Source organism: Equus asinus, chromosome 2, assembly GCF_041296235.1.
Source record: "Equus asinus isolate D_3611 breed Donkey chromosome 2, EquAss-T2T_v2, whole genome shotgun sequence".
NCBI lineage: Eukaryota > Metazoa > Chordata > Mammalia > Perissodactyla > Equidae > Equus > Equus asinus.
Genome location: NC_091791.1, coordinates 111,674,597 through 111,962,954, shown reverse-complemented (window position 1 = coordinate 111,962,954; position 288,358 = coordinate 111,674,597). Strand labels below are relative to the sequence as shown.

The following is a 288,358-nucleotide window of genomic DNA, read 5'->3' as shown; positions in this document are numbered from 1 at the left end:
TTTCAGACTTTCTCTTGGCAGAGAATAAATGAGACATGAGAGGTTTGATCTGTCTAGCTTTCCAAATCAGACTGCCTGAGTCTCTCTGGGCCAGGAATGGACAAGATCACTCTTCAAGCCAGACTCTTTTTAAAGGTACACTAACCAACTGGCCTGGGCTGGGTCACCAAATCCCAAGGAGAGACAGCAGCCAAGCCCAGGCTGAGGCCGAGCGTTCCCCTCACACCTCCTCCCCACTTACCGGGCCTGGGCCCACCTCCCCTGCAGGCCGCCTGAGTCTCAGATGTCGCACAGGCCTCTGGCAGGTCCTCCACTCTGCTCTTTGGCTCAGGATGACTTTTCCACAAGGCACTGCCTGTGGGCAGGGGTGGCCCTTCTTGACAGACATGTCCATGAGAGGAAGCTGCCTGTCTGTCCGTGAGCTGCTGCTTCCACCCCTTGGCCATTCTCAGCATTTCCCTTCTCACACCCGTGTCTCCCTCGCATCCTCATGCACTTCACTTGACCAGAGGCTCCCAAGCGATTAGACATCTTCCTTACCTCTGTCACGAGGGCAGGCCTGGTTTCCAAAGCTTGGGTGTCAGCCTAAGGTTGAAGGTCTTTGGAGCCCACTTTGTAGGCATCAAATCAAGTTTGGTCAAGAGGCATCCGCACGGTCTCTCTTCATCACCCTCATTTAGCTCTGCACTCACACGGTGAGCACCCCTTCTCCCTGAGTCCTCCCCCAGGTCAGCAACACCTCCTTCTTGCTAGATCCAGAGAGTGCTTTTCAGGCCCATCCAACCCAATGCTTTCTCTGTGTCTCTTGCACAGTCCTCCTGCCCTCTGAGCCTGGCTAGTCACCCCTTCTCTGTCTCTTCAGAGCCTCCCATTCCTTGTTCCAATCCCAGGTGCTTACTCTCCTCCAGCCCCTCCATCCTCCTTTCTCCCTTGGATAAACTCCTGGGTGGGTTGTTCTTCCTCTTGCTTCTACCGTGACCCTCTTGCTCATGACTCCCAACCCTGTGTCTCCAGCCTAGACTACACCCTGGACTCCAGAACTGCACCTGCAGACCCTTCCCAACACCACTCAGCTGCCCAGTAACCACCTCAACCTGTCCCTCTCAGAGCAGTACCCACCCTTCTGTCCCCAGGGAGGGTCGTCTCCCGTGTTCCCCCTTGCGCTGGAGGCGCCACCAGCATCCTCGGGGCCTGTCAGAATCCTGAGCTTGACTCCTGCTTCCTTTCTCTCCTGGACCCCATATGCCCAAGCCCTGTCAACTACACCCTTTAATAGTGTTCTATCAGTGCCTGTTTTCCATCTCTCCACGTGGCCTTGATGAAAGCCATCCTCTTGCCCCAAGGCACATTATTACCAGAGCCACTCAAGGCAACCTCTCTCCTGCCTACTGTTACACACCCTTCAAGAACTGGCCATCCCAGACTTGGCAATTGTACACTCTCTGTCTCCCCTTGACATTTCCTGGGCAAGCTCTTTCTGTCTGAGCACTGAGCCCTGCTTCTTTGGTTGGCCAACTGCACTTTGACCTTCAGGACCCAACTCTAGCTCCATTTCCTCCACAGCACTTATCAGATGGGAAAGAAATTGTCTGCTCATATGCTTCCCTCTCCCCTAAGGACCACACACTTGACTGAGCTTCATGATGGTGGGAACACAGCTTGGTTCAGGGCTTGGCCTGAAGTTGACACCTATGTGTCAGGACTTATAAGCTGAGGTTTAACGAAGTCACCATCCTGGTAGCTGTCCTCTCTTTAACCTGCACTGCAGCTTCCTGGGGCTGTTTCCCATCCTTTTTACACTGTGATATTTTACATGTGGCCTATTTGATGCCATGCCTGGAATTTTCCAGTCTCTATAATAGATGGTTAGATAATCACATACAGGCATCTTGTTTCCTTACTGTGATTAATTTAGCTAGTGTAGGGCACGTCACTAGCACAGAAATAGGCACAGGTTAGGTACTCAGCCAATGCTAGACCCTTCCTTTTGGTGCATTTTGGGGATGGATAAAGTTGACACTAAACTCCATGGACTGACCACTCGGTAGCTTGAACACTTGTGTTGAAATACAACATCTCTCACAGTTTTTTGCAATTTGAAGTTGTTGAAAATAAATGACCTACCAGTGTTCTCATTTTGGTTATCTATATTTGAGATTCACCTTATATTCAACATCAAATAGCTATGTTAGAAGAATGTGGTCCTGAAGATGCCATTGTTTCTTTGAGACAACTGTCACATTTCAGCAGATTGCACAAGATCTTTACCTGGTTTAAATTTCAGCCAAATCAAGATTTGAATAGGAGCTGAATTTTAAATAAAAGCTTAAATTTCTCAGAACCATGAATGCAAACGGTGTGTGGTAGGCACAATAATGGCCCCCAAAGATGGCTACCTCCTAACCCCTGGAACTCATGAACATGTTAGGTTATAGGTCAAAGGGAAGTTGGGGTTGCAGGTGGAATTAAGGTTGTGTTATGGGTTGACTTGTGCCCCCCCCCCAAAAAAAGATGTCAACGTCCTAACCCTCAGTGTCCCAGAATGTGACCTTATTTGGAAATAGGGTCACTACAGATGTAATTAGTTAAGATGAAGTCACCTAAAGTAGGGTGGGACCTTAATCCAATCTGACTATGTTCTTACGAGAAGATGGCCAGGTAAGGACACAGAGACACAGGGAAAACGCTGTGTGAAGACAGGGGCAGAGATGGGAGTAATACATCTACAAGCCAAGGATTGCCCGCTGTCACCAGAACCTAAGAGAGAGGCGTGGAACAGATTCCTCAGAGCCCTCAGGAGGAACCAACCCTGCCAACACTTGGATTTTTTGCTTCTAGTCTCCAAAGATGTAAGAGAATACATTTCTGTTGTTTTAAACCACCCAGTTGGTGATACTTTTTCTGGCAACACTAGCAAATTAATACAGGTTGCTAATTAGCTGGCCTTAAAATAGAAAAATTATCCTGGATTATCTGAGTGGGTCCAGTGTAATCACAAGGATCCTTAACAGTGGAAGAGGGAGGCAGAAGAGAAGGTCGAGTGAGACGATGTGAGAAAGACCCGACCTGACATCGCTGGCTTTGATCGTGGAGGAGGGAGCCACCAGCCAAGGAATCAGGGCAGCGTCTAGAAGCTGGAAAAGGCAAGGAAACAGTCTTCCCAGAGTCTCCAAAAGGAACCAGCCCTGCCAACACCTTGATTTTAGCCCAGCAAGACCCATGTCAGATTTCCAACCTCCAGAAATGTAAGATAATAAAAGCTGTGTGGTTTTGAGCCGCTAAGTTGATGGTAATTTTCTATAGCAGCAATAAAAAAAGAATGCAGGGTCTCAGGTAATAACTGAGCTGTCTTTAGTATCTGATTAGAATGACTGAACTTGAAGTATGTGCAGAGGAGCTGGATCTGTGCTGGACAGGAAAGGGATGGAGTCCATTCTGACTCCAGAGGAACAGAGAAGAGTGGTCGGACATAGGGAAGAGTTAAGAATTACAATTTTATTGCTTTTAAGAAGAGCTGCTAACTCAAACTTGGCTAATAAATGTCACTGTTAAGGTTTTTAGGGGATACAAGTGAAAAAAAGTCAGTCTTACACAGTAATTGTAACATAAATTGTTTTATGGAACTGCAGTTCCTTTCCCAAATTACTGGACTCAGAGTTAAGGGGATTTTACTCCAGTGTTATCTGCATGATGTTGTCCCACTGCTGCAGATGGGCCTCCAGCAGCCGGAATTGTTCAGGTGAAATGGTTTCTTTCAGCTACCAAATAGTTTCAAGAAAGTCTTTCCCGTTTTTTGTTTTTTGTTTTTTGTTTTTTTTTTGGTGAAGAAGATTGGCCCTGAGCTAACATCCATTGCCAATCTTCCTCTTTTTGCTTGAGGAAGACTGTCGCTGAGCTAACATCTGTGCCAATCTTCCTCTATTTTGTATGTAGGACACCAGCACAGCATGGCTTGATGAGCAATGCATCAGTCCATGCCCAGGACCCAAACCCCAGGCCACTGAAGTGGAGCACATGAACTTAACCACTACGCCACTGGGCCAGCCCTCAAGAAAGTCATTTTTTTCTCCCCATACCTCACTGAGGTATTTGTCAAGATCAGGAGCAAAAAAGTCTAGCTGGAAAATAGCTGTGATCAACTGCAGTGTGTATGTGCACGTGGCGTCACAGCCCTCCTGCAGCTGCTCATCACTCGTTTTAGGCAGGGATGTGTGTGCTCCTGGTGGACATGGGCAGCCACCAGGTGTCGGCACAGGTGAGGACCAGCCTCTTCTTCTGTCTCACCTTTGGCTTCCTGGGATTTGACAGACACTTCACTTCTTTGCCCTTTTTGCACCTATTTATTACCCTTTTCTAACCACCCATTGCCATCACTTTTTTAAAAAATACAATTGTGGTAAAATACACATAATATAAAATTTACCCCCTTAACCACTTTTAAGTGTACAGTTTAGTGGCATTCCATACATTCACGTTGTTGTGCAACCATCATCACCGTACGTCTTCAGAACTCTTTTCATCCCACTCAGGTGAAACTCTGGACCCATTAAAAACTAACACTCCATTCCCTCTAAGCCAGCAACCACCTTTCTACTTTCTGTCTCAATCTTTTTGACTACTCTAAGCGCTTCATGTAAGTGGCATCATACGGTGTTTGTCTTTTTGTGCCTGGCTATTTCACTCAGCATAAAGTCCTCAAGGTTCATCCACATTGTAGCAGGTGACAGAATTTCCTTTCTTTTTAAGGCTCAGTAATATTCCATTGTATGAATAAACCACATTCTGTTCATCCATTCATCCGCCAATGGACGCTTGGGTTGCCTCCACCTTTTGGCTGTTGTGAATGATGCTGCTGTGTACATGGATGTACCAATATCATCCCATCACTGTTTTTAAATCTATCAAGTATTAGAATGGCAAATAGCCCCTGAGTAAAACAATATATAGCAGTCAAGTTTATTCCCAGTTAACCCTGTTTGTGCTTCAAGACTCAGTTCGGACGTCACCTCCACCAGACTCGCTGACCCTGAGATGGAGTAAGGTGCCTCCCTCTGCGCCCCCAGCCTTGTGCTTACATCTGCCTGGGCTGTAAGCCTCATACGCCGATCGTCTGGCCGGTTGTCCGTCTCCCATGGTGGTGTGCCATATTGGCATCTGAATGTCCAGAACCCTGTGCAGAGCTGGGAAGTAGGAGTGGGAGAAGGAGGGAGGGAGGGATGTGAGGCTGGGATGTACCATGAGCTGCCCTGTGTGTGACTTTTAGTCGTGGGGTGCATCCATGCTCCATTCTCACCTCCATCACGTCATTCATGAGAACCAAAAGTCCCACATGGTGGTGTTAGGAGGGTGCTTTGGCCTCAGATGGAGTTTGTTTTGAATCCCAGCAGGTCCCAGGAAGTGGGAGTTTGTCAGTGCATCTGACAATGACCATAGCACTTGGAGGAGGGGAGCAGGGGCCACCCCTCTACACAGCTCCAGGAGGCAGAGAATCCCCCTCTTAGGGAGCAGGGCAGACCATAGCTAGTTTCCACACATGTCTACACATGCTCAAGGCTATGACACTGGACGACAGTGAGGAGGGAAATTATAAGGGGTCAAGGACTCTTCTGGAAACAGGAGGAGGGATGCATGGGCTGTTTTCCATTCTGTCATACTTTTGCAAAGCACCTACAAGGTGCACGAGAGACACCAGAGGCAAAGGGAAAGACAACCTGGAAGGTCATCAGTCCCTCATAGCTCTACACTGATCCCCATGGATCTGACTTTGGCAGTCAGTGATGGGGCAGGAGGCAGTGGAGACGTCCAAGGAAGGACTTCTGAACCTCTCCCATCATTTCCCCTGGCTCCCTGGTACCTGGATGTGACCTTTGCGTGGACCAGAGTCGATGCCCACATTCCCTAGAACACATGCTCTGCTCGTGTGCCCAGGGATGTAGATTCTGGCCCCCAAAGGCCAATGGCATGCACTCCCAGGGCAGGTGACATTCCCATGAGCATGACATAGAGGTCCCACTTCCAAGGCCCGGCCCTGGGAAGCACTGCAAGGACAAAAGATAGGAGCAGGATTCAAACCTACTGTCCCTGTTGGGGTCAGCACAACAGCACTGAACAGTCTTGAACTAGAGCCTGACGTTTGTGTTCACAAAGTCAACTGCGAAAGCTTGGGACAAAGGAGATCTGACTGAGAGTTCCTGAGAGAAAAGGAAAAGCAATAGGAGCTAACAGAGGCTGGTTGCTTTAAAAATAGGAATAGCACAGAGTTGGGCAACACTAATGAAAACGGAGTCTTCATTTAAAGAAAGTGATGGCATTCTCTCCTGCTGCTTTCATCCAGCCTCAGGCCGTTTTGTCCACACGAAGCAATCCAACGTAAGAACGGTGGTGACAGAGTAGAGAATTAGAGTGGATTGAGACTCTGCCACATGCAAATTATTTTGATCAAAAGAAGAGAAAACTTGAAAGGAGAACAAAAGAGCTGTCTTCAGTATTTAACTGAGAAGGCAGTCATGTTACTCCAAAGACCAGAAAGAGGAGAAAGGGGTAGAATTTGGTTCGGTTCTTGTAGTGTTATTTAAACAGCTGCCACGTGCTGAAATGGCAGCAAGACTCGCTCTCTGCCCCCTGGGAGTTCGCCATTTCCTACCAAGGAGAGAAAGAATAATAGCAACGATGGCTGAAAGTTACACGGGCTTGTGTGTGCCAAGCGCTGCTCTAAGCAATTCTCAGGCAGTATGTCACTTGTCCTCACACCACAAGGCAGGCACTGTGGCTTCCATCCCTTCAGCACAAGCAAGGGGTCGATAAGAGTTAGTCCCTGGGGATGCGGAGGACAGAGTGAGGAGGGGACTGGAAATTAGTTCTAGAAGAGGTGGCCTGAGCTTGCCCTAAGGGACGAGGAGAAACTATGTGGGGGCAGAGGAACGGGCTGGGTAGCTGCGTCTTCTCCACATTTAGTTCAGCCATCTCCACCGGCCCCAGCTGCTTCCAGCTGGTTATCTCCCACCTGGACTGGTGCAGTAGCCTCCTCCCTGGTCTCCATGCCGCCACCCTTACCCACTGTAGACGGTAGCCACAGAGCCAGGATGGCCCTCTCAAACCCGGGAGGAGTATGGCCTCCTCTCTCCAAAACCTCCAGAACTGTATCTCCCTCAAACACGAGCCACAGCGGCCAGCCAGGCCCTGCATAACCTCACCTGGCTACCTCTCATGGCCCTTCCTCTCCCCCAGCCACTCTGGACTCCTTGCTGCTGCTTGGCCCTGCCAGCACGCTCCTCCACCAGGGCCTGTGCACCTGCCGTGCCATCTGCCTGGAACTCTTCCCCCAGACAGTCATGGGGTCCTTCCAGGCTCTGCTCAGATCAGCTCATAGTGAGACCATCCCTGCCACCGTGTGTAACGTAGTGCTCACCCTTGCCTCCTCCCTTGTCTGCCCTACACTGCTTTACTTTTCTCGAAAGCACTTATTGCTAAGTGTCATATTCTCTATGCATATATACATATATATGTGTGTGTGTTTAGTATGTTATCTATACTCTTATGTTATTTCTGTTGTTTATTGTTCATTAGTTTACTGTCTGTCCCCATTAGAATGGTGAGATTCGGAGGGCGGGGCTTTGTTTCATTCACTGCCTCGTCACCAGAACCTAGAAGGGCGCCTGGCACGTGGGAGCCCTCAGTGCATGTGCCATGCATGGGGGATGGATGAGCAAGTGAGCTGGACCTGGAGGAGAGGAGTCCCTCAAAGGACTTGGCCAGTGGGAAGATGCCTCAGATGTGTCTAAGCAGTGGGAAGGCCTGATTGGATTTGGTTTCAGGTAGAACTTAGGACTCCTCTGACTAATGTCAGAACCGAGTGGTTATCAGAGCTGGCCATCTGTAGACTGAGCTGCTTTGTCAGTGGGGAGCTCCTGGGAGCTAGGAGTATTGAGGCTTCTCCAGGGACCAAGGCAAGAGAGAGTCCTTTAGTGTCTCTAAAAGGACATTCAGAGCCCCATTTGTGTCCTGAGAAATCATGATTCCCAACCTGCCCAGCCTCTTTCCAACAGCCTGAAGCCAGCAGAGACCCTGATAGATTTGGGATCATTGAACTACTAGTAGATGGGCGAAGTTTTAGTTGAGTACTTTCAAACTGACAGCCTCAACAGCTTAGCCTTCCCATGGCCCACAAGTTGCCTCCTCAAGAGTGACGGTGACCACGCAGGAGGGCCTCTACTGTTTGGAAAGCAGGGAGTACCTGGTCCTGGTGTCTTCAAGCTGGGACTGAGGCGTCCTTTGTGGAGGGCTGTACCTGTCAGCTTTTGCTGCAGCGACAAACAAACCCAGCATCTCAGAGGCATACGACAGTGTCATGTCAGGCATTCAACAGAGCTCAGCTGTCAGAGTGTCTGCTGTACTGGGAGCCGCTGTTCTCACAGCAGGGAGCAGGAAGCAGAAAGAGCCACAGCCAAGCCACATAGTCAGACTCCAAGCTTCTGCTGGGACATGGCCAGTTTCGTGTCCACTCACACTCCTTTGAAGAAAGTGTGTCACGAGACAACAGGTAGGATATATAATGCCACTACAAAGAGGGTGACCAGTTGGGGACGATAACTCATCTGCTGTAGGAGATTGTGTACAGAAAGGTTTCTGTACTGAGTAGGCCATTGAACCACTCAACTCAGATGGCTCCCTCTGCGTCGATACTCTGGAAGTCAACTGCAAAGCTCTCTGAGTCTGTCTCCCTCCCTCCCACCACAGGCTCAAGATTCCATGATCTGTCTGGAAGACCCTTCGGGGAAGCTGGCCTCTCCACCCAATTATTCTCTCACTGTCTTTCCTCCTTCTGAGCAGGTGGGTGGCAGGCCCATGGAGCCCCTGCTCAGCAACCTGTGAGAAGGGCATCCAGCATCGGGAAGTGACCTGCGTGTATCAGCTGCAGAATGGCACACACGTCGCCACTCGCCCCCTCTACTGCCCAGGCCCGCGGCCAGCACCAGTGCAGAGCTGTGAAGGCCAGGACTGTTTGTCCATCTGGGAGGCATCCGAGTGGTCACAGGTGGGTGCCTAGGCTGCTGCCAGTGCTGAAACCACCACCAGGCCTCAGGATCTTGTCCTCAGGGACCCCAAAATGGTACCTTTCCCTCCATGGTGTTTGTCTTACATCTGATGTATCAGTTCTTGCCAGCCCCTGCAGCAGCTCAAAGCTGTGTTCTAGCTAACATATTGTTAAATTCCATCCGAGATAACAACATGGCTAAAAGAGCATGGATAATGTGTTTTTGACAATATACACCACAGTACCGTTTGATCCCATTTCCTATGAAAATTCCCATGTACAGTCATGTGCCACATAATGACATTTCAGTCAACAGCGAGCTGTGTATACGACAGTGGTCCCATGAGATTAGTACCACTTAGCCCAGGTGTGTAGTAGGCTGCACCATCTAGGTTTGTGTAAGTACACTCTGTGATGTTCACACAACGACACAATCGCCCAATGATGCATTTCTCAGAACACGTCCCCGTCGTTGAGCAACACATAACTATAAATATAGATGGATGGATGGATGGATAGGTAGATAGATAGGAGGGAGGGGGGTAGATAGATAGATAGATATACCTTTTCATTTCTTTGGGGCTTGTTGGAACTGCAGTGTGGTGAGATTGGCAGGGTGGTTTCAGAGGCTTCCGTTTAACTCCCCAGCAGTCTTTGTAGATTGCAAGAGGCAAGCGGATGTTGGGAGGGACAACTTTGAGTGTGTGAGTCGGAGTTACAAATCTCGTGCCATAAAACATTTTGGAAAGAAGTCAATCGAGCCTTCAGTTTTAACTTTGAAAACTGATCCAGAAAGATCGTTTTATCTTTGCTAATATCATCCTTCAAGGCTTTGCACTGAGTTTGCATTAATGATTTTGGTTGTTTGGCTCTAAAACAAAAACATAGCTAAATAAAGGGCCAGCTTCTCTCAGGTCCTCCGTCAGGCGTGGTCTAGGGAAGTCGGAAAGGCTAAACCCGAGACACTCTTCAGTGTGGAAAATATTTTTAAAGTTCCTTTTTATTGCCAAACAGTTGGAATTATTTTGAATAAGAAAGTATTCAGCCCATTTTTAATGAACGAAAAGTCTGCCCTTGGCTGCTCTAAATTGCGTTTACTTTTCAGACAGGTCTTGACATGTACCCGTTTAAAGACCTGAGTCTTTAACCTACCCTTTATGATAGTTCAGGAAAAGCAGAGAGTTTACAATTTTGTTTGATTTTTGTTTTTCTTTATACGTCCTTAAGTTTGTAAGTTCAACTTCAAGGGAAGCTTTTTGGGGAGGAGGATACTTGGTGGAGGGGTAGGAGCAGTATATGGTCTCTTCCCTCCCCACCCCCATGAGCCTTAGGGCCATCATCAACTGGCTCTTGATCTAAACAAGATTTATGCTTTAATCAGATTGAAACCATAAATTTTCCATTCAGACCCTTTCTTATGGGAAAAAAAAAGAAATGCCTCCTTACCAAACTAACAAAGGCTGACATTATCAACTATTATCATGGAATTAAAGAACACCATATTGGAAAATGTGAGACAAATGGAGCAAGATTTAAAGAAATATCTCTATCTCTATGTCTATTTCTATGTCCTTGCCTGATCCTAATCCTGAAATAGTATCCACACCGATCAGTCTAATTCTGGCTCAGCCCAGGCTCTAGCAAAATGCTTCTTTCGAAACATTTCGAATCAAACCTTTCCTCCATGAGATACTCTTAAAGCTGGCTTCACCACGTGCTGAAGCCCCTCTAACATTTCTTCTTCTGGAAAGAAGGGGTTTAAATTTCTCATGGGAGAGTTTTTATTGACGGGGTTGCCTTTATTCAGCCAGCAGTGTTGATGGCTCTCCCCAGCTGCTCCCCAGCTTCTTCCCAGCTTTGTTAGAATGAGGAACAAATATCGAGAAGGATGACTCTCTCCTGTCCTTCGCTTCCAGTCAGCACTCCTGGATTAGAAGCTGAGACAGAAACTGAACATTGCCCTCCTAGCTCGCTTCCAAGGCAGCCCCAGCCTGCAGCACTGCCCTTTGCCAAGGCCAAAGGCTTCCGGCCAATGGGCTACTGGTTGAAAGAGACTGAGCTAGGGTTTGGTCAAGAAACAGGCTGGACAGTGAGTGAAAGTCAAGGGAAAGGAGCAAGGAATACAGGATAGAGTAAGACCAAGCAGGAACTCAGGCAGAAGTGGCAACTAGGCTCCTAGTTGCAGAAGAAGCCAGTGGTGTGGGTTCTGGTGCCAGGAGGAGCCCACAAGGCAAATGGTGAGAATGGAGTTGATGAAATGGTCAGAAAGCATTGCCACGCAGAGAAGCAGAGGGATGGCCCCACAAGGCAGTACCCCAGGGCTCCCTGCGGCAGCCCTCCTGGGCCCACCCATCCTACGCAGGAGGCCCTGTGCATCCAGCCTGCCATGGCTGACCCCTTGCATCTGAGGTCCCTATAAACCCCACACACAAGACCAAATATGTGTGCTCTCCCAACCCCCGCAGGTGATACTACAACTGGTCCGGAAGCATGTGTATTTCTTTTAGGACAAAGCAGTCTCAATTAGTCTCACAAGAAAAAAAACAAAAAACCACTGGGACGTTCAGAGGGAGAGCTAAATTGAATTAATAGGAGAAATGAAGCTAGATAACATTTTAGGTTAAATGTTAATAACAAATATAAAGAATACATTTGTGCTTTATGTATGTTCTTTTAGTGGATACAGTGGAACTTTTTAAAAGTTGAATCTGCTGTAGCTCAGGACAATCACTGCTGTGGCCTCCCGTACTTTTGATAAATCTAGCAAATATGAAAACGGAAGTTAGAGCTGTTAGGGCTCCATTTTGTGCTCCTACGGCTCGTGAGCACCCCCTACCATAACTCTGGGACGAGCCGTGGGGAGGATTCTCCCTCGGAATCTCCTGGGCAGCCTGGGTCTCGTTGTGTCTGTACAGCTTGGCAGGATCCAGCCGTCAGCCCACTGTCTCCGCAGAGTTACCTGTTTGCATCCACAGTGGGGACAGGGCTTCCGCTGGCTCCCCAGTTCACAGGCCATGTCACCTCTGCTTTCTGGCCAATTCGTGCACATTGTGTGTTGTGTCCTCCCAGGGTCACAGGTCCCTCTGCCTGGGCTTTCTTCTGCTTTGTGTTTTGAGGTGGGTAAGCACTGAAGGGAGCAGGCCAGGAGCAGGCTCCAGACACCAACCACAGGGCCGCCATGTTTGTGCCCTGTCACCACTCTGTCTCTCGTCTCTCCCTCCAGTGGATCTTGCTGCCTGAGGGCATGGGAATCTTGAACTCTTGAGGCTCACACGTCATTTGTCACTCCTCAGGCCCTACTCAGGCCCCCTCCCCACATTGTCTCTTGCCTCCGTGTCTCCCAGGAAGTGAAATACCACAGGGAACATTGCTGTGTTACCATTCTTAGCATCCACATTAAAACCATCATTGAAGCTCTCCACAAGGGCTGGCCAGCTGCCTGATGTGAAAGTCACCTGTGGCTTTCCTTTCTGTCTCCTCCTTTTCCACCCCAAACTAGTGCCTCTGTCCTGGGATGGCCGAAGGAGAGCAGAGGACCTGGAGGCTGGCTGGGAGGAGCCAGGGCCTCAGACCTCTTGGCTTCAGTTTCCTCACCTGGCTCCACCTGGCCCCTGCTCCACTGGAGGGTCCACCAGCATTTGCCCTGTGAACTTGCCCACTGTGTTGTATTTTGGACCTAGCAACAGGCCACTAAATTTCTCTCTCCTGGTTTGACCTACTGGGTAGCCCGAGTTCTCCCTACTCCTGACTCCTATGACTATCCCCCGATCACTGGCTACTTGGCTGGAGTCCTAGCTGGGACTGTGTGCATAAGATTCTAGAAGACCAGGAGCTTTTTGAGGGTAGAAACACAGCATCCTCATCCTTGGCACATAGTAGGGACTTGATAGGTGTTGGTGGACTTGAACTGAATTGGACTGGATTAAATCTCTGAACGGTGTCTCACAGTGTTCTGCCAACTGTGGTAAAGGGACGCAGAAACGGACAGTGACGTGCACCAACTCACAAGGAAAATGCGATGCATCCACGAGGCCGAAAGCTGAGGAGGTGTGCGAAGACTACTCAGGCTGCTATGAGTGGAAAACTGGGGATTGGTCCAAGGTGAGTCCAGCACGCCTGCATTTCCCTGGCAGCGCAGGGGGCTCGAGAGGCAGGAACTCAGCTCTCTCATGGGCTTCATTTCGACTAGGTGGTCCCCATCTAACCAGGCAAATTCACTTTCTTTCCAAACTCTGCACCTGCTGGTGACCCCGCGCGGAGTGCATTCACTGTGCCTTCGGAAGGGAGATGATTGCACCGCAGAGCCGAAGGCAGGGGTCCCGTGCAGCATGCTGGCTGTACCCCAGCATCCTGCGGTGGGCTTGGCCACCCCACCATCACAAGAGTCTCATAAACGTGTGGAGCCTTGGCCGAGGCAGACAAGGAGGGAGTTGTGGGCCAACAGCACTTCCATTTGTTTCCAGGACCCCTGGGCCGGGATCTGGAGGATGCAGGGGCTGGTAGGACAGGGCCCTTGGAGTGTAAGAAGGAAAGAGCCACCTCCCAGAGCCCAGGGTTCAAGACCCTGTGGACAGCGAGGGTTAAAAGGCATTCGAATGTAAATCGAATGTTAAAAAGTTCTTTGCCCTTTAACCTTTGTTTTATTCATTCACCTGATATCTTTGGTTGATTCCTGTTTACTGGGGCCTGAGGTGAGTACCATTGTCACACATGAAAACCATCCAGTGTCTTCTAGAGAGCCTTTTCCCAAACAGTGTAGAATTTCTAATGACATTTTCTGTCTAATTTTCTAATGAAAATTTCTAACAAGAGTGTGTTTGTGGTTCCTTATGCTATTATAGCAACTGAAAACTCGCCCCCTCACCACCCCTGTTTGCTTCTCTTAATGTCTCTTCAAAGGTTGCAGACTGGTGGCCTGAGGGCCACTAGTTTTTGTGTGGCCCGCACAATATCTTAGACATTTTGGAATTAGTTGCTAATGTTTAGAAACGGGAAGATTTCACCTGAAAATTTGGATTTTGGCTTCTCTACAGAAATCTGTCAACATGGCAACGTGGCAACATGGCCTGCGTCCTCACATGGCCACTGTGACTGAGGCCAAGGGGGCTGGCGCCTCTTCCCAGGCCATGGTTCTCCAGCTCTCCAGGCTCCTCACAGCCACTTGGCACTTTAACCTACCCACCTGACCCAGGCAGGAAATTTGGTTTCTGCCTCTGCTTTATGGAAGGAGGAGTGGTTTGTCCTTTGGGAAGCAAAACTTGTCGGAATCTGGTCCTTACAGAAATGCAACCACCCACCCCCCAACCCCACCCTACCCCAGCAGTCAGAATACAAATTCCTCCAAACCCTCGAAGTACATAAAAGCGAAATTTCTCAGGTTCCAGTTTGCTGGCTGTGCTAAAATGCAGCATCTGGATAACACTGATTTCCAAGATCAAAAACACCTCCTTCCTATTTACTCCCTGATCAAAACATCTGACCAAAGCAATAGTACCCAGGCCAACAATCCAGTTGCTCCAAAAAATAAACACGTGAATGTAACAAAGCTTATTTGGGGGCTGCCAGGATGAATTTTACATTGGAGGAGAGATTTCACTTCAAGGCTCTTGCAGAAGAAATATGCCATTAGAACCTGGAGTCTTGTGATAGAGACATTAAGCGGTGGACTCCCTCTGACTCACCACTTAATGTGTCTCAACCTCTCTGGCCCTCGGTCTCCTTCTCTCTGAAACGGGAATTATTAACATCGACCCTGCTAGTTCTCAGAGGTCTCAGAGCTTCCAAGGTACCAGTCTGTGTGACTAAACACTTAGATAGCTACGCCCGCCTGGGGTCCCTCACCCAGTGTCCACAGTGTTGCAAGGCACAGTGCCCGGGACTAACCTGTTCTGTCTGATCTAATTTCCTCTTCTCAGTTGGGCTGCCCACCCTTTTATAGAACCATGTCGAGAAATATTGTCTTCTATCCCAGCAGGTCCAGACACAGCTTAAGAAAGGCTACCAGTGTGTCCCAAAGCCCAGGGGAATGTAGGCGAGCTCTCAACAGTTTAGGTTCTGATCAATAAGAAAACATTTGTGAATGTTCTGTGTCAGAATTGTCTAAAGACTTGGTGGTTCCTTTGTACCTGAGAGGTCACAGAGTGCCGAGGTCTTGGAGGGGGAAACTACCTAACACAGTGACAGGCAGAATAACATTGTCTGGACTCGAGATGTGCAGGAGTGGGTTGGAATAAAGCTGTCATTATAGTCCAGGAACTGACAGGATCCTAGTAGTCATACCCTAAATGTCGCCTGGACTATTGAAGGGCGATCCCGCAGTCACTGGTGTCCCTGGGCAGGAAGCAGAGGTGAGGAGTGGACAGTTTGGGCCTGGCCTGCGTGCACCTGACAGGGTCCGGGGGGGTTACCTGGTGTCATTTCCTCTTTGCAGTGTAACCCTGCACCTGGTGCCACCAGTCCCCTCCAGCCAGGGACATTATCCCTGTGTTACAAAAGAGGGAGTAGAGACTCAGAGGTTAAGGAGTTGCCCACACCCCTCTGGCAGAGTCCAAGCTCCTGAACCCCAATTCAGAGCTCAGTACACATGTGGACACAGACCAAGAAGGGCTCCGGAGGCCCCTGGTAGTGCCTCTGAGCCACAGGGTGCCCTGCGGATCCTGAGGGTGCCGTGCAGACCGTTGTTGATGGCAGGGCCTGGCTTTCTCCAGTCTAACCACTCTGATTTTGAGGACCAGGAGGACATTTTTGTTTTCTTACCTCCTATGAACTTCCCAGTACTGGGAGCAGCGAAACACCAAAGGCTGGATGTGAACAGTACCTGAGAAGCTCAGTGCTGTGCTGCCCAAGATCCAGCAGCTCATGCATCATGTGGCTTGGCACCTGAGCCTTCCCTCCTTCATTGTTCACGGGCCTTCCTGGGCTGAGGACACTGTCTGATAAACCATACACGCGGCGCACCGGGCGTGCCATCCAGACGAGACAGGGCCTTCTGCTGGTCTTCCTCTTTTCACTAACTAGGCCATGGTGAATACACCTTCCAGCTTTCAGAAAAGTAAGGCATTGGGAGGCCACGGTGCCTGCTTTTTGCCACAGTCAGCTTGATGGGTTATCCCTGGCGGTAAGAACAAGAAAGATCAACAGAATGTGAAGATCTCGGCCTCTGTCCAGGGCTAACATCCATTGGCATCTGATTGGTGTGCACTGAGCTGTTGGGGACAGCACTCAGCATGGGTGGAAGCCAGCTACCCCTCCCTAGCTGGCACCAGCTCTGGCCAGAGCCAGGGCCCAGGCCAGGCTTGTTCTACCAAGCAGAGAGCGACTGGGTGCTGAACTGGAAGTCCATGTGTGTGCATGGTTATACTGGGAGCAAGTGCTGGTGGGGGAGGTGGGCTGCACAGACTCAACTGAGAGACCCCACCCCCACCCCAGCACTCCACCTCACCGCCACTCCCTTCCGCCTCTGCCATCACTGGGGTGGGCTGGTATGCACACTCCGGTACAATTACAGAAATCTGCCCATTGCTTTGCCCTGTGCCTTCTCTGGAGAGGTGGAAAGAATACAGTTTCCTGTGGGGGTCCCTGTCCTCGCTCCCTTGGGTCACCAGAGCAGTGTAAGTGGATTCCATGCAATAGGTCTTCCCCTGACATTTCCGCCTGTTCAGACTGGATTTGCTTTACAATTTGCGTGTTGTCTTTGCGGTCCAGCTTTCAGATGGTGCCCTTCTTGCACACTTGGGGTCAGTGCACTTTTATACCCATCACCATGAATCTCCTATAAGCAGTCTCCAGACCTCCCACTTGCCAGGCTTTGAAGGCAGCAAGCAAGTTGCCCAGAAGGAAACTGGATAGAAGTCTGAACACCGTCAAAGTATCAGTGAATCTGGAAGCTTTGACATCTTCCATCCAAGCAATCCGTCACTTGGCCCCAAGGTGTTGTTGAGAAAGATAAGCCTGTCTCCAGGGAGATGATGGATGGGCCAGTCCAAAGACGTGCCACAGGTGCTGTCCTGCCCTCCCTGAAGCGGGAAGGACCAGTGGCCCCTCAGGAAGGGGCTGGCACCCGTCCCTTCCCGTAGCTGGGTGAGGGTGCCTGAGAATAGTGCGTCAAGTTTTGGTGAGGCAGGGCAGGCCTGGGGGGAATTTGGAATTGCCTCTCCCTCCCCCAGCCCTAGCAAATGGCCAAACCCTAAGAGAGTCCATATGAGGGACAGACTTCACATTTCCATCCCTGCCCAGGGCATTATTACTGCTCTGCTATGTTTGAAACATGACCTGCAGCTGCCTGTCTTCCCAGGATATTAGCTGTTCCCAGGTTTGTGCAAATCCTTGTTTTTGTCCACTAATGCTGAGTCCACGTATTCAGCCTGGGAGAAGGGAGAGGTCATTTAAAATGGGGGAGGAAGAAATTGAACTTCTTTCTGGAATAGCATGACTTTTGATCAGAAGTTGAGATGCTTTAGTTTCAAGCCCAGAGGCATTAATCACCACTGAGTGATGGGGTGTTTCTAATTAGAAACAAATTATTCTGGAGGGATTTTAATAGATGGTGTTCTTAAAGAAAACTGTTGGCTCTCAGTGTTAAGAGCATAGCCTTCTCTTTTACTAAAAAGATCAAAGTGGTCTTTGACTCCCTGGTGCCAGACATCCCGCAGAAGGGAGCTGGTCTGACTTACAAGGCGTCAGTCACCCCCAGGTATGCCCCTCCACACCCAAGCCCCTGTCCTCTTTCCCTCTGTAATGTGGAGACAACAGCACCTCCCAGAGGCCTTAGGAGATCAGATGAAGCAATAAGCATGCAAACACCTGTGAGCCACAGACCTAGGAGGGCGTCAGGGAGAGCCTCTCACTCGAACATTGCTGCAGTGGGGTATCCCCCAGATGGCTGTTAGAGGTCTTCCTGTGTTCTGGGCAGGGGGATGAGGGCTCAGGTTCTGTGGCCTTAGCAATGAACAGACCTTATGTCATGAGACGGGTTAGTTAGTTATAGAAAGCTTTTCAGACCCAGCACCACTTCCCAAGCCTGTACTTTCTTTGATGGGAACTGATCCCCCAACCCTGCAAGGCCGGCCGGCCGGCCTGCCTGCCCAGCTGGGGCCCCCGCTTGCTGTGGGCTTGTGGTGAAGTCAGTGTGATTCAACCAACACTTCCTGAGCTCCTGTGCTGTGCCAGACCTGTGCTGGGCACTAGGGGTACAAAAGTGGGCAATGACCCAGCCTAGATATGGACAGGGCACCAACCATAGTAGGCCACACCAAGTCCCCCTGGGCGGGTGTGAACACAGTGCTGTGGGACCCAGGAAGCCCCTGCCTTGGGAAGCCACAGATGGGGGTGCTGGCGGCAGGTGATGCTACTTCTGTTGGGACAGTCACAATGGCCCCTGGCATTCACCAATGCTTTAGCATTTACAAAGCACTTTCACTCACATTATCTCATTTGATTCTCACAGCCACCTATCCCCATTTTACAGATGAGGAAACTGAGGCTCAGAGTGGTGATGTGGCTGTTTTTCCAAGCTCACACAACTAGAAAATGGCAGGGCTTGGAGTCTAGTCCCTGCCTTCTGGCTCCCAATCCACTTTTCTTTCAAGTGCACCATAACATCAGAGGCTTAGTTTTCTAATTTGAAACAGGAAGAAGTTGAACTATAAGATGCCTTCAGTCCTAACCATCACGGGCCTGTGCTTGTTATAAAATCAAGCGTGTACCCACTCGCTCTCCAGCCTGCCTACTCTCCCCCATCACCTGTCAAAACCTGCTTCCCTAGGGCTTTGTATCAATCATTTACACTTTAGTGTAAATCTGTTGTCTCTGTGGGAGATCTTGAATGTTAAGTTTCCCCTTATTTGTGAAATAAAAAGTGGAGTCCTTAATAAAAGAAACTTGAGCATCAAAGAGCAAACATGGGAGGCACTGGGGACAGCAGGGCTCTTTTCTGAGATGTGTGAAACATAGCATGCAGGCAGCCAGCATTCTGCATGAAGATAGTTATAAGCAAATCCTCCATTTGATGATGTTACTCTTGCTAGTGTGAGCAGCCAGTGAAAGGAGGGTCATCCAAACTCAATCTCTGGGCAGGGGCAGGAGGGAGAGGGGGCAGATACTCTCTTGTGTGGAACACTTCGTGTGGGTGACGAGAGCCTGTGACTGGGTCAGAGGATTACAAAGAGAAGTCCAGGACCCGTACCTGCTCAGTTTAGAGAAATGAGTTTGCTGTAGAGCCATGGAGTCCCCGGAAATTGGCAGGAGAGGCGCCTGTGTGGATGTGAGCTGAACAGCCGAAAGGCCACTGCCTTTGCCCCTCTGCTCCCCTGCTGCCCCTCCATTCACCCCGTGTTCTTCATCAAAACAGCTGCCTTTGCGTGGAGTGAGAGATGAGAGAGTGGGGATGCTGGGGCATCCGGGCCTCCCCTCACCCTACTCCAGGTTCTAACCGCTGGACCTGACCATTGAATCAGAGAAACTGTCATCTCTAAGGAACACTTTTGTTTCATCACATGCCATGTCAGTGACCTCGGAGCAGGGCCCGTGGTCAGAACGACACAGGTCCATGTCCCTGCTCTGCTGTGGCCTCGTCTCATCTTGAACCAGCATCATCCTCTGTCAGATGGGTCTAAGGGTACCTGCCCCATAGGGCTGACTGCAGCAAGAATGACATCCGCATAAAGCACTTAGCCCCAGGCCTGGCACGTGGGAAATGCCCAGTAGGTGCACTTATCAGTTCACCGTCATCGACCATCACAGCCACAGGTCTCTGATCTCTCAGCAAAATCTCATTTCTTAAATGGGTCTGTAAAAGATTTATGTCTTAGAAGAACAGTTCTTTGAACATGGTCCAGGCCCGTGCATGCCCTGCCCTGGAACCCATGCATGGTGACAGCATGGCTCAGGGGCAGGAGACATTTCTGCAGCATTTGCTGGGCACCTAGGCCATGCTGCTCTGGGAGGGTGGGGGGTCTTTGAAACAGTTGCTGATGGGAGAGCTGAGTTACCAAACTGATAACAGCTTCTGCCCGAGGTGAGGCAGTGAGGGCGGCCCCAGCAGGCTCCTCTGTGCTCCGTGCTCCAGGCTCCAGTCTCGCCAGCCAGAATCAAGAGTTCCTGGGATAGCCAGCCCCTGCAGGTCATCAGGGGTCAGCTCGGCCTTCTGCTTCCCTAGCTATGATGTCCCAACCAGAATCTGTAGTTCAGCAGGCTGCGAATTCAGAGAGATAGGGGGAAACCCAAAGCTAAGGCTGAAGGCAGGAGGAAAAAGCAGATTGAAAGGGAGTATGAGTTGAAGGGGGTGTGTGTGTGTGTGTGTGTGTGTGTGTCTGTCTGTCTGTCTGTCTGTCTGTCTGTCTGTCTGTGTGTGTCTGTGTGTGTGTGTGTGTGTGTGTGTCTGTGTCTAAAAAGGCTTTTCCAATTTCAAGGCTGGAGCAAAGACAGTGGGGATTTTCATTATTGTTTAAACCTGCTATTTCAGGTTTCAACAGCTTCCGAGGTTTGCAGTGCTCATGCCAAGTCTGGGGGGAAATCTGTCAAAAATGCTTTTGAAGAGCTTTTGACATTTCACCAGCCAAGTGCCTTTCAGACACAAAGAGAAAATGGAATTGCTCTCAGGGTATTTTCTCCCCCTGCCCTGCTCTCTTATTTGCTATCCGGACCTGCCCCAGGCAGGCTGACCCCTCAGAGAATGGCTCGGTGAGGACGTGGGGCGGTCACCCTGTGTGCAAAGGGTTCATCCTCACATCGTCTCACCCTAACCCCGTCTCCTGCTCCCGGAGCCTGTGGAGGGAGCCCCTGCCTGTGCCCCAGTCTGGAGGAACCAGAGCTCATGCGTGTATTAAACATTCCTACAGCGTTTTCCTCTTCCTGAGATTTTTACAACCTCCTTTAGCTAATTCTCAAAACATCCCTTTGGGATCTGGTGTTATTTATAGCCATGATTTTACAGCTGGGAGAAGCAGGGGAAGGGGGTCCTCGTCGTGGTGGAGCCTGTCATCAGGGTCGGGCCTCTGTGTGGTGACAGAGACCTGGTTCCTCCCTGCTGGGGGATGGTGTGACCATGGAGGAGTGTGGGCCTCAGGGCGGGCAGGCCCGGCAGAGAGGCCAGGGCTGTGTCACTTGGGAAGAGTTACGTGGATGCTCTGAGCCTCACATTCTGCCTTTCTGAAAGGCGTGGCTGTGCCCTGCAGACGCCATGCATGCCTTTGGCTCACCTACTGTGTTCCAAGCACTGCCCTGGCTGTTAGCATCAGGATTAACGAGGACTAATGAGGAGAAACGAGCCCAGCCTCCAGGCCATGGTGGGCATGCGGAAGTTGGGCACTGCTGCTGTTATCGTTATTTTATTATTATTAATCCAAAGAAGTCAAGCCAGCAATGCTTGCCCCATGTCTTGCTGTCCCCTGGGTCTGAGGAACAGAGGTCTGCCCACTTTTGCAGGAAACTGTCTACCTAGAGGGATCTTTCTTTTTCACAGTCACTTCACAGTTTGCGTCACAAGCCTGTGAGTAAACCCAAATCAGATATTTCTCTCTCTCCTTTGTTGCCATGAACGTTTTGCTCTCTGTGCACTGAGACTTTTTATTTCATTATTGCTTTTCCAGGAAACTTCCACCCCAAGTGTCTTAGACTCCCCCTCCGAGTGGGAAGGCCCGTGGGGTGGTGGCTGATCACCAGGCCCTGTTAGTGACGCTCAGCTGCAGGCACTTGCTGGGAGGGGGCATGAGGGGCTGCCCTTACTTCAGCTCGTCTGGCAAGGAGCTTTTCTGGTGGATTTATTGCTGCTCGCTTTGTCTCCATTTCCCGAGGCTCCAGGAGCCACATTAAATCTTAATGTAATGAGCGACTTGAAAAAAATACCCAGCAGTGAAAGAGTGCTTCAAACAAGACCAGATATGTTTTGTATAGATCTGTTTGCTTGGATTTTAAAAGCCTGAGAAATGGCTTCGCAGCGATGCTTGGGGCTAATTCGATGCTATCAGGATTCACTGTGGTCTCCTGGCTGTTTGTTTAAAGCGGAGGCTGAGGGGAGGGATGGAATTGGTTGTCTGTGCCCCTGTTGTCCTTCCTGTGGGAGCTCAGGTTACAGGGGATGCCGTTCAAAAGCACCCTTCAGACCTGTCTGGAATTTCGTTTGTCTTCAGGGCCAAATCAGCCTCTAATTGTGCTCCAGAGGTTGTCTGGCTGAGCTGCCAGATGATTGCCGGGAGCCAGGCCAAGGTGGACGTCCACACCTGCCTGTGGAGGCCTGGCGTCGGGGCATGGCGGCCCGGGGAGAGCTAAGCACATAGGCCAGGTGACTCAGCACCGTCCCAGGCTCCAGGGACTCCCTGGTCAGCTCTCTCTGCTCCTGGCCCTGGCATGCTGTTGTTAATAATAATAGCAGTGCTCATTGAGGGCCCACTCCTTCCCAGACTCCCTGCTAGGCACCTGCTCCAAGCTGTCTCTAATCATGGAAATCATTCTGCAAGGAGGGTTTTATTATCCCCAAGCCACAAATAAAGAAACTGAGGCTCAGATAGGTTAAGTAACTTACCTGAGGTCACATAGCTAGTAAGTGGGGCATGCAGCATGCTAATAGGCCCATCCTGCCCGCACCGCTGGGTCCCTGGTGAAACTCTGGTCAAACAGGGTGCAGTCATGTGTGGATTTTAGGCCAGGAGCATGCTAGGCACCACCTCAACTCAAAATGCAGCAGGCGTGGAAGGTGGCAGCCACACCAAAGGGTCATTGGCAGAATTCTCCACTTTTATCTTTAATTAAGTAGGTAATTCTATTTTATTATAGAAAGAGAAAAATTAGTCCCACACACCAGATGATAGCACGGTAAATGGTTTTAATGGTTGATCTTCCGAACTCTCATACAGTCCACACACACAGGCATTGAACACAAATGGGATGGTTTCTCTACATGCCGCTCGGTCTTCTCACCTAACACACTGAGAGGCAGCCTCTGTGGCGCTGGCTCAGACACAGTTCCCACATGGATAAGCAAACACCCCAGTGTTCTCCAGAGTTCTTCCAAGTGAGCACAAGCCATTCATAGCCCAGAGCTGCGTGAACAGCAGCCCCTAGGACTCCAGCTAAAATTTAACAAAACCTAAACTGAGTCAGATCTCTCTGAGAGCCAGAGTCTGCATGATCTCAAAGTGTCCCCAAGGTGGCTGAGGGTCAGTCCCCAGCCTCTTGCCTGGCCCAGCCCTGTCTCTTGGAGGTGCCGGAGAGTCGTGAGAACAGACACGAGTCTGTGGGAGAAGTTTGGAGTTACCCTCATGGAGGATCTCACGGAGCAGGTCTTGTCCAGAATGGAGAGTTAAAAACCAGTGACCCAAGCTAGGAAAGATAAGGAAGAAATGGTGGAGCTGGGAGATGACCTGGTTTTTTGATTCCTGGCCCCCCCATAGAAGCTCCCTCCAGTACAACCTCTAATTCATATGGGAAGGTGGATCAGTAGGTGGGAGGGGGCAGCTGGGGATCCTGTCCCTCCTCTGCCACTCACTAACTCTGTGACCCTAGGTAAGGTACTGACTGCCCCCAAGCTCAGTGGCCAACATCCGCCTCTTAGGATTGTTGGGGAATGGTCCACGCTGTTGTGGAACCTCATGAGTGAGCCTACAGGACAAGCGAACATGCCTCCTGCACATGGCTTGGGGTGTCATGAATGCTGTCCTTTCCCCCCACCCACCTGGACCCCAGAGCATGTCAAGCAAGACTAAGAACTTTCAGAGGGGAGATTAGTCCTCAAGGTCACCCCGATTGCCTGAGGTTTACAATGGTCATTGATCACTTCCGAGCAGAGACCTTGTCAATTTTGCACTTGGTTTTAATAGACACCCCCCCCCCCCCAGGATTGAGCCCTTTCCCTGACTTCACATACGTAATAACAACACCTGCAAAAGACGTTGGAACGCTTCCTGGCATTCCTGGCCAGGAAGTAACTCAGCCAGGCTCACTGCCCGGCCCGCATGGCCTGGGTACCTTGCGGTCAAGGGATGCCATGAGAGCAAGACGGCCATAGTCACGGTGCCTTCTCTGTTAACCTGTGCAGTTTTGGGGGGACCCAGAAACCCCACAACTGCCTGCCCCACCCTGGAGGCCCCCCATGTCCAAGAAGGACTATGAGCATACCTCACTCTCCCTGCTGGACGTGTCTCCTGTAGCAGGTGGTGCCAGAGCCAAGGGTCCAAGTCAAGATCTGAAGAGAAAAGGCTACTGGTGTTGCCTGTACATCAGCGCCAGGTCCGTCTCTTCCCCGGTGGGCCTCGTTAATGCAAACAGTCATGGAAATAAGGCCCTGAGTGCGCAGTAAGCCCATTTTCCCAAGGAGCAGGGATTTTTTTTTAATTTTATGACCAATTTAGATATAAAAGTCTTTCATGGTGTAGGTGGACGAGTCAGATGCCTACTTAAAATATGTAACTTATTCATGTAGTTATTCATTCATATTTAAAGTTATCCATTATGTTTTTCTTAAAAGATTGGCACCTGAGCTAACAACTGTTGCCAATCTTTTTTTTTTTTTCCTCCCCTTCTTCTTCTCCACAAAGCCCCCCAGTACATAGTTGTAGATTCTAGCTGTAGATCCTTCTAGTTGTGCTATGTGGGACGCGGCCTCAGCGTGGCCTGAGGAGTCATGCCTTGTCCATGCCCAGGATCTGAACCAGTGAAACCTTGGGCTACCGAAGTGGAGCACGTGATCTTAACCACTAGGCCACAGGGCCAGCCCTCCATGATGTTTTAATTTAGAAATGTTGCTATTTTCTCTCTCTAGCATATTTTAAAGTTGAACTTGATGAAACTACTGCTTCTGGAGGGTCAAAAATAGTTGAATATAAGCAATTTTGTGAGGTGCAACCTAATATCTGCAATGTCTGTCTTCATCATCACTCGCTCCGCTCTCTGAGTCACCTGTTCCGTTTGCCAGAGCGCCTGGTCTCCGCCATCTGGGTTCACTGAGATGCCACCTTTTTTGACTCTTTCTGTGCCGCTCATTGGACATCCTCCCGAGCCGTGGCCTACCTTTGCTCCGCGCTGGCCTGACTCTGCATTGGAATGACTGCTCTGCATCCACAGGACTTTGCCCTGCCTGGCCGTCTGGGCTTTTCCTTCATTCACACTGTTGGGGTGGACTCCCAGGCTCCTGGGATAACCACTTACCAGATTACTTTTTAAGTGATCTTTAAACATTTCTCATACCATCCTCGCTCGTTTGTGATTTTGAAGTCCTGCCTCCAGGAGAAGAGAGTTAAATTTCTCTGCCTCTTTGTTTTTAAACCCTGGGTGATCTTGCTACAAAATAATTGAGGGCACCCCTTACCCTGACCTGAACTGTGAGAAGTTTTTTATTCCTTAAAGATAAGGCAACTCAGTCTTTTCCAAGAATAATTTTGCATGAAAGCCTTCACCCCCTTATATTCAAGCACACTGTCACCTGTGAGTAAACTCTGCAGTCAGCGGGTCGCTAGATGTCGTTCTTGCTAATTACACATATTTGCACATAAGTACCCACCCACTTCATCATAAGAAAGCTCTTCACACTCCACACAGGACCCTGGGAAGCCGTTCAGGGTAAGTCAGGTTCTCAGCTCCGGCTGCCCATGCAGTCACCTGGAGAGCTTTAAAAACACTGGTGCCCCGTGCCCCCTGCAGAGACACTGGTTGACTGCTCTGGGACAGAAGGATTTTAAAAAGCTCGCCAGGTAATTCCATGCAGCAGATCCCAACCAGCAGCCAAATCCCTTCAAGATGCCCTCCAGGCAGAAATCACGTTGCTGTGGCACCTGTCCCATGTTCAAGGCCTCCCGTTGGTGGGAACCTCCTCATGTGACCTCATCCCTCCACTTCAGCACCCCTCAGACTTCTGTGTGCTTCCATGCCAACTCCTGAGGCCTGGAGTAGAGCCCAGAAATATGCATTTGTAATGCACAATGAATTCTCAAGGCTGCAAGCAGCTCTTGATGGGTTTTTCCAGAAGATGGGATGTGGAGCAAGGCACAAAGCTGAGGCCCTGGGGCCAGGCTTGCCTACTGGAGAAAGAGCCCATTCTGGTGTGGGAGTGCCAGAGCCCACAGTGGGACCACCTGTGGTTTTCCCACCTCTTTTGTGATAGGCCCACGGGGGAGGAAATGGGGAGGCATATGATCCAGATGGCATCTGGCATCCTCGCCATGTGTGGCGTTCAGAGGAAGACCCCACTCCCATCTCTCCACCTCGAGGTGCTGGTATTAACTCCAGCTGGGCTACTGCACCTGTGGCCTTTGCTTTATTAAAGTTTTGCAGAGTGCTCTCAGAACCCTGTAAATCACGGGTTGTGTGGGTGCTGGGGGACGCTAGATGGAGAGAGTACAAACGTGGACCTAGCTCTCTGGCTGGGAAGAGACCAACTTAACGGAGAGACAATTCCAGGGGCTCCCGGGAGAGTGAGTAAGGGCCAAGATGCTCAGAGTGCAGGATCAGGGTGGAGGAGCTGGATACCTGGCAGGCTCCCTGTGAAACACTTTTAAAAGTGTGCGAAGAGGAACAGGAAGAGAAACAGGAGAACAGAATCGCATGGGAAAATCTTGCCAAGTCCACTCATTGGGTTGGGATGGTCTGTTGAACTACATTGGCCTGGTTTTAGCAAACCGAGGTCTACAAGTGCTAGAGATGCCAGCAACTAGGGATTTGGTGTCTAAATTAAAACTGTTAGCCACAATATTAGTCCATGACTCTCTTATGCAAGAAAGGTTGAACTTCTTCATTTTCTCTAACTTTACTTAATTCTGACCTCCAACCCTCAGGCTCATGGGGAATCCAACGCCAGTCGTTACTGGGCTCCTCTCCACACCCAGGGCTGGGCAAAGGCCCTGGAGCTTCATGCCACACACAGTGCTGGGGAGAGCCCCATGGTCATCAGGTCCAGTCCCTCCTGGGTACCAACGAATTTCACAAAGCCCAGCTCTCTGCTTGGAACGGGGGTGAGAGGGGTGGGAGGTGAAATTCAACCAGCATAAATGAGTATTTCAGCAGTTGTCTTGTGGCTCAGTCAGCTCAAGCTGCTGTAACAAAATACTGCTGACTGGGAGGCTGCAATAACAGACATTTATTTCTCACAGTTCTGCGGAGGCTGAGAAGTCCAAGATCAAGGTGCTGGCCAATTGGTTCTTGGTGAAGGACCACTTCCTGGCTTGTAGACAGCTGCCTTCTCATTGTGTCCTCACATGATGAAAAGGGAGAGCTCTGTTCTCTCTTCCTCTTCTTATAAGGACACTAATCTTGTCATGGAGGCCCCAGGCTCATGACCTCGTTTAAACCTGATCACCTCCCAAAGGACCCACCTCCGAATACCATCCCAGTGGGGGTTAGGGCTTCACCAGGTAAATGTCAAGGGCACACAAACATGCCGTTCATAATATCTTGAAACAGTCTTCCATCAGGCAGCTGGTAGGCAGCCAGCCCTCTTGTCCTACAATTATTTCAAGCACCTGAGAATGACATGCAGGGGCCAGGCCAAGGGCTGACTGTGTTGTGAAGCCATCACCACAGGTCCCCAGCCCGGCTCAGGCCCCCAGCTCAGGCTGTTCCTGTCTCTGGCAGTGCTCATCGACCTGTGGGAAGGGCCTGCAGTCTCGTGTGGTACAGTGCATGCACAAGGTCACTGGGCGCCATGGCAACGAGTGCCCTGCCCTCTCGAAGCCAGCAGCCTACAGACAGTGCCACCAAGAAGTCTGCAATGACAAGATCAACGTGAACACCATCACCTCCCCTCGCCTTGGTGAGTGCCTCTGCTGGCCCCCGGCCTCTGGGGGATGCTGCCTCCCCCGGCCAGCGAGTCCCCACTGGCAGTGGGAGTCCTATACACCAGAAAGCCCCCTCCTCAGGCCTTATTTGAGGTCTGGAGAGACTGACATTTGTCAGTTCTGTAGAAGATCAGAGGTTTCAGAGATGGGATTCCATTCCTTGTCATGAAAAAGACATTTGTTAACTAGAGTCTCAGACATTTGAGCGTCCCACTAGGCCCTCTGCCCGCAAATGGGGAGCAGGGGAGAATGTTCCTCAAACGTTTTAGGACTCCCATGCATGAAGGGGGCAAAGGGAGGTGCTTCCTTCTGGAAATGAAGGATGAAACCTTGGTGCTGTATGCATGGGACGTTCTTAAGCTAACGCTGGAGAAGAAGGCAGAGGTTTTTATAGGCTGGAGTCTTTCCTTCGGCAGGGAGCTTTCGTGTGAGCACTTTAGCCGTGAGCGCTCCAAACCTGGCCCTTTACCAGGCCATGGTCTAGGCCGGCAGTGGCACAAGAAGAAGAACGTTTAACACTCATCGGATAATTCCTTTGATCAGAGTTTCTGCTTTTCCAAATAGAAATCCCTAGGGAATCTTTTCCCACCCAAAGCCCCTTTCCCCAATGCTAGAATGCCACCAGAATGAAGGGGTTTCTAAGTTGCTTCCTTGGGGGTCTTTGAGCTTGCAGAGGTGTACCCCAGGCTTTTGCATGCACGAGCCTGCTTGGTATCCTCCAGAGACCTCCCTCAGGCAGCATCTGCTGTCCCCACAACCAAGACCCTGAAGGAGATTTGGGCCACTTGCTTGTGCCATGACCTTGTGCTTTTGTGGACCCTTTCATGCCCACTGCCCTATGCCGTTCTGTTTTATAAATGCCAGCAGTGATGATGTCCTCCGTCATTAAATAATGGTAAGTGCCACTTAGCTCAGAAGCAGGTTGGGCAGCACCCTTACCCTGAGGAGGCAGGCAGACTACTACACTCTGCCAAGTGGTCAGGTTGGACATGAGTGTGTCTGCTATAGGAGAAAGCAGCCTCCAGAGTGGCCTTGGCAGGGTGTATAATGTCCTCAATCTGTGCAAGGCTCCAGTGTACACATGGGTAAAGGCAGCCCCAGAATGTGTCATATCACAAGCCATTTCCGTGCATGCATCATGATGCCCACATGCCATCCATAACCCCTGGGCTTTCTTTCTCCACTGTCCCCTTAGCTGCTCTGACCTACAAATGCACACGGGACCAGTGGACAGTATATTGCCGGGTCATCCGGGAAAAGAACCTCTGCCAGGACATGCGGTGGTACCAGCGCTGCTGCCAGACGTGCAGGGACTTCTATGCAAACAAGATGCGCCAGCCGCTGCCACCACCGCCAAGCTCATGACACACGGCCCAGCGGTCCCGCAATGCTCTGACACGAGGTCTGAGTCCTGACGACATGGCTAGTTGAAAGCCCACCCACCGGAGAGCACACCAGTCCTGCGGCCGGGACCCCACAGCACACCGCCGCTCACCCACAGGCTGTTCTGAGAATCCAATCGCTAGAACTTGAGAGTGGACTTGGCATTTGCCGTTAGTGCTTTTATACTTAATATATTATTAACAGCCACTGGATGGCTTTCTACAGTATGGAAAAGATAGGCATGAGTCACAAAGTATTTGTAATTTCTAAGGTTCCATGTACCTCAAAGGGAACACCTCTGACAGACAATTGTCAAAAGAGAGACGTCATTGAATGCCTCTGTCGTGGCTTTCTTTTGACCTTTGAATTCCGAGTGCTTGATGTACCACGGGGGGAATATCCAAAAAATGAGACATGTTAAAACAGGCTTTATTCTGAAAGCCAGCAACACCCTGGACGGAAGGACAGATGTCAGGGAGCCTCTGCTATTGGTTTCTCCAGAGAGGGCCGGGTGGCCAGAGCCCTTCTTGAACCACGAGAATCGGTACTTTGCCTCTCCGAGAACGTGTTCTCTAGATCCCAGGCCTGGCCTTGGAAATCTTGTCCCTGAGAGTTTGAATCTGTGTAAGCCAACAAGGACACCAGGGGCACATAGTGCTACACACCACCCACGTGGGGCAGAATATTCTGGAAGGGTTTGGGTTTGGGGAGGCATCTAATTTTCAGATCTCTGCTGTCCACCACATAGGGAAACAGAAGAGCCTTTGTCCAAAGTGCTGTGAAATGGGACACATGCTAATTTGGGCTACGGGATTGCTTCCTGGCATAAAGGTAAGCTCAAGACAGCTTTGTCAGGGGCGTGTGGGGCTCCCATTCTGCCTTCTGGGAGCCTCCTCTACTCTAGCCTATACTGCATAAAGCTTTGCACCTTGGAGATGGCTTCCCATTGACCTTGGCCATCTATCTGAAGTTGATTCTTTTTAGAACCTCTGAGGACTCAAGCTCAGGCCTGGCTGCTTTGCCCTGGCACAGGGTGGATTTCCTCCAGGGGCCACGCAGCCTGCTGTGCCAGGATCAGTGGAGGAGTGCCGCCTAGGCCAGGATCACTGCATGCTCACCAAGCCTTCCCATAGCCCAGACCCTGCATTACTCATTACTGTCATGCTCTCATAATTGACCTGTCTTCTTACTGGGACAGGAATGACACTCTTTCCCTCCTACAGTCCCCTCAACCCTGAAAACAGAGCTGTGCCCTCTCCGGAGCCCGGGGAGATGACAAGAGTGGCCTCTTTGAGAGCACGGAAGATAGTAGGACCCTGCCTCCCGCGGGAGTTGGGAGGAAGGGACCCTAGATGCCAGGAGGTCTGTTTTGCTGACCAACTTGGTGGGCGTTTGATGGGTGCTTATGTTCAAGGACTTTACCATGAGAAACCCACCTTCTCCCTTATTTCAGAGGGAATCTCATTTAGGCTAATCTCCACGGGATCATCTCCGAGTGCTCCTTGTTTATTGGTGCTGTGTTTATGTATCTGTGTTTTTGATGTCACAACTTTAGGATCAGCTTAAATCAGAAAGAAAAAAAATTCTCTGCCATCTCAAGCCTGTCTTATGGGCTGTGTCTTGGTTTTCGATTTTTACTACCCCAGGGGCAGAGAAGTGGTCGGATGGCAGGGAATTTACTCGTTTCCACTTGAATCAGTGAGAAGTGTTGAGAAACTTCCTTAGGTGCTCTGTGGAAAGAGCCAAGAGAATGCCATGACGGAGTGGCCCACCTTGCAGTGTAACCCAGCGGTTGCTCCAGGGCCTGTGCAAAATGCTGTCCTCCCCCGCTCAGGCTTGGCTGCCAGCAGACTCCCCAAAGCCCTGTTTGCACAAAACTCTCAAATTCTTGGGGAGCTAGGGCTCAGTTTTCTCCTCACCCCAAGTGGGCTGTACTTCGCTGAAGATCAGCAGAAAGCTGTCAGCCTCTGGGGCTGAGGAGCAGAGTGGAGACAGCCAGCTGAGGAAGCCAGGGAAGGCTTGCCTGCTGTTCCTCATGGGCCCATGGGCCCACCCTGGCTGGGCAAGCACGGGCATGTGCCCACAGGTGAGCACTTTCCCTGGTACCTCTGAATGTCCCCCTTGGCCACCTTGACTATCAACTGGACGCCCTGGCAAGGGCCTCACACCCTCAGAATGCAAGTAATTGATTCCGTTATTATTCCACACCCGTTGGTTCCCCAAAGTCCGTGTTTTTCTGAGCTCTTTTGGCTCATGCTGGCACTGTTACTCTGAAACTCACCAGCCCGCCTTCTGTTTATGACACAAGCAATGATTGATTTCCGTGAAGCCATCATGGCAGTCTTGCTCCACTTTGTCCAGAAGACATTGAAATCCTGTGATTACAACAGTGACGCTTCTTTGTTGTTAACCATAGCCTGTACTGTCACTCAAGTACTGTACCTTTTCGGTTGCACAAATTACTAACTACAGAGTCTTACGACCTTATGGTGCTATTTTCATTGGTGCAAATGAAACCTTCTCAGTTGACCATGGCTTGATATAATCAGAACACAGGGAAAGATCCTCAATGGCAATAACATCATTGCTTTGTTCTCTTTTCTTCATTTCAGAGTCAAATGTATATATTTTCCATTAGTAAACTTACATTACGTACTGTACCCATGGTATTTTTGTTTTACTTTTTGGTGCTGGTTTTGAAAGACAAAAAAAGAACAGAAGACAAACATTGGACACTACTGTAAATGAAAAATTAATCATTTCATTGGAAGCGAGTTGAATATGTTTAATAAAATGTTTTTCCATAACAATTTTAAGCTGTCTGTGAAGTAAAAGACAAAAACCAGTCCTCGAGGACTGACAGAAGGAGGCTGTGTCCTTTCCTTCTGCCTGGTCACAGAGCTTGCCTGGACTTGGCTGCCGTGAGCTGCAGCCTGCCGACCACAGCTGTGGACGGTGTCAGAGGTCTCTGGTAAATGCAGTTCTGGCGGGTGGCTGTGTCTCCCCAAGTGAGTGCTAACAAATCATTCAGTACTGGGCCTCATCCCTGTGTAGTTGCAAAACCCTGGGTGGGGACATGACGGTCTAACAGCTGTGCTGTGAGTCTGGGTGTCTGAAGCAAGCAGCAGCCACCTTGCTGGCAGAACCACGTATGCTCCGTGGGGGTACAGTGACCCCTGCTGCAGGGGGCCCCTCAGACAGAGCTCAGGCCCCTTTTATGCCAGAATGGGCACCTGCTGCCTACAACCTGGGCTCTCCAACTTTTAGCCCCCACCCCAACCCCGCTGACGGTCCAAACAGCTTCCCTCCTCCTGGAGGTGTGAGCCAGAGTCCTGGCCCTGCCGACCTCCCAGCCTGGGGACATCAAGGGCACCACACTGTCATAACTGGGACCACTGCGGCCATTTGGACCCCATCTGGGCCTGACATGCAGCAGAGATGTCACAATTCCTGCTCCTGGGGAGGGTTCCATCTCCTCCTGGCATCAAAGAGAAAGAGCTCCCCACCCAAGAACTTATAGCACCTAACTCCGTTAGACAGAGTGCCTCCTTTTAATATTGGAGCAGCACCCAGAAATTTCACGAAATACAGCTCATTTGTTTAATAGACAATGAACTGCCCCTAGCGCCCTGGTTGCCGGGAAACCTGTAGCTTGTCTTAGTTCTCAAGGACAATCAGCCACCCACCTCAGGGACCTGTTAGGACCTTCTCCTTTCTCTGAGAGTTCTGATCTCTCTGGTGGGTTAACTTGTAAAAGCCCTGATGTTATGTAATTTCTTTATGAGCTGCTTGGATTCCCGGGTGGCCCTCAGCAATTCCAGTTTGTCAGATGAAATTGATAAGCTCTCAATCAGCAAGTGTCGAGCAGGATTCTAATAGGAACCAAGCACTTTCTGGAACCTCCGAGAACACAAAAGAACCAAAGACCTGCTCAGGAGCCCCCAGGCCCACCAGGCAGACAAGCCTGGAGTCCTGGACAACAGAGAATGAGAGCCACAGAAATTCTGAGAAGGGAAAGGTCAGGACTTCCATTGTGGGATTGTTGATTGATCTTCTAGACACAGGCTAGAAGGGTTGGGGCTGGAACCCTTTATATGGGTGCTCTCCCTCTACAAACGGTCTTGGCAAAAGCCCTCACCTTTCTGCTTCTAGATGCAAACCTAGCCCTATCTGTGTCCTCCTCTGATGACGTGGAAGACCAGCCCTCACACGTTTGGTTAATCCCCCGTCAGTTCTCTGCAGGCTGCCTCCACCTCCTGACTTTCAACTCTCCAGACCACTCCACTGGCTTTTGCCCCCTATACCACAATAACATTGTTCTTGACGGGTAACCAGTGACCTTCAGGGTATCAAATTGCATAGACATTTTGCTGCCCTGTTCTCCAGCTCTCAGCAGCCTGCTCCTTTGGGACATCTTCTTCTCCAGCTTCTGGAGTGAGCTCTCCTTTCTCCTCCTCCTCCTTTCTAGCTCCCCTTTCTCTGCCAGCTCTCTGGGTGATAGAGTGCCCCAGGGCTCAGCCCTCCATCCCCTTTCCTCTCTCTACTTCCTCCCTAGGTCATGTCACCTAGACCCAAGACTTTTAAGACCACGTACATTCTGCTATCTTTCAAATTAACCTCTTGGGCCCTGACCTCTCTCTTGACCTCCATATTCATATATGACCTCTCCATGTGTGTAGTCAATCCCACAGGAAGCTCTGGGACTGGGATGGCTCTTCACAGTTGTCCCAAATCTGAGATTCGATGGGGACAGCTCACCTCTGCTTCATGTGGCATCAGTTGGGGGGGCTCGAAGGACAAGTAGAGGCTGGGATTATCAGAAGGCTCACACCCTTGCGTATTTGGCAGCCTGTGCCAGCCGTAAGAACCTCAGCTAGGACTGTCGGCCAGAACCCCTACAAGAGGCCTCTCCAAGGGGCTGCTTGGCAACCCTGAAGGATGATGGCAGAGTTTCAGTGTCAGACACTCTAAGAAAAAGATGAGGACACTCATGAGAGCTGTGTCACCTCATGTGACAAATCAAAACTTACACGGCATCACTTCTACCATCCTCTGATAGTTGAGGCCGTCACAAAGGCAGTTCAAGGGGAGGGGACAGAGTTCGCCTCTTGCTTAGGGAGTGGCAAGGCTTTAGAAGAGCAGGTGAGATGGGAAATGTTGTGGCCATTTGGGGGAAGATTCATACACCCCCATATGCAAAGTACACGCATGCCCCTCCCACCCCACCCCACCCCCAAAGTGTCATCCTATGTCAGCATCATGTTCAGGCTCAAAGTCCAGGACTGTGTCATCTAAGTCAGGTGCAGGTGCAGACGGGTGTCCTCCCACGTGGTTCTGCGGGGACAGCTACTTGAACAATTTCAATCAGCAGACCAGTGAACTCAAAAGAGAGATTATCTCCTCCAAACCGCCAACCCCTGAGAGAAAACGGTGTGACGGGCATAGCAGACCCCTGGAGACTCTCCCTGTTTAAAAAGGAGGGATGAGGAGGCACACCACAGTCACTGTCCTTAGCAGTTCTGAAGTCCAGCCTGGCACATGTGGCCGATTCCATTAGGCTCAGCCCTACTGCCTGGAATGATCGTCCCTGGGCTGTCTCCAGAACCCAAAGAGGTTTGCTGCTCGTTCTAATTCATTCTTAATGGAGGGGAGAGCAAGATGTAATCAAGTGTCCTTTCCTTTGGAGAGGATGTCCTGACATACCCCAGACCACTGGACTCCTAAAAACTTCACTGATATGACATGTCCTTGAATCTTCCTGGGCTTTATCTCCCACCTGCTAGAGTACAGGTATCATATGAAGACCTCCAATTTCCTTGCCTCTTCTTGCTCATCTGATCTGATTAACTTGATGCCATGGATACCGTGGATCAGAGTGGAGTCTGTGAAGGGTCTGCACAGGCCAGGCCCTTCTGAGTTCTATTATAAGAGAATGGGAGAGTTAACATAGCCCTGGGGAAGTCTGTAAGTAAATGGGTACTATTGACTGTCACACATAAATATGAACTGCTCTGGTCTTCCTTTCTTACAGGGGTGGAAAAGGATACATTCTCCAGCTCGATAGTCATATATCTTGCATCTGAACCTTGTTAATCTGCTCTAGCAAAGATACCACATCTGGCACAGCAGTTTTGGGGGCTAACTCTTGGTTAACATTGCGGTAGTCCACTGTCATGTGACAGGACCCAATCTAAATTTTGTAGCAGGCAGACTGATGAGTTACATGGGAATGTGATGGGGACAACCGGTCCTGCATTCTTTAGATCTTGAAGCAGGACACTAAAAGATGCCATTCTCACAGGGTTACAGTAGTGCTGTTGACTTGTTGTCTTGCCTGGGGAGAGGGAGGCTGTTTCACAGGCTTCCACTTGGCCTTCTCTGCTACAGTAGTTCTTTATCCCATTGGCCAAGGATGAAGTTCACCTATTCCAAGTGTACGTTCAGGGAAGGGAGAAATGATCACTGGGTGACCTCAAGGACCCAGTGGGCCATAGTGAGGTCCCATAGTGGGACGTCAAGGGCTCACTATGAACCGTACCTATGGGGACTGTATTTATTATCTGAACCCCATCCCCTTTCACTCTAAAAGGGAGACCATGATAACACACTGAGTCCCCTTTAGCAATGTCAACTTGGATCCTGTGTGAAGCAGGTAATTGACTAATAATTAAATTAATCATCCTCAGCATTTTTACTGTCTTTCTCCAATGCATCAACAACAGTCAGCAACAGCCACTGAATTTCTTTGCCTCGTAATTTCTGTTTCCCCATATCTCTCAAATGGCTGAGGTATTGCACTACCAGTGAAAGTGTCAACCCTTGTCCTGTACAGATGCCAGGGGCATGGGGCCCTTGTATCTAACTGGCAGGATGATGCAGCTCTAAAATCCTATTTTAGGGTCTGCTTCCTAGAACCACTCCTGGCACCAACTGCCTTAGTGTGAGTTCTGGGTCTCTGATAAGGAGATTTGTGGGCAGAAGGTTCACTGGGAGGTGCCCTCGGGAACACTGTGACGGAGTGAGAGAAGCAGGGTTGGGTACAGGGAGATATGGAACTCGATGCAGTCTTGACATGCTCAGCTGATCCCATACGGAGTTTTGGAGCTGGAATAACCCTTCAAAGTCGTTCCAGATTGAGGCAAGGGGCAGACCTTTATATATCATTGGCTGCGAGCTGCCCCAGGGAAGGAGTGTAATCTTGAGAGTCAGCTGCTTTCTGCCGAGGGTGAGGCCTGGGGGGACAGACTCAGCTGTGATTCAGCCAACGCTGCTGGCAGCTGGGGGGATGAGGGCCTTGGTCTTGAAGGGGGTGGGGGGAGCACACCATGCAGCCACTGCATGCCTCACACTTAGATTTTGCAACATTAAATCCCCAATTTCCTCCCTCTTATACATTCTTTCCTTCTGGAGGCTTCCCCATCTCAGTAAATGACACTACTGTCCACTAATGTTGACATCGAAACCTCAAAGTCATCCTTGTTTCCTCAGTTTCTCTTTCCATCCCCAGTCTAATGCAGCCATAATAACCATTGTTTCTGCCTCCAAATTATGTCTCTAATCTGTCTGCTTCTTTCTACCTCTCTGCCACCACTGTGCGCCAACTCACAGACCTCTCCCTGGGACCCTGCAAAAGCTTCCCCACCATCTCCCTGCCTCCTCTCTGGCTCCTTCCAATACATTCTCCACACCCTAGTCAGAGTAATATTTCAAAAACATAAATCACCCCATTCCCCCACTTAAAACCCTTCAACAGCTTCTCACCCTGGAGTTTTCTCGTCTCACGGCCCCTTGTGACCCTGCCCCTGCTGTCCTCATCTCCCACCCCTGTCCTTCTCACACATACGTCAGCCACACAGTCTCCTTTCTGTCCCATGATCCTCCACTCTCTTCCCCGCTGTTGGGCCTTCGCAGGTTTTGTTCCCACCACCCCCGGTTCTTCCCATGGCTGATTACCTACATCTTTCATGTTGCAGCTGAAATGATGTTCGTCAGACAGACGTTCCCTGAACACCCTATCTAAAGTGGCTCCCCAGGCACGGTGGCCATCTTCCTTCCCTCCTCAGTATGGGCCCATAACCTATCATTACTTTGTTAACGTTTTTACTCGTGTATTATCTGTTTTCCCATCTGGAAAGTCAGTTCCACCAGGGCAGAAAACATGTCCCTCGTGTGTATCGCCAGATCCCTGGTGCCCAGCATATGCATGTACTGAGTGAATACGCCTACCCTTTCCTAGTTACAACTTATATTGTTTAGATTATTTTCAGATAAGTTCAGGCTTGTGCCAGAAGATGTTTATACTGGATAATAAAAGTGCACTCTAAATTCAGTGATTTTTTTGCATATATCTTAAATGATACAAATATTTGGACAACTAGCTGTAAGTCAATGAAAACAAGATGTTTGCAGTTTTTCAAATTCTCCCCCTTGTCAACCCTCCCTTGCCAACAGAGACAGGTGTTTCCAGGTGGTTGCCATGGTGATCTAGAAGCTGTCTCTCTTCTTTTCATTTTATCTTTGGAGCAGGAGGGTGGTGGACTCAGGAGGCAGAGAACAACGTCCACGGTTTGGTGAGGATCTTTGTAAAACTTGATGTGGTGCCACCATCTGGTGTTTCTGGAATAAAAGTTCTAACCACATGCCTCATGGAGTTGTCAGGACAAGTCCGCATGCCTGGCTGCGATCCAGGGCAACATGGGTGCTCGCTGTGGGATTTTCTTGGCCAGGGAGCATTCTCGTTAGTCCCACACACACTATGAACTTGTCATCCCTTTGGCTTTGTAGCCCTCCTCAGAAAACCATCATATTTCAGACCCCAAGCAGTTTCAACATTTCAGGAGATGTTATTCAAAAATGGCCAAGGAATTAGAAGGCGCTCCTCCTGGAATTTCTTAGGAGAACACTGGGATTTCCCTTGGAAAAGACTAGATACTCAAGTCTAGGGGAATCCATCCCACTGTAGGAAAAATGTAAATAACCCAGTGAATCAAAGGATCCCTTGGTAGATAGAGCCCAGGCCAGCCAAAGCAAAACTCCTTTCCAGCAGAGCGATGATAAGGATCCGCACACTCCCAGGGCTGCCTGGGGATCGGCCCAGTGACTGATAGTTCCGTACAGTCCAACACACAGACGTTATGCACACAACGTGGAGGTCAGCTTAAATGAGACTCAGGGAAAATGAGCGTCCCTGCAGTTTCCAACAGGCTCCTTCCTATTTCTTCTGTTTTCTCTCTCTCTCTTTCTCTCTCTCTCTCGCTCTCTCGCTCTCTCTCTCTCTGTCCAAAATTCTCCCTTCATGCTTTCCATCGTGCTGTCTCACTTTCTGTCTTCTTCTTGTGTCAATATTTATTCTCTTCCTCCCTCCCCATATCCAACTCTCCTTCCCTTTTCCCTCCCTTTCCACTTTCTGCATTTTTCCTCTCTCTTCAATTTCAGATGATTATCCATTTCTGACTTTGGCCCTATTGTGGATGTAGAAACTTCCATAGAGGGCCCACTCATAGGTCCCCAGGGAATGGCGAACTCCTCTAGGGGCTGAGTTTCCACTGAGTCTTTAGATTACTAAGACCCTTTAAAAATTCACTCTCAAACCATTCACCCAGGATCCTTGCAAACTAACTGTTCTTTAGAAGTTTTAGAGGTCTCTGGGTGCCCAGTTCTAGCTTAATTCTATGTGTGCCAATCATATGTTCAACAATCCTTTGGCTAAAGATGTATCTCCAGCAATTGGCTTTCTTGCCCCTGAGGTTAGTTTTAATATGCCAGTTGATAGTTATAAAACAGCAATTCTGGAAGTTCTGCCCAAGGATTGCTATGTATTAAGACATCATTAAAATAGTATATTGCAGAGTCAACATACGATTATAATTGTTGACCTATCAAATACTGAAAGATTTTGAAACTTTAGTGGAAGCCAAATGCCGTTTTATTAAGTTGGGATACAATAAGGGGAAGAAAGAATGTTGCAAATGTTGCAACAGGGTTGATTTGATGTGTTAATGGTTTTTACCAATGTTATTTTTTTACCAAATAAGTATATAATAGATCCACGTATCTTACATTATAATATATTTTGTTTTTATTCTATATATACCTAATAGACATACACACACATATACAATGCATGCATGCGAAGTGTGACCACAGGGTTAATTTCCGACCGTCTATGGTGGCTTATGTAATGGTCCTAGAGCAATTTCAGCAGGATCCCTGCATCCCCTAGAGTAATGGCCACATCACTCACTTAGGACAGAGGCTCCTAAGGCAGCTGCAACACCCATCTGAATGTATAAGTTACGGTCTATAAAATTTATTTCTATCATGATTCATATATTAAATAACCATTTTACAATGTAAGTCAATAAACTTTTATTGAGCAGTGTGGCAGATGTAGGGTACCGGGAAATATGAGTGATGCACAGTTCCCTGTCCTCAGAGAATCATAACAATATGTTGTTGTACCCTTCTCTTGGCAAATAGTGGCTCTGCCCAAATGTGGAAAAATATTTAAGTCAGTTCAAAACTAATAGGGCTGTTGGCTCTGCATTCAGGATAAACAAACCTCTGCCCAAGGAGAAATCAGATCCGCTGTCTTTCAGATGGGTCTAACCCAGCAAAGCCAAGTTCTCAAAGTTTGAGTGCCTCCCTCATAAGCACCCTCGAATGAAATCTGTGCCTCTTAACATTGCATTCATCACAAATGTCACTTTGTAATGACATCACCAGTGCTTTCCAAGTGTATTGACGGGTCAAACCACATGGAAAGGTCCTGTGTGGTTTTCTCTGTCCAGACCAAGCCACCTAGCCTGGTGAATGGACATGTCTATCAGCACACGGCCAGTTGCAGACATAAGCTGGACTCTTACACGGCTATATTAGGATATTGAAAGAGATTAAATCAAGGAATAATATACATTTTAAAGGAACAGGAAATCATGAAACAATATCAAGTAAATAGGAAAAAGAGCCAACATGAAAACTCAGAATTGACAAGCAGTCATTAAAATGAAAAACTCAAAACACTGAACAAACTCTAGAGATAAAGGAATCAAACAGAGGACTTAAGAGTTAGAAGGTAGGATTAAAGAATTTTACTCAAAAGGCAGTAAAGAGAAATAAAGGAATTATTTTTTGAAATGAAAGTGCAGTTAAGAAAGAATGATGATGGTTTGAAAGGTATCAACTTTTGTCTAACAGGAGCTCCAGAGATGAGAAGAGAGGAGATGGCAGAGGTGCCGTGTGTGAAGAGATAATGGCTGGGGATGTCCACGAATGGAAGAAAAACATGAGTCCTTATATCACAAGGCACTGCAAATAGTGAACAGAATAAATAAAAATAAATTCACACCTCACACATTGTAGTGAAACTGCAGAAATCAAGGATGAAGAGGAAAAAGAGGGTGCAGGGAGGGCAAAAGGAGTGAAGGGGCACATATGGGTGACAGATGGCAACTAGACTTTTGATGGTGAACATGAGGCAGTCTCCACAGAAGCCGAAATATAATGATGCATACCTGAAATGTACATAATGTTATAAACCAGTATGACCTCAATAAAATCGAAAGATAATAAAGTTAAAAAAATTTTTAAAAAGCAACCAAAAAGAAAAGACAGATAACCCCAAAAGAATAACAATTAACTGATAGCAGATGCCTAAAGAAAATGGGGTAATATCGCCACACCCGTTTCTCTTTAGTTCACTTATTAGAATCCCATAGAACATACATGGGAAGCTCAACTTCATCCTCCTCCGGAGTCTCACACAATTGACAGGCGTCAATCCTCATGTTCACAGCCCCGCCCCAGGCCTACTCATCGCACTGAGTGGCCTCACCATCAGCCCATTCTTCTAAAAGCCAGAAACCTGAGAATGAGCCCATAGACAGCACATCCCCCATCTTGTCACTTTCTGTCTTCTAAACTCACTTCAGCCTGTCCCTCTTCCCTACCCCCAGTGGACACTGTTCTGGTTCAGGCCCATTACAATAGCCTCCTGGCTAGCCTTGCCACCTCTGGTCACCACACCAATACCAAAGTGACCCTTTGAACGCCACCATCTAATAGGGGCTCCCTTATTGCTTTCCTGCTCAAAGCCCACCCCTGGCTCGCTCACAAGACAACATGCTGCCCTTCCAGGTTTGTCCGTCTGTTCCCTTCCTGCACCCTGCCCTTGCCTGCCTGTGGACCTCCAACTCTCTAAGCCAGGAGTCTGCAAACTGGGGCCCAGCAGCCCATTTCTTCCCACTGCCTATTGTTATAAATAAAGTTTTATTGGAACAAGCCACACTCATCTATTTAGGTATCATCTATGGCTGCTTGTGCACTACAAAGACAGAGTTGAGTAGTTGGACAGAGCCCCTCCCAGGGCTAGCCAATTCCTAGACTAGTCTGAGAGCATGCTTTTCACATGTAAACCAACCAATCCAGAGCCCACCATCTCCTTTATGAGCTTCTCATATTCCAGGCCACTCTCCTCCTGCCCTAATCACCCCAGGGCCAGGTACCAAAGCAACTAGGGAGAGCCCTTATGCCCCAGAGCCCACTGAAATATTCAGACTAGCCAATCCTAAGCCTGCCTACCTTGCCTTGCCTGTTCCTTCAAATGGAAACCATGATAAAGGCTCTTGCCTACATTGACCCCTCCGGCTCTGTCTGCCTCCTGACCCACCCTGCTGCTTCGCCATGTGTCCCTGCATGGCATGCATGCCCCATCCTCTTGGGAACTCTGAGTAACTATCCTTTCACTGGCAATTGTCTCTTATCTGTTGACCTTGCTCTACCTCAAATATTCTATTAATACACTATATTTTACAACAGGATGTGGGGAGGGAAGTGGTCCTGACTCTTGGGAGGATTCCGACAGGACCCACAGGTGGACATTCTGAGGCCTGTTTGCCTGGACAGGCAGGTTCCATGGGAGGGGAGCAGATGAGTCAATGGGTTGTGTCTAAGCAGGTGGTCAACAGCCAACTCCCGCCCTGCAATGCTCAGCCCGCCCACCCTCAGCTGACCCATGCTTGCACTTTCTTCTCAAGTTGGGAAATGAGCCTGACTCTTCCTGGCTCATTTTTTGAAAGAGAAAACACTAATAAATCAAACACCAAAATATTTATTCTTATCTCATTATCATGCCAGCTTCCTGGGGTCTTTTGGACCTTTGGTCTACCCAACCCGGACACTAGCCTTCTGTAAGACTACAACGCACATTACCTTATCCGAGCTAAAAACTGCCCTCCAGAGGCCGGATAGAATGCCGGCTGTGGGGTCCAGGCTCTGAGGCAGATTTATGGGTGAAACCACCTCAAAATGAGGTCCTGTTTGGCTTTGAGTAATTAAGAGTAATCCAGGGCCATCCATCACTGTACAGACAGAGTGGGCGTGGCCACGTTTACCACCAGGAAGACTGAAGCGGGGAGGCACTCTCTGTCTTTACCTCGTGCAGAGCGACAAGAACAGAGAGTGATTCGCTCTGCTTAAAGGAGTCCATGAAAGCCTCACAGAGGCGGTACTTGAAGGAGAAGCAAGGATTTGGCAGGCAGAAAAGAGAAAGGGCATTCCAGGCAGAAGGGACAGACTGTGCAAGGGAACAGAGATGGCCGGGAAATTGCTGGAACATGGGGAACAGCATTGTGGGAGTGATGGGACTTGAAACTGGAGATGCAAAGACCAGTATGTTTCCAGTTTTGCACCCCTAGGGGCCAGCACTGGGCTGGTGCAGATGACGGGCTCAATAAAGATTTCTGGATGAATGAACGAGGACAGAGGGGCTATGGTCAGATACACAGGACCTTGAATCCCTGACCAACAGCATTTTGCCTTCTGCTCCGAGTAGGTTAGCTGGGCTCCAGGCAGAAAAGGACACCTAATTAGACTTTGTTGCTTCTGAGAGACCATGCCAGGATAGCCGGGGGTGTTTCTGGGCTAAGCTGGGGAGCTGGTTAATCCATGCTCCTAAAATAAATAGCTTGTACTGTTTGTCCCTGAAGGACAAAATATGCTTCATGGAGCCTGTCTCATTATTCCTTGCAACATACATATGCAAAGCATTAGCCAGCGGATTCCCGCTCCCTGGCTTGTTTAGAGAGTAAAGATTTTCGCCAGTGCCGCCCAGCACATTAAGGGTGAAACTGAAAACAGTAATGACCCTCGGCCCCTGTCTTAACTGTGCTTTTCTCTGTTTTTTTTTCCTCCTACCTTGGCCAAGGGCCAAGGCTAATCTACCAAACCATGGGCTGAGGCCCTTTCTGAAGTCTAGACCTGGGGCAGAGGCTCCTCTCCTCCAGGGCAGCTGAAATACTGGCTCCTTCCCACCCAACCCCCACTCCCTGACTGACTGCAGCCTAATTATAGCACTGTGGTTCTGTCTTCAGTGATTGTCTCCTTTGGGGGCCAGGAGGGACTACAGCCCCTGAGTTGGGGGAGATGGCTTATGTATGCCTGGAGAGGAGGAAGCTGGACTCGAATGGAAATGAACCTGGCCTATAGTGGGAAATGTTCAGCTGGTAACATTTCCCAGCTCTGTGCCATGGAGGCTCCCTTCACTCAACAGACGTCCTTGGCCCCTCCAGAAGTCCCTATCATCTCTCTGTGACTCCCAATCCCTCATTCTGAGGCTAGAAAGAAGGTCTCCCACTTCCATTCAACAATTTTAACAAGTATTTATTGAGCCATTGTTATGTGCCAGACACTGTACTGGCTGACGTCCATGTGGCCATTGCCACATGACAATAGTGTAGTCTCTGTGCTAAACATGTTAGAGGTCAAGAGATGTGTGGTAAATATGACAGGCAGAGCCCTGCCCTCATGGGCAAAGAGTCTGAAATCCTTCCATTTCAGAGGGTCAGTGCAATACAGTCATGGAAAGACCACAAATCTTAAGATACCTGGATTCAAGACATGGGTCTAACCTCTTACAGCTGTTTATTAAATAGCATTAAAATGGAACTTTGGCTTGACACCAAGAGAATAGATGTCATGTGCCTAAGACAATGCCTGACCAAAATTGTCAAACCAAGTGGCAAAACCAGTTACACATCTCTCAAACCCCTCACCCACTTTATGGATCTAAAAGCACTGAGGGCTAAAAGGTTTCTTTGGAGAGAGCTGTTGATGTGCTGTAAGCCTCACTCCAGCCCTGCCACTGGGGAGAGGGGGACGGTGCCTCCCACTCCCCTTAGGCCTAGGAAGAGCGGCTACATGATCACCTCTTAATGATTTAGTCATGAACACAGAAGCTTGAGCCGCATAGTAGACTGGTGCCTGGCTCACACCTGAGAAATCTAAAAGTTGAGAGATGGGCTATGCCTTTGTCAGCTGGGGCTGCCATAACAAAATAGCACAGATTTAGTGGCTTAAACCACAGAAATGTATTTCGCAGAGTTCTGGAGGCTGGAAGTCCCAGATCAAGGTCCAGCAGGATTTGGTTTCTGGTGAGAGTCCTCTTCCTGGCTTGCAGATGGCCACTTTGTCCTCACATGGCCTTTCTTCTGAGTGCACCTGGGGGTGGGGGTGGGGTCGGAGAGAGCACTCACTCTAGTATCTTGTCTCATAAGGACACAATCTGTTGGGCCAGGGCCCCAATCTTATGACTTCATTTAACATTAATTACCTCCTTATTGGCCTATCTCCACATACAGTCATATTGGGGATTCAACATAGGAGCGGGGGGGGGGACACAGTTCAGAGCAGGCTGCCTAGCTGCTTTGATGGCAGAGCAAAAGAGAGAGAGCTGCACCAGGATCAGCCTACACTTCCAGTGTGGGTCAGAATGTGTGGGCTACATATGAGAAAGAGCCAGTGGAGGGGATTGGGTTCTGTCCAGGAAGACTGTAAGGTGAGGGGACCACAACAAGGGTCCAGGCGTGATCTGCCACTTTCCCAGGAGCTGAAGAAGGAATATCAGCCACCAGTGGAGGAAAGCACATCTCCCACATCAGCCCTACAGGTGAGATGGCCCAGCAGGTGATGGGCACTGGGTGTGTGTCTCTAAACGACCTATGAAGGTGCTCTGGGAGGAAAGCCAGCCTTAAATGCCTGAAAGGCCCAAAGAATACTTATACACAATAGCCATATCAGTCCTGGCAAGTAGGAATCTTCCTGCTCCCCTCTCCTTTCTTCCCTCCCCAAGCCCATGGAAGGAGAGGAGTGCCCACGTGGGGAAAGCTCGAAGAAGCTTATCATGGACCCCTTCCCCAAGCAGGTTTCTAGCCCGAGCCAGAGGAGGAGTAGTCACAACTTATATAAGTTCAGAACTTGGATTATTAAATGGAACTAGATATTTTTATGACTGAATTGAGACCATATTTTGCACTTAAATTGACTTGAGAGAGTGACCGGAGAACTGTTTTTATTACCTAGGAGAGACCAGAAAATTCATGGGCCAAAGTTTTCATCTAGGGCCAGGAAAAGAACCAGCCACACAGAGTGGATTTACAGGAACAGCGAAGAGGCAGCAACAAGATGCTTTATGAGCCCCCTCACCCCAGGATTTTTCTGTGCTCAATGCCATAGATACATGAGGTACATGGTCTTCTCATCTTAAAATGGGGATAATATAACCCACCATGAAAGACTGCTCTGAAAATTAAACTATATGTGAATTCTACAAAACACCTGTGACAGAGCCTGGTACACAGTAAGTCCAAAGAGATGGCAGACAGTGCTATTGTTGCTCATGAAAATAATAGTAGCTGGACCAATAGCATTAAAAAGCGCCTTAGTAGTTTACAACTCCAAGCTTGCTTTGTGTCTTCCCCTCCAAAGGTGACTCTCATGTTTAGGTCAGTTTCCAGTCCTATGGGGCTCTGAGGAAGTAAGTCCCCAACTGCAAGGAAATCTAGCCCCTCTCTCCAGCCTAATACAACTTTTGAGTTTTATGTGGAAATCTTAAACCTCTCCTTCTCGTTTGGTCTCCACTTAGAGCTTTGAAAATACAAGATGTGCTGTATATGGTTTCTCCCCAGACACATGCTGAATACTAATCACTGTTTTCCAGAAAGCTCAGCATCTGGGCAGCTATCTAGCCCTTGGGATCACCGATGGAATTGGACTAATACCAAGGACTGTTACCATAATACGTCATCCACTCATGAATATCATTAAATGAGCTTTGTTTCAAGAAACCTTAAACCTTCAACTTTTAGCTCACTTCAATCTTTTCTCAGCACTCCAGAACATGATTAATGGGGACACCATGCTACAAATAAGTTATACATAGCTCAAACTCTAATTCACAATTGATTAGTTCTTTAACAATGGTCCTGAATAATGTGGTGTTAATGGCCAGCCCTGGTGGTCTGCTCCTACCAGAAACCCATTACTGAGTCTACCCTGTGTTTTATAGCATCCCTTCTGGAGCCCAATATCTGCTCAAGGGGACAACTGCTTTATTTAATGGTTGCTAACTATGTGCAATTGGCCAGAGTGGTGCAGACAGTGTAGAGGTTACTGCCTCAGCCTTCTAGAAACAAGATGGAAAGTATATGTTTTGAAAATTAGTTTTCCCTCAAGTGGACTATGTTCTGATAGCCTGAGAAATAGATGCCCTCACATTGTACTTTGGATGAGGGCAGGGAGAGAAGGCAGCCTGTGAACCATGACCTTGGAAGGCAACAGAGGTCAATGGTAACACAGATAGGAAGTGAAACTCTTACAGGCCCACGGGATGAAATGAAAGGATGCCTGAAGCTCTGGGGACAGAAGATAAATTAGACAGTGAGGAGGAATGAAGAGGAAGGCATAAGAGGTGGGTGGCAAAGAAATGTGAATCCCAGTGAAGAAATAAGAACACTGGTAAAGGTAACTGCATGGGTAAATATAAAGGACAGTCGCTATGGAATGAAAGTTTGTATCCCTCCAGAATTCATATGTTTGAAGCCCTAATCCCCAGTGGAATGGTATTTGGAGATGGGGCTTTGGAGGTAATTAGGGTTAGATTACATCATGAGGGTGGGGCCCTCATGATGAGATTAATGCCCTTATAAAGAAAAGAAGAGACAAGAGATCTCTCTCCACTGAGTGAGGATACAGCAAGAAGGTGGCCATCTGCAACCCAGAAAGAGGGCCTCCACTGAAACTCAATCATCCCAGCACCTTGACCTTGGACTTCCCAGCCACTACAACAGTGAGAAATAAATGTTGTTTAAGCCACTTAGCCTGTAGTATTTTGTTACAGTAGGCTAAACCGACTAAGACAACAGTATAACTAGATTTTTTTGGTTTGAATTCTTTGCTTCTCCTATATGATTTGAAAGGCAACCATGTAAAACAATAATTATAAGTCTGTGTTGATGGGTGCACAATGTATAGAGGTATAAAACTTGTGACAATAAGAGCATAAAAGCAGGGAAGAGGGAATAGAGTACATAGGATCAAAGTTTTTGTATACCATTGAAATTAAGTCAGTATTATTCCAAACTAGGTTGTTATAAATTAATATGTTAAAAATGGTAACTCTTGGGGCTGGCCTGGTGGCATAGTGGTTAAGTTTGCACACTCCACTTCAGCGATCTAGGATTCACAGGTTCGGATCCCGGGCACGGACCTACACATCGCTCATCAAGCCATACTGTGGCAGCGTCCTACATACAAAATAGAGGAAGATTGGCACAGATGTTAGCTCAGGGCCAATCTTCCTCAGGCAAAAAGAGGAAGATTGGCAACAGATGTTAGGTCAGGGCCAATCTTCCTCACCAAAAAAGAAAGAAAGAAAGAATGATTTCAAATCATTAACCTAACCTTAAACATTAAGAAACTAGAAATGAAGAGCAAACTAAACTGCAAGCAAACATAAGGAAGGAAATAATAAGAGTGAAAATAAACAAAATAAAGAATAGGAAAACAAGAGAAAATCAATGCTTTGAAAAGACTGACAAAATTGACAAATTTTTAACTGGAATGACCAAGAAAAAACCAGAAGACTCAAATTACTAAAACCAGGAATGAAAGAGGTGACATTACTACCAATCTTCCAGAAATAAAAAGGGTTATAAAGAAATATTATGAGTAATTGAATACCAAAAAATTAGATAACCTAGATGAAATGGACAAATTTTTAGGAAGACACAAATTACCGAAACTAACTCAAGTAATAACTTTGATGACAGATGTTTACTAGACTTGTTGTGGTGGTCATTTCTTAATATATATAAATGTTGAATCACTATGTTGTGTGCCTGAAGCTAATATAATATTGTATGTCAACCATACTTCAATTAAAAAAAAAAAACTAATTCAAGAAAAAATAGAAAAGCTAAATAGATGTACAAGTAAAGAGATTGAGCCAGTAATCAAAAAACTTACAAGAAAGAAAAGGCCAGGACCAGATGGCTTTACTGGTGAATTCTGTAAAATGTTTAAGAAGAATTAACACCAATCTTTCACAAACTCTTTCAAAAAATAGAAAGGATGGAAACATTTCCTAACTCATTCTACGAGACCAGTCTTACCTTGACAGAAAAACCAAACACCACAAGAAAAGAAAAACTACAGATCAATATTTCTTATGAATATGAAATATCAATATTTCTTATGAATACAGATGTAATAGTCCTCCACAAAATACTAGCAAAGAGAATCCAGCAGTATATTGAAAGGATTATACACCATGACCAAGTGGGACTTACCCCAGGAATGCAAGGCTGATTCAACATAGAAAAATCAGTCAATGTAATTGTAATAGTTCCTATTGCTTCTGTAACAAATCACCACAATTAGTGGCTTAAAAACAACACAGGTTAATTAGCATCTTCAAATATCTATCTTTCCATTATCATACCACCTTCTCTGACTCTGATCCTCTTATTCTCCTTCTATAAGGACCCTTGAGATTATATTGGTTTCACCCAGATAATCCAGAAAAATCTCCCTATCTCAAGATTCATAATCTAATGACATCTGCAAATTCCCTCTCACAATGTAAGGTAACATATTCACAGTTTCTGGTGATTAGGACTTGGACATCTTTGAGGAGTCATTATTTAGCATACCATATACTAATAGGATAATATTAATAGAATATTAATAGATATTAATATAACTGATAGAATTAAATAGTAATAGAATTTAAAAAGTATGATCATCTCAATAAAGTCAGAATAAGCATTTGACAAAATCTAATACCCTTTCATGATAAAAACACTCAACAAACTAGGAATAAAAGGGAACTTCATCAACCTGATAAAGGGCACGTATGGAAAATGCACAGCCAGCATCATACTTAATGGTAAAAGACTGAATGCTTTCCCGCTAAGGTCAGGACCAAGACAAGGATGTCTGCTCTTGCCACTTTATTTAACCATTGTAGCAGTGGCTCTAATCAGGGCAATTATGTAAAGAAATGAAGTAAAACGATCCATATTGGAAATGAAAAGTAAAACTATCTCTATTTGCAAATGACACGATCTTGTATATAGAAAATCCTAAAGAATCCACAAAAAAATGATTAGAGCTAGTAAATGAGTTCAAAATTGCAGAAAATATGATCAATATATAAAAGTCAGTTGTATTCTGATCACTAGCAATGAACAATCTGAAAGTGAAATTTAGGGAAAAAAAATCCCATTTATAATAGCATCAAAAAGAATAAAATACTAAGAAGAAATTTAACAAAGAAGTGTAATACTTGTACACTACAAACTACAAAACACTGGTGAAAGAAACTAAAAAAGAGAAAATAAAAACAAAAAAAATCCCTTATTCATAGGTTGGAAGAGTTAATAATGTTAAGATGGCAATACACCCCTAATTGATCTACAAATTCAATCTAACTCCTAAAAAATCCCAACTAGCTCCTTTTGCAGAAATGGAAAAGATAATCCTAAAATTCATGGGGAAATGTAAGTGACCCAGAATAGCCAAAACAATCTTGGAAAAGAAAAACAAGGTTGGAGGACTTGCATGTCCCACTTTCTGTGAAATTACTTCACGATAATCAAGACAGTGTGACAGTGACAAAAGGAGAGGCATACAGATGAATGGGATAGAATTGAGAGTCCAGAAATAAACCCACACATCTATGGTTAGCTGATTTTCTGCAAGGGTGACAAGAGCACCAAATGGGGAAAGAATATTCTTTTCAACAAATGGTGCTGGGACAACTGGATATCCCCATGCCAAGAATGGATTGGATCCTTACCTCACACCATATACAAAAAAATACTTCAAAATGGATCAAAGATCTAAATAAATGAACTAAGATGATAAAACTTTTAAAAGAAAACATAGGTAAATTTTCATGGCCCAGATTAAGTAATGGTTTCTTGGCTCTGACACCAAACACACAAGCAACCAAAGAAAAATATTGGACTTTATCAAAATTTAAAATTTTTGTGCTTCAAAGACACTATCAAGAAAGTTAAAAGACAGCTCACAAAATGGGAGAAAAATATTTTCAAAGAATATATCCAATTATGGTCTGGTATTCAGAATATATGAAGAACTCTTGCAACTCAACAATAAAAAGACAACTCCATTTTTAAAACAGGCAAAGGATTTAAATAGACATTTTTCCAAAGCAGATCTACAAATGGCAGTAAGTACATGAAAAATATGCTAAACATCATTAGTCATTATGGAAATACAAATAAAACCCATAATAACATACTACTTCACACCCATTTGATGCCTATAATTTAGAAATACAGTCAAGTGTCGCTTCACAACAGGGATATGTTCTGAGAAAAGCATCATTAGACGATTTCGTCATTGTATGACCATCATGGAGTGTACTTACACAGACTAGGTGGTATAGCCTACTACGCACCTAGACTATGTGGTATAGTTTATTGCTCTTAGGGTACAATCCTGTACAGCATGTTACTGTACTGAATACTGTAGGCAATTGTGACACAATGGTAAGTATTTGTGTATCTAAACATGGAAAAGGTACAGTAAAAATACAGTAAAAAGATAAAAATGGCACACCTGTACAGGTACATTCAATTACCATCAATGGAGCTTGGAGGACTGGAAGTCGCTCTGGGTGAGTCAGTGAGTGAGTGGTGAGCGAAGGTGAAGGCCTGGAACTTTACTGTACATGACTATAGACTTTATCAACTCTATGCTTAGGCCACACTAAATTTATAAAAAAATGTTTCTTTCTTCAATAATAAATTAGCTTACTGTAACCTTTTTACTTTATAAACTTTTAATTTTTTTAACTTTTGACACTTTTTAAATAACACTTAGCTTAAAACACAGACACATTATACACCTGTACAAAGATATTTTTCTGTCTTTATATCCTTATTCTATAAGGTCTTCTCTATTTTTAAAATTTTGGGGATTTTTTTACTCTTTAAACTTTTCTGTTAAAAACTAAGACACAAATACACACATTAGCTTAGGCATACACAGGGTCAGGACCATCAATATCACTGTCTTCCACCTCCACACTTGTCCCACTGGAAGGTCTTCAGGCAACAACACGCACGGAGCTGTCGTCTCCTATGATAACAATGCCTTCTTCTGGAATACCTCCTGAAGGACCTGATGAGGCTCTTCTCAAGGAAGTGTCACTCTTTTCAGAAATATGTCTGTGGTAGTTTGCTTGGTTCGTTTCTGTTTTTCATCATAGATTTGCTTATAAGAAAATAATGCACCATGAAAATTCTTCTCTATTAATGAAAACCTTTTGGTGTTGGCGTCCATGCTTTCAAACTTAAGGAGCTTGTTGAGGTCTGCAAAAGCTTCTGCTAAACCCTTCACTGTGAATTTTCTTCAAGGTTCTTCTTTTTCTTCTCCTGCAGTTTCCTTTTCTCTTGCCTCTTCTTCAGGTATGCGTTCCTGTTCTAGTTCCAACAACTCCTCATTGGTCAATTCCTCAGGAACCACCTCTAGGAGCTCCTCATTGTCATGCTCATCCACACTCAGGTTAAAGTTGTTTGTCATCTCATCAGCCTTTTGGTTTTTGCAACCTCCTCATCCTTGGCAAATCCTTTGAAATCAGAGACCAATCTCTTGGGTGTCTTCTTCCAGATGCCATTCATACGCTCCTTGGTGACATCACCGCAAGCCCAAGCAATGTTCTTAATGTAGTCATAGATGTTGTAATCCTTCCAGAATTTCATCAGTGTCTTCTCAGTTGCAGCAATAGCCTGGGCAAAGGTCCTCCTCAGGCAGTAGGCCTTAACAGCTGCTATAACTCCTTGATCCAACAGTTGGATCAAAGAGACAGTATTTGGAGGGAGAAACACTGTTTTGGTATTGGGATGAAGATCACCAATAAAAGGAGGATGTCTAGGAGCTTTATCAACAATAAGCAAAATATTGAAAGGTATGTTATTCTCCAAACAGTACTTTTCCATTTCACTGACATAGTCATTCAGGAGAGCATCTTGGAAGAAGGGCCAGGTCATCCATGACTTCTTATTGCTCCTGTCCTACACTGGCAGTGTGTGCTTACTGATATGCTTGAAGGCCCTGGGGTTCTCACTGTGCCAGATCACAAAGGTTTCGATTTGTAGCCTGCAACATTGTCCCCAAGCAAGACTGTTATCCTGTCCTTAGAAGCCTTGAAACCTGGCATTGATTTGGCCTCCTTATGGATGAAAGTCCTTTCAGACATCCATTTCCAGAATAGGGAGTTTTCATCCATATTTAAAGTAATTTTCCACCACAATCAGCTTACCTGAGTTTCGGAAAATTTTTCAGTTACCTTCACATCAGCACTCACGGACTCACCTCTCACTTTCACATTTTGTAATGAACAATGATTCTTGAATCGTTTAAACCACCCAGAGCTGGCAGTAAATTCAACATCGTGGTCAGGTCCAGCCTTTTCTTTCAACATCGTGAACAGACTTTTTGCTTTGGCCCTTATCGTCATGGTGCTCAGAGGGATATGCTTCTGTGTCTGGTCTTCAATTCAGGTCTTTAGAAGTTTCTCCATGTCTGATATAGGCCCTTCTTGAATTTTTGTTAGTCTTGTTGGCTTCAATGAAGCAGATCTTTTAACAGCTTCCATCACTTTACTCTTGTTCTTCAAGATAGTAGCTGTGGTGGAATGGGACGTGCCTGACTGGTGAGCCATACCTGTCACTGACTTTCCACCTTCGTAGTCCCTAATCACTTTTAATTTCCTTACCAGGTCAATTATTTCATGTGGGCTCTTATTGGCAACATTAGCAGTGGATTTTGTTTGCCTAGGGACTGTGATGAACAAAACAACAAAAGATTAAACCAAGCACAAGAGAAAATGATGCAATCAAGAGATGCAATAAACGTGAGACATGTGAGGCTGCTGCCAGCATAACATAGCATACTGTTTTATAGTAAACTTTTGTTTTTTAAAAGTAGGAAGAGTATACTCTAAAATAATAATAAAATGTATAGTATAGTAAATACATAAATCAGTAATAGTCACATTATCATTATGAAGTATCATGTGCTGTACATAATTGTATGTGCCACACTTTTATACAACTGGCAGCACAGTAGGTTTGTTTACACCAGCATCACCACAAACACGTGAGTGATGCATTGTGCTAAATTATGACAGCTACGACGGCACTAGATGATAGGAATATTTCAACTCTACTATAATCTTATGGGAACACCATGGTATGTGCGGTCTGTCATTGACCGAAACGTCATTATGCGGCACGTGACTGTAACATTAACAACAGAAAACAACAACATGGATGAACCTTGAAACACTATGATAAGAGAGAAAGAAACAAGTCACAGAAGACCACATTTTATATTCCGTTTATATGAAATGTTCAGCATTGGCAAATCTGTAAAGACAGAAAGGAAATTTGTGGTTTCCTACTGGTGAGGTGGAGGGTTGGACATAAATAGGGAGTGACTATAATGGGTATGGAGCTTCTTTTCGGGGTGATTAAAAGGTTATAAAATTAGTTGTAGTGATGGTTGTACAACTCTGTGAATATACTAAAAATCATTTTATTGTACACTTTAAATGGGTGAATTATATGGTATGTGAATTATATCTCAATAAAACTGTCAAGAAATAAAATTAATTGACATTAATTTTTTAAAAGAACTGTGATTCCTTAAAATGGTCACTTTGGAAAGCAATACACTTAGTGTATTAATCAGAAAAGAATACACCTTGCTGTGGGAACAAATAAATGCCACATCTCAGTGACTTACATAACATCCAGTGTTAACTAGCTGGTTCTCCTGGGCAATTCTTCTCTGAGTGGTGACTTAAGCACCCAAGCTCCTTCCATCTTGTGACATTGCCACATTAAACATGTGGCCATTGAGGTCGCTGTGGAAATGGAAGAGCGAGGATGCATCATGGCTCAAGGGGTTTATGGCTGGCCTGGAAGTTGTATACCTTACTTCTCCCACACCCCATTGGCCAGAATATAGTCTTATGGCTCCAACTTAATTGCACATAATGCTGGGGAAGTCTTCCTGTGTGCCCAGGGAGAGGAAAGTGAAATGGGAATTGGCTAGCACATAGCATTGTCTCTGCCCCAAATCACCCATGGATGAAGAGGAGGAGGAGGGTGGAAAAGGAAAGAAAGAAAAAGAAAAAAGAAACCAACTACTGCTCAAATTTCTAGACATCTTCTTTGCCAAATACCTTCACATCCAAATGAAAAGTACAAAAGGAATTTGGTCTTCTTGGCCCATAATTAATTCCATGTTTTGAGCCCCAGGTTGATCATGAATGAGACTGTCATTTTGATGACTTCAGGCACATTCAGTCTACCCCAGGCCTGTTACAGCCTGTACTCTCAGCACTCTGGGCATATTCCAGGCACACCACTGACTTCTTGTATTGCAGGTTATCCATCTTAGGATTGCAAGTTATCCTCAGGCCATAAGCTCTGTAATGACAAGGATGCATTTTATTCATTTCTTTACCCCAACTCTTAGCAAGAGCCCAGCACATACTGGATGTCAACACAGATTTGAGGAACTGAACATAAGCCTTGCATTTCTCCACTAGACTATAAGTGCCTTGAGAGCACAACTCAGAGTCGGTAAGTAGAGAGCATCCTGCCCTGGTTTTTGGCCATGGCCTCATGGTGATGGACACGACAGGTGGCATATTGGAGATGGATTCAGCCCTAGACTTCCCCAGTGGGTGGGGCACAGGGAGGGCTGGCCCTGCAATCATGTTGTTGCCCATGCTTTAGTTGTGAATAGCACCTATCCCTTCCTTATAGCTGACAGTTACATGTTTAGTTACAATTACAGCTGCTCCCTTTAACTTTAGGTACAGAGAGTGGCCCGGTTCCTCAGTTCATGGCACACTGTCATGGTCCTGCCCCAACATGCTTATATATTTGTTCCTCTTTAGCCCCATACTCCACTCTCATCCCTGCACAGACCACCCTTAGGATGTGTTCAGTGCTTATCCTTCTGTTTCTATGGGAACTTGAGAAACCTGACAAGTTAGTTTCTGTGCACGTATTTTCAGTTTATGTCAATGGCACTATATTATAGATCTTGCTCTGGTTCTTACTTTTCTCACTCGGCACTAGTTTAAGGCTACAACCACACTGCTGGGTGTCTATCCTGCTTGTGGCTGTGCAGTAACCCACGTGGTCGCCTGTCATGTTACTTTTCCATTCCCCGGTGATGGACACCTGGCTTGACTCTAACTCTTCACTGCCCAAAACAATGCTGGGATAGATACCTCTTCTCCATCCCCTTCTGCGCGCATCTTTGGGATAAACGCCCAGGAGCAAAATTTCTACGGCTTGAGATATACAAATATCAGATGCTGCTAAGCAGAGCGCAGTTGCCCTCCAGAAGGCTGTGCCAGGCTACATGCGGACCAGCAGCACACGGAGCGCCTCTACCCTCCCATCCCTATGGATGATACGAGGCTCAGAGAGAGGCCAGTATAGCTCATAGTCTGGAAGTAGCAAGGAAAAGCCATCATCCTGAGGAATGTCTCCTGAAAGGCAGCATTTCCTGAGCGGGCATCCTGTCCCGTCCCGTCTTTTTCCAGCCCAGGGTCCTCCCTGGTGGACAGAATTCTCCTCCTCTTCTCCGAACTTTGCCATCCCCCTGCACTGCCTCCCACAGACTCAGCACCTGGGGAAGGGCGGGTGGACAGGAATGGTGGCTTTGGTAATTTAGGCCTAGGAGAGAGATGAGCTCTGGCGCTGGATGAGCCATCAGCAGAAGCCTTGGGATCCCCTCCGCTCCCCCAAGTCATCCATCTGATGCTCACAGCAGCCTGTACGACAGACAGGGATGTGACAAGACGAAGAATCTCCATTCCAAGTGAGGCGATTTGCCAGGGTGGAGTGGCTAAGTTGAGACCAGAATCTCCTGCAGCCTCTTTGACGTTCAGGACCCACAGTAGGGGGCTTCAGACCCTGTGAGCCAGACGTTAGGAGCTGCCGCTCTTAAGTCCCTCCATGGTTCCAGCTCCAACCTGGAGCCTTCAAGCACAGACCACCTGGCTGCGCTGCCAAGTGAGCCTCTCACCAGCATGGGCCTTGGGGACACCCGAGAAATCGGAGGCCCTGAAGGTCAGGGGCTCGCTCACGACCACACATCTCTTCAAAGTTCCAAGGTTAAAGCTGAGGTCCAGCGGAATGAGCATAGAAGCTGTGGCAAACCCCGTGGAGCTTCTCTCGTCAGCTGTTTTTCCGTCTGTCACACGGAAGTGCTGTGCCAGAACCAGGGGTCAAGGGGAGCTCTGAGAAGCCACAGCCTGCGTGGCAGGAAATTGAGCCACGGAGAGTGCGAAAAATACGACCATTGGTGTCAAAGAGGCGCGAGTTTAAGTCCAAGCTCTGCCACTCACCAGCTGCGCGATCCCGGGCAAATGCAGGCGGGGAGAAGCGTTTCCCCAGGCTGGACCCACGGCGACGCCACAGTGTCCCCTGCCGGCTGAGCGCCGTCACTCCGCGCGCGCGGGCAGGCTGTGTCGCCGCGCTCCTGCCCCCCGCGCACACCTGGGCCCGCGCCTGAGCCGGCACCAGGGCAATCAAGGCCGCCTTGGCGGCGCTCACCCTGGACTTAAGGCTTCCTGCCTCGACTAGGAGAGAGGAAAGAAGTCAGGCAAGAAGGTGTCAGCCCCGTAGACTACAAGGACGACCCTGGGGAGAAAAGCTGCGTGGAGCCCTTCAGCTGAGTTGCAGGGGTGGTGACCGAAGGAAGAAGGGATTTCTATCCCAATTTTTCTCTGGGTAGCTCCTGAGCCAAACACAGCTTTGTGAGCCTCAAAGGAGCCCTGAACCTGCCATCGACTGGGCAAAAAGAGGAGATTCCAATTAAATCTATTCTAAAAATGAAAGCTACTGTTATTTGCCAGACACTCTAATAGGTGTCTCGTGAGCTATTAATTCATCTGTCAAACGGATGAATCAGCTTCTTCTCTGTGCCAGGTCATATGCTGCGTTTGGGATGCAGGAAGCATGAGCATCTCTCCCGTACACATATCGTAGCCCCTCTACTTCAGCTGCGTTATTTTTTGACATAGCACTTATCACCATCTAAAATATCAGATATTTTACTTTCTTTTTCTCATTTTCTCTGTTACCACACGTGCACACACGCACACATTTCTGTTGTATCCCTAGCACTTAGAAAAGTGCCTTACACATAGTAGGTATTCCATTAATATTTATTGACTCGAGGAGTTCACAGTTTAGTAATCTGATTTATCCTTCAAAGCTCCCTAACTTTGAGGGGATTTTAGTCTTCATTTTACGAACGTTCAAACTGCAAGTGCCTTTCAAGGAGTTATTACACTGTTACTGGTAGAGGGGGAAGCAAACCCAGGCCTATTGACTCCAAATTCTGTGCTCTGAGTGCCAACTCCCACATATGCTAATTACTGGATAAAGCAGAGAAAAGTAAGGGAAATCAGTATTATCAGCCTTGTTTTTAATTTAATTTTACTAACTTTAAATGAGAAGTTAACGTAGTGAAATTCACACAGCAAAATGGCAGGCTGTATCTGGTCAAAATTCCCTCCCAGATCATTACATATAAAAATGACAAATAAAATAATGTTAGCTATACATATTTAAAGTTTGGCTGAACTAGCAAAACATAAGGAAAACAATCAGAGGGCAGAAATCACAATGAAATCAATATTTTGTAGAAGTGAGCTGACTTTTGTGCTGAAGACATCTGCTGATTCCCGGGAGTCTAGAGCCACAGTGCTCTGAGCTGTGCTGGTCACGAGAAACAAAAGTTGGAGAGGCAAGTTGGTTGGGGGAAGAATTCTGGTCAGAGTCCTCTATGTAAAGCCAGGACTCTGGAAGGTCAGTACCTTCCATGAGTGAATACAGAAAGAAAGGAGTAAAACATTCTCCCTGAGAAATCCGTGACCATCTGTACATATTCAACTGGATGTGTAACTAGAATTCATACTCCCTGTGAAAACTGAAGTCTCAAATGGAAATTTTAATTTTTTGAAGTTGGCAGTGCTTCCTGGTACCCAGCAAAAGCAAACATAAATTTTCTAGGAAAGATTTAAGCCCAGGCCTTAAAGAATTCTCAGAGATAGTTACAGGGACCAGGACTTCGAAATCAAAAGTCACAAAACGTATGAAGAAACAAATGGCCATAAAATAAGTTCTGCGCCTGGTAATGGTAGACCAGGTGGATCAGCCCAACTGCTCTCCTGATAGCAGGAGGAAATCTTGACATCTCTGGAGAGCTAACAAGCCAGTGAGAAGCTGTGGGGAAGAAAGGAATCTCAGAAAAGTCAGCCCAGAATTTGAGGCCATTTTGACCATGGAATACTAAAAAGACACCATCCCTCAAAGGAACTGAAGCCCAGCTTCAAAATCATGCCAATCCCTGATTAGGTTAAGATAACCTGGGATCACTAGTGCCTCTAGTCTGGCTGCCTATGGAAAAAGCAATCCTCTTCAATGTAAATACAATAATCCCGAGACTCAGATTACCTCTTGAGTTTTTTTACCTACAATGTCCAGCATTCAGTCAGGAATAGCCAGGAATAACAGAGGATAAGATATTAGTAAGACTCAAGATAATCAATAAACAGTAGAAACAGACCCATGGAGCATCCAAGATTTGAAATTAATTGGTTCAAGTAATTAAAATACAACAGGATTTCAGCATAAAATGGAAAGTATAAAAAGCATTAAAAATTGAAATTCTAAAACAAAAAAATAACTAAAATTACAAACTCAATAAATGGGTTTAACAGGAGTTTGAACTCTACCAAAGAAAGAATTAGTGAACTGGAAAATGGATCAGAAGAAAGTATCCACACTGAGGCACAGGAAGACAAAGGTTGGAAAACAGAGAAAGAAACGAGAGAGGCATCTAAGATATGTTTAAAATGCCTAGAATATTTGTAATTTGGAGTCCCAGAAGGAAAGGAGACAAGAGAGTGGGTCAGAAGTACTATTTGGAAAGATAAAAGCAGAGAATTTGAAAAGCTGATAAAAGATATCAAGCCACAGATTAAAGCAGTACTATAATTCCCAAAAAGAATAAAAACAAGCAACACCATATCTAGGCACAATAAACTCATGAGAAACAAGGGCAAAGAGAAAAAAACATGAAAGCATTCAGAAAAAAATTGCCTTCAAAGAAGTAACATTAAGGCCGATAACTGACTTTGAAACAGAAACAATGGAAAGCAAGAAACAAAGAAATGGCATCTTACTATAGCTGCCAAACTAAAATTCTATACCCAGTGAAATTATTTAAACAGTGAAGGAAAAATAAGGAGGTTTAAAGACAAACAGCACTGAGAAACTCATTATCAGTGGAAACTTTAAAAAAGATATTCTAATTAAAAATCTTCCCACAAACCAGAGGTAGACAACCTGCCAGTGAATTCTTCCAAATGTTTAAGGAAGAAATAATACTAATCTTTTACAAAATCTTTCAAAGCATAGAAAAAGTGAGAATAAAATACATTATTTACTACACTAAAGGAAAAAGAAGAAAAATCACATGATAATTAACATTGAGAGAAAAATTTAAAGATATAAATCAGGGCCGGCCTGGTGGCACAGCAGTTAAGTTTGCACATTCCGCTTTGGTGGCCTGGGGTCCACCAGTTTGGATCCCAGGTGCAGACATGGCACCACTTGTCAAGTCATGCTGTTGTAGGCATCCCACATATAAAGTAGAGGAAGATGAGCGTGGATGTTAACTCAGGGCCAGTCTTCCTCAGCAAAAAGAGGAGGATTGGTGGCAGATGTTAGCTCAGGGCTAATCTTCCTCAAAAAAAAAAAAAGATATAAATCAATTAAGGGATATATCATCATCATGGATTGGCATACCCAATATTAGAGGTGCCAATTCTCCTCAAATACATCTATACTATAAATTATAAAAGTCATATGGATACTGGCTTACAAGAATTTGGATGGATCTCAAGGGAAATATGCTGAGTAAGAAAAAAACCTCGGGGGCTGGCCCATGGCCTAGTGGTTAAGTTCATGCACTCCGCTGCAGGTGGCCCAGTGTTTTGTTGGTTCGAATCCTGGATGCGGACATGGCACTGCTCATCAAACCACGCTGAGGCAGCATCCCACATGCCACAATTAGAAGGACCCACAATGAAGAATATACAACTATGTACCAGGGGGCTTTGGGGAGAAGAAGGAAAAAGTAAAATCTTTAAAAAAAAAATAAGAAAAAAACCTGAAAAGGTTACTTACTATTTGATTCTATTTATATAATATTCTTTTTTTATATATATATTTGAGGAAGATCAACCCTGAGCTAACATCTGCTGCCAATCCTCCTCTTTTTGCTGAGGAAGACTGGCCCTGAGCTAACATCCATGCCCATCTTTCTCTACTTTATATGTGGGACGCCTACCACAGCATGGCTTGCCAAGCCGTGCCTTGTCCACACCCGGGATCCGAACCAGTGAACCCCGGGCCGTCAAAGCAGAACGTGCACACTTAACCACGGTGCCACCAGGCCGGCCCCACAAATTCATTTTTTTTAAATGTGGATTTCCAGTTGTCCTAGCACCATTTGCAGAAAAGACCATTCTTTTGTCCATTGAATAGCCTTAACACTCTTGTCAAAAATCAATTTACCTTTAATATGAGGATTTTTCTGGACTGTCAATTCTATTCCATTGATCTATCTGTCTAATCTTATGCCCATTTTGATTACTGTACCTTTGTAGTAAGTTTTGAAATCAGGAATTGTGAGGCCTCCAATCTTGTCTTTGTTTTTCAATATTGTTTTTGCTATTCTGGGTCCCTTGAATTTCTGTATGGATTATAAGATCAGGTTTCCATATTTGCAATGAAAATACAGTTGGAATTTTGAGAGGGATTGCCTTGAATCCATAAATCAATTTGGGGAGAACTGCCATCTTAAAAATGTTAAATCTTCAAATCCGTGAACATGAGATGTCTTTCCATTTATTTTAAATTCTGTAGTTTTCAGGGTGAAAGACTTGCACTTCTTTTGTTAAATTTCTTTCTAAGTATTTTATTCTTTTTGATGCTATTGTAAGTGTAATTGTCTCTTAATTTCATTTTTGAAATGTTCATTGCTAGGATGTAGAAATATAACTGATTTTTTTATATTGATCTTACATTATGCAACCTTACTTAACTCGTTTATTAGCTCTAATAGTTTCTTCATGGATTTTGGAGGGAATTCTTTATAGTCATTTGCAAGTAGAGATAGTTTGACTTCTTTATTTCCAATCTGAATGTCTCTTATTTCATTTTCTTGCCTGGTTGTCCTAGCTAGAACCTTCACTACAATGTTGAATAGAAGTGGCAGGAGCAGATCTCCTCGTCATGTTCCTGATTTTCAGGGGTAAGCTTTCAGTCTTTCGTCATTAAGTATGATGCTAGATATGGGGCTTCCATAGATGCCATTTATCAGTTTGAGAGTGTTTCCTTCTATTCCTAGCTTGTTGAATGTGTTTATCATGAAAGGGTCTTGGGTTTTGCCAAATTCTTTTTCTGTGAATATTGAGATGACTATGTGGTTTTTGTTCTTTATTCTATTAATATGGCATATCACATTGATTGATTTTTTCATATGTTTACCCAACATTTTATATGTTGATTCCTGGGACAAATCCCACTGTATTCTTTTCATAAGCTGCTGGATTCAGTTTGCTAATACTTTGTTGAGGATTTCTGCATCTATATTCCTAAGTGTTGTTGATTTGTAATTTTCTTTTCTTATGATGTCTTTGTCTGGTTTTGGTATTAGGGTAACACTGACCTCATAGAATGAGTTGAGAAGGGTTCCCTCCTCTGTTTTCTGGTGGAGTCTGTAAAAGATTTGCATTGTTTATTCTCTAAACATTTGATAGAATCCCCCAGTGAATCCAACTGGCCTTGGGGTTTGTTTTTGTTGGAAGTTTTTTTTATTACTAACTCAATCTCTTTATTTGTTATAGGTCTTTTCAATTTTCTATTTCTTGTTCAGTCTGTTTTAGTAGTTCGTGTCTTTCTAGGAATGTACCCATTTAATCTAGTTATATAATTTCTTGGTATACAATTTTTCATGCTATTCTCTTCTAATCCTTTTTATTTCTGTGAGGATGGTAGTCATATCACCTCTTTCATTCTTGATATTAGTAATTTGAACCTTCTCTCTTTTTCCCTTGGTCAGTCCAGCTAAATGTTGGTCAATTTTTTTGATCATTTCAAAGAACCAACTTTTGATTTCATTAATTTTCTCTGTTATTCTTCTATTCTCTATAAGGTTTTCTTTTTCTGCTCTAGTCTTTATTATTTCCAGGCAGTTTACAACAAGGCAGAGAAAGGTGAAAAAAAAAGGCATTCCAGGATGGGAAATGGCATGAGCTAAGGATATGTCGGTATGTGAAAGGGCATGACACTTTCAGCAAATGCTGGACTGGTCGATGTAATAGCTTCCAGAATTTAATAGGGAAAGATGAGGAAAATGGAGATGGAAAAGTGGATTTGAAAGAACTTCGTAGTCTACGCCAAGGAAAAGTCTGTATTTTGTCTAGTAGACAGTGCAGAACCAATGAGGAAGGTGTACAAATGAATTGTATTTTAGGAAAGTCATCCAAACAGATGTGTGGGAAGGAGGTGAGAAAGGAGGAAAGAAGTAGGAGTAGACAACTTGCAGTGTTTGTGAGGATGGGGAAGAAGGAATGGGTATAATGGGGATTTATGGGGCCCAGTTGGGAGGGTTGATACACCATTGACCCTGAGGAGAGGGAGAAGGACAGGGTGGTGTTGACTGAATTTTCTGAGTGCTGGTGGTGGTGGTGGGGCCATCAGTCATGTGAAGGGAGAGGGAAGGGGAAGACAAGGGGTTTGTTTGGGGCAGGTTGTGTGTCAAGATGTTTTGAGTTTTGAGGTTTCCAGATGGAAATGTCCAGCGGGCAGTGGGAGACAAAGGTTGGGAACATGGAAAGAAGTCAAGGATATGGCGCAGGTTTGAGAGCCTTTGGTGTGTAAGCAGATGGGGTGTGACCCTCCACCCCCACCCCAGGGAAAAGGCCAAGGGTGAAAGAGGACCTAGAACACCTCTGGTAACAGCAGTGTCTAAAGCTTGAGCACAAGAAGAGAAGCCAGCAAAAGAGTTGATGGGGACAGCCAGAGAGGAGCAATCAGCACCGTGAGAACACCAGGATTGGGGGTCAGCACCTCAGGGGCCAAAGGGAAGTACCCAAGGCAGGGCGTGGTCAGAGGGGCCAAGAGCCCAAAGAGGTCAAATAAGATGAGGCTGCCAGTGTGCACTGGATTTGGCAATGAGCCATCAGCCACTGTCTCAAGCACAGTACAGGAGGCAGACGCTGGACTGGGGTGGGCAGAGGAGCTGAGAGAGGTGTGGAAGCAGAAGAGCAATGCAAACAACCTTTCCAGAGGTTTGATGGGGCCCAGAAGGAGAGAGGGAAAGTGGCCAGCAGGAAGCCATGATTAAGGAAAGACTTTTTGTTTTGGTTTTTGCTTTTGCTTGATTGTTTGGGGGATGTGAGAGTTAATTTTATGTGTCGACTTGACTGGGCCATGGGGTGCTCAGACATTTGGTCAAACATTTTTTTGGATGTGTCTGTGAGGATGTTTTTGGATGAGATTAACATTTAAATCAATAGATTGAGTAAGGCAGATTGCCCTCCCCAATGTGGGTGGGCCCCATCCAATCAGTTGAAGATCGGAATAGAACAAAAAGGCCAACTCTCCCTCAAGTAAGAGGGAATTCCTGTTGCCTGACTGCCTTCAAGCTGGGACGTCAGGGGGGTTTTTCCTGCCTTTGGACTGGAACATTGGCTCTTCCTTGGTCTCGAGTCTGATGGCTTTTGAACTGGAACTACACCATCAGCTCTCCTGGGTCTCCACTTGCTAACTGCAGATCTTGGGATGTGAGCCTCCATAATCGTATAAGCCAATTCCTTATAATGCACAAGTATGTGTATGTGTCTGTGTTCTATTTCTCTGGAAAACCCTGACGCATACAGGGGGTGGTAGGGAGTGGTGACAGTAGAAAGATAAAGCCTTTCTCCAGGCTGAAAGAAAGAACTGTGTGGACAGGTAGAAGAGCTGAGCAAGAAGAATAGTGTATGGAAGGGGCCCAGAGGAGGGGAAACTACTCCGAGAGGGTGGGGCTACTTACTGATCCTGTTACAGGGCCCTCAGTCTTCACCCACCGTTTCATACTCACCACAGGCTGGGTGAACAAGACCATGTGGTTGAGGAGTCCCTACTCCCTGGAGTTCATACATGAAATGGTTTTACTTCCTCCAGCATCTGCCCCAACTGCAAAACCCCCTTTCCCACTGGCTAGCAGCTCCTTAAGACGTTACTAGGGAGCTACAACTGCTTGGCCTTTTTTGGTTACTCCTTGTAGGTATTATGATTCAATCCTGTTCATTTGTTAAATCTCCACTCTCAAACTCCATTCAAAACTCCTCTCCCCTCCCTACTGCCGGCCAGAGCCTGGGGCCCAGCCACGTGATGCTGGGGAGGAGGCTGAGGTGCATCCCAGCTACCCTCGCCCCTTTCCTGCGTGCTCAGCCCTCTGGTGTCCAGAATGGGGACATGGGAAGACAGGGGGTTCACAGGGGGCTGCTCCTCAGCAAGGCTGGCAACCTCTGCTGGCATCTCCCTTGGGTGGGGTTGGGCTTTTCTGGGGGCAGAGTTCAGTGTTATTCCAGCCCTTACATTACTAAGGACCACCCCTCCCAAGTGCCCCTCCAGCCTGGCTGAGTTATGGAACAGGACTCAGCTCTCCAGGCAGGCACCCGTTGCGCAGCTTGACCCTCACCCCAGTGGCCCCATTGCTTCCATCCCTCTGCCAAAGTTCCTTCGTGAGGAGCTCTTCTGCTCCCTCTGAAGACTTGGCCCCCCATTTCTGTCCTGCACATGCCATGCCCCATTGGTTCAGCCCTGAGGACATAACCCCCCCTAGGGGGCCTCCCTCCAGGAACCTCAAGTCTCCTTGTCCATAGGCCCATTCAGGGGATTCCCTTGTCACCACGAGATGGGGAAATGGGCTCTCCTCACACTCATCATGGTCCCCTTGAGCCCAGGCCCCTCCTTCTCTCCCCACTTTCCAACTCATATCACTTGGGGTGGGAGGTGTCTACAAAGGGTGATGAATTGGGGTGGGCATGAGGTGATGCCAAAGAGAAGCAGCGGAGCGCTCCTGAGAAGGAACCCGAGGGGAGCTGGGATGCTGGCTCAGTGGAGGGAGAGCACAGGGCCCAGGCCAGCCAAGGCCAAAGGGCGTGCGAGGGTGGCAGCCCTTGCAATAGAGCAGTGCTTCTCAGCTGTAATTAGTGTGCACACCAAGCTGTGGGTGTTAAGATGCAGAATCTGGTTCTGTGTCCCCAGTCGGGCTGAGGTTCTGCATTTCTAACACCCTGGGGATGCTGGGGATGCTGGTCCTGGGGACTGTCCTTGGACTAATCCTCCATTTCAGAGGTTCAGAGGGGCCAACTGAAATCTCTTCTCAAAATTCCAGCTACGACCTCTCCTGTGCCCTCCCCTCACATGTGCTCCCTCTCCAGTTTCATCTCATTTTCTGTGTAAATGACATGAACAAAGTGTATAGTAGCTATCACATAAAGAGGACCCTCTAAGCACACGCACGGTGCAGTCACATTTAGTCCTCTCAGTGGTCCTCCATTTCTCAGGTGGGGAAACATAGACCCAGAGAAGTCCCACAACTGACTCAAGGAGACACAGCCAGGAAGTGGCAGAGCCGGGGTTTGAACCTGGGCAGCTCTGACTGCAGAGCCCACGCCCAGCCTCTCAAGTGCGCACAACTATGGCTTTGGAGAATTTCCAGAAGCTGCAAAGGGCCGTGAGCAGAGAACGGCTCCCCTGCTGAGCTGAGTAGCAAACACGGCTGGATGCGCATGCCCAGCGTGGCGGGAGCCGTGGGAACTGAACAGCTCGCTTCACCCTGAGAGATTTGGTTTCCTCCCGGTCACTCTGATGGACCTGGAGAGCAGAAAGAGGACAGGTGAGCTGTGTCTATACTTCCTCTGCATCCCTTCACCACCACCAACAGGGTCCCTCCTCCTTGGAATCCTCACCAGACCGGCTTTTTCTCATCCTCTGGTGCTGTCTGTCCAGGCAGGCAAGACTCCCTTACATGAAAGAGCTGCCTCTTACTGTCACAGCAACCTGTCTTCTGTCTTCTGTCTTCCCAGAGCAGCTCACCACCTTACCATATCTCCTGTCTTCCTTAGGCCGTGAGCTCCCCAGGGATAAGCAGTCTCTCTCGTTGCCACTGTGTCCCTGGGCTGAGTGTGGTGCCCGGCCCGTGGCAGGTTCTCAGGACATGCTGACCCATCAGTGGTGGGTCTGGCAGCAGAACGCGTCACGATGGCCACCAGGCAGCCACGCCCCATCATTCGGAAATTTTTAAATTGAAGGGTGCTGGCTGACACCTCCACAGATGCCCAAGACAGGCACATATTTGGGGCTGTGTCTGGCCTGCTCTAAATGGATAATGAGAGAGCCTGTGTGACCCCCTCAAATAAGCTGAGGTTACATACCTGGAGTTCTTCATCTTCCTCTGAGCCAGGCCTGGGTGGAGCCTCATCTGATAAAGAGAATCAAAATCTGCCACGTCTCACCACTGCTGGCTCTAGAGAAAATCCCAGATTGCCATGAAACAAGGAAGGCTGCTCCACCTCCTGACGTGTTCCTGAACCACATTGTCTCAACAAGCCCATGTGCCCATCATTCTTAAGTTCTTTTAAAATTAATTTTTTAATAGGTGATACATGCAAGTGCTTCCAAAATAATGGTATAAAAAGGAACACACAGAGTAATCTTGCTCTGTTCCTGGCCTCCTCCATCCCACTCTTACTTTCTGCCCTCACTCCAATAGTTTACCCTAGTTAACCTCTGTGTTAATCAGGGTTCTCCAGGAAAACAGGAACCACAACAAAGATCGAGACAGAGAGAGAGTGATTTTAAGGAATTGGCTCATGTGATGGTGGGGGTTGGCAGGTCCAAAATCTGCAGGGCAGCCTGGAGACCCAGGAAGAGTTAATGTGGCAGCTCAAGTCTGAGGGCAGTCTGGAGGCAGAATTCCCTCTTCCTCCAGAGACTTAAGTCTTTCCTCCCAAGGCCTTCAACTGATTGGATAAGGCCCACCCATACTATGGAGGGTAATCTGCTCTACTCAAAGTCTACTGATTTCAATGTCAGTATCATCTAAAAAATGCCTTCACAGCAATGTCTAGACTGGTGTTTGACCAAACATGGCGTAGCCAACTTAATACACAAAACTAACCTTCACAACCTGTTTTATTAATTTTTGGTGTGGCCTTTCACTACTTCTTTATGCAGATACAGGCAAATACAAATCGGTACTTGAACCTCCCTCTCTCTTACACGAGTTGTAGCCTACTTTATCCGCTGTTCTGCACCCTGTTTCTTCACTTAACCATACACCGGACCATCTCTCCATACCTGCTCCCAAGCGCTTCCTCAGTTGTTCCATCTGCATCACATGGATGTGCAGTTTATTAAACTGGCCCTGTTGAGGGACGCTGCCGACGATGGCCTGTGCGTGTCATTTCTGATGATGCTGTGGGGTGGATCCTCTGATCTATCTGAAGGCCAGGGGATCTTGTGGTTTCAGTGTTGCCAATTCGGGACTCTCAGCGGTAGTGGCGTTTGTTAAAGCATCTGGCTGAAATGTACAGCGTTCCGGAAGATTCCTCCTGTTAGCAAGGAGGAGGGTACCTCTCAGGCCCCCTCATTGTTGGGCGGGTTCTTGGGGGGAGCTTGCTGCACAATGAAGCTGCCGAATAGTTGTTTGGAAAGGGAGAGGCTGGAAATTTCCTCAGGATAATTAACTTGACACAGGGATCCTTAGGTAAAACGAAGAGCTGGGAGAGCATTTATAAGCTGAGCCTCCCTGTAAAGAGGTTAATAAGCCTGGACCGAGTCTGCTGGGAAAGAGAAAGGGAGGCTGTCAGCCAGAGCGGACGGGGCGGGGCAAGGGCAGCCCAGTGAGGCCCTGTCGGCAGCTCCCCGAGCAGCACAGGCACTGCCCAGAGTCCGCAGCAGAGAAGCCCTCTGCATGGAGCCGGAGTGCTGCTGGGGCCTCCGAGTGTGTGGGGAGATGGTTACTTGTTTTCTAGGGCTGCTGGAATAAAGTCCCACAGATTGGGAGGCTAGACAACAGCAACTCATCCTCTCACAGCTCTGGAGCCTGGACGTTCCAGACCACGGTGTCGGCAGGGTTGGTTCCGTCTGAGGGCCGTGAGGGAGACTGTTCCGGCCTCTTGCCTGCCTTCGGGTGGTTTGCTGGCAACCTCCCACATCCCTTCGCTTGTGGAAGCATCACAAGTGAACACAGTGTTCTCCTCCTGTGCGTGTCCGTCTCTGGGTCCAAATTTCCCTGGTTTATAAGGACACAAGTCACATTGGATTAGGGGCCCCCTCTGTTCCAGTATGACTCAACTGATTTCAGCTGCAATGGACCTATTTCCAAATAGGGCCACATTTCGAGGTGCTGGGGGTGAGGACTTCAACCCAGGAATTGTTGGGGAACATGATTCAACCATTACAGTGAGGGAGGGCTCCAGCCGGCCCCTCCGCCGGGAGAACCGGGATCCGGGGCAGGCGCTGTTTTTTAACATAAGTTCTGTAACCCCTGCCCACAGCAGAGTTAGAGAAGCTGCTATAAAGCCTGGTGATCAACATCAAGTGGCCCAGTTCTGGAAAGGAGTTAGGATGTTTCCAGAGCACTCTGTGGGACAGTCTCCACGTATTCCGCAAGTGTCCTGACTGTCCTCACTTTCTCCAAGGCCTCAGTCTGTGGGGCCTGAGGCACAGTCATGGAGGGGCTGGGCTGAGACAAGCCACTGAGGCTCAGTTTCTTCATCTGCAAACTGGGGAGAATAATGCCGACCTCACAAAAAAAGTGAAATAACTCATGTAGCGGCCCCAGCCCCACCCCGGCACATGGAAGCGCTTGGTGTTCTGGTCCAGCACAGTGCACCCCCTCTGCTGCCTTGCCAGGTGCTCCGAGGGTGATTGTCACACTGCACTCACCTCATGGGGCCGCCTCCACGGGGCCAGGTGCCTGCACCTGCCTCGGCCTGCATTCCTTCCCTTACACAGCTGTCACTTAGCGTCCCTCTGCTCACCCCGCCAGGCTACAGAGGGGCCCATGGACCCCCCCCCAGCTCCCCCTGCCCGGCTGCCCCTGCAGACCCCACGCCCAGGGCCTTCATGTTGCAAGTGCTTCCTGTGGGCCAATGTAGGGGGACAGGCAGGGCTCCCTCCTTGGCCAAGAAGGGCTTCAGATCCTTGGAGCTTCTGTCCTGGTGCTTCTGTGCTCGTCCTGATCCCTGCCCCCCACCTTCCAACTTCCTCTGTCTAGAAGCCTCCTGGGGACCAGCCCTCAGCTCTGATTGCCAGCATCTGCTCCTGACTCCCTCACAGACAAAGGGCATGCGAACCCCTTCCTGCACAAAGGCCCTTCTTCCCAGCCAGGAGATGCCATTCCAACAGAATCACAGGCATCCCTGAGTGTCCAGGGATTCTGGGGAGGGAAGAGGGGTCGCTTATGCCGTTAGCAGTAGGACTCGCCACGGGGAGAATCACATGCAGCAGGATAATAATCGCTGAACAGCTACTATGTGCTACACTCTCTCCTTTCAACAGCCCGCAAGGAGCTGGGGTTGAGGGGGGACCCTCCTCCCAATAAACAGCTCCCCTCTTGCCTACCCAAGTCCAGAACCTGTTGAGAGCTAGATGGAGAGTCAACCAACTGAAAATAAAAATATCACCATCACTGCAAAATGTGGCTTATATCTGCACGTGGGGTGTCCTAGTACCACACCCCAGACTGAGACAGACATCTCCAGCCACGTAAGGTTTACTGTCCCGAGAGGCATCGTAGGCCACCCCCTGACAAAGGCGAGGGGTCCTGAACTTCTCCTCCCAGACTCATGGGTGATGTAAGCCATTGCATGGAGGTAGGGGAGGCACGGGGGGACAGTGAAGAAAAGTCAGGTGTGACTTTACTGGAGCTCCCTGCATTGGAAGGCAGGGGAAAGTGGTCCCTCACCTCCCTTACCGGCCAACAAATGTTATTAGCTCTACTTGTCCACTGGGTGAGCTGCGGCTCAGAGAGGTTAAGAACTTGGTTCTAGTTTACACAGGTGGTCGAGGTGAATTTGATGCTCTTCCCACCCCGCCTAAAATGGACTTATGTGGAAGTTACCGTGTTGGTCCCCACTCCTGCCCTCCAGAGCCAGGCCCCAAGAGAGCCCCTTTGCACCCTCTCGTGGTCTAAGCCCCCAGAACACGTGGAGTGCATCATGGCCAGGAACCCTCAGGGACCACAGTCAAAGTTTCTGCTACCCAGCAGCCACCCCCTTCTGATGACAGTGTCCTGATGTTCCCTGGGGAACCACTCAGCTGGCACCCCCACTGTCAAGTCATGGGGTGAAGGCAGCTCAGCATGGCCCAGGGCAGGCCACCGAGAGCCCTTCCGGGCCTTTTTGTGAAGTACCAGCAAAGATAAACGCTTCCTTTTTCCCCATGGTGAAGTTAAGGATCTGGCTTATGTACAGAGTCTGTAAAAAGGAGAGAGTACTTCCTTCTTCACTGGACATCCTGGCCGTCACACTCAGTATTGCAGGCAAAGGGCCTGGGGCAGAGCAGAACTTCAGTAAATACTGGCTGCTCTTCTGGTCATTGTGAAATGATGACAGGGTGTAGAGAAGGCGTCCAGAGGAATGCAGAAAAAGTGTGTGTTGGCAGAGGCGGACTTACCACGACCCTAAGCTTTAGGGCCCCTCATTTGCCAGACCCTGTCCAAGGCCCCGCATCGAATTCTGTTCTTCTAACTCTGTTTCTTTTTCACCAAGAGGATCCCACACACCGAAGTGTATAAGTTCCATGTCCCAGAAACTCAGATCCGAGCCAACGCGTCAGTTAGAGAGTAACTGAAGAATTGAGTTCTCTTTACCAACAAGATGCAGAGGGTGATGAGGCCATGCTAGTTTCTTCCTAAGGCTAAAAGGCGTGTCTGTCTGTGCTCCTGATATGATAAAATCGTTCTCTCTACATTGGGCTGGGATACGATTCAAGCCTCTGAACAAAATTGAACGGTCTTCCTTAAAAATAGAAAATAGCATTTTACCCTAAGATAATAAAACAGAAGCCAGGAGTAAAATCAAAATGCTTGTGTTTTCGTTAAGGAATATGTTCAGGTCTCCGGGAAAAACAATGAACAAGTGCCCTCATGGGGCAAAAGGAAAGGAAGGCTATTGGAGGCCCTCCCCAGGGAGGAAGCTGGAGCCAACGCCCAGGGGAGAAATCCCTATAGACGGATCCAGATCCAGAGAGGACTCCATGAAGACTCCTGGCCGGCCTCTTAACCCCAGCCATCTGGGGAGCCAGGAAGAGCCAAATTCAACTGAGATGATGAAATAGAAACTGAAACTGACGTACAGGGGAAGATTATGTGTTAAAGCTTGTTTTTCCTGGTGGAAATTTCTGGAGACAACAGGAAGTTTTGAAACTTTTTTTTTATTCATTCATTCAGTCTGTCAGTCAACAAACTTTTGGTGTGCTGACGTTTGAGGCACCAGGCTGGGTCCTGGGATGTAGAAAGGGAAGCGGAGGATGGTGCTTGACATAAATATAGAGATTTTGTGTGATGGCTGCAGCTATGACAGATGGACAGCACAGTCCTCTGGACAGAGACACTAACTAGGGTCTGTCAGCCTATCCCAAGTGCCATTGGTAAGGACGTCTAACATCTTTAACTTGGGCTTTCTGCAGATGACAAAGGGAGGGTTGGGAATGCCAAGAACAACAGCTCGGAAATGGGGCCACCTCCCTCCTAGCTGGAAGGAGGTTCGTGGGTTCCTCCAGCAGCATCAGCTCCCACGGTAAGGAAGGGACAAGTAAGGACATACTTTTCCAGGCCAGGCCTCCTCCCACAGCTGTGGGACCAGAGGCCCTGGCCACGGTCTGTGTGTCCTGGGTTGTCCAGACATCTCTGTGGAAAGCTTTGCTTCCTTCTAAGTGTCTGTAATGCATGGGGGTCATACAGGGCCAGCTGCCAGGGCCAGCGGGGTGCACTGGGGTCCTGCTCCACCCGGCCCGCACCTGAGTGCCCTGTTCTGGGTTGTCTTCCCTTGAGGCACAGGGCCACAACCTCCTCCAGCAGCCGTAGCCATGGGCTTCTCTGTGTCAGCCCCTCAAGCCCAGTGCTCTGTGGTCTCCCTTTAACAGGGCCCCAGGGCAGGGGCATTTACTCTTGTTGGAAAGCTCAGGGATTTGGGGAGAGAATGTCATAGTTAAATTGAGTCTTGAGAAGGAAATCAGAACTCCTCCAGCAGAATAAAGGGAAAGAGCGTTCCAGATCAAACAAAAGCAGGAGATGGGAGACGACCTGAGAAGGGCTGGCAGATCCCTGTGAGAGGCTGAAGCAAGACAGGCAGGGCCTGGCAGAGGAGAAATCGCAGGCAGGACTGACGAGACCTGGTGCCCTACTGGACGGGGCCAAGGCAGAAGGAGCGAGGAGGGACCCCCTAGGCTCCTGGGCTGGCCAGCAATAGCTTTCCCTCCATAAAAGCAGCGTTTGCATCCAAGTGCAACTCTCAGAAATGGAAGTTTCCCATAATATTAGATATCGTCATCTGAATATGCTTATTTGGTATACTAAGATGCATGCATTTCCATTAACACAGCTAAACTCTTTTACCTTTCCTTGGAAATGAGTCTTAAAACCCATTGAGAAGATAGCTACCTCCGTGGGGTAATTTACAGGGTGTTGAGTTGTGCCGCTAGCTGGTCACTAGGTCTTGAAATTTCCCTCTTTGGATCATGTCCACAACTGTCTCCCATTGAAATACAAGCCTCGTGGGCCCATGACACTGACCTGCTGCCAACTTCGTCGGGTTGACCCCATCTGAGCTAATCTAGGGAAGTGGGAGAAAGGAGCATCCAGGCGAGGGGTGTCTGGACAGTTTCAGAGTTCCCTGAACAGTTTTGTGAACTAGCCCTGGACCTACTGGGGCCATTCAGGGGCTGCCAATGGGCAAAGTGACTCACTTCTGTGCTGGAGGGAGTTCCCCGAATTTTACTGTCAGAGTGGCAGCCGAGGCGGCAGCTTGAACCCTGGGGGATCTAATTCAATAGAGATTAGCCCTGCTTTTTCTAACCTAGATGGCACTAAGGGCCTCAGGTAGTTATCCTCTTTTATGCAAGAGGCCTGGGAACCTGACCTTTGCCAGACTGAGAAATAGGTCCAAGTGCAAATCCAGAAATGTGTGTCCAAACTGGCAACGTACCCACTTGCTTATTGGTGTGGGTGTGTGCTTATTTATAAACACTCAGTTCTTTCAAAAGAACATAAGGCACCTCACAAAATTGACATGTCATAAGTTAATAAAATTAAAAAAAAAAAACTATGAGAGTTAAATTACTCTCCGGGTTAAACTTTAAATTTTGCTCTGAACTTAAGTTTCATAATTCTCGTTATGGTAACACATCATGGATTCCTCCCTCAGCCTCCTTCCTGCCAGCTCACTAGCGTCCTCAGACCTTTGGTGAGTGCCTACTGTGTTTCAGGCCCAGGATGAGCCCCAGGGGCCCATCCTCAAGAGCTCTCAGCCCAGAGCAGTGATTTCTAAGCTATTGCAGACACTTTTGGTTCTGGGCCATAAAATGGATTGAGTGGGTCGCAGTCAGCATCTCACAAAAAGGAAAAGGGTGGGAGAGAAAAGAACAAAGGGCGCTATCTCATGTGGTGAGGGAGCAGTGGTTTCTCAGTCATAGGTGTGGACGTGAGTCCCAGGTTGCAAAGATGGTGAGGGACATGGTCATAAAAGCTTGACAAACATTGGGCCAGTGGAGAAGACCCTGCCCAGTACTGCAGGCACATGCTTGGGAGCCCATGGTCTGCTTGGGTGTCCCTCACACTCCTCCACGAGACATTGTCCCATAATTTCCACTTGACAGCACCAGCTTAGGTTTCTAAAGCAGTCCTCAGGATTTTCCTCTTAATTCCCACAGCTCCCCTTGGAGAAGTAGACCCCAGCCGGGGCATGGGGGAAGGGGGTTTAAAAAAATTCCTCCCAACCCCCCATCATTGCCATGTTGCACTTAAGCAACACCCTTGCCGATTCTGGCTTCCAGATCTCCAGGAAAAAATGATTTCAGGCGTCAGGGGAATAAAATAGAGAGAGCTCAGAGGACAACCCAATCGCGAGTAGATATGGTCCAATCGCAGGTGTCCCTGGGGGAGGATGGAAACCCCTGGGCTTTGTGTCTCCATTGTACAGAAGGGTGGGGCCGACGAGGAGGAAGGACTCTCTCTCGGTAGAGGAGCTGGAGCACAGGCATGGCCCTGACCTACACTGATTAAAGGGTCTGCTCACCCTTCCCACTGCCATTGTCCCCAGCAGAGCTGGAAAGGAAAAGGGCTGTGGACGTGGGAATCTTAAAAGCCCAAGCAGCCTGATATAAGTAAGTAATATGGCCTCAGAGCAAAGCTAATGACCCTGGCCTGATGCTGGGAGCACCATCCACCTGTATCCCCAGGGGAGGCCCCCAGAGTCTGGGAAGCACATTTCGCAGAGCAGAGACTGGGAGTGGGCTGCCTGGGGCCGCCGCAGCACTGTTTATAGGCATCTGGGAGCTCTGAGCCTGCAGGTCTGGCTAGTTCTTCCTGGGAAGACAGGGCTCCCCAGGAGCCAGCCAGCTATGGGAGCCTGCAGCAGAGCCTGGGATGTGCAGCAAGGGCCAGAGGGTTCATTCTCAGATGCAAGGGGCTCAGAGGACGTCTCCTGGCAAGAGAGCAGACCTGTCACTGATCGGGCCATTACAACGGTAGCTTGTTGCTAAAGAGCACAGATCTGGGACTTAGGGCCAGACCGCCAGCTTTGAGTGCTGACTTGGACTTTAGCTGTGTGATCTCAGGTGAGTTACTTCACCTCTCTGTGTCTCAGTTACCTCATCTGTAAAACAGGGGTATTAATACAGGTCCACAATTTCAAAATCCAAAAAGGTCTGAAGAAATGAAAAACTTATAATGAATTGGGGGCAAGAACTCACCTAACATTGATCTGAGGTCATTCACATCCCTCATTTAGTCCCACTTGGTAGGACTATTCATACGTTTTGCTGCAAAAATATAAATGTGCTTAATGACAAAATGCTCTTCCAGATCCTGCTGGGGTTTTATATAATAAAAGCTTCTAAAATCGTATCTAAAATTAAGAAAATTTGGAATTCCAAAGTAGATCTGACCGCAAGGGTTTCAGAGGTCATCTTGGAGTCCATCCTCAAGGACTTTAGTGCAAGTTCAATGAGAAGATCCCAAAGTCACTTAGAGCCATGCTGGGCATGTGAATGCTGAGACTGAACACGTCCAGGGCTGAAGTGGCGTCACTGATCACTCCAGCCAAAGTCAGGACTAATTTTATACCACCCTTTCTATTGGAAGACTCCGCTTGTAGGGAAAACTGCCTGCAGGCTGTACCTAAATAACGAGTCGCTCATCCCTCCAGGAAGCTGCCCCCGGGTAGCCAAGGACCATCTCATTTTGAAAGATCTCTGAAGTCATTAGAGGGCTACAGTATCTACTGGGGGTGTTTCCTTAAATATTTGAGGTCTCTTATGAACCCCGCTAGGGTGCAAGTGTCTGCATTTTGAGAAGTAGGACAAGTTAACGCCTAGCCTCCACACAAGAAGTAGGAACGGTGCATGCATTGTGTCCCTGAAAAGAAAATTCGTTTACAGTTGTTGTCAACCATCCAAGTGAAACCTTCATCAGTCGGGGCGCAGCCTGGCAGAGTCTCCAACGTGGACCTCCAGTTCCCAGTTCAGTTTGAATAACTAAATCTAGCCCTTGTGTTTGGAGGGATGACTGCCTGCTGTATCCATTTTGTCCGCACCACCAGCCGGGTGCCATTTGTCTACCCCACAGGAGGACTGAGTGTCTGGAGAAGAGATCTAGAGTGATTAACAGGTGATTCATGGGGGCATTGTGTCAGGGTGTCTCTAAGACCACCCTCAGTTTCGATGATTTGCTAGAAGGACTCATAGAACTCAGAAAATTTGTTAGACTCATGGTTACAGTTGATTACAGAAAAAGGATATAGATTAGAATCAGCAAAAGAAAAAGACACATAAGATGGAGTCCAAGAGAAACCAGGTGTAAGTTTCTAGTTGTCCTCATCCAGTGGAATCACATGGACAGTGCTTCATTCTCCCAGCAATGACATGTGACGACATGTGCAAGGTGTTGCCAATCAGGGAAGTTCACTTGAGCCATGGTGTCCAGGGTTTTTACTGGGGGCCAGTTACGTAGCCATGGAATGTCCATGTCACTAACCTCAGTTATTCTGTCTCCTGTGTCCTAGAGGTCAACCTGATACCGCATGGTCCAAGGCCCCCACCATAAATCACAGTGTTAGCACTAACTGTCTGGTGTGGCCCAGGGCCCCAGGTAGTCAAAGACACTTTTTTCAGGCAGGATATTCAAAGGCTCAGATGTTATCCCCTAGGAGCTGGTCAAGGGCCAGTTCTGAAGACCTTTGGAATGTGCAGTTTGGGCAGCCCAGCCCTGCTGAGTTAACCCTTTACTGCACAGAAGGGCAGGAGCTATGCCATCATCTACTGTTGACAGTAGACAAAAGTTAAGAATGGCCATTGAATCATGGCCAGAGCTGTTTGACAAGGGATGGCATGCCCAGCAGTCAGCTAAATTTAAGGCCGTTGGGAGAGCCACACCAGGGCAGGGCATTCGCTTACAGAGGAAAACTCCAAACCCCATTGGTTGAATACCGGCACTCCTTCCCCGACAGGATCAGGTATGATGGTGAACTGGGCATTTTTATCCAAGCAGACATAAAAGTTTAAGTCCCTCCACTCCCTGAAGTTTTGCAGAATACTCAGTTTTTTCCTTAAAGTGGCTGAGGTCTGGGTAGAAGGAACGGGAGGGGCTGGGGGCGTGGAGGGAGAGAGTGCTCTGTGTTTTACATTTAATTTCAGGTTCAAGTGGCCGATGGCAGCCTAGGATCCACTAAATGAACTTGTATTTTGGTCCACCCAAAGCTCTGTACTGCAGAGCAAAGTCCCTCTTGCTGACACCATTTATTTCAGCTTTGGGGACTCCTTGACTCAGCAGCCACAACCACGTTGCTTTTCTGCTGGGCTGATGGGTTTGCTGTCCCATTTTCATGATAATATCCCTTCCCCTTCCCTCAGAGAGGACAGCCAGCAGCAACCAAGTGTCACTCAAGAGCTTGTTTCCATTCTGCCTCTCACTGCTCAGCCTCCAAACATTTATTAACAGGTAGAACACTGGGGGCCCTGGCTGCCTTGTCCCTCACCCATCACTTGGAGAGAACGTTTACAAGACTGCTGAGAGTTTCCTCATATTCACTCACGCGGCCCACAGGGGCCCTTATCCTTTCTCTTCAGAGAGCCCTGTCTCTGTCATCATCCCATTCTCATCACCAAAAACTGTTGGGAACTAGAAACAGTCTGAGATTTCACTCTACTTGCAAGCTAACAAGTCAGCCTGCCACAATTACATAGACGCTGGCAGAAGACATGAGACTTTGGGTCAGAGGAAAAGGACCTTATTACTCCCAGCACAGCAGCATCATGAACATCATGTTGGTGTCATTTCCTCTGGCCCCATGTATTAATTGCCCTGCAACAAATTACCACAAAATTGGTGGTTTAAAACAACAGAAATTAATTTTCTAAAACTGTTCTGGAGGCTACAAGTCTGAAATCAAGGTGTCAGTAGGTTGAGTCCTTCTGGAGTCTCTGAGAAATAATCTTTTCCATGCCTCTGTCCTGGCTTCTGCTGGTTGCTGGCAATCCTTGCCATTCCGTGACTTGTAGCTGCATCACTCCAGTTTCTGCCTCGGTCCTCACAAGGCTTTCTTCCCTTGCATGTCCTCTGTGTCTCTCCTTATAAGTCATTAGATTAGGGCCTACCCTAATCCTGGATGACCGCTTTTTAACTTGATCACAGCTGCAAAGACCCTGTTTCCAAATAAGGTAATGTCCACAGCTACGAGGGGCCAGGACTTGAGCATATATTTTGGGGGGACACAATTCATCCACTACACCCCCAAATCCAACGAGGATGATGCCAAGGCAGGCACAGGTGCACGCTGAGGATCCCTGAGATTAGGAATCCTCATTCTTTTATAAAAAGCTGTAAGACATCCTGCCCAAGCTTTGCCCCAGAGGGAGATATCATCTTTGTTATACGGGACAGTACATAAGTCTGCCCTTACTCAACAGAGACATATGCTATATTTGTCTTCCAAGACTGCTCACTCTACAAACATTCCCAAAAAAGCAGTCCAGAATCAAAGGCTATTGGTGCCTCTGCTCACGAGATGGTCAACATCACGAGAGACCCGCTGATGAGTGTCTCCCAGCAGGACACAGACTCACTGGGGAGAGTGGCAGCAGATGAGCTTCTCAGCAGAGGACAAAAGAGGCTGTATGATACTCCAGAGCCCATTTGGGGCCACTGTCTCCCACCACACATGATGCAGGCCCGAACTGAGCTTGGCCGTGGGGCAGGCTGGTCACTCTCTTTGTTTTGCTCTCCTACTTCTCTCCCACGTTGCAGAGCCAAGAAGCCAGTTCAGGGTTTCCTTCAGGGCCCTGTTACCCTTTGCCCCTTCTTTTGCTACATCACAGCCTAACCCAAGCTCAGACTAGGATCTGAGCCTGCTTGGGCCACAGAGGGTAGACACGCCCATGCTCTCTGTCTGACTTCATACTGCAGGGAACATGAAAACACAGCAGTGAGTTAACCCTGGACTCTGGGTGACACATACAGCTCTGCCTCTGGCTAATTCCGAGTCTCAGTTTCCCCATCTCTAAAATGGAGATCACAAGAAGAGCACCTGTTTCGAGGGGCTGCCATGAGGGTGGAAGAAGCTGGTGTTCATTACCATTGCTGCCGTGTAGACACTACTCTGGGTATGGGTAGGGTGGGCAAGGCCCAACATCTACCCTTTAGTAATGGAGCCCAGAGGCAGCTGTTGGGGTGCATTGCAAGGAAACTAGAGCATGATTCACTTGAACATGTGAATTGCCCTTTCATCAATGGGCCATTCATCAGCCACACTGCTGTTGGGCTGTTGCAAACTGTCTATGACACGGCCAAGGACTTGAATCAGGTTAGGAAACAAAAGAAAGCATGGATGATTTGGGAAGCTAGCCACTTGCTTTGCATCTGACCTTCTCCAGAGTGTCACCAGTCACACCAGCCACTCTTTGAAGGGGCAGAGAAGGAGGGCAGGAAATGCATTAGTTTCAAGTAACTCAAAGTTTAAAAGTTCATATTACAAAAAAAGTCCCCAAATAGACCCCATTGTGCACATGACTTTAATGTTCGCCAAAGATGGTATTTCAACTCAGCAGAAGGATGAGCTACTTAATAAATGGTTCTGGCACATTGGCCATCCAGATGGAAGACTGTCTAGCTTGACTCTATTTTACACCATATACAGAAGTTAATTCCAGAACAATGAAATACGTAAATGTAAAAAAAAGGTAACACAATGCAAATCTTAGAAGAAAATCCACGAGATTATGTCTACATGAAAATTTGTCCGCCAAAACAGGCAACCCAGAAGCTGTGAGAGGAAAACAGACACATCTGACTAAATAAAAATTACAAATTTTTGAATGGCAAAAGGAACCACAAACAAATTTGATATACAAACAGCAACTTGGAAAAAGGTTTGCCATGCTGATGAGAGACAAAGGCAAAGAGTTCACATCTACTAGGTTGAAACATAGGAAATTGCTGTTCTTATGGGTCAAAATAGTAAAATATCAGCAATTTCACATAGTTCAACCTAATAGAGTATTGACAAGAAAAAAGGCAAATAGACAAATGGAAAAAATGGGCAAACCTATATCCTTTTGCTGTAAAAAATTGTAACTATGAGTACAACAGCTTTTCTGAGTTCTGTGAGTCCTTTCAGCAAATCATTGAAACTGAGGGTGGTCTTGGGGACCCCCCGACACAATCCCCCGCTAAGTCCCTTTTAATCCCTCTGGAAGTCTTCTCTAGACACTTACTCCTTCCATGGGATGGACAAATGCCACCCAGCTCGTGGTGTGGACAAATAGGACACATAAGACAAGTGACCTGAGGCCAGTAGTCCCCCCAAAACAAGGGCTAGACTCACTTATTGAAATCGAACTGGTAACTGGAGGACCATATTGGAGGCTCTGCCAGGCTATGTCCCATCTGATGGAGGTCTCACTTGTATTGTTGCCAACAACTGTAAGCAAATTTTCTTCTCAGGGACACCATGCGTGCACTGGAATCCTACTTCTTGTGTGGAAGCCAGGCATTAACATGTCCTTCTTCCCAAAATACAGATTCTTGTACCCTGAGGCCATCTAGGAGCAGCACTTGCTGTAAAAAAATACCACAGACTGGCTGGCTTAAATAATGCAAATTAATTTTTTCGCAGTTCTGGAGGCTGGAATTCCAAGACCAAGGTGTCGGCAGGTGGGGTTCCTTCTGAGGGCCATGAGGGAAGGATCTGTTCCAGGCCTCTCTCCTTGGCTTGTAGATGGCTGTTTTCTCCCCATGTCTTCCTTCTGTGTGCATCTGTCTGAGTCCAAATTTCCCCTTTTTACAAGGACACCAGTCATATTGGATTAGGGCCCACCCTGATGACATTTTAACTTGGCTACTTTGTAAAGACCCTACCTCCAAATAAGGTTACATTCTGAGGCAATGGGAGTTAAGACTCCAAAAAGTATATTTTTCATGGGGACACAGTTCAACCCATGACATACATGTCCACCAGCTGCCACAAATGGCAGTTGAGGATGATGTGTGATGTGGGGGTCCTGCATGCCCCACCATACCACAGACACCCTCCTCACCCACCCCCAGGAAGAGTTATGACTGGGTTAGGTCAGCACACTCTTCACAACTGAGTCATACAGTAGAACAATCTTAATTTTAGATTCTGCATTAGCTTTTGTTTTTCCTGGAGACATAATTGTTGGATTTTTAAAATTTTTCTATGTTTTTATCAATAATCTAACCCTAAACCCTCCATCCATCTCTCTCAATACATTCAGACATATCTGACTTGCTTCAATCTGGTCTGGGTGCCCCCAACACCTCATGCACACCTTTCACCTCCACCCTGTCTTCTGTGATGGTGCCTTCTCATCACTTTTGTTTTACTCCCTGGTTTTAGAGGAGCACATCCTTCAGTAGCATCCTAAGAAAGGTATATAGGAGATAAATTCTGGGGGATCCTACATATCCAAAAATAAGTTTATTCTATCTTCTCATCTCATTGATAGTTTTTCTGGATCTAAAAATTTTAGATTGAAAACCAATACTCTTCAGAATTTTGAAGACATCATCCCAGTTGTCTTCTTGCTTCCACTGTGGTAACAAGAAGTCTGAAGTCATTCTTCTTCCTAGTTCTTTGAATATGACCTGGTTTTTTCATTGCCTCCTTGAGACACCAGTATTTAAAAATTTCTCCTTGAGGTGCCTGGATGGGGGTCTACATCATCCTTTCAAACTGAATACTCATATTCTTCAGTTGTGAGATTTTCTTGAAATATATTTTTGATGATTTCTTTTCCTCCATTTTCCCTGTCCCCTCTTTATGAAACTCCTATTATTTTGATATTGGACTACCTGGACTGGTCCCTAATTTTCTTATACTTTTCCCCTATCTTCCATCTCTGATTTTTGCTTTAGTTTCTGGAAGATTTTCTCAACTTTGTATTCTAAACTATTTAGTATTTATTATTTCTGTTATATTTTTAATTTTCAAGAGTTCTTGTTTGTTTTTGGACTCTCTCTTTTTAATCATATTCTGTTCTTATTTCATGGCTCTGGTATCTTCTTTTCTTTCTTCCCTTTTTCCCTGCTGTCTGTCTGTCTCTCTCTCTTTCATTCTTTCTCTTTCTCCCTCCCTCCCTTCCTTTCTTTCTTTGTTTAATATTCTTCTCCCTGTATAATCTGTTTCATCAAGGTTGCTTTTACTCTCTGTGTTCTGATCACTATCATTTATGTTGGAGACTGTCTTCAGATGTCTGCTAACTGATGACTATCTGTTCATGTTTAAGTGTAAAAGTCTACAAGCCCACCTGGATGTCTTAAGCACACTGTGGGCTTATAGACATTGAGCTTCACAGTGGGGCAGGTTTCTCTGCCTGGCACTATTGACATTTTAAGCTGGATAACTCTTTCTTTGGCAGAAGGGCATTCCTATGCAATGTAGGATGTTTAGCAGCATCCATAGATGCCAGTAGTATGTGCGCGCGCACACACACACACCAGTCTGTATCTGCAGACATCGCCCAATGTCACTCTGGTTGAGAACCACTGTTATAGAGTGATCTGACTAGGCCATTCACTAGGAAATCCCAGAGGTCAGTATCTTCAGGTTTTTCCCTTGGAATGTTCCTCCCTCCTTCCTTCCCTTTTCAGTATAGATTCTCTTTCTTTCAAAACCAGCCGAGGCTAGTTTCTCACTCTCTCTGCTTTCATAAGAGTTAATAATCTGAGATATTGGGGACCTAACGTTTTCTCCCTGACAGAATATGGATCATTTCCAGGGCATGCATTAGGACATAATCTGTTTGGGCTTAGGTTCTGATGCTTGGCTGATCGTGGCAGCAAAGAGGAAATCCAGGGACAACACTTTAAGGATCTTGGCTGAGAGTAACCAATACCTCATGATAAAAAACTGAGCATGGGCACTTGTTCTTAAGATTGCTCAAGAAATTGAGAAGCAATTCCTTTATTTAACATTTTTAAATCTTAAAGCATCAAACATATTGGGAGTTTCCTTTCAATTCTCTGGATTCAAATGGCAACTCTGGCTTTCCAACCCCTATAATTGACTGCCTAACACCACTGAGCCTTTAATACACAAAGCAAATAAAAGCTGCATCTGCTCAACACATCAAATCTAAATGAAACCTAGAAAACATCAGTGAGTGTTCCAAACATTTCCCTTAATGGGATGACAGCCAAGAATCAGTTATCGACGTCCTCCTGTAAGACAATATTTGAGTCCACAGGTTGCCCTGTGGTTCTACAGAGACTCTACTGCTCACTCCCCTTAGTTCTTCTTCTCACTAATTCACCTGGCCCATGAGGCCAGGATAGGTAATCCCCTTCCCCCTATTATTATCAAAACATGCAGCTGACTCAAAAGTGAATGTGAATGAAAAAAAAAAGTGAATGGTGAATCCTAAGGTATGTGATATTTGTCTTAATAAAGCTGTGGGAAAAAAGGGAATGTGAATGGAATGATTTAGGAATCACACTATAGGAATCACACATAGACTGGGCAGATAATTTCCAATTTCAGAGAAAGTCCTAGCCGCTAAATGTAAACCCAAGGCCCTGAGCCAAGTCCAGGTGATGGGGGAACATCCCAATGATGGTTTTTACAGGGCTGCTCTTCAGGAATGCCTGAGCAGGGAAACGCCAGAGGCCTTGTCACTGACACTCAACGTGACACTCAGTGTGAACTGAGCACCAATTGGTGATTTAGGTCCTTGTCACCATGCCTAAAAGGTCCTGATGAAGCCAGCTGGACTCTCCTGAAAATAGGTGGCATGCCAACTGTGGCAAGGCTCGTAAATTGGAAGGAGTTAGACCATCTTGGAGACCTCCGGGCTCATCTCATGACATGTGTGAGCAACATGTGTATGTGTGAGAGAGTGTGAAGAACACGGAGGCACGGCCTTCTCTCCATCACATCTCTCATCCTGGCCAGCAGGGGCGAATCTGGGGGAAGCAGGAGGGACACCTTTGGGCATGTGGGTGGCATTTTTGTGCTGCTGTCAGAGATGAAGTGGGCTCCCCACACCATGGGGATGGATTCGTGCTGAATTCTGACTCTACCAGCAACTCAGCCATGGGCAGTCTCAGTTGGCTCGGGCTGCCATGACAATTCCCACAGACTGGGTGGCTTGAACAACAAATCCATTTTCTCACAATACTGGAGGCTGGAAATCTGAGATCAAGTTGTCAGCAGGGCTAGTGTCTCCTGAGGCCTCTCTCCTTGGCTCGCAGATGGCCGCTTTCTGTCTACATCCTCACGTGGTCTTCCCTCTGTGTGCATACCTCTGATGTCTCTGTGTGTCTTAATCTCCTCTGGTTATAAGGACACCAGTCAGATTGGATTAGGGTCACCCTAATGGCCTCTTTTTAATTTAATCGTTTCTTTACAGACCTTATCTCCGCATATGATCACATTCTGAGGTACTGAGACTTCAACATATGAATTTGGTCCGGGACACAATTCAGCTCATAACAGTTAGGCTGTTCAATTCCTCAATAATGACAGCCTTTCAAAGGTATCGGGACAATGGAGGGTGGTACTGGTCCTGGGCCAGCATGCCGGAGTCATTTCTCATCCCCCTCACTTTGCTTTGTATGGCAGCAGTGCGGACCCTGGGCTGTGTTTCCAAGCTGCCAGGCCAGCTGGCTTCCTGCTGGTATCACGAATGGGAGGTGCTGGCACAGAGTTTGGAGAGCGTGAGTGGGGAAGAGTGCTGAGTGTGTCCCTTCCCTGCCTGCCCCACAAGGTAGTGCTGTGGCATTTTCATCTCTTCCCAGGTTCCAACTCTCATTGAACGGTCTCCTTGTGGTGCCTGGGATCCCTCTGCCCCCAGCCTAGGGGGATGGTGACTCCACCATGGTGACAAATCTCTGGGTTGTTGCAGTGTCCCCATTTGTTTATCCATCACCTGTGACCCCAATGCCTGCATGCAGGTCCTGCAGATGTGAGCGGTTTTCTGGTTTAACCTTGACTGCTACAGAGATCCACTGTTCCCGAAAGGATTTGAGGCTGGAAATAATGCTGACAGGGGTAGAAACACAGCGTACCCTCAGTCAATGGCTGCATCATGATTCAGGAGCAACCGTATGCTCTCATTTCATTCATTAGTCAAGTAATACTCAGATCAATTCAATAAACATTTAGCTGAGCCCCTTCTGGGTTCTAAGCACTGGGTTAACAAGATGTTTACAACCTGGTATTAAGTATCTACTCTCTCTATATAGGATGTATCAGTTTGAAGTCTGTTTTAGGGTGAGAAGCCTAGCTGAGGGGCCTGGACATGTTCATGGGTGTAATCAGAGCTTCCGCAGCCCAGGGAGCCCAGTGGAGTGGCATTACGAGAGGTACCTGCAGTTTCACAGGTTCCTGCCCTGACCTGCAATAACACAGAAATTCAACCGAAAGTCCTCCAGACAGCAAAGCCTGCTGGCCCCACAGGGCACTGAGAGGAGCCTTCTCTGCGGGATGCTTGGCTGAGGAGCCCAGGGCGCCTGCTTCACCTTCCTTTCCTGCTGTGGCCTCTCATCCCCCATACCCTGGCTCCAGGCGCTGCTTTCAACTGCTGCTCCCGCCCCCCAGTTCAGGTGGCCCATTCACACTCTGCTCTCTGAAATATCACTGTGTGCAGCTGCCTCCTGGACCCTCCTCTGGTGCCAGTAGCCCCTGGTCTTCAGCTGAGAGACTTCCCACCTGTCCCAGCCGGCCTTGCCACCTCACCTGCCACCACCCATGGGGGAACTTCAGGCAGGGGTTGAGGATGCAAAAGGGGTCTCTTTAGCACCACTCCTGCCTCCCTTCATCCCTCTGTCAGTCTCCTGGTCACGCTCCGGACCTGATGTGAATGGTTAGGATATTTGCATGTTAATCAGGGCTCTTTGGAGAACAAAGAGGTGTGTGGACAAAAGCGGGCTCTGAACAGTGGATTCAGGCACCGCTGGCAGCGGGATCCTAGAGCAGTGCTGCCCATAGGAATATAATGCGAACCAGATGCAATTCTTAGTTTTCCAGTAGTCACATTAAAAAATAGCTAAAAGAAAAAGTGAAATTGATTTTAATAATACTTTCTGTAACCTAAAATATCAAACATGGTATTTTATTTTGCATGTAATTCACATTAAAATTATCAATGAGATCTGTCCCCTGCACAATCCCAAGGGACTGGGGAAGAGATGGGGACCATGGAGGTGCTGAGTCAGGCCCTCTGAATCTAGGCATAATTCCCAGGCATGCCCAGGGAAGCCAACGCTGAGTTTAAAGGTTGGCAGGGGAGAAAGCAAGGAGAAAGAAAGGAGGAGGCAGGGGCCAAGGATTGAGGTTTTGCTCCTGAGAGGGACAAAATGGAGATGTTAAGATGTGTCTGTGAAACCTTGAAACACCCTGTTGTATATGCAAAGATCTCTGGGTGTGGCTTTTCAGGGAAACCAAAACTGGAGACTGAGTTCCCCACCAGGTGGAGATGACAGAGCAGCCCCAGGCTCCAAGCTGGAAGGGAAGGGCCAGGCGGAAGTCAGCTTGGCATGACCTGGGAGCTCTGGCCAGGTGCTGGGCTTCCCATGGGGGCACTCACCAGGTCTGAAGGGCGGTGGCCCTGTTTATATTGCCCCGGCCAGCTCACCTGGTTCATCAGGCTCCTGTTTGCAGGCACCTCCCCACCTCCTGGCCCTGGGGACAATGGAATCTGACACAAATATAGCTGCTGACAAAAGGGCTTAAAACTCACCTGCGAAACTTATCTCCATCCATCTCAGCGCAGATCTGGGGCTCACAAACCACCTTCAGCTACCTAAGTTAGGGCAGGGAACGTATTTTTTAATGAAAAATTGACTTATGACTTTATGGTGTCCCCCTTGGTAATAAGGATAGCCCACATTCCTGGAGCGCTCACTGTATACTAGGTACCTGGTGGACAGCAGTATCTCTCTCAGATCCCATTTTATAGACGAGAAAACCGAGACTCGCAGAGGTCACAGGATTCTTCCAGAGGTCCTAAGGGTTGGCACTGGATTCAGAGCTGGATGTCCGACTTCAGCACCTGTGACTTTAACCATTGTTCGGTGGGTACACCACCTCCTCATAACAAGAGTAAACGTGTGCAGCAGAGACGAGTTTAAAGATGCAGATGCACCTGAATAAGGCAACGAAAGTCACCCAGGAATAAGCACTATGAATATTCCGCTTGGATGGCTGTGGGGTGATGCTGTGGGGTATCTGTCCCTCATGTTGTTTTCTAGAGATTTTTAAAATAGTGTTTTTTATTCCTAAACATCCTTCCATGTTAATAACTATACTTATACAAGATTCTTTTAAATGCATATGTGTTATTCCATTTCATAAATGAGCTAAATGAATTCAACCTAATTCACTACTATCGGACATTTGGGTTTTTTTCCACTTCTCGCCATTAAGAACAGTTTTGTAGCAAATCTTTTTACATGTTCTAATTATTTTCTTGGTAAATTCCTAAACGTGGGCAACAGAATCAAAGAATGTGTGCATTTTAAAAGTTATTGCTACATAATGCAACAAATGTCCCAACTGACACTCCCACCAGCAGAGCCTGAGAGCCTCTTTCCCACCTGTGCCACCACGTGCCACGTGGCATATAATCCCAGTAGGTTTGACTTTTTCCAGCTCCTTGCAGCTATTTGGGTTTCTATTGATTTGACTATCTGTCAGTTAACACCTTTTTTCCATGTTTTTCTTTAGTGAATTGTTGGCATCATTTGGCAATTTTTCTTTGGAGCGTTTGCTTTTTTTCTTATTGAGATCTGAATGCCTTTTATATATTAAGGATATTAACATATCAAAGATGGCAAATATTTTTCCCCAGTTTGTCATATGCCCTTTAACTTTTTAATGATGTTTTTTGCTGTACCAAATGCAATATATTTCTTAAACTCTTTTTTTCTACCACTCTCCCATGAACTCCTAAGTTGGCAATATCTTTGGAGCTGTGAGCTTTAACACTCATAGGCATGTTTCTTCCAACGGCTTCATTTCCAACAATGACTTTATAACACGTGGAAGAAGTTGGGCAGTTTTGTTCTTTCCATTTTGTAGATAGGAGGCTGATCCCCAGTGACCAGTGGATTTTCCTGCATCACTAGATAACCCACATTCTAAGAAACCAGATCAAGACTACCAGATTCCACAGAGGTGGGATGGCAAGTCATTTTCACCTCCCCTGATGCTCTTGGTTGATTGGTCATGGCTGTCTTGGATACTCCATGCAGAGGCCTGATAGCTGTCTGGGCTTCTGTGATGAACCAGCAATGTCTGCCAGGGGGTGGGTTGGGAGCATGTGTCATGCAAACTGCCACAGAGGTAGAGGGTGTGTCCAAACACTATGAGAAGGGAAGGAGCATTAATAATAATTGTGCTGAGACAACAGGCATAAACTGGAATTGTTCCAGGCAGAAGGAAGGTACGGCCATACAGGGCATAAGGGACAACACAGTAGAAGAGGGGACCAAGGCCCGGAAGGCTTACAGGACTTGATCAAGGTTGCAAAGTCAGTAAATGCAGAGCTGGCTTTGGATTCCATTTATCTTCCATCATGGCTCAAAGCTACCACTAACCTGCTATGCAATCTTGAGTAGGTCCCCTGTGTCTAATTGAAGACCCTGTGTCTCTGGGTCTTAAATTCCTCTCTACAAAATGAGAAGTTGTAGCTTCAGAACTTCTAATGACTTTGCCAACACAATTCTCTGCTCTCTATCCACTGGTGTTTTGAAACATCTAGTGAAAGCCAGCAATTCAGCATCTGCTCCTTCCGTCTTCTGCCCTCCTAGGGAGAAGGTCTGTGTCTTAGTCAGTCAGGCTGTCATAACAAAATACCACACACTAGATGGCTTATACAACAGAAATTTACTTCTCACAGTTCTGGAGCCTGAAAGTGCCAGGTCAGGGTTCAGATTCTGGTAAGGGCTCTCTTCCTGGCTTGCAGATGGCCACCTTCGCACTGCGTCCTCACGTGGCCTTTCCTGTGAGTGTGAGCAGGGAGAGAGAGAGAAAGAGTGAGAATGAACTCTCTGGCGTGTCTTCTTATAAAGACACTAACCCTATTGGATGAGGGCCCCACCCTCTGACTTCATTTAACCTCAGTTACTTCCTTATAGACTCAACCTCCAATACAGTCACATTGGGCATTGAGACTACGACATATGAATGTAAGGAACACAGTCCAGTCCATAGCAAGCTCACATAGGGACAGGATGGCCTAGGTTTAGCAGGATTTTGAGGGGCATCTGAGAAGCACGTCTGCTTGTGGACATTTGGTCGCAGCTTTCTCAGGGCAGAGCAGTGGGACTGTCCTTGGATGTGACTCTGGCACATTTCAGTGGATGAGCCATGTTGCTCTGACACCTCCCCTCTGGCCTCACCTGAACCTGAGGAACTGCGTCTCTGCCAGCCTAGCCACGGGCCTGGGGAGAAAACAAACTTGGGTATGTTTCTGAGGGAGCTATTGACCAGGTTAGCAGACCTCCCGGGCTGGGCTGGGGCAGCAGGGAAAGCAAAACTGAGCCCTGCACAGAAGCTTACAAACCACGGGCTTTGTAGCCACTGTCCGGGGTTATATCCTGCCTCTTGTACTTACCAGCTATGACATCTTACATGAGTAACTTAACCTCTGTGCCTAAGTATGTAAGTGAGGAATTGCTTCAGCTGTTACTAACAGAGATCTTCACAAGCTCCTGAGCAACAGAGACATTTATCTCTTTCTCACATACTTTCCATTTTTCTGCTTTGCCATCCTTAGCACATGGATTCTATGGTCAATGTTGCCTCATGGTCCAAGATGACTGCATGTGCTGTAGCCATCACATCTTCATTCCAGGTAGCAGGAGGGAGGGTAAAAAGGGCATATATATTTTACAGAGTTTTTCCAGATGTCTCCCTTTTAAAAGCTTTTTCAGAAGTCCCACCCAACCTTTTCCTCTCGCATCTCATTGTCTGGAACTTATTCACAAGAGTACACTCCATTGCAAGGGAGGCTGGGAAATGTAGTCTGAGCTTGGTACATTGTTGCCCTAAAAAATATTGGGGTTCTGTTCCTAAATAAAAAGTCAGAATGGATGTTGGGTAGGCAACTGAAGTTTCTCTCGCACTCAGTTTTTCCATCTGTAAATTGGGGATTATAATAATACCTACTCAGAGGGCTGCTGTGTTGCCTGGTACCCAGTGAGGACTCAATATATGTTAGCTAAATTACTGGCCATCAAGAGTGAGGGAAGTGTTAGAGGCAAATACTGTTGGCATCACTATGAAAATAGTTTTGATGTTACAGCCCCTGAAAGGGTCTCAGGAATCTCCAGGGTCCCCAGACCACACTTGGAGAACTGCTGCCTTAGAGAATCATATAATTCTCGGGCAGCCTGCTGACCAAGCTCCAGGATGACACTAAAGGACACACAGCCGTCCGTTTGCCTTGATGAAGTCTGGATAACTGTTGTTAACGGACATGACCTGGTTTTTATTTTTCAAAGATCTGTAATCTGTAATGCTGCTTTCTGTGCATGTCTTTGTTTTTGCCCATCTTCTCTCCAGAAATGCAAGGCTCATGAGGGCTCACCAGCTTTACTCACCACTTCACTCGCCAGGGCTGGACACACGGAAGGAGATCCATAGATGTAAGCTTGACAGTGTTGAACTTTACCCAAGCCCTGTGCTCCTGGAAAACAGTGAAGGTTAAGGACTACCCTCCAGCCCCCACTCTTTTTGGGTTCTAGAAAATGACATTACAAAGAACCACCTTTCCTTCCCCAAATGACTTAGACAAGACTCATGGACGCCCGCCTTGTTTACTTATAACAAGGCCAGATGCAGACCCTCTAAATTCCCTTTCTTTGCCTCATAAATGATTAGCAGAGCCTCTGGTCCCCACTGATCAATTGGAACAGAATGCTTGTTAACCAAACTTCCAAGAAGCCTCTCTTCCTCCTCCAGGCCCCTGAATGAACTTTGGCGCCCCGTGGTCCGAGCCAGCATCCAGTCCCTCTTGAGAAGAGGCGGAACCATATTGGATTTATGATCCAATCCTGCCACCTTTCACCCCACTTCCCCACACCTGGTTCTTTCTAGCCTTGTTTACTCCTCTCCATAAAAGAAAAACTCCTCCTGCCTAACTCCTGACACGCTTGCAGGCCTTATACTCAGAGCCTTCTCCCTGCTGCAACAGCCCCTTTCTCCCCTTGAATAAAGTCCTTTGGAGCAAAGTCTCTCCTAAGTCTGGGTTTGTTTTTTGTTGAACATGCTGAATGAAAGAAATAACTATAACTGATCAGAGAACCTCTATATTAATTCAGCTTTGTAGATTCTGTTCTGATTCCTCTCCCCATTAATTACACTTTTAAATTCTGACCGCCAGACTTGCCAGATCCGCCAGGCCCTGGCCAGAACTTTGGGCCAGAAGCACAGCCGTGGCTGACAGCTGAGCCTTTGGAGTCAGACACACGAGGATTTGAGTTTTGGTGCTGCCACTTCCCTCCTGTGTACACTGGGTCAGGTCACTTCGTGTCTCTTCTATTGAGCCACTATCTAATGTGCGCCTACTAAGTGTCACACTGAGTTGGGCACTGGGAGTGGTGAGTAAAGCTGACTTAGAGATGATCATTAGGGGCAGGAGGATTCTGGCACTAAAACAAGTAAGTTAACTGGGAAGTATGATGAAGACACAGCCTGATCTGACAGAGCACAGAGGGAGCACCTATGTACACAGGGTGGACAGGGAGGACCCCACTGAGAAGGTGACTCATCTGAGGCCTGAGGATCAGAAGGTTCAATCACGCCAGCAGCTGAGAGAAGGACATTCCCATGAAGGGCCAGAGGTGGGAGATCCAGGTGTTTAAAGGTCAGGAAAAAGCAGATCGTGGCTGAAAGAAATGGGTAGAATGGTAGACAGTGCGTTGGAGCCCTCACACCATCCTGGACTTTGCCAAGATAAAAAATTTGAGGGGCTGGCCCCGTGGTGTAGTGGTTAAGTTCGTGCTCTGCTCCGGCCAGATTTGCAGGCCTGGATCCTGGGCGGGGACCCAGCACCACTTGTCAAGCTGTGCTGAGCCCGCATCCCACATAAAACAGAGGAAGATGGGCACAGATGTTAGCTCAGCGACAATCTTCCTCATAAAAAAATTTTTTGACTTCTCTTCTAAGTGGCATGGAAAACCATAAAAGGTGTTTCAGAGATCTTATTGTTTTAATCCTTTGCTTTGTTGTTTGATATGATTGCTAGCGAGAAATTTTTCTTCCCTGTCAACCATTTGTCTTCTGTGGTGAATTGTCTGCTCGTGTTCTCCACCCGTTCAGCTACTGGAGTCTCAGTGTCTTTCTTATTCATTCGATAAGGTCTTCCTCAATTAAGGATCTTAATCTTTTGTGGTGTTTGTTGAATTTATTTTCCCCAGATTACTGTTTGGTAAATTTTGGTTTCCTTTTTTGGGTTGAAGTTTTAAATGTTTGTGCTTTAGTGTGTGAGAGAATTCATCCATCACTTTTCAAGGTTAGGGAGTCCTCCGCCATCGGACATTTGATAAATTACGTCTCTTTTGTTCGTGTTCCCGTGGTTCAACGTTTTACATTGGTGAACTTTTCTTTTTTATCCTCGGGACAGAGCAAACTCCTCCGGCGGTCCCGGCGGCTCAGGATGTGGAGACCCCTCGCCCACCCGGGCCGAGCTGGAGGGGCTCCTCCTCTGCCGGCGGCCTCAGTGGTGACACCCGCCCCCTCGTGACAGCCATTGACACACAGGGCCGAAGGCCTCTGCTACAGGTGAGAAAGTTAAGGCTCAGCAAAAGCTGGGAGGGAGACGTTAAAGTGTCTCATAGCTAAGTGTTTTACTGACGTAAAAACTGGTGACAGGACGGGCCGTATCAGCAGCGCAGGAGAGCGACCAGCTCAGGGGTCAGGTCAGAGAGCTGGGCCCGGCCCCGCCCCGCCCCGCCCCGCCCCTCCCCGCCCCGCCCCGCCCCTCCCCGCCCCGCCCCGCCCCTCCCCGCCCCTCCCCTCCCAGGCCCCGCCCCTCCCCTCCCAGGCCCCGCCCCTCCCCTCCCAGGCCCCGCCCCTCCCTTCCCAGGCCCCTGCCACGCTCCCGGCTGCGGCCCCGCCCCCGCCCCCGGGCAGTGCTACCTACGGGCCGTGCGCCGACCTCTCAGCAGAGCCGGGCTCGTCCGGGTGCCCGCCCACCAATGATTTCATTGGCTGCTTCGCCGTCCCCGCCCCCCGCAAACCCCGCTGACTTTCGCAGCCAATAGGCAGGCGCGGCGGCGGCGACGGCGGGTCGCGGCGGATCCTGGGCGCGGAGGTACCCGGGCCCGCAGGGGGAGGCCGCGGTGCGAGCTCGGGACCGTGGGGGCTGTTTGCGGCCACGCGGCTTAACCTCGTTTATCGGCTGGGGGGCGAGCCGCCACTCCGAGTCTCCTAGGCTGCCCTCCAGCGCCTGGAGGGGCGGCGACCGCGACCGTTGAGGGTTGGCCCGAGGTTGCTTGGGTTGGAGGTCAGGGGTCGGAGGTCGTGCCTTTGTGGAGTGTTGCCCCCTCCCCCCGCCCCGTCTAAGCGTAGAGGCGGGCCGCTCCCTGGTTTTATTGTCAGCTCCTGTGTGGAGACGCCCTTCCTTTCACGGACGGGCCTCTGAGGGAAACTGAGGCCTGGGAGCCGCCGGGCCCTTGCAGGCCGTGAGCTCGGACTGGCAGCCCGGCCCCAGCCTCGGGCCGCCGCAGTGGGCTCGGGCGCGGAGGAGAGCCGGCCCCGGGGGCTCTGGAGTGCGGCGGCGGGTCGGGGCGGCGGCCTCCGAGGGCGGGGGGCGGGGTCGCCCCGGGCCACTCCCCGGTGGCTTCGGAGGGACCCGGGGCCTGCTCTTTCTGAGGCTGTCATTTCCCGTGTTGGAGGTTTCATTTCTGGACTCTCATGGGAACAGTTCGGCGAGGGGAAGGGCATGTTGCGGCGTTTGCACTTGTCTGAGAGTGAACGCGAAAAGCAGACGGGGTGGGGAGGGTCCACGAAGGCAGGGGGCCTGGCAAAAACGGGTGAGTCTCGCAGTTTGACAGGAATTTTCCCCCCGCTTGCCCCTCATATTGTATAATTCAGGCTGTTTCAAAATCAGTGTTTTTGTCTCATGGTTCTTCTAAGCGAGCATCCTTAGTCTTGACCTTTTTAGTGAAGGTGCTTTGGAATGCTGAAAGTATTGAACAAGAATTTTTGTACAAAAGTTCTGAGTTTAAGATGCTTAGCGCCAGGAAGCTGGGAGCAGTCCTTGCCTGTCACCGCGGTGATCCAGCCTCCTCTTTACTACTCTGAGACCAAGAAGAGAAGTTGCTGCTCTACAGACGTGGGGTCTGGGGAGACAGAGCTATGGATGAGGAGGAAGAGGAGAAGGGGCGTTCTTTTGTTGTCTGTGCAAAAAGAATTCATGTTAGAAAAAACTGGGAAAAAACCTGTTTTTATTTGCCTCCGTCTCTCCCTCCATGTCAGCTCCCATAAACACGTTCTTCCTTGTACTGATAGTATTTATGTGCAATGATTAGGGAAAGGAGTAATCTTGAACAACAGCAAGACGCCCATCTCCAGTGTAGCCGCAGAGGAATGACTGTGCCTTGGCTTGTGTGGAATTAACCCTGGGGTTTGGTTTTCAGTTAAGAAAATGAGGCAGAAAGAAGCGTTAACCAAGACCTTCCAAGGCCCAGCTATTGTATGTAGGACTCCGACCAGCCACGTTTACGTGTTTGAGAGTGGCAGTGGGGACTCGGGGGATTCCTCTGAGGAACAGTCCCAGCGTGTGGCTCTGCGACCCCGGAGCAAGGAGTGCCGGAAGAAGGGTGCCCACCAGCCTCACCAGCCAGGAGCGGGGGACGTGGTCCTGCTGCAGAGGGAGCTGGCCCGAGAGGACAGCCTCAACAAGCTCGCTCTTCAGTATGGCTGCAAAGTAAGAAACCCCGCAGGTGAAGGCGCTGCCCGCCGCCCGGCCCCGTGCTGCCCCTGCCTGACCCCCGCGGGGGTTGGGGAAGGCCTGTTGTAGCTGTAAAGGACTCCGCCAGAGCTGGAAGGCGGGTGGAAGTACCTTCAGCTCTGAGCGCTGGGGTCGTGAAGAGGGAGGGTTAGGAATCTCAGTTGATGGGGCCGTTCCCTCTCTGCAGAGCACTTCTGCTCTTCTCTGTCCCTCCAAACTGAAATTCGGAAACCTTTTTTTGCTTTTGAGCACATTTTATTTAAGACCCAGTGAGGCCAGAGATGCCAGGCAGAACGTATCCCAGATTTCTTTGGTATGCTTGCTTTTTTGGCTACTTTTCTTTTTCTGACCCTTTCTTGCGGTTGTAGCTTATTTGATTGGTAAAGTTTTACTTTCTCTCTTTTAGAATTGCATGATCTAGCCTTCGTGTGCTGTGTGTCTATATAACCCTGTTTTTCTCTTTAATTATGTTTTTAGCATTCAGAGTGATTAACAATGGCAAAGTAAGTAGGAAAGTATTTATAGAATTGCTGCAGTCTCTCCTAGATTGAAACTATTTATTTCATTTTACTAACACTATGCTACAACTTTCTATGGCCTTCTCTAGGGCTGTATAAGCTACTTATATAAAAAATCTTTTCCTCTTTTAAGTGTCTGTCATTTAACAAGATCCAAATGGCTAAACATGTTGGGTGGGGTGGTGGTGTGTTTCCCAGGGAAATAAACAGGCTGGTCTCCAGGGACACATAGTGGTCTCTAAATTGTACTGAGGTTAGTATTTGACTCTTAATCAGCTTCTGTGGGCATACTGTATGGTTTCTAGAGAATGGGCTGAAAAATGAAATTCTACCCTACAAAGACCTGAACAGATGCGGTGGGCTTCTTGGAATGGTGACGTTTAAGAAATCCAAAAAGACTATATAATGTATCTGATAAGTGATCATTTTTCCTGTTTTAAGTAAATAAATTTGATGTTAGTTTGTTAGGGGCAAAGACGAAAAGGTCTCAAGCACTTTATGCTTTAGTTTCAGAACATAAATTTAAAATGTCCCCCACCCCAATTCAATTAAATGAAAAAAGCGCTTGCTAAATAATCAAAATAATGGAGATGATTTATTTGATTAAGGTCTATTGACTATGTTTACACTCTAGTTTAAGTGGACTTATGAGTTAAAACCTTTGAGTCCATTTCTGATGCTTTCAGTAAGTTTGTAAGCAGGAGCTCGAGGGAGGGTTTATCTTTGACTTACATTTTCTTCTACTTCTTAAGCTTTGGTTGTGAGAGGAGTTTATGAACTTTATAAAACTTACAGTAGTGTTCCTTTCTCCTCAAGTCCTAATATTGGAATAGAAGATTTCAGTCTATAGTTTCCAACGCGATTCATGATTTCCTACATATTTGTAATTATCATAAGAAGTGTTGTGAAATCCTCAAAGTGAATTAAGTATAGGTCACTTTTATTTAAAAAATGTTTGTGCCGTACAGTACTTCTGGGAAAGAAAATTTGGTGGAATCATGAGGGCACACCTCTTTCTTAAAATGTTGTCACAGGTAAACTGGGTTCTGAGTGTTTGTGGAGCTGGCTGAGGCTTGGTGTTTGCTGAGTGCTAATGTCTCCTGCAGCTGCTGAATGGGATTCCGATGCAGGAGAGAAGTTAGCCATTTGGGGGCACTGTTGCCTCAAAAGTTCAGAGTCCAGAGGGCAGCAGTATGCTTTAAAAGTGCCATGATGTGTTTCAACTGAAAGCATTTTGTTGCAGTCGCACTTGAAACAGTCTTTTCCGAAACCTATTTTAAATTGTCCAAATTTGTAAATCTATAGGAAAATTTGATGATTAAACTATACATTAAGGCTAAGTTAAAGCCAAAAAAACAAAGTTATGCAGCCTAAACTAATTTTGTGTGTGGGTGCAGTTTTCCGGGGTTCATCAGATTCTTAAGCAGAGTGGGCTTGGCCCATCACCCAGAAAGGTTAAGAGCCACTTTTTGGATATTGATTTTAAGAGCTTTACATACTTCCTGATGTGTGTCTTCATGGCTTCCCTAGGTTGCAGATATCAAGAAAGTCAACAACTTCATCAGAGAACAAGACTTATATGCTTTGAAATCTATTAAGATTCCAGTGAAAATCCATGGGATCATAACAGAGACCCACAAAGAACTCAGACCTCTCCCAAGCCCATCCTCAGAGACCAGAGTGACCTTTGAGGAGCAGCCAGACCCAGACAGAGCAGCTGTAGATGCCGCTGCCCCGTCCAGCCCACTGACGGATTTCTTTAAGGACATTGACCAGAATCTTGAGCGTGCAGTGCAGTCAGAAATCTATTTGAGTGAAAGTTACTGTGCAGAGACCTCCAGTCAGCCGCTGCTTCCAGCTCCTCTGAAGACGCCTACAGATGGCGCAGACTGTGGAATTCAGTGGTGGAATGCTGTTTTTATCATGCTTCTAATTGGGATTGTTTTACCAGTGTTTTATTTGGTCTATTTTAAAATACAGGCTACTGGTGAGATCCCTAGTAGCTTGAACACAACTGTTGTCCCCAATGGCTCCCTGGCACTGGGTGCAGTTCCAGGGCAAGCCCCCAAATTAGTTATTCCAGTGCCAACCATCCCCTCTTCAGACAGCCAGTTCACTCAAACCACCCAGACAGGAAACTAGCTACTGTTGTTTCTGAAAAATCAGGCCAGCTCTAGCAGTTGGGCTCCTGATGTGCGTCAGCTGACATTAGCCATATGTTAGGGTGCTGCATTTCCTTTTCTGTGACATATGGGCATGTTTCAGAAGCCACTGTTGTGTTCTGGATACTACCGTGTGGAATAGCCTCGCCTAATCCAAAGCTGCAGGAGCCAAAACACCAGCACCACCCTCGGCCTCCTACATTCAGAGAGCTGTGGCAAGAGAGACATTTACACGTGACGGCTACCATTTCTTGAAGGCATTTAGTGGACTGGCTGTGAGTGTCTTCACAGTAGCACTGTGTGGGCCCCCAAGTTGGACGTGCTTGTAGGGAGAGGAATGCCCTTGTCCAGTCTACCTGCACTGTGGGAGCACCTGGGTCAGCTTTGGTTGCCTGGCTGTTTGCAGTGTCCCTCACCTGCTGTGGAGTGGTGACTGGCCCTGACCGATGGTCTCTCTCTCTGGCAGAGGTGCTGTGCAATAGTGGTGGAATGTCAGTCTGTTTTAGAGCATGGCAGATTATAATTGTAACAAGCTCTATTTCATATTTGCCCCAGCGATGAGCCTTTTTGAGGCAGTGTCACATCTAGAATCAAAAAAGCCCTAAATCGAAATTGTCATGATATTGAGTAAACAGCAGTCCTGTTCCTTGTACTTGAAAGCTACTTAGTCTGACACACAGGCATGTTTCGGGCTGCTGCGTGGTGCACTTCCTGGCCAGAAGCTTTGGGGGCCGTGGCCCAGTTTCACCTGAGGTGCATCCCCATAGCAATTGCTAACTGCATTCTCCAAGTCAGCCTTCTCAGAAGGAGCTCTTGCTGGCCAGTGTCTGGAGGTGAGTAGGTGTAGAGAATGAGTGCCTATCACCAAGGTCCCACCATGTGACGCTTCTAAGGTCTTAAGACCAAACATTCGCCAGTCCAGCATTGCCTAGAGCAGCAGCCCCTGTGTGTGCCCAGAAGAGTGGTGTAGGGGAACAGGTGTGTTTCCTGCTGCTTCCCTGACTCCATTCTTAGGAATTCTAGAGCCACAGCACAAGAATGGGGCTTCGTCATTTTTCCGGGTGGCCGTAAATGACACTTTGTCTATAATGTAGCTCATAATGTTAAAAGACCAAACACTTAGTGGAGGGCCCATTGGTGACCTTTGCTGTGAAGGCCATAAAAAGGGGCCTGATACTTATCTGCTTGAGGTTTGTCTGTCTCCTCCTGTGACAAGGCAACAGTGGTGCTAAGTGCAGAGGCTCCAGGGGATCACGGTCAGCCTCTGAGGCCCTGTGGGTGGAGCAGGGGTGGATGGGGTGAGAGTGGGAGCCTGCTTTGACGTGAGCCCATCTCGGTCCCATGGAGCCGTGGAAATAGGCTGAGCTGGCTGGTGGTTCAGCCCTTGTGAAGTCTGTCTCCAGGGAGGAAAACACACTGTACAAGCGCTAAGTTTTAGGCATGGTTTATGGCATTTGATAGGTGAGGCCTAGAGATAAATTGAAAAGATCTCATCATATAAAAGGATAGGAGTGTGGCAGGAGAGTACTTGAGATGAGTCTCCAATTTTTTTCTCCAGTTTCTTAGTTGTGTGAAAAACTATTTGCCCTGGGTTCAATTTGCAAATTTAAATTATCTTCAAAGTTAAATGTTTTCTTCAAAACCAAAATGGTCCTCAGGATAAAATGAACTTGTGAACCTTTGCTCCAGGAAATGTTTTGATCATGTGAATGCTTTTCCAGTCAAATGTTTGTGCTTACTGTGCCCCCGAAGGCCACAGGTTTCTCTAATGTTTGTCACCATTAACTTGACTAGGCAGGGCTCGGAGTCCCATGGAAAAATAACTTTTGCCAGGCAAAGAATGAATATCTGTATACTTTTTTCAAATGGAATAAAGTAATTTCTTCTGTGAAGGAAAATTGATTCTTCCTTTTTAATTTGGGGGTTGGCAATTGAGAATTAAAAGATGTGGGACAATGTTGGAGAAGATGGAGGTGACCTGCCTGCCCAGGCCTCGTGCCCAAGGTTACCCGAAGGTGAGCAGAAAGCGGTAACCAGCGTAGTCGTGCTGATTGGCCTGTATGACAGGCTTTAAAATTGTTTTAGTAGGTATACATAAGACATACCATGAAGCTCATTTTCTACATATTTGACTACAGTTTTAGTGTCTTTTGGGAGTTAATGTTATAAAGAAATAATTAGATTTGCTAGATAGTCTTCAGTCCTTTTGGTGGAATTACAGTGCTTAATGTTGTGGAAGCCTAGAGAAGCTCCCTTGTCAGGCAAATGATGCTCCTGTTTTATTCTGGGGAGACCAGGCTACAGGGACTAAGCAGGGGCCCCAGGGTCACCCAGAGCAGGACTCCCAGCTGAGGCAGTCCTGACACAGCCCCTCCTTGGGAAGGTGGTTCTTCACACTGCCTCTGTGTTAATTGTGAAGACTGCCCAGAGTTGAAAGAAAATCACGTGGGCCCTGAAGTGATGGCTTATAGAGGGGATTTTAACATTTTCTCTTTTTTCCCCCAGTTTTATTGAGGTATAATTGACATACAGCACTGTGTAAGTTTAAATTGTACAGCATAATGATTTGACTTATATATGTTGTGAAAATGATTACCACAGTAAGTTTAGTTAACATCCGTCATTCCATATAGATACAAAAAAAAAAAAAGTTTTTTTCCTTGTGATGAGAACTCTTAGGTTTACTGTCTTACCTTTAGTGAAATCATACAGCAGCGTTAACCCTAGTCATTATGTTGTACATTCAATCCCTAGTACTTATTTATCTTGTAACTAGAAGTTTGTACCTTTTGACTACCTTCTTCCACTTCTCCCTCCCCCCACTCCTTTCCTCTGGTAACCGTAAATTTGATCTCTTTTTCTATGAATTTGGTTTTTCCTTTTTGTTAGATTCCACAAGTGAGATCATACAGTATTTGTCTTTCTCTGACTTATTTTACTTAGCATAATGCCCTCAAAGTCCATCCATGTTTTCCCAAATGATAGAATTTCCTTCTTTTTTTTGGCTGAATAAGATTCCATTATGTGTGTGTGTATATATTTATATATCACAACTTCTTTATCCATTCATCTGTTGATGGACACTTAGGTTATTTCCATGTGTGAGCTATTGTAAAGAATGCTGTTGTGAACAGGAGGGTGCAGATATCTCCAACACGGTGTTTTTATTTCCCTTGGATATATTCTCAGAAGTAGAATTGCTGGATCGTATGGTAGTTCTATTTTTAATTTTTTTAATTATTTAATTTTTTTAATTAATTAATTAATTTTTGTGAGGAGGATTGGCCCTGAGTTAACATCCATTGCCAATCCTCTTTTTGCTTGAGGAAGATTGTCACTGAGCTAACATCTGTGCCCATCTTCCTCTTTCATATGTAGGCTGCTGCAGTGTGTAGATGAGCAGTGTGTAGGTCTGCACCCAGGATCTGAACCCGTGAACCCGAGGCTGCTAAAGCTGAGCATGTGAACTTAACCATTATGCCACTGGACCAGCCCCTATTTTTAATTTTTTGGGGGAACTCCGTACTGTTTTCCATAGTGGTTGTACCAGTATACAGGCATACCTTGGAGGGATTGCAGGTTTGGTTCCAGACTGCTGCAGGAAAGTGACTATCGCAATAAAGCAAATCACATGAATTTTTTGGTTTCCCAGTGCATATAAAAGTTATTTTTATACTGTACTGTAGTCTATTAAGTGTACAATAGCATGTCTAAAAAATGTACATACTTTAATTTAAAAATACTTTATTGCTAAAAAAGGCTAACCAGCATCTGAGCTTTCAGCAAGTCTTAATCTTTTTGCTGGTGGAGGGTCTTGCCTCGATGTTGATGGTTGCTGACTGATCACAGTGGTGGCTGCTGAACGTTGGGGTGGCAATCTCTTAAAATAAGACAATGGAGTTTGCTGTGTCAGTTGTCTACTTTTCAGGAACAATTTCTCTGTAGCTTGTGATGCTGTTTGATAGCATTTTATCCACAGTAGAACTTCTTTCAAAATTGGAGTCAATCCTCTCAAACCCTGCTGCTGCTTTATCCACTAAGTTTATGGGATATTCTAAATCCTTTGCTGCCATTTCAACAATCTTCACAGCGTCTTCACCAGGAGTAGATTCCATCTCAAGAGACCACTTTCTTTGCTCATCCATAACAAGCAACTCCTCGTGTGTTGTTAAAGTTTTACCATGAGATGGCAACAATTTAGTCACAGCTTCAGGCTCCACTTCTAATTGTAGTTTTCTTGTTTTTTCCACCACATCTGCAGTTACTTCCTCCCCTGACGTCTTGAACTCCTCAAAGTCATCCATGAGGGTTGGAATCAATAGTAACATCAAAGATCACTGATCACAGACCACCATAACAAATATAATAATAATGCAAAAGTTTGAAATTTTGTGAGAATTGCCAAAATGTGACAGAGACACAAAGTGAGCAAATGCTGTTGGAAAAATGGTGCCGATAGACTTGCTTGACCAGGGTTGCCACAAACCTTCACGTTGTATAAAATGTAATATCTGAAGCACCATGAAGCAAAGTGCAATATAGTGAGCTATGCCTGTACGATCCACCAACAGTACACAAGGGTGCACTTTTCTCCACATCCTCACCAGCATTTGTTATCACTTGTCTTTTTGATGATTGCCATTCTAACAAGTGTGAGGTGATATCTCACTGTGGTTTTGATTTGTATTTCCCTAATGATTAGTGACATTGAGCACGTTTTCATGCACCTGTTGCCCATTTGTATGACTTCTTTGGAAAAATGTCTGTTCAAATCCTTTGGCCATTTCATACTTGGATCACTTGTCTTTTTGCTATTGAGCTGTATGAGTTCTTTATATATTTTGGATGTTAATCCCTTATCAGATATATAGTTTGCAAATATTTTTTCCCATTCCATAGCTTGTCTTTTCATTTTGTTGATTGTTTCTTTTGCTGTGCTGAAGATTTTTAGTTTGATGTAGTCCCTCTTGCTTATTTTTTATTTTGTTTTTGTGGTTTAGGTGTCATATCCAAAATTATCACCAAGACTAATGTCAATGTTTTCTTCTAGAAGTTTGATGGTTTCCAGTCTTACATTCAAGTTTTTAATTCATTTTGAGGTAATTTTTGTGAGTGGTGTAAGGTAGGGATCTTTTATTCTTTTACACATGAATATCCAGTTTTCCAAGCACCATTTATTGAAGAGACTGTCTTTTCCTCATTGAGTATTCTCAGCTCCTTTGTCAAATATTACTTGACGATATATGCATGGGTTTATTTCTGGGTTCTTGATTCTGTGCCATTAGTCTGTGTCTGTTTTAATTCCATTACCATAGCGTTTTGATTACTATAGCTTTATAATATGGTTTGAAATCGGGAAGTGCGGTGCCCCCCACTTTGTACTTCTTTCTAAGGATTGCTTTGGCTATTCAGAGTCTTGTGCTTCCATATAAATGGTGGGATTGTTTTTGCTACTTCTGTGAAAAATGCCATTGGAATCTTGATAGAGATAGCATTGAATCTATAGATGGCTTTGAGTAATATGGAAATTTTAACAATATTATAATAATCTTCCAATCCATGAACATGGGATACCTTTCCATTTATTTGTATCTTCAATTTCTTTCATCAATGTCTTCTAGTTTTCAATGTAGATAATCTTTCACTTCCTTGGTTAAACTTATTTTTAAGTATTCTATTTTTTTGATGCTATTGTCAATGGGATTATTTTATTTCTTTTTCAGATAATTCATATTAATGTATAGGAACACTACTGATGTATGTTAATTTCATATTCTGGAACTTTACTGAATTCATTAATTATATCTAACAGTTCTTTTGGTTAAGTCTTTAGAGTTTTATATATATAAAATCATGTTATCCACAAATAGAGATAATTTTAGTTCTTCTTTACCAATTCTGATGCTTTTTACTTCTTTTTCTTGCCTGATTGCTCTAGCTATGTTGAATAGGAGTGGTGAGAGTGGGCACCCTTGTCTTGTTCTTGGTCTTAGAGGAAAAGCTTTCAAACTTCCACCATTGAGCATGATATTAGCTGTGGGCTTATCATATTTGGCCTTTATTATGTTGAGGTACATTCCTTCTCTACCTAATTTGTTAAGAGTTTTTATCATGAATTGATGTTGAATTTTGTCAAATGTTTTTCTGCATCTACTTAGATGATTGTATGGTTTTTATCTTTCATTTTGTTTATGAGGTGTATCACATTGATTGATTTGCAGATGTTGAATCCTCCTTTCATCCCTGGAGTAAATCCCATTTGATCATGGTGAATGATCCTTTTAAAGTGCCGCTGAATTCAGTTTGCTAGTATTTTATTGAGAATTTTTGCATCTGGATGCATCAGGGATATTGGCCTGTAGTTTTCTGTTCTTGAAGTGTCCTTTTCTGGGTTTTATGTCAGGGTAGTGCTAGCCTTGTAAAATGAGTTTGGGAGTGTCTCCTCCTTTTTGATTTTTTAGAACAGTTCGAGAAGGATTGGCATTAATTCTTCTTTAAGTATTTGGTAAAATTCACCAGTGGAACCATCTAGTCCTGGACTTTTCTTTGTTGGGAGATTTTTGATTACTGATTCAATCTCCTTACCAGTAATTGGTCTGTTCAGATTTTCTGTTTCTTCCTGATTCAGTCTTGGTAGTTTGAATGTTTCCATTTCTTCTGAGTTGTCCAGTTTGTTGGCATATAGTTGTTCATAGTAACCTCTTATGATCTTTTGTGTATCTGTGGTTTTAGTTGTAATGTCACCTTTTTCATTTATAATTTTATTGATTTGGGTCTTCTCTCCTTTTTCCTTGATTAGTCTAGCTAAAGGTTTGTCAATTTTGTTTATCTTTTCAAAGAACTAGTGCTTAGTTTTGTTAATTTTTTAAATTGTTTTCTTGTTCTCTATTTCATTTATCTGCTCTGTTATTTCTTTTCTTGTGCTAAATTTGGGCTTAGTTTATTTTTCTAGTTTCTTACCTCATAGACTTAGGTTGTTTATTTGAGATCTTTCTTGTTTCTCAATGTAGGTGTTTATTGTTATGAACTGTCCGCTTAGAACTGCTTTTGCTGCATCCCATAAGTTTTGGTATGTTGTGTTTCCATTTTAGTTTGTCTCAAGGTACTTTTTTATTTCCCCTTTAATTTCTTCTTTGATCCATTGATTGTTTAGGGGAGTGTTATTTAATTTTCCATGTATTCATGAATTTTCCAGTGTTATTCCTGTTATTGATTTCTAGTTTCATACCATGATATGATTTCAGTCTTCTTGAATTTGCTATGACTTGTTTTGTGGCCTAACATATGGTATCTTAGAAAATGTTGCATGGGCACTTGAGAAGAATGTGTATTCCACTGTTGTTGGGTATAATGTTCTGTATGTGACCATTAGGTTCATTTACCTATGAGTGTCATTCAAATCTGCTGTTTCCATATTGATTCCCTGTGGAGATGATCTAGTCATGGTTGACAGTTGGGTATTCAAGTCCTAACTATTACTGTATTGCTATTTATTTCCTCTTTTAGCTCTGTTAGTTTTTGCTTTGTATATTTAGATGCTCCAATGTTGGGTGCATAAATATTTACAATTTTATATCTTCTTGATGGCTTGACTCCTTTATCATTATATAATGACCGTCTTTATCTCTTTTTACCATTTTTAGTTTAAAGTCTATTTTGTCTGATATAAGTATGGCTACCTTTGCTTTTGTTTTATTTTGTTTTTGGTTACCATTTACTTGAAATATCTTTTTCCATCCCTTCACTCTCATTCCATGTGTGTCGTTAAGGCTAAAGTGAGTCTCTTATAGGCTGCATATGGTTGGATTTTTTTTTTAATCCATTCAACCATTCTGTGTCTTTTGATTGGAGAATTTAATCCATTTATGATTAAAGTAATTATTGATAGGTAAGGACTTACTATTGCCATTTCATTAATTGTTTTCTGGCTGTTTTGTAGATCCATTGTTCCTTTCTTCTTATTCTGGTCTTTTTTTCTGTTTTGGTGTCTTTTTGTATCAGTATGCTTGACTTCTTTATCATGTTCTTTTATGTGATTATTACAGGTTTTCCCCTGGTGGGTACCATGAGGCTTACATAAAATATCTTAAAGTTGTCACACTCTATTTTAAACTGATAACAACTTAACTTCTATAGCATTCCTAAACTTTACACTTTTACCTCTCCTTCCCCTCACATTTTAGGTTATTGATGTTAAAGTTTACATCTTTTTTTATTGTGTAACCAATAACAGATTACTGTCATTATAGTTATTTTTACTATGTTTGTTTTTTCACTTTTAAACTAGGGTTATAAGCGAATTCCACACCACTATTACCATATGAAAGAATCTAACTTTGAGTATATATTTACCTTTACTAGTGTTTTTATGCTGCCGCCTTATATTTTTATGATGTTAATTAACATCCTTTTACTTCCACTCTAAGAATTCCCTTTAGCATTTCTTGTAAGACAGGTCTAGTGGTGATGAACTCCCTCAGCTTTTGTTTGTTTTGGAAAGTCTTTATCTCGCCTTCATTTCTGAAGGACAGTTTTTCTGGGTGTAGAATTCTTGGCTGACAGTTTTTTTTTTTATTTCAATATTTTGAATATATCATCCCTGGACTGAAAAGTTTCTGTGGAGAAATCCACTGATAGTCTTCTGAGGGTTCCCTTGTATGTAGCTTCTCTCTTTTCTCTTGCTGCTTTCAAAATTCTTTATCTTTGACTTTTGACAATTCAATTATAATGTGTCTTGGTGTAGCCTTACTTGGATTCAACCTATTTGAGATCCTTTAGGCCTCTTGGGTCTGCATGTCCATTTCTCTCCCCAGGTTTAGGAAGTTTTCAGCCATTATGGCTTTAAATATACTTTCTGTCCCTTTCTCTTTCTCTTCCTCTTCTGGAATTCCCTAATGCTGATACTGTTTCTTTTGATTATGTCCCATAAGTCCCATAGGCTTTCTTCAATTTCTTCCTTCTTCTTTCTTTTTCTCCTCTGACTGGGTAATTTCAAATGTCTTGTCTTCTAGATCATTGATTCTTTCTTCTGCATGATCAAGTCTGTTTTTGAAATTCTCTGTTGAATTCTTCAGTTCAGTCATTGTATGTTTCAGTTATGGGATGTCTATTTGTATTATTTTATGATTTATATTTCTTTCTTGAATTTCTTATTTTGTTCATGCATTGTTTTCCTAATTTCATTTAGTTTTCTAGTGTTCTTGTAGTTCAGTAAACTTCTTCAAGAGGACTATGCTGAATTCTTTCTCTGACAGTTCATAGATATCCATTTTTTTGGGGTCAGTTTTTGGAGCTTTATTAGTTTCCTTCAGTAGTGTCATATTTACCTGATTTTTTTTGTGGTCCTTGATTACTTACATTGGTATCTGTACATTTGTGTAAGTAGTCTCCTTTCCAAGACTTTACAGGTTCACTTTGGCAGAAATAATTCTTCATCAGGCAGCTCAGTTTGGGTTTCTGCTGGTAATGTATTTGGGTATTTGCTGGTAATGTCCAAGGCAGGTGGGGCTTGCTATCAGGGCCTATTTTTGGGTGAGGCCACTGCCTGAGCTCTGAGGTTGGGGGGCAGGGGTTGCTGCTGGCTGAGAACAGTTCGATAGGAATGTTAGCTTGGTTCCCTAACCAAGTGAGGCTGTAGGATGGGCTCCCCAGTTTCCTGGGTTCTCCGGTCAGGCTTACAGGACAGCCAGGACTGAGAGCTACATTCAGCAGTAGATGGGGCTATGAATTAGTTCCCCTGTCTGGGTGGAGCAGGGGAACCCTCCAAGGCTGAAAATGCTCTTTGTGGTCTTGACTCAAGCTGACTTGTTCTACAAGTTCCCTGGCTGAACAGCGCCACTGACTTTGCTCTGTGGATGATTGGCTCTGCCTGCTGTACTCTCTGCTCGAGAATTTCTGGGCTGTGTAGCTTCCAGGTGTTCTGCTGAGCCTTTCTGGTTAGGCAGGGCTGGGAGCTACACTCAACTGTGGACCAGGCTATGACTCAGCTCCCCTGCCTAGGCAGGGGCAGACCAGGCTCCAGGGCTGACAGCGTTCCTCATTTGAGGACCAGAGTCAAGCAGACCTTCACTCCACTGAGTTCCCTGGTCAGACTGCACCACTGTCTTGGCTCTGCAGATGAGCAAAGCTGCTGATTAGGACTACTATTTGGGCACTGCACATAACAGTTTGGTCTGCCAAGATCCAAATGCTGGTTGTTGCAGGCCCCTTTCTCTGTAACAATCAGATTCCCAGTGGTCAAGCCCTGCAGATTCTCCTAAAATCCCTGTGGGGTGTGACCAGAGTGGGGTCTTCCAAGGAACAATCCACAAGGCTAGGGGAGCTGGATGTCCACCCTGGGCTCTCTTTCCCTCTGGAGAAACAGTCAGCTCAGGGGAGACCTCTTGGTGTGGTGCTGCACTGGCCTGGGAGAGGGGCAAAGCAGTCAGTGTATAGCCACTCCTCTTACCCTTCTAATGTGGTCTGTCTTGGTATCTGTTGTGCTTCAGCATCATCCCCTGTTCTAGGATTTTCTGAGTGATGTCTCATTCATGAATAGTTGTTAGTTCTTTTGAGGGAGAGTGAAGTCGGGATTGACTTATCTTGCCGTCTTGGTGACATCACTATTCTTAACATTTTTCATCGTCTAGTTCATTTTTGGATCGTCCAACATAGTTTTGTTTTATTGTGATAAAATATGCATAAAATATAATTGACCATTGTAACCATTTTTAAGCATACAATTCTGTGCTATTAAGTACATTTACAGTGTTGTACAACTTACCACCATCCATTTCCAGAACTTTCATCTTCCCAAACAGAAACTCTGTATCCATTAAAGAACAACTCCCTTTGCCCTCTTCTCCCAGCCCCTGGTAGACCTTGTATTTCTGGATTTGACTACTCTAGTAGTCAATTCTATGTAAGTAGAATCATACAATATTTGTCTTGTTTCTGGCTTATTTCTCTTAGCATATTGTTTTCAAGATTCATCCACATTGTAGCATGTGTCAGAATTCCGTTCTTTCTTAAGGTGGAGTAGTATTCCACTGTATGTATACACCACATTTTGTTTATCCATTCATCCACTGATGGACACTTGGGTTGCTTCCACTAACATAGTTTTAAAGGGATCCGTTTAAGTAGATTTGCAATGTTTTTTCTGCCTTTGATCAGAGAGCCATAAATATTACATTTGATTATTGTTTTTGGTAGAAAAAATTTACAATTGGCAACAGTTGTTACCTTTTTTCTTGTCTTCCTTTTTCCTAAATTCACTCATTCATTCATTCATTCATTAGACCCTATGCTAACTACATGCCCATCCCTGCAGGGGATACAGCTGTGGGTAGGACAGTGGCCCTGCCCTGGTAGAGTTTACTTTCCCAATAGACCATAAACAATAGACAATAAACAAACATGATCATTGCAGATGTGACAAGTGCTATGAAGATGCCACTGGGGAAAGTGGTAAAGCATACCTGTCTGGGGGCCAGAGGGGGAGTGTACTTTGGATTTCCAAGATGTTATTTGAGCTTTATCCACATACAGAATCCTGAAAGATCCTACCAAATAGTGCTTATTCACTTTCAATTGCACTCTGAAGCCTTTAGGAGAAAGACTGACTTTCAGTTTTTAATAGACAAAAGCTATATATCCAGGAAATAAGAAGACACAAAATGAGGGGAAAGCCATCAGATCACATTGTCCATTATTACCTCAGGAAATAGAAAAAAGGAAGAGAAATCTCAGAGTTATTGTCTAAAACATTGCTTGGCACAGAGGGGCTTCATCCAGACTTCAGGCACAGGCTCCTTGTGCAAGCCTGGTCTGAGGGGATTTGGAGGCCTGGGCATCATCTGGTCCAGAGAACAATCAGCATTGGCAGTGGTTTTGAAGGGAGCAGACAACGGGGCAGATTTCTGTATAAGGTGATGTGTTGGCGTTTTGGTTTCCCAGTCAGTTGGCTGGTGTTGAAATGCTGTAGCTCTGTCAAAATGAAGCTTTTCTCAGACAGGTTTGCTCCTTGCTTGTAGCTACCATTCAGGGGCAATGCCGGTCTGGTCCCTGGGGTTTTTTTCTCCAGGTACAATCTTTGCTTTGACATCAGTTTTTTAATGAAGAGCAGTGAGAAACCATCACTTCCCTCTGGACTGTTTTCCACCATTTCCTGGAAACTTCCTCCTGACACAAGCCAGGAGCTCCTTGATTGTAGAAATATTTGGCTTCAAGAGTTACAACCATTTGTATGTAAGATGATAGAGTTTAAAAATGTGTGTTCTCCCTAGCAGGAGCATCAGGGTATCTGTATCTGTCCCTGTGTTGGCAGGTCCACCGCTCTCCTATAACTGATACCCTAGAGAGTGTCAGAGAAGGCAGTCGAATGACCTCCCAATGGACTAATTTATCTATTTATTCAAGTGACATAAACAGAGCACCTGCTCTGTGCCAGGTGCTGGCTGGGGTGGCCTTCAGAGATGAGGAAGGTGTGGCCTGGAACATGTTACCTGGGAAATAGTCAAGGCTCCGTGCAGGACCTGGGCTGCAGTGGATGGAGTGTGGCGAGGACAAGAGAGAGGAGACATGACTTAAAGTCATTGAATTGAGAGAAGAGCCACTTGGGCTGGCAGGGGCAGGAGGCTGAGCTCAGCTACAGGAAGGGCCCAAAGAGATGCGAAGATTTCTCTTTGAGAAAAGACTGGGATGCAGCCCTAAGAGTAAAAGCAATCATTGTCTAATCCATGGCATTCATTAGAAGCCACATAATGCTCTAAGAGCTTTACACAATAAATCATTTCTTCCTCATAATATCCTTGTGAGGTTGGCACTTACTGTTCCTGTTTTACAGATGGAAAAACTAAGCTGTTGAAGACCACACAGCTGGTAAATGGGAGTGCTGGGAGTCCAGCCCTGACTGGCTGGCTCAGGAGCCCGTGCTCTTAATCCCTTTGCTTGTGGCCTTGCTTCTCTGCTACCTCTATGACTGTCCACTGCGGGCCTGGGAAAGGGCACCGATGGCATGACCCAGGCTCACAGAACATGGTGGCTGCTCAGGCATGACTGCACTGAGCTTGTGGCTTCCCAAGGCAGGGTTTCAGGAGAGGGCAGCAGAGGGAGAAGAATTAAGGAAATTTCTACTGGTCCACATGGGGCACTGGCTGTGCAGTGATAAGAAAAGTCAGGTCCACTGCCTGAACCCTAAGGAGAACTGTAGAATCAGCACTTACCTGCCTATTTTCTTAGTGGTGCCCCTGAGCCAGCAAGCCAGGCTCCTTGAGAGAAATAAACCTCATTTGTGTCAGTAAAGTAGCTCCGGTAGCAATTTCCTTGCCAGTACTTAACGCCTTGGGACAGGGTTCCTCCAAGCTTATTTCCAGAGAGGAGCGACACCTGGCTTCACCAGGCTGAAGAGGGGCACTGGGGTGGGAGAACACAGATACCATCCATTTTTGCCTGTTCTCCAGGAGGCAACTGGGTACAGTGGAGCTGCTGAAGAGAGGTGGGGCCAGCCTTCCTGCCCTTCTGCACAGCCGATTGGGCTCCACGGCCCTGGGAAGGACCAGCATGGTGGCAGTGTGCAGTTCCAAACTATGACCTGTGCTCTCTCCCATCTCTGCTCAAAACTGTGCAAGGGGCCCTGAGGGATGGCTACAGCAGTGCTATGAGGGGAGACACCCCAGGGGAGACTTTCCCAGATGCTCAGAAAACACTGTTATTTTAAATTCCATTCACTACCCTGAATAAGGAACATGTACTACCATGCATTCATTCATTCACAAACCTTTCATAACACCAATTATATGCCAAGAGACTGTGTGCTAACAAGTCATGGCCCCTGCCCTCAAGGTACTTATAATCTAGTGGGAAAGAAAACCTATATAAGAGTGGTGATATGGTAGATCATGCTGGTCTCCATGAGAGCGAAATGGATAAGATGACATGGGGTTGATAAAACAAGAAAGGTCTTCTAGAAGAGGTGGCATTTCCTTAGTTGACACCTGAATGGTGAGTAGGATTCAGTAATATTGTGATGGATGGCTCTATTCATCTATATTCATCAGGGATATTTGTAATTTTCTTGTAGTATCTTTATCTGGCTTTGGTATCAGGGAAATGCTGGCCTCCCAAAATGATTTTGGGAGTGTTCCTTCTTCAGTCTTTTTAAGCAGTTTGAGAAGGATTGTTGTTAATTCTTCTTTAAATGTTTGGTAGAATTCACCAGTGAAACCATCTGGTCCTGGGTTTTTCTACGTTGGAAGGTTTTTGATTACTGGTTGATCTCCTTACTCAATATTGGTCTGCTCAGATTTTCTACTTCTTCATGATTCAGTCTTGATAGGTTGTGTGTTTCTAGGAATTTATCCACTGTTTTCTAGGTTATACAGTTTGTTGGCGTATAATTATTCATAGTAGTCTTTCATGATGCTTTGTATTTCTGTGGTATCAGTTGTAATGTCTCCTCTTTCATTTCTGATTTTATTTGGGTCCTCTCTCTGTTTTTCTTAGTCATTCTAGCTAAAGGTTTGTCGATCTTGTTTATCTTTTCAAAAGAATCAGCTCTTAGTTTCATTGATCTTTTCTACTGTTTTTCTGGTCTCTATTTCATTTGTTTCTGCTCTGATCTTTTTATTTCCTTTCCTTTACTAAATTTGGGCTTATTTCGTTCTTCTATTTCTAGTGCCTTGAGGTGTAAAGTGAGGTTATTTGAGCTCTTTCTTGTTTCTTGATGTAGGCATTTATCACTATAAATGTCCTTCTCAGAACTGCTTTTGCAGCAGTCCATAGGTTTTGATGTGCTGTGCTCTCATTTTCATGTGTTTCAAGATATTGCTCGATTTCCCTTTTGACTTCTTCTTTAAGCCATTGGTTGTTCAGGAGCATGTTGTTTAGACTCCATATATTTGTGGTTTTCCAACTTTCCTACTGTTATTGATTTATGGTTTCATGCCATTATGGTTAGAAAAGATACTTGGTATGCTAAGACCTTTTTTGTGACCTATCAGGTGATATATCCTGGAGAATGTTCCGTGTGCACTTGAGATGAATGTGTATTCTGCTGCTGTTGGACGGAATGTTTGTGTATGTCTGTTAGGTCCATTTGGTCTAGAGTATAGTTCAAGCCCAACACTTCCTTGTTGATTTTCTGTTTGGATGATCTATCCATTGTTGAAGGTGGAGTGTTGAAGTCCTCTTCTATTATTATATTTTTGTTTTTCCTCCCTTCAGATCTGTTGGTATTTGTTTATTATATTTAGGTGCCCCAATGTTGGGTGCATATATATTTATGATTGTTATACCTTCTTGAAGAATTGACCCCCTTATCATTATGTAATGACCATCTTAGTCTCTTGTTACTGTTTTGGCTTAAAGTCAATTTTGTCTGATATTAGTATAGCTACCCATGCCTTTTTGGTTTACACTTGCATGGAATATCTTTTGCATCCTTTCACTTTGAATCTGTGTGTGCCCTTAGAGCTGAGGTCAGTCTCTTGTGGCATATATTTGGGTCTTGGGTTTTTATCCATTCAGCCAGCCTATCCCTTTTGATTGGAGAATTCAGTCCATTAACATTTAGAGTAGTTTTTGATAGGTAAGGACTTATTAATGCCATCTTATAGTTTTCTGGTTGTTTATAGTTCCATTTCTCTTTTCTTCCTTTCTTGTTGCCTTCCTTTGTAAATTGATTTTCTGTAGTGGTATACATTGATTCTCTTCTCTTTTCCTTTTGTGTATCTATTGTAGATTTTGCTTTGGGATTCCCATGAGCATAAAACATCTTATAGCCTTATGGGAGTTCCCCGTTCGAAAGAATTTTTTTCTCTTGCTGCTTTTAAAATTGTCTGTCTTTGGATTTAGACAATTTTATTATTTATGTGTCTTGGAGAAGAATGTTTTGGATTGAAATTTTGTGGTGACCTATTAGCATCATGAACTTGGATGTTCAATTCTCTTTCCATGTTTGGGAAATTTTCAGCCATTCTTTCTTTAAGCTTTCTATTCTTTCCCCTTCTCTTCTCCTTCTGGGACTCCAATAATACCTCCATTATTTCTTTTGATTGTGTCCCATAACTCCCAGAGGCTTTCTTTGTTCCTTTTCATTATTTTTTCCTTTTGTCTTCCAATTGTATAATTTCAATCAATCTGTCTTCTAGCTCACTGATTCTTTCTTCAGAAGCTCTCTATTGCATTCTTCAGTTCAGTCATTGTGTTTTTCAGCTCCAAAATTTCTGTTTGTTTTTTATGTGTTCTATTTCTTTGTTGAGCTTCTCATCTTGTTCCTGTATTGTTTTCCTCATACTGTTAAATAGCTTATTTCTGTTCTCTTGTAGCTCTTTGAGCATCTGTAGAACAATTATTTTGAATTTTTTGTTGGGCACTTCCTGGATCTCCATTTCTTTGGGTCCAGTCACTGAAGGTTTGCTATATTCCTTTGATAGAGACATGTTTCCCTGATTCTTTGTGATCCCTGTAGCCTTGGATAGGTGTCTGCACATTTGAAGTAGTCACCTCTTTTAGACTTTATGGACTGATTTTGTAAGGGAACCCTTTCACCTGCAGATAAAGGTACACTGGATCATGTTGTGACCCCAGGTCTAGTGGTGCAGGGCACCAAGTACAGGGGTGTATGGCAGCACCGGGTCCCATAGGGGTGTGGTGTCTCTTTGGTTCAAGCCACTGTGGTCCACAGTGTTGACACTGTGTATTCCTTGGTGAGCACTGCAGGGGACCTGCAGGGACTGCAAGGGCTATTGGGCTCCTAAGCTGTGCCTCTAGAACTGGTAGCTAGAGATGAGGACACGCAGCAGTGGTGGGTGGCTGGTGTGTACCATGGTGTGTACACACTCAGCTGCAAGGGCCAGCTGCAGGTGCCTATGTAGTGGCAGAGGTCACTTGCAGACACATTCATAGTGATGGGGGTCAGGGTAGGTAGCAAGGGCCGGGGTCCAGTATGGGCTCACTGGCATCTGCAGAGGACCTGGGTGTCAGGGTGCTCTTCCATGGCTTTACACTCTGCTTCCAGGTATGCATAATGCAGTGGAGGCCAGTGATGGGGGTCAGCCTGGGAGGCATGCAGGTCCTCAGCTGGAGGAACTAGCTACAGGTGGGCATGGTGGTGCTAGCCAGTAACAGAAGGCAGGGCCTGCTCTGGACCCACAAGCAGCTGCTGGGGCCCTGGATATTGGTGTACTCTTCTGTGGCTGTACTCTCCCTCCATGGGGGTGCACAATGCAGTGAAGGCCAGTGGTGGGGGTTGGGCTAGGAGCATGTAGGTGCACAGCTGGAGGGACTAGTTATAGGTGAGTGTGGTGGTGCTGGCCAGTGACAGAGAGCAGGGCCTTATCCAGGCCTGCAAGTAGCTGCTGGGTCCCTGGATGTCAGCGTGCTCTCCTGTGGCCACACACACTCCCCACTGGGTGTGCACACTGTAGTGAAGGCTGATGATGGAGGCTGGGCTGTTGGCATGCCAGAGAAAAGCTGGAGGGGCTATCTATAGGTGGGTGTGGTGTTACTAGCCAGCGACAGAAGGTAAGGCCTGGTCCATGCCCAAAAGCAGCTGCAGGGGGCCCTGGCTGTCAGTGCATTCACCTGTCGCTGCACACTCTCCATTCCATGCATATGTGTTGCAGTGGAGGCCAACGATGGGCATCAGGCTGGTGGCATGCAGGTGCACAGTTGGAAGGGCTAGTCCTGAGTGCAGAGCCAGTGGTGGGAGTCAACTGAGGGCACCAAGGCTGCCGTCTTGCATTCAGGTAGCTGTAGAAGCCTCAGCTGGCTTGTAAGTGTAGCTCCTGGGCTCTGGGGCGGGTGGAGAGGGACTCAGGTATCTGATGTCTTACACTTTCACAGCTGCAGAGACCATGGATGGCTACCCGTGTGGGTCCAGGCTCTAGGAGGGGCTAGGGGGTGGAGAGGATGCGGGGAGGAACTGAAGTATAGCTGGCATTAGTGAACATAATACCTGTTGGGTGGCTGGCAAAATCTGTGCAGCTGGCCTGTGGCTTCATCAGTGGCAGAAGCTGCTGAGCTTGTCTGCTGAGTAGCTCTTCTGCTCTTCCTTTCCCGGCAAGAGGAACTCTTAGTAGTTGGGAAGTTCCTGCTTGGCGCTGAGCAGTGCTGGCTTGGGGGATGGGATGATACAGGCAAAATGAAGTTGTCTTTCTTCTTGTGCCATTATCCTTTTTTTTGTTGTTGTTGTTCCACGGCATTGCTAAAACTTCCTAAGTGGATTCTGGAGGTGTGCTTGTTTGTGGATAGCCGTCTAATCATTGATCTTTGTGGGGAGATGGGGAAGCTGGGATCTTCTATGTTGCCATTTTTCCCAGAACTCTCCTATTTCTTTTTCTCGTCTGATTGCACTGAGTAGGACTTCCAGAAACATGTTGACTAAAGGCAGTGAGAGTGGACACCCTTGTCTTGTTCTTGATCTTAGAGGAAAAGCGTTCAAACTTTAACTGTTGAATATGTTAGCTGTGGGTTTGTCATTTATGGCTTTTATTGTGTTAAGGTATGTTCCTTCTATACCCAATTTGTTGAGCATTTTTATCATGAAAGGATGTTGGATTTTGTCAAATGCTTTTTCTGCATCTATTTAGAAGATCATATGATTTTTATCTTTCATTCCATTAACATGATGGATCACATTGATTGATTTGCATATGTTGAGCCATCCTTGTATCCTAGGAATAAGTCCCACTTGATCAAGGTGTATGATCCTTTGAATGTGCTGTTGAGTTTGGTTTGCTAAATTTTGTTCAGAATTTTTGCATATATATTCATCAGAGATATTGACCTGTAATTTTCCTATATGTATTCTCCTTGTCTGGCTTTGGTGCCAGGGTAATGCTGGCCTTGTAAGATGAGTTTTGGAGTGTTCCCCCCTCTTCCACTTTTTGGAATAGTTTGAGAAGGACTGATGTTAATTCTTCTTTAAATGTTTGGTCGAGTTCACCAGTCAAACCAGCTGGTCCCAGGCTTTTCTTCGTTGAGAGGTTTTTCGTTACTGATTAAATCTCCTTACTCATTATTACTTTGGTCAGATTTTCTATTTCTTCATGATTCAGGTTTGGTAGGTTGTATGTTTCTGGAAGTTTATTCATTTAATCTAGGCTATCCAATTTGTTGCTAACTGTTCATAGTAGTGTCTTATGATCCTGTATATTATTTCTGTGATATCAGTTGTAATGTCTCCTCTTTCATTTCTGATTTTTTCTCTTTTTCTTAATTAGTCTAGCTAAATTTTGTTTATCTTTTTAAAAATACAGCTTTTAGGGGCCGGCCTGGTGGTGTAGTGGTTAAGTTCTTGGGTGGCCCAGGGTTTGCAGGTTCAGATCTCAGGTGTGGACCTACACACCGCTTATCAAGCCATGCTATGGTGGCATCCAACATACAAAATAGAGGAGGATTGGCACAGAGGTTAGCTCAGAGACAATCTTCCTCAGCAAAAAGAGGAAGATTGGCAACAGATGTTAGCTCAGGGCCAATCATCCTCACCAAAAAAAAAAAAAACAACAACAAAAGAAACCCCAGCTTTTCGTTTTGTGGATCTTTTCGATTGTTTTTCTGGTCTCTATCTCTTTCATTTCCCCTCTCACCTGTTATTTTCTTCCTTCTGATAACCTTGGGCTTAGTTTGTTCTTTTTCTAGTTCTTTGAGGTGTAAAGTTAGGTTATTTTTTGAAATCTTTCTTTTTTCTTTATATATGCACTTACCACTATAAACTTTCCTCTAAGAACTGCTTTTGCAGCATCCCATAGGTGGTGTGTTTTCATTTTCATTTGTTTCAAGATATTTCTTGATTTCCCTTTTGATTTCTTCTTTGACCCTTTGGTTGTTCGGGAGCGTGTTGTTTATGTCTTGTTTATACCAAATATACCGTTAAGTGAAAAAAGCAAAGATGCTAATTTGTACAAAAGAAATATAGGCAGGATTACACCATAAAAAGAGATTTGCCATGTGTAGGCGGCTGGTGGGAGAAGTAGGGGATGGGAATAGGGTACCAGGGGTGAGAAGAGAGTGACTTTTCTTTGAGCATCTTTTTGCATAGCTCTCTTAGAAACCTAGTAAAGCTTCAGAGACCATTCACATATCGCCCCCCAAATAAATTAAAGCCAACTAGTATGGGGGTGGTAACTGAAATGGAATAAAAACCCTAACAGGTGGCCCCAACTATATTACAATGAAAAACATAACCACACTGAAGGGGGTTGGGAACTACAAGCAACTGTGGAAAACACTATCTTCACTGGAAAACATAAAGCCAAAGGCAGAAAAGAACTACATAAATGTTCTAATATGGTCAATAAATGTTTTTCTCACACAGGTATGGAGTGGCAATTCTGAAAGTACTTTATGTGTAGACTAGAACTGAACAATTAAGTAAAAGGATTGCAGATGATGAGAGCCAGGTTCTTACCTTAGGAGAAAGAAGTTACAAATAAGGAAAGGTGGAAACGAACCCTGTGATGTTGAACTGAAGTATTATATAGACTCATGGTTTTCCACATAGGTATGTTGGGACGGCTAGCTACGGAATATGGATGTGTCTATGTGAGTGAGTACCTCCGTTTATCTCCTAGTTGTTTACTGAGAGGGCCTAAAAGCAGTGACACTCTAGTAGTAGTGAGCACACATAGTGCCCAGATTTTGATTTCTAAACGTCATTCTCCAACAAATGAATCTAGGAATCCTTGGAGACGTGGTTGATTCAATACTGGGACAGGAAAATATGAGTGTGGAACATCTTGCCAGAAATAAGGAAATGCTAAAAAAAGTGGGGAGGGGCTTTTCCAAAGAACACAGGAGTCTACCTGAAGAAGTGAGCTCTCAGAGGCCAAAGCTACAATAACTAGAACAAAATAATGATAGTCTAGATTATAACCCATAGAAGAAAATGAACATCCATGAGTCTATAATGATATAATCAAATAAACAAGTGGGGAGAAGGGACAGCTCTTCCTTACAGAAGTCCAATTAATAAATGTAGAAGAAAGTAAGCAAATACCATAGTAACAATTATTGCAAACAAGATGCTAAAATTAATGGGTGAAAGTTTGAGGAAAACCCTGTATAGTCTCAAAGTATCTCTCCAAGATACTTATCAATTACAAAGGGAAAGATAGTACCTTTACAGTGGAGAAACCCAGTGCAAACCACTTGACCAAGTGATCAAGGTCCACATCACCTATAAGACATACTGACATCATGAGCTTCAGGATGCAGTGACACATCATTTCTGTGGTATTCTTGCCAAAATGCACAAACTCATTCCAGTCATGAGAAAACATCAGACAAATCCTCATCCAGGGATACTATTCAAAATAACTTACCAGTATTCTCCAAAAGTGTCTTTTCAAAGACAAGAATTAAGACTGAGGGACTGTTATAGAGAAATAGCACTAAATGCAATGTGGGGTCCGGGATTGGATCCTAGAACACACACAGACATTAGTGGAAAAAACGGTGCAATTCAAGTTAAGTTATGTAGTTAACAGTACTGTACCGGTGTTAATGTCTTGGTTCCGACAGTGGCACTATGGTTATGTAAATGTTAATATTAGGGACAGCTAGGTGAGGGATATATGGAAGCTTATTTTTCCAACTTTTCTGTAAGTTAAAAATTAGTTTAAAATAAAGTTTAAAAAAAGGGATTATACATGAAACCAGTTAGTACAACTCAAGGTTTTTTTCTTCCCCAGTTGTGTTAAGCTGCGTTGGTGTAGACAGAGCAGGCAGATGATGTGTGTGTAAGAAAGTGACTAGAGTCTAGGACATGTCCTCTAGGCTGGTCAGCTGCTAGTCTGAGTCCTTGGAGAAGCAGACACCGAGATGGAGTTAGGCATGCAAAAGGTGTGTTAAAGGAGGGAAGGGGTGTACCCCAGCTGTGTGCAGTCATTTGCTAGGGGCTGGCTGGGAAGAGCTTGTCCTCGGCTCACATACTGTGACAGCTGGGGATCAGGGCTTGCCTCTTCCACACTGGGCTAAGCACTCTGCTGCATGGTGGCACTAGCCCACTCGGCCCCCCAGAAGCCCCTCTCCACAGTGTTTCAGGTGCCTATTTGGAACCTAATTCTTGTGGAAGATGGGAAGAAACATCGTTTCCTCAGTTCTACAACTAAGCGGTATTTTGAGCCCTTGTGAGCGACTGGACAGGCAGATGGGAGCAGACTGGAGCCATCCAGCTGGCAGAGGGCTCCAACTGAAAAATCATTTTCTTGGCTGGTGCCAGTCAGATACAGAATCAGCTGAAAAACAAGATAAAGCCTAGAGGAAGGCACCCATGGGAGCTAGCTAGGAAATAGCAATGAATTGATTTTAAGTAGCTGCAGCTGTGATTAGAGTATTTTTAGCCACAGGATTCAACCAGCTTTCAAAACCTGCTAATAAGTGCCTCACTGTAGCCAGCAAGTAAAACCTGCACAAAAATTTAGCTTTTAATTTAATTGGCAGAAAGAAACTGCTTAGCTAGGAGCTGGCTTAGACGGCAAATCAGAGGAAGAGAACACTTTCCACTGCAAGTTTAAGGCAATTTTTTACATCTACCACTTTTGAAAATAAAACAATTCATTTGGTAAATCTGTCTTCTGCTGCCCCAGCTCAGTATTATGTATGTATTTTGGGTAAAACAAATCATTTCACCCCCTCAACTTGAAAGATAAACAGAATCTAATGATAATAAGTTCTAACAACACACACCTCCCTCACCCCACCCGCCCTCCCCGCCGCACTTGGGTAGTTTATCCGCAAGGAGTCGGCATCAGAGCCTGCCTGGGTGTAACTGATCCACACCGACACGCACCTAACAGGCAGGCTGCCCGATGCTGGGGACCGGATCACGAGCTGCTTCCTAAAGGGTCCAGGGCGGCCCAGAGAGGGAGGCCTCGGGAGCCAACATGGAAGATGGATGAGGCTGGTGAGGTGCTGCCACAGTCTCCTTGACCGCGTCTCAAAGTCAAGGGGCTCTGCGGGGGGGAAAAGGCCTTTGGGAACAGAAGGGGAAAGGAGAGGGACTGGGGAAAGGGGACGACTGGGGCAAACACGACAGAGTCTGGAGCACACGGGAAGAGCCAGTCCGTCTTTACTGTAGTGAGTGCAGGATACAAATAGTTTACAACGACCTCTAGCATTTTTCTTAACCATTTGATAAAAAGTTCACTATAATATTTATTGTATAATGAAGAAAAAACAACACATTCAGGGAAAAATTGAGATTAACTTATTTTTCTTAAAAGGTTCATCTCAAGGATGGCAACAAAGTCCAGCTTGTGCCGCCAAACGGTTTTACATGATCAAACCGTGTACAGCTTCTTGTGTGAACTGTTGACTACAAACATTTACCAAATACATAAATCTCTTTTAAAAAAGCCATTTTAAATATAGCAAAGCAGTGTCTTCTTGCACAGCAAAGTGAAGAAAAGTTTCTACAGAGAAATAAAAGTTTTACATTTGTAAAATCTTTTTCACATTCTAGTCATCTAGCTTCTTATGATCCAATGCCAGGAGTTTTCTGGTTCCTTATTTACTATGTATTTCTTGTGCGCGTGATGGTTAATACAGAAAACATGTTAATGCTTTATTAGTTGTCCTTATTGTTAAAGGAAATGGTAAAACATATATTGTTCTTTTAGAACAAACCCCTGATTTAGTCTCGAACACAATGGATGTAATTAGGGCTCAAAAGATGGAGTTTTGATTGGGACCATCTGCAGACATACAATGTGACTCTCACTCTCAGTGTGATACCAGTTAGAGGACTGAAGGACGCACAGCTGTTGGAAACTGTACTTTAACCAGTGCAATTTAAGCTTTTTTTGTTTTTGTCTTTTAGTAATAAAATACTTCATCTGAAGGGATAAAATTTTCTTGCGATGGTGTCATACAAAACACATGAATCTAAAAGGGTAAGAAAAGTAGGTTCTAAAGTGACACCATTAGTGTCTTCCCCGCTCTGCGTTGGTTTCCACTAGGAGATGTGTACGTGTATGTGTTTGTACATGGTGTCTGGGTGAGGGGTGTCTCTGTCAAGTCCATATGCTCCAAGTCACAGTGGGCATATGGGAAAAGAGTTAACAGTCAAATATTCAGTTCCTGAAAAAGGAATACATTGTTGCTTGGTCAGTGTAATTGAAATACAAACTCCGAGCCTTGTGTAATATTATTTTAGAAAACAGTAGTTGTACTGATTATAAACCTGCATAGAAAGAAAGACTATTGAGATACAGTCAGAAAAGCCATCTCATAAGGCACACAAGAAAATAGACAGTAAATGCGAATGTGTTAACTCCTCTTCCAATGTACGGCGGAAGTCCATGAACATGCATGAACGCTAACAAAAGAATCACTCAGCACTTTGAAAGCTGGAAACGGTTTACCAAGTGGTAAGTGTTATCTTGGAAAAGTCAGTGTCGGGAGACTGTCTTGTTTCGATTAGATGTGACCTTATGAAGAAATGTGCCTGTAAGGAGTTCGGTAAAATAAGTATGTTTTAAAGAAAAAGGAATCCTTCCTGAATAAGAGCCAAATGTCTCTACTGACAAGAGGAGAGAGCATATCACCCTCCTTTTTTGGCCTCTATCAAAATTTACTACCCAAACTGTCATTATTCCATTTTGCAGCTGTGACTGCCACAGGTTTATCCTGTACCTAATACCTATGTGTCAGTCAGGAAATCTGGCTGATGATTTGTCACAAAGAGCATATGAGGAAAATGTCAAAAGGAACACAATTTAGGGGGGAAAATAAAATGTAAGTAAAAATTGTAGGTAGCTGCTCAATACTAAATTTAAAATATAAAACACCAGCAATTTTTAAAACTTTGAGTTTCTCAGGAAAAGGAGTATTTAAAAATCTATCATGAAAGATATACAGGACTTTGAATTGTGTTCATGGCACAAGCCCAGAAAATGGACACACTTGCTATCACCATTGAGTTGTCTTCCTGTAAGAGTAAGGCCTTGTTCAAAATCTACGCTGCGGGCAGCGCTGATTTCATCAGGATGGCAAGAGTTGTGCCGAGGATCTGCACCATGAGACAATTTCTCCCCACACTGAAGTGTCATCTCCACGCACAAAAAATTTAGAACGGTAGTATTTTGTAATCAGCTGCATCATTCTATTTTAGAGGGTCAAGGAAAAAAAGATCCCTTCCCTCACAAATAGTTTTCCCTAATCATTTACCACTTACAAAACCTTTGTGCTCATTTACTATTTTGCCATTTTCTCTAATATTAATTAAATTAGGTCAGTTTTTTCTACTATATTTTTTCCCTCACAAAAGGCAAGTTTTAAATAATGCCTTATAAAATCTGTTACAACACATTTTATATTTATGCAGGATGAACTTAACACCAATTTTTTTGCCACTTTGCTATTTATGTACACATATAAAATATATAATGATGCTTAACCCATACAGCACAAAGATTACAATGTAACATCACACATTCACCACCAGTGAGGGGAGAAACCCCTTTATACAATCCTCTGAAAAGACTGGGCTAATAATTAAAATCCAAAGTACAGTATATTTAACAAAATAGTAAATATTAAACAGTGAATACTCTACTTAATAAGGATCTCGCCTTTTCCCCCCAAATTGGCGGCAATCCACAAAAATATACTTTAAATCTGGTGACCATACAATACATAGGTACTTACATCAAAGGTGATAATATATTTAAGATGCTATATACACAAAGAGTTTGGCTCAACTTTTAATTTACATATAGAATAATAAGTGTTCATGGCTTTTTTTTTCCAAGGTTCTGCTTGCAAGATATTTTTGTTTGTTTTTTTCCCCTCTTAAAATAAAAGTAAAAAGTTAAAACAAGATAAAGCTATTTTCTAAAAAAAAAAAGTTACAACATACAGCTTTGGCTTATATAAATAATTCATAGCAGAATGTGTTCAAAAGTAGTGAATATAATTTTATATATAGTCATCAATTCATAAGGGTGTCTTCTTTCATATAAAATATACATGAGCTAAAATCAGTTTCTTCAACTTTTAAGATATGAATGTAAAAAGAAACTTCTGACATATTCCAATTATAACTTAATATATTAATTTATTTTGTTAATGTTCTATATTTCTAGGCTAGTATTTTCTGAATATCTCATGCGTGTTTTCTATTCTCTCTCTTTTTTATTAGCTAAAGATCACTTCTTTGACCCAATACATTTTTGCACGTGCAAAACAGTTATGTGTGGGGCTTTTTGTTTTGTGTTTTTTTTTAAAATATTAACAGCCCTTTCCCATGCACCCCTTTGCAATAGAGATCCATGCCAGGTTGGGTAATTAATATAAATGACATTTTATGTACAGTATTGCTTTCTTGGTTCCTGCTTTTCTACTGCTCTGTTCTACAAAGCATTTTTCTTAAGTAACTACAGTCACCGCACAGTTAAATAAAACAAGTAGGGGCCCTCTAGGTTTCTGCAAGCTAGTGCGGGAGAATTATATATGGGTACACGTTTCTCTGCAAAAACTGGTTATTGTATGAAACAAGTAGTCCAAGGAAGTGCCAGACTAAACTCTGCCTACAGGGGGCTCTGTTTGCCATGGGACACACATCTGCAGATCTACAAGGGGTTTGCAGGTAAGTGCCTGATTCTGTGTATGCAACACACACCCACACATACACACACTCACACCCACATACATATATATGTAAAGGGATATATATGTATGTATGTACATATAAATATATTTAACTCATGTCCTTATTTATCAATTTAGATATGTAGGGCAGTTCACTGCAGTAACACAAAGTACAAACACCAGCCTGGAAGTCTTAGGTCACCCATGCGTCCATCCTCATTCGCTTTACAGAAGGGCTTTCTCTGTCCTCAGTGTTTGGGGGTCGGCCCAGCACAATTGGAGAATGGAAGTCGCCCCGTGGATCCTCCCGGTCACTGCCATCATAGGAGCTGCTCGAGCTGCTCAGACTGTCCACAGGGGAGCGCCCCATTTCCTGCCGGGGCTGAGGCTGGGGCTGAGGCTGGGGGGGTTGTGACTGCTGCTGTTGCTGCTGCTGTTGCTGCTGGAAGCCTGATGGGGTCATTCGATCCCGGGGAGGTGAAATTGGTTCTGACTTAATGTTGATGTTTTGGTTGGTATTAATGGATAAATTTGAACCCTGAGATAACTGCCCTCCAGCACTGAAGGGAAAAAAAAAAAGACGTTAGGTGGTTTGTGAGTACATGTGCATAACCGGAGTGACAGTACAGCCACCACCTGACTGGGCAGAGCCCAGGGTCTGAAATACTGTCAGAACTCCCCAAGACTGGTTTTGGTCATTTCCTTCAGTGCTTGGCACAAAAAGAAATCACAACTGCCTGGGAGGAAAAAAACCCAGTACAGCCGAGACCTTTGGTGGCTCCCTCCACTACCTACAACCTTGGTACTTTTATACCTGAAGTATCCAAAACGGTGTCAGTGTCTGATGCTGTGTATGGACCAAAAGGGGAGAGGAACAACATGGCAATTTGAATTCTGCTTCCTCTCTTCTTCCTCAGTTTCTTCTGTCTCCGGCCCTGTGGCGGGCACAACAACTCATGTATTCGCATGGCAACTCTAAGAAGTTAGTCCTATCACCCTGTTTTTCAGATGAGGAAAGTCTCAGAACGGCTAAGTAACTTGCTCAAAGAGGTACAGTAGGGGGTGTTGTACAGGCTTGTTCCCTAGGCTGCGCACCAAGCCATTTCCACTTGCTTTTGCAGGGCTATTTTTAGTGTGTTCATTTAGGATGCTCAGCACAGGCCCGAGGACCAAACACCTGTGTAAGCAAATTTCCCTGAGGTACTCTGCACCTTTTTCCATGACATAATTCCCAAGAAGACTACTGACAACAGAAGGCACTGCAGAGTTGTTTCAGGATGCAGGAGCGAGAAGGTTTGCTGAGACAGGGCTCTCCGGGGACTTACAGGGCAGGAGGCTAGGAGGCTGGGTGTCCCCTAGCATTCTGAGCAGGGATGAGGCAACCAACCCTCATGGAGGCCACCTGGGTCTGCTATGCCACCCCTCTTCTGGGACGCTCTCCTCCACCTGCTCCACAGGCCTACTGTCATCCTGGTTCTCCAAAGGCACTTTTCCTTCTCCCTCCTGCTAGCAATGTCTGGTCCCACCTGGCCGCCGCTGTAAATCTTTTTCACTTATATCCCCACAGCCTGCCCATAAGGAACACTCTCTTTGTGAACCTTCTTGGTGAGGGACAGTGTGCAGTGGGCTGGGACCAACCACATGAATCCCATGTAGCCTGACTTCTACACAAGAGATTCAACCCTACCATTCCTCCCCTATAATCCAGGGAAAAAGCAAAGGGCACAGCTCATTTTCCTATTCTCTTTGTCTGCTGATATTCACCAAAGCAAAAAAAGAGAAGGCTGATAGGTGGGCCTTAATATCTTCAAGCTGCCTTTCTTCAAACAGTGGAATCAACACAGGGGTTGGGAAGGAGGGGTGGGAGTGGGTGGCTTAAGCTTTGGTAGCTAGGGAGAAGGGGTGCTTATGGATGACATTTGTGCCTTGCTACCCCTGTAGACAGTAATGGACTCTACCTCAGTATGTTCATATAGGAGAAGCTTTGCTCCCTGAGTCTCTTCAAGGAATGCCTAGTTTGCTCACTATCCAAGCTATTATCTAGAGCTATGTAAAAAAATATTTTCTACAAACACTTGTGCCACCTCAAAAAGAATCCTTCTAGAATATTCACATGAAAGTCAACAGAGCAAAAGATCGTAAGTGACAGAAAAAGAGTGTGGAGGCTGGGAGTGGAGATTCAGGGAAAATTTCGTTACTCACACCAGAGAGCTGAGGGCTGCTTGTCCTAAATGGTGCTGCTGCCAGGCTGACACCTGTCCCAGAGATAGCATTCCTGGGGAGTTGAAGCCCTGCAGGGCTGACAGGTCGGCACTAGTCAGCGAGTAATCTAAAAAAAGAAAGAAATATTGCTTGTGTGTATATAATAAAAGCACTATGAAAAATCTGTTTTTCAAATAGTAGCTTCAAAAGTTCCTAGGTTGAGAGAAAGCCAGGTACTTCATAACATAAAACAACAGACTTTGGGTCTACAAGCCACAAAATTTTTCTTTGGGGAGGTTCATGGGACCTAGCCGTATTTGTTGTCTACGATTATTTCAATAAAATAAGTCTCAATTTTGTATTAAAGGTTTACAGTTTATTATTCCACAAAAAGTTGAGATACTTTTTCCAGACTTGTGAATAGAAATAATAAAAAGACAGTTATTAAAGGATGTTCCTATACAATTGTTATTTTATATAAATACACCCACCACTAACTACCCTCTTGAACAAAGAGAAACACTCCAGCTCCCCCAGACTGAGTCTAGGTCAGCAAGTCTCATATTCCTCAAGTGCAGGGGGAACAGGAAAGACAAGAGTACCCCTTCTCATGGTGTGCCAAGCTTAATGACATAGACAGTAAATACATTATTACACAATTAATTGCATTTGTTCAAAGTACAGGGACTGTCAAAGGTCCCTGATTGCAAGCAAAATAATTTCAAGTTCATGAAGAAACTTTATGTTACAAGAGTATAATATAGCTCATTTTATGTGAGTGCTTCAGTCATAATCACTTTGACCAAGACTTTGGAGGTTAGTTACCATTCCCACGTAGAGTTATTTCAGTTCATCATTAACACCTGTCTTTTCCATTGAGTTCTAAAGAGAGGTGGCAAAAACTCTTCTACTTTTAACTTCTTTTTCAGGTCTCAAGAGAGGTGTTTGAAGAAGTTGGTCTTGCTAGTGAATTAACATTTTAAAAAAGGAACTGAGTTGAAACAGCATAGCCAGTAGTTAGGATTCTGTCCTGACTCTCTACTTTTCTCATTCTTGTTCTCTAAGGTTGCCATGGCATGGCATGATTACCATGCAATGGTACCAACATTAACCTAGTTGCTCGTGCCAGAAACCTGTGAGTATTATCCTTGATACTTCTCTCTTACTTCCACCACTGACCACCAAGCCTGGTCAATTCTATCTACTGTCTCTCAAGCCTGCCCAAGTTTTGCCATCTCTACTGCCACCACTCTAGTCCAAGCCATCAGTATCCATTACTTACACCACCACAATAGTCTTTTGTGTGGCATCCTTGCATTCACTTTTGGCCCTATGCACACTGTAGCCAAAGTTATCTTAAAACAACAAATATCATGACACTTCTCTGCTTAAAACCTTTTTATGGCTTCCCAATGCTCTCAGGATAAAGTCCAAAATCCTGAACATGGCCTGTAAAATCCCTACTTACCTCTATAATTTCATCTCCAATCACCCCACGCCATCTCTCTCTCTAGCCATGCTGCTGCTGGCTCCCATCCTTTGTACACAGTATTCCCTCTCCCTGAAACACTCTGCCTAGTTGACTCGTGTGTGCTCCTTCAAGTTGAAACTCAAATGCAGCCCTTAACATGACTGAAACAAATTATTCCGAGAAGTGTTTGTTTTATGTCTTTTTTCCCAATAGACTCTAAGTTCCATTGCTAACCATGCATTCTTGTATTTCCAGGGCCTGGCACAGTAGGTGTTCAATAAATTATATGTTGAATGGATGCACAAATAAGTTTGTGAGGATCTTACTAATGGGAATGATCTTATTAATGGGCATGAGGAAGTGTCTATAGGATTCCTTCACACAGAACTGTTGAACTTTTTGAAACACTCATTTATTCGTCCCTTCACTAACTGTAAGGAATGTGTTTGATTCTAAAAATGTACATAAAGGTAGATGATATACCAAAGAAAGATAAAACACGGATACATGTTTAAAAAAGGCAAATAGATAAACATGTTAAAGACACTAGGGTAAAATTAAACAGAATAGGTGCTCTGAGAAGGAACAAAAACTAAGTCAATTAAAAGAATGAATGAGACTGAAGTTAAGTGATTAATGGTTTTGAGAGAATCTAACTCCATTTTTATGTTTTAGTAATTCCTTCTGGACTTTTAAAAAAACAAATTCTTTCTATTCCAATAGCATTTCTAAAAATAAGTATAATGGAATTTCTAAGTATATGAAAAACCTATCACGAAATGTGCAGTAAACTGAGATCTGACTCTGACGCCCTGTTCAAGCCCTGTCTTCTCAGCCAAGACTCCTCTGAACATACTAGCTCATAGATTTCCCTCCTTCTCACCTTCTCAAGGCTCAGAGTATAAAATGGTAACCTCAACAACTCAGGATTTCCCCTTCATAGTTACCAACTTAGGTATGTCCTGTCTCCTTATCTAGAATAAACTTGGGAGAAAAGATGTGTCCCTAGCCGAGTGTCGCTCATATAGCTGGTGAACACTGCACTGAAACAGGATTTCTATGAATGCATAATCCCTGGCTTTACTCTAGGTTTGCAGCTGATAGAGCTGGACATTTTTTCATATTAATTGTTGGACAAGGTAGTGGACATTTCCTAAGAGACCTGCTTTTTCAATAAAATCTTTAAAAGTTGTTTCTGTTTTAAAAGAACTACTTGGAATTAAAGAGGCAATCTAATGTATCAATGGCTCTGCACGCCTCAGGGAGCTCCAGACAGCAGTGTGAAAGCACCGTGCTAAAGCCCCTCCCTGAAGTGCAAAATCAGATGATCTTTACTACAGACTACTTAGTAGAATCATAAAAGAATAAATTCCCTGCACTGTGGTCTCTGAATGATTGGCAAGGTATAATTTAACTATTTGCCTCTTTCCTTCTTCCTTTGAAGCATCACATGTTTGGCTCCGCTGGTGAGAAAGTGAAACCACGCAAGTTCTCTGCCCCTTCTTAGAATGGTGAATCTCAACGAACCCGCTGCACATCAGGATTCTCCATGCAACCTGCAGAGCTAAAGGCACCCTTCCAATAGCTGCAGCATTCTTAAATTTTCCTAGACTACCTCCAAAATAGGGTATTTTAAGATGAAATATATAAACAAACATAAATGAGTAAAAAGTTCCTCTCAGAGGTGAGGAGTGACTCACTCTGAGGAGAAAGAAGGGAGGTCTTGGTTTTGCCCCTCAGGCACAAACAATAGAAACCAAACAGGTAGTTCCATGGAGGAAAACAACCTACACAGTCCAGCTTAAACATCTGCCACATCTCCGAGTCCTGAGGTCCAAAGGTATTCAGTCTTTCCCAAAGCAGATTAACACAGCATAAAGAGAAAAACACCTTATTTCAAAAGCCTGAAGAGTGAGAGACTGTGTAATAAGAAACCACATAGAAATGCTGAGCAACAGGCCATGGCCCTCCTTGGTTCAGCGCATAGAGTTAACTGTGATACCAGCTACTTGCTCCTTCGTCAGAGATATAAGTAAAAGTTCACGTTGGGAAATCATTCTATGATCAATATATTTTTTGTAATTTTTTTCAAGGCTAGCATGTGTTTTTTAATATATCCAAATGTGAATCTAAAAACTGGAAATAATTTATTTCAATAAATATACTTTTTAAAAAAAAAATCACAAAAGCATACGTTGATCACAAAACAAAGAAAGAAAACTCATGAAAGAAAACAGAACAAGCTTACCAGTGTTGTAGGCAGTTGGCATCGCTGAGTACACAAGTCCCTGTGGAGGCAAGCTTGGGGTTGTCACAGACACTACTGGGGTAGCTAGAGGTTGAGTGGCTTGAGAACTGCTTATCCTTTGGGCGTTCTGTGAGAGAGTAGAAAAAAGAGAAAGTGTTATTATGCAAGTATTTATGATCAGACATATTTTAAAAATAACATTCAATTTAAAAGTGACATTTTTCACAGTTTTATGATGTGAATGTCATTATTTCCTGAAGCAGCGATGATGTGAAAACCTAAAAAATACTAATGGGAATAACTAAATATTTAATTTTAAGGGACTTATTTTTATATTAATTATTCATTTTCCCTTGTATTTTTCATACAGAGTTTATAGATGTCAGAGATATAGCTTTAAATTAGAATCTTGCATAATGGGTGAAAACACTTTTCTGTGTTAGCATAAATGAAGACTTGATGCCACTGCTAATACTGCCAGGTTACTCTAAATATGTGTGGGTTTTAAATACTTGAGGATAGCAAAGCTCATTTGTCTATATAGAGATTATAAGTCCATGAGTATAGGGATCAAAACTATTTTTATTTGCAGCATTTACACGTTAACATGGTTTAAGTCACGGCTTTTTGAAGTACAGCTTGTGTTCGGATTTCCTTCCCTGTGATCCTGCAGTTGACATACATATGTGGGTTTTTTTTTATTAAGACTTTTTTACAGCAGTTTTAGGTTCACAGCAAACTTGAGGGGAAGGTACAGAGATTTCCCCTATATCCCCTGTCCCCACATATGCATGGCCTCCCCCATTATTAACATCGCCCACCAAATGACCTATTTTTTAATAGCAGATTCAGATACATAGACCTTCAGTCCCTGCACTCTACTGAAGGGCGAGGCTTTGAGTGAATACAGTGCTTTTGATAGGGCTGTAAATGGAGCAACACTAAATGCTTGCTGATTGACTGCACCTACATATTATTCTATCTACAGTGGGAATAATTTAAAAAAATCAACTATTGAATAATCAAGTTAGCTGAAGACAGTCCACCGTCCACAGTTTAAAAGATAGTCAATGTCCTCATACCCAAAGGGTTTGGGAGAGCAGTTTCTCACTATACTGGCTTAAGGGAACATTTGCCAAAACTGAGCAACAGAGGAACTGAACAGACTGCACGTTCCATGTGGTTAGTACACAAGAAGGCCACCACAATTCCAGGGCTATTTTTTCCTGATTGAAGAAGTTACAGCCTGATGACTGATATTTGGGGGTCTAAGCCATATCAATAAAAGTACTATCAGGACCCTTGAGATTATAAAGAGTGAGAATGTGATTCAGTTTCCTCTATCACCATTTTCAAAGAGTAAACAGATGAAGGCCTTTGGCTAGATCTAGACACTTGAACATTGATTATTGGATAAGGATCCGGATCTCAGTTTCTTTCTCTTTAGTTTGTATTTTCTACCACAGTCTTAAGTTAGAGGATGTTAGAAAGATCACTATGTGGTTATACTGCCTGGGTTTCTGTCGCAGATTCATCACTTCCTGAGCACTGGAAAAATCATTTAACCTCTCCAAGCCTCGTCATTTGTAAAGTAGGGAAGATAGTGATCTTTGTGCTGCCTGCCTTGTAGCCCTGCTGTGAGAATCTAGTGAGGCAACAGGTGGGAAGTGCTTTGGGAAGAGAAGTTCTATATAAATGTATGACGATAACCTTAAATTATTGTCCAAGAAATCCCCTGACCCAAGATTTCTACATTACGGATTTAAACAAACAAACAAAAAAAAGGATTGGGGGCCGGCCCACTGGCGCAGCGGTTAAGTTCGCACGCTGTGCTTCAGCAGCCCAGGGTTCACCAGTTCGGATCCCGGGTGCGGACATGGTGCTGCTTATCCAGCCACACTGTGGCAGGTGTCTCACATATAAAGTAGAGGAAGATGAGCACAGATGTTAGCTCAGGCCTACTCTTCCTGAGTAAAAAGAGGACTGGCAGCAGATGTTAGCTCAGGGCTAATCCTCCTCAAAAAAAAAAAAAGAATGGATAAACACATTTATTCCTTCTGCTCCATAGCTATTTCCCTGGAGCCGTCATGAAGGAAAGTTGTTCTGGGATTGCAAGGCTTCTGAAGGAATCTCTGTGACCCGGCTCTCACCAGAAGTCTTTAGTGTAGGCTCCAGGGCACTATACTTCCTCACACCACTATATTTTAGAGCTCAAACCAATTTGAACAACTTTCTACATTCTGACAGACTGTGTTTCTGATTATATTTTGGGTTCTGACACACAAAGCTCTGAATTTTAAATTAAGTTTTAGAGTCTGAATTAGCATAAGTTTTACAGAGTATGAATAACTTTATAGTTTTTGGTTATGTATTTGTTTCTTCATTACAAATATTTATGATTTCTAGATTTTATAGTCTTCAAAGATTTAGAAATTTATCTTTGAGATTCCGTAATTGAGGGTGTACTTTAAAGGAGAAAGTTGATGTATGACAACTGGGAATACATTTTAGTCTGAGCATCAGAGTTTATAATTTTGACGAATTTTTGAGATAGAGATCTACTTTGGGCTGAATTTGTTCTTACAGATTGGTCACTGGAACTTACAGCATGACATGGTTTGGGCCTGGCTCTTTCTACACCATGGCCTCACCTCCATAGCAATCTCCTGGGAGAGCTCAACATGGGGTGGGGTGTGTGTGTACCAGTGAGACTCCAATATTGGAGATCCTAATCTCAATGGCACTGAGTTTGCTAAGAGTAAGGACTTCTGGAAGCACTAGAGGGCAACATATTGCTAGATAATTCACAAGGAAGCATTTAGGAAACTTCTTAAGGGTAAATAGTGAGAGCTAACCTAAGATGAATTATTTTATCTTGAATTATAAACTTACATTTGCTAATCATTACTGTATCATTAAGTAAAGTATTTCCCCCAAAAGACAGTCTAAAACTGCACAATATAATCCAACACCACAATGACAGTTGATTAGTGTATTTTAGTTAACCAGTACAAGACTACATCCAAAACTGTGTGATCACAAAGTTAGAGAACAATCTCTGATTTTAAGAACAGACAACCTTATCTGAAAAGAAAAATACTGTGCAAAACACAACAGCATGCATATATAACAATAAAATGTAAACAATACCAACAGATGCCTTTCCCCATGCTTTCATGCAATGTGAACCCCTGTCCATGCTAAAAACTAAACATTTTAAAGTTTTTATTCCCCATAAAGGTCATCGATTAGCAGCTGACTCTGAATTCATACGATCACTGCTGTGAGGTTTGGGTTTTAGTTCTCAAAGAAGAAACAGATCAACTGAAAGTTATTTTCATTCAATAGAATCATTTGTTTTGGAAGAAGGATAACAGCTACTTTTAAGAAGAGAATATCTTCTGACAGTAAAAAAGTAAATTTGCGTATATTCAGTGACAGACATTCCTTTTCACAAACAGGGAACCCCCTTGTGGTTCAGATCGTCTCATGCAGGATGAAATAATTGCAACTCTGAAAAAGGTGACCTCACCAAAAATGATGTAATCTTTTTGAACGACAGAGAAATAACACAAGACTGTGTGGTATAATCTAAGGAACTTTGAGGGTGAAGTCATTTTCTAAAAATATGTTAATAATTTGGGGAACTATATAAAGTATTTTGTATCTTTCTTTAAAAAAAATCTTTAGCAAGTGTCTTGTGATCATGGACAGCCATTGTTTTTAAAGGCTCTATTCCAATGTTCCCTCCAACAAATAAAATGGGTCAAGATATATAATTATAAATACAAAAACTAGACTCTGAGTACCAGTAGGTTGGTTTAGTTATTCAAAGTGTCTGGATAGTGTTTAATAACAAAAAAAATCTGTGTAACAAAGGGAACACTGGTTATATAAAAACATTTAAGAGAATTAGTACTTTCTACATCTTTTTCAACTCCCTTGAAGCAGAAACCCACACTCACCAACTCCAATTCCTCTTCCTCCGACTGCACTCAGCATAGAAGAGGGATAAGAAAGTTACTAAGACTATTGGTACTCGAAGATAAAATATTTCTTTAGAAAAACATGTTATTTGGACACTAGCAGTTGTTTGGAACTCTAAAAAGATGACTAAATACCCAACAAATACAGATATAAATTACTGACTGTCTCTGTACTTGTAGTTGATTTCAAAAGACTAGAAAGATTCTTTTAAATTTTTTAGATTTAAAGACACCCCTCCCCATAACTTGGTCAGCTTTTATGCTGGCCTCGCTTACACATAGCCATGCTACTGTGACAGTATTTTAAAAGGATTCCTAATCGCGATTCCAGTTTATATTTGGAACCTAAGAATACTAACTCTATACTTCGTCTTAACCCTTCCATCCCTATGCCTCCTGGTGACACATGTCCACTTATCTCCTCTATAATATTCTGTGCTCTGTTCCTTGGTGGCAGAAATTACTTTGTTTTCTTATTTTGAACTCAAACATTTGTTAATAAGTATAATAGTTTTAAATAACACAGATTTATAGATGTTTATCACTTGCAAATAAAGTTTTCACATGAATAAAATAATTTCAATGGAGAAAAACCATATATATGAAGAAAATGAGACTGGAGGAGAAATGAACTGGTAAGTCACATATAGAAAGGAGATGAATGAAACATATTTGCTCCTTTTCTCCTAAAAATCTAGAAAATACGAATTTGCTAGAAATAATCTACTAACTCGTTTTTTTATTTTACTTGAGTAAGTCAAGCTTCTTTGTCAATCTGTGAAAGATGTCTTTATAAGCATCACTGATACAGGAAGTCCCAATCTGAAAGCAGGTTTATCTGCAAACAAATGATGTAAAATACAAAGGAGGCTGGTTATTTCTTCCAAAAAGCAATCACTTGGCCTAAAACTGCTATTTCAAATGTTGGTAAAATGTTCTTTAACTGTTTTGTTATAGATATCTTTACATGTCTCCAACTATAAGATAAACATCAAAATACTGTGGGGGTGTATCTGTGTGTGTGTATAGTTTTCACTTTAACCTATAAAGGAGTAAGGATGTAAGTTTATGTGGCACATTCTGAATATTCCATGGAGATGCTTCAGGATCTCTTAAAAAAGAACAGAGATAATCTTGGCAAGTTGCTAAATGCCTAAATGAAGTTTGTCCTTAAACTGTGCAGTTTACTATTACTTCTTATAAACATATTTCTGTGCCTTAAATTAAACTTTCTGTAGCTTTTACTTCTGAAAGACAGTGGTAGGTATTCTATATCCAGTTCCTGAAAGGTGACAAATGACTGTTCTAAATGCCATTTTTTCTTAGGACCTTCTTTTTGGGTATATTTTTTTGTTATATATGTATGTATTTTTAACTTTGTATCTGAAGTAATTTTAGACTTAGAGAGCAGTTGCAAAGAGAGCACACCATCACACGCCTCCCCCAATGTTAACATCCCCAAGAAACACGATACAATTGTCAAAACTAACAAAATAACACAGCAGTTACTAAAGCTACACACTTTACTTGGATTTCACTGGTCTTTTCACCAATGTCCTTTTTCTGATCCAGGATCAGATCCTGCATCCCATATGCCTTTAGTTGTCAAGGATCCTTAAGTCTCCTCTGGTCTGTGACATTCCCTCAGTTTTTCCTTGTTTTTCACGATCTTTTGAAGACTACTGGTCTGGTATCTTGTACAATGTCTCTCAGTTTGCGTCTGTCTGATCTTTTCTCATAGTTAGACAGCATGGACTTTTGGAAGAATACCACAGAGGTGATGCGACCCTCTGAGCACATCATCTCAGAAGACACGTCATCCTATTACTAGTAATGTTAACCTTGATCTTCTGGTTTAAGGTAGTGTCTTCAAGGATTCTCCACTGTAAAATCACTATTTTTCCCTTTTTAACAAAGAATAATTCGGGGAGAGACATTTTGAGGCTATGCAAATATTCTGTTTCTCCTTAAACTTTTACCCCAATCTTAGCATTCATCTGTTGACCTGGCCTGCAACAATTACCTCTGTACTGTAGTGTTATAATGATGATTTGCTATTTCTCTCATTTGCTACATGCATTAATTAGAATTCTTCCGTAAGGAAGAGTCGTCCCTTTTCCCTTTATTCATTCAATCATTTACTTATATCAGTAACAGACTGAGTATTTTTTATTCCTTGGTTATATTCCAATACTACTGTTATTTTGTTGCTTAAATTGTTCTAGTTTTGGCTACTGGGAGCTCTTCTGAAAGGCTGGTTCCTATAAACTTTGGATGTGCACTTTCTTATCCTCTGGCACCTCTGGCTCATCTTGTATTTTCCCTGGCCCAGCTCTACAATCAATTACTTCTCCAAGGAGTCCAGATTCCTTTTTAGGGGAGAACGGTGTTTTGAAACTAAGATCTGAGTACTAGGTGTGCTGAGTTACCAAGTGATATTGTTTCAAGGCCCTCTCAGAAGACACAGCTAGGAAATATACAATATATACTAATTTATATACTAATGTATATATGTTAAAAAAAATTTCATACAGGAGATGGCCCTGTGGCCGAGTGGTTAAGTTCGCGCGCTCCGCTGCAGGCGGCCCAGTGTTTCGTTGGTTCGAATCCTGGGCGCGGATGTGGCACTGCTCATCAAACCACGCTGAGGCAGCGTCCCACATGCCACAACTAGAAGGACCCACAACGAAGAATATACAACTATGTACTGGGGGGCTTTGGGGAGAAAAAGAAAAAAAAAATCTTTAAAAAAAAAAAAATTTCATACAGAAACCTCCAACTACAAGCCAGAAGGGTTCATTCTACCTTCTTCCATGCCCGCCCACCTTGCTTATTTGTAACTTTTTTCCTCCAAAATTGAGAAACCTGGCTTTATCTACAATGTATTCACTTATTTGTTTGAGAGAAAGAAAGTGTGCGTGTTTCTGAGTAACAAATTTACCATCTTGAGCACAGTGATTCTGTACAATTTTATAGTCTCTATCCTTTACAGTATCCAGTCAAAACAGTTTCCAAAAAGCTTGCTGCAATTTTGATTGGGATTGTGTTTAATCTACAGATCAATTTAAGAAGTGACATCTTGACAATATTGACTCTTCAAATGCATTAACATGGTATCTTTATTTAAGTTTCTGATTTCTTTCAATAGTGTTTTGTAGTTTTTAGCATGCAAAACATGCACGTTTTGTTAGATTTGTACCTAGGTATTTTTTTTTGGGGGGTGCTATTTAAATGGTATTCTTTAATTTCAAATTCAAATTGTTCACTACTAGTATAAGAATACAATTGACTTTCGTATATTGATCTTGTACTCTATAACCTTGCCAAACTTGCTGATTGGTGCCAGGAGTTTTTTGTAGATTCTTTACATGCTTTTTTACATACATAATTATGTCTTCTGTGAAAAGACAGTTTAATTTCTGCCTTCCCATATGTATGCATTTTATTTTTCTTGCTATAACTGTTCTGGCTAGGACTTCCAGTAAAATTTTGAATATGAGTAGTGAGAATAAACATCATTGCCTAGTTCCTAATGTTAGTAAAAGACTGAATGCTTTCCCCTTATTAAGTATATTATTTGTAGGATTTCTGTAGATGCTCTTTACTAGGTTAAAGAAGTTCCCTTCTTTTCCTAGTTTGCTGAAAGATTTATCAGGAATAAATGTTGAATTCTATTAACATGGTGAATTACATTGATGAATTTTCAAATTTAGAATAAGCTTTGCATTCCTGGGATGAAACTCACTTGGTCTTGATATATTATGCTTTTATATATTGATGAATTTATTTACTAATATTTTGTTGAGTATTTTATGTCTAGAGTTCATGATGGATATTGGCTTATAGTTTTCTTTTCTTGTAATGCCTTATTCTGGTTTTGTATTAGGGTAATGCTAGCCTAATAAAATGAGCTGAGAGGTGTCCCCTCCTCATCTATTTTCCTGAAAGAGATTATGTAGAATTAACATCATTTCTTCTTAAACGTTTGGTAGAAGTTGCCAGTAAAACCTCCTGGGTTTGGAGTTTTCTTTTTTGGAAGATTTTTAAACTAGGAATTCAATTTCTTTAATATTTATTCTTTAATTCTTTAATATTTATTTATTAAAGATATTTATTATTCAGGTTAACTATTTCTTCTTTGGTAGTTTGGTAATTCTTTGGTAGTTTGTATCTTTCAAGGAATTTGCCCACATCACCTAAACTATCAAATCTATTGGAACAGAGTTGTTCATAGTATTCCCTTATTATTGTTTAGTGTCTTTTGGGTTATGTAACTGCTTTCATTCTAGATATTGACAACCTGTGTCTTCTCTTTTTCTTTGGTCAGCTTGACTACAAGTTTAGCAATTTTATTATCTTTTCAAAAAACCAGGTTTTTGTTTGATTACTTTTCTCTACTGTTTTTCTGCTTTATATTTCATTAACTTCTGCTCTTTATTTTTTCTTTTCTTCTGATTGCTTTGGGTTAAGTTTGCTCTTTTTTCTGAAGTTTCTTAAGGTAAAAGTTTACTGATTTGGGACCTTTCTCTTTTCTAATATAAACATTTAATGCTATAAAATTTCCCTCTCAACACTACTCTAGGTGGTCTCCAAAATTTTGATATGTTATATATATATCTATTTCTAAATTTCTCTTGACATTTCCTCTTTGACCCACAGGTTATTTAAAACAGTGCTATGTAATTTCCAAATATATGGAAATTTTCCTCTTGTCTTTCTGTTATTGATTTCATTATAGTCAGAGAATATAATCTACGATTTTGACTCTTTGAAATTTGTTGAGGTTTGTTTTATGGCACAGGATATGGTCTATCTTGGTGACTGTTCCAAGTGCCCTTGAGAAAAATGTGTGTTCTACTGTTGTGGAGTGAAGTGTTCTATAAACATCTCTTAGGTCAGGTTGGTTGAATATTGATCAGGTCATCCAGATCCTTTCTGATTTTTCTGCCTACTTGTTCTATCAATTACCGAGAGAGGAGTACTGAAGTTTCCAACTACCACTGTGGACTTTTCTATTCCACCTTTTAGTTCTATCAGGTTTTGCTTTATGTATTTTGAAAGTCTGCTGTTAGGTGCATATACATTAAAGATACTTATTTCTTGGAAAATGGACTATGTAATGTCTTTGTTAATCCTTGATAATATTTCTTACTGGGAAGTCTACACTGTAGGAAATTAATATGGCTACTCTAGCTTTCGTTGGGTTAATGTTTGCACGGTATGTTATTCTCCATCCTTTTACCTATGTCTTTATATTTAAAGTCGGGTTCTTGTAGACAGTGCATGGTATGATCTTCCTTTTTTAACCAATCTGACATTTTGTCTTTTAAATGTTTATGACCACATTCAACACGATTACTTGTATGGCTGGATTAAAATCTATAATCTTACTAGCTATATTTTATTTGTTCCCTCTGTTCTTTGTTTTTTTCCTTTTTCTCCCATTTCTTGGGCTATTAGAGCATTTTTTATAATTCCATTCAATCTCCTCTACTGACTTACTATTTATCCATCTTTTTAAATCTTTTTTCTATAGTTGCACTAGAGTTTACATTATACATCTTTAGTTAGTTAGAGTTCACCTTCAAATATATATCACATCATGTGTAGAGTTAGGACTTACAACAGTATATTTCTAATTCCACCCTCCATCATTTGTTGTCATATATTTTATTTTTACATGTGTTATAAACACAAAATTCATTGCCACTATTTTTACTTTAGAAAATCAGCTATCTTTTGGAGCAATTAAAAAGAGATCTTGCTTTCTAATACCATTCTCTACTAAAAGGAACCAAGGTTCCTTGCAGAAATGCCAGATTCTAGGACTGGGGCATGAAATATATAAGATGAGCCTGGAGCATTTTGCAGTCACTGGAAAATAAAAAGGAACTCCACTCACCACTGCTCCCCCTCACCCCAAACCCCACAAGGATGAGGATATGTGAAATGGGCACAGGAACCAGCTGAATAGTCCCCAATAGCTAAAGCTGCAACAATTTGAGCAAGAGAGTAAAAGAGTATTGGTAGGATTATATATTAACAGAATTTAGTAGTAGTATAACCCAATGTATAAAATAAATGCCCAAGTCCATATTAATATAAATAAATGAGAACAGATAAGTCACCTGTGCAGAAGAACTCCAAATAATTTATGTAGACACTCTGCCCTCAAGGAAGTGGAGCATAACTCCCCACTCCTTAAGTGTGAGCTTCACATAGTGACTTCTTTCCAAAGAGGACAGTATGGAAAGAGGAAAAAGAGTAACCCATGAAACACTACATTAGCAAGGTGACCAAGGTTAACATCAACAGCAATTAGTCACGTTGATAGTATGTGCCCCTGACATGATGTGATGAAAATGGCACTTTAGTTCTACGGCCTTTCTCCCCGAAACCAATAACCCCAGTCTGATCCTGAGAAAAAAGATCTGAAAAATCCCAATTGAGGCACATTCTACAAAATACTTGACCAGTACTCCTCAAAACTGTCAAGGTCATCAAAGCAAGGAAAGTCTTAGAAACTAGCATAGCCAAGAGGAGCCTAAGGAGACATGACTACTAAATGTAACGTGGTGTCCTGAATCTGACTCCAGAACAGAAAGACATGAGGCCAAAAACTAAGGAGAGCTGAACAAAGTACAGACTTCAGTTAACAATAATGCATCACTATTGCTTCATTAGTTGTAACAAATGTACTACACTAATGTAAGACACTAATAGGAGAAATTGAGAGTGGAGCAGATGGGAGCTTTCTGTTCTATCTTTGCAATCTTTATATAAATTAAAACTGTTCTAAAATAAAAGGTTTATAAAATGTAGGGGAAAATGAATTTTCTTTTATCTTCCTTTATTCCATTTCCATTGTTCTTTATCTCTTTGTATAGATCCAAGGTTTTGCTGGTAGCGTATTCCTTCTGCCAAAGGCCTTCCTTTAACATCTCTCATGGAGTAGGTATGCAAGCAATAAATTCCCATCATTTGTTTGAGAAAGTTTTTATTTCTCTTTCGTTTTTGAAAGATATTTTTGCTGGGTATAGAATTCTAGGTTGAGTTTTTAAAATTTCAGTATTTTATGTTACTCTACCATTTTGGAGCTTGCATAATTTCTAAAGAAAAGTATGGTATAAATTCTTATCTTTGTTCTTCTGTATGTTCTTCTGTCTTTTCTCTGGCTGCCTTTAAGATTTTCCTCTTCATCTTCTGCTTCTAGCAGCCTAAATATGTGTGTGTGTGTTTTGGTGATAGTATTTACCCTACTTGGTGTTGTTTATTATTTCTTCAAATATTTCTTTGCTCTGCTTTCTTTCGTCTCTTTTTGGAACTCCCGTTACAAATATGTTAAACCGTTACTTGATAAAGTCCCACAGCTCTTGGAGGCTTTGTTCTGTTTTTTGTTTTGTTTGTTTTCACTCTTCTCTCTCTTCGTATTTCAGTTTGGGTAATTTCTACTGACCCATAACCTATAGGTCTTTATTCCTGTTAGGCCTTTAGTGCAGGTTTTGAGTTAATTTAACAGGAACTGGGCTGGGTTTGCAATACATTGTTGCTATGGTGACCGTCAGTGTATCCACCAGAGGCCTCATATCCCTCTAGATGGAATGGGGGATTGGTTTGCCAGAGGTGTTTTTGTTTTTGTTTTCCCCAGTGACTGCTCATTCTCAGTTTTAAGCCTTCCCCTTTGTGCTGTGTGTCAGGCTGCGGCCTTCTCAGTTATCCTGCCACACTGCTAACACTGTTCCTGCTCCTCCACCATGGGTTGAGAAATTTTTCCTTTTCCATTTTCTCAGATACAATGGGACTTCACCAGTGCCCTAAGGGTGACAGTTTTTGTTGTTGGTCTCCTCGCAGATGAAGACTTTGTTCCACAGGACAGGAAGGGGAGAAGGATCCAGGCAAAACTTTTTGCCCCTATAACAGTGGTTGCTCCTCCCTTCTCCCAGATGTATACCACAGAGGAGTCGTTTTGGAGTCTTTTTCAGGTCATTCCCAATCTTCTCCCTGAGCACCCAGTGGGGTTCATGGAGGAGAAAAAGCCTACAAGAGAACTTAGACTCTCCCTATATCACAGCCCCAGGGCTTTTACGCAGTCCTGATGGTGAACACTTGGCCTCCAGCAATTCACTAATCATCCTAGCTTAACTCTTATTGCCTGTGTCTTACCCAGGTAAGTCAGTGCTCAAATGTCCTCCCCCTGCACTTTGAGTCTAGGCCAGTTGGTTACCCTGAAATCTCAGTACTACAATGTGTTCAAAGAAAGCTATGAACTTGTTTGTCCAACTTTTTTCCCACTGTAAGGCTGGGAGCGACACAGTTTCCAGCTTTCTGTAACTCCAAATGAAAAAGTACTTTGTTTTTTGACTTCAAGAGTTTTGGTCCTGGCTTTCTTTTGTACTACGTTGGACAAGTATTAACCTCTCTCTGAGTTTCCTCATCTCTACCTAGCCAAAATCACAGTTTGAGAATCAAATGAGACAACGTATATAAAGATGTTTGGGAATCTAAAAAGCATGATACAAATGTAGAATTATTATCTAAAGCCTGATAGCATCAATTTCACTTAGCAAAAAATCAAATGGCGAGTTTAGCAGCTGCACAGTAAAAAAGAACACCTGGCAAATATTGTTGCTTGTGAGTAGTCAAACAGTTGCTAAACTGAGAATGGTTTTAAAACTTGCATATATATTCCAATTTTTCCTACAAGTAGCTAAGGGGGATAAACATATTCTCCTCTTCTTTATAAATGCAACATTCAAAAGCAAATGAAACTGGAACTATAAAGATACTGTCAAAGGCTGGGGTGGAGAGACCTGTATTCTTCATAGAGTTAAATGGAGAAGTCATTTGAGAAGGAATAAACAATGAAAAATTATTTAGAGAATAACTCATTCAAGTTTTTATGCATTCTTCTCTATGTACAACAGTTCTCTTTGGTAAGTAGAATTTTCTAACAAATAACGTAGTGCTTCTTCACAGAAGAGCATGTGTAATAGATTACTGAAAGTATGCAAAGTACACAGAAGAAATAATACTTAGGTCAGGTTTAATTTACCAATTTGGGGATGAGATCTCTAAGCAAAGATTCCAGCCTGGTAAAATTAAAATTAAGCATAATAATCTCTCCATATTTAGTTTTAATTTTAAATAACCATTAAGCAGATTTATTTTCTGTTTTTCCATAATCTGATTTCTGTGTATTTAAAATACATTTATCTCTTCAAATGCTAATTTGAAATTGAAATATTCATTAAAAAAAGATCTAGATCCTATGGAAGTACAGAAAATTCCAAAGGAAAATATAAACTATGTATAAAATATGTGTTTTAAAGAATGAAATTGAAGAAAGGCTTAACGTACCAAAGGAGGCATCATGCCCTTGCTTGAAGGAGGGATGACAACTCGAAGATCTGGTTTTCGATTGTTCATTCCAAGATTGCCACCCCCTGGAGGAGGGGGAGACTTCGTAGGCATAACTTTGCCTAAACTATTTGCACCAGTAGTTCCAATCAAATTTGGAGAAGCTCTTGAGTTTACGAATCCATTCCCTGCAAAAAAGAAATATTCATTAATGTGAAAAGAGTCATTAAAATGCACTGGTACAAATATGAAGCAAGATTTCCCCAGTTCCAGTTTCAAATGAATTTTATAAGAAAACTCATTAGCAACCAATTATGTATCTTTGAATATTTTAAAAATAAGCAAAGAAAGTCAACCAAAGTCTGAAATACATATAAACCTTAAGACTAATGTCACTTATTTCCAACCTGACTGCTTGGACCTGCTGAGAGATACTTAAAACACAAGACAAGTTTCTAACGGGGCATCTCCTACTAGGGACCAAGATAACGGAGATATTATAAGAAAACGCCCGAGACCAGCCTAGTCATTCATTCCCGTAACAGCAAAGGCACTCCTACTAGGTTTTGGGCACTGAACTAGGTATCAGGGCAACTCATTAAGTGCAGCTTATTTAGCACTCAGCTCTAATGCCTCATTTTCACCAAGTACCTTTTCCCTTTAGCTCTACCTCTCCCTGCTCTGTTTCTTCAGCTGCCATTATGATCTTCATTAAATATTTGTGGTATATCTGACTTTATTCAACTTCCTCCTGCTTTTAACTTTCCCTAATAGAACTGTCTATCTCTCTCTGAGGAAATAAGAAAATAGGTACATTGTGGTAGATGTCCTATAAACACAGTACTTTTGGGCACCAGTCGTAATAGAAAATAAATGTTAAGAGATCATCTCTAGTTTCATGTATATCCTCCTCGTGTGTAGCAGCCATGTCGTTTGGGTGGGGCTGACTCTACTTCAACCCCCCTTGCCACAGACTGGCTTGGTGATAGGCATTTCACTCAGATCCAAGCCAATGACCTGGCATTCTCCCCTCACCGCAGTGATGGGATCCAGGAATGTCCAATCAGAACCTAGGTAAGGAAGTTGTTACATGGTGGTGAGGGAGGCTCCTGCTTTCCTCCAAATATGACTGAGGAAGTGTTTTATTCTGAAGACATTTTGAGACTCAGAAGAAATCCAGAATGAGGAAAAAGCTGATAGAGAAAAGAGAACAGCAAATAAATAAAATAAAAGCTTGTAGTCTGTATCACTTCTGGATCTTTTCAGTTACATATAAGTTAGTAAATACTATTTAATACTATTTAAGCCTAACTGAGGTGGTTTTCTGCTACTTGCACTGGATAGCTTCCTAGGAGAAATAGTTACTATTCACCAGCTTACAGTTCAATGGTGGAGATAATGTCAAAAAAGAAAAAAGAAAGTCAAGTAATAAGTGTATACAGGAACATAAAATATTTATTTATAAAATAGAAGCCACATATGCTATTTTAATTTCTAAGTAAATCACAAATAAAGCAGGGAAGACTAGAAAACATTAACTATATGATATATTTAAAAAATATTTTGTGAAAATTTAATTACTAAATCTAAGATACAGTGTTAAGTGTCCACAAAAATACAGCATAGGACACTCTACTGTTCCATATCTTTAAAAAAATCATCAACTTTAAAATAAAAACATAAAAAACTAAATTAATCATGTGTGTAGTGGGCTTTCAGCAAGAGACCTAATGCCATGAATACTGTACTATTATTCTATCCTGGAAAGTTCCTAGTATCTAAGTCTACTCTATTACAGTACATAGATGCTAATTTAAGAGTACTGGATAAAAAAAATAAATTTGTTGGCTTAAGAATTCCATTCCTAGTGTTTACTACTAAGCTGACCAACAACAAAATATTCAGAATCGTGAACTAGGAGTTCGTGGAGGGCTGAAGAGGCCTCTGAAATTCTCTGGGTGGGATGAGGCATTCACACATCAATAGTAGCTAACACCGAAAATCAGACAACAGTACAGAACTGCCTTTACAATTTGGAGATAAACTTTCAAACATCTCTTATGTGTAGAGCACTGTGCAGTGGGGAGGGTACAGGAAGGGAGAAAAAAAACACAAAAAACCTACATGGTCTTCGAGCAGCTTTTCACCTAGTTAGCAAGAGCAGGCATATACCACAGAGGCGTGAATATGCCAAAACTGTACTTAAGATACAGGCGAAAGCATCACAATGAAGGATAACCATACAAAATTTACAAAGAGATAGAAAGCAAAGCACTGATACAGGTATGTGGCTCAAGAAGGAAGACTTTGTGGGATTAACTATTAAGCAGTCTAAAAGGACAAAAGAGGTTACGGAAGGCAGGTGTTATGGATAAACGTGAGAAAAAGGATACGCTAAAGCATGAATGGACAAGGTGTGTGTAAGGAATGGTGGGGCAGAAAAGCACAGAGTCCACGGCTCCAGTGACCATCCGAGGGAAAAGGCAGCTATATTTGTTCTGTTCCTTTTCTTGCCGTATAGAGCAAAAAAGACAACTTTAGAATCCACCAACTATAAACAGACACTAGATGCTACAAATATACACACACATCCATGTTAAATACATGCAGAGACTAATCAAAACTGAGTGTCTGCTGTGTGCTTAACACTGGCCTAAAAACCCACCTATAATCTCACCCTGAGAAGACTGTATTCTGCGAAGTGAAACGGCGTGCTCCAAAGAAGTGCAATGCGTTAACGACAAAAGGCAATTCTGCACTGCACATATTTTTCAGTTTTAAGAGCTTTTGTTTTGAGTTATCACATGATTTTAATGCTATGAAAGTTTCTTGAGTGGAAAAGAAATATTATTTAAAAACAATTAAAATCCATATAGTGTTTGGCAGTTTACAAAACATTTTCGGGAACAGTATATAATGAATAGGTGAATAGATATGTGAATTACAAAATCAAAAAAATATAACTAGAAAGAGATAAAGTCCTTGAAGATAATCTGAAGAAAATGGATGTTTCAATACATCTGCTTATATTTAGAGTTTGAAAAAGATGTTACTGAGGTGATTTATATGAGAATATAAAATTGATGTTTTGCCAATGTGATATAATCAACTTTGTTGGATCCTAACCAGTACATTTCCAAGGGACAAAGAAAACAGAGGTGAGGTGTGGCACTTAGGAACAGGCCTGTAACTCTTTAGTAGTTGTCATTCAAAATGTCACGATTCCAGATTCCAGATGATCAGTGTTTCCTCCTCACTCCATTTTATTCTCACCCAATTCCTCTTGCTTTCTCCAAAACTTTTATTTTACCAAGTGACCAGTTTTAATTCATTTATGTGATTTAATTTTGCTGTGGGGACTGGTATTTCAATTAACCTTATGAGGCTATTTCTTGCATTCTGCTTCCATTATCTTGAAGGGGCATGTACTAAATCTTGGCTGTATCTCCTTTCCACACCCCAGAGAGCAATTTCCTGCATTCTGTTAGGCTTCAGAAAGCAGTGCTGTTAAAAAAACAATCTCTTCACTAGGTCATCCCCTGTGGAGTAGAGCTCATCCATGAGTGGGGCAGAGGCAACGGTTAAGCAAAGCATCTGGATATAAAATGCTTATCAAATAATTTTACTCAAAAATAGGAAGGTTTAATAGAAACTAATAGAATGTTAGATAAAAATTAGCAGGTACAGATTAACAACATTTCTCTTAAATAATGGCATGAATGTGTGTTCTTCATCTCTCTGATAATATTTAGAGGATTCTTATTTACTTGATTTGCACTCAAATCTGAAGGATAAAGCAGTATTTCCTCTCAAATACATTATAAGATGATGCAAAGATATAATTTAGAAGAATGCATTATCAAGAAGCACTAATACTCTTTTCCCATGTGGAGTCTATGATGCTTTTCAGCTAGATACGATACCACAGTAACCCAAGAAAATCAAATTACAAAAGTGAAAGGAGGTCTAAAAGCATGGTATTTCTTAGTGTGAAGTTGGAGACTGCAGCAGATAATGATTACAGGATGATGTAAGTGTTTGGTAACCTGCCAGGCTGAAACAAGAGAATCTTATGTGCAGCATGTGTTATTTTGTGGAGAATAGTGATATACTATGTGCCTTTTTACCTCCAGTTCACTTTTTGAGACAAAAATGAAGATACTGTTGAGATAGACTTTTGAGGTAGATACTTTCAGTACACAATTCATCTTGCCATGGCCTACAAATTTAGGAATTAAAGTACCGACTTTAAGCTCAATTTAACGTGACTGTTGTTAAAATGTTTTTTCAGGTTTTCTGGTAAATTATGCCTTGATGCAAATATGACAAAATTGCTCTTGAGCAAACTGCCTACCAACGCCTCCAGAAACTTAACAAAGCTAATCTCAACTGTGGTCCTAAAGCTCTAAGGCAGGTCACTCAATTATATCAATCTGGCTCATATTTCAGAATATCCTATCAGATGAAATAATGCAGTCAAGTGGCTGCTGGAAAGAACTCTATGCCCTTAATACTACTCTTTTAGGGCTAAATTGTAGACAATGATGTCATTAATGTTTTATCACTATGAATCTATATGAAAAGTTGAACTGACATGCAAAGGATTTTGAAAATCTCAAAGGTTCAAGAATTGATTTTATCATATTTGACAATTTTTCACAAAATCTAACAAACTTTGAGTGATTATTCAATAAATTAATAAACAAAAATACATTTTTGAAGTCTGTAAAATTAGGTCATTTGTATAGAGAACTGAATGAAATTTCTAAAATTAAAAGAGACCATGGGTTTTTCAAATCTTTGTTTCAATGGAAATTCCTGTATAATGGATAATATGGATTCTGTCCATTAGAAATTTATTATCTAAAACAGACCAATGCTCATGAGATCCTGCTGCTTCTCTCTCTGAATACCGTACTCCCTTTCTCAATCTCTCCTGTGTGGGTAGCCCCAAAGAGGCTACATTTCTCCTTCTCTTTCAGACTTCATGCATCCCCATGGTTTCAACCATTGCCTCAATATGACCCTTAAATTTGTATTTCTGCTTTGTATCTCCCAATTTCTAGTCCATATGCAACCATCTGGTGGCCACTTTTCCCCAGATGTGCTGCTGTGATCTCAAATTCTGCCTATTTCAAACCCCGGTACTACTGTAATCCTCCATCACTCCATCCCAGTTCGACAGAGCTATCAAGATGCTATTCTTTCTTTCCAGCGTCTTTCGCCTCCTCCATCTCTTTTTAACTGCCACTGCCTCTGCAATAATGTAAACCCTTCTTACCTTCACCAATCCTAAACAATTCCAAGAGCTTCTGGAACCTTTATACTTCTAGTCTATTTTTTTCTCTTGCTCAATATGTTTTTAAAAAGTGAAGTTGCTGAACATTGGAGATTTTTTAATGCCTGATATTTAAACATACACCCAAAGTTAGAAGGAGTCCCCAAAGTCATTTGAATTACAGTATTACCTGGGTATTAAGTGTAAACTCTCAGTTGAGAAATATATCCACTAAACCATAATCAAATACACCCAGTAAACCAAATCAGACTGCCACTATGAAAGATGCGTATCCTTTACAGTATGTACAAAACTAGCAGGTTTTATTTGGACAATGACATAGATTGGAAACAAAAAATTACCAAATTGCAAGGAAAAAACAAATGAATGCTCTAATTTACTATAATAAAAATTTTTTGACTGTATACGTGCCAATATTGCACCATAGAAAGTTCAGAAAAAGAGAAGGAAAACACATATTCCCACCATCCTATTATCATCAGTTTGGATTTCTCTCCTTTTTATTTTCCATGTGCATATTTTTTGCATAGTTTTAAATCACAACTAAAGAGGAATTCAGTTGAAAATTTTAATTCACTTAATTTTTATACTGTTGAATATGTTGATTTCTTCCTATTATTCGCTACTATAAATAAAGTTGCAATGAACCTTTGAATATTCTAATTTATTTCTTTAGGAAAGTTTTCCAGAAATGGAATCAGTAGGCTCAGGGGTACAAGCATTTTTATGACTACTGAAAAACATCTTGCCAAAATTTTTCCAGAAAGACTGTTACTAATTTACAATGCCACAAGCACATATGAGATCATCAGTTTCACCACACCTTCATCGGCTCTCCATGTCACAATAAAAAGTGGTAATAGTTAGCAATTACTAAGTGTTATTTGCCATTTTTATTGGAATCTCATGATTAGTAGCAACAATGAATATCCTTTTCATTTTTTTTTTTAAGGAAGATTAGCCCTGAGCTAACATCCACCACCAATCCTCCTCTTTTTGCTGAGGAAGACTGGCCCTGAGGTAATGTCCGTGCCCATCTTCCTCTACTTTATATGTGGGATGCCTGCCACAGCATGGCTTGATAAGTGGTACATAGGCCTGTGCCGGGATCCGACCCAATGAATCCAGGGCCACCAAAGCAGAGCACAAGAACTTAACCACTGCATCACCAGGCTGGCCCCTCCTTTTCAATTTTTAAGACTAGTTGGGTTTCTTTTTGGACTTGTACATAAAGATACAAACTAAATGCCCATCCATTTATTAAATATTCCCCTATCTGTGGTTTGTATTTTATCTTACTTTTTCTCTTAAGAATGAGAAAAATTTATGTTTCACATAAGAAGACTGGAGGAAAAGTGGCTGCAGCTCAACATGGAGGACCCAGAGTCTTTCCAGCTTTCCACTCAGCCATCCTCAGCTTGTTGGCCTGCTTCTTATACTGACTTGCTTCCTGATCTCAGGATGGGGCGGCATATCCGGCTGCCACATGCAAACAATAATGGCCAAAGACTCAAAATGCTGCTAAGAGTCTTTCTGTGGGTAAGTGTGAATGTGTGTATGTGAATTTTTTTCTCTCTAGATTTCAAAATTAATAGTGTAACTACTATACAATTTACATTACATTCTCTTATAATTTTAAAAGTGCCTCCACATTTGTGGTTTAATTCCTTTTTTATATCAAGTGTATTATATTTACTTCTAAAACTTTTAACGTAACACATATACAGAAAAGTGCAGAACAAAAAACAAAAGATCAAGGATTTATCATAAAGTGAACATCCACGTAACCATGAGTCAGATCAAGAAAAAGAATATTGCTAGAACCCCAGAAGTTTCTATAATTGGGGCCCCCCCAAAACACTCCTATTGTCCCACCTACCCAAAGTAACCACTATCATCACTTTTACAGTAACTTCTTGTTTTTCTTTATAGTTTTACCATCTATCTACACATGCATCCATAACACTATAGTTTTGCTCGCCTGCTTTTCAAACTTTATGTAAATAGAATGATTTAGTATTTGCATCTATCTTCTTCCATTCATATTAGTTTGGTGAAATTCATCCATGCCTTTGATTACTGCTGTAGTTTCTTCATTTTCATTATAGTATAGTATTCCTTCATATAAATGTACTATGATTTATTTTTCCATTCTATTGCTGACAGAAATCTGGATTATTTCTGGATGTTGGCTGTAACAAATAATGCCATCCATATTCTTTTATATATCTCTTGGTGCTCATGGTGCACGCATGCATTTCCCTGCAATATATAAGGATGAGTGAAAATGCTGGGTCATAGAAAACACATATCTGCAACTTCAGTAGATAAGTCAAAATGGTTGCATCAATTTGTACTAGCATCATCAGTGTACGAGAGTTTGGTTTTTTCCATAGCCTTGTGAACAACTAGTATTATCTGTCTATTTTGCCCTAGCAGTTGTGGTAGGTGTATAATGCTGTTTGTGGTTTTAACTTTGCATTTCGTTGATTACTGAGATTGAACACCTTTTCACATGTTTATTAGACACCTACATAGCTTCTTCTGTGACATGTCTGTGTTCTCATGCACATTTTTAAAAATTAGTTTTCTTTTTCTTGATGATATGTAGGTAATCTTCATAAAAGCTCTCTGTTCATTATATGTATACTATATATATTCTCCCACCTCTGTCTTGCCTTTTCATTCTATTTATGGTGTTTTTGATGAACAAACGTTCCTAATTTTAACATAGGCAAATTGATCAATCTTTCCTTTATGGTAAGGCTTTCTCTGGCTTCCTTTTTAACAAGTCTTTCCCTATCCTGAGCTTGCTCAATGCTTAAACAGCTCAAGGATGCTTCTGCTTTCAATAGTACATGGGCCTAAAGCATCCTAACTTTTGGGAACCAGGTAGAAGACTCAATAAAAATTAAAATAGGAGTAAGGCAAATGGAAGGCTCATCTGTAAACATATTGCACATTTTAAAATGACAGTATCAGTACAAATGATACAGTTTAAAGGGAAAGTGAAACTATCCAGAACTGGCCTATCACAAGTCTCTAAACCTGGACTGATAGAAGAATAACTAATTATACATATTATGCATAAAAAATTTGTTTAAAACAAGCAGAATCTGTAATCCATGCTTATAGTATAGAATAAACATTCTTTCCAATGTTTATGATCTCTTGTATACAAAAATATTCTTTTGTGTACAAAGGACAGATAAAAATTGATCACATGCTGGGCCACAAAAAAAAGTATCAACAAATTTCAGAGAACTTAATCATATGAAGCTAAGTTCCCAGGTAACAAAACAATTTAGCTAGAAACAATATCCAGAAGATTACTAGAATGGCCCATGCATTTGTAATTAGGAAGTATACTTCTAAACTTATAGGTCAAAGAAGTTATGATGGAAATTAGAAAATATTTTGAATTGAATGTTAATGAAAACATAACATTTAATTTTACTAATCATTTTAAAGAACTAATTTTTTTATTTAATTCAATTCATATTATGTTTATTTTTCTATTTCAATAATTTCTGCTCTTATCTTTATATGTTTCTATTCTCTTTAGGTTTGTTGGTTTTTTCTAACTGCTTAGCTCAGGATTTTCCAGCCTGTAGGATTTAAATTTCTCTTAAAGCACTGTTTATCTATATCCCATGTGGTTTTTATAGGGCTTCTTGAATCTGTGGCTTGATGTGTTTTGTCAGTTTTGGAAAATTCTCAGCGATTCTCTCCTCAAATACTGCTTCTGGCCAATTTTCCCTCTCTTTGCCTCCTGGGAATCTAATTTAAAGTATGTTAGACCATCTCATTGTATCCTCTAGGTCTTACTCTTCTTTTGAATTTTCTATCCTTTTGCATCTCAAATTCTAGATACTTTCTTCTGTCTTATCTTTTAGTTCACCAATTCTCTCCTTTGCTTTGTCTAACCTGTTATTAAACCCATCTAGTAAGTTCTTAATAGTATTACTTTTTTTAGTTCTAAAATGTCCATTTTTAAAAAGTCTCCAGTTCTCTGCTTAAATTCTTAATCTTTTTTTAATCTCCATGACACAGTAAACATTGTTATGTTATGTTATGTTATATTATGTTAAAGTCAAAGTCTGTGCCTAATAACACCAAATTATGGAGTTCCCAGAGGTTGGTTCTACTGTCCATTTTCTTGGCAGGTTTTCATTTATGCTGTATTGTGTCTGGAGTAGGCCAAGTTAGTTTTGCTTGTGTGTCAAATAGAAATAATAAGGCCTGGGATGGTGTTTTATTCTTACATTATTCTTCTAGACAGCATCTACCTTTTCAGGTGTCCTGGGGACACTAACAATAGATCACCACAATCTAATTTCAAGCAGTCGGATGATGCAAATATGAGATGTAGCTACTATGAGGGGCTGTTTATCTCTGATTCATGCTACTTCTAAGGTCCAGCCTTTTGGGATCTAAACACAAAGTGAGAAGAGTATACTAGGCCCTCCCAAATCTTTGTGCGGTCAAAGAGAACTTTTCTCTCTCCCTCCCTCCCCCTAGTTCTCTGAGGCTCTCATACTCAGCTTCTTAGCTATCCCACTATGGAACTGCCAAATACCATCTGAGGAAAAGCAGCCACAAATGCTAGGCTCACCTCTTTGAGTCTCTGTCTTTGTCATTCCCTGGATCTTGGACAAGTAATTCTTCATTATCCTGTTAGTTCTCAAATGCTTTTAAGATTTCAAAAATATTTAGCCTAGCATTTCTAGTTGTCCTCAGTGAAAGTGTTGGTCCAAATGATCAAGTGTGCCACTATCACAGCAGAAGTCTGATTGTCTTGCTTGTTTTTTTTTCAAACTTCAATCTTATTTACGAAAGCTTTCATTAGTCAAAAACTTTTCTATGTATCATCTTAAGATCAGAACAAATATTTCCTAAAATATGTTTCATATGACACTAATTCTGAAAGATGCTTTTTCATGAGGGAAAAAAATGAAGGGTTATAGTGTGACATTAGTTTGAGTAACCCTGTTATATACTAGGTTTGAAGATTCAGGAAACAGCTGAGCATTTTTAAGGCTCTGATAAGTCCTGCATTGAAGAAACCTGTTTAGTTTTATTTAACACAAAGTTTGCCAAACTTATGGAATAAGTCTTTCTCATCATATAGTTCCAAGAAACATACTTTGAAAAATGTAGATTAGAAATCATACCCACAGCTTTTAATATATTTTCTTCTAAATTTTTCTTGGAATTTTAAGTGTTTAATCTTTTCATTCATAAGACCTTATTTAGGTGTAAAAATGAGTTTAAACTATTTTTTCCCAAACTACTAAATCAAAATGGCACCACTGTTGAAAATGAGCTAAAATGTATTTTCTGACTCTTCCTCACAAAAATAACACTTCTAAAATACCTACAATAGACCATTTATTTTGGGAGGGAAAGTTATAGCAAAAAACACTTTAAATCCGTGTATACTCTAAGTATTGCATGAAAATAATTACTTCCAGTTGGTATCTGAATTAAGTGATACAAGACGTCTACTTCATTGAACCTGAATCCTGAGGTTGCACATGTTAAAAAGCAGTTACAATACCAACGTCATTTAAGATATAATCCAGACAAGTAGACTACGTAGAATTACCCTAGTGCAGGTAGAATAGGTATATAGTTATACACCACATAATTATGTTTTGGTCAATGATAGACCACCTATAAGATGCCGCTCCCATAAAATTAGTACCATATAGTCTAGGTGTGTGGTAGGCTGTACCATCTGGGTTTGCGTAAGTATACTCTATGATGTTTGCACAATAACAAAATCACTTAATGACCCATTTCTCAGAATGTATCCTCGTTATTAAGTGACACAAGACTGTATAAGAGTATGAACCAATCAAGAATCAAGACATACAATCCTGATGTGCATACACTCAGAAATAGGATTTATCTTTGTGTGTATGCAGAAATGGAAACAGACTTAAATAACTTGATAAGCACTTAAAATATTTTAATACTCAGTTGAATTTTAAATTTTAATAAAAATTCATGTTCACGAGTCATGATTATTAACACTAAATATTAAAACAGTTGCCTATCGGGGCTGGCCCCGTGGCCGAGTGGTTAAGTTCGCGCGCTCCGCTGCAGGCGGCCCAGTGTTTCGTTGGTTCGAATCCTGGGCACGGACACGGCACTGCTCATCAGACCACGCTGAGGCAGCGTCCCACATGCCACAACTAGAGGAACCCACAACGAAGAATATACAACTATGTACTGGGGGGCTTTGGGGAGAAAAAAGGAAAAAATAAAATCTTTAAAAAAAAAAAAATCTTAATAAAAAATAAATAAATAAATAAATAAATAAATAAATAAATAAAACAGTTGCCTATAATGGGAAGAGGAAGGGAATGGGAGTGGAATACAGATATAAAAAGGATAAATGAATAACATACTGAGATGCTCTGTACAAACCAATGATGATGTGCCAAGACCTGAGGAGTGTTATTAATGCAACCCTCTAAAACTGAGGGTCCAGAAAGAGAGGAGGCGGCTTACAGAAATGAAAAACGAACGAAAAAAAGAAATAAAAGAAACAGGATTACATGCAGAAGATCAAATCAGAACAATGACAAAGTCTGAGTTTGAAATTGCCAAAGGGAACACAAAAAATTGAGCTGCAGAGTGAAGTCTAGATTTATCGTTGCACGGCAGATAAGGAACAGTGAAAAAGCTTTAGGGAAGTGTGGAGAGTACAAGAAAAAAAAAAAACAAGGAGAAGAGAATTGAAACACTTGTTCAATAGGAGGAAGAACCATGTTTAGGATGCCAGAGGGATGAGAAAAAAATAAAGGCAAGGGGAAAACACATTAGAAATCTTCAAATAATTAAACTTCATAAAGTAAAAATAATTCTGGAAATAAAATCAAGAGCTAGTTAAAATTAAGATGAAATGAAATAGAAATTATTGATTCTAGCTTTAAGCAGGCTGGAAAGTAGAAAGGAGAGCAGGATGGACAGTGATGGGTGGATAAAAGCATATGGGAAAATACAATACCCAAAGAGTATATGGGCATACATACAACTAAATAGAGCTGAAAAGAAATAAATTATAAATATTTGGAGATACACATAAAAGTGTAGCAGCCCTAATGTATAATTAGTAAGATCTTTACGAATTTTTCCACATTTAATTATCTGTTAAAAAAGGTCCTACGAGAGGTCTTTATCTGTTTAATTCCATTAAAACAGCAATTAATACAGTGGCAGATATAAGTAGGCATTTATTCCTACTTTAGGTCAGTATAGGTTTTGTCACTTGTCTCACTCAATACTGTCTAGTTCTTTCTCATGATTTTTAACTGTTATTCAATCATCTCCATAATTTTCTGACAGCAGAAGCTCCTGACATTTTCGTGGAATGAATGGGTTGAACAAATGCAATTGAGAATTTTTCCTCTACGTGATCTGTTTTCAGATGTCTCCAGGAACACACAATATCTAAAAGCAGGAAGGGAATTCCTGCCCTTGCTTTCAGATAACAATGATGATAATTGTGATTATCACAGATTAAGAGACCAAGATGACAATGTGATGATAATCCAAATGGAAACTGTTATTCTTGTAACTCTTTGACATAAATGCCATATTTTTGTAATGTTAAGATCATCCTCTATCTTGATCAGCATTTCAGGGCTGGGGAGACATATTTATGACATGTGTTTAAACTGCTAGTCATCTTGGAAGGGGTCCCAAAGTAAAACAACCAATTTGGCTGCAACCATGACAAAATGTCAATGTTCTACATTTGACCACCAAATAGATCCTTTAGAGACAAACTTTTCAAATTTCTTTGTATCTCTAGAAGCAGACCCACCACTTCTTCACAGTGTAATCTCTCTGAAAACATTTCATGCTACTCTAAGCAATATCAGTCTGATGGCAGTCTAATTTGGTGAGAAGAGATGATACAGAAAGCTTCTCCTTAAGAAATTGTCTTGATGTAAAAATGGTATTAAGGCAGTTTAGTCCTTATAAAAGAACAATGTCTGCTACAAAGGAGGCATTCAATAAATATTTATTGAATAAATGAATAACTGAACCTAAGGCCAAGGTGTAAGGAATAAAGCAAGGGTGTTATGAAAAAATGTTAAGTATTAGTGAAAGTACCCCTCAGAAGGAAATTAAGTCTACAAAGGGACATGTCTACTCTAGTCATAGCCCCATTTTTTCCTCTTCATTTGGTCGAAGGCACTGTTTGAGGGACAATATTCTTCTTATCTTAGATAGGATAGATGCCTACAAAATGAAACAGTAGGAATTCACTCACCCACTGGGCTGCTTCCAGCTCCATTTGGCACTGTGAGGTCTGAAGTGCTCAACATCCCACCTAAGGACATTATAGAGAGAAGAGAGAGGGCAAAGAATGAAGATAAATTGGCTCTCCTTCTCTGAATGACTATGAACTGAACAGAGGTAACCCTCACTCCACTCTTAAAAAACACAAAAATAAAAACTAGTCCAGTCCGAACTTTGTGTTAATGTGTACTATGATGTAGCCATATATATATGAGCTCACCTATCAAGCTCTGGACATGTTTGTCTTCCTGTGTATCAATACCTAATGGTATATATTGATAAGAATTGGTGCAGTGCTAATGGAATACTACTAAATCTATGACTTAAGGGAGAGGAGATACTGCATTACAGAGAATAATGCAGTAAATGCACTGCAAGTTTCCGCTGAACTAATGAACAAATTCAGGCAGGAGGAGATGCAAAAAAGGGCTCTAATTCCAGTTCAGTCAGTCTATTCCCCACATTTTTAACATGAATGGCTCACAGTGAACTTTAAATCTTTGCTCATGATATCCTAATTAAATTTTCTGCCTGTCAAAGTATGGCTTTGCTCTGATAAGGAAAGCTTATAGGTGGCAGGTTCTCTATATGGTTCCACTGGGCCTGACATGATGCCAGAGCCACAGTGGATTTTCAAAAAACTACTTTAAAATGGAGCCAATTACTTAGTAGCGACTTTTGCTCAGCAAAGCAATAAAATTAAGAGTAGCAGAATAAGAAACTGCTTATGCTAGCAATTAGTTCTTTCACCCTTATTGTTAAAGGACCGGCAGAATGGATGTCACTACGTACCTGCACTGCCCGTACTTGGTGGTCTCTGAGGGGCTGCAGGGGATACATTTCTATGTAATGTGGCTTGAGGTGGAGAGAGCATACTTGAATCTGCTAATGTTGAGCTGGCTGCCAAAGATGGGGACACAAGTGAACTCCCTGGGTTAGTGTAAGACAAAGCATTAGGGCTGGTCACAGGGACTGTGACAGACATTGAGAAGTTTTGAGGTGGCAAACCAGGCTGTAAACAAAGAACAAGAAAGAGAAGACTGTTAGTTTTATTTTCCTCTACATTAAATTTAATAACTTATGAACTTTAATTTGATAAGGTAACTCTAGTTATTCAAAGTAGAGGATGGGGATAATTTCTTACTAAATCAATCTGGAGATTTAAGCTATTCTCTTAAGAATTATATTTGAATCTGAGTATGTTTGACATGAACCTTTTCAACTTCAGTTTTTATATATTAATACATATATACTAATATAATGTATATATTTCAAATACTCATAGAGATTAAAATTAGATGTCAGAACCAGATATTAAAGTAGTATTGTCAAATTTAGACATTATGAAATACATCATTACCAAGTAAGCATAAATTAGCACTTTAATGCAAACCAGTTTAGTAACATTTCTATTGGGAGACTCCAAATATAATAAATGGGGAAAAATGTGTACACATATTATAAACTTAATACATCAAATTTGGAACATTATAAATAAGCCCTGGTCTAATTTAATTGACTGACATTCTTAATGGACAAAACTAAAAAAAAAAAAAAAATCGAATTATATACATAACACAATGCAATCTGAATGTAATGAAAACACAAAGAAACAACCTAAACAATAAAATTAAATACTGACAAGCTATCTTTAAACTGTATGAAGATTAAATTACAAATATTACAAACGCTATCTTCCTTCCCTCCAAAATATTCCACACCTTTAAAATATTTTCTATTTTCTCTTCCATTTCCTCCATAGACCACCTACAATATACTTGTTATCTATGTAAATAAATCCTCTTTATAATTTAAAGCGAGAGGAAAAAGGACTTTCTTCTCCTCACATTTTAAAACAGTGATTTGCAAAGTAAGGTAACACTGCTAATTCAAAGTTGGAAAAATATAAATAGTTTATGTATGTACTCTATTCAATAGTCTATTTCATGTAGAAAATTATAATTCATTAACAGATATAAAATAACAGGTATATGATGAAATTTTTTCAAAAGTAAAGCAATTTTACTTATTCACACAGTATTTTTGCAACTTAACATTAACTGCAAGGTCACCAACATCCATGTAAGGTCAGCAGGGATTTTATTTTATTTTGTTTGCTATTGTTTTGTCTTTTAAAAACAATAATGATATTAGCACAAAAACACCTCCTTAAATCTATTTTTCATGAGCTTCTTCTTATAGTATAGGACTACGGTGAAGAAATAATCCATGATGTATACTTTAGGGCATAGTTTTAAGAGATTTAACTCTGACAATGAAATAAATATCAGCATCAGAACCAATCTGTTCTATGAAGCCTACACTACATATACAGCATCAGAAAATCAGATCCAAAATAGCTGTCTTAAGGAGCTCTTGCCAATGGAGCTTCCACTGAGAACTCTTTAAAGAACTATCAAAGGAGTATGAACTTGAAGAAATATTGTTTCACTGTGGTTAGATGTAGGAGCCTGGAAAAATTTTAAACCAACTATTTGTTTTACAACCAGTTTAAGAACATCATTTCCTGAAATTAAAATCAAGCCAAGGCTCTAGTCCTCAATATCTACAGTATAAGAAAAGGAGTTTGGAGGTATTGTTGCCAAGCAGTTTTGGGACATTTACAAAGAGCCAAACACTAAGCTACTACTACTATAGCAACTATGCAAAATAATTAAAAATGATTTTGAAACACCAAATTTTGCAATAAATCTAAACATTCTGTATTTTATAGTCTCAAGATCTATTTAAGTACATGTAGCATTTTTTAAAAGTCACAGGAGGGAGAGGGAGGTCTTATATGCACCGTATACTGAAAATCATGGAAATTCAGAGCTAGAAAGGACCTCAAAAATTGTGAGCCAACTCACGCACTTTACAGATGAGGAAATTAGAATCCAGGATGTTTAGGTACCCTATCCGAAGCTAAAGGGGATAGTAGCAGAGTCAGGATTAGGATGTTTTCTCTTCACTTCTATGCTTAAGACACTGAACATGTATTATTATACGATTTCAGCAATTTTAAGTTCTATAGAACCAAAAAAAACGTTGTCACTATCCACTGTGAAAAAAACAACAAGATGTGTGGTCAATCTCTTCATGCACAAGATAAAAGCACAAACCATACTTTAGTACTCACTGCGATTTTATGATTCCGCATCATATTATCAAATTCCTCATTAATTTTTTTATATTTTTCTTCTGTATGTGGAGTTAGCACATAGGAAGTATCAGGGTCTGGGCTGTCGCACCCTCTGTGTTCCTTCTTGTTCAGAGCCTAAATAATGAAGTTAACAAAAAGGATCAACAAATAAAAAGTAAAGGTAAAGTAAAAGTACTTACAGGGCCTCGTTTGAAAATAAAATCACTATCTTCATTTAGTTTGCTGAATCTGTCCTCCGAGAGTGGACTGTGCTCAAAGTAATCGTCAGCATCAGGGCTCTCACAACCATTAAGGCCTTTCTTTCTTAAAGTCTGAAATACAATTGGAAAATTCACACACAAATGATACTAACTTGCCATGAGTTTTTTTTGTAAAATTTATTAAGAGGAGCACAGACTGAATGAATTGAATTATACAAGAGCCACTGAAATGGTTCTAAATGATCATAAATGTACTCTAATTCTTCAAATAAGGTAAACCTTAGATATAAGCAAAATTAATGCTGCCATTGTACATTAAGAGAAAAGGCATATTTACTTGTTCAGATTCTTCCTTCCCAAACTTCCTAGAGAATACTAAGTTACTCACTACTCGGACAGTTACAATCTGAATCTCATTACATCCTGATCAACGCCAGATGAGCACCTGACAGGGCCAATGAGTGTGAGAACTGAAATAGAAATGTATCAAAATGATGTTTTGACGAGTTATCATAGTATCTTTATAAAATGAACATTTCAGCAACTTCATCTACTGATTTCTTTCCGCTTGAGTTTATCCTATTCACCAGGAAGAATCAGCACAATATCCCAATAATTTCATTCCTAATTTGTTCTTAAATACTATCATTTTCCTACATAACTTAAGTATAAAAACTCAAATACTTATTTACATATGACAGTAATGATTCTTTCCTATGTAGAATGTACATATTATTCGTAAATTTACATAGGTTTAAAATTTGTAATAAAAAGTTATTCAGGGGCCAGCCCGGTGGCGCGGTGGTTAAGTCCGCACATTCTGCTTTGGCGGCCTGGGGTTCGCTGGTTCGGATCCCAGGTGCGGACATGGCACTGCTTGGGAAAAGCCATGCTGTGGTAGGCATCCCATGTATAAAGGAGAGGAAGATGGGCACGGATGTTAGCTCAGGGCCAGTCTTCCTCAGCAAAAAGAGGAGGATTGGCAGTAGTTAGCTCAGGGCTAATCTTCCTCACACACACACACAAAAAGTTATTCAGCATGTAGCTTCCTCCCCCTTTGCGGATCTCCATCATAGATTCATTTAATCCACTGAATTATTATGGAGAATTTTCTAGCGTGTCATCAAAGTATCCCCTGGATCATATAGACTTTTTTTTCTTCTTACTTTGGAGTAAAAATATAGTGAACGGTTGGCTTTTTGATGTTTAACTTTTTAAAATTAAAATCATCATAAAATGACTTGTCTAGTATTTAAAAGAATAAATTTAAAACCAAGGACTTGACAATCTATGGAATATTAATTTACCTTCAGAATGTCTATTATTTTAAAGTAGAATTACGGGGTTCAACAACTTAAACAACTTTGAGACTTATTGACCTTCCAGCCAAACACAGCGGTTTTAGGAAGTTAAAATTTTCCAAGTAACCCTACGTAACAGAGCATATTTAATTAGGAAACAGTTTGATCAATAGATTGGTACTAGATAAGTTCATTAATAAATGATTATTTAAACTAGATTTAAGGTATATTTTTAATTAATTCGTAACAACAGATCTTGGTATACTTTAAAACATGATTTACAATAATTATGAATGCTTACTCTTTTTTTCTTGAAAAAAGTAGAATATAAACACATAATACATTAAGATTTGAGAATTTTTTTCTTAGTTTCTCTGAGGTCAAATTATTTTAAAATTTCACTTTGCTCAAGTTTTTTTTTTGAATGCTTAGAGAATCATAAGAAATCACTAGTATAGATATGTTAGCTTCTCAAATTAGTTGGCATGTGCTTGCAATCCCACACACAATGCCTGAAACCCCCACCACAACACAATCACTAAACACAAGCATATAGCAAACACTACACCTATTCCCCGACATTGTCCCCATCGCTCTAAATTCTATAGGTCAAAGTAATCACATGGACTTTTTATGTGTACTTAGCCACAAAAGGTCCTGTTGTTTAGAACTTAGAATGGAGACAAGTATCCTCCCCCATCCATGGCTGCAAATTCTGCTTGCCAAAACTCCAAGTTGCTATCAGCAGTGAAGATGTTAACACTCAGAATACTGGAACACAATGAACTCTCATAACCTACACAGCCCTAGAAACAGAACAAATATAGTAGGTGCCTACACACAGATTTTATCATGAAGTTGTTGATTTATGCTAGCCTTAAATTTCTAGATATTTTCCCCTCATATTCATATATCTTAAGACTAGGTAATTCATAGTCTTGCTCTTCCACTAATAGCAATCACCAAGTATGTATCTCTTGGAACACTTTTGAAATTATAGAAGAAAAAGAATATGACCTTTGTCTAATAATTACACCAAATTTTTATTCTACTACAGTAGGGTCAACCCTACTTTTACTCATGAAGAAGAATAATGTTCTGGTATCTCCAGCTCTGCAAGCCTTCACTTCAGATGGGGTTCCTGTCATTGTGAGGGAATTTAAGAGGCAGTATCAGCTCTGTAGATAACAAGCTAATGTACCTCTGTTGGATATCCAACTTGTGTCTTCTTATCACCAGAACATGAAGAGTTGTTTTGAGGACCCAACTACCATAAAAAGACTTTTTCTGTCTTCTTTATCATTACCACATAGCATAATAGTAAAAGTTTCTCCTGTGTCACTGGTACTAACAAGTGGAATGCTGTAATCTATTAACAAGGCCAGGCGAGGCATACAAAAAACAGGCTAGCTGCAGTTTTCTCACGTGCTTCAAGTTAGCCACAATAAAAACACTTGCTGGGTGAAGAAAACAGTCTGAAAGGTCACCACTATGAGGAATCTGCTTTTAAGTGAAAAAAAATTCATCAAAAGTACTAGCACTATGCACTCTTTATGGCTATTACTGATGATTATAATGTTCCATTCTGAAGTAAACAGGACTTCAAAAATACTTTATTCTTACACAAGTGATTGACAGTTTTCCCGTGCCATTATGGCAAACAAGGGGAAAACTCAATTGTGTCAAAACAATTTCAAATTTCAATGGTGTATGCATTTAAATTGATTTATCCCAGTTGCTTTTCTTAAATAATTGTATTATGAAACATACATTACAAATTGCTAACAGGGTCTGCTGTGATGAGGAATGAAATTATTAATCAATTTAAGCTGACTTGATACAACGTCTTCTATGTTCTTTATGTCAGTGTTCCAAACATGTTTAAAGATTCTAACTGGCAAGATTACTTAAATGAAATCTTAAAATTAATACACCTACAATTTTCATCAGTTCATTTCTATAGAAGACAGAAATTTTTTTTGGAGGGTCACATAAGCACCTTTAAAAAACACACATTTCTACTTGTCACAATAAAGTTAAATTCTATTATGGTTTTAACAGCTTTTCTTTTTGTGATTTGGGGCCAATTCAGTCAGATACTTTCTGCATACTGTCATTTATGGTATGAAATGTAGGTTTTAAATAATAAATGTCCTTAGCTAACATTTACCTGTAATGTTAGCTATGTGAAGACAGATTTTGAGAAGACTTTTATATTCATCAAAATATAACTGCTAAGTGTCTTTAATGAAAAACTATGTATTGTACAAAAGGCACATCCTTCCAGCTTATCTGATTCTATGGGGTTTTGCCTGTCTTTGCGCTATTTTACAACTCTGTAGAGATAGAAGTTAATTTGTAGAAAACTAATAGTAATACAAATAATGTGTTTATAGAACTGCAAACAAATTCGATCTGGTGGAGGTTCAATTGACTTCCTTCCTCACTGTGAAAGAGGTTAGTTTTTTCATCTATGAAACAAATTCACTTTGCTTTCTTGATGGGCTTGTGTATTTGTCTAATCTTTGGATTTACCTGTTAACCAGTTGCAACATTTTTTTTCTGGTTCCCTCAGTAATTAATGGGTTAAAATCTTTGACTCAAGTTCATTTTATATCTGAGAATCACACTTTCATCTTTTTTGAAAATTATTTTTTAACAGTTACAAGTGAAACTACTCTTGACTTAGGATTCATAGTAGATCTAAACGCAGGAGAAGAGATTGCTAATAGTCCTTGTTAGGACTTAACATTAGATTGAGTAAAAGAAAAAAGCAATGTGTTGTTATTTAAAATTTTTGAAAATATTTGATTATCTGATTAATGATCTGTATTAATTTACTATGGTATCAAAAATTAAGGAAATACGATCAGAGAAGGTTTATGACCTTTTGGTATTCTTCTTCAAAAAATTAAACAGAATAATCCTTAATTCTTGTGACAATTCATAAATTAAATGTTGTTCATATCACAGTATTGAGTGCAACTCTCTAAAACTGCAAACCCCACAATCTCTTGAAGCTGGGCTGTTCTCCATCTGAAACTACTGAGTTCTAAAGTGAAACTCAAGCTGGCACAGGCAGACGGGAGTGTTTGCCTGAAAGCATTTCCAGGGAAAAGGGATCCTACATTGCATCCCTACTTTCTGAGCTGGAAATGCCCAAATTAAACCTAAAAGGGCAGCCTTTGGTTTTGTTTTTGGTATTAATTAAATCAGTTTTACCCCAATGAAGAGGAACTTAACTACCTATTGATCAAAGACCCCATCGGTAGGAAAGCTCTTAAATTTAAAATTTCCATACCAATTTAAGAAAAAACAGTGAAAAACTCAAATTTAGTGGGTGTCCTGGCTAGAACTTCCCTTCAGGTTATATCCACCCTCTGTTCTTTGACTATTTTACAGCTCTGCAGAGACAGACGTTAGTTAACCTGAAGAAAACTGATTATAACTGAAAATAATTCCTGTTCACAGAAATTGTTGCCTGTGGAATGTCACTGATTATCACCTGCTGGATACCGACCAACTTTGCTGGCAGTTGTAAATTCATTTCAGCATTCTTTATTAATGCGTGGTACTTTTACTTCTTTTTTGAACCAGGTGTGATATCTTACTGGTTCACTCATTAGTTGGTTAAATAAAATCTTTGACACATGTTCATTTTATAGTTGTATGAGAGTAATGATTATACCTTCTTCCAAATCTAATTAGAAACTTGGAAGACTTATAGTCCCAACTGTCTACTGTACATTTCCATTTAGATATTTGGCTAACATCTCTATGTCAGTTTAGCCAAGATAGAATTCATTATCTTTCATTATACAGATCCCCTCTTTGGACTTACCTCTCTAGTCAACACAGCAAGCAATCTTACTGTTCACTCTTTGTTGTCTCCCCATATTCACATGGAATACCAAATTTTGTAGATTATTTCCATTTCCACTGCCACTATACTCATGTGGGCCTGCACTGCCTTATGTCTGGACTCCTACTACATCCTCTTTCACTTTTTTCTCTCTCTAATCTGTCTCATAAATTGTTACAGATTTACTTCTCCTCAATACAACTTTTGTATTTGTCATCCATTTTAAATCTTTGATGGCGCTCTTTATGATCTAAACCAGTAGTCTCTAAACTTTTTAGATTATCTACCCCATCTATAAATATATTTCATGCACAGCCCCCAAAATATGCATATATTTTACAAGTTACATGCGTGAATGACTGTCAATCTTTTTAGTAGGCATATTTTAGGATAAAATAGAATTTCTATTGTTTTCTTCTTGGACTCCAAAAGATAGTTTTGTACATCTTACATTCCTCTTCTGCAATAACGGATGTAAGATACAAAATCAAAATTTCTTAGTCTAACTGCAAGTCACCTACAAGCCTAGCTCCTACTTTTTTTGCTTTTTTCCATTTCTAACCTCCCTGAAACCTCTGATCCAGTCACAGTGGTCAAAATTACTGTGCTCCTAACAGTCACAAAAATCCCTTCACTTATGTAACCTCACTTGTCTGAAACCCGGTCCTATCTCTATCTGTATGACTGTTTTATGGCTCACTATGGCCTAGTTTTAACCTCCACTTTCCATGAAACTACCCCCACCCTGCTTCCTATGCTAAAATTTTAAGAGCACTTACTCTATAGAACATTCATGTAACACGTTACATTACATTTACCTATCTTCTGAATATTTGCAGTGTCCTCAACTAATCTATGAACTTTCAAACCAAAGCCTGAAATCTAGATTGCTTTACATTTTCAGAGTCTAGACAAAACAGGGTGCTACACACACATGAAAGTTTTATATTTATCAACATAAAAACTTGCACGATAAAAAAACATACTAAAGGAGAGCAAGATCAGGATGGTATGACAAGTTACCTCAGAAGTCTTCTAAAACACAAAGTTATGAATTTGTCAAAATATACTTAAATAATAGGTAATCTGGAGACAGTCTGTACTAGGTTAATCCACAGAAACTGTTGATATCTGACTGCTTTTGAACTCCAAAAAAAATTTCATATGTAAGTTTAACTTAGACTAGCCTATATTCTGGAAACTTCTGGGAGATTCTCCAGTGAGCTTTGGACAGGAAAGATCAGAATTGCTAGTACAAGAAGGCTTCTTTTATGTTGAGTATACAGTTAGCTATAATCAATTAACAACCAAAGGTTTTGATTTTGGATCTTATTTTGAACCCAGCACGGTCGAGTACAAACTTGGAAATCTGAAAAACAAAAGGCATACTTTTCTAGAGCAAGGGAATCTCCATGTCATCTATAGAGGACCAACCCAGTTTTTAAAAAAAGTCTATATTAGCACTGAGACAAGGTCCCACAGTTCAACAAATCTTTTCTCCTACTGAGACATAAAACACAGTATTATAATTGAAGCTTTTTTTAAATTTGGGAATTACGCTCTGATTACAAAAATGGTTAATTGGATAAAGACCCAGAACATCAATTATTTTTACATGAAGACCATCAGTTGTGCCTTCAGAAGAATCACCTTGCAAACCAGCCTTCGTGGCAAAAATGAGACCAAGTAGATCTTGAGATGGTGTCCGGTCCTCAGGGAGCCAGGTATTCCTTCCTGCCTTGGATGCCATCTGCCTATACTCTTTCAATAAATTCCACTTTAGCTTGAGCTACTTTAAATGGATTTCTATTTCTTATAATCAAAGGACCCTGATGAAGAAAACTGACAAATTCTTTAGGTCACAAATTAATAGTCTCCTTATCTACGTCACGAAAGTCCTAAAACAAGTCAGGCTAGTACCTCCACAACCTAGAGCCCAGAAAGGGTCCCAAACATGGAAGTAAGATGACTGATTATTTCCTGTTTTTGGCCAAAGATAATTGATTCAAATAATGGTACATACATCATTAGGCCATGCGTACTATTGTTCTACTTATAAAGTATTAGTAACCTTATCTTTCAAGTTCAAGGAAATATTTACAGAATTATGAGTATATAATAGTGATAGGCAAGCCCCATACATTTGCCTCTCATTTTCTAGTCTTTATTACTAAATCTGTTGGCGAAACTGGAGATGGAAAGAATAAGGGAAGAGTGGAAAGGAGATAGGGAAAAGAAACCTGAGGAGGCAAGAACAATGTGGTTTAGACGTTTTTATAAGTATATCCAGGTTTTGTTTTTATACAATAAACTTAAATATATTTCAAAATAGACTATAAATTAGGGGCAGCTAATCGTAAACAGATTTCCTTTGTCTTATAGTCTCTCATCAGCAAAAAAATAATACATTTAAAATTTTAGACATACTTATTCCCCATGGAAGTTATATATACACAAATATGTGTATATGTAAATATATATATGCACAAATACACATATATACATAAGTTACCATAATCTTTGGTGTTTGTTTACAGAGTAAAGATAGCTAGTATTCAGGATATTTTTCATTGTAAATACGTTTAAATAAACATTTAAACCACGTGGAGTCTGAAATAAGAACTGATAAAAACCCCAGGGGACCAGCATTGTCCAGAATCTTGATATGCTACTAAACTTTGGGTTCAGGAGTCTATACTGCCTGAGTGTTTACCAGAGCCCATGCTTCATTTTTAACTACTGCCTAACAAGAACTGAAATGTTCTTTGACACATGCTCAATTTTATAATGGTAACTGTCAAACTCCCTTTCAAACTAATAGAATCACAGCACTCAGAAGTGAAACTATGGAATTTAAAGTACTCAAGAGGTATATATTCATGGTGTTCCATTAAAGCAATCCACAATATCACGATCCACCTTAAATCTCATTTCTGTGAAGCAGCTGAGCAATAAATGCTCCACAAATACTGGCTGAATGGATAATAAGTCAGATCTAGCATACGGTATAAATGAGTACTTGTAAAAGAAACAATATGTCTTAAGTTCCAAGGAACTTAAACTAGCCTATTAGCATTTCTTTTAAATGAGAAAAGTTCTTTTCCCCATTTTTAATAATTGTTTCCAATTTTAAAAGATACTTATTCTTCCTAGACACTTTGAAAACACAAAAAAAATTCTTAAAATTGTGAAACATACATAAAGAAAAATGCATCAAAATTTATACAAAATTCAACCATTATGAAATGAACACCAGTAATTCTAATCAGGTCAAAACACAGACCAGAACCAGAACCCTAAATATCTCCCTCAATCAACCTCCTCTCTCCCCTCTACAGGGATTATCATCCTAACTCTGTGATGACAACCTTCTGGACCTTCGTTATAGGTTTATGACATACATACATATTCTGAAAAATAAAATTTAGCTTTGCATATTTTTAAATATTATGTGAATGGAACATATGCAATGTATTATTTTGTCTTGCCTCTGTCATTATATATTATGTTTATGAGATTCATCCATAGGGTTGAACATAGTGACAGTTTGTTCATTTTCATTACATATTGTATTACACTGTACAGGGGGGAAAAACACTTCCTCCCTTCTACCGCAGATAGACATTGGAGTTACTTCAATCTTTTGGCTATTATGAAAATAGTGCTATGCACATTTTTGCAGACATAGTCTACTGCATATCTGCATATATTTTTCTGGGATATCTTCTTAGGAGTGGAATTGCTAGTTCATAAAATATGTGGATCTTCAGTTATACTGATAATGCCAAACTACTTTTTAAAGAAGTTGTATCAATGTACCTTTTCTACCTGCAATGAGGATTTAATTTGCATTCCCCTGCTAACTAAGGAAATGAAGCACATTTCATATCTATTAGCCATTTGGATCTTCTCTTTAGTGAAGAGCCTATTCAAGTACTTTGCCCAGTTTTCTATTGTTTATCTTTTTCTTATTGCTTTATAGTCATTCTTTTATTTGTAATCAACATAAGTCCTTTGCCAATTTTATGCATTGAAAATCATTTCCCACTCTGTTGCACGTTTCTTTTTTGTGTGTGTGAGGAAGATTAGCCTGGAGCTAACATCTGCCGCCAATCCTCCTCTTTTTGCTGAGGAAGACTGGCCCTGAGCTAACATCCATGTCCATCTTCCTCTACTGTATATGTGGGACGCCTACCACAGCATGGCGTGCCAAGCGGTGCCATGTCCACACCCGGGATCCAAACTGGCAAACCCCAGGCCGCCAAAGTGGAACGTGCGCACTTAACCGCTGTGCCACCAGGCCGGCCCCAGCATTTTCTTTAACATTTGTCTTTGGATGAAAATGGGTTAATTTTAATAAAGTCAAATTTATCAATTTTTTCCTTTACAGTTGTCCTTTATGGTAGTAACTCTTATGTCTTGTATAAGAAATCCTTCCCTATCTCAAAATCATGAAGATATTCTCCTATATTATCTTCTACAAAGTTTTATAATTTTGCCTTTCTCATTTACGTCTATAATCTTCCTAGAGGTAGACTTTGTGTAAGACATGAGGTAGGTTTACTTCCATGGCTTTCCCATATATATATCCTTGTCTCAGCACCATTGCTTTAAGAGTTTGCTCTTTTGTCTTTGATTTGTGATGCCATAATTATTTGTATATGTGCACGGTTGTGTTTCTGAGCTCTATTACTCCACTGATATGTTTGGCATTTAGTATTTGTGCCATTGCCACAGTATCTTCATTAGTATAGCTTTAAAATTAGTCTCAAGACATGGTAGTACAAATCTTCTCACCTTGTTATTCTTCTTCAGAGCGTCTTTTACCCTTGAATTTCCCTATATATTTCAGAATCAGTGGTTGAATTCTTTTTTTTTTTAAAGATTGGCACGTGGGCTAACAACTGTTGCCAATCTTCCTTTTTTTGTTTGTTTTTAAGGATTGGCACCTGAGCTAACAACTGTTGCCAATCTTATTTTTTTTTCTTCTGCTTTATCTCCCCAAACCCCCCTGTACACAGTTGTATATCTTAATTGCATGTCCTTCTAGTTGTGGGACGCCGCCTCAACGTGGCCTGACGAGCGGTGCCATGTCCGCACCCAGGATCCAAACCCTGGGCCAGCGCAGCGGAGCGCGCGAACTTAACCACTCAGCCACGGAGCCGGCCCCAGTTGTTGAATTCTTAAAAAAAGTTTCTTGGGATTTTGATTGGCATTTCCTTAACTCTATACAGATTGTTTTAGGTAGCACAGATATATACAATACTGAGACTTCCAGTCCATGATAATAGGATAACTGTCAAGTTGATGCTGCAGTCCTGGGATAAATCTAACTTAGTCATGATGCATTATCCCTTTTATATATTGCTAGATTTAATATCTGTATTAGTTAGCATAAGTAATGTAGATGCTTTAACAAACAAATCTCAGTGGCCTAACACAATGAAAGTTTACTTCTTATTCATAAAAGCCCACTGAGGATGTCTTTTTATCTCAGAGAGCCTTGCGTGAGATTATTCAGAGTCCAGTCATTTTTCTTGGTTCCACATACAAGACCTCAGAGTTCCTACCTGGATTCTCTGTACCTGGCTGGCAAATAGGGAAGAGAGAGTATGAAGATCATGAGGGAGATATTGTACAGGTCAGGCCTGGAAGAAGCAGGTATTGCTTTTATTTACATTCCATTGGACAACTCAGTCACATGGCCACTCTCAACTGCAAGGGAGGCTGATACACAGAGTCTACGTGTGTGCCCAAGCAGTAAAGAAAATGGGACAATGTGAAAATAAAAACGTCTCCAATAAAAATGATGTGAACTCAAAGAAGTGGACTAATATTTCATTTAGGAGTTCTGCATTCATGTTCAGTGAGACTGACTTAGTCTTCTTTTTTAGAACTCTCCTTGTTGGTTTTGCAACCAAGGTTAGCATAGCTTCATATAATGAAGAAAGGGGAGTTCCCTCTTTTTCCAATCTCTGGAACAGTTTGTGAAATGTTGGCATTACTTCTTTAAAAATCCGCTAGTACTTTCTTATGAAGCCACCTGTATTTGGGGTTTCTTTGTGGTAAACGTGACAATAAGACTATTCAGGTTTTCTATATCTTCATGATTACATTTCATTAAATCACCTACTTCTGGAAATTTGTCCACTGCATCAAAATTTTGAGGCACAAGAGGAACCTGAGATTTTATGTACTCAAAAAAGTATATTACAATAGCTGTTGAGTAGGAAATTAAATGGACCTTCGTGATCTAGTTCACCTCCTGCATTTATAGAGGCGAATAATAAACTTCGGAGAGATCCAAGTACTCACCTACCTCAACCTCACACATCACACAGCTATTCAGTGATAGAACTAGAACTAGAATCTAAGTGTTCTGATAATCCAGTTTAGCGCTCTTTCCACTACACTGTGTTAGTTCAGCTGATTCAACTGCATTTATCAGTCAGCAAACAAACGGAGAACGCACAGATGACTGTGATCAGAAGCCACTTCAACCAGTGGGAACAGAGCACATTTCTTGCACATGTCGTTGTAGGCACTGCCTTAAGACTCCTTTCCTCCATGATCTTACCCATATCTTTCTCAGCAACAAGTGCGTGATGTTTAGGCTATAGCTTTTTGGAATTCTAAATTTTAAAAATTTTTGAATTTTTTTAAAATTTTAACTTACTCAGTTCTATGATACTCCTAGGTTTGACTTAAAAGATTTCAGCAAATGGTAATGATACTTTTCCTCCTCCGCCTCAAACCTGGGGCCCTTGTCTCATAAGAGCTGGCTACAGAGCAGCAATCCAGTAGTCTCTGCTCATCAACAGGGGTAATGTAATTCTGCTGCACATCTCCACACATAAGGGAATGCTTTAATAGAGTTGGTTCTCAGTGTACTGTGAAGTCAGGAAAGTGTATTTGCAAAAGTCCTGGCTGTCTGGCTGTTCGTTCTTCACTCTCTCTCTCTCTTTTTCTTTTTAATTGCACAAATGACTTAATCTACCTTTATTCTTTTTTCTTCTTTAATACAACAAAATTTATTGAGAGCATCCAACTAGATTCTGATATTCACTGATAAAACAGACATGAGTCACTGTCCACATGAAGCCTGTGGAGGTCATTTGATTTTCCCATGAAGACTGGTTTCTTACCATGGTAGTCTGACTTGGTTTGAGCCCCTTCTTCAAAACCCTGAGGTGGTTTAGTTGCAAAGCTGACACATAGTGTTTTGCCTTCATCACTGAAGATATTTTCTCTGGGTGTAGAATTCTAGGGTTGGATTCCAAATACCTTCTTCCCAATACATTTAGGAAATCATTTCATTGACTACAGATTTCACTTCCTGCTGTTTAGAATCAGTCAGCACTCCTTTGAAGATAATCTATTTAGGTTTTCTCTTGTATTTTATTTTCTGCAGTTTCACTATGTCTATGTACAGATTTATTTACACTGCATGAGATTTGTTGGGCTTCTTAAATCTGAGGATTGTGAACTCTCATCAATCCTTCAAACACTGCCTCTGCCCTATGCTCATTCTCTCTCTCTTCCCTTTCTCCTTTAAGAATGTCAATTAAATTAAGGGTAGAATTTCTAACCAATCCTCCTTTTCTCTCAACCTCTCTTGGTATTTTCCACCTTACCATCTCTTTGTGCTGAATTCTAGATAATTTCTTCTATCTTTCAGTTCGTCAATTCTCTAGAGCTATGTCACATATACCTTCTATATGTCTACTAAGTTTTTGTTTTTTTGTTTTTTTTGAGGAAGATTAGCCCTGAGCTAACATCTGCTGCCAATCCTTCTCTTTCTGCTGAGGAAGACTGGCCCTGTGCTAATATCCATGCCCATCTTCCTCTACTTTATATGTGGGATGCCTGCCACAGCATGGCCTGCCAAGGAGGGCCATGTCTGCACCTAGGATCCGAACCAGCAAACCCTGGGCCACTGACACGGAACGTGCGAACTTAACTGCTGTGCCACTGGGCCGGCCCCTGTCTACTAAGTTTTAAGTTTTGGTTCTTGTATTTTTTCATTTCTAGAAGTATTTCATTCTCTTCAAGTCTGCTATATCACTTCTTTTATAGTTTCCTGTTTCTTGCAGATATCTGTAAACTTTTTTATCAAAACATAGAAAGTGAAATTGTTTATAATCTATATATAAAAATAACAGTATCTAAAATGTTTAGATGTCAGTTTCTACTATTTCTTGCTGAATTTTGTTTATTGTGCCTTGTTTTCTTTTATGGTTGGCCGTCTTTGTATGATGGATGCTCAATGGTTTTGAAAGGTTATTTGAAGGAGATTTTTGATGCCAAGAATAAGGCACCTTTCTTCAAAAAGGATATAAATTTGCTTTTTCTAGGTACCTGGAGCACTAGTTTTCTTGGACTTCTTGTGTTATATGACTCTGGCCTCTGATCCCACCCAATGCTGGTACTTGTTTTACAACCTCTCAGAGACAGCTTCTCTTTTTTACTTTTCTTGTTCTCCTCTTTGCTCCATCTGTTCAGAAATCTCCTTGCAGTCTCTGCAAGCAAGAAAAAGGCAGAGAATTTCCATCTTCTTGAGGTCCCAGTCTGACTCACAAATGTAAATCCACCAAAACCTGAAGCTTAGTTTTTCAACTGTTTTATCCAGATGGGCAAATGACTCAAGGTAGCCAGAGGTTTAAATATGTCTTTACCTTTTAGGCTCTCATCTTTTCTGAGATTTTGGCCTGGCATATTCCTTAGCTCTTTGATGCTATAAAGAAGTTTTTGTATAATTCATCTAACATTTTCAGTTGTCTGCAGCTGAAAGGTTGGTCCAGATAACCAGGCCCTACATAACTGAAATAATAAATCAACATTTTTAGGAAAAAGTGAACTAAGTGTTTTCTAACGACATCCATGAAGTTGTTTTTTGATTACCTTTAAGTTAAATGTAAAAATTGAATGTAAAAATGTAAAAAAATTTCCACAATTTGTATGGAATTCCACTGTCAAGTTCCTCAAAAAGTTAAACACAGAGCTACCATACAACCCAGACTAAATTCCACTCCTAATGAGATACCCAAGAGAAATAAAAACATGTCCATATAAAAACTTGTACACAAATTTCATCAAAGCATTTTCCTAACAGTCAAAAAGTGAAAACAAGCCAACTTCCATCAACTAATAAATGGATTAAAAAAAGTGCTATATCCATACAATGGAGAATTATTTAGCCATGCAATGAAGTACTAACACATGCTACAATATGAATGAGCCTTGAAAACATTATGTAAAATGAAAGTAGCCAGACACAAAAGATCATATATTGTATAATTCCATTTATATGAAATATCCAAAATAGGCAAATCCACAGACACAGAAAGCAGACTAGATTGCACAAACTTGTGAATATACTAAAAATCACTGAATTATGTAACTTAAAATGGTGAAGTTTATGGTCTATGAATTATATCTCAATAAAAGGAACAGAAAAAAAGTTAATCTCAAGTATGTCTATAATACTCACTGTAGTGGCCACTAGTGACACTAAACTGCCTGACTGATCATTCAACTGCACATGATGGTGAAGGCTATCTGGGGCAATAATTTATAAAGATACTAGGTAGTATGAAAACACTTTATGCAGGTTACTGAAAACTCTGAAAATTTTTACTATAATTATGAATAATAATCACAATGGAATTCATACCTATTCAATCCTATATCCATATATATTAACATTACCAGTGAAGAGAACTACATGAAACAAAAACCAATGGAATCTATGAGAACAACTTTCTTTACATCCCAAAAGAAACTAGAATAATACAACTTCCCTCCTCTGAATAATTTTCTTTCATATAGCAGCCATTTATTCAGATGAACATAAACTGATTAATGCTATCTTTAGAAAAGGAAACAAAAAAAAAACTTCTATGGTTAAAAAAATACAGTCTGCTCTACTATGAGGTATTTAGAAATGCAAATTCACTCATATGAAACTGGTAAGTAGGGAATGATGTCAGTGTAATAAAGAAGTCACTCTGGTTCACTGGTGATTTTTCCCAGGCAAGATGAGCCAGAAAAGTGGGAATACAATTATAACCTTTAGCAGGAAAGAAGAAAGTCCTCCTGACAGCATGAGCACTTATCTGGATTATAGGAAAACTTTAAATGAGGGCTTCAGAGGAGTACTCCCAGCCTTGCTGCAGGTTGTACTATTTCCCATGCCTACTTCAACAGCAACTCCCCCTTCCCCCCCAGCACTCACTGCTACACTGCCATCTGCGCTGTCCTAAGACCAACTATCTCCAACATCTCCAACCTAATTAAGTGCTGCCAGCATTTCTATTCAAGTAATTTTGTGCATTTCTAATATCCACTGTGGTAGCCACTAGCTACACTAAGATGACTCACTGAGCAGTTCAAGCTATCTTCTCAATTACCATTTATTTTTTATTTTGTGTTGGTGCTCAGAACCAACACAAACTAAAAAACCAGGTTTTGCAGTTTGTGAGAATTTTCAGGAATGCATAAACTGCATTATAATGAAAACACCTGTACTTTTCTCTTTTTAAGTCTCTTTACTTCTCTAAGGGCTGGAAGTAATATACACTGGGAGTAGATGTGGAAGATGGGGAGATACAAAATAAAGGCATTGTTTCCAGTGTTACAGGGTGAAGAGAAGCACATCACCTTCATTCTTGAGCTTTATTTCCACTTAACGTGCTTTAGTTTTTGTCCTCATCAGCTTTGGGTAACATCTGATGGAATTTCAAGAGTATCATAAATGAGTTAACACTGAAGTAAGCAACACCACTTTCAGTTCAATTCTATAAGTCATTATTAAGCTGTGTGCTGGATCTTTGGGAATCTATTGGGAAGAATACTAACGCTATTTAGCAAAGACTTTGCCCAAGGATCCACAGTTTTTCTGAGACAGACCCAAGGTCTTCAAGAGAACATTATTTAAGCTTTGGGTTGTCATTATGTACTGGTATGACCTTGCACAAGCCCTTTACTTTCTTTGGACTCCAGCTTCCTTAATCAATTAAATGAAGCATAGAACTAGATCAGGGTTTCCAAACCTTTTTATAACACATAAACTCCTTTTCATAATAATATTGGTCATTTAGTCATTTTTGCATGATAAATAATAAAGTGACTTTAGGTAAAATATTTTAATCTAAACTGTTAAAGATCATAAAGATTATTCATAAAATATGTGATCATATTTACATTATGATCAAATTCTAAACATTTCCTTTTCTACAAATGATTCACTCAAATTTTTACAGATCAATTAAGAAAAGCACGGTGTCAATATGTCATATTCTTTAGAACACAGTCTAATCTTCCTTCCCCAATTAAACCAAGTGGAACAGGCATTCTTCCTATAAATCTCAACATTACTAAAAACTTACAATTAAGAGAAAACTTAGTCTATTTTTAAAAGCTATAAACTTCTTTTAAAATGCTGATTATCCAACAGATTAGTATTCTCATAATAATTATTTAACTACCTAAACTTTTAAACACCTCTAACAGCTGTCCAACACCCATAGGACAATGCCAAATGTCACAGCCTGTTATTCAAGAAGCTCCATCAACTATATTCAGTCTGTCTCTTCCTTACCTTTATTCCTCTCCTATACAACTTTCTATTCTACAGAAATTTCGTGTATGATGTGTATTTTTTAATGTATATTCAGTTTTCCTAGCACCATTTATTAAAAATACCTTCCGTTTCTCATTGAGCTACCTTCGTACTTTTGTCAAACATCGATTAACCTTATACATATGGGTTTATTTCTGAGCTCTCTAGTCTGTTCCAGTGATCTCCATGTCTATCCCTATGCAAATACCAAACTTTCTGGATTACTGCAGCTTTAAAGTACATCTCAGAGATGGAATATCTAGTGAGAATAAGCCCATCAGTGCTTTTCATCCTCTCTCTACCACCATGATTAATATATAGTGGGTCTGGGCGTGGAGGCGTTTGATCTAAACCAGTACAATCAAAATTAATTTTAGGACAAATGCTGGGAATTCTGGTGCACAATTTATCTCTGATGCTTTATATTGGTGCTTAACAATATGGTAACCACTAGCCATATGTGGTTACTTAACTTAAAATTAATTAAAATTAAAAATTAAGTTCCTTAGTTGCACTAGTCATATTTCAAGTGCTCAACAGCTACACATGGCTAATGGCTATCATATTGGACAGCACAGATTTAGGACATTTCCATCATCACATAAAGTTCTACTGGAGAGTACTGCTTTAGAGGATGCTGTATGCAGATGGAGGGCCTGGAGTTGCCACTGTCAAGATGAAGAAGCCATCATCAGGACAAAGCTGATGCGTGAGGGAAGGCAGAAACCTGAAGCCCACTTCAACAGAGCCTACTCTCTACCACACTGTTGGATTTTTTCGTTATGTGATGTAACACCCCTATTTTAAAGACCAGTTTCCACCAGGTCTTCCTTCTGTTGCTTGCAATCAGAAACAACCTAATGAATTGTTTGCAAAATGCTACTGCATACCTTATTTCAACCGATCCTCAAAACCTACAAGGTTTAGAATTTAATATCACTCTCTCTTCCTATTAAACATTGAGCTTAGTATTTGGTACTGTAAGCATTCAATAAATAACCGATTAATATAGCCTAAAAGTGCTAATTATATAATACTAGAAATTTACTTTGAATTACTAATAAGGGAAATATCCTATAATAGGATTTGAGAGTGATAATAAAACCTTCACAAAATGCCTAAATATGCACCTAAACCCTTATTTTCTACTGTCCTACAGAACATAACTGATAGATTTTTTTTACACCCCAAAGTAATAGAACAATTTTTTAAACCTCAATTCAACTATACAAATGTGGAAAATAGCAATGAGAATATTTTAATTATATAGTATTATGAGATAATTCTACATGAACACTGGTAGCATAAAAAAGCAAGCTGAGTTTTTAAATTCCTGTACAAATACTGGCTACTATTTCTAAGTTCTTTTTGCAGAACATAAACGTTTTTGAGGTTCTCAAGATGGATTCTGGAAGTAGCTCAAGCCCAGAAATTACCAGAAAATACCAAACCGGTTATACGAAAAGAAAATTTCTATACAAACAAAGCATGACAGAAAAATATTCTCCATTTGATTCCCTAGGTAAATTCCAATATGAATAACCAAGCTTTGCTTTATTCTCTAAGACTCAAGCATGTAGCGTATTCACCAAGTTTTAAAAAATCCCTAACATTTTAAAAACAGTATTAAAAGTTTACCTTTTGGTGTTTTACTGCTGATGAGTTAAAATAAGAATTACAAGAAATATCCTTTGAGTAAAGAAATACAATCACATATGAATGCACCTACACATACATTCTTCATAGAATATCCTTAGGATACAGAAATATCAAAGCACACATTAAAAGTTGTGAATCAACCCAAACAAAAACCTAAAAAACTGTAAGCTATGTTTACTTTTCCAAAATATAAGAGGTTCATACTACTAGTTTGAATTGTTTACAGGTACAACACTGATTATATAATTGTAAATTAAAAAGCAGAGTTATGACTAATCTATGCCAAGAAGATACTTCTTTTCCTTTAGACTCTAGATCCCTATACAGAGTTTCTCTTGGAACTGAGTTACAAAAATAACTTCAAAATAAATATGGAAACTATACAGCTATCTCCTTAATTTTAAACTATGTGTCTGAATAACCAGGTTTAAAAAAACTGCATGTCTGCATTAGCAACCTTTTATATAAGAGAACTGAAATATCACTTAGACTCTATATATCTCACATTAACGGGCAAATACAGAACATTGTTACATATGGTAAGTACCCTGCATCTTTTGCTCTAAATAAACTTCTAACTCTAATAGTAGTATAATATTCATATGTTGAATGATGAATATTTGGTGGGAAACATCAAAATCTTGGAATTCTAAGTGTCTTGAATCCAATCTGAAGTGTAGCCAAAAAAGGACTTCTCTAGTAAGATAATAAAATAGCCAACACATCACCTCGTTAAGAAAACAGCAGTTACCACTGTATTCCCAGTGTCTAGCACAATGACCTGTACTTGGTAGGAAAAGTACCAGTGCAATAAAAAAAATGGAGAAATAAGGCATTACATTCAATATTTTTACCCTTTTCCTCTTTCCTTTTAACTTCTTTCAAAAAAATTTACAATTCAATCCTAACACAATTTATAGCTTGAGAAGTGCAAGACAGTTAGTAAAACCCATCCAGTTATTCTATTAAGCTCTTTCAATAGCTACCCAAACCTTCAGGAGAAAGTCAAGGGCCTTATACACTTCTCAGGTCTTTGCTATTTCCACTCTTCACTATACTACAGCTTTATTTAGCTGATTTTAACTCATACAGTAATTGTGCAATGTCTGATTTCCTAATTTCCACATACACTGCCCCCTGACCTAGAACACCTTTTTTCTACCCCTTTTCCCTCTTAAACCCTATCCTTTAAAGGACTCAGGTGATGGTGTCACCTCTAGAGGAAGTTTTCTCTGACCACTCTCCCAATCCTCTGTACCCTCCTTCTCTCACTGGTCAAAAATTTGGCCAAGGTATCCAAGAATTCCCAGAAAAAAAAGAACAATTTATCTGATCATAAGTACTAAAACACTCCTCTGTGACACATATGGACATAAAAAGGGCACACAGGTATTTGTCAATAACACAAGAATGCATTACAGAAATGTGAGCTATATTATAAAGTGATAAATATTACCCTTTTCCCCCATAAACTCCTGTTTATATATCAACAACATCAGTCTCTGATGGAGAAAAATCTGACCTCAAGAAAACAAAAATCACATATTGAGATACATAGTTCCTTATAAAAAGCACATAAATGAAAACTAATAATTGTATGATAAATAATAATATTCAAATACATAGCAAAATAAAAATAGTAAAACTGATATTGCAAGAGCTACGGTGATTGCTGTTTGAGGTGATGGTGCAGGACATGTGAGAAGAGGAGGAGGGCCATGAGGATTGCATGCCTCACCCTGTGAATCACCATCCTGCTGCTTCAGGCTCTGTTAGGAATAAAAGAGCAGGGCAGGGGGCTGGAGATGGAGGGAAGCTTTGTCTTGTCTTCAGATGTCTCATTATTTTTTCCCTTTCCCTGCTGCTCCACTGCAACCCTGTAAAACATTAGGCAAGCCTCTTAAACACTCCCTGTCTGTTCCATTCCTCTTCTGCAACATGGGGAGAAAAAAACTGACTGGCTCAAAAAGGCTCCCTGAGGACATTATAATACTGTCAGAAAACCTAAGCATAATCATGCCTCTAGTTCTATAAGGTCAGCACTAGATAATCTCAGGAGACAAAAGTCACTTATCTTCCTTTCTTGCTCAGCTGAGGAACTGGAGTCCATCTTTCACACATCCCCACCAGACCCCCCCCCCCAAATACATTCAAAGAAACACTTATAACCAAATAGAATTTAACTGAAAAGTAACCTATTAGAAATGTGTTCCCTAGCTTGTAATTCACACCAAATATCGGCATACTATTTTGAACTGCTTTTTAGAATAGGTCTTAAAAGTTACAATTTGTGCTTGCTCACTGCTTAAAATTATTTCTGAGGATATTCTTGGGGATAAAAATATTTTAAAAGCTGGATAACCACTGCCAAGACATTGTATGTTAACTTGAGGCTTTTAGACTCACTGCACTTAGGATGAGTTAATTCAAGTTAACATAAAATGGCTTAAGCCTCATCTCAAGTTTCTAATTCAGTAGTCTGAGGTGAGGCCCAAGAACTTAGATTTCTACAAGTTCTCTGGTGATGCTGATGCTGTGGTCACGATACCACACTTGGAGAACCACTGATTTTAAATACTGTACTCCTGGCATGATCACTTTTACTACCAGGTATTTTTATTTAATAATTGATAGATAACTGCATACAATTGGCATCTTATATTGATTCCCTATGCTCTTTTCTTTAAGTTATCTCCAAATTCCTTTGCAATTTGAAAGTAGGCAAAGACTACTGAGACTTAAAAAAGATTTTCTCTTCCTTCAGAATTCAAATTATCATCATCTTACTTCATTTACCACTGTGCCTCAATTTCCTCAACTGTGAAATAAGGACAATAAGAGAGATTCGATAATATAATATAAACAAAAGCCTTTGGAAGAGTACCAAGTCACATTAAGTACTTGATAAATATTATCTATTATTCTTACTGCAATTAACCTCACTAATTTTCTGTTCATTATTAAGGAAAACTTATTCATGTTTTCTGTATGTTATATATTACTCCCATATGTATAAAATCCTATCTATTTATGGTGAAATGTCCAGAGCTGCAATGGGTTCAGTAAACTGGGGAGCAAAGGGAAGGGATCATGTCAAAGACCCAGGTTCTAATCCCAGTTCTGCCACTAAATTGCTACATGACTCTGGGAAAGTCATTTAACCCCAGTCTCAATTTCTATTTCTGAAAAAGCTTACCTTGGATATGAAGATCAAATGAGATAATGCAAGTGGAATTTTTTTTTAAGTACTGTAGTATTCCTGTGATGAAGAAAATCTCTATTTGGGAACAGTTCACAAGATATTAACAAGAGAGAGAAACAGCCATGGCCCCTACACTTAGATCCTTAAATGACAGCACAACCATCTGAATCACCTCATAAGATATTTACTGAATGTTTTCCAATGCCACTAAGTCATAGCTATTGTCAAAATATTATGAGCAAGAATATTTAATATTTCAAATATTCCTGCAAGTGAAAGGAAAAAGTGAAAACAAAAGTAATCTCAGGTATTTGTTATGAAGCAGCTGCTAAAATCCTCACTTCATGCCTTTAGCATAACTTTTATTTTGATACAGAACTCTTTTATTGGCTCTAGGCTTTTATTTAGTTTAAATTTAATGTATACACACACGTATGAATAATGATGACTAACTGAATTTTGCATAATACAGTTCACAAGTCTTTAAACTTTTATTTACTAAAAAGAAATTTAGAGGGTTCTAACATTTTCTTTGTACATTTCAACTAAATTACCACTATTTGTAGGACCAAACAAAAGTCTGCCACCTATTTTTCTATCAATGCTCAACAACATGAAAAGATACAATGTAAATGTTTGATGACATTCTTTGCATAATGTTTCCTAATGCAATTCAGGAAATAAAGTAGTAAAACTCAGTTTTTGTAAGGAATTTATTCCTGAAAAGTAGTGTATAAACACTTTCAAATAAGATGTCAATTTTTTTTCCTTTGGTGAGGACGATTGTCCCTGGGCTAACATCTGTGCCAATCTTCCTGTATTTTGTATGTGGGATGCCACCACAGCATAGCTTGAAGAGCGCTGTGTAGGTCTGCGCTTGGGATCCAAACCCATGAACCCTGGGCTGCTGAAGCAGAGTGCGCAAACTTAACCACTATGCCACTGGGCCAGCCCCAAGACGTCATTTTAAACACAGCAGTGGTACTCTCCATTTCAAAGAAATCCAGTTATGAATCTCTGTTTATAAAGTTTACCTTAATGACAACCTTCTAATTTACTAATGTGTAAGTTTCCATTTTCATATATTTAGCTTTCTCAAATCCTACAAGACACTGCAGACCTTATAATACCTAAATGCAACTTAAAATATGTAAATGCTGTTGATTAAAACAAACAAGGCTATACAGCAATAATTTTTTATCAACTGCAATTAAAATGTTAAAATTGATTACAATTTTAAGAAACTAGTTTTAAAAAATATAGGTAATATGAAAATGGTGAGCAAAGATAGAATACCATTCTGCAGATGGATTTCTAATACCTGTGGTTAAAAATTGAAAGGTAAATAAATGTGAGCACCATGTCTTCCCTTTTGTTTATCATCACAATATTCTCATACCAACTACTTTTAATATATTATATTTATTCTATAGTGTTCCCAGAAAACATACTAGATCTAATTCTACAGGCATAATACACGCACATCCTTACACTGCAGACTTTATAGGTGTGGTTAACAGCACAGGGCACCCATCCTTCTTCTCTTCACAGTACACAGTACACAGCCCCAAAAGGGTTTGTGTGTAGGACACCAGAGAACAGAAATACATCTACAGAACACTCCATTTTAACATATTCAAGACTCCGTCAAAGGGTATTCTAGTAATATAGGGGCAAGTAAAATCCTGCTGATTTTAAAGACTAACAATACAACAGGAAATAGGTGAATTCAGGTTAGAGACCTTATGGAAGTTGTTCACAGAGTTTTCAGTTAGTTTCACTGTTGCTCATATTGTAGAAGGAAATACTCTAAGGTAGATCACATATAGCTGTTTATGCCTCCATTTACTGCTGATATACTCAGCCACATGAGATGGCTAGAGTCCATAACATCACACCAACTTGTTAGAAGTTTATGGATATAAAAGTAAAAAATACTTACAATGGTATTCTAAAAACATCCTTAAATGAGATATTGGTAAGGGACTTAGAAAGTGGCCCATAGGAAGTTCTATATAAGTATTCGTCATTACTCTTGTTCTGTAAACTTAGTCTGGTTGACAACAATCTTTGTAGCTGCATTCGTATAGCCATAACTACCAATGATAAAAACAACTCAGATAGGTATGCACTACTAGTGAGGATGCAGCTGCATCACCTTTATATGTGGAAGAAAGAATATCTTACAGGCGTAACCATCATTGTCTTATAATGAAACTTACCTCAGTAAGACATTAACAAACAGGAAAGGTGAACTAAGCCTTATAATTTTTCCTACCACAACAAATTAATCCCTTATAATCCAATGTATCTTCTACCCATTACGTATTTACATAATTCAAAACTTCATAAAGAACTATCAGTAAGATTCATGTTTGCTTATATCAAAGAAATGCAATTAAAAAGAAAACATCAAAATCCAAATTGACAATTAAGCTGCAAAAGTTTTCCTTCATATTGAAGCAGACTGTAATACAGGAGACTGCTAAGAAATGTTTGGGATTTACTCTCTCACACTGTGATTGCTGACCACAACAGAGATGAAGACTGAGGTAGTCTGAAAATTCTGTGAGGATTAAATTAGACTATATTCTTCATATTCTCTAAGGAAGTACGTTTTAGGCTGTGTGAAGTACCCTCGACTTCCTGGGGCCAAGAACCACAACTGCTGCAATGAAAGAGCAGAGTGGTCAGGGTTAAGGAGGTGGTTGCCTTCTATAATGAAACCAGCTTGAACATCTGTTTGTTGACATTATTAGAGTCAACTCTATTTCTTTGTTTCACTTAAGGCAGTGGAGCTTTTGATAAGACATAGATGTTTTTAAAATAAGATGTTTTAAACTAAACACAACAGGGATACTCTCCATTTCAAGGAAATCCAGTTACAAAGTCTCCTATAAACCTTACCCAAAGGATGATCTCCTAATTTACAAAATTACAATTCAAAACGCATTTTGATATATTACAGGGAAAGAGTCCACTAAATAGCTCATGTTGCATATAAGTGATAAGATATAACCATAAATGCTAAATGATATCAAATAATTTACAATTGATATAGACAAAACTGTGTTAAGGGGTTTGGCTAAAGATGTATCATGTAGTTTAACTGGAGTGATCAAGGAAAGCAAAATCAAAAGCTTTACACACATTTCAGGGGGCGGTTCACCAGAGTGAGCCACTTAAACAAAACCATGGACAAATCAGGCCACAGAGATGAGTCATAACTTTAATTATGCTATATTTTTACTTCTCATTTCAAACAACTGATTAATTGCTTAAAAGGGTAAGAGGAGTGTTTTTTTAATACAAGCAGCAGAATTTTTTTGCAGTTAACAAATTAAATCAAATTACTATCCAAAAAGGAATGGCAAAGGCAGAGAAATATAGGGGAAATTTAAAATGCATTTACAGAACTATAACATAATCTGTGCAGGCAAATAAATTAGATTCCTATACAATAAGATAGTTAAAGTATCTTTCTCTATCTTAATTTCAGTTATTCGAATAAGATCTAGATTGGGAGTCCACTTCTTCTTTTAGTTAGTTTTGCATCATTTCAGATGGCTTCAGTACTTTCATCAAGGAAATTCCTAATTTACTGAACTACTTTTCTAATATTACAAAGCAGCCGAAGTATATTATCTTGTCAAGTAGTGAAAAAAAAAATCTGTTTTGAATAAAAATGAAACAAAAACTCCAAATACAAACAAAAAAGACAAAAGTAAATATGAAGCTAATTTAAAATACTATTAGAAATATACCTGGTAGGTAATCTTTTATAAGAAGATTTTGCAGCAGAAAGAATTAAAGGGGAAAGTATATTGGTTCTCCTTTTTGAAGGTTTTGTTTTAAAATACTATCTCTGAATAAACGGAAATCACTCTAAAAAATTCCTTTCTTTATTTTCACTTGGATTGGCAGACTAGAAGAGATATTGAAGGGCAATAGACAAACAGAAGAGAAAATCAGGATGTCTTCCCTCCACAACTAAAGCACTATTAACAAAATAAAAATATTATTTACATCATTTTCTTCTATTTCATTAGTGTTTAAAGTTGTGCGTTGCCCTGGCATAATGAAATGATTAAGACATATTAAAACTATAACTTCATACTGTCTAAAGTGATATAGTTTCTTACCAATATTAATTTAGAAACTCATACAAAATAAGTAATCACAGATGAAATATTATACTTGTGGATATGGTACAACAGCCTAATGTACTTCATCTCAACGAATAGGATATGTTTACAATGTAAATGGGTCATCACATAGCAATAATTAGATCCTTCTAAGAAATGACTCAGAGAAAAGATATATCTATAACTGATTTATCTTTTGGATGCAAAAAGCAATCTGACAGTTAAAGTTATTAAATGGGACATTTCATTATTATCTGCAATTCAGGCATTACTAGATATATGTGTTACCTCAACAATATCCGAGTTGGTTCTGCTTTCATGAGGTTCATTATATTCCGTATACTTGAGAAGAACTTTGTCCATATCAGTGCTGGCATACTGAAACAGTTTGTTAGAGCTGTTGAAAATGATGAGTGCTATTTCACAGTCACAGAGCACACTAAGTTCATAGGCTTTCTTCATTAATCCAAACTTTCTCTTTGTAAAAGTGACCTAGACAATCAAAGAAAAAAAAAGTGCATTTTTATTGAAAGCATTAGTAGCACTTGAATATAGGCTATATGAACATGAGCTATCTTTTAATACTGAGATTTCAAAAATGGAAAAGCTTCCCAGCCTCATGCTCCACATGAGCCTCTTCCTCCCCCATTTGCCACAGGACTACAATCCTACAAACATCTTCTATCTCCGAGAGCTCTGATAGAGCAGTCTCCTGAGAAGGTATTCCTTTATCCTTGGCTGCCACTCCACTGCAGAAGGCCAAGAACCAGAGAGGGAAACAGTTGACTAGTGGCCCCTTATCATCCGGCTTAAAATTGCTACAGTCAGAAACCCCAAGTCCCACCTCAAGCAATCCATCATCACTCAGACTTTAACTCTAGACAACTAAGTACATCCACTAATCTAATTCATACCTTTCCTCCCTCTCAAGCCGCCCTTCTATTGCACCCACAGAAATTCACAGTGTAGGATCAGCAATTTCCCCAATGTCCTCAAATTCTTTGATTATTTCTTTCTCTGGCTGAAACCTGTCATCCAAAGTCCTCTCAAATAGGGACCAATATGTTTTTGTTTTTAAATATTACATCCCCTAAACTCAAGGGCCTAGACGATATGTCCTTTTTGCTCCCTATTCTCTCTTCCAAATTATTTTTCATTCCTTCTCCTTCAAAAGCCCCAGATATTCTGAAGCTCTTGCCATGAAATTTATACCACCAATAACCCTCCTTGTGGTGGACACCAAGTAACTCCCTGATCACCTCTCCCTCATGCACGATAAGTATCACCTGACTACTTCTCTTTCTAGACCCACTCTCATCTTTGGTGACTTCAGCATCTGTGTAAAACATCATTGCAAATACCTTGGCCTCTCAGTTTCTTTATCTCCCAACCTCCAAATGATCAACCTCCTCATGTCAAGCACCCACTCCTACTTTCATATGTTTAACTCTGCCACCATCAATAGTTGCACCACCTCCAAAATCTCAATTTAATGCATTCCACTTTGTCTCCTATCCAGCTCTTCTATTTTATATTATCTCTCCAGAAATTCTTTAACCTTTATCAAATCCTCTAATCCATTTACCTCACCACTTTGTTACAATCTATTCTCATGTCCTTTTTTCCCTCTTTAGATTCCATGGTCCATCATATTTTCACTCCCTTGCAAACGCACAGTAACTCCTTTACCCTTCTCTCATTAACATACTTGCCTGGCAAAGCCCCAACCAGGCACTGACCCCCTATACATATACCCAATTATCCCTTATCTTTATCCAAGTAGCTGACAATTCCTGGGAACACGAATACATACACATACATACATACACACACACACATGCACACACACCCCGGTGTTTGTAAATTGATGATCATAAATCTTAACTAATGCTCAATGTTGCCTGACAATCATAACTTGGCTTATTTGCCTCACTAGCCCATTCTCCAAGTCAACTATTTCCCACTTTCTCTCCCTCAAATCCGCTCTCCACTGATAATTGTGCCTCAAACCATTGAGAAAATAGAAATAGGCAGGAACTATCTCAATTCCCATCACAAAATCTATCAGTCCAAACGCTTCATCTGTACTTTTCCACACTCTCCCTTCACTGCTGTTATTACTGACATTTCTGTTCCTATTCCTTTCCACATGCTTCGCTCTCTTCCCCTATCATGGTTTCTTTCCTCCTTACTAGATAAAAGATCCTAAGTATATAAACATGCTCTAGAATCTCCTTTGACTCCACATTGCCCTCCAGTTACCATCCCTTCTCTTTGCTCTACTTCAGAGTAAAATATTTGAAAGAAACGTCTATTGTTGTTGTCTCCAATTTCTCACCACCTACTCTCTCCTCAACCTACTGCAATTAGACTTCCATTCCCCATATTCCACTAAGACTTGTCAATATCATCATCCGTTTGTGTGATTAAAGTCAACGGTCACTTTTTTGTTCTTATCTTACTATATATCTCAGCAGCATTTGACAAAGTTGACCATATTTTCATTCTTCCAACACTTTCTTTTCCAGGTGTTTATGACACAACATTATCCTGGTTTTCCTCCTATTTCAATGACTGCTTCCTCTCAGCCTTTAGAGCTATATCTTCTTCCTCTGCTCAACCTCTATTTATTGAAGTGCCCATGAGCTTTAGATACGGACTCCCTTCCCCTCTTTACCCTCACAGTCCTTACCAGGTGACTGCATCCAGCTTCATGATTTTAAAACCAACAAATATGCTCTTTCCACAGTCTTCTCCATTTCAGCAAATGGCACTACCATCCACTCAAACAAAACCAAAAAAATCCAAGAGTTGTCCTTGATCCCTCTTAGCCCAATAACCTACGCTACCCAATCAATAAGCAAACTGTGTGTCAACTGTACCTCTAAAACATAACCTAGTTTATCTATTTCTATCTACACCACTACCACCCTAGGCTACGTTATATCATCTCTCATATATATTAGTTACATCTTATTGGATTTCTTGCTTCACTTCGTACCCTACTGTGGTATATTTGCCATATATCTGCCAGAGTGATATTTTTGAAACATAAATCAAAATGTATAAGTGGGAGTTTAGAGTTTTTCTTTTCTGTTTTTTAAAGATTGGCACCTGAGCTAACATCTGTTGCCAATCTTCTTTTCTTCTTCTTCTTCTCTCCAAAGCCCCCCAGTACATAGTTGTATATTCTAGCTGTAGGTCCTTCTAGCTGTGCTATGTGGGACATCGCCTCAGTATGGCCTGATGAACGGTGCCATGTCTGCGCCCAGGATCTAAACCGGCGAAACCCTGGGCCGCCAAAGTGGAGCACATGAACTTAATAACTTGGCCAGGGGGCCAGCCCTAGAGTTTCTCATTGCACTGAAAGTAATATCCAAACTCATTAAGCAAACAAAATGAATGATCTGGTCTCAATCTCTCTATCTGACCTTATTTCTCATCATCTTCTCTTACACCCATTAAGCTGCACTGGCATGCGTGCATGCATGCATTGCATGCATGTGTGTGTGTTTTCCTCAACCGCTAGCTACTTTCCACCTTAGGAACTTTGCTATTTTGCCTTTCTGTGGAACAGCCCTCACATCACATCTTACTAATGATTTTTTCCCTCATCTTTTAAAAATAAATCTCATTATTTAATCTTTTTAAAAAGTCCTTATACTGTAAATAAACAAATACATAATTGTATATAAACGCATAGATGGAATATAATGTTTTTTGCTTGCCTCCATTCTTTTCCTTGCACCAACATAAACCCCTCAACCATGTTTTCAACTTAGTATTTTTTCATTCCACATTTTTGTACAAGATCATATACTCATATATACATATAAGGTATTTTGTCAGCATTTTACAAAACTAGGACTCTATCAGTACTCTTCATTTTGTTTTTCTCATTCAACCACACCTCATGGATATGTCTCTAAGTCAAATGGTATATAGTTCTAAGGTACTCTTTCAAATAATTTCATAATTTTTTCAAATAAATGTTACTACTCTTTTGCTAGTATGGTAGGTATAAAATAAAAATCTCATTTCTCTAATATGCACTTTCCTAACCCATAGAGATTAGACATCTTTTTCTATTTGTTGTCATTTGAGATTTGCTTTCTCTAAACTGACTACCTTTTAATCATTTTCCTACTTAGTAATCTGTTTTTTACTTGCCTAAGTAAGAGTTCCTTGTACAGATATCGACCACATTTACAAATATGTTCCCAAATTTCTCATTTATATACTTAGTTCACATATCATTTGTCATTAAAAAGTTCTAAATTTTTTATTATTGATCACAATACTGTTTTTCAAAATTCTGGCATTGTAGTATACTATTATAAGAATATAATGAACATAAGAATACCATTATTAAAATACACTTTTAAAACACTGAAATCAAAATCATTTATGTCTTGAGATGCACCTAGATGTACTTCCTGCATTAAAATTTTGAATTTAGCAAAGGTGCAGTCAGTGAGAAAATGTTTTTCCACACTTTTAGTACTGAAGAAGAGGAAGAAAATGACAATCAAAAAATGGAAGCATTTATTGCAAGAAAAATTTTTAATCTATTCAAAGACTTTCAAAATAAGTGAGTTATGAACAAGACAGTACTAAAATTGAGACAGGCAGTGCTGCTTCAGAACATCCATTAAGCATGACTGAAGAAAATTCTCTGAAACAAAACCATAGTTCACTATCAGTAAAAAAAAAAAAAAGAAAAAGAGTACAGAACCTATTGTTCTTTCCAAAAATACTTCTTTGAAAATATTTCTTCAAAGTTATCAATCAGAAGGAGCTAAAGATGAAGGAAGGGGTTAGTGGAGGAAGAGACTTAGCTTATAACAATTTCCTCTCTATTCCTCCAGCCTTCTCCAACTAGAGTAAGGCCAAAAAGAGGTTTTTTTGCAACTAGAAACATCTGCACAAAAATACACTTACACTTTAGTGATGACACCAAAGACATAACATTGAAAACTTCAATCTTAGTATTTCACTTTCAAGCTTTATAAATTAAATCTTTTTCATTTTTTCTATTGTGCTTAGTCTTTTTTTCTTTCTTTCTTTTTTTCTTTTTTTGGTGAGGAAGATTCGCCCTGAGCTAACATCCATGACAATCCCTCTCCATTTCTTTTTGGTATGTGGGACACCTCCACAGTGTGGCTGGTGAATGGAGTGCACCTGGAATCAAACCCATGAACCCAGGCTGCCAAAGTGGAGCACATGGAACTTTAACCACTCAGCCATGGGGCTAGGCCCTGTGCTTAGTCTATTTTTAAACACTGATATATTGCTAACAATTTATTCCAGAATTACAATGTAAAATTAACTATATATTCCTATATATTCATTTTTGTCATCTTTTTAACTTTTTATTTTGAAATAATTACAAACTTGCAGACAAATTTCAAAAAGTAGTACAAAACTTTCCATATATCCTTCAACCGAATTCCCCAACTGCTAACATTTCACCATGTTTGCATTCTCTAAATAAACACACATAAACAATTTTTTTCTGAATCCTTTGGACTAAGCTGTAGATTAAAAGGTCCCTTAAGTACTTTTTAAAAAACAAGGACAAAGATAATTATCAAAAACAACACGGATATAGCACTATCATCTAATCTACAAACCTTATTCAAATTTCTCAACTGTCCCACTAATTTCTTCACAGGAAAAAAAAAGTTTGGTTATTTTTCCCCCTAGTGCAGGATCCAATACAAGGTTAGATGTTGCATTTAACTGCATCCTATTTAATCTGAAACAATTCTTCTCTCTGTCTTTCAGGACCTTGGCATTTTTGCAGAATACAGGCCACTTATATTGTAGTACGTCTCTCAATTTGGCTTTCTCTGATGTCTTTGATTATATTCAGATTGTGCATTTTGGGCAGAAATAGCTTAGAATTGATATTGTATCCACAATAGACCACATGAAAATTCACACGTCTATTTGTCCCATAACTAGTATTGTTAACTTGGTTAAGGTAGTATCTGCCAGTTTCTTCCCTGCAGTTACTATTTTCCCTTGTAATTAATAAGTATCTTGTGAAGATTTCTATGTAAACATCCTATTGTCTCATCAAACTGTCGAATGGAGATTTTCTAATTCCATTATATTTTCTATCTACATTTACTAGTTGGCATTTTACTGTGAGACAGTTTTCCTTTTCCTCTATTCATTCATTCATTCATTCATGTCAACACCAACTCATGGGTTCTTACATTATTCTATGAGCTATAATCCATTAGTATCTTTATTTTGATGTTCAAATTGTCTTTGATTTCATCAGCGAGAGACTAATTGGTTCCTGGGTCTATTTGACATGTTCCCAATATTCTTCGAACTTGCTGGCACAGTGAGATGTTCCAGGATCATTCTATTCTTTCCCTGACCCCAGCCCTAGAATCAGCCATTTCACCAGGGAGCCATGATTCCTTTTGATAGAGAACTGTATTTAGAAACCAAGATCTGGATGGTAAGTTACTTGGGTGTCAGGGTTTCAAGGCCCTCTCAACAGACAAGAGCTAGGAAATGTGTGTGTACACATACACACCTGCCCTTCAATATCTATTTCTATTTTTATCAAAATGCATTAAAATCTGTGATACTTCCAAATCCAATTCTATGCCGTAGGGTTTATTCTAGCCTTCCCCATTTCCATAGTCGTTAATCTCTTCTCTGAAAGTAAGAAACCCAGCTCCCATTACCCACAATACATTTACTTATTTGCTCAGTCTTAGAATATACTTTAAGTAGTTTTTAAATAGCTAACCCACACTATGAAAAACAAACCTACCAACTAAAGACAAAAGAAAGTTCTTCTGTCTATAGTCCAAAGGACTGGGTCGAGATAAATGCATACATAATTTTGTTAGATATTGTCAAATACCACTCCCTCAAATGGTTATACAAATTTGTATTCTCATCTGCAATGTATACAAGTGTCCACTTCTTCACAGCCTTGCTAACACTTTCATTAATAAAAATGTCTAGGGCTACGAATTTCTTCTGATTTCTATATTAAATGCATTTCATAAATATTGATGTGTACTATTGTCACTATTATTTTTTAGAAATTTTGTAATTTCAGTCTGTATTTCCCCTTTTACCCAAAAGTTATTAGACTGACATAAAACTTGTCAAAAAAGAAATTCCCAGGTAGGATTGGCCTTTAAAACAAAACTAAACTAATTTCTAGCTTTACTACATGGTAATCAGCATGCATTTGTAATATTTCTTCTTTATTGAGTTTACTGATGTATCTTTGGTTAATGTATGATCAATTTTGGTAAATGTTCTGTATGCATTTATATACTTTTTTCTGAGTGTAGTGTTCAACACATAAACTTTAGGTTTATCTTCACGATTATGCTGTTTAGATCTGGTACATCTTCAATTATTTTTTGTCCATTTGATCTATCTCATACTAAGAACAGTGTGTTTAAGTATCTTATTATTAGTTTGTTTCTATTTGTTTCTTTGCATCTCTTTCAGTTTTTGCTTGATGAAGGCAGTATTTAGTATGATATTCCTAATTCTTACATCTTCAAGGTGAATTACAGCTTTTAGCACTAAAAAGTATCTTTCTTTGTCCCATTTAGTGCTTTTTGTCTTCAATCCTACATTGTCTAATATCAGTATTGCAACTCCCGTGTTCTTACTGTTTCCATATGTCTAATATCCCTTTTCACATCCCTTTTTAGTCTTTCTGATCATTTCACTTTAGGTGTGTCTCTTTTTGCCTATAGTTGGGCCTTGTGAACTACACTGAAAATGTTTTTGTTTTTTTAATAAATGAGTTAATCCCATTCAAATTTATTGATATGACTGATAATGCTTAGAGATTTCATTTTAATATTTAATACACATATTATGTATATTGCCTTTTTTCTCTAAGCAATATTTTCTTCGCTTTTTTAATTTTTAATTTTTTTTTTTTGTATTTAGGAAGATTAGCATTTTTGTTTTAGTGGTCACCTTTGTAGTTACAGATTTTTTAAATGCCCTGGATCTCCTGATTTCACGTCTAACCTTTCACTATTTGGTCTATCAATTCTTAATGATCTTAACTCCTGCCTATTGCCTAAACAATAACCAGTGTGCTTACTCTACTTTCCTCTTTCCCTCTCCTTTCTCCCACCATGTTTCAGTTGCATTATTTCTACTTTGTCAAAACAAGTGAAATAATATACAGTGATACTTCGTTTTATTGCACTTCACAGATACTGCGTTTTTTAACAAGACCCTCCACCAGCCAAAAGATTATGACTTGCCAAAGGCTTAGATGATGGTTAGCATTTTTTAGCAATAAGTATTTTTTAATTAAAGTATGTACTTTTTTTTTAGACATAATGCTATTGCACACTTAATAGACTACAGTAAAATGTAAACATGACTTTTATATGCACTGGGAAACCAAAAAATTCAAGTGACTCGCTTTATTGTGATATTTGCTTTACTGTGGTAGCCTGGAACCAAACTCATAATATCTCCAAGGTATGCCTGTATAACAAGTAATGTATAACATATTACTGTTCCACCCTTCTCCCCATCATTGCTTTAAGCTTAAAGGTATAATTAAGTACATTAAATGTTGGCCATGAATCTTCTTGCTTTAGTTTCCTCAGCCATCTCTCAGTTGTATGAAGTTCATCCTGAGGTAATTGCACAGTGGCTCATAAGTACAGAATTCCCTGAGCTCTGGTATGTTTAAAACTTGTTTTTATACCCTTTATATTTGAAAACAGCTTGACTACCAACAAAATCCTCGCTTCACACTTTTTTCTTGCATTTTTTGAAACTGCTGCAATATTTATTGTTGCCTTGCTTTATATCTTGTTTTTGTAAAATCTGATGCCAGTCTAATTCTCTTGCACTTAGGAATTTGTTGTTGCTTTATACCTGGAAGCCCTGAGAATTTTTTACCTTAAAATCTAATAGTTTCAGTAGGATATGTATTAAAGTTGATCTCTCCAGGTCCAGTTATTCTTGGTATCTTATCTTCCCTTATTAATGAACACTTTCCTTCGATTATGGTTTTAAATATTAGTTCTGGTTCTATGGTCTTCTTTTTCTTCTTCAGGGACTGTAATTATACATAACTTTGATCTTCTTTAACTATCTCACTTTTCAACCATCTTCTCTCTAACCCTTTGAAATTACCTACTTCATTTTCATTCACTGAACAAATTGAATATTACCATCTCTTTTTAGATTCCTCAGAGAATTGAGGTCACAGGGCAACTACTGCCCCTCAAATTGGAGGCAGACAGGGAGATATTGAGAATCATAAATTACTGGACCCAAAAGCAGAAACCTTCACAGGAACCAGTATCAAGTAGGAAAACCTGAACTCTAATTGGTGAAATGCTGGAAGCTCAGTGTGGACAAGGATAAAAGTTAAAAACTCCAGAGGGCAGGGCCCAGTCTTGGGGGAGGAGGCTACACTTTTATGAGTTTTGCCTCCAGGACCCTATCAGGCTCTCACAATAAAAATCAGAGAAAAATCCCCTTGTGCTTTAAGCAGGGAGAGGGAAAAAAGTAGCCATTTTGAAATATGCCAGAGCATTCTGTTCTTTACAAACTATTTTACCACAGCCTAACTGATAGGGGTTTTATCAGAACCTAACTGACCTGGGGAAAGGGAAATACCCAATTCTAGTTCCCTCCAGAATTTAATGTAAGCAAAGCGAAATACTCAGCTCTAACCCCCTCCAGCCATCCTGTCCCACCTAAAGATGGGGGGTTGGGAACTGAAAGGCATTTATAAAGTTCACAGTCCACAGGCACAGGTGCAATAAAAGATTGAGATCGAATCATAGGCCTATATAACACCTCCCCTCTCCCCACACCTCACCACTACATTATTAAAGACCTATTTACTGCAGTTCATTTTCCCCAGTTCATCATGTCTGGCTTTCAACAAAAAATTACAAGGCATAATAAAGGCAAAAATACAGTTTGAAGAGACACAGCAAGCACCAGCAGTAGAGTCAGCTATGTCAGTGATGTTGGTATTATCAGACTGGGAATTTAAAACAACTGTGATTAACATGCTAAGGGCTGTAATGGAAAAAGTAGATAGCATGCAAGAATAGGTGGGTAATGTAGGGAAAAAGATGGGAATTCTAAGAAAGAATTTTTTTTAAATGCTGGCAATCAAAAACACTGTAATAGAGGGGGCCAGCCAAATGGTGCAGTGGTTAAGTTCGTGTACTCCACTTTGGCGGTAAGGGGTTCATGGGTTTGGACCCTGGGCAGGACCTATGCACTGCTCATCAAGCTATGCTGTGGCAGCGTCCCACATATAAAATAGAGGAAGACTGGCACAGATGTCAGCTCAAGGACAATCTTCCTCAAGCAAAAAGAGGAAGACTGGCAACAGATGTTAGCTCAGGGCCAATCTGCCTCAACAAACAAACAAACAAAACACTGTAATGGAAATAAAGAATGTCTTTAATTGGCTCATTAGCAAGATGGAAACTGATAAGGGAGGAATCTCTGAGCTTGAGGATATGTCAACAGAAATTTCCCAAACTGAAAAGCAAAGAGAACAAAGACAGAAAAAAATAGAAGAAGATATCCAAGAACTACAAGGCAACTTAAAAGGTGTACTATACACATAATGTGAATACAAGGAAGAAAGAAAAAGTAACAGAAGACACATTTGAAGCAGTAACATCTGGGAATTGTCCCAAATTAATATCAAACACCAAACCACAAATCCAGAAAGCTCAGAGAACATCAACCGGAACCAATGCCAAAAAAAAACCCAAACCAAAACCTCACAAAAAACAAACTATACCTAGGCATGTTATATATAAACCACAGAAAATCAAAGATAAAAAATCTTGAAAGAAGCCAGAGGAAAAAAACACTTTACTGACAGAAGTGCAAATATAAGAATTACACCCAATTTCTCTTCAAAAATCATTCAAAGAAGAGAGTGGAGTGATATATCTAAAGCGGGAAAAATTTAAGGGGAAAAATCCACCAACCTAAAATTCCACATCTTGAGAAATTATACTGCAAAAGAAGTAAAGACTTTCTCAGACAAACAAAAATTGAGGGAACTGCCAGCAGTCCTGCCTTGCAAGAAATGTTAGAAGTTCTTCAGAGAGAAGGAAAATTATACATCAGAAATTAGGATCTCCATAAAGAAAGGAAGAGCATCAAAGAAAGAATAAGTGAAGGTCAATTAAACCTTTGATTTTCATTATTCTTAACTGACCTAACAGATAACAGTTTGTTCAAAATAATGTTGGCAACAATGTATTAGGTCATTACAGCTTATGTAATTGCAAAATGAATGACAGCAATGACACAAGGGGTCAAAGGGAGGAATTAGGAATACTGTGTTATTATAAGGTAGTCGTACTACTTGTGAATCGGTGCAGTGTTATTCGAAAGTAGACTTGAACTAGTCGCGAATATATACTCCAAACTCTAGGGCAACTAATCAACAGTAAAGAAAGAATTATAACTGACAAGCTAAGAAAGGAGAAAAAATGGAATTGCATAAAGTGCTCAATTAAAACCACAAAAAGCAGGAAAAGAGTGTAAGACAAAAACAGGAACAAAGAAAATGTGCAACAAATAGAATACAAATATGGTAGGCATTAATCCAACTACATTAACAATCACTTTAAAAGTCAACGATCTAATACATCAATTAAAAAACAGAGATTGTCAGTGGATCAAAAAACAATACCCAACTATACGCTGTCTACAAGCATTCCATTTCAACATAAAGACACGTATAGATTAAAAATAAAGGGATGGAGAAAGATATACTCTGCTAGCACTTATCAAAAGGAAAGTGAAGTAGCTATATTAATTTTGGACACAGTAAATTTTAGAACAAGGGAAATTATCAGGGATAAAAAAGGGCATTACATGATGATAAAGGGGTCAATTCTCCAAGAAGACATAACAATCCTTAAAGTATATGAACCTAGCAACAGAGAGCCAAAATATGTAAGTCAGACTCACATAGAACTTCAAGTACAAATAGATGAATTCACTATTACAGTAGGAGACTTCAACACCCCTCTATCAGAAATGTTGCATATTAGGTCCAACAGGCAGAAAATCAGTAAGGACATAATTGAACTTAACAGTATCATCAATCAACTGAATACAACTGACATCTATTTTATCCAATGGCAGCAAAATATGCATCACTCTCAAGCTCAAGTGGAACATTTACTACGATAGACCACATTCTGGGCCATAAAACCCACCCTAACAAATGTAAAAGAAATCATACAGTGTATGCTCTCGGATGACAATGGAATTAAACAAGAAATCAATAACAGAAAGATAGCTGGAAAATCCCAAAATACTTGAAGATTAGACAGCACACTTCTAAATAACACACAGGTCAAAGAAAAAATCTCCAGAGGAGTTAAAAACTATTTTGAACTAAGTGCAAATGAAAACACAACATCAAAATTTGTAGGATGCAGTGAAAACAATGCTTAGAGAGAAATTTATAGCACTGAATATATATATATATATATATATATATACAGGGAAAGAAGAAATCTCTAAACTCAAGAATCTAAACTACCAACGTAAAAAACTAGAAAAAGAGCAAATTAAATCCCAAGTAAGCAGAAGAAATAATAAGAATTAGAGCAGAAATAAATGAAATTGAAAATAGGAAATCAACAGAGAAAAATCAATGAAACCAAAAACTGGTTCTTTGAAAAAAAAAATTGATAGACCTCTAGCCAGGCTAACCAAGAAGAAAAAACAGAAGACACAAGCTACTAACATCAGAAATAAAAGAAGGGACATCACAACTCAACCACAGGTTCCATAGACACTAAGAAGATAATAAAGGATTAATATGAACAACTACTCTGTGCCTATAAATTTGATAATCTAGATGAAATAGACCAATTTCTTGAAAGACACAATCTGCTAAAACTCACACAAGAAGTAGATACAGGCCTATTCAGATTGTCTATTATCAATCAATAATTAATAATCTTCCAAAACAGAAAGCACTAGGCCCAGATGGGTTTACTGGTGAATCCTACGAAACACTTAAGAAATTACTCTAATACTCTACAAACTTTTCCAAAGAGAATACTTCCTAACTCATTTATGACACCAGGACTACCCTAATACCAAAACCAGACAGACATTACAAGAAAAGAAAACTACAGACCAATATTTCTCATGAACAGAGATATAAAAATCCTCAGTAAAATATTAACCAAGTCAACAATGTATAAGAAGAATTATAACCTATGACCAAGTGGGATTTATCCCAGGTATGCAAAGCTGGTTCAACATTCAAAAACAACCCAATTAAAAAATGGGCAGAGGCCAGCCCTGTGGTGGAGTGGTTAACTTCGCGCATTCTGCTTTGGCGGCCCAGGGTTTCACTGGTTCGGATCCTGGGCGCTGACATGGCACCGCCCGTCAGGCCACAGTGAGGCGGCATCCCACATGCCACAACTAGAAGGATCCACAACTAAAATATACAACTATGCACTGGGGGGATTTGGGGAGAAAAAGCGGGGGGGGGGGGAAGATTGGCAACAGTTGTTAGCTCAGGTGCCAGTCTTTAAAAAAAAAGAAAAAAAATGGGTAAAAGATATATGAATAAATACCTCACCAAAGAGGATTATATAGATGTTATAAAAGCATATGAAAAGATGATCAACATCATATGCCTTTTTTTTTAATGACATTGCATATTAGAATTGCAATTTTAAACGAGATACTACTACATGCCAATTAGAATTGTGAAAATCCAAAACACTGAGGACACCAAATTCTGGCAAGGATGTGGAAAAACAGGAACTCTCATTCATAGCTGGTGGGAATGCAAAACAGTACAGCCACTTTGGAAGACAGTTTGTTAGTTTATTACAAAACTAAACATACTCATCATATGACTCAGCAATTGTACTCCTTGGTACCTACCCAAACGAGTTAAAAACTTCCAATTCACACAAAAAGCTGCGCATGGATATTTACAGCAACTTTATTCATAATTGCCAAAAAGTGGAAGCAACCAAGATGTCCTTCAGCAGATGAATGGATAAACAAACTGCAGTGCCTCCAGACAATGAAAAATTTTTTAGCTAAGAAAAAATGAACTATCAAGCCATGAAATAACATGCAGGAAATTTAAATGTATATTACTAATGGAAGAAGACAATCTGAAAAGGCTACATACTCTATGAGTTGAACTATATGATATTCTGGAAAAGGTAAAACTATGGAGACAACAACAAGATCAGTGGTTGCCAGGGGTTCGCAGAAGGGAGGGATGAATAGGCTGACAACAGAGGATTATTAGGGCCATGAAACTACTCTGTTTAATACTCTAACAGTGGATACATGTCATTATACATTTGTCAAAACCCCATAGATCGTACAACACCAAGAATGAGACCTAATGTAAACTACGGACCTTGGGTGATGATGATGAGCCAATATAGGTTCATCAGTTTTAACAAATGTACTACTCTGGTGTGGGATGTTGGTAGTGGGGAAGCTGTGCATTCGTGGGGGCAGAGGGTATACGGGAACTCTCCAAACTTTTTGTTTAATTTTGCTATGAATCTAAAACTGCCCTAAAAAATAAAGCCTATCTTGAAATTGGGTAAAAAAAAAAAAAAAAGAAAAAAGTCCAGAAGAGTGCACCTTTAAATAGTCTTTAGAATCGGGAAACATTGTAAACAAAGTGCATTTTCTCTCCCCATTAATACCTACTATATGTTTTCCCTCCTATGACCTTTGTCTAATCATTGGCCTAGACTTAGAATCAATCATTGCAGTAGCTACTGAAGAAGCTGAGGATCTCCAGTATGACGGAAAGTAACTGTTTCCACTACAAATTTTTCTCACAGGCACAAAATTAATTTAATGTACTCTTACATACAGGTATAATGTGTAAATGTAATTATTTCACTGTACAATTCAAAGATGTTTCTGTAATTTTCAATACATTGCATTTCCTATAAAGCACAGTGAAATTAAAATGTAGCATAATTTAATAGTTTTCACTAAATTTAGGCAAGATGTCTGTTTTCTTCCTTTTGGTAACATCAAAAATATTTAATTTCCATACATCTTAGCATTTGATTACTTTATTCTCTTAATTTGGTATAGATCTAATCTCCTTAATATTCTTAAAGCCTTATATTTCCTCTATCTTTCTCAGTACACAAAGCACAACACTGTACATATTTATATGACCACACAAATATCCTGTTTGCTAGTGACCTGACTGGAAAAAAGGTTCCAGAGGTTGCTTAAACTTTCATTTAACCAGAAAATTTAGCCAAAACAATCCAGTCTGTTTATGGCATATATTTATATGTAAGTTGCATCACACACCCAAATTGCCTTTTACAAAGTATCTTTGAATATTGGCCTGTATTTGATATTTTAAAATTCTCAATACGAATTACAAATTACAAGTTAAGTAGAAATTCTCAACATCTGTCGAAATACTTGTTTTTACAAAAAGATTCTGGAAGCAAATAAAAACGAAGTGGAATACAGTAGAAGGAAAACAACAGGAGAAGAAATGAAAGGATATTGACTATAGCTTAAAATAAGACCATTCTGCCTAGAAGATTAGATTATAACAAAATAACATCATACAAAGCAGGAAAATAAGCCTTTATAGAGTCTTTACATTTTGCCTGACTTTAGTGGCTTTCAATTATAAGTTCCTGGTTGTCATACAGAGATTTTCCTTGTAGACATCAGTTTTATAAGACATCTAAAAGTGGAAATCAGTAATAGCATCCAATTTAGTATATTGTTAATTAGTAATGTTGCAATACAGCTACACTTCAGTTCATAAATTTCATGTGACACAGGTAACATAACCTAAAACGAGGATACTTAGAGAATAATGACTACATACTTACACTTCAATATTCAACTTACTATTCCAAGACAAATACTATTTTTTAAGCTAAAGACACAGATTACATTAAAATGATGTAAATTCTTTTTTTTTTTTTTGAGGAAGATTAGCCCTGAGCTAACTACCGCCAGTCCTCATCTTTTTGCTGAGGAAGCCAGGCCCTGAGCTAACATCCGTGCCCATCTTCCTCTGCTTTATATGTGGGACGCCTACCACAGCATGGTCTGCCAAGCGGTGCCATGTCCACACCCGGGATCCGAACTGGTGAACCCCGGGCCGCCGAGAAGCAGAACGTGTGCACTTAACCGCTGCGCCACCGGGCCGGTCCCGATGTAAATTCTTTATACTGATTTACGTTCAAGAGAAATCACAAAATTTATTCATTTCAAAAAAGCAAAAATCATGTTTATCCTTTTAAAACATTAAAAACATGAATGAATGAATGACACTGGGTTTTCTTCAAGGAAAAAGTCAGGCCCCCAAACCATGAATTTTCATTGCCAAACTGGAGAAATTTAAATGAAAACAAGAGCCAATTCAGAGAATTCACATAGATTTCTTCAAAAAAGTTGCAATGTCACATGTGGTCCTGGGAAGGTCTAGCCAAGGATCCTTTGATTAGTGCTATAATATTCAGAAGTGTGCGCAGGCTATGAAAGATGTGGGGGAAAAAATGGTAGAGACCCTGTTTAAAATGCAGAATATGAGGTGATGTAAAACCACAAAACAGAACTTTATAGGAAAGACATTTTTGTTAACTTGTACCCAATATCATCGCCAAAGATGTAAGAGATAATAGAATGACCTAAAACGTGAGCAAGTATCACTCAGAAAATAATCAAAAGAGAAAAAAAATCAAATCGTAACAGAGATTAAAGCCACAATAAGGAAATTCAAAGAATCAAAACAGAAAATTTAAAAATCAAAATGAATAAAGATGTTGGGTATGTTTGACAGATAATATATATACTTTAAAAAGCACAGAACAATTGGAAAAGGAAAAATATTTGTTAAAAAATAAAACAAAATACTGAAAAGCCACACCCTTTCCACAAAAAAAAGAAATGATAAACTCACGGCATATTCCAGTTAAGTGACTGAATGTCAAGTCACTTATTAGGAGGAGAGAAAAAAATACTCAGGATGTTAGAATCCTGGCAACACTCAAAAGCAGAAGACCTTGAAATAATCTCTACAACGTTCTATGGAAAAGAAATGGGGTCCTAAAATGTTAGCCAAGTTATCTATCAAGTATAAAGGCAACAAACGGGCTGGCCCAGTGGCCGAGTGGTTAAGTTCACAAGCTCCACTTCAGTGGCCCAGGGTTTCATGGGTTTGGGTCCTGGGTGTGGACATGGCACCGCTCCTCAAGCCATGCTGAGGTGGCGTCCCACATAGCATAACCAGAGGCACTCACAACGAGAATGTATAACTATGTACTGGGGGGCTTTGGGGAGAAAAATTTAAAAAAAAAAAAGAAGATTGACACCTGAGCTGACAACTGTTGCCAATCTTTACCCAAAAAAAAGAAAGGCAACAAACATCTCTAACAAAAAAATACTCAGGAAGTACAACACCTATGAGCCCTTCTTGGAAGGAAAACAGAACAAAAATACTTGCTGAAAAAGTCCAGTCATCTAAGTAGAATACAAATTGAAAAACATTAGAGTTTGTTTCATTTTTGTTCAATGCTGCATACTCAGCTTCTAAAATGCTGCTTGGCACTAAGTGGTGCTAAAAAATTTGCTAAATAAATCCACAAACCAAGAAATGGATTAAAACAACAACAAAAGAATGCAAAAGCCACAGTAAAGGACTGGTGATAATCAATGAATCCTTTAAATTCAAAACTACAATTCAATAACCATGGAAATTATGATTAAAGAACAGAATATAACCACTAATTTTAACAATATAAAAAATTAGCAAATACAGATTCCTGACAAGATGTTGACACAGAATCTACCTCCCCCAGAATTAACCCAGTGAAACTAAAAGTATTATGAATCTGTGAAAACTAAAACACAGAAAGTTCATTTAAAATACAGTCGGGGGGGCTGGCCCCGTGGCCGAGTGGTTAAGTTCGCGCGCTCCACTGCAGGCGGCCCAGTGTTTCGTTGGTTCGAATCCCGGGCGCAGACATGGCACTGCTCATCGGGCCACGCTGGGGCAGCATCCCACGTGCCACAGCTAGGTGGACCCACAACGAAGAATATACAACTATGTAACAGGGGGCTTTGGGGAGAAAAAGGAAAAAAAATAAAATAAAATCTTAAAATACAGTCTGGAGGCCAGAACGGGGAGCTCTCACAGCCTACCTTCACAGCAGAGCCCAACAGGAAGAACACAGACTTCTTGACCAGCAAGAAGCTCAGCCAATGAAAGGCTGTCACAACTCAGCCAATGAAAAGTCACTACTCTTCTAACTCCCAGTCTCCTCTAAAGGGCTCTTTGTTTAAACAGCCCTCCCAACTTTCTTTACCCTTCTACAAATAGTTTTTCCTCCCCTTGCTGCTGAGGACTTGCATGTGGCTCACCATGGTTGCAGACTCCAAATTGCAATTCTTTGCTGATCCCAAATAAATCTATTTTTGCTGGAGAAATAACTGGCTGTCTATTTGTTTAAGGTGAACAAATCCTAAGGAATAATGGAGAAAAGTGTGGGAAATCTCAGATGTTGGACTATGTACTTAGGGGGACAGGGAGTGTTGTGTGTCGAAGCTTGTAGCCTGAAGAAGAATCAGAAGAGAAATTTAGCAGTTTGAGTTCAGCTTGTGCCTCTCACCTCCATGCCTGGGATACTCAATGCCTACTACCTCACAACAGGGATTGGCAGTGCTAGTATAGACAAATATCCCCAAAATAACATCAGGGCTTCACAGAAGTGCTGCTGAGGATGGGAGTTGAAGAAACACAGGTAGGGATCACCTAACTCCTGGCATTAACTTCCCAACTACTCTTACTCAAAACCCCCAAGGTTGGTAGATTTCCATCTAGAGAAAGTATCTTCTTCTAATGCTCTTATCCCTGGGGGACTCAGTGTAAAGCTACAATCTGAGAAGTTCTTTATGGATATGAGGAGTGATATGATTAACTGTGACTTTTTTGGTGCCTGGGGCCCTCTGACGAATTGAAATAATTAACTAAGATGGTATAAAACAGTCCAAATATACAAAAGATGACAAAGAATAAAATCCAAGTAAACTGGCAAGTCAAGAGATATTATTAGACCAGATACAAAAACAAAATCTAGTCATATGTTACTTAGAAAAAACATACCTAAAGCATAAGGACACAGGTTGAAAGTAAACGTAGAGAACTAGACCTATCAAGAAAATATAAGCCAAAAGAAAGGTATAGCTATATTAATACGAGACAAAGTAAATTTAAGATAAACATGCCTTATTAAGGACAGAGAAGTTCAATATGTACTGAAAAACTCACCAAGAAAGTATAACAACTTTATATATGTATGAGCCTAATGAAATAGACCCAAAACATATTAAACAATATGTATTAAACTAATAAAATATAGAGAGAAACTGACAAATCCACCATTGTGGTAAGTTCAAGTATTGATAGGTCTCAATGAGCCACAAACAACAAATAAATGACAAAGAATATAGATGAATTGAACACAAAATGAGACTGACCTAATAGACATGTACAGAATCCTGGATCCAACAATTAAAGAATACACACTTATCTCAAGTCCACTTGGAATATTTACAAAAATTGATCATGATTTAGGAAATAAAGCAAGCCTTAAAAGATTTAAAAGCGTTCACAATATATTGGTAAAGACAATATATACCACTATAAAACACTGTGGTAAGTCCTATCATGAAAGTGTTTACAAAGTATTTTGATAATGACTAAAAGATGCTATCTGAAACAGATAAAAGATATACAGAATTAATATCCAGAATATATAAAGAACTTCTAAGAAAAAAAAAGATGAACAACTCAGCAGAAAATGGGCAAACCACAAAAACAGGTAACTTTTCACCTTCATTAGCCCAGAAAAAATGTAAAATAAATGAAAAAAGAAAGAGAGAAAGGAAGAAGGAAAGGCACAACACATAGGGATATAGGGGTTCCCATAAACTACTGTAGTGTATTCAGTACAACCACTTTGGAGAGCAACCTGAAAACGTCACAGTAAACGTATAATGGACACACTCAACCCAACAATTCCTTCTCTAAATATTTATCACAGAGAGATTTTTACCCATGTATAAGAAGACATGTTCACAAATGTAGCTAATAGCATCATCTTTAACAGTAAAAAATCGGAAACAACCTAAGTGTTCTTTGGTAGAAGTTCTGATGAATGAATTGAGGTATATTCATTTCTACAACTGATTGTACTAAATGAGTTACACAGATAAATCTCAAAAACACTACATTGAGTGAAAAAGCAAGAGCAGATGACAATGTTATTATGTAAAATTTTTAAGGCATGTTAAAACAATATTAAATAATATCTGCTGAAATAATAAACATAAAGAAAATACAAAGTAAATTAACGATAGGGGTTACTTTCAGGAAGGAAAGATGAGACTAGGAAAAATTACAAAGGATCGTAAATTTCTAATTTTTCTCTTACAAGGAAAGATATCTGCAGCAAATGTCAGAATTGACATATATTACTTTTGCATAATAAATGTAACAGTCTTTGCTGTATTTTACCTTAAAAATATATAAATTTTTCTCTTTTCATTTATTTTAAAGTATATGAAGATGTCTGCCTCCAGGTTAAGATGGAGTAACTGGCGTAAGACCAAAGAACCCAGTGAGACCAACTAGAGAAACAGAATAAAATACAACAAATATCTGTTTAAAGACATCAGAAAGCTGCTGAAGCAAGAAGGACTGAAGATGCCACAACTCTAGAGGGGTGAGAACCTTTAAGAAATCAACCGGTGTTCTGCAGCTGCTTTTCCCCTGCAGGCATTTACTGATTCTGGGTACAGAGAGACTAAGAATCTAGCCTTTGTTTGGGCAGTGGGTTGCCGCTGAGAGATAGAGAGCTTTTGTCCTGGGGGTTGAAGACAGAAAAACTGAAGACTCCAGGGGCAAATATACCAGTGAGAAGGGAGGAGTACGAACTGAAGTGATTGCTCTGAGGCTGCGTAGGGTAGAAGGTTAAAAAAAAAAAACAAAAAAGCAGAAAGCTTCAAAAAAGCAGAGCAGCGTTTTCTGTAATCTTCCTATGCTGAGAAGACACGGTTTCAAATTTAAGAAATGTCCCAACGACTGGGCCCAGTGAACACTCTGGGATCAAAGTTGAAAGCTTTGGAGGGCTACTCCCGAAGGAAGCCTCCTTAAAGGGCTACCATAAGCTTCATCAAAACTGCAACCTATCCTCCACTCGGGTCAATTCCTAACTAGTCAAAGATATTCAGAACCTAATTTCAATGGCTAAGTAAGAAGAAAGGGTGAACCATTTCTACAGGAAGGTAACAATATGGAATATCTATAATATCTCTCATATACATGTCTGACAGCTCATAAAAAACGACTAGATAAGTCAAAAGAAAGGACTATCTAATCAAAAACAAAGGGAAAAAGGGATCAGATATCAACCACAAGCAATCCAGATAGGTAAGTTGGCAGACAAGGCTATGATTAATATTTTCAAACAAACAGTAGAAAATATAGAGAAAATACACGAAAAGATGAGCCATTTCACCAGAAAATTGAAATTTGTAAAAAGAAAAATCAAAAAGAAATTCTAGAATTGAAACTATAATACCAGAAATTAAGACCTTACTAGGTTGTTTTAAGAGCTAATTTTTTAAGAGCAGGGAAAGAGGGGCCGGCCCAGTGGTGCAGCAGTTAAGTGCGCACGTTCCGCTTCAGCAACCCAGGGTTTGCTGGTTCGGATCCCAGGTGCAGACATGGCACCACGTGGCAAGCCATGCTGTGGTAGGCGTCCCACATATAAAGCAGAAGAAGAGGGGCATGGATGTTGGCTCAGGGCCAGTCTTCCTCAGCAAAAAGAGGAGAACTGGCAGCAGTTAGCTCAGGGCTAATCTTCCTCAAAACAAAAAAGCAGGGGAAGGACTACTAGAGCACAGAAAAGAGATTACTTACTAGAAAACGGTCACTAGAAATTAACATTCAAACTAAAAGACAAGAACAAAGAACAAAAATTATAGGGAGAAAAAAAGCATAAGAAATACACAGGACATAGTTAAAAGGTCTAAGTTCATGTAACTGGAATCTCAGAGGAGAAGGGAATGCAGCATAAGCAATATTTGAAGATGCATATTCCTGGGTACACCACAATAAAAAACTTACTATCAAAAAATCCTAAAAGCAACCAGAGGGGAAAAAAGGTACATTATCCTAAAAAAAAAAAAAAAAAAAAAAAAGAAGACTCAAAGCTATCCTCTCCACAGAAATAAAAGTTGAAAGACAACTGCTTCAAAGTATTAAGAGACTATAACTGGCAATCTAGAATTCTATAACCAATGAAAATAACTTTCAGAATGAAGATGATGCAACTCAATAAAGAAAAAAATTGAGCAAAGGATTTGAATAGATATTTCTCCAAAGAAGATACACACAGGGGCTGCCCCCATGGCCGAGTTGTTAAGTTCGTAAACTCCGCTTTGGCGGCCCAGAGTTTCACTGGTTCGGATCCTGGGAGGGGACATGGCACTGCTCATCAGGCCATCCTGGGTGGCATCCCATGTAGCACAACCAGAAGGACCTACAACTAGAATATACAGCTGTGTACTGGGGGGCTTTGGGGAGAAGAAAAAAAAAAAGATTGGCAACAGATGTTAACTCAGGTGTTAATCTTTAAAAAAAAAGAGAAGATACACAAATGCCCAATAAGGATACAAAAAGATGCTCAGCATAGTCATTAGGGAAATGTAAATCAAAACTATGAGTACACACGTACTAGGATGACTAAAATCAAAAAGGCAAGCAATAACAAGTGCTGGCAAGGATATGGAAAAATTGGAACTCTCATATATTGTTGGTGGGAAGCAAAATGGTGTAGCCAATTTTGGCAAACAGCCTGGCAGTTCCCCAAAACGCTAAACTTAGAGTTACCAGAGAAACTCTAAGGCCCAGTAATTCCATACCTAGGTATACATCCAACAGAAATGAAAACATATATTTACACAAAAATGTGTACATGAATGCGCATAACAGCATTATTCATACTAGTCAACAAGTGGGAACAACCCAAACATTCATCAACTGATGAATGAATATAAACAAAATGTGGTATATATTTATATAATGAAATATTCAGTCACAAAAAGGAATGAAGTAGTGACACATGTTACAACATGGATGAACACTATGTTAAGCAAGAGAAGCCAGTTACAAAAGATCACACATTGTAATGATTTCATTTATATGAAATTTCTAAAATAAGCAAATCTATAGAAACAGAAAACAGATTAGTGGTTGCCTATGGCTGGGTGTACAGTATGTGGGAGCAGGGATTGGAGAGTGACTGCTAATGAGTATTTGGTTTCTTTCAGGGGTGATAAAAATGTTCTGGAAGTAGACAGTGGTGATAGTTGTACAACTCTCTGACTATAGTAAAAAAGCACTGAATTGTACATTTTAAATGAGTGAATTATATGGTATGTGAACTATCTCTCAATAAAGCTGTTTTTCAAAGGGTGGTAAAACAAAGACATGTTCAAATGAAGATAAACAAAGACCTGCTTAAAAAGACTAAGATTACATAACGGGATAAAAAGTTGAAATCTTAGAAGAGATTTGCCCTAAATAAAGAATAACGAAAGTTTTAAGTAAGAGGATATAAGAAGATATACCATGAAATACTAAGAAAAAGAAAGCCGATATAAGATATACTAATATAGAACAAAGTCAGCTTTAAGGCAAACATTATTACTTGTGAGAAAGGACATTTCATAATGCTAAAGGAGTAAATCACCAAGAAGATATCACAAGCTTAAATTTATACGCAACTCATAACATAGCTCTAAAATGCATAAAGTAAAACCTAAAACAAGTAAAAGAGAAAGAGACATATCCACAATCTTAGCCAAAGACATAATACAGCCCTAGATTATCTATCAGTATTTGATAGAACAAGCAGCCAAATAATCAAAAAAGTACAGAAGATCTGAAAAACACAATTGAGCACCTAATCTAATTCTCTCCCCCCGTCCCAGCTCCTCACATACACACATCCCTGTAACCAACAACATGGTCTTTCAAGTGCAAATGGAACACTTAACAAACTCACCAAAAGTTGGGTCCTAAAGCAAGCTTCAACATACTTCAAACGACCACAATCATTTGGAGTAAGTTCTCTGGACATATCAGAATCAAGACAAAAATCAATAATGAGGGGCCGGCCCAGTGGCGCAGGAGTTAAGTTTGCACGTTCCACTTCAGTGGCCCAGGGTTTGCTGGTTCGGATCCCGGGTGCGGACATGGCACCGCTTGGCAAGCCATGCTGTGGTAGGCATCCCACATATAAAGTAGAGGAAGATGGGCACAGATGTTAGCTCAGGGCCAGTCTTTCTCAGAAAAAAAAGGAAGATTAGCAGCAGATGTTAGCTCAGGGCTAATCTTCCTCAAATAAAAAAAAGTTAAAAAAATCAATAACAAAAAAATAACTATAAAAATCTCTAATTTCTTAGAAATTTAGCAATACATTCCTAAATAATCCATGGGTTTAAAAAGAAATCTCAGTATAAATTTGAAAATATTCTCAACAGCATAATAATGCAGATAGAAAATACTAAAACTCGTCACATGCAGTTAAGTCAGGGCTTACGGGGAAAAATGTAGTTCTACACGAATTTGTTAGGGAAAAAAGGAAGGCTGAAAAGTCAATTACTTAAGCTTCCATCTGAAGAAATATAAAAGAACCACTGTCAAAAGCAGAAGAAAGGTAATATCGAGAAAAAGCAGAAATAAATGAAATTTAAAACAACTATATAATAAAGACACCAAACTAAAAAAAAATCATTCTTTGAAAGGATTAATAAAACTGATACACTCTCAGCGAGACTAATCCATAAAAAAGGACACCAAGTAACAATATAAGGAAGGGGAAATAGAACATAAAAAGAGACTACAAGCAATATGAAGAAAATAAGAGCACGTAAACCAGTCTTCAATAATACTGACAATTCAAATAAAATACACAAGTTCCTTGAAAAACCCAACTTACCCAAATGGCAGAAAAAGTAGAAAAATTTGAATCACTCTTTATCTATTAAAGAAATTAAATATTTAAAAAAATTCTCACACAGTAAACTCCAAGTACAAATAGATTTACTAGCAAAGCTTTCCAAGTATTTAAAGAAGAAATATATTATGCAAACTTCTCCAGAGAATAGAGAAAGAAAATTTCCCAACTTGTTTTATAAGGCCAGCATAACTTGTCATAACCTAACAGTGACACTAGGAGAGAAAAAAATTACAGACCAATCTCAGTCGCAATACACACACTTGCAAAAATCTAAAATGTAATCTAAGCAAATCAAGTGATAAACAGTCACCTCTTGGTATCCACAGGAGATTGGTTCCAGGACCCCCACGGATATCCACCTTTGCAGATGCTCAAGTCCCTTCTATAAAATGGTGTGGTATTTGCATATAACCTATGCACACCCTCCCATATACTTTAAATCACCTCTAGATTACTTATAATACCTGATACAATGTAAATGCTAATTAAACAGTTGTTATACTGTATTGTTTAGGGAATGGCAAGAAAAAAGTCTGTACATGTTCAGTACAGTCACAACTGTCATAGATATTTTGATCCATGGTTGGTTGAATCTGTGGATACGGAACCTGAGAACACGAAGGCGACTGTATATAAAAAGGTAATACATCACAAGCAAGGTTTATTTCAAGAATGACACTTTAACTTCTGAAAATCAACCAACGTAATGTACCACATTAAAGAACAAAAGGAAGAAAAATACCATAGAATCATCCAGATAAAAGCTGAAAAAGCATTTCATAAAATTCAATACCAACTCAGGATAAGAACTAATGGCCTTAGAAATAGCAGGAAACTTTCATATTCTGATAATGAGTATATTTTTTAAAAAATTCTCAGAAAATATCATAATTAAAGGTCAACTATTTGATGTTTTTCTCCAAAGGGTGAGGATGAGACAAGGATGTCCACTACCTCCACTTTTATTCGACATTGTCCTGGAGGTCCTAGTGAATAAAACAAGATAATGTAATAAAAGTTAAAGGATTTTAAAAAGAAAAAATAAATCCATCACTGTTCATAGACAACATAATTGTTTACATAGAAAATCCAAAAGAATGCACATATAAACTATTAGAAATAAGTGAATTTAGCAAGGTTGCTGGACACAAAGTCAATATAAAAAAAGTGAACTATACTTCTATACACTTAGCAACAATCATAGGAAATAAAATCAGGGAAAAATGTAATACTACTAAAAAAATCCAATGCCTAAGAATAAATATAACAAAAAATGTGTAAGACCTATACACTGAAAATTATCAGACATAATGGAAAGAATTAATGAAAACCAAATGGAAGGTGAACATATTCATGGATTACAAGACTTATAATATTGTAGATTTCAGTTCTCCCTAAATCAATCCATACATCACATGGAAAAAAATCTCAATTCTAGTTAAGCATTTTTGGTTGTTTTCTTGGGTGAACATTGACACTTCATTTCATTTAGAAATGAAAAAGGGCAAGAATAGCCCATCAGTCCTGCAGAATATAATGGTAGAGAACTTTCACCACCAGATATTAAACTATAGTAATTAAAATAGTGTAGAATTGAACAAGGATATAAAACAAACAAATGGAATAAAATAGAAAACCAGCCCCACACATATACGGTTACTTGATTCACGACAAGGCAACCCTGTCACACAATAGAGAAAGGATGGTTTTTGCAATAAATTGTACTGAGTCAACCAAATATCCACCTGGAAAACAACAAATCTTGACCCCTACATCTCAAACCACACACACACAAATAAATTTCAAATGTGTAACAGATCTAAAACATGAAAGGTGAAACAATAGAAAAATATCTTCATGGCCTTGTAATAGGTAAAGATTTCTTAAACGTAACGCAAAGAGCATTAGCCATAAAGGGAAAAAAAGGAAAACTGGACAAAATTAAAATAAAGTTATTCATAAATAAACAAGATTAAGAAAGTGAAAAAGCAAGCCACGGTGTGAAAGAAGATATTTACAATGCATATGATGGACAAAACACTCAGATTATATATAGAATGTATATTAATTAATAAGAAAAAGGCAGGCAGCCCATTAGAAAAAAAATAGGAAAAGAAGTGAACAGATAAGTTACAAAAGAAGATATCTAAATGGCCAATAAAAATATGAAAAGGTGATCAGCTTCATCAGACATCATGGAAACTTAAAATGCTACTATTGCTCACCTATCAGAATGGTCAAAATGAAAAGGACAATACCTAGTATTAGTGAAGATTTAGAGCAGCTGGAACTCACACACACTGCTGGAAGAGTGTAAATTATAAATTAGTACAACCGTTTTAGAAAACTCTTCGTCAACTGCTATAAAACCTGATGACATGTATACTCTACGACTTAGCAACTGTACACCTAGGTATATACGCAAGTATTCATGTATACCAAAAGACATGTACAAGAATATTCAAAGCAGCTCTCTTCATAATTGTCCACAAAGTAGAAAACAACCCAAAAGTCTATGCACAATAGAAAAAATAAAAATATACATTGTGTTCTAGTCACACAGAGGAATATTATACATCAATTAAAATGCACAAAATATATCTACATGCAACAATAACAATGATGAGTTTCACAAACAATCTTATGCAAAAGAACACATGCTGTTCATATAAATTTGACAACAAGCATAACTAATCCATAGCATTAGATATTAGGTTAACGACCTTCCTTGGAGCAGGGTGATGATGACTGGAGACAGGACAAAGAGTGTTTCTGGGGTAATGCACTGGAGTATGCTGGCTACATAGCCATATTCTTCTTCTTCTTCTTCTTTTCTTTTTTGGTGAGGAAGATTGGCCCTGAGCGAACATCTGTTGCCAATCTTCCTCTTTTTGCTTGAGGAAGATTGTCGCTGAACTAACGTCTGTGCCAGTCTTTCTCTCCTTTGTATGTGGGACACCACCACAGCATGGCCTGATGAGTGAGATGTAGGTCTGTGCCTGGATCCAAACCTGTGAACCCCAGGCTGCCAAAGCGTAGCATGCAAACTTAACCACTATGTCACCAGGCCAGCCCTTTTAGCCACGTTCTTTCTGTAAAAGTTCGCTGAGCCACAAATTTAGGATGTGTGGGCCTTGCTTTATGTTATACCTTAATACGAAGTTTACTTTTTTTAAAGAAGTTGTATTAGACCAAGAAGGACAAGCAAAAACTTTCACTAGAAGCTTCCAAATGGAAGGGAAGTGAAAGCTTCCAAGTGGAAGCGAAGTGAAGAAGTTCTTTAAGTACATAATAGTGTCACTCCCAAGATTTTTCATTTGCTGTTTCAATGACTTGAAGTGTGATTTTATCTTATTAGTTCAAAAGCTCTAGTAATTCAAAACTCTATTTGCTTTACTTCCTTTGGTAACTGCTCCTGAACTACTCCACCACCAGAAATTGTTGGTTCTTTCCATAAATTCTCCCATCATCTAAGCTTACTTCTATTTGCCATATACTTAAATCTCCTATGTAGACTATATATTTTTAATAAGTTCCCAGTGCCTAACACAGCCTCTCAGATATAGAAGGTATTCAAATTTGGATGAATAAATGACATCTCTTCTCTTCTGCATAGAAATAATTTTTCCCCTTTTAATGAAAGAATAATGAAACTTTTAACTTAAAATCCACAAACTCAAAAATCATTAAAATTAAGATGTCCTTTTAATTTATGACAAATTGTGCCTGTGCCGAATCTAACCTGAAAAGTAAACTACCCACTACCTCTTCTACATCTTTTCTGCATTCTTTGCCAAAATCATCTCAGGAGAAATTCAGATACCCTTGCCCCATTTGGCAACTTGGAAAGAAGCTGTCTTAGCAGGTAAATTTAAGGTAGGAACAGGCTAAGCTAATTCTAGTTGCTGAGCTCTAATGGCAGGCTCCATCTTTTTAACAAGGGCAATTCTTTAACTTAAAAAGTTCCATTACACAGTCACTTACATATTCTTAGTTCCCCTTTCTCTCTAAACATGTAGCATCCTTTCCACTGGAAGAGCCAGTCTATCTATGCTCAATTTAAACATGACTCTTTATGGGATAATGAGACCTCAGGAGATCTTATGTGCTTTGCTACTTCTCTGCTTGTGTTACTCCCTTTTATACTGCGTGTGTTCACGAAACCAGCCCCCACGCCTCCCGTACATGTCACAATCTTCAGATTTGTGGAGGAAAACTTATTTGCAGCCTTACTTAGCATCATTCCTTTGGAATGATGGAATGTTTATTTTATTAGTCTTCCCTATTTAATTCACCTTCATCATACTGTGTGAGCCTTACACTTTAGCTAAGGAATCTTAAAGAGCTGAAACAAGGGCCTGCTTCAATTCGGTCTATCAGCAACACTAATCATTCCCACTAACTTCTTTACCAGATGCTCAGTTGAGTTTTGTCTCCAATTACTTCCATATTAACCAGGTGAACTACTACTCAGACTTTGCAGAACACATCTTCAACACTGTTCTGTTCCTGGTAAGCTTCCAGATAACAGCTGTTCTTGAAACACTTCCTGGTATGCATCCTTTCCAGAGACAGCATCTCTCCCTCCTGCATATGCTTAATAGTTTCTTAACAATATTCTATGAAATTATTTTTCTTTCTTTCCTTTAAACCAAGGAGTTGGCAAACTTTTTCTTAAAGGGCTAGAGAGTAAAGATTTTACGCCTATGGGCCATATAGTCTCTGGGGCAACTACTCAACTATGTTGTAATGGGAAAGCAGCCACAAACAACACATAAACAAATGCACATGGCAGTGTTCTAATAATGTTTCATTTATACAAACACGCAGCCAGCCCATGGACCATAGTTTGACAACTCCTGCTCTAAACTCTTACAACTTCTGGTCTTCATATATCAGCATCATTATAATTATCCTGAATTTTTAAGAGTTTATTGAAATTGGTACTGAAAATTAAATTCAATATATTTTATCAATTAAAACTAAGACACGTAAGAAAAATTCTCATTATTTGTTGATCAGAAAACTTAACTGATCGGAAAACATTCACCGATAACTATAGTTAACTCAGGTATTACCTAATTATGAAAATAGAGGTGATCATTAAAATAATGATCAACATGTAGTAAACTAACAATCAAACAAACAAATGCACAAAACACTAAATAAATTATGATAAATTTATATAACAAACGGTAGTGGTGGAACTGTGGTGATTTTACTTCTCTTTCTGCCTATGTTTTCTACATTTAACATATATAATGTTTATAATAAGAAAAAAAGTTTCCTTAAAGCTCAATGATATAAAGCCAAAACTTTCTGATTGCTAAAAATTTTAATTTAGTCTCGAGATAAAAATATTTAGACTTGAAATTAAATTTAAGAAAAATTCAAACATTCTATCCTATGCTCCTTTAAAAAAAAAATTTACATCAATTAAATAGATAAATTAAAATTTTCATTTACCTGTCGGTTCCTTTCATCCATTATGCGTGTGATTTGTATTTTCTTCCGCCCCATTTTCAGTCACCTTTCCTTTCTTATATTCCAAATATTTAATTCAAAATTTTATTTTCTTCAATACCCTAAAGCATCGTACACAGCTTCTATTATTTCAGCTTCTAGTCCAAGGGCTACAGCTGAAATTTTCTATAAGATCTAAAAGAAAACACAAATTAGAAAATTTAAGTTCTATAAGTTTGCAAATCATGAAATGTTATACAAATTTCAAACGTGCTTTATGCTGCAAACAGAAAGCATTATTAGTTGAAATTTCTGGTTTTATAAAATTAGTAAATAAGTTGAAGCCTTGTTAATTTTACCCCTAAAATATCTCTTGAATCTTTTTGTGCCTCTAGTTCTGGCTAAAAGAGTGCAATTACAACCTTTGAGTTTTTCTGAATGCATACAGTAACAGCAAGAAGTGCCAACACTTGAGATTTTTCTAGGTGTCAGGCACTTTTCTAATTACTTGATATGTCTTAACTCATCCAATCCTAACTGCAATCTTCTGAGTTACTTATAATTATCATCTCCATTTTATAAATAGGGATACTAAGGCACAGAGATATTAAGTAATGTGTCCAAGGTCACACAGTAAGGGACAGAGCTTACAAAGTCAGGGAGTCTGGCTCCAGCACTTCTCCTGTTGAACATTACAGAATATTCTTAAAAGTTTCTGATGGCCTCCATGTCAAAGGATGAACTAATAATCTGTGGATAACCCCAATTTGCCTTTACAAATCCTTCTTGCAAATTGCCCTGGCTGCCAGAATAACTACTATTTGTCAAGCCACAAAGACACTATATGCTTTCCTAATAACATACACTTGAATGAAATACTACTTCTTTAGCCATTTGATGAACTCCTCAGTTATCAGTTCAAATGTCATCTCCCTGATGAAGCCAAGACCAATTCGCCTTGGTAGAATAAACCATAGCACCTTTGTGAGTATGTGTGTATAAATCACAAGTCCATTTTCCTCTGAGACTGTGAATCCTTCAAGAACAAGGATTTTTTATTCCATTTATCTCTATAGTAAAATGACTGGCAATGACATAATCTGTCGTTCTCTGAAGGATAGTTGTGTCAAGAACCTAGCGCTTCAAAACTTACATAATAAAATATTTACAGAATAATGGGAGACCAATGCTAAAACACTTGCAATAATAAATTCTCAGGGGAATTTTACTGAACTATTTTTAATATTGTATATGTATACCTATAAAACTTCAATTGTACTGTGCAAATTCAGTGTTTGAGTAAATCTGGCTTTTGCTTAAAAGCAATGAGCTTTTCAATTCTTATCACTACCATCATTATCACCAGCATGGCATTTTTTACATAGCTTCCCTTACTCATTCTTTTATTTCTTCATTCATGTAAACATTTAACTGATCATCTACTAACAACTTATAATGTATTAATTGATCACCTACTTGAAAAAAAATGTGCTTCCAAACACTGAACTAGGCACCCAGGATAAAATGGTCAAGAAAAAAGGATGAATTCTGATCTCACAGAGTTCACAGTCTAGTAGGGGAAAACAGACATTAATCCAACCACCATATAAATGAGTTTGTACAATTCAAAGTTGAAAAGTTCATTTATTTCACCTAAATTAATGGGTCAGAGAAGGTTTCCCTGAGAACATGCCTCATATTCAATTATGAGCGTGTACATACTAGGCAGACAGAATAGCATGAGCAAAAGCCCCGTGACAAGAGGAAACAAGAAACATTAGAGGAACTGAAAGACAGCTAGTCTCTGGAGGGAACTAACCAAAGAAGCAGCTGAGCTGTAGAATGCTTCTGTTTTCTCAACAGACTGCAATGTAAGCAATAGAAGTTGGCTTACTCCAAATCATGTTTCCTAACAGATCACACTGTATCTAATTCCCATTATGAAAACTTGCACTGTAGGAGGGAAGATAAATATCCACACATTTCACTGCAGAATATTATGCTAATGTCTATAAGGTACATGCACTGTATTATCTTGTATAATCTGAAAAATTCTGAATTCTAGAACAATCTGAGCATTTGGCTTTTGACAATGGTGGAGTGGGTTGCTTCAAACCAACCTTCCTCTGAGAACAACTAGAAAAGCAAAACTAAAGGTAATCTGTTTAAAACTACTAGAGAACTTTCAAGACAGTGAAAATTTGCAGGGCTGAGATCTGGAAGAAACAGATGAGACCAGACTTTAGACTCATTTTCCCCCTAAAGTCATTTGTAGATTGTTAAAACATTGGCTGCGAGACTGAGAAGCTAAGCAGATCTTTCAAGAGATGTATGGGTGGTAAAAATTAGACTCAGGGCTTGCCCCAGTAAATGCACTAGGAATCTGGAGGGAATCCAAAAGATTACACCCTAGGTATAAAGGTAAATCAGAAATAGACCAGGCCACACAAGAAGGGAAGTACATCTCAATCCCTGATTAGATTAAGGTAATCTGGGCTACTTGGTCTCATTAGCCTAGTTGCATGCCAGTAAAATCTCAAAAGATTTTAGCAAAAGTTAATCTTATCAGCAAAAGAGATAATATCAATTGAGAAATTCAGATCACCCTATCATTTTTCACATAAAAAGTCCAAAAGTAAAAAGCCAGTCAAGAACTGACTGAAAACCAAGATTTAACAATGGCAACAGAATTGCTTCTTGGCCTTTTGGCTAAGATCAAGTGTAGTATCTGTTCTCATCAATTTAAAAATGGCAATATAAATAGACCCATAGTAGACCCAGATAATGGTGTTATCAGAAAAGGACTTTAAGTAATTTAATATGTTCAAAGAATTAAAAAACAAAGAATTTTAGCATACAATAATAAAAATATGGAAAACATACAACTGAAAGATACAATTCTGAAAACAGAAATTAAGAAGTCGATGAATAAGTTTAACAGTAGGTCAGATACAGTTGAAGAAATAATTAATGACCAAAAAGACAGGAAAGAAGAAAATACCCACAGTGAAGCCCAAAAAGACACAAGAACAGGAAATACAGAAAGGAGTGTGAAAAAATGATGAAACATGAAGAAAAGATCCAAAATATGTGTAACTGGAGTCCCAGAAAGGAAGGAGAGAAAAAATGGGGAAGAAGAAATATTTAAAGGCATAATAGTTAAAAACTTTAAAAAAGTGATTGACATCAAGCCACTGATTCACAAAGATCTACAAACCTCCAAGCTAAATAAATACAAAGAAAACCACAAAGAGACACAAAGTAAAAGGGGAATGGGAAGGTAGAGAGACAAAGACACAGAGAGAGAGAGATCTTAAAAGTAGCCAGAAAAATTTTAAAAAGATTTAGGAATAACAGTAATATTTATAGCTAACTTCTTTATATAAATAAGCCGGAAGACAATGAAATGATATCCTCAAAGTGCTGGGCGCAGGGGAAATGACAAACTAGAATTCTATATCTAGCAAAAAATCTCCAAGGCAAAAGAAACATTTTTAGTCAAACAGAAATAGAGAATTTGTTATCAGGAAACACTAAAAGGACTTCTTCATGTAGAAGGGAAAAAAAGATGCCAGATACAACTTGGATATGCACACAAAAATGAAGTACAATGAAGATGGTAAATATGTGAATAATTCTAAATGAATATTGACTAAATAATAGTTCTTTGTAGAATTTAAAATATTACACAAAAAATATTACACAAAACTAATAGTACATAATTGCAGACAGTAGTAAATGAAGTTAAAGTATTCTAAAATGCTTTCATTGACTAGGAAACAGGAAAAGTACTCATTTACTTTACTTTAAACTTCAATTAATCAAAGATGCAATGGTAATTTCTGGGGTAACCACCACAAGAAAAGTAAAAGTATATGTAGCTAAAAAGCTAACACAGAAGGAAAAGATGGATTAATAAATAATCCAAATTAGATTTAAAAAAACAAAACTCAATTATATGATGATTACAGAGGATGTATCTTAAATATAGGGATACAGAAAGAATGAAAGTAAAAGCAAGGAGAAAGATATACTATGTAAAACACAAACCAAAAGAAAGCTTATGTGGCTATACTTTATCACAGTCAACTTTAATGTATGAGATAGATACACAGACATACAGTGGAACAGTGGGATAGAGATAAAATAGGACATTTCACTACAATAAAAGCTCAATTCACCAGGAAGATAACAGCAATTTTAAATTTGAATGCAGCTAATAACACTACAAGTCAGGAATCTGTTCCGGAAAATCGGATATTTAGTGAAAAACTAACCAGGAGCTTATTTTCCATTATTTTAAATAGGAAATGTTATGTTACATAGGAACTCAAAATCCCCAATCATTTCTCTTTTAAAATTTAACTTAAACACACAAGGTGTCCATTTATAACAGTAAATGATCATGGTTAGGATGTAAAATGATTACTACATGACTTCATAGGCAGTAACTTTCTCACTGGCTTTGTTTCCTTCTCCACAATTTAACACTTTCTCAACATTTTCTGTGCATTCTACAAATCCAGGCAAAATTAAGACTCATATATGAAAGGCAATTAGAAACTTATTCAAGACAAACACACATAGCAGATAACAGCTCAAAGGCTTATAATATTTAACATCTTTTTTATCACTAGCAACATCAGAGATGCACACTCCCTTGGTTGACACTCAGCACATGCTTCAAAAAGTCTACAGGTGATTCTAATGTGCTAAAAATTGCATTTGGAATATAATTTGTGACTTTCCCCATATACCAGTGTTTAAAATACTGTAATGAATTTTGCAGGTATAAAAATATACTTTTTCTACATAAATTTCAGCTAAAAAACAAGAGTATGCCCTATATATAAGCCAATATCAAAAGAGCTAAGTGAAGTCCATGATTCTAGCAGGTTGATTTTAACAGAGCTTTCTCAATAACTGATGGAACAAGCACAAAAAAACAAGGAACAAGCAGAACAGAAGAAACAGAAAAAGATTCAAACTTTACAATCAATGACCTAACTGACATATAGAACACTATACCTAACAACTGCAGAAAATACATTCTTTGTAAGTGCATAAAAAACATTTACCAAAAGTGACCACATGCTGGAACATAAACTAAGGATTAACAAATTCCAAAGAACAGACATGTTTCTCTGAGCTCAGACAAACTAAGCAACGAATTTTAATAACAACAATGTAACTAGAAAACCCTTACATATGTGAAAACTAAGCAATAAACATCTAAATAACCCATGGGTCAAAGAAGAAATCACAGTTAAAACTAGAAAATATTTTGAATAGAGTGCTATTTAAAATATTTCATATCAAATGTATGGGAGGCAGCTAAAACCATGCTTAAGAGGAAAATTTATAGCTTTAAAATACATATATGGGGAAAGGCTAAGCAACCATCTGAAAAAGTTGCAAAAAGAACAAACTAAACTCAAAAACAGTACAAATGAAGAAATAAAGGTAAGAGCAAAAAGTAATGAAACAGAAAACAAACATACAACAGAAATCAACAAAGCCAAAAGTTAGCTCTTTGGAAGGACTAACAAAACTGATAAGTCTGGAAAGAGTAATAGAGGGGAAAAAGAAACAATCCAAAACCTATCTGGCCCCAAAAGTCTTAGATAAAGGAATATGAACTTCTTATTCTTAACTATCCTATACACATATTCATCACATGAAGACTAATACAAATAACCAACAAGTATCTGAGAGTACAGTAAATTATTTATATCGAAACTAAATTGGCATGTATAACTAACCAACACCTCCTATATTTCCAGCCCATACACTCTAATAACCTAATTGCAACAATCTTTTAATCCCACTAGGTGCTACAATTTAATAAGCCTAACATGTTTTCAGTGTCCCTCACCCACTTTGTGTTCCTTATGTTCCTCCTTATCCACTTTAATTTTCTTATACCCCAACTCCACTCCCTTGGCCCCTGCTCACCCCCCTCCCCCTCATTTCCTGGAAAAACCATACACCTGAGGGCCTGCTCCCATGTAGCTGAATATGGCTAGAAAATAAACAAACATGCTAACCAGGCTAATTAATGTGACTAAGTTCACGAATGTCATGAACCTCAAACCTTAAATATTCCCTTCATACCGCCCAGCAAGCTTCCATTTTTCAATTTCCTGGTTGATTACTTTATGTCACATTTGCTCTCCTCACATCTCCAACACTTATCCCTCATCTTCACTTTGAGCTACCTATTTTAACGACGGCGGGGGGGGGGGGGGGGGAGGCAATCAGAAGAGAAGCTCCTCAAATCTCAAATTCCTGCCATCACAATTATCAACCCATCAGCATCTGTCTCACATACTCTGCCTTCTTTCCTGTTCAGGTCTTAAACTCCAGCAATTATTCCTTTCTTTCTTTCAACTTCAAAATTTTCTTCTATACTGGAACATTCTCAGAGGCAAAAAATAAAATAAAAGATGCTATTATTTAATTTACCTAAAACAAACACAGAAAACAAAAAATGTCTTGATCCTGAGAGAAATTTAAAACATATTAAATAATAAACAAATTCATGTTTGCAGATTCTGAGAAGTTTCAATTTTGTGAAGATGTCAATTCTCCCCAAATTCATCTAGAGATTCAATGCAATCTTAATCAAAATACCAGCAGGTTTTCTTTTATTGTATGCAGAAACTGACAAGATTATTCTAAAATTCACTTGGAAATACAAAGGTACAAGGTAGCTAAAGCTACCTTGAAGGATAAAGCTAAGACTCACACACCATCATTTATCAGACTTACTATAAAGCTATAGTAATTAAGATGATGTGATTTTGCCACAAGGGAAAACTCAAAGCTAACAAAGGAAGGAAATAATAAAGATTAGAACAGAGATAAACAGAGAAGAGAAAAACAAAAGAAAAAAATCAACAAAACCAAAAACCGGTTTTCTAAAAGGTTTAGAAAATTGACAAACCTTTAGCTTAGATGGAATAAGAAAAAGAGAGAAGACACAAATAACTAAAATCAGAAATGAAAGTGGGGTCATTACTACCAATTCTACAAAAATAAATATGATTGTAAGAGTACTATGAACAACTTATGCCAACAAAAGGGATAACCTAGATAAAATGGACAAATTCCTAGAAATATGAAACCTATCAACACTTAAAATGAAATAGAAAAGCTGAATAGACCTATAACTAGTAAGGACATTGAATTAGTAATCAAAGACCTCCTGACAAAGAAAAGTACTCGACCTGATGGCTTCACTGGTGAGTTCTGCCAAACATTTAAAGAAGAACTAACACCAATCCTTCTCAAACTCTTCTCAAAAGAAGAGGAAGAAACACTTCCCAACTCATTCTATGAGATCAGCATTGCCCTGATACCAAAGTCAGACAAAGACACTACAAGAAAACCACAGATCAATATCCCTTATGAACACTGATGCAAAAATCTTGAACAAAATACTAGCAAACCAAATTCAGCAGCATATTAAAAGAATTATACACCATTACCAAGTGGGATTTACTCCTGGAATACAAGGATGATTCAACATACTAAAATTAACATGATATACCACATTGAGAAAATGAAAGAAAAAAGCCACATGATCATCTCAAGTGATACACAAAAAGAATAACAAAATATAATACCCTTCTATGAAAAAACAACCAACTAGGAATGGAAGGAAAATATCTCAACATAACAAAAGTCATATAAGAAAATCTCACAGCTTACAACCATCTCAATGGTGAAAGACTGAAAGCTTTTCCTCTAAGATAGGTAACAAGACAAGGATGGCTGATTTCACCACTTCTCCTCAATAATGTAGTGGAAGTTCTAGCCAGAGCAATTAAGAAAAAACAAAAGGCATCCAAATTGGAAAGGAAGAAGTATAATTATCTGGGCAAATGGCACGATCTTATATGTAGAATCCTCTCAAGATTCCACAAAGACATTGTTAGAATAAGCATATTAACCAAAATCAGTTGCATTTATATACACTAACAATGAACAGTCTGAAATAAGAAAATAATTCCATTTACAACAGCATCAAAAATAATAAAATACTCAGGAATTAACTTAGTCAAGGAGGTGAAATACTTGTACGGTAAAAACTAAAAAAATCAATAAAAGAAATTAAAGATGACACAATAAATGGAAAGACTTCCCATGTTCACAGACTGAAAGACTTACTTTTGTTAACATGTCAATACTACCCAAAGTAATCTACAAATCCAATGCAATCCTTATCAAAATCCCAATGGTGATTTTTGCAGAAATAGGAAAAGCCATCCTGAAATTCATCTGGAATCTCAAGGGACTCCAAATGGCCAATCTTGAAAAAGAACACACTTGGAGAACGCACACTCCCTAGTGTCAAAATTTTCTACAAAGCTACAGTAATCAAAATAATATGGTACTGGCATAAAAACAGACACTAGACAAATGTAAAAGAATAGAGTGCCCAGAAATAAATCCACACATACATGGTACAATGTCAAAAAGTGTCAATAGACACTATCAACAGAGGAAAACAGCAACCCACAGAATAGGAGAAAACAACTGAAAATCACATACCTGACACAAGGTTAATATCTAGAATACCTAAAGAACTCCTAAAACTCAACAACCAAAATAAACAACCTAATTAAAAAATAGGCAAAGGACTTGAACATACGTTTCTCCAAAGAAGATATACAAATGGCCAATAAGTACATGAAAAGATGCTCAACATTACCAAAAATGAGACAAATGCAAATCAAAACCACAATGAGACACCACTTCACATCCATTTGGATGGCTATTATCAAAACAAACAAGAAAAAAACCCCAGAAAACAACAGACATTAATGTGAATGTGGAGAAACTGGAACGCTTGTGCGCAGTTTTGGGGAATGTGAAATGGTACAGTTGCTGTGGAAAACAGTACAGCAGTTACTCACAAGTTAAATATAGAATTACCACTTGATCCAACACTTCCAGCTCTAGGTACATACACAAAACAATTGAAAGCAAGGACTTGAATAACATACTTGTACACCAATGTTCACAGGAGGAGCATTATTCACAACAGTCAAAAGGTAGAAACAATCCAATGGAATACGGAAATCCTATCACGTTACAATATGGATGAACCTTGAAAATATTATCTGAAGCAAAATAAGTCAGTCACAGAAGGGCAAATACCATATAATTCCACTTATATGAGAGACCTAGAGTAGTCAAATTTATAGAGACAGAAAGTAAAACGGTAGCTATCAGGGATAGGAGGAGGGAGGAATGGGGAGTTATTGTTTAATGGGTACAGAGTTTCAGTATGCGATGATGAAGGACGGCAGTGATCGATGCACAGCAATGTGAATTTACTTAATGTCACGGACTGAACACTTAAAAATGGTTAAAATGGTAAATACTGTGTTATGTATACATTACCACAATTTCAAAAAATACAAATACTCAAAAATAAGTATGTACACACCTTTAAAATAATTGCAGGATTCAGATTTTATTAATTCAAGCTAACCACGAACTCTTTGGGTCAAATGAGTACTGACTTTTCTATACGATAAAGATAAAGGAGTTTTAGTGGAAATGGCAACATTTAAAATCCACCTTTAGAATTAAAACCAATCTTTAGCAAACACAGATGGGCATTTTTCCTCACAGAGAAAGTAATACATCTTATCCCAGGGAGAAAAAAAAGGAATCCCCCTATTTAAATACCAAGGCCTGTATCTTTCTTCAGGCAACATTAACACAGTAAAAAATTAGTTTGAACTCTCACTTAATTGAAATTGTATGTCATTTTTTAAAAATCAGGAACTAGATTTAAAAAAAGATTCCCATGTGAGCCCTGCTGTCTTAATTTAAGAGATATCACAGAATCCAGTACTCAGAGTCACCAATTCATACTAATACTAATCATCAATGTTGTCTTTTTAAATCGATTTTGTTTACTGTTTTAAAGAACCCTGTTGCTTAAGCAAATAAATATTTTAAGAGTATGGACTTTAAACAGAAGGCAAACTTTACTTTTTAAACTTGGCCCTTAATAAATAAACACCAATCTCTGAGTTTATCAGAACACCCCATTTTGATGATTCTGATAAATCAATTGCATATTAAATTTTTTCAAAAGCTACTAAAATAAACTTTGTAAAAAAAGTAACTGTGCCATCAACAACTGAAACTTTTTAATAAATAAACATGTATATATCAAGAAGAAATCTCTCATGATTCCTTACTTTAACCTTAAGAATTCAATTTTGGACATATTAACTTGAGATGGTGATAGACTATACAACTGGAAATCTCAAATAGTAAACTAGATATAAGACTCAGATATTAGAGTTAAAAATATGCTTTGGGGAGTCTTGGGCATAGAGATAACATTAATGTTGTGGGACACAATGTCCTTACCTAGGGATAAAATGTAAAATGGAAAGAGAGCAAAGGCCCCAAAGAACAAAACATTATTGTTGCTGCAAACGAACAGCCCAAATTATCATCTAGACTAAGGTTTTTAAACAATTAAAAAAATTGAAAAAGATATCTGATTTTCAGCTTCCGTTGAAAAATCCACTCTCTTTTCAAGAATTTATACTAAGGAAATAATAAGACAATGACGAAAATTATAAGGAAGCGAATGTTCATCCCAATGCAATGAAAATAGTGAAAACATTTTATAACAAATGTTCACAGTATGTTGTTGTGGGCAGAAAATACATAATTCTAATATTGCTTTTATAAATTCTGTAGACAAATATGTGAACAGACAAAAGATGGCACCGTAAATTCATGTTATGGAAATTAATAGCTTGTGGACAGTTTAAAAAAATTTTCTTCATTTTATTTTTCTTAAATAAACATCATTATTGTGATCAGAAATAAGGTTATTACAAACAACAAAAACTAATGGCTGGTTTTAAAATTAAGAAGGAAAAAAAAGCCTGAAAACCAGAAAGCATGAACTTAAAACATTACTGAAATGTTCCTTCTACTTTAGCATTTTGCGCAATTTCCAGTTACTCTTTCTCCACAACTTGGAATGCTTGGAATTTCAAAGCATTATCGGACTGAGAAGGTCTATTACAAGTTGAGTGAGAAATCCTGGATGCTAGCCCTCAACATGTCACTAAACTAGCTACAAGACCTGTGGTACCTGACGATTTCTACTTAAAAGTAACTGTTTTTATAACAGGAAAATTGAAATTACACACATTATACGTACCACACGAGGCTAGAATAAAATACTGTACATACGCAAATATTTTCGGGAAAGTGATTCATTACTACTACTAACAAATATATTTCCAAGCCGGGTATATAACATGTTATTAATATTTATGATAAAAAAATGAGTATTTTATTTACTGTGTGCCAGCTATTTTACATATTTACTTCCCATGAAACATATTAATACCTTTTTGTGCATATACAATAGAAATCAGGAGAAAAAATTAAATGGAAAATATTATCTTGTAATTAATTTCCAATAATGAACATCAAGTTGGAATCCGAGGTTATATCCTTTTTTAAATATAAAAAAGCAAACTAAACATGAAATAGATAAAAGTACTAATATATATTATATAAACTCACATGAGTATACACAATATACTATAATATTATAATATATATTAGTATATATAGTCATTAGACTAATACATAATATATAATATTATATATAGGCTATATGTAATATATTAACAAATACAGTGTTTAAATTTACATACAGTTTATATGTAGTTTAAATTTTTTTCCTTCAGCTTAGTAGATATTCTTATTTGATTTCTTCCTTTTTTTGTAAATAGCATAACAATGAAAAGAAAGGGGAGAAAGAGTGCCAAATCCATAGTGTTCCAGGAACCATTTTAATCTAAACTTTTTCTTTACCAAACTTCAATCAAGATGCTTGAGAAAGGGTAGAATCCTATAAATTTCAAATTACTTTAGAAATCTTCTTGTACTGTAACCCCTCCTCCTTCAGCAAAGAAACTGAAAGCCAGAGAAAGGTGAACGAACCATCCAGTCTCAATCAGTTCAAACAGGTAGGAACTTTTCTACTATAACAAAGCAGCTGCCTTAACCGTAGTCATTTATGTACTAACTTCTCAATCCTTCTCCCAATTATGTACCACTCTGCACGTTATGATTTACCTAATTTTTCTTTTCATCAATTCCCTTTTTCACTTTAATAAACATATTTAAATATAAAATTTCTTTACTGCTGTAACAGAAAAATTAGTATAACCTGCCACAAATGGAAGATAGTCTTTAAAATAATGGAAGCAATTAAACAATGCTGGTATGCATATATGTGTATGTGTGTATCATGGCATTATTATTTATCATTTCCATGATTATATGGTAAATATATACACATTTATAACATGTATAATATATAATATATAATCATAGTAACTATAAGTACCATGATTATATGGTAACTACATATATATTTTTTATATATAAAACGTATATAATATATAATAGGTATATAATCATGGTAACTATAAGTAACAACAAATCACATTACCTGATTTGTAAAAATGCATACTAAAATAATTTCTTCAGTAATAAGAATGAATGGGATTGCAAAAAATAATTATTAAAGGAGATTCAGCTTCATTTTACTGAGAAAAATAACTCCCAATTTTTAATTTTAATGTAAATCAGATCAAAGAATCCCATCTCACAAGTGTACTTAATCAGAAAAGGGAAAGATCTAGGCAACCTTCTTTGATAGGGTTGCAATACCAAAAATTCCTAACCAAAAGAGTAAGCAACTTTTGTTTAGCAAACTTTTGCCTCAAGATGACTCTGAAGCCTTCTTCTTAGAAGTGAAAATATACCTGGCAGTTTTCAAACAGTCATGGGAAATGGGTACTATTTCCATTCACTTCTGCCATCCAATTTGGGGGAAATACTTTAAAAAAAAAATCTTCTATCAGGCCTTTCGAGTATCCTTCCATAATATTCAAAATATTTTCACAGCCAGTTCATCAGGTAAGTAAGTTCATAACCATAGGATTCAGACAATGAATACGTTTTCTATTACATATTAGTTGGCTGAATGGAGAAATGAACTTTTCAAGGGCCCTGGTATGTAATAACAGGAAAGCACCTTATACACATTATCTTCTTAAATTCTTACAACCTCTTCACAAGACAGCCATTATTATTATTTCCATTTTAAATCTGAGAAAACTGAAGCCTAGGCAATAAGTACCACTTCCTCAAGGTCACAGTTGCTAAAAAAGCAGAGCCAAGACTCAATCCAGGTCTATGTGACTCAAGAAGAGTGTTCTAACAGCTATACTCTGCTGCCTCAGTAAGAGAGGATCAGAAGCTAAAGCCCTGCATCAGTTTTCCCAGAGCAGATGGTCTCTCAGATGCCAAGCACCAGCCTTGATTAGGGACCCTGAATCCAGGTCAGCAGTCTGGTGGCTGCTGGCCCAGCCCTCCCACCGAAACCCTTTATCTCTCTGTTGGCAAGTTAGCAAGGTGGGAGAGAAGGAAGAAGCCAAGGACTACCGACACCAGCAAGATAAAGAAACCCCACCACCACCCCTATAGCCTAGTTTCTTCCCTCCTTCTCCCTTGCATCCTTAATGGCCAGGCCAGGGGCACCACAACTCTTCAAGCTACAGCTGCCAACTCCTGCTTGCTCATACTTTAGGATACAGATCTTCCTTGACCTAGCATACTATTCTTGCACAATTTAAAATTTGTAATTGCCTTAAAAGAAAATATAAAGAATGTCTTCAGCAAGTATACTAATGTTTGCAACCATTTAGAAAAAAAATTTTTTTAACTTTTTATTTTAAAATAATTTCAAACTAACTGAAAGTTGCAAGAATACTATAGAGAATTCCTGCAAAACTATTACCTAGATTCACCAATTTTTAACATATTCCAACTCTGTCAATTGTCCCAGTAATGTTCTTTAGAGCTTTTTTTCCCCTGCTCTTCAGTACAGGATCTATCCAGGATCACATATTACATTTAGTTGTCAGTCTCTTTAGTCTCATTTAATCTAGAAAAGTTGCTTAGCCTTTCCCTTCCATGACACTGACATTTTGAACAATACAAGCCAGTTACTGTATAGAATATTTCTCAATTTGCATGTGTCTGATGTCTCCTCACATCTAAATTCCCACCAAAATACTATGAGTTATCTTATATCCTTCTTAGGGTATCATATCCAGAGGCATTTGATGTCTATCTACCTCTTGCTGATGTCTATTTGTGTCATCTGATTTCTCTGCTGTTAGACCTACTTCCCTCCTGCAATAACAAGCAATCTGTGGGAAGACATGTTAAACTTACTGGAAAGGCATATAAATAGCCCACTCTTCAGCAAACTTTTCCCCTGGATTTAGAACCCTTTGATGATTCTTACTTGAACCAATCTATACCATGACAATTATAAAATGATGGTCTTCCAATGATGTCCAATACAGACTTTAAGTAAGATGGGAAGTTTTATTCTGGCTTTGCTATTAATTGTGTGACCTCGGAAATGTCATTTGACTTCTCTATGCCAAACTGTAAACTATAGATAATAAGACATATACCATATGGTTATTCCAAAGAATAGATGCAAAGATATGTTAAAAATTCTTATGAGTGCCAAACACATACAAAAAGTTCTATAAATGCTAGTCGCCAGTACTTCAACTCTAACATTCCATAATTATAATTAATATTTATAAAACACTTTTAAAAATGAAATCTAAAGTATCATTTGAAGATTATAATCTCTGCTGAACAAAGACTGATTTTATCTTTGTGACTACTATGCAGACAATATAAATCACCATTGAAATGAGAGTGTGTAAAGTTGAAGGACATCAAAAGAGTTATGAAAGATGTCAATCAGGGGGAAAAAAGGTTATACTTATCCAACTTTACTGGTTAGATAAGATACTATTTTCTTCTTCATAAAATTTCTTTCGCACTTTCAGGGAAACCAAAAAATGCTCCAAAGAATTAAAAGAAAAATCCTACATCAATTTTCCCAAATCTTGTCAAAGCAAGTGGGTAAGCTCTACTGTACCTCTGTGCTGTCATTCTCACAGTAATCATGGTAAATGTTCTGCAACTTAAGGGAAGGATCTGTCTGGCCTATCCACATAGTACAGACACAATAACAATTCCACAGCTGCCCAGAGGCACCATTACTTTGCCATTCTAAAAGTCTGTATTGGTTAGTTAAAAAAAAAAAATTGTAAATATATATATTGTAGCTACAAAGTGCAATAAAAAGTCAGCTGACAATCATCAATAATCAGAGCCAGGAAAACAATCTTTACTACTTTCCAGTGACATCTAAACAGGAGTATGGAGGAAAACTTCCCATCTTTGACTGGATTAACAGAAGATCACCCATAATAGTTCTGATTAGTAACACTCATCTGCACTAAACGTTTTTTCCAAAACTGTCATATTACTTTATAATTCTTAACGTCCAACAGTTAGAAAGAGACATGGCTTCCATGTCCATTTCTGTTATACTTAAGTAAACCACAGCCAGAAACAACAGGAAGCCTACCCAAAGTCCCAAAGCTGGTCAGGAAAAGAAGTGAGACTGACAAAGGCATCACGATATAATTTTTTACACGATATTTATGCAGGCAAGGATCTCATTTTCAACAGTATCATTAGAGGGAAGGAAAATCACCACAAGGTAAAAACTTTGCATGTTTTCAAGATAATTATATTTCCAGACAGTAAAACAGACAAGATTGCAGAGAAAATAACTCTTCAAACTCAGTGAAATTTGCCCTATTTGTTAAGGTATTTATTGACTACCACTAGAGAGAAATGTATTTTCAGAACAGCCAAGGGTAAAGAACATAACTTCAAGTGTTTCAATATTTAGCTATATGTGAAAAATAATACAGTAAATATATCAAAAGCAGAGAAGCAAGAGGAGACTTATACATTCCCATAAGAATATTACAGCTTTATATAGCATCCAAGGTTATGATCATTGTTTTCTATAGTCACAGAATGTAAACAAAAATCTTTAAGCAGCTTCGTTCTACTAACAAGCCTGTGGCCATTACAAACAGAAGGAAGACCCCTAACAGAGTCCAGCCTTTCATTCCTAAATGAAATCAAGACAATAATTTATTATTCATAGGATATTCATATTATTATTTGTAGGACGGAGAGATTATTCTGTATAATTAACTAACAATAAATCTATCCAAGAAATTTTGTTATATTTCCATTATATTTATCAACAAAAGATGTAATTCTCTCAATTTCAACTAATTTGATTGTGTACCTCCAGAGAATTAAGATAAAGTTTAAACCAAAAACCCTATCTAAAACAATATTATGTACTTAATATGCACTTAACACTAATTGCCAATGAGAGTAAGTCACCTAATCAATATAATGTTTTTTGCAACATTCTCAATTTTACACAAGAAAGGATTTTTAAAGTCCAGCTACTCAAAAAAAAAACCCTAAAAATCACTTTATATGACTTCAGCTAAGAATGTTAAAAAGCTCTGAAGCCAACCCAGGCATAGTGGTTAAGTTCATGTGCTCTGCTTCAGCAGCCCAGGGTTCACAGGTTCAGATTCCAGGCATGGACCTGCGCACCACTCACCACACCATGCTGTGGTGGTGTCCCACATACAAAGTAGAGGAAGACTGGCACAGATGTTAGCTCAGCCACAATCCTCCTCAAGCAAAGAGGATTGGCAACAGATGTTGGCCCAGGGCCAATCTTCCTCACCATCCCCCCCAAAAAAAAGCCTCAAGATAACATTGCTCCTATCTTAACAAAGAAAAAGAGACAATAATCTCCAGAAGCATAACTTTCCCTGAGCGTTATCAAAAAGCTGAGGTTACAAGACAACCATGTGAATGGAATTCCAAAGGATGACAAGCCATTCTGAGGAGATAGGACACATTAACTGATTCATCTTGGCAGAACATGGGAGAAACAGGCTGCTACCACAAAAGCTGGTAAAAAAAAAAAAAAAATCAGCAGACATTTTAATGTATTCTTAAAGGCTGAGTGGGCTAGTGTGACAGTTTAGAATCTTTGGAAACCCTAGACAAAGGAGAATGTGTTCTTTTCCATGGACATGTTCTATGTGCTCACAAGAAACATTGGGGGACAGTACCAAAGATGTGAGAGAGACCCCCTTCGTGACACACAAACACAAATTCCTGTATACTTTCCGGGCATCAGAGTTATTTACTAGATACATGACTTTGGGCTACAGTCAAACAAATTTCTCTTACCCTTAGTTTTCAAATCTGTAAAACTAGAATAATAAATTTCACATAGGGTTTTGTGAGGATTCATGGAGATAAAGTACCTGTTCAGCACTTGGCACATATCAGGAGCTTAAAAAATAATACTCATTATTATTACTCAGTTTACTCCAACTCCAAGTACCCATTTCTTCATCATAAAATTAATGAGGGCAGCACAGGCTTGGCTGCCACCTGGGGAAGCTCTAAAAGGGAAAGGAGCCGAAAAAGGGGCGTAGTGAAGCAACCAAAAGATCAATTTTAAATTCTGCTAATTCAAAAAGAGAAACTCATCAGATATTATAAACCTATAAAAAATTTACATTTATAATGCAAGCAAGAGGTAGTTATTTGAAAGAAACCCATGGTTTCTTTTATAAAAGGAAGAATTGTCTCTTAATTTACCTAGATTGAAAGTTCATGATTTGGATACACTGCATTTTCATCAAGAGCATTTACTCTTTTTTAATACATTTTAATTTTATATCACAGACATCACAATAAATGGATTGGATTTACTGACAGGATTCTTTATTATGTGAGGGGCTTCTGACTACAGAGAAAACAACTGTTATTCTCTATGCTTTTTTTAATGTTCGTTTTCCGTGATGTATATTTTAATTTAAAAATAAACATCATTAGATACTTAGAAGACAACTCATATTCCATTGGTTTCAACAATGAAAATAAAAGATGAAACAGAAAACAAACTAGGATCTTTAGAATCCAAAGCAAAGAAGTCTATGACTAATTATTGCTTTTTTCTCCCCAAAGGCATAAACAAGAGTCTAGGTCAACCACACAATGCCTAGGGAACATGCCAGTAGGGAAGGAAAACTAAAGAAATTTAGAATGAAACTGTAGAACACAAAAATGACAGGGAGAAGAAAGAAGAGGGACCTAAATTAACCAACCCTGGAACCATTCTAACTCTAAACTTCTTGTTAGATGAAATGATAAAATTCTTACTGTTTTAGTTAGCCTCTCTGTTACTTGCAGCAGAAAGCATGCTACCTGATATATACATACAGATAGTTTAAGAGACAATTATAATCTGTTCCCAAAAGGACAAGTAAATTATAGACCATTTAAAATGTTTCAGGTAGGTGATTTTCAAAGCAAATCACAAATATTCTTTCCTTGATCTATCATTTCATTTCATAATTTTTATTCCAGACATAAAAATGATGTACAAATGCTCATAAGACCAAAATCTTCTAAGTCAAAATACCAGATGATACAGAAGGCTAAAAATAGAAACAAAAATGTCCTGTAAATAAATATAGACCACACGACAAACACATACAGAGCCTTAAAAATGAAAGAGTTTCCTATGCAGTTCTAAAGAAAGCTGACTATTTCTGATATTCTACTGGTACCCAGTATAGCATGTCTTTACAAGTGATGATGTGTGACTTGAGCACTCAATTAAAAACTGCTGAACAGCAGTGTTGGGTGATAGAAGCCAGCATTGAAAGATGAACAATCAATTCTTGTAATATACACAGATCATAATCATATGCAAAATAAAAGGCAAATTAATAAATGATTGTAACAAAGATAAAGCAGGAGACAGTGGCAAAGCAAGCTTGTTCATTTAGCTACTCAGTGCTTCCTAAAATTCAAAAGTTCCTTACAACACTGCTTCAAAATTCTCTCACATCCAGCCAACCAATCAAAATTCAATATCTGTTTCAGAAAGGTTCTGCTAACATAGTGAGACAGGTTTTTTCTCCACTGTAATAAGAAACTCCACGGCTACAGCTCTCAATAGTGTATCCATCAACCAAAAGAAACTTGACTACAGCATTACTTTCAGGTATTCAGTACCCAAAAGGCATTCCATATCATCAACTGACAGCATAAAAGAGAAGACAGGTGACAGGTGATTTTCTCTTTTTTTTAGAACGTGCCTCAGACTAAGTCTTTCTGAAAAGGGAGTTCTGAAAAAGACCATTTATTCCAAAGCCAGATCCTGATGAAGGAGCTAGACTGTTAATACTAAGCTTAATAGCCTCTCACTGATTTTTAGTAGGCAGTAACAACTACTGGTAAGATAAAGTCTTGAACTCTGGTGCTAAAAGAAATCAATATTTAATACGCATTATTTTATGTTGCCTTATTACCTTAATTTTTATTTGTCCTCTCAAAACCAAGAAAGAAACAAAAGGAAAAAAATTAAATGGCATTGAATTAAGCAAGATCAAGATGCAATCCTATAAATGCTAACAACTGACTACCAAAGCTATGAAGATATCAAAATATTATAAGTTTATTTGATTTCTTCAGAGATATTATAAAATGGACATGAATTTGCAAGATATTTTCCCATTTTATCTCTTCTAAAATAATGCTTCATAAAGAAAAATCTTTACTTTGCATACACGTAAAAGCTATTATTTACTTTTAAGTATTTCAATTTCCTCATCTATTTATCCTCTAAGTTCAAGGTATAATTTCAAACATTGAAGATCTATGATTTATTTTGTAAGAACAAGACTATACTTGGCATATAACCATTAAATCCAATCATGTTCCCAAGGGAAAAGTTCTTATTTTTAAGTCAACACAGTTCTTAAGCAGTGTAACAGAAAATATGCTAGCCTTGGGGTTAAAAGAGCCAATTTTAATTGGCACTGCCATGAATTATTTATTAACGATCTTGACCAAGTCACTTAATCTCTCACTTAAACTGGCCAGTTTCTTCATTTTTAAAATTGAGCAGATACCACATACTTTACAGAGCACATGAATATACAGAGAAAGTATATTAAAGCTTCTATAGCATAATCAATGTACACTATACACAGGTCTTCCATAAAAGTTCAATAAATGCTTTCTCATTCAGCCATTCTCAGTTTTGTTTGGTTGGTTCAAATATTGCAGAGGAGTGGCATATGGTAGTGGTTAAGAGGAGAGATTCTGCAGTGAGCCTACCTGGATTCAAATCTCAGCTTCACCACTTACTACGTGCCTAAGCTTGAGGAAGTTACTCAACTTCTCTAAGTTTCAGGTGCCACGTCTTAAAAATATTTGAACAATAATAATATTCAAACACTTATAAGAATTAAGAGAGAACATATGATAAAACACTTAGCCTAGTATGCAGCACAAGTTTACAAATGTTAAGAAAATCCTAACAGATGCATTCAAATTGCTGTGAAATGTGCATAAAACACAAATAGCAAGAACTCAGGTTATCAACCTACTACAAAGGCCTCAATCACGACCTGTACACTACAGCTATATCACTAGCCTAATGGACTCTCTATTTCCAACCACATTCTCAATTACTCAACCTGGGTATCCTAAGGTATCTCAAAAGCCAACATTTTTAAAAACCAAATACATCAAGTCTATTCCTTTTCTGTATTCACACCTTTCCTGCCCCGTTCCAATGCAATCGTTTCAGTGCTACCTGTAATGTTTTTAAACATCCTATCTAGCCAAATCATTCCCATTTATACAATCTCCACTGACTCCACATTACCTACAAGAATAAAGTCATTACAAGATCTGGTTCCAACTCATGTCTCCAGTCATAGCACAGTACTCTACTTCCAGAAACAGCCACTGTCACCTCTAGCCTTGGCTTTGCAATAGCCCACTAACTGGTCTCAGAAGGCATTCTTATTCCTCTTCAATCCAATTTCCCCATTTTCATTAGAGCAATTTTAAAACGGAAATATGTTACATACCACTGTTCTTAAAGTCCAAGCCCTTAACATGGCCTAGAAAACCCTATCTAATCTTGCCCCTGCCTCTAACCACCATCATCTTTCCCTGCCACTCTTCTTCTTGCCCAGTAAGTTTCTGGGCACAGGCCTTTCTCTACTTAGAAAGCTCCTAACTCCTTTCTGCTGCAGGGCCTTCACACACACTACCAGCTTGCTATCTCCTGCTAGGTCTCAACCCAAGCACTTCCCCTTACTAAGAGTCCTACACATCCTTTATGTCTCAGTCACACCATTATTTCTTCCAAGCAATGTTCCCTAACACCCACATTGTCAGAACTCCTAATACACTTTCAGAGTACACTGTACTTCTCTTCTATGGCATTTATCACAACTGTAATTAATTACTTGTACAATTAATTTTAATTTCTTTTTTTTCCCCTGCCAAACTATAAGCTCAGTGAGGGAAAAGATCAAGTCTCTTGTATTTGCCCCTATAACCCCAGCAGCTACCAAAGTGTCTAGCCCAAAACAGATGCTCAATAGTTGCTTAGTTAATGAATGAAAGCAATAAATCAAAGTATAAGAAAGACTTCAGGGCCCAGGTTGTGAAAACTCTCTAAGAGCCAGCCTTTGGAAGGTAGTCAGTTGTTCTCCATTGAACTGCAAAAGGGAAGGTAACTAACATTTACCCAACGTCTACATGTTACCAATAGCTGTGTTAGACATTAATGTATGCTACCACATTTAGTAGTCACAATAACCCTGTGAAGTAGTTAGCATTTCCTCCATTTCCTGGATAAAGCAACTGGGGGTCAAAATGGCTAGTACTCATACAAAGTCACACAAGGAGCAAGAGTTGAAATTTTGGCTCTAATGTCATGTATAGTGTAACAGTATAGCATCACCACTGGAACTATTTAAGAAGCGGCTGAAAAAAGGCTATCAGTCAAAAATGTCATGGGGACATTTTTCAATGGGTATGATGACTAAACAAGTTGACCTATAGAATCTTCAAGGAGCCATCTAACTCCAATTTCATGAGTCTATGCTTCTTTTTAGTAGCAGAGTATTAAGATAATTTCTACTAAGTTGGGCATGGCTGCACAAGAGAAACCAGAAATATGAAAGGATCACAACATTGCACTATGTCCTCCTCCAGTTCCAACAACAGAGAGCAATTTATCTGATGCTACAATGGGCTGTCAAAATACAAAGGCCATGAGCAGTTACTAGCTAACTTAGAGAATTCTGAACTCTTAAAACGTCTCCATCTCCCAATCTCTCCTATTCTGCCTGCCAAGATACAGTTTCAGACACTTACAAAGGAATTCGAGCTTCCGTCTACTTTTCACTACTCCTGCTTCAAGGTAATCTAGAAAAAATAAATCAAAACTAAGATTCCTCCCAATCTCAATTCTTGGAGAATTAGAAGTATCACAATTTCTGAATTACCAACAGAGCTGGCCCTAGAAAAAAAAAAATAGTAAGTGTGTGCAGTTTAGACTGAGGTTCTCTCAGTTCCTACTCCTGTTTACTATTTATGCACAAAACAATAATAACTATATATTTCAATAAAGGGATCAAACAGTGATTTAATGCAACAGCTCTCAATTTAAATGGATACTAAATTCATTTGAGGAGCTAAAACATATACCATGCATGTATGAACTTACCTTGGCCCCACAACAAAACTATCCAATTATAGTTGAGACTAATACCCAAGCAACAGTAATTTTTAAAAGCTCCAGATTATGATGTGCATCCCTAGTTCAGAGGAACTGTTTTATTATATTACAACACTAAACTCCTTATTCATTCAAATACTGATTGGCTATGTGTGCGAGTGAAATGACAAAAATCACATAAATGAGTAAAGTCCTAACGTTCTATATCTACACATGGCACTTGATACACACTTTTATATTCATTTCCATAAAGTAATATCTTCTCTCTCATTTCCTTGAATTACCTGGCTTTCTTGGTTTTTTTCTTTTTCCCACATCCGATAAAAAAGAATACAAGAAGAATTTTATATCCCTCATATTTCTTCTATGAGGGGAAAGAAAATAGTTTAAATACCTCAGGAAACAGGGAAAACATACATTCTGGTTTACCTGGGACAGCCAGCTTTATGTCTATTGTGCAGGTGTAATTATTAAGTGAGACTTCTCACTCTCAAAAATCTCCTGCTTGATAATAAATTAGATCAGAAGTAGGCCACTGTTTTTGTCTCTATGTGATTTTTTTAATTGAGCCACAATTCACATATGCCATGAAACTCATCTTTTTAAAGTATACAATTCAGTGGTTTTCTTACTATATTCACAAAGCTGTGCAACCATCCGCACTATCTAGTTCTAGAACATTTTCATCATCCCAAAAAGAAACAATGGCCATTAGCAGTCATTTCCCACTCCTTCCTCTCCCTGACTCCTGGCAATTACTAATGTACTTTCTGTCTCTATGGATTTGCCTATTTGGGATAGTTCATATAAACGGAATCATACAACACACAGCCTTTTGTGTCTGGCTTCTTTCACTTAGCATAATGTTCTCAGGGTTCATCTTTGTTAAGTATTATTAGTATTTCATTACTTTTTTGGCCGAATAATATTATATTTTATGGATGTGCCACATTTTGTTTATCCACTCAACAGGTAATGAAAATGTGGGTTGTATCCATTCTTTATTATGAATAATGCTTCTATGAACGATGGTGCACAAGTTTTTGTGTGGACATGTCTTCAATTCTCTTGGGTATATAGCTAGGAACAGAATTGCTGGATTATGTTTAACTTTTTGAGAAACTGCCAAGCTGTTTTCCAAGGCATCTGAACCACTTTACATTCCCATCAGCAACATATAAGGGTTCCAATTTCTACACATCCTCGCTAACACTTGTTACTGTCTGTCTTATTACAACCATCCTAGTGGATGTGAAGTCGTATCTCATTGTGGTTATGATTTGCCTTTCCCTAACAACTAACAATATAAAGCATCTTTTCATGTGCCTATTGGCCATTTGTATATCTTCTCTGGAGAAATGTCTATTAGAATCCTTTCATAATTTGGGTTATTTGTCTTTTCATTGTTAAGCTGTAAGAGTTCTTTATATATTCTGGATACTAGACCCTTATGAGATATATGATTTGCAAAATATATTCTCCCATTCACCAGGCTGTTATTTTCATTGTCTTGATAGTGTCCCTGGAGGCAAAAACATTTTTAATTTTAATGAAGTCCAATATATCTATGTTTTCTTTGATTGCTTGTGTTTCTGGCATCATATCTAAGAAACCACTGCCTAATTCAAAGTCATAAAGACTCAAGCCTGTATAGTTTTAGCTCTTATATTTAAGTCTTTGATCCATTTTGAGCCAATTTTTGTATACAGTGTAAAGTAAGGAACCAACTTTGTTCTTTTACATGTGGATAATCTAGATGTCCCAGCACCACTTGTTAAAAAAGGCTATTTCCTAAGCCAGACAGAGACACGAACTCTGTATGACTCCACTCATAGGTGGTAGTTAACATATAGACAAAGAGAACTGATCGGTGGTTACCAGGGGAAAGGGGGGGTGGGGGGAGGGCACAAAGGGTGAAGTGGTGTACCTACAACATGACTGATAATGATGTACAACTGTAATTTCACCAGGTTGTTAACTATCATAATCTTAATTTTAAAAAAAAAGGCTATTTTCCCTAGTGAATGGTCTTAGCACCCTCGTCAAAAATCAATTGACCATATATATATGGATTTATTTCCAGACTCTCAATTCTACTCCATTGATCTATAATGTTTACCCCTACGCCAGTACCACATTGTCTTGATTACTGTAACTTTGTAGTAAGTTCTAAGATCAGGAAGTGGGAGTCCCCCAACTTTATTATTTTTAAAGATCATTTTTTGGCTATTCTAGGTCTCCTGAATTTCCATGTGAATTTTAGGATCAGCTTGTCAATTTCTGCAAAAAATGCCAGCTGAGATTTGATATGGATTGCACTAAATCTGTTTGGGGAACACTATAATCTTAATAATAAGTCTTCCAGTCCATAAACATAGCATGTCTTTGCATTTATTTAGGTATTTAATTTTTTTCAATCATGTTCTGTAGTTTTCAGCGTACAGGTGTTGCATTTCTTTTGTTAAATTTATTCCTAAGTATTTTATTATTTTGATGCTATTGCAAATGAAACTGTTTTCTTAATTTTATTTACGGATTTCACTGCTAGCATTCTGTATGATTCTCAATTTCAAAAACACTCAATGGTACAAAAAAAAGTAACTATAAAAGTTTACTGCACTTAAGTATGAATACCCTGGGTCCTCTAATTATTATCTACCAGAAGGGGAAAAAAATTGTACCTAAACAAGCAAGAAATCCTACTGGCTATCCACTTTGCTAAAAGATCTCCTTGAAAAATCAGAATAAAGCAATGGCAAATAATTTTAAACATAATTTCAGTACTGGACTCTGCAACTACATTACACACACACACAAATGATGCCCTACATTCCCTTATAAAACATACAAACAAAAAATCACTCAAACTGTACATTCTCTTTGTCATACACACTTGAAGGAAACTATCTTATTGTAATTTGTAATGCAATCAGAGGTTCTTTACCATTAGAGAATTATCTTCAGTTATTTTTAATATAAGAATATTTTTCTGTGTTCACTTTAAAATAGGATGCTTTCATTACTGTTTACAAACAATTAAATCCAGGCAGAAATTCAAATTCTAAATTAATATAAGACTATCATTAAACTACTGTTTAATGGAAAATGACTAAAGCATTCCATTTCAGCCAGAATTGTACATGCTGTAGCTAATTACATATTTTTAAGGTACAATGATATGTTGTATGAACACAATGATGGCTCCTAATCACTATTTAAAGAAATGATTCAAAAAGGGAAAACAAACTTAACTTTGAGTATAAAGCTCATACACTTATGGTCACTACTTGAAAATGCAATTTTGCCATATATAACTTTCACAGAGGCAGAATATGCCCTACAAACACTGATATTTAAGTTTATAAAGTTCTGACTTATATTAAGTTGTTATAAATTTTAGGTAAAATTCAAAAACACTAACATTTGATTCAAAAAATAAGATCAATAAAAGTACAAAACTACAGACAGTATTGAGAAAATAATCCCTTACTAACTAGAAAGGGGACTGCTTAAAGAATTCTGGGGGTTTCATGACAGATATCCTGGCATGCAATACAATTCAAATGTTATAAATCTATCAAAAGAAAGGCAAGAAATCATTATGACTCAAGACCACTATGAACAATGGTGTAGGTCGTACCCTGCACATGGGCCTGGGGCCAAGAGAAGGTGAGTGGGGACTGAAACACAGTTTGCTCTCCACTCTCAAAGCCCTGATCCATAGCAGACGGCAGACTACACCTAAAACTGGAAGAAGAGCCTTTTTCTTTTGCAAAGACTAGCTGCTGCCTGGCTATAACACCTCCAAACAACCACCTGTTAAAAAAGTGAGGACAACTGAAATGGTGAACATTGGTGCCTTTGCTTGACAGCATAACTCCAAAATATCACTTATTTCTATATGTTTATTTCAAATGTTTCAGGTAAAATTATCACATATATATAGCAAAACATAAAGAGGTTGAAGAGAGAAGTCATCTAAGAAGTGGTTTAAATATAGTATCTTTCTATCTTAATTTGGATTTCTCTGATTAATAACAAGTTATATATTTTTATATGTTTCAATCTATGTTTTCAGACTAAAGACATTTTAAAGGTGAATGCTAAAAAGTTAGAGAAGTAGCTTTGGGATAAAATGTTAAGAGCCTACCCCTATCAGACTCTATTCCTCCTAAAGATATATAAGCCTTGTTTTACACAACATATAATATAGTGCTAAAGATTATGTATCCATCACAAATACTGGTCAGTAAAGCATCTTAAATTTGCTACAGAAATTAACTAAATCTGATAGAAACTGGAAGCAACTTTTTTTAATGTCAATATCAATCCCTTCATTTAATTGTACAGGGAGTTCAAAGTTTTTCTAAATTGTGCTTCCTTAAAGCAAAACAGACTACCATTTAAAAATGATATAATTAATCATGATAAATAATCCAAACTACTGACTGAAAACACATTATACTTCAAAACTTATATCAGCATGACCAGTCTATAAACTTCATATTTTATTTCTAGATAGACCAATGAATTGTCACGTGATTTTCAGTGACTCACTTCTTCACTACCTCAATCAGTTTTACAAAGTGGAGCAAGAACCTATCTCCAACTCTTAGAGCAAATTATGAGGATATAATCACAGTGTACCTGGGGCTCCTTAGAGACAGGTACAATATTATTAAACTCATTATTAGAAAGGAGACTTTGTAAAGAGTCCTTATTAAGACATCCATACATGACCTTTCATTCTCAGATTAATTACACCTACATAAGAGCAATGTCCTGTCTTCACACGGAACACACAAGAGAAATAAAGGACACGCAAGGCAAGGTGTGGAAATGAAAATAAGATTCTAGTCCTCTACCAGCAACTCCCAATATTAACACTCTCTCATTTGTAAAATGCAGATACTTATACTTGTCCCAAATACTTTTCAGGTTTTCATAACGATTTCTGGAAAAAATCCTTTGCCAATAATTACACCCTGTATAAAGATGAATTGTCATACTAGAGACCATCTCAATCCTCTAAATTATGATTCAAATACTAAACACATTAAAAACTTTTAACTTTATATCACCTGAATCAAATCTGTATAAAAATGCTGCTCTAACCTCATCTTTATTTATAAAAGTAAACAAGATTTTGGGTTGACCATTATATTCAGAATCAGAAAGTTTCTAAGTGAATGTGGAAAGGAATATAAAAATGTGGCCAGGCATGCAGTGGAATTAGGAGTTGGTATATTTGGTGTTAAGATACAATATATACAAAAATAAAATGTATAGATTTTACCTCTTTTATCTTTGTGTGTTTTGATTTACTTTACATAAACGGAATCACAATTACGGATTCTTTCTTTTCTAGCTTCTTTTGAGAAACATGCCTGTGATATTCCCCTGTCTAGTGTGTAGCTATAGTTCATCCATTTTTATTGCTGTGAAGTATCTCATTATACAAATATATCACAATTTTATTTATTCATTCAACTGTTGATGAACAAGGTATTGAGTTTGAAGTTATTACAAATACTGCTGCTACCAGTGTTATTAACATATCTCTTAGCACATATATTTGTGCATTACTCTCAGGCATGCACCCATGGAAAGAAAATACTGGGTCACAGGGTATGGAAATATCAAACCGTTTTCTAAAGTGTCTGTAACAATATATATTCCCACCAGTTGTGCTTACAGAGTTCCCATAACTTAACATCCTCTCCAAAGCATGTACTATCGATCTCTTTTTTAACTTTAGCCGCTCTACTGGCTTATGATGGAGGCTCTTTGCAGTTTTAATTTATATTTCTCAGATTACTAATGAATGCGGTTAAGCAACTTTTTCACCTGCTTCTCAAATATCTGAATTTCTTTTATGAAGTGCCTTTTCATGACTCTTGCCCATTTTTCTATTGGATTCTTTGTCTCTGGCACATTGCTTTGTAGAAGTGCTTTGAATATTCTGACATACGCCTTTTGTCCATCATATGTATTGCAAATACGTTCTTCCACTCTGGTTTGCCTCTCTATTTTCCTAATCATGACTTTGCATGAACAAAATTTCTTAGTTTTAAGGTAATCAAATTTATCAACTGTTTTATTTATATTAGCAGTTTTTATTTCTTTTTAAGAAATCTTTGCCTATCAGAGGATCCTGAACACGTTCCCTTCATATTGGCTTCTAAAGTTTTATAGTTTTGCCTTACACATTGAGATGTACAAATCAATCTTAAATTGATTTTTCGCATATAGTGTGGAGCATGAATCATTTTCTTCTGTACAGATCACCAATCGTTCCAGTATCATTCCCTAAATAATTCTTTCCCTACTACTCCAAACTGTCAGTTTTGTCATAAAGCAAGTATCCATGTACATACTGACCCTCTTCCAGGCTCTTGATTTCTTTTGTTTATCCTTGTGGTATTATTTCATGGAAGTGATAATTACTGTAGATTTATAAGCTTTGAGTAGAGAAAGTCCTTCCACTTTGATCTTCTAAGACTACTTAAACTATTCTTGGGCCACAAAATTTCCTTTAAAACAAAAAACAAAAACAGATAGGGGCAGGCCCCATGGCCAAGTGGTTAAGTTCGCGCGCTCCACTGCAGGCGGCCCAGTGTTTCGTTGGTTTGAGTCCTGGGCACGGACATGGCACTGCTCATCAGGCCATGCTGAGGCAGCGTCCCACACGCCACAACCAGAAGGACCCACAATGAAGAATATACAACTATGTACCAGGGGGCTTTGGGGAGAAAAAGGAAAAGAATAAAATCTTTAAAAAAAAACAAACAGATAAACAACACTTTTATAATATTGATTTGGATTACTTTGAATTGAGACTAGTCCTCAAAGGGCATGGATTATAACCCTCAGAAAAGTCTATCCTTAAGAAACAATTAAATTAACTCTACAATAAAGGTTGTTCTAAACCAACACTCACAAAGCTTTTTTAAAAGGCCTCAAAAGGAGATGGGTGGGAGCAAAATGGTGGGATGAGCTGACCCGGGATTCTCTCCCCTCCAAAATACAACAAAGGATTGGAAAAACTGAATTTCAGAGAATAAATCTAATGCCAACACGTTAGAGACCTACAATATCAAGAAGGCGGAGACCATAACCCTTGCTTACGGCCTCAGAGGTGCTGGAACAGTAGGAGAGAACGTCGCTCCCTCCCCTAGAGTCTGTGATCGCTGTGGCGCGGGTCAGGAAGGAGCGGGGGAGGGGCCGCGCGACCGGGGGATCATCCAGCACTCCTGCTGCTGGTTCAGTGGAAACCCGCTGATGGGGGAAAGCTTCTGTGCGTGAGGACCCCATAAACCCAGGGCCTCAGGAGACCAGAGAACAGAACTGATCTGAATCCAGATCGGTGCTGGAGAACAGCAGCCCCTCCCTCCCAGCAAAGCCATTGGGCGCTGCCACCTTGCCCGAAGGTGGAGAGCGCATAACAAACGGCTCTCGGCCCCCATCTAGTGGCGACAGGCTGTAACTGCAACCGAATTCTACCACCATGCGAAAAAACTGCTCCTCTACCATCCAGCAATTTATAAAAGCCCCAGACCAGAAAGAAAACAATAAAAACATAGAATTAAGTCCTGAGGACTTGGAATTAGGTAAACTAAGTGATAATGAATTCACAGCAGCTATAATCAAAAAACTCAATGAGGTAGAGAGAAAGAGAAACAAGCCGAGTTCTGGAGTTACTTCACAAAAGAGATTGAAATCATAAAGAAGAATCAAACAAAATTACCAGAGATGAAAAACACAATGGACCAGATAAAAGAGAATACGGATTCCCTGAATACCCACGTAGACACCATAGAAGAGAAAATTAACATAAGTGAAGATAGACAGACTGAATGGCTCCAGACAGAGGAAGAAAGAGAACTAAGAATTAAAAAAAAATGAGGAAAATCTCCGAGAGATAGTGGATTCAATGAGGAGTAAGAACTTAAGGATCATAGGAATTCCCGAGAATGTGGAAAAGGAAAATGGAGCAGAAAGTGTGCTTAACGAAATTATTGAAGAGAACTTCCCAAATCTAGGGATTGACAGAGAAATGTGTGTAGAGGAAGCTTTCAGATCTCCTAGATTTGTCAGTGTAAAAAGACCTACTGCAAGGCACATAGTAGTACAATTGGCAAGAAGGAAAGATAAAGAAAGAATACTCAGGGAAGTAAGAAAAAAGAAGAGAATAACCTATAAAGGAGCCCCTATTAGACTGTCAGTGGATTTCTCTACAGAAACCTTACAAGCTGGGAGAGAATGGACTGACATATTCAAAGCTTTAAAAGATAAGAATCTTCAGCCAAGAATACTGTATCCAGCAAGAATTTCCTTCAGATATGAGGGAGAAATTAAATCTTTTCCAGACAAGCAAAAGTTAAGGGAATTTGTAACTAAAAGCCCTCTACTACAAGAAATCCTCAAGAAGGCTCTCATATCTAAAAAAAGAAAAAAGGGAAAAAGGGGTCACAATCCACAGACTGGTGAGACCTATGGATAGAACCAGAACAGGATAGTAAATGTTCAACTATAGCATTAGGGTAAAGGTAAGGAAACTACCAAAGCAAGGACGATCTTATCACTCTAACTACAAATTCACAACACGAGTTGGAATCAGAAATGAAAATAATTATTTAGGAGGGGAAGAGCAAAGGGTCTAAATCAGTATTGGCCAAGTAAGTAAGAGGCCACCAGAGAATAGACTATATTATACACGAGATTCTAAATACAAACTTCAAGGTAGACACTAAAATAAAATACAGAACAGAGTCACAAATCATAAACAAGGAAAAATCTAAGAAACCCAGCATAAGAAATTGCAGTATTAAATGGGTAGTCTAAAGCACACAGGAAAAGAAACGCAGGAAAACAAGATAATGAGCGACAAATTGACAGCATTAAGTCCACATGCATCAATAATCACTCTCAATGTGAACGGATTGAACTCTCTCATAAAAAGACACAGAGTGGCAAAATGGATTAAAGAACAAGATCCAACAATTTGTTGCCTCCAAGAAACACACCTCAGCCCCAAGGACAAACACAGGCTCAGGGTGAAGGGGTGGAGGACAATACTTCAAGCTAATAGCAAGAAAAAAAGGCAGGTGCTGCAATTCTTATCTGACAAAGTGGATTTCAAAATAAGACAGGTAAAGAGAGACACAGAGAGACAATATATAATGATCAAAGGGACACTTTATCAAGAAGAAATAATGCTTATAAATATCTATGCACCCAACACAAGAGCACCAAGATTCATAAAGCAACTATTAACAGACCTAAAGGAAGATGTTAAAAACAACACAATAATAGTAGGGGACCTCAACACCCCACTCAGATCAATTGACAGATCATCCAGACAGAAAATCAACAACGAAATAGTGGAGCTAAATGAAAAACTAAAACAACTGGACTTAATAGACATATATAGATCACTTCACCCTAAAAGAGCTAAATACACATTCTTCTCAAGTGCACATGGAACATTCTCAAGGATAGACCATATGTTGGGAAACAAGGCAAGCCTCCACAAATTTAAAAAAATTGAAATAATAACAAGCATCTTCTCCGATCATAATGCTATAAGGCTAGAAATTAATTACAAGAAAAAAGCTGAGAAAGGCACAAAGATGTGGAGACTAAACAACACACTACTGAACAAGCAATGGATCACTGAAGAAATTAAAGAAGAAATCAAAAAATACCTGGAAACAAATGAAAATGATAGCACGCCATACCAACTCATATGAGATACAGCAAAAGCTGTATTAAGAGGAAAATTCATCGCAATACAGGCACATCTTAACAAACAAGAAAAATCCCAAATAAGCAATCTTAAACTACACCTAACTGAACTAGAGAAAAAAGAACAAATAAAGCCCAAAGTCAGCAGGAGAGAAATAATAAAAATCAGAGCAGAAATAAATACTATTGAAACGAAAAAGGCAGTAGAAAGGATCAATGAAACAAAGAGCTGGTTTTTTGAGAAGATAAATAAAATAGACAAACCACTAGCCAGACTTACAAAGAAAAAAAGGGAGAAAGCTCAAATAAACAAAATCAGAAATGAGCGAGGAGAAATAACAACAGACTCTGCAGAAATACAATGGATTATAAGAGAATACTACAAAAAACTGTATGCCAACAGAATAGATAACCTAGAGGAAATGGATAAATTCTTGGACTCCTACAATCTCCCAAAGCTCACTCAAGAAGAGGCAGACAATTTGAACAGACCAATCACAAGGAAAGAGATTGAAACAGCAATCAAAAACATCCCAAAGAATAAAACCCCAGGACCACATGGCTTTCCTGGGGAATTCTACCAAACTTTCAGGGAGGGTTTAATACCTATCCTCTTCAAGCTATTTCAAAAAATTAGGGAGTATGTAACACTTCCTAACACATTCTATGAGGCCAACATCATGCTGATACCAAAACCTGACAAGGACACCACGAAAAAAGAGAACTACAGGCCAATATCACTGATGAACATAGATGCAAAAATTCTAAACAAAATTTTGGCAACCAGATTTCAGCAATTCATCAAAAGAATCATACATCAGGATCAGGTGGGATTCATACCAGGGACACAGGGATGGTTCAACATCCGCAAATCAATCAACGTGATACACCACATCAACAAACTGAGGAATAAAAACCACATGATCATCTCAATAGATGCAGAGAAGGCATTTGACAAGATCCAAGAGCCATTTATGATAAAAACTCTGAATAAAATGGGCATAGAAGGAAACTACCTCAACATAATAAAGGCCATATATGACAAACCCATAGCCAACATCATACTCAATGGGCAAAACCTGAATGCCATCCCCCTGAAAACAGGAACGAGACAAGGATGCCCTCTATCACCACTCTTATTTAACATAGTACTGGAAGTCCTAGCCAGAGCAATCAGGCAAGAAAAAGGAATAAAGGGAATCCAAATAGGGAGGGAAGAAGTGAAATTCTCGCTGTTTGCAGACGACATGATCTTATATATAGAAAACCCCAAGGAATCCACTGGAAAACTGTTAGAAGTAATCAACAACTACAGCAAAGTTGCAGGGTACAAAATCAATTTGCATAAATCAGTAGCATTTCTATACTCCAAGAACGAACTAACAGAAAAAGAACTCAAGAACACAATACCATTCACAATCGCAACAAAAAGAATAAAACACCTTGGGGTAAATTTAACTAAGGAAGTGAAGGACCTATATAATGAAAATTACAAGGCCTTTCTGAGAGAATTGGATGACGACTTAAGAAGATGGAAAGACATTCCATGTACTTGGATTGGAAGAATAAACATAGTTAAAATGTCCGTTCTACCTAAAGCAATCTACAGATTCAATGCCATCCCAATCAGAATCCCAATGACATTCTTTACAGAATTAGAACAAAGAATCCTAAAATTCATATGGGGCAACAAAAGACCCCGAATTGCTAAAGCAATCCTGAGAAAAAAGAACAAAATGGGAGGCATCACAATCCCTGACTTCAAAACATACTACAAAGCTACAGTAATCAAAACAGCATGGTACTGGTACAAAAACAGGTGCACAGATCAATGGAACAGAATTGAAAGCCCAGAAATAAAACCACACATCTATGAACAGCTTATCTTCGACAGAGGAGCTGAGGGCTACAATGGAGAAAAGAAAGTCTTTTCAACAAATGGTGCTGGGAAAACTGGAAAGCCACATGTAAAAGAAGGAAAATTGACCATTCTTTTTCACCATTCACCAAAATAAACTCAAAATGGATCAAAGACCTAAAGATTAGACCTGAAACCATAAGGCTTCTGGAGGAAAACGTAGGCAGTACACCCTTTGACATCAGTATTAAAAGGATCTTTTTGGACACCATGCCTTCTCAGAGAAGGGAAACAATAGAAAGAATAAACAAATGGGACTTCATCAGATTAAAGAGCTTCTTCAAGGCAAGGGAAAACAGGATTGAAACAAAAAAACAACGCACTAACTGGGAAAAAACATTTGCAAGTCATATATCTGACAAAGGCTTAATATCCATAATACATAAAGAACTCTCACAACTCAACAACAAAAAATCAAACAACCCAATCAAAAAATGGGCTGGAGACATGAATAGACATTTCTCCAAGGAAGATATACGGATGGCCAATAGGCACATGAAAAGATGCTCATCATCGCTGATCATCAGGGAAATGCAAATCAAAACTACACTAAGATATCACCTTACACTCATTAGAATGACAAAAATATCTAAAACTAATAGTAACAAATGTTGGAGAGGTTGTGGAGAAAAAGGAACCCTCATACACTGCTGGTGGGAATGCAAACTGGTGCAGCCACTATGGAAAACAGCATGGAGATTCCTCAAAAAGTTAAAAATAGAACTACCATACGATCCAGCCATCCCACTACTGGGTATTTATCCAAAGAGCTTGAAGTCAGCAATCCCAAAAGTCCTATGTACCCCAATGTTCATTGCAGTATTATTTACAATAGCCAAGACATGGAAGCAACCTAAGTGCTCATCAACAGACGAATGGATAAAGAAGATGTGGTACATATGTACAATGGAATACTACTCAGCTGCAAAACAGAACAAAATCATTCCATTTGCAATAACATGGATGGACCTTGAGGGAATTATGTTAAGTGAAATAAGTCAGCTAGAGAAGGATAATCTGTGTATGACTCCACTCATATGAGGAATTTAAAAATGTGGACTAAGAACAGTTTAGCAGATACCAGGGGAAAGGTGGGGTGAGGGGTGGGCACAAAGGGTGAAGTGATGCACCTACAACACGAATGACAAACATTAATGTACAATTGAAATTTCACAAGATTGTAACCTATCATTAACTCAATAAAAAAAAAAAAGCCTCAAAAGGATTCAGCTGATACCAAGTAACTTCTATACAAAACAAAACAAAGCTCAACACTAAACTTCTTCACCTAACAATGTCATCCCACAATGTTCAGCACCCTAACAAAAATTATAGGGAATGAAAAGAAGCGGGAAAACGTGGCCCATAATAAGAAGAAAAGTCAATCAATGAATGCTAATGGAAAGTTAATGGAATTAACAGCTGAGGGCATTAAAACAATGATTATAAATATGCTCTATATGTTAGAAAAGGTAAAGGAAAATACTAATATGATGAGGAAAGAAATAGAAGAAATAAGACTTCCAGAGATGAAAAACTACCTGAAATAAAAAAGCACACTGGATAGGATTAAGAACAGATTATATATTGCAGAAGAAAAGACCAGTGAACTTGGAGACATGACAATATTAACCATTTAAACAAAGCAAAGAGAAAAAAAGAATGAAAAAAACTGAGTGTTAAGTGTCAAGAGAGACAATATCAAACGCATAACTGGAATTCCAGTCTCTCCTCTCCACCAAAAAAACCTGGGGTAAGTGGGATATTTGAAGAAATAGTGGCCAATGTTTCCAAATTTAGTTTTAAAAAGAAAATTCTAAGCAGGATTTTCTCAAAGAAAACCTCACTAAGGTACATTATAACCAAATGACTGAAACACAGTCACTGAAAAAGTCTTAAGAGCAGTCAAAGAAAACAGAAAATGTACATATGGGGGAACAAAATAAGAACAGCAGCAGACTTTCTGTCAGAAACTATGCAAGCTACTTCAGAAACTATTGCACAACATATTACCAAAGATAAACATTTCAAGATAGAGGACATGTAATCAAGAAGACATAGAAACAATATGCACACACCTAATAACATAGTTTCAAAATACCTGAACCAAGAAGTCAAAGAAGAAACACACAGACTCACAATTAAAGTTGAAAATTTCCACGCTCCTCTCTCAGCAATTACTGGAACAACAGAAAATCAGAAGGGATAAATCTTAAAGAACACTATCAACCAATTTGACCTAATTAACATTTTTAGAAAGCTCCACTCAACAACAGCACAATACACATTCTTCTTAAGTGCACACAAAACATTCACTAACACAAACACCACTATGCACTTTATATTAAATACACAAAGTATGTTCTTGGGCCACAGCATAATTAAAGCAGAAACCTATTACAGAAAGATATCTGGAAAATTAACCAAATATTTGGAAATTAAAAAGATCAAACAAAATCATAAAGGAATTTAAAAATTCTTTGAATTCCATGTAAATGAACACACAACATAAACTTTGTAAGATACAGATAAAGAAAAATTTAAAATATTAAGTGCTCCTTTAGACAAAGGAGTGTCTCTGATACCAGAACGGAAGAGGGGATATCACTAGAGACCCTTCAAACATTAAAAGAATAAGGGAACATAATACACAACTTCATGCCAATAAACTAAACAACTTAGATAAAATGGACAAATTCCTTGAAAGACACAAACAACTAAAGCTTATTCACAATGTATTAATATAAATCTGAATAGCCCAATATCAATCAAAGAAATTGAATTTATAGGTTAAAACTGTCTCACAAAGAAACACCAAGCCCAGAGGTCTTCACTGGTGACTTCAACCAAACACTTAAAGAAGAGATAAGAGGGGCCGGCCCAGTGGCGGAGCAGTTAAGTTCACATGTTCGCTTCAGTGGCCCAGGGTTTGCTGGTTCGGATCCTGGGTGCAGACCTACAAACTGCTTGTCAAGCCACACTGTGGCAGGTGTCCCACACATAAAGTAGAGGAAGATGGGCATGGATCCTAGCTCAGGGCCAGTCTTCCTCAGCAAAAAGAGGAGGATTGGCGGCAGATGTCAGCTCAGGGCTAATCTTCCTCAGAAAAAAAAAAAGAAAAAGAAGAAGAAATAACATCAACTAAAGAAACTTTTCCAGAAGAAGAAATCTTTCAAACTCACTCTATTATCCTGATGCAAGAACCAGACACAAACATTATTTAAAAAAACTATAGACCAATGTCTACTATGAACACAGATGAAAAAAATGTTAACTAAATTTTAGCAAATGAATCCAGCAATATACAAAAAGTTTAACATATCATGACCAAGTGGGGATTATCTCAGAAACAAATGATTCAACATTCAAAAATCAATCACTGTAACTGACTACATTAACAGACAAAAAGAGAAAAAACAACCATGTGATCATCTCCTTAGATGCAGAAACAGTATTTGAAAAAAATTCAATACCCATTCATGGTACGGAAAAAAACTCTCAGCAAGCTATGAACAGAAGGGAATTTCCTCAATCTGATAAAGGGTATCTATGAAAAACCTATAGCTAACATCATACTTAATGGTCAAAGACTGAATGTTTTCAAGCTAAGAACAGCAATAAGGCAAAGATGTCAGCTCACCACTTGTATTCCATACTGTACCTAGACTACTACTAGTCAGTGCAATAAAGTAAAAAAAATAAAATATGTAAAAATTGAAAAGGAGGAAGCAAAACAGTCTTTATTCACAGACAAGCTAATAGCCTACACAGAACATCTGAAGGGCTACCCTAAAATGACTTAATTAATTAATTATGAATTTAGCAGAATCACAAATTACAAAATTTTATCCAAAAATTAACTACACTTCTATATACTAACAACAAACAAGTGGAAAGCAATTTTCTTTAAATTGCCACTTAGAATAACATAAAAATATAAAACAGAGATCAATTTAACAAAATATGTATAATACCTTTACATTGAAAACCACCAAACACTGCAGAGACAAACTGAAGTCAACTTAAATGGAGATACCAATTCATGCATCAGAAGACTAAACATCCTTAAGAGGGTCAAATTGTACACGGTACAGAAGATTTATATTTAAAAATGTGAATTAAATTTCATTATTCTCATCCTGCCTGTACATATACAAGTTTAGACTGAAGGATACTTTGCTTCAATTGGAAAAGCAAAGCCTGTTCTCCTAGTTCCCCAAACTGAAGGATATCACAAATAGGCTATTCCTCAGTCAAGGTTTAACAAGAAAAATATAGTCATAAGAAACTAATAAAAATTGAATTTTTTGTTAAAATTCTTTGTTAAGTTCATAAAAGTAAGTTCTATTATTTAATTACTCAAGTAAGAATTCAGAACTTAGGTTAAAATAACAAAACTATTCTTAAAACAACAAAAACAACTAAAAAAGTCTTAAATACGTTTCCCAAGTTTTTTATTGACATAAACATCAGGCTTGATCAATGATATCTAATATTTAAAATGTTAATGTTAACTTATAACAAACCAAAAACTATCCCCTACTAACATTTTTCAAAATTATATTATTTTAAAATATTCTAGTATTAATATAATTCATTTCTTTCCCATTTTGAATAGAAGGTGGAATTCAGATGAGGCTTCACTAATGAAAAGTTTTGAGGAGGACTACACATTTCACTGACATATTGGAACCATTAACCTAGGCCAATGTAAAATTTTAAATCAAAATAGCCTACTCCAGAGCTTTGCAAATATGGAGTTATGGTTTAAGGCAATAAATTAAAAGTCACAAAAAAACTCCACATTATTAAAAGATCTCTTAAATTAGCTTAATGTGCTTCTTTGATCCTTCCCTCCTTTCAAAAAAGATGGCTAGATTTGTCTAGTTTGTCTTCCATTTGAAATCTTTCCTCAGCTTACCCATGTCCTCAAACCCTCCCTTCCTCCTATTGACTGTCACAGTAAATATGGACCACCTATTTCAGATTTTTCTTCTTCTTTTTTTAAAATAAGAGTAATTGATATGGAAGATGGAAGAAGGAAAGATGAAAAAGTTTGGAATTATCTTAACAGTGACAGACAAAATATACGAGAAACTGACACTACAAGATACTGTGCACTGCAACTGGATTTTATAAATTTCCTTCATTAATCTACATTAATCCTGAAAATAAACTCCACAATGACTGCCATTCAAGCCCAGAAGACACTCTAATTTTTTAGAAAACATTTCCATCACATTTACTTCATAAAATAGAACAAAAGGAAAAATGTCTTACTAAAATGATGTATCAACAAAAAGTGCACTTAGACATAATTCTCTCAGAAAATTCTTCGTTCCTTTTTCACAAAATGCAATTCTTTAATAAAGAAAAAATATGAGAAAGGATAGTAACTGTTCTTAACTCTAAAACTGAATTAAATATACATTTCATTATTACAAATTCCAACACTCAAACACTATGCCTGGCAGACAGCCCCACAAATACTTGCTGAATAATAGAAAAATAAGTTTTTAAAAGTTAATTGTTTTATTTGGCTATTAAAACATAATGTTAGCCAATTGAGCATTTCTAACGTCAGTAAGCTCTTTCTTCAGGAAGTATTACTTAAATGTTCAGTAAGGGGCCAGTCCCGTGGCCAAGTGGTTAAGTTCACGCACTCGGCTTCAGCAGCCCAGGGTTTCACTGGTTTAGATCCTGGGCAAGGACATGGTACCGCTTATCAGGCCATGCTGAGGCGGCGTCCCACATGCCACAGCTAGAAGGCCCCACAACTAAAATATACAACTATGTACTGGGGGGATTTGGGGAGAAGAAGCAATTAAAAAAAAAAAAGATTGGCAACAGTTGCTAGCTCAGGTGCCAATCTTAAAAAAAAAAAATGTTCAGTAAGATTCTATGCACTCCAAGATTGACAAATTGGTTTCCTAGGTCCCATTTTTCTATCCTCTGCATCACAGGTATGCTTTATATTTAACTGGTACATATAGTCTACTGAATTTACATTTTGACAAAATAGTTAAAAATGTTCATTGTATTATGTTCACATTTAGAAAAGAAAATTAATGGGTCAGTGATTTGTACTGATATAAAATACGTTTGTATTCAAATACAATGTGTATACTTGCACCTTTCACTATCTTTTAAAGGGAACAATGAAATGAAAATAACATAAAACGCTAAAAACGAATACAAAACTGATCAGTGTCAATAATTTAGATTAATAAAGGAACACTGGTGAATACTAACCAATGGGTTAGCGCATAAAGAATAATTCAGTCCTGCTACATTTTTGCTTGGAAATAGTAGCAAGACATTTAGGTAGAAAAGGGAAAGATGGTAAAAGCCACCCCTCTCCTCATCCCAATTGGCCAGGATCAATTTTGATGCTAATCCAATAATTTAGAATTTCATGATTGGATGATTCTACCAATCCCCAAGTAAATCTGCTTCATCAAAAGAAAATGGTAATTTCTCCACAGAAACATCAGTCTTTTGAATCTGAATCAGCAATATTAATTACTGTGATACTGTAATTTTGTTTCTATTTGAAAGGAACACCTCCTCTAGAGGGGGGGAAAAAAGCTCACAAACTGCCAAATATTCTTTTTATATTAACGAATTAAGTAGTAAAAGCTTGAGCTTTAAAATACACATACACATAAACGAATAGGCCTTTTTTTTTAAGGTTAAAAGGAACTTGCTTTAAAAAGCCAATTTCAATTTTTAATCTAATTATACTGAAACGCAGAAAAGAAAAAAGGTCCTCAAATAGTTTCATTACCAAGTTCTAAAACCCAATCTACGTGAAACTATTTTTCATGGGTCCTGGATCTAAACAAAACTATTTTAAAATATATTTTAACACCAACTTTGAGTGTCACAGTAGGAATTAAAGTTTAGCATTTTGATCAATGGTAAACAACTCAAACACAAATTTGATAGTACATATTCTTATATCAAAATTCATTCCTCAATTCTATAAATGAAGTGTTATTGACAACTTGTGTTTTTTATATAGTTCTCAAATAGTTTCTAAAAGGCAATATTCTAAAAAATCAAGTTTTTATAGTTCTTTTATAGTAATTTATAATGACTCTCACCTTCAAAAAATAAGACCAAAACTAAAATGTTAGTGCTGCAGCCAGTTATCCCTAAATTTCATATATTGAACCTCCAAATTCCATGGCTTGTGTTCAGCCAAGAGGTAGACAATCTGTACCTCTAATTGCTCTCCCTCCCAAACCTCTGGTCCCAACCAACCTCCCAGCTTCCTCTACTTCTAATTAACCCACACTGTTGTTCACCTGGACTATAAGCCATTGGGCCCTAACTGTCAAGCTCTGTAATTCTGTTCACATTTTTACACCTCCCTGGAAACAACCTTCCCCCTCGTCTCTTATATGGATCAAATGTCCAGTTCAATGACACCCTCTGTGAGGGCATCCTCAGGACACCTTTACCATCACCATCACTTCCAGGGGGCAAAATTATCATACATAGTTGGTTATGTAAGTATGGGTCTCTTCTATTATACTATATCCTTTTTTAAGAGAAGGAATTTTGTGCTTTGTTCATTTTTATATCTGCAATATCTAATCAATATCTGGCACACAATTCAATATAATCCATTTAGAAAATATCTACTGAGCATCCAATATATTCCAGACATTTTTGTAGGTGATAGGGACAAATTCCTATCTCTATCCCTGACTTCATGGAGCTTACATCCTAGTGGGGGGGACCTACAATACACAGTGAAAGAGGAACGTGTAGTACATTTGGCAGGTTAGTGGAAAGTTCTTAAGGAGGGAAAAAAATAAAGCAGGGAAGGAAGTACTGTTATAGGGAGAGGATTAAAATTTGAGAAAAGGTATCCAGGGAAGGCCTAATGTAATAAAAAGAAGAACAGCTGCAATAGCAGTAGGAACATTTGAGTATTTATCACATGCTAATCAGTATCCCAATTGCTTTACACATATTAAATGATGTGAAGCCAACAATAATCTCACTATTACCCTCCAGAGGAAACTGAAATACTAAGCAGCAACTTGCCAAGGTCACACAGCTAAGCTAGTAAAGTGGTGAAGTCAGGATTAGAACCCAATATGCTTTTAACAGCTATGCACAACCACAGTTCCGTTAATGCTTTTGTTGAATTAATTAAATAAGTGAAAAAATGAATGCATACTATAGCAACAGATTCAAAAGACAGCAAAGCAAATCTCAATCCAGAGGACTGATACATTTGAGCAGCTTCAGATATACTGCACATCAATACCTGTATACGACAGATACCCTAACAAATAACAGGTGGGTGCCTACTGTGAACACTGATAATTTCTCAATAACTTTCAAAATATATTTTAAGTTTGTATATGACAATTAACCAGAACTAAAAGTTACACAAGACAGTATCGCAAAAATCACATGGACAGGTCATTTAAAAGAAAACTTTTAAAACAGGTACTCTGAAACAAACGAGACCCTTGAAAGCATTATCATTTCAACAATCATTAAATGTTGAGTATCATATTTTATACTGGGGCACAAGGTACTGTCAACTTCCAATTTCCATATTAACAAGAAGGGTTAAATGAAATGACCAAGGTTCAAACTACCCCCTTAAATGTCTCACCTATGCTTTATCAAGCAAATAGACAACATCTAATACAAGTGATGATAACTGAAGACCTGAATACCCAAAATAAATAATTTGCTCCCTAATTCCTCTCTTGCTATATTAGCTTGTTATTTAAGTGCCTAATCAATGAATGCCAATAAACTAGAAAGCAAAGTGAAACCAAAGTGCTGTTGACATAGTAACATTCCTAGTTTCAAATCCTAAGGGCCTAAAAAACCAAAGCATCTTATCTAATCTTGATTAAAAAATTCAATACCATTATGATGGAAATTATTGCTATGTTTGGAAATTATCAAAATTTCACTGGATCTCTCTGCCCTAAGCATAATGCAGTGTCAAAGAAAAGAGACTTCTATATGAAAACAAACAGGTTTAAAGTCAATCCAGATTAAGACAAAAATGAAACAGTAAGAAAAAAAAATAACAGTCTACACAACTAAAAACTTGAGCATGTTTGCTCAAATATGAATTTCGGTTTATAATCAAAACTTAAGTTTAGTGGCAATGGCATTTTTAATTCAAATGAGGGTCAGCTCTCACGCATGGGCATCCAACTACTCATGCCTTAAAAAGAGTTGCGCTACCAGCCATGATGTAGTAACTAGTACCAAGCTCTCCCACTAAACTCAACTAGAAATTGATCAAATATATAAAACTGTAATTTTAAAATATTGGACAACAAACAGCTGAGCACTGTGATACCTGAGAAAAGGGAAAGTGTTCCCTGCAAATGCCTGGATGCAGAGTCAGGGGGGCAGTGCAGGTATAAGAAGCCAAGCAGAATATGGTGGACTCAGTGAGTAGAAGAGACAGAGACTGGAATTTATGGAGGCCCAGGTAGCAGGAATTTGTGGGGAGGGTAGCAGAGAGGATGAAGCTCAAGTAGAGAAAGCGCTCCTTAAATCTGCAGAGAGGCTTCTAGGGCAGCTCTGCCCAAAGAAACACTAACTGAACCTAAAATGTAATTTTAAATTTTCTAGTAGTCACATATTAAATGAAGCAGGTGAAACTAATTTTAACATAATTCACTTAACCCAACATGCTCAAAATATTATCATTTCAGGATATAATTAATATAAAAAACTGAAAGAACTTACATTCTTTTTTTCCCTAAGTTTCTGAAATTCAGTGTGTGTTTTACACTTATAGCATAAATTCTAACCTGCCACGATTCAACCTCTCGATAGCCACGTGTGGTTAACTGCTACCATACTCGACAATGCAGTTTTTCACTGAATATAAAGCTGCACATGAGTAAAATGAAATTCTACAAGGCCAGGCAAAGAACAATGACCAGGATGCTGCAGGCTCAAAAGTTCCTAGAGATTACAAAAGACTGGGGGATGTTCAAATTCTGACCACAGGGAAGAAAGATCTCATTGAAACCTGGGGTAATATCACCCCTTAGTAGCAGTACTAAACTAATCCTAGAGTAAAGGCTACACTAAACCTGCCTGAACAAAGTTTAAAAATAAGTCTTACAATGTTCAAACAGATCACCAAGAAATGGAACAGGCTGCCAAAACAAAATTAAAATCTCTTGAGAGGAAATCAACAAAATCCAGACAACAGTGTGATAAACGTCCAGGAGTCAATCAAAACTCACTAAAGAAAGTAATGTGTGACCCAACCAGGGGGAAAATCTGACAAAAGAAACAGACACAGAAACAAGAGAGATGATATCTTTAAAGACACAAACTTGAAAATATAAAAACTATATTAAAGAATTTAAAGAAAAACAGGAACAAAAAGGAAAATTATTTTGAGAATTAAATGGTTTTCTAAAGACGAAAACTGTACTATCTCTAACAAAAAATCAACTGGATAGACTTAGCAACAGTATAGGGGAAAAAAAATCCCTAAACTGAAGATGTAAAACTAGAAAGCAAAAACAGAAACAAAGAACAGAGCATCAAGGACCTGTGAGAATATCAAGAGCAGCCTAAAAATGGTGTAAATGCAGTCCCAGAAGGATGGGGAAACAGAAAAAATATCTGAAGAAATAAGGCCCAAAGAATTTCCAAGTTTGAGGAAAACTGAACCTATATATTCAAGAAACTCAATGAACAAAAATCAGGTTAAGCACAAAGAAACCCTACAAAAGCACATAATTAACAAACTGCTGAAATCCAGTAATATAGAGAAAATCATAAAAGCAGCCAAAGTGGGAGAAAGACACATTATACCCAGAGGAACAAAGATAAGAATTACTAGACTCCTTGTCAAACATAAAGCAAAAAGTTTAAAACAAAGGAACAAAGCCTTTAAAGTGCTAGAAAGAAAACCCTCTAAACTAAAATCTACATAAAGCAAAAATATTCTTCAAAGATGGAGGGGAAATAAAGACATTTTCAGATAAATAAAAGCTGAGGATCTGTCACCAGCAGGCCTGCACTACAAGGAACACTGAAAGAAGTCCGTCTGGAAGAAAAAGGATAGCAGATCTGCACAACAGAGTAAATCCTAATGTAAACTACTTAGCTAACAACAATGTATCAATATTGGTTAATTGTAACAAATGTACCACATCAATGCAAAATGTTAATAATAGGGGACACTGAACCGTGAGGGAGTAGGGAAGAGGAAAGTATATGGAAACTCTGTACTTTGTTTAATTTTCTGTAAACATAAACTGCTCTAAGAAATGTCTACTAATTTAAAAAGAAATAGAAGATAAAAACCTAGTTTTACACAAAGAGCAACAAATGGTACATATGTGACATTCCTATTTATTTTCTTTTAGTTTTTAAAAGATATTTTGACTGTATAAAGCAAAAGTAGCAATAATATACAGTAGTAATAACATGTAGAATAACATGAATGACAAAAATAGCACAAAGAATGAGGGAAGAAAATTGGAAGTACATTGTAGTAAGGATCTTACATTATTCACAAAGCGATGATAAGTTCAAGATGCATCCTGTAAAACCCTAGAGCAACTAGAGGAAAAAAAGAAATTAATACATAAAACTTATTAATAAGCCAAGAAAGGAGATAAAATGGAATACCAAAAAATATGCAATCCCATGCAGGGAAAGAGGAAAAGGAAATATGAAACAGGTGAGAGAAATTAAAAAACACATAGCAAGATGGTAGATTTAAATCCAACTATATTGAATAATTACATTAAACATATATGGTCTAAATGTCCCAATTAAAAGGCAGAGACTATCAGACTAGATTAAAAGTAGAGACTGTGAGATTGGATACAGATATCTACTTTAAATATAATGATACAGCTACATTAAAATAAAACAGAAATGGATAGTGGGGTCGGCCTGGTGGCGCAGCAGTTACGTACACACGTTCTGCTTCAGCGGCCGGGGTTCACCAGTTCGGATCCTGGGTGCAGACATGGCACTACTTGGTACGCCATGCTATGGTAGGCATCCCACATATAAAGCAGAAGAAGATGGGCATGGATGTTAGCTCAGGGCCAGGTTTCCTCAGCAAAAAGAGGAGGACTGGCAGCAGTTAGCTCAGGGCTAATCTTCCTCAAAAAAAAAAAAAAAGGATATACCATACAAACATTAATCTTAACAAACCTGGAGTGCCTGTATTAAAATCAGACAAAAGGAATATTACCAGATATAAAAAGGACATATATTACAATGCTTAGAGTGTCAATTTATCAGAAATATAGAAAAATCCTAAATGTTTATGCACTCAATAACAGTTTCAAAATACATGAAGCAAATACTGACAGAATCAAAAGGAGAAATACATGAATCTACAGTTAGAGATTTCAATACTCCCTTCTCAAAAACTGGTTAAAAAAAAAAGTAGAAAATCAGTAAAGATATATAAGACCTGAACACTATGAACCAGCCTTACCTACCCAAACACCATAACCAACCACATAAGAATAAACATTAATGTGTACTGTCTTGTGGTACAGTCAACAAGACAGAGCATACGCTGGACCATAAAATAAGACACATAAATTTATAAGAACTGAAATGATACAGAAAGTGTTGTCTGACTACAAAAGAATTAAAGATCAATAACAAAAACATATTGGAAAATTTTTCAAGTACTTGGAAATTACTCTATTTCTAAATAACTCATAGGTCAAAAAAATCAGGAAGAAAATTTAAAACTACATTGAACTGAATGATAACAAAAACATATTATTTAATTATGTGGGGTAGAGATAAAGATACTTGGAAATGTGTAGCTTTTAAGCACTTATGTTAGAAAAGAACAAAGGTTTAATATTACAGTTCTAAATCAGCTTCCACCTTAAGAAGCTAGGGGGGGAAAAAACTACACTGAACTAAAAGTAGAGGTAAGGAAATGATAAAAGTAGAAATTGGTGAAATAGATGAGAGACAAACAATAGGTAAAATCAACAGAAACAAAAGCTGGTTCTTTGACTTAAAGATACCCTAGCTAGACTGGTCAAGAAGAGAGAAGACACAAATTACCAACATCAGGAACTGAAAGAGGAAATTACTACAGATATTTCCAATATTAAAAGCATACTAAGGTAATATTAAGTGCAATTTAACACCAATAAGTTTGACAAATGAAATAGACAAAATTCCAAGAAACATGCAGGTTATCAAAATTGACACAAAAAGAAAGTCTGAATAACTCTCTAATAAATAAATTGAATTCAAAATCAAAAAGCTCCCTACAAAAAACCCACCAGATCCAGATGGCTTCCCTAGTGAATTTTTCAAACATCTAAAGATTATCAGTCTTAGACAAACTCTTCTAACTAAGAGTAAGAGAAAACACTTCCTAACATAAGTAATGAGGCCATCATAACCCTGATGCCAAAAAAAGGCAAGAAAACCACAACGAAAAGAAACTACACACCAATACCACCTGTATACAGAGAGACAATCATCATTAATAAAGTATTAGCAAGTCAACTCCAGCAATATATAAAAAGGAAACTATCAGTACAAGTGGGGTTTGTCTAAGGAATGCAAGGTTGGTTTAGTATTAAAAAATCAATTAATGTAATTCACTACATTAACATACTAAAAAAGAAAAATATATATGATTAATTTCAATAGACGTACAGAAAGTATCTATTCATGATAAAATTCATGGTGGGGGAGGCAGCTCTCAGCAACCTAGGATTAAAGGGAACTTCCTCAACCTTATCAAAGTCACCTACGAAAACCTGCAAGTAATGTGATACTTAACAATAAAAGACTGATTTTTCCCTCCTATGATTGGAAACAAAGCAAGGATGCCTTCTCTCATCATTTCTAGTCACAATTTTAGTGGAGTTCCTAACAAGTGCAATAATGCAAGAAAAAGAAAGGTATCCAGATTGGAAAGGAAGAAATTAAACAGCCACTATTCACACATGACATGAGAACATACACAGGAAATTATCAAAAAAAATCTACAATAAAGTGACTGGAACTACAAAGTGGGCTTTGCAAGGGTGCAGAATACAAGATCAATATATTTTTTCAAGTTGTATTTCTACATATTAGTAATGACAAACGCAAAATTAACCTTTTTAAAAATACTATTCACCTTAGCATCAAAAGTATGAAATATTTAAAGACAAATTTACCAACATATGTGTAACACTATTATCCTGAATACCAGAAAACACTGTTGAGAGAAATTAAGGAAGACCTAAATACATGGAGAGATGTATTATGTTCATGTATCTGAACACTCAATCAACATTATTATGAAACTGATTCTCCCCAAATTGATCTACAGATTCAACAAAATCCCAATCAAAATCTCAGTAAGCATTCTCGCAGAAACTGACAAAAGTAATTCAAAACTTATAACATAGCTAAAACAATTTGAAAAGAAACAAAGTTGGAGAATACAGCATGCTATCATTAGGGAAAAAAACACATAAATCAATGGTACAGAATAGAGAATCCACAAATAAATCCACACACATATGGTCATTTGATATTCAACAAGGGTGCCAAGGTAATTCAATGGGAAAAGGAAAGCCTTATCAACACATGGTACTATTCAACAGATGAATCTTAATATTACCTCATACCACTCATAAAAATTAACTCAAAATGGATCACAGACCTACATGTAAAAGCCAAACTATAACACTTACAAAAGTAAACAGAGAACAACAACAACAAAAAATTCCCCTGCCCCATGTAAGGCAAAGATTTACAAGGTAGGCCAAAAAAGCAGGTAAAATTGACAAAAAATTGAAAAAACTGACAAATAGCACTGTATCAAAATTAAAACCTTCTGCTCTTTGAAAGACACCATTAAGGAGTTAAAATCAAGCTACACACTGGTAGAAAATATTCAAAATACAATGGTGAGAATGGAAAAAAGACTTCTATCCAGAATATATAAAGATCTCTTACAATTCAGTAATAAGAAGACAAACAATCCAATTAAACATAGGCAAGATTTGAACAGACATTTCACCAAATAAGACACGAATACCAAATAAGTAAACGAAAAATGTTTACTATCATTACTCATCAGAGAAATGCAAATTAAAACTATAATGAGATGCCAGTAAATATCCACTAAAATGGCTAAACTTAAAAAGGCTGACAACACAAAGTGTTGAAGAAGAAACAGAGAAACTGCAACTCTCATTGCTGGTGGGACTGTAAAATCATACAACCACTGTGGAAAACAGTTTCACAGTTTCTTAATAAGGTAAATATACACTTATCATATGACCCAGAAATCCCACTCCTTGGTATTTACCCAAGAAAAATGAAAGCATATGTCCACACAAAGGCTTGTACGCAAATGTACATAGTGGCTTTATTCAGAATAGTTCAAACTGAAACCAAAATGTCCATGAAAGGTGAATAGAGAAACTGTGGTATAAACATAGTATAATGGGACACTAGGCAACTGTAAAATGGAACAAACCACTGATAGACATAAACATAGATGAATCACAAAAACATTTGGTGAGGGGGGAAAAAAGCCAGACACTAAAGAGTACACACTGTATGATTCCACTTAGAACAAATATGCAAAATTTTGAGCCACCACCAAAGAACATAGAAAATCCATAACTCACACATTATGAAAGCCACTCAACACCAGAAAGCTATATATACCTAATTAAAAGACTTTTCTGACTTTACAAAGTTAAGACCAAGAACAATCAGCATTATCTTTTGACTCCTAGTTTCCTCATTTATAAAATAGTGTATTAATAGTTCATATATTTCATAAATTTAGTTGTGAGAATTAAATAAGCATATAATGTACTTAGCATAGTGCCTGGCATGGAGTAAGAGCTCAATAAGTGCTAGCTAGTTACTGGGGCTGTTTTTTTAAATCATCATCATCATGATCATTATAATTACTTATGGGGAAACAATACATTCTTAAAGAAATAACCCAGAAAATGGGCCAAAGGTACAGACAGAGAATGTTACTTCAAGTCAACTAATTAACAACATTCCTATTAAAAAGTCATACAGCATTCCTATTAAAAAGTCATCACTTTGTTTAAGACATTGGAAAGGCAAACATTACAGCAAAAGCCAAATCAGAAATTTTGGAATATATTTGGAATTATCTAACATGATACTAAAAATGAAAAAAAAATACTATTAAGGCCATAAAACATATACACAGATACTAATCACAAGAAAGAGTATTTTTAAGTCAGTAAAATTTCACAGAAGCAAGCATTTTTAAGGAATAAAGCACAGATGAAACTAGGGATTGTTCCAATTACAGGAGGTAAGAAAGAAAGATGATACAAACTTTAGTAGGTGTGAACAAAAAGAACAAAGCAGGGTGTAGGATAGTCAGATGGGCAGAGCACAATTATGCACTACCTTGAAAATAGGAAACCAATTGAATTTAATATGAGAAAAAATGGGAAGATAAGAAAAAAGCATTACTAATTGTGTCAACTGGAATAATGCACAATTCCAGCCTCAGTACTAGGTAAGGTTACAAAGCTAGATTCTTATACAATCCCCACTAAAAAACAATCTGTTACATTCTTAACTAGTGAACAAAGAAGGCAGCATTTGTGTCATAATGTGATAGTATACCAATGCCAAGAAATGTCCACTTTCCCCCATGGCCTTCTGCCTCCATCTACATCCCCCATACTACTCATGAGGCACAAAACATCTCTTCACACAGCTTCTGTTTTTTAAAAAAAAAAGAAAGAAAGAAAGAAAGAAAATAGCTTTATTGAGATATAATTCACATACCATACAATTCAGCCACTTAACATATACACTTGAATGTTTTTTATATGCACAGGAATGTGCAGCCATCACCACTAATTCCAGAATATTTTCATCACCCTTAAAAGAAATCCAGGGGGCTAGCACGGTGGTGTAGGGGTTGTGTTCGCACGCTCCACTTTTGGCAGCCTGGGGTTCGCCCAGTTCAGATCCCAGGTGCAGATCTAGGCACTGCTTATCAAACTATGCTGTGGCAGGCAACCCACATATAAAGTTAGGGAAAATAGGCATGGATGTTAGCTCAGGGTTAATCTTCCTCAAAAAAAAGGAAAGAAACCCAGTACCCATTAACGGTCACTCCCCACTCCCTATCCCTACCCTATACCCCAGCCGTAAGCAATGAGGCATCTAATTTTTGTCTCTATAGATTTGCCTATTCTGAACATTTCACATAAAGTGAACCATACAATATATGGTCCTTCGTAACTGGCTTATTTCACTGAACAATGTTTTCAAGATCCACCCATGTTGTAGCATGTATCCATACTTCACCCCTTTTTATCGCCAAATAATATTCCAAATGGAAATTCCAAAATGGAAATACCACATTTTATTCACTCATCAGTTGACGGACTTTTGGACTGCTTCCACTTTTTGCCTATTATGAATAATGCTGCTATGAAACTGGTAAACAAGGTTTTGTGTAGACATATGTGTTCATTTCTAGCTTCTGTTCTTATAATAAAATATTTAGTGTCTTCAGTTTTTCTTTTCAGTAATCTCACTTCATTATTGTATCTAATGACTTCCCCATAGTGATACATGTATCTGATGTTATGCCACAGGTAATTATGTATTTTGGATAAATTCCTAGTACCTATTTTATTCTCCCAAATAATTCATCATTCCCCCAATCTATAATCAGCAACCATACTGACAGTTTTCACACTAACATCTAATATTAATATATATTACATGCTGTGATGATTCTGTCATTCTTCAAGTGGAGGATGTGACTTCTCAAATGCTGAAGTTACATTTGTTCTACCCTCCTAACCCAATCTAAGAACCAACATCCCCAGTATTCCTTCTCAGGCATGTAGTTACTGGAACCTATCACTTTTACGGTCCTCAACCAACCAAACTCCAATAACAAGAAGCACACCTCGTCCAAAAACAGTTTAAAAATGAGCTCACTTTAAAATGTGACACCATGCACTTAACATAAGGCCAAATATACATCACTCTGGTTAAACAGTCTGGTAAACTGGCAAAGTCTGTCAAACAGATGTCCACTTAATAAGGATGTTGGCCAGAATCTAGAAAAAGTTTGGACATTGTATTCATGATATTTTGCAACTTCCTAAAGTTTTGAACTGGAAGAGGCCTCAGAGGTCTCTTTAAGGACACAAACGCTAAAGCTTATAGAAATGAAGTGGAATCCAGGAATAAAAGCCACACTACTAGTCTAATCCACATCAAAATAGGGTTCTACCTATTTAAAACAAATAACAAAAACATCTGAACTAACGATAAAGAAATTCAAAAAATCTTAAAGTTATCTTGAAAGATGCACACCATATTGAGATTTCTCTTCCAAGTAATTTGCTACTTCTAAAGTGCTGGTTTGAACCTTAAAATAACATAGAGGAGCTTCAGATTATCCTCATAGCATCACCTTTGTTTGCACTCTGATATATCTTCTTAAGTAGAAGAGAAGTGGGAAGAGTTATAGCTACTGCCCTAAGAAATGCACATTATCTACTACCTGTTACATCTACAACATATCCTGGTATGTGGCAATTATATATTACTATAATACTTTACTTTCTCTGGTAAGTAGATACATGGGAGTCCATGTGTCAAAATTTCATCTACTGTTATCTCATAGCAGAAAAAAAGCTTGAGAATGACTGATCTAGACCAGCAGGATTAGAGATGACTTAAAGTCATCTCTTCAAAACCTTAGCTCAGTTCAAATCCTAGACTTTGCACTTTGCAAAATCATTTGAAAGACATCAATTTAATGGGTTCATTTACTATATAATTACTGAGAATCTACATGAAAAGAATGCAAGAAGAACTAAGACTAGTGTAAAAACCTTCAATGCAGTGTGTATATGTCTATTGCCTTTAGTATAAGGTCAAATATGATAATTTCAAAAGAAAAAACTTCTAATTGGAAGAAATCAGTTCTTTATGGAGAGCACAGCATTTGGTCTGGCCTGGGGAAGGAGATCAAGAAATGGGATATAGAGGAGAATGAGAAAAGGAGACTCTATCTTTATCCACGTCTCCTACTTCAAAGGCATGTATTCCCATCAATTCCCTTCAAACAATCAAATTAAAGAATGAATCTAGCACTGTGCTTTTTCCTTTTCTTTTCTTTTTTTTTTTTTTTTGAGGAAGATTAGCCCTGAGCTAACTACTGCCAATCCTCCTCTTTTTGCTGAGGAAGACTGGCCCTGAGCTAACATCCATGCCCATCTTCCTCTACTTTATACATGGGACGCCTACCACAGCATGGCTTTTGCCAAGCAGTGCCATGTCTACACCCGGGATCAGAACCGGCAAACCCCGGGCTGCCGAGAAGGAGAACATGCGAACTTAACCGCTGCACCACCGGGCCAGCCTGCATTGTGCTTTTTAAAAAGTGATGGCGAGTATTATTCTTTAGGGAATCAAGCTTTATTAATAAAAAAGGAGAAACACATCATCTTCATTATCTTATATGGACATATTAAAGAAGGCCTTGGTTACTTTCAAGCTTAAAAACTTCCAACAGCTCTTCCTTACCTGAAAAACAAAATCCACACTGCTCAACATTTGAGGTGCTCTACAATCTGACCTCAAGCTCTCTTACACACTTCACCATCTTCTACTTCTGAAAAGCCCTCCAATCTAGCCAAACTGTGTCTGATACACACCTCCCACTTTCCTGTTTTAGTTCTTTTGCTCAAACTGTTTTCTCTATGTAGAGTACCTTTTCCAACATCTCTGACAATAAAACAATATCCAGCTCAAATATCAACTCTTCCACGAAGCATCCCCTGATCACTTCTGAACTCTTCCTTCCCTGAACTCCCTAATCCATTCATTATGTCTACGATTTATACATCACTTGGTAATTAATATAGCATAGTAATTAATGGGGTTTTACCCTCCCTAAACCATTACCTCCTAGAAGCAAACAGTTACATCTTATGTGTGTTTATATTTCAGAATCAAAAGAAGGGGCAAGGAAACAGAGCCGTGTACATTGCTTTGGGGTTACCATATTTACCAGTCGAAAGGAAAAAGGGGACGCAATAAAAAGAAAGAGCCTGTCAAGTGATTAAGACTTGTGAAAACTACGAATAAAAGAAATTAAAGCTCATAAACGAGGTTCCAAAGACAGACAGCTATGCATAGGTGTTGAGAGCCTTTACACATCATTAGAAAGTCAGGTGGAGAATTACAAAGACAGCATCAAAAGCAAAAGGTTTTAATTTATATTATGGAAGATTTTTTATGGTTAAAGTCAATATCCTTTTAATTCTAGTTATTTTTAGAAAAAGAAATGTATAATGATCAATGAAACAAGTCAATTTCTACTCCAACAACATAAAACACTGACAAAAAACTTGTTAATTCTAGGGAAAGAAATGCTTAAAGGTAATAAATATTTTTAAACAAGTAAATTCTAGAAACCAGGCATAAAGAACTTCCATGAGTAATCCCAACTTCACGTTAAATTTCTCATGTTAAAAAGATACAGGTAAAACGCATTAAAGACAGAGAATCAACTAACTTTAGCTATAATACACACTTAGTGCCACCTTATTAAACACAATGTAAGACTGTAGAATCAAGGAATAACAACACGCCTACCATTTACTGTAATCAAAGGACAACTGTCAAGATCACAAAATAAAACTGAGAAAACCAAGAGAGCAGAAAAAGAATGAAGAGAGGCACATGTGGTTTAATTTTCAAAGATGTTAACATCTATCAGTTAAATTCCCAAGTTTACAAGTTAACTTTTCCAAAAACTTCACATCTTAGATTGCTATTAGAATAAAGAAGTACTAAAGAAAGCCCTTAGCTGAATATAGGCCCATAGCTCATTTATGTAATAAAACCAAGGAATTCTCAATATACATTACAGAAACAAACCTTTGAATTAATAACCTTGCTTTACAGAAAAATGCACTTAAGAATCCTGCAATAACCCAGAACCTGTATTCGCATGCTATCAGAATGAAGTAAGAGTATTTTGAATTTAGTTTATTTCTCCTACAAGGTACTTCCTGGAGTTTCTAGCTCACCAGTGGAAGCTGAATACCTATGTCTTTTCCTAAAAGCTTTGTAGCACTGACAGCACATGTCAATAGATTCCGGTTCTCTCTCCCCCAAAAATAGAGACTTCAGTGAGGACAACAGTGATAGCATATCTAAGTAACTCTAAAAATATTCCCCCAAACCATATGAGAAGACAAGAAAGGAAAAGGAAATTCTACATAAAACGACTCTTTCAGCATAGTCTGAAAACAAAGAATGCAGGCATTGCAGAACAACGGTGAGTGAAAACAGAAATATCACCAAATCACAGTACTTGATTTCTCAGGCTGTCACACCACCTCCACTCAGCCACGAGGCTTGGCGGCATGGAGGCTAGCAAAGGGGCCTAAGGGTCATGTGCAAGGACCACCAAAAATATTAAACCCATCCTAAGTCTAAAAATACTGGAAAAGTGTCTGGGCAGACCAGAACACAGACTATAGGAAGTCAGTTCAAAGTTCTGGTGATTTAAAGGAACAGGTGCCATTTAAGGCACTAGCTGCCATGTCAAGGGGCACAACTTTGCAACATATAGCTTCTTGGGGAGAAAACAGGCAAAAGGAAGGGAGAAGTGTCCTTTGGCAACTGGATGGCAAAGGGAAAAAAAAAGAAGAAAATTTAAGGTCTTGCAAGCAGACCAAAGAGAACCATAAAACTGGAAGTGTCACAACCCTTCTCCAACCATTACAACAAAAACCACTGAAGTAACAGGACTGTGAGAAGGGCATCATTAAACTAGGAATACTGTAAAACACCCCAATACTATGAAAATGAACAAAAGAAAAGTGTAATTCAGAAAATGAGGAAAGAGAATTTAACAAAAATCAACTAAGAAAAACTCTCTATGAAAAACAACCTCAAAGCAGAAAAAAATTTTCAGTCAACATTTCAAACAAATATATTCAAACAAGTATTTGAAGATATGAAAACCACTTTGAATCAGAAATTCAAAAACTAAAACTAAAAATGTACAAAATACAAAGAGAAATTTTAAAAGCTGACTGAATTCAAAAAAGAAATGGAAAAAAATTTAAAAAGTATTAGAGAATGAAAAATAAACTGCAAGGCACCCAAGGGAGAATTGACTCAAATAAAAATCAGCTACCACAGTCCACTACATGTGCTAAGAGCCACATCCATCCACATCTGGTGTTACATTTCATCTGATTTCAGATAACTGTCTATCCACCACTTCACAATAAATCACAAGCCCCAACTCTTCCAACACATGTAAATATAAGCAAACTCCATGTCTTTTTCATAGTTAACTGCCATATTTACTACGTTTTTATTTATTACTTAACCATTCAATACATCTAAAACCATGCTGCTATTTTAAATAGGTTTATTAGGTTCCCATCCTTTCTTTCAAGTGTGTCATTAACAAAGTTTTCAAGTATTGTTCCCCTAGCTCCACTGATCCGACAAACTTTATGGTTTTTATTGCACAACTTTGCATAGCACGGTGATATTTAGGAACACGCATGCCATGTTATAGTAGAACTGTCTAGATGTGTACATGTGAGTTAGTATATATATTTATATACATAAATATAAATATATATATTTCTTTGCTTATATATGTTCCTTGGCTCTCAGATAGCCCAGAGTCAATGACACCCCAGTAGCAATGAGCACACCTAGCACCCAGATCTTGGTCTCTAATTGCCATCCTCCAATAAAAGGAGCCAAGGCTCTTTGGAAAAGGGGATGATTGCAGGGTTGGAACAGGTAAAATACAAGATGAACCTGAAATTTCTTGTAGTACCAGAAAGCAAGGAAGTTCTCAAAAAAGGATGGAGACATGTTAAAAGGACACAAGACGGGCCAGCCCAGTGGCACAGTGGTTAAGTTCGCACATTCCGCTTCAGCAGCAGGGGGTTCGCCGGTTCGGATTCCTGGTGCAGACATGGCATCACTTGGCAAGCCATGCTGTGGCAGCCGTCCCACATATAAAGTGGAGGAAGACGGGCACGGACATTAGCTCAGGGCCAATCTTCCTTAGCAAAAAGAGGAGGATTGGCAGCAGTTAGCTCAGGGCTAATCTTCCTCCAAAAAAAAAAAGGACACAAGAGTCAACCTGAAGGAGCTTTCAATGGACAATCTGAACAATAAAATAAATAATGATAGCACCAGATTATAAAGTAAGTATCTTTGAGTCTATACTGATGTAAATAAGTGACAGTAAATAAATAAAGAAGGGATATCTCTTCATTATGGAAGAATTTCAACAATAAATGAGAAAGGAACAAAAAACCTACAAAAATCACCATTAGATAAATATTACAGTAATAACTGTTGCAGATAAGTTCCATCAATGGATGCTAAAATGAATAGGAGAATTGAGGAGAAACAAGAAATTAGCATAGTCTCAACATATTTCCCTCAGGATATTTATCATTTTCAAAGAGAAAAACTGTGACAATGGAGAAACCAGCAGAGGCTACCTTAATTAAGTGATAAAGATTAACGTCACCGGTAATAAGACACTGACATCACATATCCTGATATAAAATGTGCCTCCTGATATATCTTTACTTCAGTAGTATTATTGCCAAAAATGAAAAATCACAAATTAATTAGAAGAAAGCATCAGAGAAACCCAAATTGAAAGATTTTCTACAAAATAATGACGAGTACTCCTCAAAACAATCCAGGTCAAAAAAACAGAAAAAGAATGAGTTAATATCACAGATTTGGAGACTAACACAACAAATAAATGCAATGTGGGATCCTGGATTGGATCCTAGAACAGAAAAAGGTCATTAGGAAAAAAAATTGATGAAATTCAAATAAGGTATTTAGTCAAAAGTATCATTTCAATATTAATTTCCCGGTTTTGATAATTACACTATGGTTATGTAAGTTGTCCAACATTAGTGGAAGCTGGGTAAAGAGTATACGCAAACGCTCTATATTATTTTTGCAACTTTTCTCCATGTCTAACATTATTCCACAATAAAAAATTTTTTTCTACTGAGGGGAGTACAAAAAAAGAAATGCTCATTAAATGATTAGTTTTCATAAAAATTTACTTAGTAAATTATAACTCCAATGGCAATTCAAATATAATCCAACAACAACGTTGTTCCAATGTTAATATCCAATTCATTATACTGGGAAGAACAGATAAATGCTGCAATACAATTATTTGTTGAGACATAAATGGCAGAAGGATATGCAAAGTTCACTATCACTATATAAAGTTTTTAAACATGAGAAACACTATACATGTTTAGCAATATATATATATGTGTAGTTAAAAAAAATGAATGAGAAAGGTAAATCCTTATTTAAGATAATGATTACTGCTGAAGAAGGAAAAAGGACAATAGGACTGAGATATCTACTGCATTCATCCTGCTAGTATTCATCACACTATTCACTCTAAATTTTGTATGCTGGATGTATTTCATAATTTTTAGCCACTACTGAGGAATACTGACATTTTTAGCTATCTGGAGCAATTAGTCTCCTGCTTTGTTTAGAAAAAATATTTTTGTTGTGGGGTCTTTTTGCTTTGTTGTTTGGTTTTTAACTTAAAACAAACTTACTGAGAACACAGTATGTGAAATTTTTCATTTCTATTTTCCAAGACCAAACACTGAAAACCTTGAGATCATCTAAAACAGGGTCCTCTGCCTTAGAGAAGACATGTCCTTAAGGTTTTTTTTTTTTAATAGATAAATCCTCTCAGTTCCCTGACCACTTCATACCTTCACTTCCATTTCTCTTCAAACACCCATTCCACGGCCAAATCCTTAGGCTTTGTCATTATAAGGAACTGCTCCACTTCTGATAGTAAATTATATATCCCACTCTCTGACTGTACCTCTTTATCCTTCCAGGCACTCTCTCACAAGTCAACTCCTCATCTTCCTCTCAAGCCTGCCCCTCCTCCTCTGCTTCCTATTTCAGTAAACTGCCCATTCATTCCCTCAACTGCCCAAGCCATAAACCTAATCATCACCATCAACTCCTCTCTCTTTCACCTTCCACATATCCTCCACCACTGAGTCCTTTAATTCTACTTTCAATATACCTCTCAATCTACCTATTTCTTCAATGCTCATCCCACTCCCATAGTACAGGCCACCTTACCCCTTGTAACTAATTTGTTGTAACACACTCCTAATTATTCTCCCTGTCTACCAATTTTAATTCTCTCCAAAGAATGCTCCACAGTGCAATTAGTATTATCTTTTTAATTAATTCCCTTCCAGGCTTAAGACATTTCCATTTTCCCTAGAATAAAGTACAAATTCCTTAACATAGCTTAAGGCTCTTCATACACCTGCCCTCGCTTATGCTACCTGATCCATCCATACTGTACTCTTTGAGCTTCTCCAAGCAATCCAGGCTCTCTAAGTGTATCTCCTGTCCTTAAGACAGGTCTGGTAAACTCTACCCATCCTCTTCACGAGGCTAAGTCCTATTCACTCTTCAGGCTTCAGGCTAAGTTGAAGGTGTCACTTTCTCTGCGATAAATTTTCCTGGTCTCCCTGAAAGCAGGTTACTCACCCCTTTTATGTGCTCCTATAGCACTCAGCACTGTACACATCAAGCAAATAGCCAAGGGGACTATAAACGCATTTATGTCCATACTCCCATCGGACTGTGAAAACCAAACCTGGTCACTGATACTGCTCATCACCTAGCCCAGTAGACTGAATGAATAAGGTAATGAAGACCAAACTGTGAAATAAACTGCCAAAGTAACACAATGCTTACAAAGAATTAGAACCCAATGACTCCTGGCTCAGATGCACAATATTCTTTCCACTATACTTTGGGGCACTTAATTTTACTTTCATAAACAATTCAATATTAATTAGGTATAAAGCATGTAACACAGAGTTAAAAAGGATCTCGATATCATCTCATTTTATAATTAAAGTGATACCCAGACAGGTTACTACTTGCTAAGGAACAAAACATTATAAAACAGCAATGCCAAGATTAGGCATTTTGATGTTCTTTAATTACACACTTTAATCTCAGAAATGAGATTTTTAAATTTTAAAGTTGAAAAGTTTTAGCTTTTCATTTCTTCTAGGCTAGTAAAATTATTAAAAACAGAACAAATGAATCACCAATTCACTTAAAAGTTTGTACAAAATTACCTAAAATATTATAACAAGCATAAGAATCTTTAATTATGGTATAAGAGTAATAAAGATAATATTGAGTCATTATTCTAATTATACATTATAAACAACATATGAGTATCAACTATGTTCAAGGCACTATGGAACAGATTCACAATACACAAAGAGATATAAAAAACAGGATTCCTACTCCCAAGAAGCTTTTTGGAAAGCAAGACCTAACCACTAGAGAATTAGAAAAACTGGGTGAAAGTAATCACTTCAACTGTTAACACTTTCAAAGGAAAAGACTTTCTTCTAAGGAGTTTCAGGAATGTACAGAGAAATTACAATCTACTGGCTGAGGAATCACCATAAACTCAAAATTTCTTAGCTTGGTGGTCAGCTCAAAGGGCTCTAAAACACTGAAACTTCAGTATCAACAACATACTTACTACCCAGTTCTTGGTTTCTAAATACTCTTACCGAATAAAAAGAAACCAGAACTCCTCAAAGAAATGGCTGATTCTAGGACAGCAGCAGGAAAAGCAGAAGATGAGCCTGGACCATCTTACAGTCCCAAAAGTTTGGAACTGCTCCAAAAATGAGAGGAACATGTCAAAACAATCAATGAGTTAAGCTGAAGGAACTCCCACTGACCAAACGTGGGTTAATCTGGAACATCAAAATGAATACTGACAGATAATAGAGTACAACCTACTTAATAAAAAGGAACCTATGAAATTATATCAATGTTAAATAAGCAAATTAGAATGAAAAACTCTTCTTTACAATAGAAAGAATGCCAACTAATAAATGAACAAGGAACAATAGTTAGAAAAACATCATTTTGGAACCACTGTGTAAATAACTGATTCAGGCAAGAATCATCAACGAATGCTAAAACTACTATGTAAAAATTGTTGGGAGGACAGAATATTTACATAGTCTCAAAGAGCCTCCCCACAAATTGTTCAATAATTACAAAGAGGACAATGATAACTTTTACCTGGAGAAAACTGGCAGGCTAACCTTAACTACGTGATGCAAGTAAACATCACCAACAATGGGTAAATCTGACATCATATTGCCTCCTGATGTGACGCATTGAGGATATATCATCACTTATGTGGTATTCCCGCCAAAAATGCATAACCTGAATCTAACAACAAAGAAGCAATATGACAAACCCAAACTGATGGACATCCTACAAAACAATGAGCCTGTACTCTTTAAAATTATTAATGTTAGTGGGTGAGGAATTTGAGTGCAGCTTAATGTAAAAAAACCTATGAATGATAGGAAAAAGAAAAAAAGCTGAAAGGCTGTTTCAGATTAAAGGAGTGAAGAGAGACGACAACTAAAATACAATGGAAAATACTGGACTAGAAAAATGCTATTAAAGGATATTATTAGCACACTTGAAGAGATATCAACATGAAGTGTATATTAAATTATAGTATCAAGATTAAATTTCTTAGGGCTGGCCCAGCGGCACAGCAGTTAAGTCCCCATGCTCTGCTTCAGCTCAGATCCCAGGCATGGACATCACTTATCAAGCCATGCTGCAGCAAGCATCCCATATATAAAATAGAGAAAGATGGGCAGAGATGTTAGCTCAGAGCCAATCTTCCTCAATAAATAAATAAATAAATGTCTTGAATCCACCACACTCTGGTTATGCAAGAATATGTCTTTGTTCTTACAAGCTATCAGCTGAAGCATTTAGGGGTATAGGATCACGATGTGTATACCTAGTCTCAAATGGTTCAATAAAAGGGCCAGCCCCGTGGCCAAGTGGATAAGTTCACGTGCTCCACTGCGGTGGCCCAGGGTTTCGGTGGTTCAGATCCTAGGCGCGGACATGGCACCACTCGTCAGGCTATGTTGAGGCGGTGTCCCACATGCCACAACTGGAGGGACCTGCAACTAAGATATACAACTATGTACAGGGGGGATTTGGGGAGATAAACCAGGAAAAAAAAAAAAGATTGGCAACAGTTGTTAGCTCAGGTGCCAATCTTTGAAAGAAAAAAGTGGTTCAATAATAAAAATAATTCTAATAGGAAGAGGAAGAAAAAGGAGAAGAGGGAAAAAAAGAGGAAGAAGGAGAGTAGGAAAAAGGAGATCTACAGAGTGGATTCCTGCTATTTCATTACAATACGTGATATGTTCAATGACATTATATGTTTAATACGTGGTTTCCTTGTTAGCAAAGTACACAGTGCACTAACGCAGCACTTCCATCTATTCCATGTATGCATCTGTGATGCTTTGCCTTAGATGATATGCCTTTGACTTTAACCAAATAAATTTGCACCTCTGGCATACTCCAGAAGATGTAATCAAGGAGCTTCAAAGTGTAAAGAAAATAAAATAATAATATCTGTTGCCGGACTTTGGGGCCACTCTGCAAATACAACGAATGATAAAGCCAATGTGCCAAATGTTAACAATTGGTGAATCTAGGTGACAGGTATATGGGAGTTTATTGTACTAGTCTTGCAACTTCTAAGTTTTTCCAAAACAAAAACTTAAATAAAAAACTTCTACCAATACTAAAACTTTTTGCTTTGGGGAAAGTGAGCCATTTCTGAATAACAAAATCTTAACTCCCAGATTCTTCTTTCCTTTTCCCTTCATAATCCATGTCAAATTAAGTTTAACACCATTAAGAGAAAGATGTTCAGTATCAAAATAAACATTTTGCTAAAGTAGTCCCCAACTTGCAAGTGTTCCAAAATGGGATATGCCCATTTGTAAGTCAGCTGTTTAGAATGTGGAGTGACTTTTCATTATTACAAATAGTGGTTGGTTCCTTAATGATGGCCACAAAAGTTCTCTGCTAAATCTTCGTTAGCAATGCAGTTGAATTAGTATTGTATTTCATGTATACTGTGTTAAATTGTATAGAGTACCCTCCTGTTAGCCTTTCTGAAATAATGTAAAATTAGCTGGATAAGCTGAACGAAGAGAATGGAGATGTTGGTTAGTAAGGAGCAACCAGTAACTAATTACAATTTCTAACACAGTTTTTACAGGGATACACATTTCAAACTGGAAATATAGCCCTCAGACAAGATGTCTACTCAATGCCCAGTGAGAAGGCAAAATGGAATCACAGGAAATGCCACTTGTGCTCAACAGCTCTGGGATTCCTGCCCTGACCCAGAATGCTGATGACAATATGTTAATATGTACTGAAAACAGAAAATGCATAATGTAGTATTTTATAGTCTGGAAAGTATCTACAATTTTTAAAATCTGATTTGGGAAAACTCATTTGTGTGGTTGGTCATTTTAGTTGCTTAGGACAACTTCTACTCAATTCAATGTTAACTGAGCATTCACTATGCACAATGATAAACTGGCGGGCAGTGAATATACAAAAAGAGCAAGACAGTCTTTGACGTAGGAACTGAGCCTAGCAGCAGAGAATGACATCAATTACAATACTCTAAATATTCTAAAATGGGACTTCCTCTACAAATAGTGTATATATGAAGAACAAGGAGGAAAAGCTTTGTCTAGAGACATTAAAATTGGTATCTCAGATGACATACAAGCTACAGCTTAAAAGAAAACTAGTTCAACAGGTATATGAGGGAGGATTCCAATCCCTGGTAAAAACATGAACAAGGATACAGAAGCATTCATTCAAGCATTTACTGTCTTCCAAGTGCCAGGCAGTGTGCTAAGGCCTAGAGATACAGCTATCAGCAAGAGACAAGACTTCTGCCTTCATGGACTTTACATTCAGGCAACAGAGAAAGACTATAAATAAGCAATAACTAAAAAAACAAGATATGTACAAATTATAATAAGTGTCTTGAAGGAAATAAACAAGACGTGTGAAAACAAGATGTATAAGAGAGCACCTAATGGAGTGCAACATTAAACAGGATGCTCTGAGTGAGGAAGTGAAATTTGGGCCAAGTTTCAAAAGGTTTGGCCATGCCAGCTTTAAGAGCATCTCAAGCAGGTAATTCAAAAAGTGCAGAAGACCTTAAAATAGGGAAAGACAGAGAGTTTAAAGAACACTGAGAGGCCTGTGAGGCTGGCATCCAATGAAAGGAGAACAATGAGGAGGAGACAGAACATTCAGGGCCATTAGGACCATAGAAAGGAGTACAAGCTTTATTTCAAGAGTAAAGTCATTAGGAAATTTTTAAGCAGAGAAATGACATGATTTACACTCTTAAAATGATCCCTAGGGTTGTCGTGTGAAGAAAGAACTTGTGAGGAGCAAGAAAAGAAACAAGAAGCTAAGCTGGGAGGCTATTGCAGTAATTCATGCAAGAGATAATGATACCCTGAAATAAAGAGGTGGCAGTGAAGACTGAGAGCAGTGGAGTAGCTCAAGATAAATTCTGAGCATGGAACAGGGGGTGGGGATGGAATGGATTTGAGAGAAAAGAAAAGAATCCAGAATGATATCTGAAGTTTTTTGGCTTGAATATTGCCATTTACTTAGATGGGGAAAGCCAGCAGAGACCCCAGAGTTTGGGGTAGGAGGGAGGGAGAAGGTTGAGGGAGAGGAATAAATAACTATATTTTAGTCATATGGCTAATATTGTATTTAAGATTCCAACTAGATTTCCAAGTGGATATCAAGCTCAGGAAAATTCTGGGCTAGAAAAAAAAGTGGGAGACATCATCATGAAAATAAATGTCCTTTTCAGGGAAGAGCAAACAGCTGGCCTTAAGTGGGTCATAGAAACTAAAGTATAGCAGCTGACAATGAGCCTGGAAAGATAGGATAAAACTGTATTAGTAAGTGAACCATGACTAATAATGGCAATAGCAGTAGTAGGAATGACAGTAATAGTAGGAGAAAAAAATTATTGCATTTTAGGTACCAAGCACTCTGGTAAAGGCTTTATAACATACATCTCATTTAATCCTCTCAACAACTCTGTATCATTATAATTACTATTTTATACATTGAGCCTCAAGAAAATGGAGAACTTGCCAAAGAACACAAAGTGCTAAAGTGAGTATTCTAACTTAAGCAGTCTGATTTTAGAGGTCAATCTCTTATCCCTTAAATTACTGCCTCTACTAATTTTATAGGCCTTCATAGCTTTTCTTAAAAGATTGACATTTAGATCTGAATTTCAGAAATATAATTCAACTCTTTATGTAAAAGACAGATTGCTAGGGGTGGGGATAAGAGGTGAGACAGGTAAACAGTATTAGCCAATGCAACAGCACCTTGTTTTTTCTGTTTGTTTTTGTGAAGAAGATTGTCACTGAGCTAACATCTGCGCCAATCTTCCTCTACTTTATGCGGGATGCCACCACAGCATGGCCTGATGAGCAGTGCTAGGTCCAGGCCCAGGACCTGAACCTGCAAACCCAGGGCCGCCAAAGCAGGGCATGTGGACTTAACGACTACACCATGGGGCCGGCCCCAAGAGCACCTTGTCTTAATAAGCCAAAAGTTATAAATTATCTTACCAGGTTAAAGGAAGAGTATTTTTTTGTTCCAAGGGTCACAAATCATACCTCAAACTAATCTAAGTCAACCTGCATGTGTATGCTACTGGAAACAAAAATAACCTGGTAAAAAGGTCCAGCTCATGCAGTATAAATTTACCACCTACTACCAAAATATTTCTTAACAAAAACTTCATTGATAGTTGAACTTTTTTTTAAGTTCATAGATAAAAGTTTATATTTTTGTATAAAGAAGAAAAGAAAATTACTACTCATTCAAGACAATCATAAAAAGATGTGCCATGGTTGATATTTATTAGAAATCTGATCTACTAGTGTCTATTTTCCACCCATATAATGATTCTCTGGCTTTCAGTATTAAACTGATGAAGAAGGAAATTATCTGTTGTCATACACCAATGTTCAAACATTTGGTATACCACTTCACAGACCAGCTAATTTTTTAAATTCATACGCTTATGATCTCATCTCAAGTGATTACTAAAACAATTCTATATTGAATAAAATATTAAGTTCACTAAATATAAATTAAATTCAGTAAACACAAATAATTATTAAAATCAGTAAATAGATATATAAAAAAGATAGTATTTATTAAATATATGCCAACACACATCCCGTGCTATGCATGAGACTTATTAATGAACAAATGAGTTTATACTCTTAAGTATAATAAACTGGACACAGGGTCCATTTATTATAGACTATACAAAGCATACACAGATAAAATCATTTAGTTCCACAGAGCACGTAACAATGAATTATTAAAAAATTATAGATTATCTACTAAAGAAAAGCTATTTTTAAAATACACCTATTTCAGATAGGCTATAAAAATATTTTTCTAATTTCAAGTTTTAAATACCGTATCTTGAAGACAACTCCTACAGACAATTCCCAAAACACATTATTTCACTGAAGAGTAGGGAAAATACTTATATTTACCTTTGAATTTTTTTAATATTGGGGGAAATTATGGAGTTAGAATCAAGCAATGATTGCAGATCCAAAACCTAAGGGAGGGGCGAGCTCTGTGGCTGAATAGTTAAGTTCACACGCTCCGCATCAGTGGCCCAGGGTTTCACTGGTTTGGATCCTGGGCATGGACCTAGCACCGCTCTTCAAGCCATGCTGAGCTGGCATCCCACATAGCAGAACCAGAAGGACATACAACTAGAATATACAACTATGTACTGCAGGGTCTTGGGATAGAAGATGGAAAAAAAAAACACCTAATATAGAACAGCCAACTAAACATTTTATGTATAATCTGACAATGAATTCAAGATGCCAGGATATTTTATCCCAAACAAATATACGAACATTCTCCTGTATTTATACATTATATGAAGTCCTTTTGACCACAGGTACTGGGCAGAGTACCTACATAATCTTCATAGGAAGGAAAGGAAGTACAGAGGAAGGGATAAAGGGAGATCAGACAATATGGGTTTTTGCACACTAAGCTTCAGGCAGTGTGCTAGGAACTTTCACACCCATTATTTCATTTAATTCTAACATTTCCACAGGACAAGTAGCGTAATTCCTTCCCATTTTATGGAAGCCGTCTCATAATTTTGTCAGAGGTAGAGCTGGGATCTGAACCAAGATCTGATGACAAAGTGAAGCAGCCTTCCTTTGTGAGAACTTGCAAATCAGTACAACATATTAAAGTGCTCTTTTGCAGGAGATTATCCAACTGGAAGACTGATTTGATCTTCCATATTTACACTTCTCTTCTTAAAATTGAGAGGGCACTCACTCACTTACTAAAAACATTTACAAATTTTCTTTCTAATCTAGAAAAAAGCAATATTGAACATTTTTAATCCACAAAGCAGTATTTTCATTGCCCGATCACTGACAAAAGAAAATTTCAGCCAGACTTTGTCACATTCACATGCACCATGAGTATATCCTCCAAAACAAAAAACGGGGATATGGTCTGATTACAAGACAGAATATATGAAATTAGAAATGCCCGCAGAAAATCCAAGACCATCATCATTGTATGTTACACTAAATTCCTCTTGCTAGACTAAAAGCAGCAAAGGGAGAAAGAAAGGTGGCTTTCCAAAACCTGACTGACCAACATGCTACTTCCCAATAACCAATTCGCTTATGGCTTCCTCCTCCTAAATCAGAACACAAATCTACTAAAAAGATTTAATTGAAATATTTCAGACGTCAAAATCATCTTCTAACAAACATTTTCATAATTATTTAACCACCCTCAGAATACACTTTGATATCTCTCTCTTGATAACCAAACAATGAGTGGTGTTGCTACTGCTTGAATATTAATAAAATTAATATTAACCTGCACTGCACTCTAAATGGAAAAGCTATAATGCAACTGCTTTGAAAATAAAACATCACCACTTGAAACAACTCACTATTTTTAAAAGCTTATTCCCAATTGCATTTACAAAAAACAAACCTTTTCACACATACCCATTAAGGAAACATAAAAACTCTAAGAATATGGAAGAAGACTATTCTCAAACCATAATTCAACATGGTGACATTACAATTATTATTTCTGAGCCCCAATGAGCTATCTTTCTTCCACTGAACACCCCGTATCCCTCACTCACTCATTCCCCTCAACAATTAAAAAAAAAACTTTTGCAGAGAAGTAATTTAAGGAGTTAAATATTATTTTATCATCTTTGTGCCAAAATAAATAAACCCATAGTTTTATATATAACAATAGTGTGATATAAATAAGCAAATAATTGTGTTTAGAGAGGTCACTATTACTTCACAATCACTGACTGCTTTAGTAAATAAGTTTCTACTGGAAGCACTCTTCCAACAGACCTGTTAACCTAAAGACTAAGTCTACAAAGTATTCAAATCATTAGTTTTAGCTCGTTACAGTATTTTCATTATAACACCATTATCACAACTTTTTTTCCTCCCTCTCCAAAGCCCCAGTTCATAGTTGTATATTCTAGTTGTAAGTCCTAGTTCTTCTACGAGAGCCACCACCACAGCATGGCTACTGACAGATCTTTTTACAACAGTACTCACTGAGAATTAAAAGGGATTCCAGAAGCAATTCGTGCATCATTATACAGAACAAACTAATCTTAATATTTTATATAACACATAACATGTGTTCATTACATTTGACATAAAGTCTAACTAAAGCTGGCATCTGCTTTAGTGAAAACACTTTTGACTTTTTCCCTAAACAAAAGTTGCCATTCACAGGAAAAGAATTAAGAGTCAAGACTGAGCCCTCCAAAAATATAATCCCCCAACAGAACCCAAAAATGTACTCATGAAAGCCATAATAACACAATATAGTTACTTTACCCTCACTTTCTAAATTCATATTAAAATAAATACCATTTTTGTGTTTTCAAAAAAAACTTTAAACCTATTTTGTTTACCTTTTCCACAGACTGTTCAAGTACTGCCGAGGTAACAGATTTTAAAACTGACAACTGGAGTACTTGGCAGTTGCCAAAACAACACAGCTGGATTCTTAAAGGGAAAGTACTCGTGTAATGTACACCTAATTACAGCTTCAGAGAACCTTCTCTTACACAGTAAGAGACGACACAAGGGAAACCTGCTGTGCTAAAAACAACTTGAATAACTTTAGACAGTATTTGTTTAAAAATATACATACTATTGTTAACTCATCACAGCAGGCCTTTCCAATTGCACATTTTTGGAACTCCAATCTTGTAAACTAAAATGCAGGTTAACACTATGCTGCTATTCTGCAATCTACACTCATGGTTCCTTACTGGACCCTGACAGAAGGCTCGCTTCACAGTGCAGGTCTGAGAAACATTTTTACGGTTACACTTCCACGGAAAAAAAAATTTTTGTTTTTCTAATTCAAGAACGCTCACCTTTTCCAAACTTGTTTGCACTACCTCACCTGCTAATTCAACCCTCGCCGTTCAAAGACTGATGCTATCGCACTAAAAAGCAAAGTTTCTAACACACGAAACCTTCCCTGCGAGCCGCGATCTACTCGCAAGTCCGGAGGCAGCGAGGGGTGCCCAGCGCACCCCTCCGTCCCCACGCTATAGTCCTGCACGCTCCGGCGTCCGCACCCGCAGGTGCCCCCGGCCCCGCCACCTCCCTGGCCGGCCCCAAATACCGCCCTGGCCACTGACACTGACACACACACACACACATACACACACACACGGGGAGTTCGGACCGAAACGTTCCGCCCCGTTAGACCAACCTCTCAAAGGAGAAGTGGGGGAAGTTCTTCAAGTCCAACAACAGCGCAGAATGCCCCCCGCACTAGGGGTCAATCCCTCCGGGGAGACTCCGGCCTCGGAGGGCAGGACGAGGGAAAGGGCCCTCGGGCGTGCCGCCCAGGAGAGGCTCCAGCCCCCAGGGAACTCCTTCAACTTTGAAGGAGGCGACGTCCACCACCGCCCCCCAGCCCCAAACGCGGTGGCGCCCGGGGAGGCTCCTCGCGCCCAGCCCGCGCTGCCGAGCCTCCCCCGCCGGCCCGCGGCGCCCATCAGCCCCGGGCCCGCCCTAGGGGCACCCCGCCCCCACCTCCACGGGCGCCGCGCCCCTCGGCGCCGACCCCGACGCGACCACCCCTCGCCGCCTCCCCGCGCCCCGCCGCCGCGCGCCCGCGACCTCGGCCCCCTGCCAGCCGGATGCCGCCTGGTCCCGGCGTCCCCGGCGCCCTGCGGGCGCCGCTGCTCGGCCGCGCCGCCCCCCGCCCCAGCGCCCCCCAGCCCCTACCCGGCCCCCTCGCTGCGACACCGCCCCCTCTGGCACCGCCGGCCCCGCAGACGGAGCCCCGCCGGCCGCGGCCCTCACCGTGTCTCCGGCGCAGCTAGCGGGCGCGCACACGCTGCAGCCCCGGCCCGCCACCAGCGCTCCGCGCCGACCGGAGCCGCCTCCTTCAGCCCGGGACTCGCCGGGACATCCGCGCACGGATCCCCACACCGGGGCTATTTTTAGGAGACAGGCCCCGGCCAGACCGGAACTCGTTCCTGTCGCTGCGCGTGCGCACTACGCGGACGGCGCTCAGTGTTCCTCCGCCAGCCTCGCCTTTCCCTCCCTTCTCTGGGGCTGCTTTTCTCCCTTCTCCCGTGAGGTTTCTGTTCAGAGCTGATTTATCATCTTGGTGAGCCGTAGAGTACTTGGAAGGGGAAAGACAAGGGTGTGGGCAAATAGTGTCACACTGTTTGGAAGCGAGGGG

The 288,358-nt window shown here is 40.1% G+C and overlaps 3 protein-coding genes, 2 long non-coding RNA genes and 1 pseudogene across 24 annotated transcripts in view; 4 read left to right on the top strand and 2 right to left on the bottom strand.

The window, feature by feature from the left end:
* The window catches only part of ADAMTS17 (ADAM metallopeptidase with thrombospondin type 1 motif 17), a 339,534-nt gene extending 307,555 nt beyond the window's left edge, over nt 1–31,979 (top strand). For 4 of the 5 annotated variants that reach the window (XM_070496410.1, XM_044762847.2, XM_070496403.1 and 1 more), the window contains 4 exons: nt 8,830–9,034; nt 12,983–13,135; nt 27,593–27,770; nt 28,991–31,979. In XM_070496410.1, the coding sequence (XP_070352511.1) occupies nt 8,830–9,034; nt 12,983–13,135; nt 27,593–27,770; nt 28,991–29,160 (706 nt within the window). In that variant the 3' untranslated portion in view covers nt 29,161–31,979. Of the gene's footprint in view, nt 1–8,829; nt 9,035–12,982; nt 13,136–14,067; nt 27,771–28,990 lie in introns of those variants that run through there. The other variant, XM_070496412.1, reaches the window with a different exon arrangement.
* Nucleotides 31,980–89,140: 57,161 nt separating this feature from the next.
* Nucleotides 89,141–91,339, bottom strand: LOC123282258 (uncharacterized). The gene is made up of 3 exons (XR_011497720.1): nt 90,994–91,339; nt 90,139–90,234; nt 89,141–89,391 (listed from the first exon to the last, which is right to left on the bottom strand). It is a non-coding gene; the product is annotated as an uncharacterized lncRNA (long non-coding RNA).
* LOC123282260 (uncharacterized) lies at nt 89,572–92,418 on the top strand. The gene is made up of 4 exons (XR_006522298.2): nt 89,572–89,853; nt 90,168–90,245; nt 90,956–91,038; nt 91,355–92,418. It is a non-coding gene; the product is annotated as an uncharacterized lncRNA (long non-coding RNA).
* Nucleotides 92,419–93,625: 1,207 nt separating this feature from the next.
* LYSMD4 (LysM domain containing 4) lies at nt 93,626–99,676 on the top strand. Of its 3 annotated transcripts, none has more exons than XM_014854216.3 (3): nt 93,626–93,707; nt 95,035–95,324; nt 97,397–99,676. In XM_014854216.3, exons 2-3 carry the CDS (start codon nt 95,043–95,045, stop codon nt 98,006–98,008), a joined length of 894 nt encoding a protein of 297 aa, XP_014709702.2. In that variant the 5' UTR covers nt 93,626–93,707; nt 95,035–95,042; the 3' UTR covers nt 98,009–99,676. The 3 variants fall into 3 exon arrangements, with proteins under 3 accessions (XP_014709702.2, XP_044618771.1, XP_044618766.1); XM_044762836.2 differs by having other exon boundaries at nt 93,653–93,735; XM_044762831.2 differs by lacking the exon at nt 93,626–93,707 and adding an exon at nt 94,199–94,428.
* A 24,173-nt stretch (nt 99,677–123,849) lies between these two features.
* Nucleotides 123,850–288,151, bottom strand: MEF2A (myocyte enhancer factor 2A). Of its 14 annotated transcripts, none has more exons than XM_070496329.1 (11): nt 287,974–288,151; nt 217,215–217,406; nt 186,925–187,128; nt 160,827–160,958; nt 158,277–158,496; nt 157,456–157,515; nt 143,867–144,054; nt 134,489–134,512; nt 130,524–130,650; nt 126,805–126,931; nt 123,850–125,162 (listed from the first exon to the last, which is right to left on the bottom strand). In XM_070496329.1, the coding sequence occupies exons 2-11, from the start codon at nt 217,266–217,268 to the stop codon at nt 124,796–124,798; spliced, it is 1,503 nt and encodes a 500-aa protein (XP_070352430.1). In that variant the 5' UTR covers nt 217,269–217,406; nt 287,974–288,151; the 3' UTR covers nt 123,850–124,795. The 14 variants fall into 14 exon arrangements, with proteins under 14 accessions (XP_070352430.1, XP_070352478.1, XP_044618720.1 ...); XM_070496377.1 differs by lacking the exon at nt 134,489–134,512 and adding an exon at nt 160,624–160,761 and having other exon boundaries at nt 287,974–288,133; XM_044762785.2 differs by lacking the exon at nt 160,827–160,958 and adding an exon at nt 160,612–160,761 and having other exon boundaries at nt 287,974–288,133.
* Nucleotides 219,901–220,045, top strand: LOC123283673 (U2 spliceosomal RNA; annotated as a pseudogene).
* Nucleotides 288,152–288,358: the final 207 nt, after the last annotated feature.

Bases quoted from the DNA above. Each gene is read 5' to 3' on its own strand.
- MEF2A (XM_070496377.1), bottom strand. From the start codon at position 217,268: ATGGGGCGGAAGAAAATACAAATCACACGCATAATGGATGAAAGGAAC. The intron at 187,129-217,214 runs GTAAATGAAAAT...TTGATTGTCTAG, and splicing joins TGGATGAAAGGAACCGACAG to GTCACTTTTACAAAGAGAAA. The intron at 160,959-186,924 runs GTAACACATATA...ATTGTATTTCAG, and splicing joins CCAACTCGGATATTGTTGAG to ACTTTAAGAAAGAAAGGCCT.
- LYSMD4 (XM_044762831.2), top strand. From the start codon at position 94,338: ATGTTGCGGCGTTTGCACTTGTCTGAGAGTGAACGCGAAAAGCAGACG. The intron at 94,429-95,034 runs GTGAGTCTCGCA...TTTGGTTTTCAG, and splicing joins AGGGGGCCTGGCAAAAACGG to TTAAGAAAATGAGGCAGAAA. The intron at 95,325-97,396 runs GTAAGAAACCCC...TGGCTTCCCTAG, and splicing joins CTCTTCAGTATGGCTGCAAA to GTTGCAGATATCAAGAAAGT.